A 288,358-nucleotide genomic window follows, 5' to 3' on the forward strand; every position below is an offset into this window, starting at 1 on the left:
GCTGTGGAGGACAATGCAAATCTGATTGTGGCAGAATTTCTTCACCACCACCTGAGAGCAGACTGTCAGGACTTTATTTTTAGACTATGAATTAAGATATTTGGCCAAATGATCAGGTAGCATTCTTTTGAGCACATCCTAGATTGAGGAAAATATATACGTGTGAGAGCTTTTAAACAGTATTTGTCATGTCCTAAAAATAATAAAATATGACAAATATTAGAAGATATAATATTCTACTTTCTTTTTTTGTATCTAGAAATTTCTGGAAAATCTTCTAGTTTCTGCTGTGTAGAGAAAACAAAGAAAATTATTGAAATATAAGTATTATAAGTGGTATTACTTCCTTGTTTTTATTTTTAAAATGTATTATTTAGATCCACCTAGTACCAAAAAGGATTTCATCTGGCTAAAATAAATATTAATTTTTATTGTGTTTTAATAGTGGATATGTCTATATGAATATCTCATTAAAAGGAAATTATTTATAAGTTCATGCCGTGAACTACTGCCATTGTCTCAAGAAACTGTATTTCTCTGCCTGATAAGCAATGGGTATTTATTAAATAGATGACAAATATTTGTCTTAGTAAAGTTTCATAACTTTCTTCAGGGAACTTACCCACACAGATATGCCTTTAATTGGCAACACAGCTTGTCTGAACTTTATGTTCTCACTGGAGATCTAGCTATTCCAAATTAATTTTTTTAAAAAACAGGATTAATAGAGAATTGCCTGACACATGGCAGTATATTCTTTCCTCTAGATCCTCTGGGTCATCCTGGATAAGGTCAGGTCAGAAACACACCCACGTAGATTCATTGCTTTGACTCTTCTAGAGCTATTCTCAATCAGAATTTGGTGTTATCCCAATCAGTCTTTTGAGGACCTGTGGATTCACAGGATGAATCCACAGACATAATGGCTCTCTTTCTTATCTGCTTCAGGAAAAAGCTCTGCTTCTTGTTTAAAAAAACAAAACAAACAAAATTTCATTTGCTTTTATTTTCTGCACACCATGCCATGTCACTAGTAATATGTCCTACCTGTTTTGGCTGACTCTGAAGGCAGTTGTAGGACCCTGTGCCACACACTTCTGTGTGCCCATATTACCTCTGCTGCTGTTATTTTTCTACTCATTTTTTCCTTTGCTCAGACTTTTTAACTATTGTTTCTATTTTGTATTAAATTTATTTGTATAATTTGAAATGAATCCTTTGTAGAACCAAAAAAGAAATAAAAAGAAAGATGGTAGGTAGATAAATGAAATAAATAATTAGTGAGCATTCAGGGGAAAAAAATGTAGTGGTTGTTGGATCTATATGGGTTCATTAAGAATAAACCAGGCCAAATTGACAAATACAGGAAAAAAAAAATGTATTCTAACTACAAGAGCAAGTTTTTGTTTCTTAGAGTAGATCAGATGCTAACTTAGCTAGGTGAATTCGTCCCTAACTGAACAATGATAACAAAAAAGGATTGAATAATGAACCGATTCCATCTTGGAAAGAGGTCATTAGTAACACAATTCAAAACTCCCTCCTTTGGCTTGATCCTTCAAAGAGATCACAAAACACTGGGTTCTGAGGATTGAGGATTTCATACAACTGGGAGATATATAATAAAATGGAAAACAATATCAAGACTAGAAAAGTTTGGCAGTCTGAAATGATAGACCAAACATTTTTTAAAAGATTGTATTTAACAAGGATAGTAATAAAGTCTTGATTTAAGAATTTAACATTTGATTTCACTCTTCAGCTGAGCTAAGCCTAGGGGGAAAAAAAATTGATTTTATAAGTTCAAAGTGAAGGAGAAAAACCAAGATCTGGATAGACCAGTATTTGTAAAAAAACAAAAACAAAAACAAAAACAAAACAAAACAAAAACACAGAGGTTGGGGTCGACAGGGTGGTAGAGTCATGTTAAGTTCATTTAATATAAGTAAATAAATATCACTGTTAGAAAAAGCTAGAACTATCACTGAAAATATTAATTGAAGTCAATATTCAAATGAAAGTCTGCTAAAGTTCCTCTGTACTACTATGACATTGTATTGTTTTGTTTCAAAACCCTGTCTTTTAAGGACAGTATCAAGTACACATCTGCAGAAAGAAAACTGAGGTGGCAAAACCTCTGGAAATTTAGCAACAATTGAAGGAACTGAGGCTATTTGATGCACAACAATATCAGAAATTCAGTTGGAGGTAAAGTGTTTTCTATTTGGAGGAGGGTGGGGGTAGGCTGTAAATCTTTGGAGGGCTGTCCTGTAGAAGGGGCAGGTGTTCCATGCTCCTCCAAAGAGAAAAATCAGGATTACAAACTGTTTGAGGGTAGAAACCATGTCTTAGGCATCTTTATACTCTTAGTAGGTGCAATTAAACAGAGGTGTCATTTGATGCTTGTTGGGGTGTGAAACTGATGTTACAAGACAGATTCAAGCACTCTATAGGGAAGAACTTTGTAAGAAGCAAAACAGCTGTCTTTTGATACATTGAGTTTCTTACCATTGGAAGTGTTCCAGCTGTGCAGACACTAGTGTATTAGTTCAGATTAAGAACTTGAGTTCTGAGATGAGGCTGACCTAGATTCAAATTTTAGCCCTGTTAATTAGCTGTAGGAATTTAGACAAGTTACTTAACCTCTCTGGATATTACTTTCTGTCTGTAAATTGTGTATAATGGTAGCTTGCTTTCAGATTTTTTGTGATGTTTGAACTGAGATAATTTCTCCCATCCAAGTACTAACCAGACCTGACCCTGCTTAGCTTTCAAGATCAGACAAGATTGAGTATGTTCAGGGTAGTGTAGCCATAGACAGAATTGAAATAATTTCTATGAGGAGTTAGTACAGTGCCTGGAACAACAGTAAATATTCAATAAATTTTAATAATTTTTCTAGCAGAATGTATTTGACAGTCTTCTAAGAATGTTATAGAACGGATTTTTGCATGGGATGGGAAGTTGGAAAAATGATCACTTGGTCCCACTCAATTCAAAGATTCTCTAATTCTGTGTTTTCTCAACATTATTCTTTTATATATCTTTAGCATTTTATGAATGTTTCTAGAATTGCATTTATCTCACTAAGTTAAAAGCAGAAAGTTAAAGCAATTATCAAGCTCCTCCAGAAAAAAAAAAGACTATCTCTTGTTTAACTTCACACCCCCAAGTATTTAGCACACTGATTGACATATAGTAAATAATACTGTATCCACTGTATAAATGAATGAATGATCAAATAACTAAATATTTAATTCATCTGAAAACATAGACCACGTCTGCCATCTTTCAATGAAAATTTCAAGTACAAATGCTTGATCAAATCTGCTTAATCAAACCATGCTTCCTTTAAGCCCAAATAAAAAAAGCAAATGATAAAGATTATAATTTATTTGTCTCTAAATCGCTATTTAAGAAACCAACGTTTTTTAGCAACTACTGCGTGCCAGGTGTTTTTCATAATAATTTGATTTGGGGCCGGGCGCGGTGGCTCACGCCAGTAATCCCAGCACTTTGGGAGGCCGAGGCGGGCGAATCACGACGTCAGGAGATCGAGACCATCCTGGCTAACACGGTGAAACACCATCTAGTATTTTGTACTAAAAATACAAAAAATTAGCCGGGCGTGGTGGCGGGCGCCTGTAGTCCCAGCTACTCGGGAGGCTGAGGCAGGAGAATGGCGAGAACCCGGGAAGGCAGAATTTGCAGTGAGCCGATATCGCGCGGCTGTGCTCCAGCCTGGGCGACAGAGCAAGACTCCGTCTCAAAATAATAATAATAATAATAACAACAACAACAACAACAATAATAATTCCATTTGGTCTGTTAACACATCTATGAAGTAAGTAATGTTTGGCCTAGTTTGTTGACCAAGAAATGTAGTGTCTGAGAACTTAAAAATACTCAAGTCACACTGCCATTGGGTGGTAATATATAGGATTTGAACCTTAGTCTGAGTGATCCGAATGCTAAACGATTCCTTTACAAATATTTTTAATTGCAAAAGCAACATGATATATGCTTATTTTGAAAATTTTGAGCAGTTAGAAATATATAGACCAAAATATTAAAACTTCCTTTTATAGTTAACGTTTCTTCACCCCTTTCAACCCCCTTCCATCCTCCAACCTATAAAAAATGATCTGTAAAAACTTCCTGTTAGATACGGTTCTATGCATTTACACACTTATATGATAACATATATAAACGTAACAAAATATAAATGCAATAATAATGATAGTAGTACGTAAAGATACAGTGTCTTTTTTTTTTTTTTTTTTTTTGAGACGGGGTGTCACTCTGTTGCCTAGGCTGGAGTACAGTGGTGTGATCACAGCTCACTGCAGCTTTGAACTCCTGGACTCAGGTTATCCTCCCACCTCAGCTTCCAGAGTAGCTGGGACCACAGGTGCGTGCCACTACACCTGGCGAATTTTTGTGTTTTTAGTAGAGATGGGATTTCACTGTGTTGCCTAGGCTGGGCTTAAATCCTGAGCTCAAGCGATCTGCCCGCCTTGGCCTCCCAAAGTGCTGGCATTACAAGTATGAGCAACCACGCCTGGCCAATAGTGCCTTCTTTAATGTGTGTTTTGCTCATTTGGTATATCTTCTATCAACTGCTTGATTATGCCCTATGCCTGTTTTTTAAAATGTAGATTTAATTTTTCTAAACAAATTATTGGAACTCTTTGCAAATAACATTTATCCTTTCTTATATACATTGTAAACATTTTCTTCAGGTCAGTCATTTGTCTAACTTTCTTCACCTATAGAATTTATTTTGTAGACTGCACACTAATCCTTTTATGTACATAGTCTGCGTTTGGACTTTGTACTCCGCATTGTGCCCCATTCTCTGTTCTGCTATTGTATTCTGTTCTCGTGCCAATACCACATTGTTTTGATCACTATATCTTTATAACATCTGATGCGGAGTCAGTCTACACAGTAGTTTTATTTTTCTAAATGTTCATTTCCTTCTACAGATAAATTTTGGGATCAATTATTAAGGTAATAAAAAATGTCATTTTGATTAGGACTGCTATGGATTTGTAGATAAGTATATGGGGAATCAACACTTTACCATATGGAGGCTTTTCATATGGGAACATTTGATATGTCTCTCCATTTTTCATGGTTTATTGTCTTTTGGTAAATTTTAGAAATATAATTATACAGGTCTTGCATACTTTATTGTTTATTCTAGATATTTTATGGGTTTTGAAAAATTGTCAGTTGAATAAATGGGATTTTATCTCTCTATTGATTTTTTGGTATATATCTCATACCTGCGTCATAATTCATATAGTGGCATATACTGAGAGTCATCTACCAAGAAGCTCTCTGACCACTTCTCTTTCTAACAGAGTTCTGATTTTGTTTCGAAGTAGCAATGTGCCCATTCCCAGAGGATGAATCATGATTGGTGTAAACCAGTCATATAGCAATCCAAATGATTGCATAATTTCCTTTGTATTCACTTTTCCTACTACACTTGCCACCTACCTTTATAAAATGTGTAATAAGGGAAATTCTGATAAATTTTACTGCTTGGTGCAAGGAAAGCCCCTTTGCTCCTATCTCCATTCTTTCTTCCTACTTTCAATGCTGATAAGCAGGCGTTATATTTGATTGGAATAGCCATAATGTAGCCATGAGGCTACAAATATGAAGACAAAAAGGCAAGGAGTTGCAAGGATGGGATAGAAATATGGAAACTGCTGAAGTCTTTGAAGATACTACAGAGCCACTGAACATATAGACAAACTGCCTTTCTCCAGATTTCCTTTTAAGGAAACAAGGTTTAAACTTCAGTTAATTCAGTTTCTCTAACTACAGCTAAATGCATCCAAACCTATTTAGATATTACTGACATAGGGAAAAATTGTTGATTTTTGTATATATTCCTTGTATTCAGCTTTCTTACCAAACTCTAATTTTTTAGAGAATTGTTTCAGAGTTTCGAATTTGCATTTGCAAATAATGAATTTTGGTTTTGAGCTTTCTGATACTTCTTACTATTTCTTGCATTATCTAAAAGGCTGGGACCTCAGTGAAGTGTTGAATTCTATCAGTAAATAGCAGGTATTCCCCTTTTTAATTCCTGACCTAAATAGGAATGTCTGTAGTATTTCAGTAGTAAATTTCTGGTTGATACTCTGATAATAAAAGAAGCGTTCTTCTAGTCCTAGATTACTAAAAATTTACTTTTGCTTTATGCTGTTTTTTTCTTAAGTCAGAAATAAGTATTATATTATATCAACTACTTATTTGGCATCTATCAAGATGATCACATGGTAAGTCTACTGCGTTAAATTAATATAATAAGGAACATCAATAGATGTTCTGGTTTTGAGCATCCTTACTTTTCTGGGATAACCTTATATATTCATGAAGAATCATTTTGTTCATACAACATTAGATTTTTTATATAAAATATTTTATACAGGAGTTTCAAGTGCATATTTACAAGTAATATTGCTATAAAGTTGTTTATGCCTTTGATTTGCTTTGTTGGATGGTGAGATGACAGAATAATACTAGACACAAAGAATGAGCACAAAACCTTTAAACAGTATAGGACTTTTACTTTAATGTCTAGGCTTTCTGTACTCTTAGACTTTCCAATAAGCATTCATTACTTTTATAATAAAAAGAGTGAATCTCTCTCTCTCTCTCTCTGAGTGTGTATATATATATATATAAAAATGTAAAGATATTAATTTGTACATGATTACAACTGGGTGGCATCACATAAGTTTTGACATGTAGTATTCTCACTGTTGTTTTTACTTTAAAAGGCTGTAATTTTGGCTTGGTATTCTTTTCACCTAAGGGTTATTGTAAGAGGTTTAATATATATACATATACACAGGAATGTGTATTATATATGTATTATTTGTTTCTGTGTATTTGAATGTGTATTATTTGTTTCTGTAAGGTGTACTGGAATCTACCTAGCATTTCTGGTGTGAGGGTTAGGGGATGTTTTCTTTTATTCTATAAAAACTGATTTTTTTTTCTTCTTCCTCTTAAGACAATTTTCATCATTAGGTAGACTTTTAAAAAATTATTATTTTTATCGAATATTTCTAAATTCATTGATACAATAGTCTCATAACTTTTTAATCTCCTCTGTGTAGTTATGTCTGTATTCTTAATGTTATTTATTTGTGTTTTCTTCTTTCAGCATCAGACTTACCTGATTTTCAGTTGATAGTTTAATTGATAAAGTTTACTTGTTCATTTTCATAGAATTTTGTTTCTAAAACTCAATACTTTCTACTTAGAATTTGTGTATAATTTTAGCTCCTTTATTTGAAAGTGGTTGTGTATTTTTGACATTTTCTATTTTCTAAATAATAAAGTTAAGGATATTAATTTTTACGTGACTACAACTGGGTCACATCACATAGGTTTTGATATGTAGTAGTATTCTCACTGTTGTTTTTACTTAAAAAGGCTGCAATTTTGGCTTGGTATTCTTTCCAATTAAGGGTTATTGTAAGAGGTTTTTAAAAGTTTTTTAGTATTTTGTGTTTGTGTGTCCTTTAAGTTTATAGTTTTATTGCATTATGTTTGTGATCTATTTTGGACGTTTATTGAACTTGGAGAGCTTTTTATGTGTGACTAAATAACTGGCCATTTAAAAAAATGTTCCAAGCATACCAGAAAAGAATATCAGACACACAATTCTATACATACCTCCATTTAATCAAGTTTAATGAATGTATCATTCAACTCCTCTACAACTTTGTATTTGAGGATCATTTAATTTGTCATTTTTTGGTGAGGCATGTTAAAAATCTACAATGATCATTGTAGTTTTTGTCAGTTTTTCCTTCTATATATAACACATTACACTTCGCATATTAAGAAGCTATATAATTATTCCTCTGTGATAGGAGGAATAAATAATTAAAACTTTCTTCTTTTTCATTTGTGTTTTTTACCTTGGATTTTATTTTGCCTGATATTACTATATTTTCTGCTTTCTTTTGTATAATATTTACCTGATTTCTGGTTAGTCTATTTTATTTCAAACATTTTTGATCATTTAGTTTTATTTATGATGTATTTAAAGAGCTGTTTGCATTTTCCATTTCTCAGACTATTTTATTTCACATATCTCCTTCAGAAACTGACAGATTCTGTGACTCCCAGACAAAAAAAAGAATAATATATATAGAATTGAACAACCCATTTCATAAACTTGATTAAAGTTTGTGGTTATCTATTGGGTGTAACAGTATGAGTTTCTATATCTCGATAAGAAAATAAGAAGTTATCTATTAACATTTATTCTTAAAATTGACATAAACATATTAACCAAATAGTTTTATTTCTGACATCTTATTCTTATTTCTGACATTGTGTCATGTTTTCTATTATGTAATCTTGTTTATTTTTTTCTTTTCTCTTACTACTTGAATTTTCTTGTTCCTCTTTTCTTTCATGAGTTTTAAAGCCACTGCTTTCTCAGTGAGCTGAAACAATATCTAACAGTGATCAGTAGTGTAAGATATTAAACTCAGACTCCTGAATCTAAGTGCAGTTCACTCTTGAACAACATGGGTTTGCACAGGTCCACTCACACACAGCTTTTGGTCCACCTATGCCACCTCTGAGATAGCAAGACCAACTTCTCTTCCCCCTCCTCCTTAGCCTACTGAACGTAAAGACACGAGGATGAAGAGCTTTACGAAGATTCACTTCCACTTAATAAATCGTAAATACAGTCTCTCTTCCTTATGGTTTTTTCTTAATAACATTTTATTTTCTCTAGCTTATTGTAAGAATACAGTACATTATACATATAACATACAAAACATGTGTTAACTGTTTGTTATCCGTAAGGTTTCCAGTCAACAGTAGGCTATTAGTACTTAAGCTTCCAGGGAGTCAAAAGTTATCTACCAATTTTTGACTGTGGCGGGAGACAGGGTGGTGGGGTTTTGGTGCTCCTAACCCCTGAGTTTTTCAAGGGCCAACTGTATATTAAGAAAAAAGCTCACGTAAAGCTTTAAATGGATTTGTAACCCACTAATGTATCTGCAATTTTGTAAACACCACTGTTTTGGGTCATGAGCTAAACTTGTGTACATGCTGACAGAATTCAGACTGAGAAGTTAATTGATATATATATACACATACATATATATGCATATATATGGAAGTTTTGCTCAAATATTTAATAAAACCTAAGCAATATTTAATATTGTGATCTTTTTCAGTTTAAAGTAAATAAAAATAAAACTGACACACAATTGCTAATGTGGACAAACAGATAAATGGAAACAAATGGATAGTCTAGAAACATATCTTACGATATATAAAATTTTAGTGTGCAATAAAATAACATTTCAATTAAGTGTGTAAAAGATTTTTTTAAATGATGTTGTGACAATTAGTTAATAATTTGGAAAGCAACTATGTGTGATCTCTACCTCATATCATATGTTGAAATAGATTCTACACAGATTGTAAAGTTAAATATGTAGATAAAATTCCTGAAACTGATTAAAAATCAAGTTAGTGAATAGCTGTTTTTACTGGGGTTTCTGAAGGCTTTCCTAATATTATACTCATGGTAGAAAGCATAAGGAAAATGATTGGTAAACTTAAACTTAACTTTAGCTTCCATATATCAAAAATTAACTTCCATATATCAAAAAACATTATTAAGTTAAAAGCAAAATTTAAAACTAAGAAAAATATTTTATTACATAAGCGGCTAAAATTCTTAATCTACAAATTAACATCGTAAGTCAGTGTGACACTCACACATCATACCAATTAAAAAAAAAAGCAAAGGGGGCCGGGCACGGTGGCTCACGCCTGTAATCCCAGCACTTTGGGAGGCCAAGGAGGGAGGATCACCTGAGGTCAGGAGTTCAAGACCAGCCTGGCCAATGTGGTGAAACCCTGTCTCTACTAAAAATACAAAAAAATTAGTCTGGCCTGGTAGTGGGTGCCTGTAACCCCAGCTACTCAGGAATCTGAGCCAGGAGAATCGCTTGAACCTGGGAGGTGGAGGATGCAGTGAGCCAAGATCGTGCCATTGCACTTCAGCATGGGCGACAAGAGTGAAATTCTGTTTCAAAATAATAATAATAATAATAATAACAAGCAAAGGACATAAACTGTCAAATCGCAAAGGGAGAAGTACAAAGGAAAGAGTAACAGTTCTCGCTGTGTTTGAGGGCTAAATATTTTTCTTTCTTTCAGACTTCTCTGTGTTTGCTAACTTTTCTATGATATATATTACTTACATAATCAAAAAACATGTATATATACATATACATGCATAAATGCAAAAGACATATTACCATGCTATATCAGGAGTTTAATACTTGACAATGAGGAAAGGTGGTGGGTGCTACCTGGAATCAGAAGTTCTGAGTTCAAATCCCAGTGCTAGTTGAATGATCTTGGGAAAGTCAGTGAACCACTTTGAGCCTTGGTTTCTCCAAATATAAAACAGAGGAAATAATCTTCATGTTGCAAGTTGTTGTGAGAATAGTTTTTGAAATGTATGTGGAAATGCTTTGTGAGGATCATTTACAGATGTTTGAGATTCCTGTTACTGATGTAGTACGTGAGGGCTTTTCCCAGCCTCCAAACACAATCTGTGCACCATCTCTTACAAACACTACATCCCTCTGCCTGATGAGGGGTTATATTCCTGAGTTGTTCAGGTGACAGTTAGCTGGGGCTGTCTTCCATTTTGCCATCTCCTAAGTGAATAGGACAGATGCTAGCTACAGGCTATAGTCAAAGGAAACTGTAATAAAGATCACTATTGCTGTTCTTTCTCCATGTCAGTTGCTTCACCATTCAATTCTAGTATGTGCAAAGTTAATTTGATTACCACATGATCCTATAATCTCTTGTCTATAACATTCAGAAAGTCCCAACTATTTTCAAATTCTGTGTTCCATCAAATGGCAAATGAAAACATTAACTGTCCTTCTTTTTGAATAATAGAAATAATTCCTTTGTGAGTGTTCCATGTTAGAAAGTAAATGCAAAAGAACCAGAAGAAACACTTTTTATTTAATATGATCCCTGATAATGAAGAATAGTGCTATATTTTCCATTTATATTTATATGAGAAATAAAAGAATTCTATTTTTCCAGGTGAAAAATCATATGCTTCTTTTGTCTTTTTTATTTCCTGATCCTAAGCCTATAAAAATCCTTTTAGAATGAAAAATAAAAAAAAGGTAGAGGATAACTCCAAATACTCCCAAAGAACAGAAGATATTGATATACAGAGAAAACAATTAGCTATTCCACTAATCTTCTGAAGTTAGAAAAGAAAATGAAATGAGCTGAAAGTCATCAAAATAATTTAGAGAAAACATAAAAATTATTTATTGATTGACTAAGCAGTTAATTATCATTGGTCACATAAAGTACAGGTTTTCACTTTTGAGAAACCTTAGGAAGGAAGTTAAGAATGGAGGGAGGAAAAAGCCAGAGAGGGACAGAGGGAGAAAGTTAAAGAAAGAGTGAGAAAGGAAGGAAAGAAGATAACTGAGCTTTTGATTCAATACCAGCTCAAGGAAATCTCTTTTGCTAGGATAGGCAAATTGGATGTAATGGAAATAGCCATGAAGAGGGATTGAGTAAGTCTGGATCTTAGTTTCTTCAATAACTTGGTATGTAACCCTGGGCAAATCACTTTTCCTTGAGACGATTTTCTCATCTGGAATAGATCAGTGGTTTTCCAATTGTGCTCCAGCAGAATGCTGCTGACTAGAAGCTACACCAAGGAACAGTGGTGGTCTGTGCAATTAACAGAAAAAAATGAAGTGAAATAAAATGTTTCCTATTTGCTGTAGTTTATTTATATTTATTATAACAATTCCTACAAAATACTGATTTTTCTAAGCATACTTACCTGTTTCTTGTATTTGAGATATCAGCAAACAAAGCTTCCTTGATTTTAGGTTTTTCTTACACTTAAAAATAATAGCTTTTGCTCTACTCTCACATAACTGGTTGATTAGTTCTTGCAAAAGACAAAATGAATAAATAAGCAGCAAATCAACAGCAATTTGATTTAGATACCATTCATTATGTTTAGGTTTTTAAATTTTTAAATTATTGTTGTTGCCTTATTTATTTAAATAGTAATGGCTTGTTTTTCTACAATCATGGGCACATATTATAGTTTTGATTTTCTAGACTAGACACCTCTCTTGATTCCAAAATTAGAGCTCTTGCTTCATCTATGCTACCTCACAGTAAAGGTTTAAGGATTTAGAGCATATCAGCTTACAGATACAGACTCCCATATACTTTATATACATGTTATTCAATCTTCATAGCATCCTATCAGTATTTAATTTATTTCTCTTTTACAGATGTGGAAACTGATGCATGCAGTCATTAAGACACTTGTCCAAGGTCATCACTAGCAAAAGCAGGAGGTGGAAACCAGTGAGGAGGTGTTCAGTGCTAGATTTGGTTTCATCTTTGTTCTAAACATTAAGTCAATAAATGTTCACATAAAACCTATTGTTTGGAATGAGCAAATTTTCAGAATAAACATCAGAAAGATACTAAAAATAAACCTGTTCTGCCTTCCAGATACTTAGAAAAACATAACCAATGAGTAACTTTTGTGAAACACTGTTATTAGTAATGTGCTGAGAAATCAAACCACACCCTAGTGAACAAGACAGTTATGTGTAGATTTCATGTTATGGTGAAAGGGCAAAAAACATGAAATCTACAAGGGATCAGTCACGGGCTGGTAGTTTGCAGATGCAAAGTCAACTTTGTGCTAGCATACTGCATACTGGATGCCCTGAACCCTGAGTCAACATATCCATGTTTGGGAAATCAAATGGATATGTCACCAAGAATTTCAAGGGGGGTGTGTGTGTGTTTAAATAATGATTTAAAAAACCTCAGAATTAATATTATAAATTAGAAAAACATTTGATTTGGCCAGTCTTATGATATGGAAGAAATTTTGGGCTGGCAAAATTTATTTGCGAGCTCTACACTTTTCCTAATTGCAAAAGTGATATATTCATTGTAGGAAAGCTTAAAAATCTGAAAAGCCAGAGTGAAAAAAATATATAATGTATACATAATTACATTGCTAGAAAAAAATGACATTACCTGGAAAAAACTACTATTAACATTTTGATTATACTTGTCTGATTATTTTTCAATGCCTAGCTACACACACACCCCCCCCCCCCCACACACACAAATATGGGATAATACTATGTACATTGTTTTGAAATCTGTTTTTTTGGTTATCAAAAAATCATGTAAATATTTCAGTGTCATTTGACATTTCCTACAGAATTTGATAGCTATACAACTTTCTACCACATAAATGAATATAATTTCTTTGATCACTTGCTGTTAGGTATTGATGCTACAGTGAATCTCCTTATACATAAAATTTTGATGACAGTCATGAACATTTCTTTAAATCAATTTCCAAAAGTTAAATTCCTGGATAAAAGACTTTTAGTATATCCGTAAAGAATAAAACTTTTCATAGTTCCATTCTCACCAATAGAGAATTATAGGGTCTATTTTTTCATATTCTCAACAACTGGGAATTATATACGCTCTTAACAACTGGGAAATACACACACACTCACAAACATTCAGTATATAGTCATCCCTTGGTATCCAAAGGATATCAGTTCCAGGACCCCTATGGATGCTCAAGTCTCTTATACAATATGGCATAATATTTGCATATAATCTATATACCTTTTCTGATATACTTTAAATCTAGATTACTTACAATAATTAATACAATGTAAATGCTACATTGAACTTTTTTCATATTGGCCATTAGTAATTTTCTTTTGCTAATATTTGGTAATATTTTTGAACTCTAGTGGAATGACAGATTTCAAAATGTAACAGTAGGAATTAGGAGACCTGGATTTTAGCCTTTATACCATCGGCATTGGATGACCTTAGGTTAAATCATTCAATTTCTTTGGTCCTAAATTTTCTTTTCTATATAAAATATATTTAAATGCCCACTCAAACTTTCTTCCTATATTATCTGTGAAGGGAAAAATATCTGTGAAAAGGTTACTGTACCACTATTTCATTAGCAGTATTAATATGTTCCTGGAGACACATTTACAATTACCAGACATATAAAAAGTAGGTTCTATACTTAACTTTAAAATGTTTTTAAATACTTAAAAAGATAATTGATAATTCAGTCCAAACAAAGCAGCTGACTCCATAGCTTATATATATATATATATGCATCATTATATAACTATATAACTTATATAGCTTATGTATACATTCTAAATTTTCTAAATTTTTTATAATGAGAAGTGAATTTACTGTTGACATGCTGGTATATTTCCATTCAAGGTGATTTTTGGGGTATACAATTTGAAAAAAAGTAATTCATGATCATAATTTTGTATCCAGGTCTTTTACCTAATATTGGAACATTTTTCTATTTAAGCACAAATTCTCAAACAATAAAGCTACTTAATATGTCATAATGGGAATAGATTATTATCTACCTAACTATTCCTCTTATCTTAATCACTTATATTTGATTACTTTAGCATTTCTTTTATATGTATGTATTTTTTTCATTTCTGTTTAGGGTAGATTCTAAGCATAGAAATTAAGGGCACAAAAGTGTGAACATTTTAAGACTTTAAACGTATATTGTTAAATTGCTCTAAAAAAGATTTGTGCTAATTTTTACTTCCTAGTAAGAATATACAAAGAGATGACTTAATTTGGAGATATGCTAGCCACTACTATGCCACATAATTTTTTTCTTAAAAATGTTTTAAATTACAAAAGTGATTCATGTTTGTACACACACACACACACACACACACACAAATTGTAACACTTTCCTCCCCATCTCTTTCACTCCTTACCATTAGCATACCGTTTAGCAAGTATACTATCAGACATTTTTTAATGCAAAAATCTTTCTTTCAATTTTGATAATAGTATATGTATTTTGATATGCATTGAAAATGTGTAAATGGCCCATCAGACCTGTGATTTGTGAATATTGCTTATGATGAAGTTAAAAAAATTAAGTTGACATTTAAAAATGTATATTAATTAAATAACAGGACCAAGTTACATGAAAATATATCCCCTCCCCCCCACAAAAAAGGAAAAGAATAAGAAGAAATCTTGAATGTGATATGAGAACAATAACTTTGGAGAAACTACCATTGAAGTGTTGATTCTAGGGCTGACTGCTCCTTACCAGCTCTGTGTTCCTGAATAAGTCACTTCCTTTCTCTAAGCTTCAGATAGAGAACAAATAGTAAGAACCTGGAAATGCTAGTCTTTCTGCTGGAAGCGATGCTTCAACAAATGGGCAATCTTTCACTTGAGTCTTGTCTTCAGAATTTGGTTAATCTAACCCTAGTTGATCTAAGGTTGTTATTTTGCCTTTTTAAGAAGTTGACTAGGCCGGGTGGCTCACACCTGTAATCCTAGCACTTTGGGAGGCTGACGTGGACAGATCACTTGAGGTTGGGAGTTTGGGACTAGCTTGGCCAACATAGCGAAACCCCGTCTCTACTAAAAATACAAACATTAGCTGGGTGTGGTGGTGCACGCCTGTAGTCCCAGCTACTTGGGAGGCTGAGGCAGAAGAATCCTTTAACCTGGGAGGTGGAGGTTACATTGAGCTGAGATAGCACCACTGAAGTCCAGCTTGGGCGACAGAGTGAGACTCCATCAAATCAAATAAAATAAAACATCTCTTTGAGGAAGAATTTCATGTTAAATTGTGAATTAAGCCAACACATAGGCTTTACAATGAACTCCAAAAGTTTTGACAAAATATTACTCATTAATAACTTCATTGTGAGAACAGAAATATTCAAATTAATTATAGTTTCATCATAGGCCAAATCCTGGTATTGCTTTTGAGTAAAAAATCTGAAGTTTTATATCCAAGTAATGTGATATTGAAGCTAGTGGTTCATGAAGTAGATCATGCATCAAAAATTTGACTCATTTCAGTTATTCATCTTTGTATCCCTAGTACTCAGTTCTGAGAATGGCATAATACAGATGCTAAACACTCAATGATCGAATGAAATTACACATTACATATTACAATAACTAGTTTGATAGAACTGTAAATTTAACTACTACCTATGGAAGAAAGACTTTCTTTTGAATTTTAGAATATCACTATCGAAATATCTTTGATATCCAAAGGCATATATACAAAGATTCATATGGAGTAAGTTTAATATAAGTTATTGCAATGTCTCTTCCTTTGAGAGCTGTTCAGAATCATGAATCATCCCCCTTTGTCTTCTGTTAGTCACTGGTTACCTAGTTATATATGTTTAAATACGGGTTTATGACAATATATTGATTCTTCTGGAAGAGATTAGAAAGAAGGTGTGCTAGTGACTTCACTTTTTTGATATTTGGAGCGTCCACAATTATCCAGTCTGAAGTTTTGAGAAAAATTTTTTGAATACTAATTTCCAACAAGAGTAAAGATCTCAAAATAGATAACTCATTAAAAAATCACAAACTCAATTAGTAAAAAGATTACATTGCATTGCATAGAAAGGAAGTTTTACATAGGGAAATACCACCAAGTTAAGAGATGTGTAAAATGTGGTTAAAAAGCCACATTGTATTCACCTACTCTTCCTTTTGCTAAAATCATCAACTCGAACAGTTTTCCAGCTGGAATTTAGAAAATGGGGCTATCAACTGGATTTTTCTTTTTTTTATAGCTTTCAGGAAGCAGGAAGACTTTTCTCTTTTTAAATGATAGAACATAAATATTGAAACAACGACATTAGAACCTCTATCCATTCTTGCTTCGGTGGAAATTCTATCTAATTCAGCTTCTGGACCGACTGTTCGTTTTTCCAAGATCTCTTCCTGCAGGTTTGCTAGAAGTCCCTTTCCCCCCATAAACACTTTCCTTTGAGAGATTTGGGTGCCTTCCTTTTTTGAGGTTTTAAAAACTAAAATGATTTATAGACTATCCGTATCCTGTTGAGAGTTGGGCAAGTGAATGGATCATACTTGCATTGGTCATTCTGATTATAAGACTTCACTGTTTCTTGAACTAAAAGTGCAAGATTTATTATTCTATTAATGCTCATAAAGTCACTCTTTTGATGAGCCATAATTTCTCTTTATGAGGATTGTGTATGCCAGTCACCCATGATAAGGGAGAAGAAAGTCCAGACTTCTAACATATTCACATTCCCTGCAACATTAATAGTCTTGAAACCCCATATGACTCAAGGGGATAATGCCACAGGATAAAGTAACAAAAGGTAAATTTCAATGAGTCAGGATGTCCCCATGAGACTTCCCTCACATTGTTGGCTGTGTAGGAAACCAAATTTTTTGTATTTTAATTAACAAATTTAAACATTAACCCTCCTAATGGAGAAGATAACCCACCAACTAGCCTGGTATTATCTTTGTGAATATTCTTAGGGAATGAAATAGCAGGAGGTGTGAACTTTCTCCTGTTTATCTTAATGGTCTGCTAATGGCAAAGCATAATTACAGTTACTTAAATGCCAAGTTTACTAAGGTTTTCACGAAAACCTTCGGCCACAGCGCTTTCCTTGACTGACCCAGCTTTTATACAGTTTTTTTTTAATCATTTGAAAAATTGCCCCAAATAAAAACAAGAAAAAAGAAAAGCCCATTCCCTTTATGTTTAACCTCTTTCAATTATTTTCACTGGGGAGTTAAAGCGTTTGTGACTTCTAAAAAGTCGAAAAGATGATGTGTATGGCATCATTAATTGAATTCGTATCGCCCCCACATTCAAAAAGCAAGAGAGTTTTGCGATAGTTCGCTTCACAGCTTCAGGAAGTCAATTTGCTTCTAAACCAAAGACCGAGTGTGTCTTCTAAAGACCATCGTGTGGTGCCGTATTTGGGATGGAAACTTAACCATTGTACCTTTCCCCCACGCACCCACACCAGAAGCCTGAAAGCCACCATCTCCCCCGTTGGTCTCTGGATCTCCTCGCTGTCTTTGTCCCTTCTAGACGTGGAGGCTTGGAGAGGAGGTTTGGTTTCCAAGGATTGGAGCGTTGTGAAGGGCGGGGCCACCTCCAAGTCCATCTCCCCTTTTTGTCCTCTTCTCCTGGGACGGGAGGGTGGAGCCAGGTCCCCCCGCGGCCGGTTCGGGAGCTCTCTCTATCTCGGTCGCTCGAGGTGAGTGTGAAAGGGCGGCAGCCCGTTTAATTGCAGCACAGGTTAATTTCTTGAGTTCACCGCAGTCGGTGCGCCAGCCGCTTCCCCGGTCTTTGCCAAGTGGGTTTACGAGGTCTGAGGCGTGTTGGGGCGCGCTCACGTTCTCGCAAAAGGCTCCTCCCTAGGGCTCAATTCCCCGACTGCGGGAAGCCCTTTGGTGCCCCAGGAGCCTTGGAAACCCAAGGTTTCCTCTGACCTCGTCGCTCCTTCCTCCCTCCCCACCCGCCTGGTTCCCTACGTCCCTGCCCCCAGGGAAGGACGGCCCCCATCTTAGGACTTACGACCCAAGCCAACCCAGAAGGTACCTTCACGTCGATGAAGATTTTATCGCAGCCTCCAAAACCCAGCAGTAATAGGAGCTTTCAACCTGAAATACGATTGTTATTTTCCCGGTGCAGAGCTTGACAGAAAAAGTCAGCTTTTTATTAAAGACAAAGAGGTAAATTATCAGCCGGGACAGTGGAGGGACGGCGGAGACCTGGCGCGCTTCCTCCGGTTGCCACGAGGAATTTATGGGGTGGCGGCGGCCCGTGCTCAGACACCCCCCGGGTCTCGGTGGGGAGGAGCTCGGGGCAGGAGGACTTCCCTAGGTCCCTCCGGGCACTCGGAAGGGGGAGTCCTCCGAAAGCGGCACAAAGCCGGGATCATTTCAGTCCGGAACAGCTTCAGCGTCCTCCTCCTCTCTCCTTTCTTCTTTCTCTTCTCGGTGACTCCCGTTCCCCTTTCGCCTCTGTCCTTTCTGCGCCTTGTTCTCCTCTCTTTACTTCTCTTCCCTCTCCTCGCCTTTCCTCTCCCTCCCCCTCCTTTCTTCTCCACCGCACGCGTAGAGTGTCATTTATTTATTTATTTATCACCCCCGCCATCAACACCCTTTTAGGGATCCCGAGCTTTTCAATGTGAGTGGGAGGAGAAAAGGGCAGGAAGTGTTGACTGGAAGTGGGTGAAATCGTGCCTCGGGGTGAGAGATTCTGCTCAGGAATATAGGGTCGGGAAAATCCTGGAAAATGAGGATTTAGATCTGTTTATGAAGCCCCGCTATCGGATGGGAACCAACTCCGCGCGCGTCTCCTCCTCCTTTATTGTATGGATTTATAGGTGTATATCTTCTCGGACTGTTGCTTGGGGGGAAGGAGGAGAAAGGGCGAGTATTTAAAGAGGACAGTCTTGCCCAGGATCCTTAACACCGCGCCTTCACCGGATGCGCGCTCCTCAATGCAAAGGAATCCAGCAACATCCCCCAATTCAGACGCGGACAAAAGAAACTTTAATTAAGGTCTCTGCCCCGCGCGCTGCGCGTTTCTCTCTCCTGAGGCTGTTGATGTCCAACTCCAAGATCCGAGAAATAGAAATGGTACAATCAGCCCATGCCCTTGAACTTCAATTGCTCCTGACTTGCTGCATTGATTTTTTTTTTTTTGATACTGTAGAACCCCCACCCCCACCCCCCACCGCTCCCAGTCCAATTAAAGCCTTAGGAGACTTTCGACCTGGTGGTGGAGGGGGAACCACTCCTTTGCAAAAGAAATAGTTCAGAACGATACGGAGGAAATTACACTAAATAAAAATTCAAGGTGTGAAAGCTTCATCTTGGCTCGCGTGTCTTCAACACCATGACACCTTATCATTAGGAGCGCTGATTGTTACTTTCCGAGCCTTTAGATGATCAGCCAGAAAGTGCAAACAACGCGGGGCTGGAGGGTGTAAAGTTATTTAAGCAGGCTTTCTTTTTTTCTTCTGGTGCGCAGTCAAAACATTTCACAAGTTAGGAAAAGAAAGTGGTGGTTCCGAAGCTAGGAATGATGGGCTCTTTTCTCCTCCACCCCCCACCTTCCATATCAGAAAAGAAATAAAACGCACAATGAGCCTTTATTTCAGGAGAGAAGACTTCAAAATACGTGCCAGTAATGGACAATTTGAGCTTTTCACTGGAAATACTCACACCGCAAGCTGGAAAGGGATTAAAAAGCCCCACGTGGTTGATCTGGGTTTAGACTTGCAACCTCCAGTTCCCCATGTATGTTCTTTGCAAAGGTTGGCCTCTAGATGGATGCAAGTAAGGGACCCTCTGGGGCCCGGGCTCGGCGCCTCGGGCAGAGCTGACGGTGGGAGCGCTATGAGCTGCCGGGCAGGGTCCTCACCGGGGGCTTCCTCTGCGGGCCAGGGCTGCCGGTCGCCACCGGGACGCGAGCGCGCACGCCTCGGCCCGGCGGCCGCGCTCCTCGCACCGCCTTCTCCGCAGGTCTTTATTCATCTCATCTCCCTCTTCCCCTTCTCCTTCTCCTTTGCCTCCTTCTCCTCCTCTTCCTCCCCCTCCTCCACCACCACCTCCTCCTCCTCTGCCGCCGCCACCTCCTCCTCTTGCATCTCACTGGCCTGGCTCTGAGTGACAAAGACAATGTCCCAGCCTTAACTTTGCAACCACCTTGCCTCCTTCTGGGGTTCAGCAGGGGGGATGGGGGACAGCAGCAGCAGCCTCAGCATCTCCTCCAGCTTCTCCTTCTGCTCTTCTCGAGCTCTTGGATAATTCTTCCTCTTTTTTCCCCTAGCCTTTTTCCTCATTTCTTTCTTTCTTTCTTTTTTTTCTTCCTCTCTCCTGCACGTTGTTGTTGTTATTAGAAAGGCTTCGCGCACCCCCTGGTGCTCCGGCGTTTTGTGTGGCAGGAGAAGATTGTCTTCCTTCTCTCTTTCTGTCTTGCTTTCTCTCTCCCCCTGGTTGCTCATTATTCAGAGAGAGACACAGAGGGAGGGAGAGAGAGAGAGCGCGCGAGGGAGAGGGAGGAGAGGAGAGAGAAGAGGAGAGAGGGGAGAGAGAGAGTGAGAGGGAGAGGGAGGGAGGGAGAGAGAGGGAGAGGGAGAGAGACGGATATCTCAGGTCATCTGCAGCTGCAGCGAGTCTGAGGAGCCGAGGAAGGCAGGGAAGATGGCGATCCTCCATTGCTGAGACCCGGCAGAAGCACATGAGACTCCCAAACAACTTCCACAACAATAACCCGAGCAGGAAGAGGAGAAAGAGAAAGAGGATAAGGAGGCGGTGGGGCTGGAGAACCCGAAGCACCTCCCGGCGCCGGGACGCTTCTTCTGTAAGTTACTGCAATTAACAACCACCTCGGGGTGGTCCGAGTGCTCCGGGGAAGAGAGCGCGGGGTGGTGGAGGCACAAACGCGCTCATTCATTCGGCCAAGGAGGGTTGGAGGAGCGGGGAGGAGAGGAAGTACCCTGCATGGACTGGCTGTTGGAAGAGGAGAAGAAGCGAGAGAGAAGAGGAGGAGGGGGAGGAGGGAGAGCAGGAGGGGGAGGAGGAAGAGGAGGAGGAGAAGCGAGGGAGGAAGAGGAGGAGGAAGAGGAGGAGAAGGTGGTAGTGGTGGCAGTAGAGGTGGCTGTGCTTTTCCTGCTGGCTGCTCCTTCTGCTGGGGGGAGTGAGCGCGGTGGCTTAATTAATTTCGTGTAGTTCTATGAAGAGAAGAGAAAATGAAAGATGAGTGAGAAGAGAGCTGGAGGCTTAGGACGGATGCTCCGAGTGTGGGGACAGGAGTAGGGACAGAGAGGGGGGCGGAGGGCGGGAGGCCGGAGACCTGAGCCGAGAGCCAGAGGGAGCAAGCGAGGGTCAGAGGAGGGAGAGCTCCGAGCGAGCGGCCCCGACCTGAGCGGGTTGACCTCTTTCTTTCTCTGTCCCTCTCCTTCCTTTCCCCCCTCTGTCTGCCTGTCCCCCGCCCGATGGCAAAGCCGTGCGGATTGGCACCCCCCCTCTTCCTCAGGTATTTGGCTCTCTCTCTCTCTCTCTCTCGCTCTCTCTCTTGCTCTCTCTCTCTCTCTCCCCGAAGTTGGGATGCGGGGTCGGGATGTGTCGGGGGGTGGCTGCTGCAGCTGCTGGTGCCGGTGCTGCTGGTGAACAGAGAGGCGAGGAGCGGGGGGCACCGGCCGGGTGGGGGGCGCAGGTTCAGGAGCGGCTGAGGAGCTGTCTCCAGGCTGGAGGTTCAGAAGCGTCTGGTGGAGGAGGACAACGGTTTCTGGAGAGGAGAAGCCATTACACACGCTTGGCTCTCCTGAGGAAGGGAGAAAGGAAGGCAGGGGCCTGGGGGGGGCGTCTCACTCCTGGTGCAGTTCCCAGGGGTCTGCCCTCCTTCCAGGCACGAGGGGAAGCCGCAGCCGCCCCCCATTGGAGCAGCCCCTCTTTCCCTTTCTTTATCTCCCTGTCCTCCATTTGCAAGCTGTCTGCTTTGGTTCCAGTCCAGACTCCAAAACACAAAGCTCCTTCTCACGTTCATTCTCCAGGCTGTTCACCATTCCTGAAGGAACCCTCATTTTCTTTTCATTGTAGCTTCTAACCTACAGAGAGGGAGGGAGGGAGGCTGCCTGGAGTTCCTTTTATATTCCTCCCCAACCAAGAAAAAAAAAAAAAGTTTCATTTTTAAGCACGCGTCTGGGATGGGGAAAGACCAACCAGTTGGGGCTTTCTCCCAGGGCTCCCGGGGGCTGTGTCTGAGTGTCTGTGTTGGCTGTTTGGTTTGCTTTGGTTTTGTTTCTGGAGGTTGCTTGCAGGTTTTTGGAGGAAGTGACTAGTTTGGTTAAGAGCTGGGAACTGAGTCAGGTAAGCCGTGTCATGTTGTAACTCCACCAGAAAATGGAGGAGAGCGGGTTTCCAGGAGACAAAGCTGAGATGAGAAGTGTTTATAAAATTATGGATGTCTCCATTTTGAAGCTCTGTTGGTGATGGCTGGAGGAGGAGGAGGCTTGCTTGCCTACTCCTTCTCTCTTTCCAGAGGGAAACCTTGTGGTGGTTCCTCACTATCTATTCATTATGCAAGGAAATGAGGGCTTTTAAGGGTTCCTCAGATTTTTCTCCACCAAAGGAGTGCTTTCACAAGTTATTGAGGCGTTTGTTTCCATTTTAAAGTAAACTTTTGGAATTTTTTTTCTCCTTTTGAGTGGACCTGAAGGGTTTTGACCTCCTTCAGGAAAGGCAAGGCAAAAACCTTAAAACATTTCCACTGAGGTCTTCACGCAACTTTAAACTGCTCCAGGTCTCCTGAAAGTCACCAGGAAATGTGATTTCTTCCTTGTGAAGATGGTGATGGCCCTAAGCTCAGATTTTTTTGAGTTCTAGGGCTTGGTTATCATCATGTTTTGATGCACTGCAAGACTTTATTGTCTGATTTGGGTTGATTTCTGCAAATATTAAAAATAATAAGAATAATCCTGCAACATCTCAGAGGAACTCTAAGACTGATTAACACCAGTTTCTCCAGGTTCTCCATTTCTCTTTAGGTCGTTCCATTTGTATGTTAGGCCTTCTTTTAGTTTCTTTGTTTCCCCCTTTCCCTTTCCTTCGGCTATTTTTTTCTGTGTTCTGAAGTACTCTAAGTCTTCAGAAATATCAGTATGTCTTCTTAACAATGTCACTATGGAAACAAATTTGAAAAACACAATGTCAGTTGAGAAAACCTTATGTCCAGGTATCTTCACCTTTTTAATTGGGAGGAATTTATTAAACATGTAGGAAGGAATTTATTTTGTGAGGATAATTCGAAAAAAGGACCCAGTCCTACCCTTGTCCACGCAGTGATGGGAGCTCTTCATATATTAGTTCTAGAGAATGTACATAATTGACCCAAGTGAAGAACTAAATCCCGAAATGCTTCAGGAATTTATAAAAGCCAACCATGAAGATGTTGCTTTTCCATTAGGTGAGGTAGCCATCTTGAGGATGAGGGAAGATGTTGGAAGAATTTTAGATGAACTGTTGAAGATAGGTGAGGAGGGCTCCACGGTGGAATGAAAACTTGGAGGAGATTCAGAACCAATTAATATATTCTAAGGAGGCTAATTGGACCTTGCTTTCAACTAAGAAGAAATATAGAAAGGTACCAGCTTCAACAGAAATAAGGAACACATTGGTGAGCAACAACTTATAACAGCATTTTTCTTGCTTTGCTTTCTCATTATGTATCAGATTTTTGTGTGTAAAGTTCCTTATGTCTACAGTATTTTTGTGCATATTGAAGTGGTTTTAGATTCCAGATGTAATTATATTCTGTTGAGTAGCTGGTAGCACTGTCACTCAGTAAATGCACAGTGCTGTATATGACAACATCACATTTTTCAAACCAAACTGTTGTGTCATTAATTGAGGGTTATTGTTGTTCTGAGGGGTGTGAAAGGAGAGGGGAAATACATGGTTCTTTAGCTGATAATTTTCCATGGTCAATGAAGTAAAACCATGTTTGTGCAGAGAAAAATGTATGGTTTCAGTTGATGTGTATGCTCATTTAAAAATACTTCTGTTAGATACCTGCTCCTTTATGAAAAACCTAGGCCTCTCCAAGGGCACTTTAAAAAAATCCTACTTGGAATCATAACTTTTATTATTCATTTTTGAATGTAATCTTTTGATCCCATTACTTTTGCTCTTAAGTGAAATTTCACCAATATTATATTTAAATTTGCTAATGCATAAATGGATTCACCAAACTGGGTGTCCAAACTGGGAAGTTCAGATGCAGTGGATAAAGAGTTATTTGGAAAAGTAATTACCAGATAATTTTACATCTAATTAACCATGTATGTTTATGTAAACATAAGTACATTATATATTGATCTTGAAACAAACTTTCATGATACCTTTTTTTATTGTTATTGATAGCAGGACAATTGGTTCATTTGCTTATTTCAGCAGGGGGGAAAAATCTGACTATCTGGTTGTCAGTCCAGCTGTTTGACTCTCCACATTTTTTACTTTGCAAGCAAATGTTTTGGGGTCTTAGAGTTGAACTTTTCTGGAAGGGAAAAATAGGTATTTAAGAGGCATCTTGGAATTTGGGAGTGCATTTTAACTGGTTATCTAAGACACATCCATCTCTGATGCCCTTCACCAACATGGCAAACACCATAATATTTAAGGACATGGTTTTTTGAGTTTTTCTAGACATACCCATTTGAATTAAGACAAGTATTTTGGAATAAACCATCATGAGAGAAATAAAAAGTATTAAATCAGACATTTTCATTTAATGTCAAAGCTCAAAGATCATTTTTGTTTATGAAACAAGTTCATGTGGCTTATTATGCAAATTTTTGCCATGGCTCTAATATATCACAAGGAGAAATCATGGAGAAATATTTGCGAGCTATGATGCACACTGCCATAAGAAAAATTCTTGTATCCTCACATTCCATAATATGTCTCATATTGGATTTATGTCAGTCTAATTCATTGACCACATTCCCCGAGGAATTGTTTTTCCCCCTTACTCTTTGGAGTTGGAGACAACTTTTAGAGAAAAAAAAAAACAAACTTATCTACTCTTCCTAATGAGTCTTCCGGAAGACAGCAGAAGAAAAAAAATCCAACTCTACTAATGGACTTTAGAGTACTTGTGGTCGGTTTTCCTGAAAGAAAGGAATGGTAAAGTTGCAATGGGAAAGAGTCCTTTTTCTGTGTGATGGAGTTTAATAGGGTCTACTCTGTCTTAAATTATTCCTTGATGTTGCGATTTCTTGGTTAAGGTAACCTTACTTATCTTCTTTATGGCATGTGCCTTTTTCAGACTTACACTTCACTACATCATGAAATTGACAAAACTGTATCAGCTATTCTGAACTGATAATTGAAGAACAGAGATGCTGTTTCATAATGCTGCAGTCACAATTAGGAGATACATAATGGACTCTTACTGCTAAGGATCTGATATGAATGTGTGACTGGGGTGGTTGGTATATTCAACAGAAGTGAAGGGAGAATATTTCCATGACTGAACGCTAAAATCCAGTGAACTGAAAAAAAAAAAAGTCAGTGTGTGTGAGTGTATGTAAAAGCAAGTATCTTGTGAGTTTCACATACTTACGGAGTATGATGGCTTTGAGAGAGACATTAGCTGGGTATTGGTGACCTATTAATTGATTATGAGAAAACAGAGAGGAGAATAGATAATGCTAGAAGAAAATTCCTGTCCTTGTGTGATATGCCAAGACATCTGGCAGATGTTATGTTGGGCCCTAAGGAATGGACAGTTTAATTTTAGCCCTAGCAAGGAAATGGGAAGTTCTAAGCTCTTTTAATAGCACAAGTCTTAGTTTGGGGAAGGTTGCTTAAAAAAATAAGAAAGAAAGGAAAAGAGGCACTTACTGTTATGTGGAAGAACTCTAGGGAGTAGGGAGTGAAAACTGAAGTTTTGGGATGAGGAGCAAAAATGTTATTTCTCATGTAGAAATTAACATAAAATTATTTTAAAAGTGACAAATATGTACACTATAAGTAAGGACTGTTGGGTATTTAATACTCACCAGGCAGAACTTCCAATTTAGAAGCTAGTTGTTTCAGGCCCTAGATCATTTAGTTTAAGTCTCCTCCCTCCACTTGCATTATACTGAAGAGGAAACTGGCACAAAGACATGAAGTGACTTGCACAAGGTCAGAAAGTTCAGTTGTAACCAAGCCAGGCCTAGAACTCAGGTCGGCCGACTCCAGCCTAGTGCCCTTTCCACTACCCCATTGCATTTGATTGTTGAGGGTTGTGAAATAGCCGCTCTCTTCTCCGGGGCCCACGGCTTTCTGAGAAACTCTGTGCTCATACACTAGTGGGCAGGAGTATGAACTTTTCTTAGTTGGATTTAACATGTTGGGGAGCCCAGGGTTGAGCGTGGTTTCATTCATAGATCCAGAGACCAATTTTGTTCATGTGACATTCAGTAAAGTGTTAGCTCCTGGGTTTGCAGCTGTACTTTTCTTTTCATCTTTGCTGCTCTCATCTCTCATTCCATCATCCAAGGGCTTGGGAGCCCTTTTCAAATGCCCTTCTTTGGAAGTTTGTGTGAGTCTATTGCAACTTACAATAGTGCCCACAATTGGACTCTGAGGATCTATTTTGCAACGTGGTGCAGATTTAAATTGGCTCCTTTCAGAGATGCCATTTTGTAATACTGATGAATGGCTGAGAGGGTGAAATCCAGTCTGAAACAATTACTGGTGGTTTTCCAATGTTCTTACTCATTCAAAATGTGCCCTCCGTGTATCTTCTTGGAGCCCAACTCTCTTGCAGACCAGTGGCTAACCTTTTCCCATTTTCCCAGTATACATGAAATCATCCTTAAAGTGACTTTTAACAACACAAACAACATTTAACCATGGGCAATGGGACAGTCCTGTAAGGAAGGGTACAATGGGTTTCCACTTCTGTCTCTTCTTGGATGAGCAAAAGTGATTTTGTAGAGAAGAAGAGTGATGTTTGGAAGTTTCCACATTTCCTAAGCTCCGTCCAAACGAATGCATCAATTTTTAATCCAGGAGGCAGTCTGGAGAAGGTAGTGCTGGATGTGGACCTTCTGGCAGAAACACAGTTAACGCTGTAAACAGTTGAACCTCAGTGTGGCACTCCTCCAAATGAGTTGACTGTCGAAAATAAAATGTTCCAGAAGAACTGGGAGAACAGGAAAGAAGTTAAAACAGCATGGTTTGCATGCCAGTACTAAAGGAAGAAGAAAAAAGTTTGGGTTGGGGGGGGCATTGGAGAGAAGATAATTGTAAGTTGAACTGTCTCTTGGATTTATAAGACCCAGGAGAAGTTTCCAAATGTGGGAAAATGGGTTTTTATGAATTTAGATTGTATTTGCGTTATGCTAGGAAGCTCTTTTGGATTTTTTTTCCCCCTTGAACTTTGTATTTGGAGAACTGCACACACTGATAAAAGGGAAATCCATTGGAAGGAATTTGGATGTACATTTTGTGCTTGGAAATGCTATCATAAAATTTATCCTTTTTCTAAGTCCTCCTATCCTCATCAGCTGAAGCACATATAGGGTTTTTAAAGTCTTTGGATGTGTGTGTGATTCCAACACAAAGTTAATTATTTTCGTGGCTTAGAAGGATAGAGCGGTGTGGTGTGAGGAGGTGCTAGTATTGTCACCTACAAATGCATTGCCTTTTACTTCTGGTGAGCAGATTACTTGGTGTCTTCAAAGCATTCTTGCCTAATTCCTAGCTGGAGACATTTTTTCTTGAGTTATTCTTGGAGAGAAAGTTTTTTGTGTGTGCCAGGTCATGGGTATTTTGGTATTGATTTCCTTGCTTTCATGTGTTTGCTTGTTCAGTTTACTGCATGTTGCTTCTGGATATTAATAAAATACTTGTGCTGCGCCTGTCCACATCTTACCCCCAACCTTATTCAAAGAGTAGACCCTGTTCTTTAGGGTGAAAGGAAGTTTGATAGGTACTTATTTGTTCAAAAAATAAATACTTGAAGATGAGAACTGCATAATTCAGGAAGTTATTTGCTAGACCTTCACATAGACAAATTTTAACAAAGACCACACCAGGAAAGATGGAGAAAATTCTGCTAGGAACCAATAGATCCTGATTAAAATGTTTTAGGATCACTTAGTAGGAAATTAAACATTTGCCCAAGATGAGGAAGCGAAGTATTACCTTTGGATTCAGCTTGTTTGGAGCACAAAAGGAGCTGTAGGCCCAGGTGAGACAACTGTGTCAGAAGTAATTAAGCCCAGGATTTGTGGAGAGGCTTAGCTGCCACAGAGCCCAGCTGGGGAAGGCCAAACTCACTCTCTAAGTTCTCGTCTGGGCAGTTGAACCAGAACACACGCTAAGGCCTCCAAATTTTGGAATTCTTCTTTTTCCTGTTCTGATTTAAGAAGGTAATGCCATTATTCTTTGGTTTTGCTCATGTCAGCTGAGTGCCTCTCTTTTGAACTGGGAAATGCCAGAGACTGGGGGATGGGAGCCATGTCCTCTAAGGGAAAATTCTCCCTGTTAACACTGCAAATGTGCTTTAACATCGTCCCTATTACTCCAAAAATAATTGTGCAGTGGCACAATGTGGGATACTTGAAAGATGTTTGCTGCACAAAGGTTCTAATACTCACCTGCAGATTAAGAAATGAGTTTCTAAACCATCTCATTTCTATTGCTAATGAAAAGCTTTGGAAGGCACCTGTGAATTAGAGCTCCAGCTGCTATCATGGTAGGGAAGTTAGGCCTTGAAAGGATACATGGATTAGCCCGTCAGAAAAGCAAACAGTAGCATCAGCACAAGTAGAAAATAGACAAGGTTGTTAAAGCTAACAGGAAAGTAGGCTAAAGCATTGCTGTAATTATATGGTGGAAATTTGCTGGGAAGGAGTGACTGGTTGGATAGGAGAAGGAAAAGAAGAAGAGAAGCAGGAAAATAATGGACTAGCCAAATTGAAGAAGTCTGTCCACTGGGAAGAGCCTATGGGAAGAAGTAAGGCATTGCTTTTAAGAAAGCAATATAGCAAGTAGAAAAAGACCTTGTAATTTGGTACCTAACACATGTGAAATACGAAGACCAGTGCTCAGATCCACATTCTTTGGCCAGTTCCTATTGTAAAAAATAGAATTGGGTTTGGAGGACAATTTATGTGACTTTGGGGTTACAATTACAGCCTTTCTGATAAAGGACAGATGGAAACTCAAGGGAACTGGTTAAGTAGGCCTAGGTGGAGATTTTCCTGGAAAATGAACGGAGAATAGAGCACAGCAGAAAATAGCTGCATTATTAATGGGCAGAAAATGTGATAGTCCTCTCTAAAGTGATCCATAGAGCTTCTCTACCTACGCCCTGGGTGTTAGAAGAAATGAAGAACAAAGACATGCCTTTTCAGAGGGGAAAGGAATGGACTACTACCTGGCGTCAGTTTGGGATTCAGCCATTGGCTTGAGCCAAGCATCACAGGCTGGTCTGTCCATCCGGTCCCAGCATTTTAGAATCCAAAATAAGGCCACTGTGGTCCAGAATGTTTAGCCATTCTAATCCCTAATTACATCATCCCTCTGTGTTATGACTCATTAGTCAGCAGTTGAGCACCATTCAACCCACATTGCCATGGGCCTGATGGAGGGGTCCTTCGTTTGGGGTACAATTTGAATGCTGGGTTATAGCTGAAGATGACCAAAGATAGATACCAGCTACAAGTACTTATCACCCAGAATCTTTTCTCTTCAGTGTTTTCTATCTTAGTCTTCTTTGAAGACTAATTAGTATTTAATAACAATAAGTGGGAAGGGATTCTTTTTAGAAGAGACCATTTTCTTTCTTTCTTTTTTTTTTTTTGGAGACAGTCTTGCTCTGTCCCCCAGTCTTGCACTGTCACTGGAGTGTAGTGGCACGATCTTGACTTAGAGCAACCGCCACCTCCCAGGTTCAAGCAATTCTCCTGACTCAGCCTCCCAAGTAGCTGGGACTACAGGCACAAGCCACCATGCCCAGCTAACTTTTTGTATTTTAGTAGAGATGGGGTTTCATCGTGTTGCCCAGGCTGGCCTCGAACTCCTGAGCTCACGCAATCCACCTGCTTCAGCCTTCCAAAGTGCTAGGTTACAGGTGTGAGCCACCGTGCCATCCTCAGAAGAGACCATTTTAATTTGAATATCAGAGTTCAGCTGCAAGAACTTCTCCCCTTGTGCTGTCAGTTGAATATTGTCTGTTCTAATATTGGGTAAGAACAATAGAAAATAAATATGATTGCTTCATCAAAAAAATCTGCCAACTCTACAGAGTGGGAATACCACATAGGACCTTAAAAAATGTTGTCTTCCCTCCTGGACTGACTCACAGTTAATACTGGACAATGGTTTTTATTTTTTTCTAACATTTAATATGAACCAGGGACTGTTCATAGGGTACAGGAAACTGAGGTTTAGGGAGGTAAAGTAATTTAGCCAAAGTCATGAGGCTGCAAAGTGGGGGAGCCAGGATTCACATGAATGGGGGACTGTCTCCAGAGGCCTGGCTCTCAACTGGTGGGACCCAGCCTTGGTTATTACTTCATCTGCTAATAGCTTATGTTCTTGATGGTTTATCTCTTCCAGTTGCTTATGCCAGGAGTATATCCTTGGAGTTCTGGAAAGAAATCTGAGAATAATGGAAAATTAATTATAATATATTGGTAGATATGAGATATATGACTTATTGTAATAGCTTGGGGAAGTGTGTTTAACTGAAGAGCGCCCTTTTCTGAATTAGAGAGGAGGTGATAGGGAAAAAAAGCAAGAGACCATGTAGGGGACACTTTAGGGAATAAACATTTTAAAATTATATCAGACTCAGAAAAAAATGAGCCACCTACTTGTTGATGTGCTGTGTGACCTTTTTTTTTTTTTTTTTGCAGAAAAGGTGTTGTACTTTTTTTCTTCATAGGGCCGCTTTTGAAAACTCAGTGCCCCGTGTTGGCTCTGGTTACTATCAGCCTGAGAAGTGTTCTCAACAGCTACGCAGATGTTTGAAAATTAGTTCTACTCTTTAATGGTCATTTTTGGGACATGGTGCAGATTCTTCTAAAAGTGTGGGCCCCCTCACCCCTTTTCGTGATCACCATGTGCTCTGTTTAGATCATGGAGATGTGATGAGTGCTTTGGTTTTATTTGCCTCTCTCTGAAACATTACAACGTAGTAAGAAGTTTATGGATGAGCACAAGTGTCCCTAATAGAGTGACACACTGTGCTAAGGGAGATAGAGCAGATCCAGATATCCCTACGGTATCCAGGAGAGTAGCTTTTCTGCAAACGGTGGTTGGACATTAGTTGCTGAGTAGACTCTTCAGCCCTGAAGAAACTAGTGGTGGTTTTATAAAATCTTAACTTTGCTGTGGATCTATTCAGTTGATCTCTGGTCCCCAGACAGACCCATAATCAAAACCTTTGCAGAAGGATAAACACATGTCCTGTTTATAAAGTGTACTAGAGAAGGCCACAAAGTCATCCATTTTTACTTCTCATCCATATCATTATCTACCCAATTTATAAAAACCGTTATTTTCTTAGATAAAGGATTAAAATAGAAAAAAAAAAGCTCAGAAAAAACATATAAAGTGAACAATGGAACTGTATAGTTAAAGAGAGTAAAATAGAACTGAAGCGTGTTGTTCTCAGGGTGGAATTTCTAATTTGAGGAATAGGAACTCCATTCAGCCCTGGACGGCATAAACTGTGACCCTAGGCAGTAGTGCTTAGCATTCTAGGATAATCCCTCAGAGAGCAGCCTGTCTCAAAGACCAGTTCTCAATGGACTTCTTCAGTTTTCCTTTTAATTTTTTGAGGAAACCTACCCAGACTACCCTCAGGAACTGCTTTGCAGGAAACAAGGTGAACTGGGTCAACGTATCTTTGTGGATACAGTGAGAATTGGGAATTTGCGAACACATTCAATGTGAGGGGCTCCATAGGAGAGGAAGCTTGGGATATGTTCTAAGGAGGTAAATGTAGAAAGTTCATGTGTGCAGGCCTGGCAAAGGTATCATTCATTCTCTTGAAAAGAAAACCACATTTTCAAAGACGGATTCTATGATAATTTAAAAAGTACATTGTATAATTCACATAAAATAGCACGGATTTAAGGAGATGGAATTGTATCCTTCCACTTGTGTGGAAGTTTTTGTCATTCATTCCATCTTCTCCCGTGGCTTTGCCTCCAATTAGCAATTTTGCGGGCCTGAGAACTGAAGTGGTGTTGAAGAACAGATGTCAGCTGTTCCTGAAATTCATCCCTGCCCCATGGTTGACTCAGTGTTTCAGAATACCTCACCCATTCTTTTTCTGACCAGTGGCTGTAGCTTGTTAATAATGAATGAACATCACCCATAGGTCCTGAAATTAGCAAGTGTTAAATGTTAGGTGATTATTAGGGGAAAACAAGATAATCTAGTCAGTGGGCTTAATTAGGTTGTGATTGCCCAATTGCTGCTTCATGATAATTATATTCATAACCCCATTTCTAGACGTCAACTACAATTATCAAAATTGACCCCAGCATAGGTGTTAGGAATCTTATTTGAAGCAGCTCCTTAACGGTGAATATCTGATGTTTCCAATGTGCTTCTGCCTGTTCTTTCTTCCCCTCTTGCCCCCTTTCCATGATCTTTACCCCATCTTAGTAGAAAGGTCATGGCAATATTATTTTGTCTGTGACCATGCACATATTGTATAGCTTGTGTTGGTGTCTACAGAAAAAGAAATTCTTAAGTTTTTAGGGGTCAAGTATAACTGCAGAGCTTTCATAAATCAGCAAATAGGAATCTTGAAGCATAAAATTCCCAAATTGGCTGGATTGTTATTTTCCTCCGCACATGAAACCTGTTAAGTCGATTGAATATGATTCATTTGAATAGATCTTTTACTTTATAAGGCATAATCTTAAAATGAAAAAGAGAGTCATCTGTGTTTAAGATAATGCCTTAGCAACATGATCACTAAGATTTGAGGGAACTGTAAATCGAGAACTTTTAACTTTTTATCACCCCTTCCTTTCCTCCAAATTATGAAATTTGCTGCCAGTGTGTTCCGGTATAAAAAAGAACATGTCATTACTAGGGACATTGTTTACTGTTTATCTCCCAAATGAAGTCAATGATTTCCAGGAAATACAAACAACAACCTGTATCAGAAGTGATACAGTATACAGTGTGGGTATGTCAGCGTGACACCGTGAATCACTAGGCCAGATTGTCATTTGGCAGCCTTCCCTTTGTGACATGCAGTTATATGGGAAAATAATGCACTTAAAACTTGCATACCATGGCTGAACTTCAGTGCAATACATCTGTCTAAAGAACAACTAGGAACTCAGCTACTGTATAAATTGCTTTATATGTATATATGTGCATATGTATATGTACACACATGTATCTCTATACATAGTGATAGATACTCTCTAGGCACTTATTTTTCTCTAAAGCATCAAAAGTACAAATAGTCATCTGTTAGAATTTCTGGGGTGAAAATGCAATTCTCTGTGCAGGGGTCTCTGTTAAGAAAGTGATGTGTAGTGGGTGGAGTGTACTCTTTGGGGCCACACAAGCTGAGGCTGAAATTTGTCTCTGTCCATTACTAGCTGTGAGACCTTGAGTAAGTCATTTAACCTCTCTGTCCCCATGATTTCCTAGTAAAATAAGGATTATTATAATTTGAATCTGTAGAACTAACATAAGGATTAAAAAATAATATGTGTCTAAGAGTCCTGGTTCATAATGGCCACTGAAAGTGATAGTTTCTTCCTTCCTCACTGATAGAGAAACTGAGGCAGAGATCGTCTCCAGGGCTTTGCCCCATTTATCTATGGTCAGTATATTAGGTATTTTGTTCTTGGTCTTAAACTCAGTTTTTGGAATCCCGCTTGTTTAATTTTGTGCTGTGTCTCCCTTTCCTGATGAGCAGTCTTTGTTGCAGTTGTCCATTCCCAGGTAGACTTTACTACGTCTTGAACTGATGGTCTGTGGATGAAGCAGCACTCCGTATTGCTGTGTGTGCATTCAGTAGGAGCTTGTAAACTACCCGAGAATGATGCCATTTCCTCTTGGAAAAAGTACATTTATATGGTAACAACGCCTTCAACCTGACCTTGCAGAGCTATTCCCTGGAGTGTTGTAGGGGAACAATTTTTAATAAACATGAAGTTTTTCAAGCTTTTCAGAAGAAAGATGTTATTACTGTTCCTATTGTTTGGTATCATTCTGGCAAAAATGATATGTCTAAGAAAATTGTCCTTATTGCAGAGAAAATATTGGCTGTGCTGTTTATATAAATGTTGTCTGCCTCACTGTTGCTCTACTCACATAGGTATCTCTTAGCCAGTTTGAGGACTGCCCTGTAGCCTGGCTTAGAAATGCTTTGGTTTTCTCTGTGCAAATGTTTATTTTAATAGTCCACATCTACTTGGTTTTACTAATGTACTATAATATCAGATGCTTTCAGACCTTATGGGTAAGGAGACTAATTTTAGAGTGTTTTAAGAGTAGGTGATATTTTAAAATGTGGAAAATGTGGAGTGGCGTTGGTAGGGCCTAACCAGACTTACTTTATTGGGTCTGGCCAAAAGGACATTCATTGGTAGCTTTATTGGTGGTGGTGGTATGGTGGTGGTGGTGTGGCAGTGGTGTGGTGGTGGTGGTGTGAATGTTAGTGGGAAAGATGAAGAACATGTAAGTGGTTCTTTGGTAAAACCATCTAGTGATTTTCCACCTGTACAAGCAAAGTACCCATGATTTATTTATTTATTTATTTTACATTTGGGAAATTTCCAGAGAAATAAAGGTGTCCTTGGAATGTTGTTGTTGTTATCATTATTATTATTATTTTTGAGACAAGATCTTGCTCTGTTGCCCAGACTGGAGTGCAGTGGCATGATCTCAGTGCACTGCAAGCCCTGCCTCCTGGGTTCAAGTGATTCTTCCACCTCAGCCTCCCGAGTTGCTGGGACTACAGGCACACGCCACCATGCCTGGCTACTTTTTTGTATATTTAGTAGAGATGGGGTTTCAGCATGTTGGCCAGGCTGGTCTTGAACTCCTGGCCTCAAGTGATCCGCCCACCTCGGCCTCCCAAAGTGTTGGGATTACAGGTGTGAGCCACTGTGCCCAGCCAGAATGTTATTATTTTTTAATTATAAATAAACTTTAGAGTTGCCACATTAACTTTGTGTCCAGAGCTATTTGAGGAGGAAAGAAAAACCTTGTGTTTATTTATTGCTGTTTAAATCTCTAGGATTCTCCTAAATGAGAGATTTTTGGTCTTCAAAGGGTAGAACTCAAAACTAAAGGAGTAGAGATGTAGCTGTGGCTGTGGCAGTGGTTATTAGTACAGAATGCCCTCAGTACAGTAAGAAATACGGGATGAAAGAGTGGGAATGGAATCCTGGACTCCCTAGGACCCCTTAAAGACTGGGAGTGGGAAGGTTGTCCAGTTGGTTACTTCTTTAAGAGATGTATTTTATTTGGGAATGCCACTGTCATATGTGCTCAGTTCTTGACATGTTGAAGGATCCTTGTTTATTTGTGACTACAGAGTAGTGGGAAAGTGATTGACTTTGGGGTGTGACCTGAATTCACACCCTGCCTGCCACCTCCTAGCTTTGTGAACCTGGGTCAAGCTCCTAATTGCTCCTCTGCTCCAGTTTCTTATCTTTAAAGTGGAATTCTCTCTCTGGTGAAGCCTGAGAGGGATAATATATGTAAAGTGTTCAGCACCCTGCCAGGGGCCCAGTAAATGACCACCTCTACAGTTCATTTGCAATGATCAATTAGGGGCTACCCGATGACTCTGGTACAGATGGCATGCTCTTGCCATTCGTCCAATGCCTGGTTTTGCATACTTAGTTAGCAGTTGTGGGATGATGATAGAGTTGGAAAGAATTTAGTGTCTTCATCTTCATGTGTTTTATAGAAGCTGTTGATTTAAGGAACATGTGCCCATACCTCTGTTCATTCATCGAACACTTACTGAGCTCCTCCTTTTGAGTACTAAGCATGACTGCAGTATGCGTAGGTGGTCAAACCCAGGGGATATGAGATCTCTCTATCACAGTTGTGTTAGGCTCTTTGTTTTGGTAATTGAGTGATTATGATGGAGATAGGTGTCCTCAGCCACATTCAAATAGCCTGGAGCCAGGGGATGGTGAAGAGTGGCTTAGGCTGTGGGTAGTGGATTCCTGTTTAGATGCATTCATTTCTACATCTTTGTGTGTATATATTTACAATATAATCTGCTAACCATATAGTCAGTGCTGCTGTGGTTCGTAATCTGGCAGATCATTTAAATATTTACTCCAAAATATCTTGTTCTCTGTTGGTGTGAAGTAGAGTTTCCAGTTATTTTTAGGTCATTTTCATCTTAGCAACCCTGTTGGAGATGAACCAGACACGCTGCTGTAAACTGTCCCCACATTTGGATAGAATTTAATAAAGTAAAGTTTAATGGTTTGGTCCCAAGAGGCAAACAGACCATCTGGTTAGCAGAAGGTTAGGTCAAGTATTGCATGGCTGCTGAGAGGGCCACAAAGCAGCCCTGACACACTGGTAATGTGTCCAGTTGCTGAATGCATTAAGCATTGAAATGGTGCTTTCAGGTCTGCCGAGCCAGCAGTTCTGTTACCACCGCTGTGACGCAGGAGATAATTCAGCTGGGCAAGCAGCAGCATGGGGGTGGATCTACAGTACAGGATGTGTAATGTCAACATGAAGGATTGGAGCTGGCAGAAGGAAGGGAAGCAGTCATTTCATGCCAGTGCAGGAAGCCTAGAGAGATGCTTTCCACCCACCCCCCCAACCCTGTCTCTTGTCCTCTTCTGGAGCTTTCACATTATGTGTTAAATGATTACCTTGTGCATGGTCCATGGCAAAACTTCAGCTGATTTTTCTGCCTCTTTTGGAACCTGTCAGCATAAACAGAGTAAACCACATTCCACACACATGTAGGGTGGGCAAAGGAAAGAGTTTACTGCCCAGACTGGGAGGAGGAGAAAGGGCTTCATTAGGCAGGAGCATCTTTGTGCTTGAGATGGAATCCCATTGTATGTCCCTTTGTGCTCAGATTTGAGACCGGCCATCCATTCAAAGCCTGCAATCATCTCGGAACATTGTGCTGCAGCTGTAGTCGGTAGAAGGCTGCAGAATGGTTCCAGTGATTCTGCAGAAGCTTAGCAATTACATAATTGCTATGTAACTGGAGAGAGCCATCAGGATTGTCTAGTTCCCCTGGAAAGAAAGCTTCTACAATTTGAGGGGTAGATTGTTTTCCCTTGTTAAACCTGAAAGCTGATGAGCAAGTACATCACACCACTAGGCTGAAACCAGGTCCTCTCACTGGCATGAGAGGGGAAGAAATTCACAAGTACACTTGGCTGGACATTCAGTGGACTTCACAGCTGTGTTAAAGGGAGAGAGAGCAACTCACTGACTCTTGGAATCGTGGATCCTTGTAGCAGTTTAACATGATATTTAACTTGTTTCTAATATCTGAGACTGTGTTCTATATACATTCAAGGCATGGAGTATTCCAGAGCTTTCCTAGGAATGGGACACAGAGTTGCTCGTAATCACCAAGAGCCCTCTCAATTTCTGCCACCCGCTCAGGAGGATTTTCACAGCCTCTCTTGAATGAATACTTGCCTCAGATGCTGATCAGTGGAAGCACTGCAAAGCCTGACTCTTCAGATATTCCTAAATACTGCAATCTTCTCGGCGTCAGCTCATGATGCTGTCTGAGTCTGTGCAGTCCAGGAGCTGGGACAGACTGGACGGTTTGCCTGTGAGAACTTCACAGTGCAGAAATGAATTCCTTCTTTCAGCTCCCTCACCACTTGTTTTCCGTAGCTGAGAAAACTTTGAGGTGGTGTTGGCTAAATGTAGGTACGAGGGCTGCCTTAAACCAGTGAGAAGTCCAAGGCTCCATTGCATCCTGTGTAAAACACTCATCTAAAATTAGCCACATCTCCTAACCCAACTGTGGACTTTGTGTTTGTTTATGTTAAGTAGCTCTAAATTTCAGTGATCCTGCCTTTCTGGTGTCAGTTTTGTGGAGCTGCTAGGATAGAAAGAGTGGTTGTTGGGATATAATTTTATTAATGGTTTAAGTTGGGCCTTTTATAACTGATACTCCTCTGTATTTCTCTATTTAAATGTGTTTGTCGTCAGAACTTCAGTCTAAGGGAAAAGTAAAACATTTTGGTTCCTTTGTGAATTAAAAAGGAATGTCTAGTAGGCATTCCTTTTTAATTCACAAAGGAACCAAAATGTTTTACTGTGGGGACCTGGACTCCCAAGATGGATTGGGTGCACAGATTCTTAGACCTTTCACCTTTAGACCTGTACCTTACTCTGTTCCTCCTGGGTTTAACTCCGAGGTTGATAGATACAAATAGTTTCTTTAAGAATTCTGATTCCTACAAAACAATATTGGCAGGTTTTCAAGGAGCCAGCCTGTCTCAGCGCTGAGGTTTTATTTTGTAACAATTTGGAGGGGTATAGGATCACCCATGGTGACCCTTTCCTGCGTCATTCCAGGCAGGCCTTGGCATGCTTCGCCAGATGAGTAAGGACGAGGACAGTTGGCAGGAGGACCTGCTGAGTTCATCTTGCTTCATATCTTAGGAACTGGCTTGACCCTGTTCCATCATCAGTGTTTGGGCCCTCTGAGAAACTCTAGACCATCTTTTCAAACACTAGACCTGGAGATTATGTTGAGAGCAGCAGCGTGCACTCATATGAGGGAGGAGCACTTGATTCTAGTGCAGAGGACACACTGAAGGGGGACCCTTTTCTGTCAGTATTGGTAGGCCTGTGAGGACCTTGGTGGTGAGGGCCATGGTGTATAGTGGAAAGATCATACTCAGAGCCAGTGAGTAACTGGGTGACCTTGAGGGAGTGATTTAATCTTTGATCCCCAATTTCCCTATCTGGAAAAAAAATCCACTTTGTAAAGTTCTTATGAGGAATAAAGGAAATCAGGAAAATAAATCTCCAGTGCAGAGCTTGACATATGGTGGACCCATAAAAAAATCCTAATTTTCTTTCTTCCCATCTTTGAGTTTTTATTAAACACTTATTATAGGTAGAGCACTGTTAAACAGTGACTATCTGATTAGAAGTCAGAATATACCTGAGTTTTACATGAAATCCCAATTGAGCGCTCCTTGAAGCTTGTACTGGTGAGATTGGTAAACATATACCTTCTTGGCTAAAGCGGCTGAGCAGTATTTTTTATGATATGGTGACTTTTCAAAGCCAGTATGCTCCCCTATGAAACATGACTCCAAAATCTGGTAAAAGGGAAGAAAAGTACCTTACCCTCTGTTCGTGCTATCTTGAACATTCTGTAATAGATTATATATTAAATTCCTTAGATGAGGTTCTGGTTTTTTGTTTTGACTATTGCTACATGACTAACTCCTCTATAGTAAACCTGAAATGTTCCAAGAATGGCACAGATGTAAGCTATTTGATTATCTAGAATCCAAATGTCTTAACAGTTTTAACGTGTTACAAGCCTTTTTTCTGCCACCTCTAGTCCAGTGTGCAACTCTTTGTGTTGGTGCGCAGGAAGCCTTATTGACTAGTTTCAGGAAAAAGATCTTATTCAGTTAAAACTTAGCTGATCAACTTTGAAGGCCAACCACTGATTTGTTTCATAATGAGTTCCTGAGCAGGTCTAGACTAGAAGCTACAGAAAGGCAGGCTGAGTCTCCATCGTTCACTAGTGCCTTGAGCAGTGCCTAAAACAGATGTACACAATCAAAATGTATGGAGTCTCTGTAAACCAAACCTAGCATTTTTAAAACTGTCATATTGCTCCTAAATATCAGTTCTTTAAAAATGCCTACATATCTGAAACAAAATAGTCTGTTAGCTGCTTCTGAGCAGTCATTGCTGCCTGAAACATCACTAGACCTATAGTATTCAATTAAAAAATGAAAGTTAATGTAAGTTCTCAATCAAAGGAAACTACCCACCTCTACAACCCATATTATATACATTTTGAAGTAAGAATGTCTTAACAGTCTAGCCGTTTATTGACCTAATATTTGTAAATGGTCTGTTTGGGCAGGTAAAATGATGTAATGCAGTGTTTGGAACAGGAGAATTTTTTTTTCCTTTTTATTTCCTTTTTTTTTTTTCTTTTTTACTGTATAATGTCCCTCAAGTTATGGCAGTGTACCTTGTGCCACTGAATTTCCAAATTGTACCAATTTTTTTTTTTTTTACTGTGCCTCAAATAAATAGAAAAATAGTTATAATATTGATCTTCAACTTTGCCATTCATGCTTCTATGCACATTAGGTTAGGTATTCCACATTGAAAGCATGAGAGTGTCTAGGCCTTTGAATGGCATATACCATTTCTGGGAAATGTATCTGGAGGTTAAGTATTGCTTTCTACAAATAACTGCCCCCTTTGTTTTAAAAGGAAGAAATGCATATTGAAGTAGTTACATGATTTGTTTGGCATATAGGAAGCACGCTGGTGCTGAGTATTTTTTTAAATGGTTATGTAAGCAAAGCTGAACTGTAAATCTTCATTCAGGAATATGTATTAAGATTGTGGAAAGGCCGGGCGCGGTGGCTCACGCCTGTAATTCCAGCACTTTGGGAGGCTGAGACGGGCGGATCACGAGGTCAGGAGATCGAGACCATCCTGGCTAACACGGTGAAACCCCGTCTCTACTAAAAAAATACAAAAAACTAGCCGGGCGAGGTGGCGGGCGCCTATAGTCCCAGCTACTCGGGAGGCTGAGGCAGGAGAATGGCGTGAACCCGGGAGGCGGAGCTTGCAGTGAGCTGAGATCCGGCCACTGCACTCCAGCCTGGGTGACAGAGCGAGACTCCGTCTCAAAAAAAAAAAAAAAAAAAAAAAAAAAAGATTGTGGAATGGGTGTAGGACAATTGGTAGGGGGTGACAGTGGGTTTGATTAAATGGATCTTTTATGGCCCTGTGATCTGTCCTTTACTTGAAAGCTTTTGAAAAGTGGAAAGATCATTTTGTTGCATTGCCCCATTTCTTGTTTTTAAAAGACCAACAAATCTCAAGCCCAATAAATGGCTTGTATTGAACTTTTACAGTTGAATTAAAGATTGTTAAACATGAAAAAAAAAAAATGTCTGACAGTCTAGGTTAAAGCAGCCAAGGAGAATTTGTTTGTTGGTAGCTTTTGAAAGATACTAATGTGAGGATGACATTTTACTAGTATGATCCTGAATGATTCTTCAGTGCATTATAGAGTTAAATTTCATAGAATTGAGTCTGAAACATTGGAGAAGAAAAATTCAAACTCAAGAATATTCAGTGATTCAAGGCCATTGGTTCTGGAGAAAACTCATTTGCAGTTTTATATGAAAGAGGAAGATAGGTCTTTTTCCAGGACTTTCTTTGACCTATTAAGTCTAAATGGATGGTGGCATGTATTTTGTAGGTTAAATGGATGGTATGGAAGCCTCAAGGAATATAGAGAAAAATGTCATGGAAAAAAAAAGATGAGTATATAGTGTTTCCTATCAATTTAACAAAATTGGAAGAATGAAGCAACGGAACCAGGATGATAGTCATGTTCTTTGAAGATGGTCAAGCAGATTCAGAAAACATCCTTCTTCACCTTTGACTTTAGTTATTGAACATTTCAATGGAATGATTTAGATCATTGAAAGTTTACTATGTGCAGAAGCCTTCTAGGTATTAGGTGACCTTGCAGCATTAAAGAAACCCATGGATCCTGTTAGTCCCAACCTCACTGAAGGACATATTCTGAAGAGCCAGCTCATTAAGCAAGCTTTTGAAGGGTGTGCGCTGCAGAGCAGTTTCCTGTTATTTGGTTAATGGTTGACCTAGTTCTAATGCCATATGCTTCCTGGAACGCATTCTAATATAAAGTATGTGTTAAAGCAAGACTAGGATAATGGCAGGAAAGTCAAAGCCTTTCTGAAGCAGAGACCATATTAATTCTGGCCCAGTGAAGGCAGAATAGTATGTGGATGGAAAATGAAAAGACTTTTCTCTTCATGATCCTGTTTGCTAATTCTGATTTTAATCCTCACATTTTACCCCAGTTCATTCTAAGGAGTTGCATTTTCCCCAGAATACCCTATGTATAAGGCCTCCGTCATTAGTTCATTTTTCAGTGCATGCTAGGCCAAGTTTAGTGTTGAAGTACCCTAAGTAAAATTATTACTGCAAGGAAAGATTAGATTAGAGTTGGCTAATGGCAGGTGATTTTGTTTTTGTGTTATTATTTTTGTATTGTAAACAGGGGATTAGTAAATCTTTTCCTCTGAAGTTTGGATGGAGTTCAGAGCTAAGATTGAGGTTCCTTTGACTTATTTATCCTTTTACCTGGAACCAGCAGCCCTGGCTTGTTCATTTAGATGGACAGGGGAGCCTACACAAATCGTGGGGGCTGGTGAGCAAACTCTACACCAGGCATACAAGTGTTTGTTTTAACAGCTTCAGAATGTGAAGAATCTGTAGGTCTAGTCTGCTAATTGCTGGATATTTGGGTGGCAATAGAGGAAGCTGTTATGCTGTCTTCATTGCTCATAAAAAAATGTTTAAGCAACCACAAGTGTGTATATATGGTGGGGGAAGGGTGGACAGCTCCCTTTTAAAAGTTTTTTTAAAATATCACCATAAAATTGTGGTATGCGGCAGTGATTCGTAAACCAGGCTGATCTTCAGAATTATTCTGAGAACTTAGAAACAAAAAGGGATTTATTAAAAATAGACTTTCAGGTTCTACCACAGGAGAGGAATTCATTAGGTCTAGGGTAGGAGCCTAGAATGTTTATTCTTAGAAGCCAGGTTTAAGAGCCACTGGTCTTGGGAATGCAGTATCATTAAGGAAGGGAGGAAGAAGCAGCCACTGTGCTTGAAGGGCTGACATGCAGGAAGCAGGAAAAGGAAAAGAGTTGCTGTCAGAACTTGATATTTGTGGCTGTTAATAAGTTCAGCTTTGGAATAGGCTTTCGTCTTTTCTTCTCTAGGAATTTACTACCTTCGGAGCACCTTACGGGTACTGTATACTGAGTGATTTACCCACTACTGTGGTTACTGGATACTGAGTGATTTCGGTTTGGGAAATGTCATCTCAGTGACAGGTTACATACTGTGGTCTGCCACCACCATCATCCACCTCTGCCCTGTCCCCTTCCTCCCACCATGGAGGCAGTGTAAACAGAGTATCTGTCATTCATCAGTTAAATTGGATGCAGTTTTTTCATATTAATTAATTTGGCAGAAACAAAGGAAACACTCTGTTGATTTCTATACACAGAGAAATTGCTATGAATTCACCAAGTAAATTTTTGGGTTTTTTTGTTTGTTTGTTTTTTCTGTTAACAATAAGGGATGCAATCTTGTTGACCAAGGACTTGTTCCATATGGCTTTCTGCCTGGCCTGGTTTGAAGCTGTTGCCTCTGATATTGGGCCACTGCTAACTGACCTAGTTGTAAATTAGAGTAACCTTGGCTAGAGGATCAACACGGTCTAGGGTCTAACAGTATGCCTGATGTGTAGTTGATCGTCAATGCTTATTAGTGAATGACTGAACCAGCTCAGTAGCTGTTTCTTCAAAAGATAAGAAGTAACATGGAGAGGTAAAGATTCTGCTTCAAAGCAATGTATGTGGTCAACATAACCTTTCTAGAGTGATTTCTGCTTTAATCTCAATAAAAAGGAAAATGGCCCTGTTGCAAACTTTGGCAGGTCAGACACTTCAGCTTCCTGAGAAAATGCAAGGAATTTATTTATTTTCTTTACATGTTGTCTACCCCTAAAACAACTATCACTACTACCGTTAAACTCTCTGTACACATGAAAGGAAGTGCCTCTAGAATAAATGTTGTTAAGAGAATTTAATCTTTCTTCATTTTCCTTCTAACTTTAAGAGCTTATGGGAATGAAAAGAATGTTGATTTAGAAGTAGAAGAGAAGAAACAATTGAGTAGAAAAAGAAAATAATTTGAGAAAATTTGTCTGGTTGACAGTAATTTTTTAGTAACAGAAAGCAGCAGTCATGGCCCAAGAACCTGTGGTTCTTGGTTGTGTCCTTGCCATGCTTAGAAGCTTCAAGAAAGGGAGTATAGTCTCTTTAAAGTTATTTTGAGGAGTTGGACACTACCTACTAGGTTCCTAATGCTTACCCAAGTTAAGAGGTTGAAGTGCCTCCAAGGCTTTAAGTAGCAGCTGAACATGTGATCTTGTTAACCCTGAGATGTTGCTGAGAAGTGACTCAGATCACCGTGGCAAACAATCCTGTCCAGTTCCAGCTGCCCCAGCAGAACTCAGCATTAGGTCACCCTTTAGGCGTATGGTGCAGAGCTCATGCTACCATCAAGACTTTAGAACAAGGACAACTTGAAGTGGCTATCTTGCACATGGGACTGATGTTGAGGACTGCTTGATATTTTGGAGCCCACCTGATTCTTAAGAGTTTCCAGTTCCTCTATCCCTATTCCCTGTCCTCATAAAAACCAGTTGGAGAGAAGGGGAGGATGCCAGAGAGAGTCATGTTCTCATAATTATTTGCTCTTTGGATGTTTCCTCATCTAGATAGACGGGACCTTTTGTTTTCCCCAGGAAAAGGTAACGTATGCTCAAGGTAGCCTTAAAAAAATGTGTGATGCCTATTTTAAATAAAATAACAAACTAGAACAGTTTGTATTTTATTGAATAATAATCAAGAGGTAACTCATACCCAAGCAGTGGGTTTGTTAACCTTAGCCTGATAGGAGGTAGCCACATAATGACTCATTGAGCACTACTGACTTAGTAAAAAAGAAAAGTAGCGGTGGGGTGGTTAAGAAGGTGGCTGAGATTGTTACCTCACTGGACCACTCTTCAAGCTTTCTCTGTCTTTTCATGACTCAGGTATGTTTATGTAGATCCAAAATTATTTTAAAGTTTGAAGTGTCTTTCTGTTAGCTGTGTGAATGTGCTGCCTATTTCAAAAGTTGATAATGACTCAAGGGTATCCAACTCTCAGGATTCAAGCCACTGCATGTTGGCAATGATACTAGATCCTGGTTTTAAAAATAAAATGCCAGGATGCCACCCTGAGGATCCAGACATAGACTGTGAGCACATTCAAAATCTTCATCCTCAAATACACAACAGTGTCAGCTACAAAAAAAAAAAAAAAAAAAAAAACAGAAAGAAGAGAGAGGGTCTGAAAAGGAAGGAGTGTACCTGTCATCCGCAGTCTATGTGAAGTCACTGGTTATATGGACCTAGGAAATCATCCCACTTAACTCCTTCATTTTACAGCTCTGGAAAGGCTGAAATGATTTGTGCAAAGTCCACAGTGTAGGAAGTTAGTTAAGGAAGCCTGAAATGGAATCTCCGTTTTCTGCCCTGGTGATCCATGCTTATTCCACTACAACAGTGTTGGCAGATAGCTTCTATTTCTCGTGCCAATTTTGATTGATTGGTGGAGAATGCCTGGAGCTCCACTTTGAGGATCCTGTGCCTTGTCTAGGCTTGTTGGAAAAGAGTGTGGAGATCAAGCAGAGAAGTCTGCAATAGGCGGGAGAGGGTAAATGACAGGCGGTGGCACTTCCCTATACTTGCTGTCCCTTACAATTATGTGACTTAAAATTACAGGCTTACTCTTTACCAAAACACTTTCTCCCTTGGTGTTCATGAAGACATCCTATTTCTAAATGTTTTCAAACAAAGAAGAGAATATTTAGTCAAGGGCAGAGAATCTCATTCAGAAAAGCTTGTCCAGGTGATTTATCCAGAGTAACTAAGTTGTTGAGTAGCAGTTTGACCGAATGATAAGGTTTTCCCCATGAGTTTTATAACCTATCATGAAGAGCTGTCTTTCTGCATTGTTGGTATTGTCTAACCCTGATAAGGCTGGGGAGTCATTCATCTCTTTCACCACCATCTTCTTACATGTTGTTCTTACATGTTATCCACAGCTGGCTTTTCCTTGCCTACATCCTCCTAGGCCATCTACTAAATCCTCTCCCTCCATAAATGGAAGTAAAAAAACAGTTTCACAAAGGTCATAATGCAGAGCCCAACTGGAACCTTGGTTCCCTGACTATCAGTATTCCAAGATACTTGCTGACAGGTTTCTTACTTGTTGCAATAAAACTAGAAGGAACCTTCGAAGTTATTTATTTAATGTTATCTTATAGCCAGAGAAGTTGAATCCAAGAACATTTAAGGGACTTGCTCAAGGTAATGAAGTTGTTTAGTAGTGCAAACACCCTCTGGATCTTGAAAGCTAAACCCACATTGCATATATATATGTATTTTTTTTTCTTTCCTTTCTCTCTTATTTTAATGAGACAAATGAACTCTTTATCATTGAATTCACAGGGGTCATGATTGCCTTGCAACATACTAGAATCTGTAGATTTCAAATAGAATGATGAAACTGTGATTAAGAAGGACTTTTTGAGTTATCGTTAAATAGTTTATGTAGTACATTTAGAAGGAAACAGTGATAATAAATTTTCTCGTAACACGACCCTCTCAAGTGTAATTTTGGAACCCTTTCTACTTCCAAAGACAAACTGTTGTGAAGATGAATGTGGGAGATAAATGTGCCTGGCAATCTAAAGCATGCCATGAATTCATGGTTGTCTAGCCCAGAGCTAGGTACATGATAGCTGTTCTGTAACTGTGGATTTAGATCTACCACCAGAGTTCTGTCATGGCTATCTTTTTATGTACGAACTGACAATACTTTGCCCTGAATAGGGTTAGTGTTTGGCAGGGAGGAAGCTGTGTTTCACTGGTAGAGCAGTCTGCTAACGTCTAATTTGAGATGAATGCTATTGATAACAGCATAGGAAAAACTACTGCCATTTCCCATTCAGTTGCATCCATTTGCCCATCTTGGCCAGTTTGGAAAACATAATTGGGGCTCTTTTTTGGCGTCTTCAGCATCAGATAGCTCCTTATATGAAATGCCACTGCGGTCTGTTACCATTGGCTACTCCACATCTGTCACTCTTCCCATCGTATTAGCTAATAATGAGAGAGCGTTAACTTGGATTTCTAAGATCCTGGTGTTCAAAAGTGTTGACTCTTGGACCTCTTAGGAAGTAGGCAAGGTAGGCCACCTTGGAGCTTTTACCCTCTGCTGGAATATTTCCTTCTGAAGTGCCACCACTTACAGAATCATCGATTAAAAACCTTTCCCATGTTCTTTCTGGAACCTCAATCTAACCTTGAGCCTTTGTTTTTGGAAGATAATGGTGTAATTTCTACACAAAACTGGGAACAAACTACTTTTAATTCCTTTTCCTCTTAGTTGTTTCAGCAGCATGATCCCCTTTCACTTTAACAGAAAGATTCTCTTTCTAGCTTAAAATATTCCGGATATGCTTTAACTTGCCTTGGGGTCATAGCACACATCTCCCAGGACTGATGAGTCTTGTCAGTTGCCCCAGGGTGAGAACTTTAATAAGCAAATTGCACACACCTGGTTTTGCAAAATATTGGCCTAATGGGGCACCTAGGTGGAAGTCAGTCAGTACGTCCACTCCCTATGTACACACCCTTCCTCCCCACCCCTTTTAAAAGGGAGGCCTCAGAAATGCTGCCTCCCCATTTATCTTGTAAAACTTTCCTGTCTCTGCTTCGCTGTGCTGGGGTAGCTCAGAGGGTTGTGATCGTTAACGAGCTCAGGGTGTTACTGTCGCTGCTGCTGTCTTGTGGATTTGAAAGTAATGCCAGTGATGGGATGTGGTATAGGTACGGGGGAGTCTGGTTAAAAGGGAACAGGGCTGGAGAACTCTCTTTGTCAGACTGTGACTCCGCCTGCTCTGCTCTTTGATTTGTGGCTGCCATTGGTGTTTACACGGCCTTTCCCCGCTCACACTTTCCTTGGTTAGTTGAAAAGAGACTGCCTGTTTCCCTGTTACTGAATGTTGTACCCTGGGCTTACTTGTTTTTTACACTTTTTCATTCATTTGTTCATTCATTTAAATACTTACTGAGCATTTGACTGCTTCCCAGGCTTTGTGCTAAATGTTGGCTCTACTGAAATGAAAGACCTAGACCCTGCCTTTTAGAGGCTCATAATCTAGTATTTACATCTCTAGTTATTAGCAGGTCTAACACATTACCACCACCGCTAGAAGTGGTGCGTTTTAATGCATTTTATTTGGCTTTTGTGCTATCTTTATTTGCTGATGATCAACTCCCCCAAATAAAGCTATTTGGGTATCTTTCTTGTTATCCATTCTTTCAGACATATTGGCTTACCCAGATGATCAGAGTGCAGGGTAACTGCCTTAAGAAGCTACAGTGGCGTTGATAACTTACGCATATCCAGGCCAACTAATAGGTGTGACCATTTCTTTGAGTGTTTTATGCTCTAGTATGGAGCTTGACTCCACCTTACTTTCCAGCTGCCATCCAGTTAACATACCCACAGGATTCTTAGACCAGGCATACATCATTGTATATATTCTGCCTAAAAGTTGATAAAATCTAGTGGTGGCATTTAGCTCTTTTGGCAATAAAAACTATGAGAATTTCATGGCCTTGACTGAGCTATGTAATTCTGTTGTCAGCCTTTGTTCCACAATCATTTGTGTGTATGCACCTCAAGAATTTCAGTCATCAACCCAACAGCGCATGCAGTACCCCTTCCAGGAAGTGATCTTCTGGTCTCTTGGTTTGGAGTTACTTAAACGTTGTCGGGAGAATTCCTTCATTTCCTTCAGGAGTCCTTTTTGGGCATACAAAAATCTAGCACTTGAAACCACTTAATCAAATATCATATCCACACACCTGCAGTTCTTTCTGTATGTCCACAGACATGGTTTTACACTTGTATGGTGTAGTTAGGCTCAACTCCATTTGTAGCGAGAAACATTTGAAGCTTGTCCCCACTCACAATGATGATGCACTTAGGTTTACCTTCATAATATGGGTAAATGTCTCAGGTTAGCCAAATGTGTCTAGGGTCGGAGGGCATATGCTTTGATATGGAATTCTGGAGGTCATTCCCGGCCTTTGTCCTCTGCACTAAGGCTTGTGTCACTTGCATCATGCTGTGACATGAAACAATATTGGATCATAGGGAGTGCATAATAGACTATGTTGTTCAATTATCATGAGATTACCACATACTCTTGCCTGGAATCTTGCCAGCAATAGTGAACAAAGAGATGACCCAAGCAACTTTCTCACTTTTATTCTTGAAGACTAAATGGCATCCTTAAAATCTGATGGTTTTCTTTGTACCCTTCTGGTTGAGTAAAGAATAAGATAGTCTTTTTCTTTTTTGGACAAATCATATGGCTAGTACAGGAAATCAAGGAGATTTTTAGCTAATTTAGTAAAAAAGTCAGAGGTGGAACAGAAAATACACCAGCTGAAAAAAGGAGATGATTGATTTCTAGGAAATGGGAGATTGTTTGATATATACAGTAATGAAGAAGAGTTCTTCCTGGAACAAAAGTACTGAATAAATAACAACAAGAGGCAAAAAAGAAAAATGCATTTCCCTGGTGCACAAACCTTGAAGCTCATGCTTTTTGCCATTAGGAGTTCTGAACATGTCTTGAATTCTTAGACTTTCTTGATTTTTAAAATCTAATATTCCAAAATAATTTTTATTCATCTCCGTGTTTTCTTTGTTTTCCCCGAGTTATCTGTGTCCTCCGAAAGTTTAAAAACAAGTGATTTTTTTCCTCATCTTGTTGGCGGAGACACACAATAGACTGCCTCTCCCCTTCTCTGTGGAAAGAATGGAAACATAGTAAGCGGCCAGAGAAGCTCCATACAGATTGACATTCCTTGCTTCTGCTTTTGAAGTTAAGATGGTCACTAGAGAGAAAAATATTTTCGGTTCCAAGCCTAAGAAAAGGACATTCCTTTTAGTCTTGGCGTTCTTGTTTTCATGGTGTTGATTTCTCTTTGAATTATCATTAGTCCCATTAATAAATCACATCTGAACATGAAATCACTTTTGCAAGTTCTTCCCCTCTCCACACCCTTGATTATAGAAAAGGTGACGTTTCTTGATATTTATCTGAAGTAGCTTAGAGTATGTTTTCCTGGCTTATTTTTTCCCCTCTGGATAGGTTCCCATTGTTGATCAAGCATATTCAAGAGAGTTTTTTCCAAAGAGTCCTGAGAGACCCATCCATGCATTCTATTCTGTTAAACAAGGAAAATAATAATAATAATAAAGTTTAGCTTTCACCTTGCTTTAGAGAGAGAAATCTCAGAGGAACCATTTTCCTTTCAGGAGGATTTGGGGTTCTTAGGTTAAATTCCATATTATACAAATTCCCTAATGACAAAGAACCTATGCAATCAACAATCTTTCTTTTAAATGTATTTCTCTATTGAAAGAGCAGGGGATTCCATTTGTGGCATGTGTTGATTAAGACATGAAGACAAGGTCTGAAATTGGTGGTGGCCCAAGGTCATTGGTAGAACTAATGGACCATTTGAAAATTATTAGCAGCTGGTTTAATAGTGTTTTAATAACTACAGCTGTGAGAAAACCCAAGCACAAGGTGTTTGGAATGTTCGTTTTGAGGTCCTTTCCTTTTGTTCTATAATAATCCTGGCATCCGTTTAACAAAAGTGCAACTCAGAAGATTAGGTAGCTATATACATACGCATATCATGCAGGCTTTATTTGCTTTAGGTTTTTACCAGTAAAAACATTTTTGGACATCATCAAACTTGTCACACAACCTGCACATCCCTATGCCCCAGTCAGTAACACCACAGTCTCAGAGTCTCACAATGTTGGAGAATTTCAATGGCTCATCTAAGAGTTCTTCTCACTTACATTTTTTATTGAAAATTTTTACCATATCTAAGGATTTGTGGGGTTCAATTTGCCAAACTCCAGGGCAGTGGAAAAGAAGACAACTGCATCAAGTCAGTTTCTGGTTTTATATAGTTTAGCAGAAGAATAATTTGCTTAGATCTTTGCCTTCATATTTATTTGGAGGCATATACTCTCTCTCTCTCTCTCTCACACACACATACACACACACACACGCATGTTGTGCATAGATGAATAATATTTGGTCTGCAAAGAAATAGGCCTGTTTCCTCCATCTGTCATCTGTACCTTGCTAACCCAGAGACTTGACATGGAGGAGGAATGCAAAGAGCCTTTCACCGTTAATGGATTCCACAGCTGTGAGTCACCCTGGCCCCAGGCTTCTTGCCTTTGCCTCATCCCATTCGTGCTCTCAAAGTTAGAGGTCTGGATCTCCAGTTACTGACTTTGGAACTAGGGGGAAGATGACACAGGTGACGTAACACAAGAGCCCCCTTCTGTATCAGAGCAAATTCCTGAAATATACTACCAGAACATAAAAGTGTGGAAGTCAGCTTTAAACAAATCCCTGCCTTACATTGATTTGCAAAGCTCTTTAGAAATCAGACCAAGGCTTTCAGTATACATACAAATGTGTTCTTCATAACACAATGCCATGAAGCAGATGTGCTCTCCTTGAGACCCACAAAGGTCAAGCAACTTCCCCAAAATCATAGCTGGTTGATTGCCAGGAGAGAGACCCAAACCTTGTCTTCTGACCAGCCCTTTCCAGTACAACATGGATGACTCACCCGCAAATGACAAATGCTTTGTAGTCTTTTAAAGGAAGTTGGGGATATTCAGGGGACATCCTCTAACCTTGTGAGAATGTATCATCATGGAAGGAAATCACCATCCTTTTCATAGAGTAGTCCTTGGAGTCAGTTGCTGAGATGGCTTTTTATGGCTTTTGTAGGATGGATTTTAGTGATGATAAAAGGACATGGTAAATATTTGGTAATATAACAAATGCCCATGGAAATAGTAAACAGTACTATCATAATTGTTTTCATTTTCCTTAACTGCACTCGAAGAGTGCAGATGAAGAGGTGTCGCCCAACTCATCCCCAGACTAATATGTTGAAAGCACCAGGCTCTGATGGAGAGGGAAAGGGGTAATGCTAATAGTACTCAGGAGATGGCAGGAACTATATTTTCTAAGAGTCAGAATCCCTGCTATTTCTGTTGTCTCATTTAATCCTCACTATATTGTTGTGCAGTGGATGTAATTTTATTGTTATTTCTATTTAGCATAGGAGAAAACAGAGGCTTTAGACAGGTTAAGTAACTTGCACACTTGTACTAGATGGTAGGTGTCAAAACTGGGATGTGAACGCAGGTCAGTTGCTCTCTATCCATTGTGAAGTGCTGCCTACAAACCTCTTTGAGATTATTGAGAAGTGTGATCCTGACATTTCTGAAGGACTAGAGAAGTCTGTGAAAATATATGGCTAGGAATTATTGGCAACAGACTGTGCAAACTGATTTTTAGTACTTCCTCATTTAATCCTTGTTATAATCCTATGAAATAGTACCATCTTTACTACTTTTTACAATGAGGAAATGGAAGCTGAGTGAGGTTATACAACTTGCCAAGATCTGACCATTGTGAATTGATAAAAAGTGGATTTAAACCGGTAGGTGGGCCGCAAACCCATGCTCCTCACTGCCATACTGGGTGCTGCTAGGCCGAGGTGCAAAACAGCCCCTGTTGGCTGAAGGTGTTTTTCAGCTGGCTCAGCTCTCGGGTTGGTGCATTCTGTAAATGATCAGTTTGACAGTGTAGGTAGTAGAGACATGCTGCTTTAAGAAAGAACTTTGTGTCTCTATTACGGAGAGAAGATATGAAGATATTAGTTCAGTCATCCATAAAAAAATACAACAGTCTTTCCTGTTTTAAGTGGGAGGGATCCCTAACTCTTTGGTCTTTATCTGAAGGAAAATGTAAAGGTATTACAGGGCTGTAAGCATGGCAACAGATGTGATTAGATTAGCATTTTAAATCTCTCACTCCAGATGTTCAGCTGCATTAGGTAACTACCTCAAGGTGAGTGCCAATGAAAACTCTTAAATAAGTACTTTGTTCATAGGAATCCTTCAAGGTTTTCTAGGTCTGTGCTGTCCAGTATGGTAGCCCTGAGCCACAGGTGGCTGTTGAGCACTAGAAACAGTGAAACAGCCTTTGAAACAGTGCCTGGTCCAAATGGATATGCTACTGTGTAACTCTAAAATACACTGAATGTTGAAGCTCATTAAAAAAAAGGATGAAATATCTCAGTAAGTTTTATATTGATAAATATAAGTTTTATACTGATAAATACAAAAATATTATTGAGATAATATTTTTGGATATATTAGGCTACATAGACTATGTTATTGAAGTTAATTACACTTGTTTCTAGCTGCTAGAAAATTTAAAATCACATACATGGCAGGCATGATTTTTTAATCTGACATTGCTGGTCTAGGTAATTTCCTTGCTCTCTAGTTAAATAGGAAATTTATGGGAATACCATTATCATAGGTTGATGCACTATCTCTGAGTACCCTTTGTTTAAACTGTTTCCTACCTAAGGTCTGTTGCTTCTTGGATAATATTCCATACCTTCATTGGCACTGTTCTTTTAAAATTCGGTTGGAAGTATCATTTTTCATTTATTATCAAAGAGCAGACTGTTCTTGACATATGTTAGAAAAAATTGAGCTTAGACCACATCTCATTAGTTACTCTGGATGGGTCAGAAAGTGGTGACCTGGTTATTAGACAGAGTGCACCAAGCATTAGCTTCTGTCCGTGTTCCCTTCTAAATATCATGTAGGCTTGACCCCTCCTCTTCATCCCCAGTGCATCGTCTGGCCCAGGCTTCCTTTATCTCGTCCCTGGGCCATCTTAGCAGCTGCTTAGCAGCCTGTTTCCCACAATCCTCTTCACCTCTAGGAGTCCCTCTTAATGCTGGCAAAATAATCTTGATAGGACACAGCTTTCATTATATCACATTGCCCTGATCAAGGATGATAAGAGAAACCTGTTTCTGTCCGAATGCAGGGAGGGAGGGAAGGCTCTGACATTTGAAACTGGATAGATCTTATGTTTTTTAATCCCTATGAAATGGATATATTTAGTCCCATTATACAGGTCAGGAAGTTAGAGGTCCTATTGTCTTTCTTTGTCTTTCTTTGCTAGTTCTAGTGACCTGTGCTGATTGCTAGCTTTCAAGAACATTCATGGAAACAAAAACTTGGAACTCCTGTAATACCATCTTTTTGGGGTTGGGAATATGTATTGGGTACCTCTTTCTTATATATATTCATGGAGTTCTTCGTAGACAAACCATTCAGTCTGGTTATGATGTTCACCTCCCCTCTACATCACGGTTTTATTTACTTATGAAAAGAAATGCAATGCAAAAAAAAACAGGAACATTCATTATCTAACCCACCCTTTCTAGCCTTAAATCATGTCCTTTTCTTTCCCAATGGTCTAATCATAACTGCCCTCTCCATCTCTGTACTTGGAAACTGTACTATAACAATCTATGCCTTATTAAGAGTGTTTGGAATTCTTCATTCTCTGATTTTTTTTTATGTTAGTCTTATCCCAACTATATTTTTAACTTCCATGAGAAGGAACATGCCTTATACCAGCCTTCTGTCTCCCTCATTGTTTTTGTTTTTCTTTCATGTCTAGAACCGTACTAGCTATGTAGTAGGCACTCAGATGTTTAGTTAGTGGATGGTGCTGGCATGTGGCAGCTGGTCAATAAATATTTGTTTTTGGCTCAATGGAAAATGATTTTTTTATAAATGAGGACAGAGAGCTCCAGATCAATGATTCCCTCTTCACCAGTCTAGATGTGAGGTGGAGTGGACCTTGGCAATGACAAGACACTTCTAAGCCAGACTCGACCTCATGGCATCTCAGATTTCCCACCTGATCTCAGTTGCGGGATGAGGTGGTCATGGCTAGTATCCCATATAGCTCCAGAAGGTAATGGGTTATATTGCTTCTAATATTTCCTGGAGTGACATTTAAGATGTTTATTTGTGTTTGGGGGGTAGAAAGTAAAGTATATAATCCACTGAGGACAGAACCTGTCCTCCTTAGGGCCTCCTAGAACAAAATTGAACATTAGATCAATGAGATCAACTGATTGATGAAATATTTTGTTCAAATATGTGTTTCTGCTAAACCTTGCTGTCTCTTGTATGGGATACACCTGCTCCTGTCTGAAGTTTATGAAGACAGCTCGCAAAGCATTGACATTTGGTCCACTTGCTAATAGGCAGTTAATGTTCTGTGGTCAGTCTTGGCTGTGCCTCTTTTCTTCACGTGCCAACATTATTTTGTGGATTCATGTTAAGTATTTAAACACCAGAGTGATCACACACCCACACATTCCCTAAAATGTGGGCTGACTTGTTGGCCAACCATTCATGAACCTGGGGATTTTTTGAGAGAGACTATTTAGTTTGTTTTCTGATTTCTCTGAAAACATTTAAACAAACAAACAAAAGTTCCAACTTGTAAAGCCCACATACTAATAAAAATCACACAAACACTATAGAAGTTGGAATTCAGAAAGGGTAAAACTTCTTTTCAACCTCCCCTTCAGACAGAACTTCACTGGTAAAAGTTTAAGGTATATGGCTTCTGGTCATTTTTCTATATTTACATATTTGCATCATATTATTATCAGTATTTGAGTAGAAACAGATTATGTGTTCTGTTTTGCAACTTATTTTTTCACTTAACTAAAAACATGAAAGAACACTTCCCCTAAGAATTCCCTAAGAAGTACAGGTTTTGGTATGTAGGAAAAAGAACTAGATGCCTGGGGTTCTTAGCTTTGGTGACAAGAGAACTTTGCCTACACTGTTGAACTTTTGCCATCAGTGACCTCATTCTACTTTAATATGTCGATCTTTGAAGACTTACTTTTTTTAGTAATTCCATAGAAATAAACTGTTTGGAGACCAGTTCTTTTCAGTCGTGATGCTTCTCATCCCCTAAATACACCAGTCTTCTGGAATGTAGTAATGTTTTATGAGTAAAAATTATGTTTTGTAAGGACACTCCTCTTTGTCTGAAATTCATTGCCAGAGGCAGGAACAGAATAAGGAGCACAGTAATATGCACAAGAATATGAGAAAAGGAAGACAAAGGTAGAAGTATCCTTAAGTTCAAAAATGCCAGATCTGCTAGACAGTCTTAAGACAAAGATGACATTGAGATTAGGGAAGAAGAATAGAGAGGGAAAGAGGCTGGCAGCAGGGCCCTGCTGATCCATGGATTCGCCTCCAGCCACAAGCCAGTCAGTCCCTAGCTCATGGCCATATGGGACTGAGGCTAAAGCTGTGCTCTAATTCTGATCCTCAAGCTTCTCCACCAGCCCTCTCCCTCCCCCGACAAACACATACAGCCTTGCAGTTCCTGAGCATTAGCAAATGTGTAATTCCTTATTTCGTCAGTGCTAAGATGCACTTTTCCCCACATTTATACATTTCTCAAAAGGGATGCATGTTATCATCAGTTTATATTTAGTGTGCATGGAGTCCTCCCTTGAAAATTTGTTATTAAACTAAGTCTTATAATAAATTTGGAGGAAGAACTCCAAATAGAGGAACAACAATGTATGGGTTCTGGACTCTGCCTGGAGATAGGTTTGAAAAGAACAGAACACAGTCCCTGCTTTCAAGAAACTCACAATACACTGTGGGGAAAGAGGCAACTAAGTGGATGGTACTGTATGAAAATGTTTGGGAGATTCAAGGGTACCTAGGAAGGGTCCAGCACAGCCTTGGGTTGCCAGGAAGGGCCTTCTAGAGAAAGTGGTACTCAATTGGGTATGATTTTGCACTAACCCTTCTGGAGGTGGAAGGGGGTCATTTGGCAGTGTTTCCAGAGAGACAGTTGAAGCACTGTTGGTTGTCACTACTGGGGATTAGGGAAGATGCTACCATAATCTAGTGGGGATGTCAGGGATGCTGCTAAATATCCTACAATGCCCAGGACAGCCTCTCACAATAATTATCAGGCTTCAAATGTGAATAGCACCCCGAGTTTGAGAAACCCTCCTGTAAGTTGAGATTGAGGGATGAATACACATTGGTGGTACTGGGGGAGGGGGTCAGGGTGGAGAGAGTCAGTCGTAGGTGTCCAGGAAAGGCAGTTATTTGGAGGAAAAGTTGCCCATGGTGGGGAATGGCACAGAAACAATGGTTTTCTAAGGTTTGGAAGCAAAAGTATCCTATTATTGGTCCTAAGAAGGTTGTTGCTGACCATGATGAATTTGGTTTAGCAGAATGAGAGTTACAAAAGCCAGATGTAGAAGACTGAAGGAGAAGTAAGGAACACGAAAGCAGTTTGTGAAAAGGAGGAATTAATGATAACAATGGCATTGTAATTAAGTTTTTGTATATGCCAGAGACTATGCCAAATGCTTTATGTTCCTTATCCAGATTATTCTACACCACCTTGTGATATATGGATTACTCGGTATGGATGAGGAAATAGAGGTTTGGAGAATTTAAATAGTTTGTCAAGGATTCATATAGCTCATAAATCATAGAGTCGGGATTCAACCTCAGGCCTCTTTGACTCTATCTATAATTTCCCTAGAGAAGAAGATAGGCCAGAGGGACATGGAGAGAGAGAGAGAGAGAGAGAATGAGTGAGTGTTGGTATGTGTGCATGTGTGCGTATGTGTTCTCCCTAGATGGGTGAGAGTTTACGGTGGGGACAACTTAGCTAGTAGTCAAAGATAAACTGAAAATGCAAAAAGGATAACTATCAGATCATCTCCCAGATGAGGCAGGTGAGGACTGACTCAAGAGCTCAAGTTAAGGAATCAGCCTTAGATGATGGGACATGGGAGCACCACTTCCATTGTGGCACGAGGATAAGAGAGAAAAGATAGGTGTCTGTGCAGATGAGGAAGGGAAACCCTGAGAGAAAATGGAATCCTCTTCCTCTTCTCAGACACAGTGAGCAATGGGAGACAGACTTAACTATGTGAACATCAGATTACTGGGTGGAGTTGAGATCATGAATTTGCAGGGACACCAATCTGAGGATATGCAAAAAGAATTTGGGAGATTTAAGATTTTTCCATTTAAGATTGTTCCAGAGTTGACATTTTTTTCAGATGGTTATGTGGGGAAGACAAAGGGGTGGGTTGCATAACAAGAGCTCATTCTCAGCTTTCGCTCTACCTGCTTAAATTCCTTTAGGAAGAGATAGTGTGGCTTTTCTCTCTTTTTTTTTTAATTTTAATTTTATTTAATTGTTTTACTTTTCCATAAGTTATTGGAGTACAGGTGGTATTTGGTTACATGAGTAAGTTCTTTAGTGGTGACGTGTGACATTTTGGTGCACCCATCACCCACATATACACTGCACAATATTTGTAGTCTTTTATCTCTTGCCCCACTCCCACTCTTTCCCCCAAGTCCTCGAAGTCCATTGTATTGTTCTTATGCCTTTGCATCTTCATAGCTTAGCTCCCAAATATCAGTGAGAACATACGATGTTTGGTTTTTCCATTCCTGAGTTACATCACTTAGAATAATAGTCTCCAGTCTCATCCGGGCCACTGCAAATGCTGTTAATTCATTCCTTTTTATGGCTGCATAGTATTCCATCACATATATATACATATATATATCTCTCTCTCTCTCTCACAACTTTTTTATCCACTCATTGATGGATGGGCATTCGGGTTGGTTCCATGATTTTGCAATTGTGAATTGTGTTGCTATATACATGTGTGTGCAAGTATCTTTTTCAAATAATGACTTCATTTCCTCTGGGTAGATCCCCAGTAGTGGGATTGCTGGATCAAATGGTAGTTCTACTTTTAGTTCTTTAAGGATCTCACACTGTTTTCCACAGTATTTGTACTAGTTTAGTTCCCACCAGCAGTGCAGAAGTGTTCTCTGTTTACTGCATCCACACCAACATCTACTAGTTTTTGATTTTTTGATTATGTCCATATTGCAGGAGTAAGATGATATCATGTTGTGGTTTTAATTTGTATTTCCCTGATCACTAGTGATGTTGAGCATTTTTTCGTGTTTGTTGGCCATTTGTATATCTTGTTTTGAGAATTGGCTATTCATGTCCTTAGCCTACTTTTTGATGGGATTCTTTTCTTACTGATTTGTTTGAATCCGTTGTAGATTCTGGATATTAGTCTTTTGCCAGATGTATAGATTGTGGATGATTTTCTCCCACATCTGTTTACTCTGCTGACTGTTCTTTTGCTGTGCAAAAGCTCTTTAGTTTAATTAGGTCCCAGCAATTTATCTTTGTTTTTATTGCACTTCCTTTTGACTTCTTGGTCATGAAATCCTTGTGTAAGCCAATGTCTAGAAGGGTTTTTCCAATGTCATCTTCTAAAATTTTTATAATTTCAGGTCTTAGATTTAAGTCCTTAATCCATCTTGAGTTACTTTTTGTATAAGGTAAGAGATGAGGATCCAGTTTCATTCTCCCACATGTGGCTAGCCAATTATCCCAGCACCATTTGTTGAAAAGGATGTTCTTTCCCCATTTTATGTTTTTGTTTGCTTTGTTGAAGATCAGTTAGCTGTAAGTATTTGGGATTATTTCTGGGTTCTCTATTGTCTTCCATTGGTATACCTGCCTATTTTTATACCAGTACTATCCTGTTTTGGTGACTAGGCCCTTACAGTGTAGTTTGAAATCAGGCAGTGTGATGCCTCTAGATTTGTTCTTTTTGCTTAGTCTTCCTTTGGCTATGTGGGCTCTTTTTTGGTTCCGTATGAATTTTAGAATTGTTTTTTCTAATTCTGTGAAGAATGATGGTGGTATTCTGATGGAGATTGCACTGACTTTGTACATTGCTTTTGACAGTATGGTCATTTTCATATTGATTCTACCCATCCGTGAGCATGGGATGTGTTTCCTTTTGTTTGTGTCATCTGTAATTTCTTTCAGCAGTGCTTTGTAGTTTTCCTTGTAGGGGTGTTTCACCTCTACACCTCCTTGGTTAGGTATATTCCTAAGTACTTTATTTTATTTTTTTCAGCTATTGTAAAAGGGGTTGAGTTCTTGATTTGATTCTCTTACTGGCCACTGTTGGTGTACAGAAGAGCTGATTTGTATACATTAATCTTGTATCTGGAAACTTTGCTGCTGAATTCTTTTATCAATTCTAGGAGATTTCTGGAGGAGTTCTTAGGGTTTTCAAGGTAAATAATCATATCGTCAGCAAATGAACAATGACAGTTTGGCTTCCTCTTTACCAATTTGGATGCCCCTTATTTCTTTCTCATCTGATTGCTCTGGCTAGAACTTTCAGTACTGTGTTGAAGAGGAGTGGTGAGAGTGGGCATCCTTGTCTTGTTCCAGTTCTCAGAGGGAGAGCTTTCAACTTTCCCTATTCAGTATTATGCTGGCTGTGGGTTTGTCATAGATGGCTTTTATTACGTTAAGGTATGTCTCTTCTATGCCAATTTTGCTGAGCGTTTTAATCATACAGGGATGCTGGATTTTGTCGAATGCTTTTTCTGCATCTGTTGAGATGATCATGTGATTTTTATTTTAAATTCTGTTTATGTGGTGTATCACATTTATTGACTCACATACATCAAACCATCCCTCCATCCCTGGTATGAAACCCACTTGATCATGGTAGATTATCTTTTTGATATGCTGTTGAATTTGGTTAGCTAGTATTTTGTAAAGGAGTTTAGCATCTATATTCATCAAGGATATTGGTCTGTAGTTTTCTACTGTGGTTATGTCCTTTCCTGGTTTTGGTATTAGAGTGCTGCTGGCTTCATAGAATGAATTAGGGAGGGTTCCCTCTTTATCTTGTGGAATAGTGTCAAAAGGACTGGTCAAATTCTTTTTTGAATGTCTCATAGAAGAATTCTGCTGTGAATCCATCTGGTCCTGGGCTTTTTTTGTTGGTAATTTTTTAATTACCATTTAAATCTCACTGTTTGTTATTGGTCTGTTCAGGATACCTAATTCTTCCTGATTTAAGGTAAGAGAGTTGTATTTTTCCAGGAATTTATCCTCTCCTAGGTTTTCTGCGTTTATGTGCATAAAGTTTATGTGCATAAAGGTGTTCGTAGTAGCCTTGAATGATCTTTTGTATTTCTGTGGTGCCAGTTGTAATATCACCTGTTTTGTTTCTTAGTGAGGTTATTTGGATTTTCTGTCTTCATTTCTTGGTTAATTTTGCTAATGGTCTATCAATTTTATTTATCTTTTCAAATAATCAGCTTTTGTTTCATTTATCTTTTATATTTTTGTTTGTTTGTTTGTTTCAATTTCATTAAGTTCTGCTCTGATCTTGGTTATTTCCTCTCTTCTGCCGGGTTTGGGTTTGGGTTTGGTTTATTCTTGTTTGTCTGTTTCCCTGAGGTGTGACCTTAGATTGTCTTTTTCTGCTCTTTCAGACTTTTTGATGTAGATATAGGCAGTTAGGGCTATGAATTTTCCTCTTAACACTACCTTTGCTGTATCCGAGAGGTTTTGATAGGTTGTGTCATTATTGTCATTAAGTTTGAAGAATTTTTAAATTTCCATCTTGATTTCATCTTTGACCCAATGCTCATTCAGGACCAGATTATTTAATTTCCATATATTTTCATGATTTTGAAGGTTCCTTTTGGAGTTGCTTTCCAGTTTTATTCCACTGTAGTCTGAGAGAGTGCTTGAAATAATTTTAGTTTTCTTAAATTTATTGAGGCTTGTTTTGTGGCCTATCATATGGTCTATCTTGGAGAACATTCCATGTGCTGTTGAATGGAGTGTGTATTCTGCAGTTGTTGGATGAAATGTTCTGTATGTATCTGTTAAGTCCATTTGTTCCAAGGTATAGTTTAAATCCATTGTTTCTTTGTTGACTTTCTGTCTTGATGACCTGTCTAGTGCTGTCAGTGTAATGTTGAAGCCCCCACTATTATTGTGCTGCTATCTCATTTCTTAGGTCTATGAGTAATTATTTTATAAATTTGGGAGCTCCAGTGTTAGATGCATATATGTTTACAATTGTGATATTTTCCTGTTAGACAAGGCCTTTTACCATTGTATACTGTCCCTCTTTGTCTCCTTTAACCACTGTTGCTTTAAAGTTTGTTTTGTCTAATATAAGAATAGCTACCCCTGCTCACTTTTGGTGTCCATTTGCATGAAATGCCTTTTCCCACCCCTTTAAGTTTATATGAGTCCTTATGTGTTAGGTGAGTCTCCTGAAGGCAGCAGATAGTTGGTTGGTGACTTCTTATGTATTCTGTGCTTCTGGTTCTGTATCTTTTAAGTGGAGCATTTAGGCCATTTACATTCAATGTTAGTATTGAAATGTGAGGTACCATTGCTTTCATCATGCTCTTTGTTGCCTGTGTACTTTGGTTTTTTGTTTTTGCTTTTTAACTTGTATTTTTGTTTTATAGGTCCTGTGTGAGTGTGATTTATGTTTTAAAGAGATTCTGTTTTGATGTGTTTCCAGGGTTTGTTTTAAGATTTAGAGCTCCTTTTAGCAATTCTTGTAGTGGTGGTTTGGTAATGGCGAATTCTCTCGGCATTTGTTTGTCTGAAAACAAGTGTATCTTTCCTTCATATATTATGCTTAGTTTTGGGGGATACAAAATTCTTTGTTGGTAATTGTTTTGTTTGATGAGACTGAAGATAGGTCTCCAATCCCTTCTAGCTTGTAGGGTTTCTGCTGAGAAATCTGCTGTTAATCTGATAGGTTTTCCTTTATAGGTTACCTGGTGCTTCTATCTCACAGCTCTTAAGATTCTTTCCTTTGTCTTAACTTTGGATAACTTGATGACAGTGTGCCTAGGTGAAGATCTTTTTGCAATGAATTTCGCAGGTGTTCTTTGTGCTTTCTATATTTGGCTGTCTAGGTCTCTCGCAAAGCTGGGGAAGTTTTCCTCAATTATTCCCCCAAATATGTTTCCCAGGCTTTTAGAATTCTCTTCTTCCTCAGGTACACTGATTATTCTTAGATTTGGTCGTTTAACATAATCCCAGACTTCTTGGATGTTTTGTTCATATTTTCTTATTCTTTTTTCTTTGTCTTTGTTGGATTGGGTTAATTTGAAGACCTTATCTTCAAGCTTGAATTTCTTTCTTCTGCTTGTTCAATTCTAATGCTGAGACTTTCCAGAGCATTTTGCTTTTCTAAAATTGTGTCCAAAGTTTTCTGAATTTTTGATTGTTTTATTCTTTAAGCTATCTATTTCCACGAATATTTCTCCCTTCTCTTCTTGTATCATTTTTTGGATTTCCTTGCATTGGGCTTCACCTTTCTCTGGTCTAGCCCTGATTAGCTTAATAACTAACCTCCTGAATTCTTTTTCAGATAAATCAGGGATTTCTTCTTGGTTTGGATCCATTGCTGGTGAACTAGTGTGATTTTTTTTTTTTTTTTTTTTTTTTTTTTTTTTCCAGGGGGGTTGAAGAGCCTTGTTTTGTCATATTACCAGGGTTAGTTTTCTGGTTCCTTCTCATTTGGATAGGCTCTTGTCAGAGGGAAGGTCTATGGCTGAAGACTGTTGTTCAGATTCTTTTGTCCCACGGGGTGTTCCCTTGGTGTGTAGTATTCTCCCCCTTTTCCTATGGATGTTGCTTCCTACGAGCCGAACTGCAGTGATTGTTGTCTCTCTTCTAGGTCTAGCTACCCAGCGAGTCTACCCAGCACCAGGCTGGTGGGGGGTTTCTGCACAGAGCCCTGTGATGTGAATTGTCTAAGGGGTCTCTCAGCCATGGATACCAGCGCCTGTTCAGATGGAGGTGGCAGAGGGTGCAGTGGACTCTCTGAGGGTCCTTACCTTGGTGATTTAATGGTCTATTTTTGTGCTGGTTGGCCTCCTGCCAGGAGGTGGCACTTTCTAAAAACCATCAGCCGTAGTAGTGTGGAGAGGGACCAGCGGTGGGCGGGGCCCTAGAATTCCCAATATTATATGCCCTTTGTCTTCCACTACCAGGGTGGGTAGGGGAGGACCATCAGGTGGGGTGGGGCGAGATGTGTCTGAGCTTAGACTCTCCTTGGGCAGGTCTTGCTGTGGCTGCTGTGGGGGATGACGGTGAGATTCCCAGGTCACTGGAGTTGTGTACCTATGAAGATTATGGCTGCCTCTGCTGAGTCATGCAGGTTTTCAGGGAAGTGGGGGAAAGCCAGCAGTCATGAAGGACCGGTATGACTCCCGCTGTGACCCCTGCAATAGCCCCAAGTCTGTTTCCAGGTGGAGGGTGAGATGGGCTTGAAAATTTCTCTGAGGCCATGTACCTCCCAGCTGCAAGAAAAAAGGGTTTTAGTTCTTCCACACCTGTGTAGTCTGCATGTCGGATTTGTGCCCTCCCCCGAGTTCTGGCCAGGAGGCTTCTCACCCCGTTCAAATTGTTACAGAGTTCAGCTAGAGAGTTCGTTCTCCCTGTGGAGTTTTACCCCCTTCTCCTCTGGCCACCGTCCCAATGGATCCCTGTGATGCCAAGCAGGAATGGGCTGCTTGGGGACCCAATGAGATCGCAGGGCCTTTCTGCTGCTTCCTCTACCGCTGTATTTTGCTTGGCTCTCTAACTTGACTCAGCTCCAGGTAAAGTCAGAAACTTCTCTGGCAAACAGACCTTCAGCTTCTCCAGTGGGGGTGTGTGTTTGGGAGAGGAGGGTCTCCCTTTCCCATTTCTGCAGTTGGGCCACTCACAGTATTTGTGGTGTCTCCCGGGTCCTGCAGGAGCAGTTTGCTTTTTTCAGAGGGCCTCTGGGTCCTCTTGGGATTGCTGGTTTGTTCTTGTAGTCGACCTGGAGCTAAAATTCACAATGCAAGCCTACGCATGCTGCTCTGCCTGGAGCTGCAATCTAGTCTTGCCTCCCTTCTGCCATGATACCAGAAATCCCTGCTTTTCCTTTAAATGTATGGATAGAGCAACGTGTTGATTGAGAATTGATGATATACAGACACAGTTAATAAAAAATTATCTTTATAACCTTAAGGCTGGAGTTTCTAAAATCACTGAATATGGATTGTCTGAGGTTACTGACTTAGAAGTAGTCATTCAAGAATCCCAGACAGGGTGGAAAAAAAAAGTCATTGTCAGCAGAAGAGTTAACATTCTTAGTAATCTGGAGTAAGAAAGTTGAGTTTATTGATACCTAGTACTTTACCAGTCACCCCAGTTGTTTTACATTTGATGATTTTTTTAAACTGTTTGAAGTGTTGAAATTTGTTGAAAATTTTTCACATTATTAAGAAAAAAATGAAAGTGTTATTCTCTTGCGCCCACACCTGGATAATTTACCTTATTTGTAAATTTTGAAAACTTTATGTCCTCTTTTCTAGTCATTGTTTCTCTTTGTTTTCTTGTACAAATGCATTAGCTAGCATTTCCACAACAATGCTAAGTACCAGTGATAATCCTTGTCTGGTTTTTGACTTATAATTTTTCTAATGTTTCATCATTAAGTACAACACTGAGTTTATCTCAAATTGCTTCAAGTGCTGTTCAGCCTCTTTGATACTGATAAAATTATTTTTTTTTGACCTTTTAATATAGTGGAGTGTTGATAGATTTTCTTGTATTGAAACTGACTTTTCTCAGTCAACCCCACTTGATCTTGGAGGGATATTTCTTTAATGAGCTCCTGGATTTTATTTTGAATTTCTGCCTCAATATTTCTAAATGACATTGCTCTGCTTTTTATTAGTATTTATTGTGGACTAAGCTCTGTAATCTATGTCACACTGGCTTTGGAAATAGATTGGTAACAATCTTGTGCTTTATACTTTATACCAGTTTAAAAAGCATCTGATTTACTGATTCCTTAATGTCACTTAAGATGCTTTGGCGATTAGGTTGACTATTTGACTGTTTGCTAGTCTTTCATTTATATTGTTTCTTCTTGGATTAACTTTGGTAATATATGTGTTTCTAGACACATTACATTAGTTTTACACATATTGCCATGAGTTTTACATGGTAATTTTAAAATTATAATACATTTTCCTTTACATTTTTGGATATTGTCTTCTACTTATACTTATTTTCTATATTTATGTTTTGCCCTCCTCCCTTTTTGTTGTTAATTAGGCTAGCTAATTGTTTTAATTTAATTTTATATAGCATATTTAAAACAAATAAAAGTTACTGAGTAAATTACCTTATTATTTAATATATTGATTCCTGAGTTTATTTTTATTGTAATCAAATCTTTTCTCCCACTTTTCTTCTTCTGTCTTTCCATTTCCCCCTGGACTTGAGTTAGATGTTTGATTCATTTAGTATTGTTATTTCTTGATTTATAATGTTCATAAAGCTATGACGTTTCCTCTAAGTATTGCTTTTACCAGATTCCACATTTAAATATGTAGCATTTTAAAAGTCATATTCTACTGGTGAGTTTTTATTTCTGGTTACCCCAGAAATTGCTTAGGAGAATGTTAAAAAATGTTCTCAAATGTTTGGGATTTTTCTTCTCTTTTTTCTTCTTTGTTTTTTTTTTTTAACATACCTTTATTTCACTGTAAGTAGAAAATATGTACTTTTTTTTAAATTTGTAATTTATTATCTCTTAATTCTGGCATGAAATACTTCTATAAACCTCCATGGGCACTTGAAAACTTTTGTAGATGTCTCACAGATACTTGAAATGAAAATATGTTTTCTATTTCAAGATATAGAATATGAAATGTACCTCTTAACTCAATTTTATGAATTGTATGAATTATATCCTTGGTGGTCTTTCTCCAGTTAATCTGTTAAGTGCTTGTGCCTATTTCTTGTATCTGTTGCCATCTTTATTTCTTTATCTATTTGGTGCTGCTAGAGAACATAAATATTCATAATAAATCTTCATTGTGGATTGTACTTTTACATTATTAAGTATTCATCTTTATCGTGTTAAAAGCTTTTGTATCTTGAATTTAACCATGAATAATATTAATCATGATTTCTTCTTTCTTTTGCTTGGTGTATGTTTAATGATACTAGATTTTCAAACTTTTTGTATCATTTTACTATATATGTGTCTCTTATAGACAAAATCCAGTTAGAGATTGTTTTTTAATTTACTCTGGGGATGTTTTCCAGAGGAAGAATTATCCAGTTCACATTTATTGGTATATCACATATACCTAATTCTAATTAATTTTATGCATTCTCTTTTATATTTCTGTGCAATTTCCTTTATCCTCTTCATTTTATTATATAATCTGCATTTTCTTTTGAGTTCTTTCCTCTAGTAATTCAAAGCTATATAGTCTGTTTTTATTTTTATTACTAAATTAATGTTCTTACACCTTTTTTTGGAAATTTGTTAACTTCACAAATGAAACAGTATGTGTATTTATTTTTGTCCTGCTGTGAAAGTTGAGAATATTTGCCCGTATATACATATTTATTTTTATTTTTATTTATTTTTATATATTTTTTTGAGACAGGGTCTCACTCTATCACCCAGACAAGAGTGCAGTGACATGATCTCGGCTCACTGCAACCTCTGCCTCCCAGGCTCAAGCAATTCTCGTGTCTCAGCCTCCCAAGCAGCTGGGATTACAGGCACGTGCCCCTACCACCCGGCTAATTTTTGTATTTTTAGTAGAGACAGGTTTCACCATGTTGGCCAGACTGGTCTTGAACTCCTGACCTCAAATGATCCACTTGCCTCTGCCTCCCAAAGTGCTGGGATTACAGGCGTGAGCCACCTCTGCCCGTTTATATTTATCCTCTAAAGCTTTTACACTTCCATCTATGTATTTTATTATGGTTAAGTTATTTTTTTTCCAATTCTACATACTTTTATAGTTATTATGGGGTGATTTATTGTTATTATAACTACTACATTTAAGGAATTATAATTTTATTTTGTAAGTATTATCAATTATGCAATTGTAGTTTTAAATGTGAGTGGATTCGGTGCTCACAGCCTCTGCTTACCTCTAAATTTCCTGTTCTTGAGATCTTGATTTTGAACCTTCTGTTGGTTGTATTTTGAAGAAAAGCTACTTACATGCTGCATTCTCTGACTATGCTGATTAGAAAATCATTTTTTATTATTTTTATATATTAAAAAAACTGGTTGCGAACTTAATTGGAAATTGAATACTTGGGTATTGTTCTCTCTTTCTTGAGCCTCTGCAGACACAGCTTCACTTTTTTTCTGTCATCAAATGTTACCGTGAAAAAGTCGGAGACTTTTTCTGTTATAATTGAGTAATTGTTAAAGGTCTTGATATATATAGGATTCAGTGTTTAGCCTTGAAATTCTGTAACCTCACCAAGATGCTTCAATTTTACTAATTCAGTCTTACTTTTTCTTGGAATATCAGATACTCTTTTATTTCAACTAAGTATTTTCTACCACAGATTGAAGCATATTTAGTTTTGTTTTGTTTTGTTTTGCTGTCTACTTCTACAAAACCTTTTATCTGTATGTTCGATCTGTTTTCAAACCTTATCTGTCATCATCTCCACTTGCTTTCATCTACTTGTCTTTCTCCTCTGCATTTTGTGCAGTTTTTTGAAGACTGTTTTCCACGTCATCAACTTTGTTTTTGATTTGTGGATTTTACCTCTTATAACTTTAATATATTTATTACTTCTGCAATGATATTATTTTTGTCATCGTTTTCTTTCTTCAACTGCCAGCCTCTCTTTCATCTTGTGCTGATGTCTTGTCATCTTGTCTTTGATCTCTTCTTTCATAGAATCTGTTAATTGTTGTATATAATTTTCTTCTGTGTCCTGTTCCTTCAAAATAGATTTTTTCCATGGGTGTTTTCCATGCCATATTTTTCTGTCATCCTCCACCCCTTGTCTTAGTTTTTTTTTTTTTTTTTTTTTTTTAAATAACTCATTTGTGGGCCGGGCGCGGTGGCTCAAGCCTGTAATCCCAGCACTTTGGGAGGCCGAGACGGGCGGATCACGAGGTCAGGAGATCGAGAGACCATCCCGGCTAACACGGTGAAACCCCGTCTCTACTAAAAAAAAAAAAAAAAATACAAAAAAAAAAAATAACTCATTTGTCTTCGGGGCACAACTAGCAGAACTTTTTCTTGGCCCTCAAAAAACGAGAGAAACATCTCTTTAAATCCCCTCCTCAAGCCCTGCTTAATTCTGCTTTTAGAACCTGAGTTTGTGTCTTGATGGCTTGACTTGCTTCAGTAGTCCTTCAGCAGTTTAGAAGGGTTCTGGCTAGGTTCCTGGGAAGGACACTGTTGAATTTTTCTCTCTGAACTTCATGATTCTAAGTTTTAAGTCTTGCTTTTGATTCAAGGGTCCTGTAAGTTTATTGGTTTGGTGTGGCCAAACTGTCTATGTTTTGTCTTTTATTTTCCCTAGCCAAGCCTTTGTTAGCAGTGTGAGACAATTAGCCATCATTTTTTTCTGGAAATTTATTTGGTTAGCCTAAAGCATATATCCTTCTTTTGAGGGATTTCCAGACACATCGGTGTCTTCAGATGTTGGTTCTTAACTGAGAGGTTAGCCCTGCAGTATAGCTTTAGGGCAACAATCAAATGACCACTCTAAGCCTGGAGGTATTTTCTAATAAGATTTTATTTATCATGAAAGCTTCCTGTCATAGAAGAGTCTAGGATCCTGAGGATTTACCCTAACTCTTAGTATTTTCCAGGTAAAATACCCTGATTCTTTCCTTTGTGGATCCATGTCCTGCTTTAGAAATACCAAGGACACCATGTCATGAACCTTTCTGAAGCTTTTAGGGGAGATAGGTATCAGTATCAGCACTTGCAGTAGCCACAGTCTTCATTCTTTCAAGACGAGTAATTGTATTTTATGAGTGTACTCATGTTAGCTTCTGATGCTGGGTCTGCAACTTAGTATTTTCTCATTAATTCCCAAACAAGAAGTTAAATATTTGCAAAAAGTAGTTGTCTCCTGTGCTCTTCAAGGACTGCATAATTATTATTGCATTCAGCCAGTTGGCAGCATTTTAAAGTGGGGCTCCAATGCAGTGGAGCAGGGAATGCTCACTGTTCTAGCTGGTGGTCTCAGGGACTGTTTCATACAGGAAGGAAAACTTGAGCTTGGTCTTAAAACTTGCTTGGACCTCAGATTCACCCTGAGAATATGTAAAAAAGATTACTGGACCTCAACACCAGAGTTTCTGATTCAGGTCTTGGGTGGAACTCAATAATTTGCATTTCTAACAAGTTCTTTGGTGATGCTGATGCTGCTGGTCTAGGGATTAGACTTTGAGAACCACTGTCTTAAAAGGTGGGGATTACTTAGACCTTCCAAAAGCAGGTAGAAGTGTTCTACATGGAGGAAAACCATGAACAAACATAGAGATCTCAACATCTTCCTGATTTCTAAGCTATTCTCTTCAGAATGGTAACAGACTCTTCTAAGAGACCCTTAGGGAAGATATTTTAAAAGTTAAAGATGATTCCTAGACTTTCTGATACATTTAGATTTTTTAAATATCCAACAAATGGATATAGATACCCTCTAGGAATAAAGTTAGATAAATAAAGAAATAAAGGATAAAGATAAATTAACATATTAGTAAAGAGAGAAAAATATTCCAAGTTGCAGTTGGTTTCAGAATGCAGTATATAATTTGAAGCGAAATCCAGTATCAACAATATTCTGGTATCATTAGTCTGAGTCACTCCCTAGGTGTGCCACCAAAGACGCTGGCTTGTTTTGACAGACATTTGTAAGGCTGACTGCTCTTCTCCTTTCCATTTTACATGAACCGACCCTGCTATGTCCATATCCTCCTAAGGCTCGTTCAGCTAGCCTCTTCAGTGACTTTGTTGGCAGTGCACATTTTCCATAAGAAACAAGACAGTGTTTCTCGTGGGGTAGATTTGGCAGGCATAAAGCTACTACATAACCTTGTTCTGACTCCATGAGGTTGGATTCTAAAGATAATTCAGTGTTAGAGCTCTTGTTCTTCTGTGTATATCTTTGTCAGCAACTTTCAGTCTTCCAAATGTATTTCCAAAGTATAAACACACTGCTTGCATGCCTAAGAAGTGCTTTGAGTAGTCAAACTGCAAAAAATGGATTTTGTACCTTTTCAGTTACTCTCCTGGGTGTGAATTCAGGGTAGAGGAGATACTTGTGTTTATTCTGAAATCTGGTCTTTAAGATCTCCTCTCCACTGGACACGATGAACCTATTGATGGTTAACTTTTAGAGTAGAGTCTTCTCTTGGACTTAAGGAAGGCACAAATAATATTGTTTCAGTGTCTTTCAGGGAGGCTAAGAAGAAAAAATTCTGTTTCTACCTAATTTTGTTATACTCCCTCCACTGAAAATGTTTATGCAGTTTTGAGCTATAGGACAGAGTTGTTCCTCAGGCTTTCCAGGATTCTTTGCAAACAAGAATAAAAAAGGCTTTGTGGAGGGAAGGCAACCAAATGGTCTCAAGTGTAGTCAGGTGATGACTCCAGGTGTCACATCCGTTCAGGGTAGCTTAGCAGTGTTATAAACACATAGGTAGAACAATGCAGCCAGAGGCAGCTTCTCCATGGATGATGAGGAAAAGGAGGATGGTCATTTATTTAAAACTTATGGATAAGTGGAGACTTAGAATTGCTAGTGGAGACTTAGAATTGCTAGCGGAGACTTAGAATTGCTAGTTTCCCAGTAGTCGGCTAACCACTGCGATGTAGCTTCATTAGCTTCATAAGCATTAGGTTTTGTTTTGTTTTGCTGTTCATGAATGCTCTCTGGAATTCCTTAGGTTCTTGAACATTTAGCTCGATTTGGTACCACTAGTTAATTTTCTCCTGGAAAGCAGGCATGCATACAGTTAGTACTCATAGCACAAATCTCATCAAAGCCAGACCTATGCCGGGCCCTGGGGATATAAGAATTAAAAAAAAAAGCATTACTTACCCTCTGAAGAGTGACTTATAGTAGCCTGGGGCCCTGTCACTTTGAAAGAAGATGATTTTACACATTGGAGAGGAGAACATACGCATTGTTTTTCACAGAAATTTTAGTCAGAGGCCACATGCTAAAGACTTAACTTTTTTTGTTTGTTTGTTTTGTTTTTTGAGACAGAATCTCGCACTGTGACCCAGGCTGGAGTGCAGTGGCATGATCTTGTCTCACTGCAACCTCTGTCTCCCAGGCTCAAACAATTTTCCTGCCTCAGCCTCCCGAGTAGCTGGGATTACAGGCGCCTGCCATCAAGCCCAGCTAATTTTTTTTGTGTGTGTTTTTAGTAGAGAAGTGGTTTCACCATGTTGGCTAGGCTGGTCTGGAACTGCCTACCTCGAGTGATCTGCCCGCCTCAGCCTTCCAAAGTGCTAGGATTACAGGCAAAGGCCACTGTGCCCAGCTGACTTGATCATTTTTAATGAAATTTGCCCCTTACTCACAAACCCACAGGATTATCAACTGTCCTAGTTGGGTGCAAGGGCTGTATCAGTAGGAAAGACAGACCAATCACATACCTTCACCTTGTTTTTTTTTTTTTTTTTTCTGAAAAAATTTTTGATAAGATACCCAAATTAGAAAAATAAAACTGAAAACTCATGATATCATATAGTATGAGGGCTGCTAAGATCATTTAAAACCATAGAATTACAAAGTCTTGGACTTGGGAGAGAACTTGTTGACCCTCTAAGGATCCAGAGACTCCCCAGCCAAGACCCCATAAGGGCCTCTAAAGACAGGTGGGTTATATGCAGAGAATGAAAATACCTGGAGATCATTTAGTTTTCAGTCTCAGCACTGTTGACATTTGGGGCCAGATAATTATTTGTTGTGGGGGCTGTCCTGTGCGTTGTAGAATGCTTAGCTGCATCCCCAGCCTTTACCCACAGATGCTGGGTACGATAACTAAAACTGCCTGCAGATACTGCCAAGCGGCCCCAAGTTGGGGCGAGTGGGGAATAAAATTACCCCTGGTTGGGACTACTGCTTTATGACAACACAGGGTTAGTAGAGTAATCTAACACTCATGATCAATCTTTTTCGATTGGTTGGAATCCTATCACTCAGAAGCTCTAGTTCATTCGTTTGTTCCTTCCTTCATTCAACACATATTTCTGAGTACCTGTTGAGTACACTGAGTGTTCCCGGGGCTGAAGATCCCAATGTGAGCCAGACAGATCTAGACTCCTTCTTAGAGTACTTGTGTTCTGGTGGGAAGAAAAGACCACAGACAAACAAGGGTCATGCCAATAGTGAAGGAAATAAAGTAGTGTATTGCAGTAGAGAGAAACTGTGTGTGTGGGTTGGTGTTGTGAGTAGGGGTTTCAATTTTATAGATTTTATAGGGGTTGGGAATGGTGGCTAACTTTAGATAGAGTTGTCAAGGAAAGCCCCTGGATTTAATTTAATTTAATTTATAAGAAGGCAGTCACATGAAGGTTGGCATTTATATGTCTCTGAATAATAAAATGTAAGGGAATGAATTTAATCAGGAAAAAAAATCTTACAAAATATGAGAGGAAAATCTTGTAAAACAGGTCCTTTGTACAAAAAGGTTGAACATCATGATCTAATCTCTTCATTTAGCAAAATGATCAAAGTAAGGGCCTCAAAAGACTTGTTCTCAAGGTGAAGATGGCAGGCAGAGACATCATACCTACTGTCACTTTTTGGTTTTAGTGACCTGAGAACAAATTCCTTAATTGACTGGATAGGCATTTCTGTATGCCTTTTTTTGTTTGTTTGTCTTTTGTTTTTTAAATAGCTCAACAGTGGATATGCTGAAAAACCTAACTTTGTTGGGCAAAAGTGGGATTTATCATTAAGGATTTATGGAACGTGAGGCTTGGCTCCTTAACTGAGCACTGTAGTGTTTTCACCTGGTAATAAAGTCTACTGTTGTGTTGGTGGACAAATGTCTAAGCTTTCCGCTTGGTTCTTGGGATGTAGGAATTTTTAGGAATAAACTTACTTACTAAAAGTATATTGCGGATTGCAAGAGAAAAGAAATTTCTTAGCTTTCATTTTTAGAAAATTTCTAATTTGGGAGTATATTCCAGTCCCATATAGAAACACATATGATGTTTTTCCTGCTATAAGGTTGCATTAATTTGTTGAAGCAAGGGTAGGAAAACTAATGGATCTGAATGAGCCAGTTGGTTATTTTGATAAGGGAGAAGGACAGCCTTCTATTGGCTTCTGCTACAGGTAGAAGTCAAGAGGAGGTAAAAAAAAAAAAAATCACAGTCCCCTTGAGTAGGAGGACTTGAAAGCATGTATGGTCTACATAGGCCTCAGGCACTGTTTGCCTTTTCAGAAAGTAGGCAGTTTAGGACTTTATCCTCACAGGGTAGCTATATTAGAAACCATGGTTTGGAGAAAGACACACAGACAGACAGATTCAAGTGCCAGGCTTAGGTAATCAGTTTTGTCTGCTATAAGAAAATAGACTGGAAGGGTTATTACATCAGGGGCTGCCACTGATGGAGGCAGGCTCAGAATCATTCTCATCTAAAGGAAGTGAATTGTCTGAATTTTTTTAGCAAATGATGAGCACAGAAAAGTGAGCAAGTCTCGGGGAGATTAGATTGAGATTTTCCCCAGATAAAAGATGTTATTTCAGCAAAACTTCCTCACACCCGCCACAAGTCAATGGCCATATATCATTGTTTTTCTTTGCATAGTAATAGAAAACAAGGTAAGTTGTTAAAAATGGTTCCTGGATTCATTCACTGAATCTGTAGAATTGAGACTTGGTATGTTTAGCTGAATCTTGTGAGCCAGGAACACTTGGGGCCATGAAGACACACCCAAGGCCCAAGGTCAGTCAGGCTGACCAGCCCCCAGGGAAGGTTCTCAATTCACATCTTGGTCTTTCATGATGCGGAAGATGACTTTTACTGCAGCTTCTGCTTACTCTGCGTCTTAATCAGTTCTGTAATGAAGACCCAGCAGCATATCTGCAACTTCCCTTTAATTTTACAATTTTTATAATGAGAGTTCTTGTGTGAAAAGTGTTGGTAGAAACCCAGCCAGCATTCTGAAGAGTCGATAAAGCAACACCGTGATTTTCTGTCTCTGCTGTTTGGGCGAGGTTTAGCTCTGGAGGGAAGAAATCAGTTATCTCTTGTTCTAAGTACAAGGGCAAGAACAGCTGCAGTTTCCAAGGAACTTCCTGGTGAACCCATGACATTTCAGAGAATTCCTCAGTACTTATTATTTCTCACTTACTCATTCTTAGGACACCAAGAATGGGTTCCCATCATTTGAAAGGACATGATGAGCTGGAATCTCATTTATCATGGTTGCATTTTGAGAATTTCAGTGAGGGGGAGGCATCTTCATTTTGTTTTGTTTTGTTTCTAAACCACATCTCAAGAAAATTGTCAAGACGCTTCTCAGAATTAGAATTATCCAGTGAACTGCAAGTTCCCCTTTACAGACAATGAAGTCTAAAGCTACTGAGATATCAGCCTGCTTCCTCCCTTTCTTTTCTTGTCCCTTCTCTCCTTTTATCTCCTTATTCAAATCACACGCTTCCTTTTCTACGGACAGGAGAGCTGGCAGACTGCCTATTGGCCTGTTGGCCTCAATTAGCCTTATATCATTGCAAAGGAATGCATGAATTCTCCAGAAGGTATGTAGTATCTCTTTCTGTATGAGACACTCACTACCTGCTTTCATAACAAGTCACTCAGTCAGAATCACTTCTTATTTACATATCCAACATTTTTAGCCACTTGGATTACATCCCTAGATGCTCATTTCATTTTAATGATGATCCCAAAGGTATCTATTAAGAAATAGTACTCCAGCATACTCTGTAGTACTTGAAAACTTTGTGCAGGAGAGCGAACCTAAAATAAAAAGTAACCTGAAGGCTAGCATCCTTGGCCAGTAGGTGACTGGGTTATTAATCTGCAAATTGCCTGCTTCAGACTTTGTGCTTATGTACAAGGTATGTACAAGGTCCCACAGATGGACCAGGCCAACTGTATACAACAGAGGCCACATGCATTGGCAGGACTTGGTCTCATGGTATTTCCCTGCTACTATTTAAATTCAGTCTCATATTGGGGGTTACATATGTGATTGCAAATTAATCCTTTCTCTTCTGAAAATTTGGTTTTGAAGAACAGCTGTGTCTCCCTTCTGAATTCCTTAATTATTTATCCTCCCTGATATGTTAAACCTTTCATTAGTGTGGCGAATTGCCAAGAGTACACAGAACTGCTTAGATCATGTAGCAAACAGTATAAACATTTGATAGGACATTTGAAGACCACATGGTGAGCCAGAATCTATAATAGTACCAAATGCTATGGGATTGTTGGAGGTAGCTTGTTGTTGGAAGTTGCTTGTTGATTTATTTTGCTGGTTTATTATTTATTTTATTTTATTTTATTTTTTTGAGACGGAGTCTCACTGTGCCACCCAGGCTGGAGTGCAGTGGCATGATCTTGGCTCACTGCAGCCTTCGTCTCCTGGGTTCAAGCAGTTCTCTGCCTCAGCCTCCCAAGTAGCTGGGATTACAGACGCCCGCCACCACACCCGGCTAATTTTTTTTTATTTTTAGTAGAGACAGGGTTTCACCATCTTGGCCAGACTGGTCTTGAACTCCTGACCTCGTGATCTACCCGCCTCGGCCTCCCAAAGTGCTGGGATTACAGGTGTGAGCCACTGCGCCTGGCCTGCTGGTTTATTTTTTTACACTCTAACATGGAGATAGTACCTATGTCATTTGTATTTATTCAGAAAACAACTGATTCTGCCCCACTCTTGTTAAATTTGAAGGGCATATGCCCATATATGAGTTAAAATTAAATCAAGAAAATTAATTACATACACATGTATGTAATTAATTATATATATAATTATGTGTGTGTGCGTATATATATATATTTGGACATTCTGTATTTGCATTTGTAGTTTTGATTCCATAACTACTGTTCCTGAAAGAGATTTCACCTCAATTTTCAGTTCATTACTCTTTGGAAAGCTGCTTTAAATGATTATTAAATTATTAGAACTTCCACTTCAGCCTTAACAAGTGTAAATGATTAGTAGTGATACAGAACTCCCCTTGTTGCTAAGAATAGCAACCCAACATTTACAAGTTTACTAGTACCTTTTTATAAAAAGAAATCATTTTTCATCTTAAAGTCCTAGGGCTTACAATTAAAAATATTAACTTCCCAATACACATCACAACTCTTTGACCTCAGCATATCAACAGTTTCTGATCTGCAAATATAGTTTTTAGAATGATCTTTAGTTTCTTGATTTTTCTGTTTTTCTAGCTGAACTATTCCAGAATTTATGTATTCTATTACCTGTCCTTGGATAATTGGTTTTTCCATTCATAAGAAAGAAAAGTAAGAAAAGTTCAAACAACAGGTGCTAATGAGAGCCTTTTATTAGAATTATGATTGAGGAGAACTGGGAAGTTCAGTGTCTTATAAATGAAACTAGGTTTCTGGAGTGGACAGAGGAAAAGCACCTTATGGTGTTTCTGGTTCTATTTCTCAAAGGCTTTGAAGGTTATAATTAGTTGCTACTGAATCACATGGCTGTGGTGCTTCACAGCTTTATTTCTGGGCTGCAGTCCTTCAGTCAGAGAACAGGTTAGATCCAGGCAAGGCCTATGCCTTTTAATTTGATCACTTCCTGAAGACAGCTGGGATTTTGACTTGAGGACCACATTTATGCTCCTGGGCCCTCAAACTAAAGAGCAGTGTTTGCCAAGCTGACCTGGACCAAGTGATGGTGGCGGGCTTGAAGAATGCTACACAATGTCAACACCTGCCCGCTCCAGTTACGTCTGAGCAGTGAGTTGGAAGGATGGACGATGAAGCTGTGGTTTGTTTCCTTCCTCCTTCACAAGAGGGAAAACTGAGGCATAATGGATCCCTGGAATTCTGAGCACAGAAAGTAGGTGGGAAGGTGGTATAAACTAAAATTGGTGTTCTTAAGATTGAAAATGAGCAGGCTTTGTCCATAATTTACTTTTTCTCATTTCTGTATATATGTTTCAAATCTTTGACATCATCTCTGGATGTTCTTTATATCTTCAAGAATTTGTCGAACATAAACAATTGGATTTTGGGTTTCCCCGTCAAAACCCCACATTTTGAAATCCTCAAACTATAAATGCAAACTGAACAAATCAGCAACGAGTAAGTACTACTAAAGGAAGTGACTAATTAGGATAGTCTAAGGGGTTTCATGTTAGGAGCACCAGTCACATTAGGTGCCAGTTACTGTAGAATGAATCTGTGTTCACCTTTCAGGGATCGTGATGGGTGGTGGTTAAAGTCTAGGCATCTGAGGCCTATTTGACCTTGAAGGACCTGGACATATATCTGGGGTAGAAGACAGGGTGCTTGTTCGATTTGCAGATTCATCTCAAGACCTTTTGAAATAGACTCTTTTTAGTTAGTTCAGAAACTTCCTCTTTTACTTTTGATTTTGCTGATTTTGGTGAGAAAAAATATTGCTCATTTCATCATCATAGTAGTATTAAATGAAGTAAGTAGATATGAAATCAAAGCTTTTAACTTAAAATCATAATTTTATATCAGATCAGTGACTAGGTTAGCCTCTTAGGGTTGTTGCTCTTCGGGATTGATGAAATAGATATGCAGAGCTTATTTCTCACCTTTTTTTTTTTTTCTCGGTTGTGGTTTCTTAGAGGATTACCATCTGCTGCAAAAACATGAATGGGTCATCCTCATGTCCATTGTGTTTTTGTCTCTGTCCTTCCCTACTCCCTTCTCCTCCACTTGCTGTCACTTTTTGCACATGTGCCCATGTACCATCTCATAAACATATCAAGTTTCTCTCTCTTTGATTGGGCCATGCCAGCAACCTCTGTTTTCTTCTTCTGTCAGCGTCTTCAGGAGAAATGTGTACACAAAGGCAAGATGGCTTTCAAAGTAGGCTATATCCTCCTTTCAGTACTTGGTGCAGACCTGAAATTGAAGGCCATTCAGCTCTACCTGATGCTGGTTCTCTCAGTGGCCTGGAGATTAACCTCTTCTAAGGCTCTGAGCTATTTTTGAGGCAGAGGCTGCAACAACATGAAAGCTAGAACCCATTAGGAAATCACTTTCATCATCTCTTCTTTTTCCAAATCAGTGGCTCTTTTTCTGATCTCATAACCCTTTAATCTCCTTTGTAGCAGAACAAGGAGACTTAGTTTATGTTTGTGTTCAGTGCAGTTAGCATCCTTGATAATAGCTTCAGAAGACACCAAGATATTAGAGAACTACACAGAGAGATGAATTTCATCTCTAGGTGAATGACTTAATGCCGAAGGTGCCCTGCTTTCCTTCTGCAGAGCCGTAACTTTTGTTGATGTTGTGCAAATCAGGCTCAAACTTTCCAAAAGACACACAGCAGAAAGCCTTTTGTTGCATTATTTCTAAAGGCTTGAAGTTTTGAAGGGAAGAGATTTTGTTTTCCTCTCTGCTACACAATGGAGCTTTCAGAGAACCTCCTTTAAAAGGAATAGCTACAGCCTTTGTGTTGAAGGGTGTGTCTGTTGGCAGGGTCTGCTGATGCAGACAGACTGGCTGGTGATTAACAAAGGTCATTAGACTTTGGAATCTGGCAAGCAGAGTCGGATGGTATGTCTTCTGTGTGTGGAAGGACGACTTCCAAGAAGTCAAGGCATTCTGGAGGTCCCCCTGCTGCACCCCTAAATCCTGGTGTAGAACAGGATCTGGCCCAGGGTCATCCTCCTCTGACCAGGGCTCTGCTGGGACTAACAAACCAGCATATCAATCATGGAATAAAAGAACCTTTGGAGATCTTGGTGAATGACATTTGAGGAGGAGAAAGGTGCTGTTTTTCGAAGAGAAATGAAAACAGTTAATTCTTTGTTGGGAAGAGAAGAGCATAGGAGGAGCCCAGCCTGCTCTTCTAGCATTCATTTCTGATTGTTAGCCTAGCAGAATCCAGGAGAAGCCATGTTGTGCACGGAGGAGAAGCTCTGAGCTAAAATGGCTGCCCCTAAAGCTCAGAGGACTAGGGCAGCTTAGTGAGTCTTAGAGCTTCAGTGACGCAGGAGCTCATATCTCTTGAAAGTGTGATAAACACATTCAGCAGAGCTGTGGCTTGTTTGGCTGAGATGAAAGGACTAAGCTTGGGGGATGGGGAGTGCACACTGGATGATCTGCTTTTTTCTGTGAAGTGTTCTAAATGCAGGAGTTGTCTGCACCATGGAAAAATTTGTTTTCAGGTCTAATGGACTGTGCGAAAGGAGAAGTGGGGTGGGGCCTCAGTGACTGCTGTAATTTGATCCAGAGCTGATAGCAACCTCTTCCACACAATTTGGGTTGTTGCTTAGACATAAAAGCTTGTGTATCTGGAATATTGAGACTTAGCTGAAAAGAGTCTGGTGCACAGTTCAATGTTTATTGAAAAAGGATAAATTGCTGGGTGAAAGAAGAGGAGGTAAATATCTGTGGCTCACTCTGCAAGCTCAGTCTGTCCAGAACTGGACTCGCCAGAAGTTATTTTAGCATGCGATCAGGAGGAGCATTCTTTGATAGAAAATCCTTGTGTGATGGCTCCTTTCACTACATTAATATATTATTACTGGACCTTTTTCTTCCTGCAGAAATAATTTATCTTTTACAGTAAAAGTATAGAGTATTACATCATAAAATACATTGGCTACAGCATTAGTTCTTGGACATCTGGTTCTAGATTACAGTGACTCAGTAGAGTTTGTGATGATCTTAATGAAGTAACTTACTCATTAAGACAATAACAGGGTATCTCAACTTAGAATATACATTAAGATAGGAAGGACTTCACCTTTGTAATATATTTTTGACTTCTTGATGGTAGGACTCTCCATTGAGTTAGTGTGTAGCTTTCTGTATATTTCAGTCACACAGTAAATAGCAGAATGAAAGTAGCTGGGCAAGTTTTGATTTATTCCATGGCAGGTTCACAGCTTTTTGCATCCAGGTATGCACTTCATGTTTGTAAAGGAAAGAAGTGGAAAAAGATAAAGTCATGACTTAGAAGCCCTTCTTCAAAAATGCAAGTTTCTGTTGTCTTCATGCAAATTGAGGTGCCAAGGTGCAACTTTAAACAGAAACTGGATTGTCATCCAAAGTTGGTTGTTTGAAAACCTCATGAGAAATATTTTATGACCTAATTAGATTGAAGAAGCTGTTAGGTTATAATTGGTAGGTAGTAAAAGAGCAAATAGTCATTTAGCTCGTGGAAAAAAAAAAACCCACAACTAAACTATTTGGAGAAGGGAGGAAAGAGAGGTGTACCCCAATATCAGCAAAGTTATTAAAATAAGAAAAGCTACAATAAAAATGCCCTACCTCAACTCTGAAGATTTAAATACTATTTCACTATTTGGTGATAAAACACCAAGGTAATAATAACTAAATAAACAGCTAATGAAGGTTGAAATTTTCCCTTTCTTCTGTGTGGACATCCTCTTCTTTTGAGATGGCTCCAATTTAAAAAGAAAATGAGTCCAAGGCAGAGCCAAAGCCAACATTAAGTTACCAAGAAATTTGGATTCAGTGGAAAAGCTCAGAAACTTCTAAAACTTTTGAAGTACTAAACGTTTCCTTGACAAATGGCATTGGAAGACATATCATGCTAGAAAATGTTTATCTGGTGTTTTTCCTTCTTTGAAATTATGAGGTCAAGGACATCATCTCCATTATGTCTGATTGCCTCTCTTTAGCCAATGTTCCAATTGGCAAAGTCCAATAAGAAATCTACTGATACTGGAATTTTTTCCCATTAATGGATATATAGCCCCATCAGCTCGAGGTATGCGATTAGTGCATTCCTTAAGATGTTTTGTTCTGACTTCTGCCACAGGTTCCTAATGTGAGAGGGTAGACCCAGATCATGGAGGTGCTTCAGTGTGATGGCTGTGATTTCAGAGCCCCATCTTATGAAGATCTCAAGGCACACATTCAGGATGTCCACACGGCATTTCTGCAGCCAACTGATGTTGCTGAGGACAATGTGAATGAGCCACGATGCGGGTCCATGAATGCCAGTAATCAGACAGAGGTGGAGTTTTCTTCTATAAAGGATGAATTTGCCATTGCAGAAGATTTATCAGGTAAATCTATACTAAACTTGGCACAGCCGATGTATTTTAATTGCTCTTGTTTCCTTTTAGCCTATAGCCATGGTTCTTAATATATGTGGCTTTTGCAGAATTTCTTGTGCTTTGCTAGCCATTTTTGTGGTTTGGGCATCATGTATCTCTTCTTGAGTATCTTAGGTGGTTATCCTTTCAAAAGCTTCCTCATATATCCTACCTTTTAATTTGGAGAACAAGGTAGTAGCTTGGAAAGTTCTAGAAAAAGTAGTACAATTTATGAAACTTGTATTTTTATAGCTGTGTGGCTCATTTATGGAGATGAGGAGAATACCTAAAGCTTTACCCTGCATCTTTATCCATGAGAAGGTGCAGTACGGGTATCTTCATTGATGCTTTGTGAATACTCTTCAAGGCCTCATCTTGACACTTCAGGCCTTTTGCATGTGATGTTTAGTAATGAAGAAAAATTGGAATGATACTGATTTGCATGATTAGATATCTTAATTGTCTTTTGCTTTGTCACTTTCCTTATGCTTTTTCTTTAGGTCAAAATGCAACTGCATTGGGGACCGGAGGTTACTATGGCCACAGTCCAGGATATTATGGTCATCATATTGCCGCTAATCCCAAACCAACAAACAAGTTTTTTCAATGCAAGTTCTGCGTACGCTACTTCAGGTCAAAAAACCTCCTCATAGAACACACTAGAAAGGTCCATGGAGCTCAAGCTGAAGGGAGTTCATCAGGACCCCCTGTCCCGGGATCCTTAAATTATAATATCATGATGCACGAGGGATTTGGAAAGGTCTTCTCTTGCCAGTTTTGCACATATAAGTCACCAAGAAGGGCAAGAATAATTAAGCATCAGAAGATGTATCACAAAAACAATTTGAAGGAGACCACCGCTCCCCCGCCTGCTCCTGCTCCAATGCCAGACCCTGTGGTTCCGCCCGTATCCCTGCAGGACCCCTGCAAGGAACTGCCAGCAGAGGTTGTGGAGCGCAGCATCTTAGAGTCTATGGTCAAGCCTTTGACCAAATCTCGAGGCAACTTTTGTTGTGAGTGGTGCAGCTACCAGACCCCCCGTCGAGAACGCTGGTGTGACCACATGATGAAGAAACACCGCAGTATGGTCAAGATCCTTTCCAGTCTCAGACAGCAACAAGAAGGAACGAATCTACCTGATGTGCCGAACAAGAGTGCCCCCAGCCCCACTTCCAACTCCACCTATCTGACCATGAATGCTGCAAGCCGGGAGATACCCAATACTACCGTCTCCAACTTCAGGGGCTCCATGGGCAACTCCATCATGAGACCCAATTCTTCTTCAGCTTCCAAGTTTTCGCCCATGTCTTACCCTCAGATGAAGCCGAAGTCACCTCACAATTCTGGTCTAGTTAACTTGGCAGAGAGATCCCGTTATGGAATGACTGACATGACCAATTCTTCTGCTGACCTGGAAACTAATAGCATGCTAAATGACTCTAGTTCTGATGAAGAGTTAAATGAAATAGACAGTGAGAATGGTTTAAGTGTTATGGATCACCAGACATCAGGCCTGTCTGCAGAGCAGCTGATGGGCTCAGATGGCAACAAATTATTGGAGACCAAGGGGATTCCGTTTAGAAGATTCATGAATAGGTTCCAGTGCCCCTTTTGTCCTTTTCTCACCATGCATCGACGTAGCATCTCTCGTCACATAGAAAATATCCACTTATCTGGAAAGACAGCTGTCTACAAATGTGACGAATGTCCGTTTACTTGCAAGAGCTCGTTGAAACTTGGGGCTCACAAACAGTGTCACACGGGTACAACGTCAGATTGGGATGCTGTGAATTCCCAGAGTGAAAGCATTTCATCCTCACTGAATGAAGGCATGGTGTCTTATGAGAGCTCAAGCATCAATGGTAGAAAGTCAGGAGTCATGTTGGATCCCTTGCAGCAGCAACAGCCACCGCAACCACCACCACCGCCACCACCACCACCACCATCACAACCACAGCCACTGCAGCAGCCACAGCCACCACAGCTGCAGCCACCACATCAGGTGCCATCCCAGCCACAAACACAGCCACCACCAACGCAGCAGCCACAGCCACCCACACAAGCCGCACCTCTGCACCCATACAAATGCACCATGTGTAATTACTCCACCACAACTCTGAAAGGGCTAAGAGTCCATCAGCAGCATAAACATTCATTCTGTGACAACTTGCCAAAATTCGAGGGGCAGCCCTCAAGCCTACCATTGGAAAATGAGACAGACAGCCACCCCTCTTCCAGCAACACTGTGAAGAAAAGTCAGACCTCAATTCTTGGGTTGTCCTCCAAGAACAATTTTGTAGCTAAGGCCTCTAGGAAGCTCGCCAATGACTTTCCTCTAGATTTGTCACCCGTGAAGAAGAGAACCAGGATTGATGAGATAGCAAGCAACCTTCAGAGCAAAATTAACCAAACTAAACAGCAGGAAGATGCAGTGATCAATGTTGAGGATGATGAAGAGGAAGAGGAAGACAACGAAGTCGAGATAGAGGTTGAGTTGGACAGGGAGGAAGAGCCGACAGAACCCATCATAGAGGTTCCCACTTCCTTTTCTGCCCAACAGATATGGGCAAGAGATACCAGTGAGCCCCAGAAGGAGCCCAACTTCAGAAACATCACCCACGATTACAATGCCACCAATGGGGCTGAGATTGAGCTCACCCTTTCTGAAGATGAAGAGGATTATTACGGCTCCTCAACAAACTTGAAAGATCACCAAGTTTCCAATACTGCTCTGCTGAATACCCAAACTCCCATCTATGGGACCGAGCACAATAATGAAAACACAGACTTTGGTGACTCTGGAAGGCTTTACTATTGTAAACACTGTGACTTTAACAACAAATCTGCCCGGAGTGTTAGCACCCACTACCAACGAATGCACCCGTACATTAAATTCAGCTTTAGGTACATCTTGGACCCCAACGATCACAGTGCAGTGTACAGGTGCCTGGAATGCTACATTGATTACACCAACTTCGAAGATCTCCAGCAGCATTATGGTGAACACCACCCGGAAGCCATGAATGTACTCAACTTTGATCACTCGGACCTGATCTACCGGTGTCGGTTTTGTTCATACACGAGCCCGAATGTTAGAAGCCTAATGCCACATTACCAAAGAATGCATCCCACGGTGAAGATCAACAACGCGATGATATTTTCAAGCTATGTCGTGGAGCAGCAGGAAGGGCTGAATACAGAATCCCAGACCCTGAGGGAGATTCTGAATTCAGCTCCCAAGAACATGGCGACTTCCACGCCTGTGGCTCGTGGTGGTGGTTTGCCAGCTACGTTCAACAAAAATACTCCTTCCAAGACCTTTACTCCTGAATGTGAAAATCAGAAGGACCCTTTGGTCAACACTGTTGTTGTTTATGATTGTGATGTTTGTTCGTTTGCAAGCCCCAACATGCATTCTGTCTTGGTTCATTATCAGAAGAAACACCCCGAAGAAAAGGCTTCCTACTTTAGGATCCAGAAAACTATGCGAATGGTGTCTGTGGACAGGGGCTCTGCCCTTTCTCAATTATCATTTGAGGTGGGTGCTCCAATGTCTCCCAAAATGTCCAACATGGGTTCCCCACCCCCCCCACAACCCCCGCCACCAGACCTCAGTACTGAGCTTTACTACTGCAAACACTGTTCCTACAGCAATCGGTCAGTTGTGGGAGTGCTTGTCCACTACCAGAAAAGACACCCAGAAATAAAGGTTACTGCCAAATATATCAGACAGGCTCCTCCCACAGCTGCAATGATGAGAGGGGTCGAAGGGCCCCAAGGCTCCCCCCGGCCACCCGCCCCCATGCAACAGCTGAACCGAAGCAGTTCTGAGAGAGATGGCCCTCCTGTGGAGAATGAGATGTTCTTTTGCCAGCACTGTGATTATGGGAACCGGACGGTCAAAGGGGTACTCATTCATTATCAGAAGAAGCACCGGGACTTCAAGGCCAACGCAGATGTGATCCGGCAGCATACAGCCACCATTCGAAGCCTCTGCGACCGAAATCAGAAGAAGCCTGCCAGCTGCGTGCTTGTCTCTGCCTCTAACCTAGAGCGGGACAAAACGAAACTCCGAGCACTCAAATGTAGGCAGTGCTCATATACCTCCCCCTACTTCTATGCACTGAGGAAGCATATCAAGAAAGACCACCCCGCCCTGAAAGCCACAGTCACGTCCATCATGCGATGGGCATTTCTAGATGGCTTGATAGAAGCTGGCTACCACTGCGAGTGGTGCATTTACTCCCATACGGAGCCCAATGGTTTGCTCCTGCATTACCAACGGAGGCATCCAGAACACTATGTTGATTACACCTACATGGCTACTAAACTGTGGGCTGGGCCAGACCCATCCCCTCCCTCTCTCACAATGCCAGCCGAAGCCAAAACCTACAGATGCAGGGACTGTGTTTTTGAAGCTGTCTCCATCTGGGACATCACTAATCACTACCAAGCGTTCCACCCCTGGGCCATGAATGGTGATGAGTCAGTGCTGTTGGACATCATCAAGGAGAAAGATGCTGTGGAGAAGCCCATTCTTTCATCCGAAGAGTTGGCAGGCCCTGTGAATTGTGAAAACAGTATACCCACCCCTCTCCCAGAGCAGGAAGCTGAATGTCCAGAGGATGCAAGACTGTCGCCTGAGAAAAGCCTGCAGCTAGCTTCAGCCAACCCCGCCATATCCTCCACCCCATACCAGTGCACGGTATGCCAATCTGAGTATAACAACTTGCACGGTCTTCTCACCCATTATGGGAAGAAGCACCCTGGCATGAAAGTGAAGGCTGCTGACTTTGCCCAGGACATTGACATCAACCCAGGTGCCGTCTACAAATGTAGGCATTGCCCATACATCAACACCCGCATCCACGGCGTCCTGACCCACTACCAGAAGCGACATCCGTCCATCAAGGTGACCGCTGAGGACTTTGTGCACGACGTAGAGCAGTCTGCTGACATATCCCAGAACGACGTGGAGGAGACAAGCAGGATCTTCAAGCAAGGGTATGGCGCCTACCGGTGCAAACTGTGTCCGTACACGCATGGCACTTTGGAGAAACTGAAAATCCACTACGAGAAGTATCACAATCAGCCTGAATTTGATGTCTTTTCCCAGTCACCCCCGAAGCTGCCAGTCCCCCTTGAGCCTGAGATGACCACTGAAGTGAGCCCCTCCCAAGTCTCTATCACTGAGGAGGAGGTGGGAGAGGAGCCCGTGTCCACTTCTCACTTCTCTACCTCCCACCTGGTCTCCCACACTGTGTTCCGGTGCCAGCTCTGCAAGTACTTCTGCTCCACGAGGAAGGGGATCGCCAGGCACTACCGCATCAAGCACAATAATGTCCGAGCCCAGCCGGAAGGCAAGAACAACCTCTTCAAGTGTGCCCTGTGTGCCTACACCAACCCCATCCGCAAAGGTCTGGCAGCCCACTACCAGAAGCGCCACGACATTGATGCGTATTACACTCACTGCCTGGCAGCCTCTAGGACCATCAGTGACAAGCCCAACAAAGTGATCATCCCATCCCCGCCCAAGGACGACTCCCCTCAGCTGAGCGAGGAACTCCGGCGGGCAGTGGAGAAGAAAAAGTGCTCCTTGTGCTCTTTCCAGTCGTTCAGCAAGAAGGGCATTGTGTCGCATTACATGAAACGCCACCCAGGGGTGTTCCCAAAGAAGCAGCACGCCAGCAAGTTGGGGGGCTACTTCACGGCCGTCTATGCAGATGAGCATGAGAAGCCCACGCTGATGGAAGAAGAGGAGAGAAGCAGCTTTGAGAAAGCCGAGGTGGAGGGTGAAGCTCAGGAAATCGAGTGGCTCCCGTTCCGCTGCATCAAATGCTTCAAGCTGTCCTTTAGCACTGCAGAGCTGCTGTGCATGCATTATACTGACCACCACAGTCGGGACCTAAAGAGGGACTTCATCATTCTGGGCAACGGCCCCCGCTTACAGAACTCCACCTACCAGTGTAAGCACTGTGATAGCAAACTGCAAAGCACAGCCGAGCTGACCTCACACTTGAACATTCACAATGAGGAATTCCAGAAGCGTGCCAAACGTCAGGAGAGGAGGAAACAGCTTTTGAGCAAGCAGAAATATGCAGATGGTGCTTTTGCAGATTTCAAACAAGAGAGGGTAAGGATATGTTTTGATTTCCCTTCCCCCAGGAGGCCTCTCATCACTGGTGCCCACATGCACTTCTTCGTTGCCAGCCAAACTGCTGCAGGCTTCCTAGTGACTTAGCTTGCCAGAGAGCTCAATAAGTCAATTAAACATTTCGAGCTTGATTATCTCCCATTCTGTGCTCATCCCTCTCCTTGGTCCCGTTCCCCTCCCTCCTTCCCTTTGACTCCTCCCATGGCTCCCCAGGGGAGGTTTGGGGTGGTTTCTATGTATGTCTTTCTGCCAAGTAGCTTTATCTGAAGCCTAGTTTTACAACAACGCTCGCTCTTTCCTAAGGCAGTGTGGGCTGTCTCTTGGTACCATTAGCACTTCTCAGCCATGTCTTGGTCTTCAGTGTTTGCTACACGAACCTAACGTCTCCAGGAGTAGATTTTATTTTATCAAGAAGTTCATTAATGGCGCAACTATGCAACGTTTCACCTGCCTAGTTGAAACTGGTTTGAAAACCAGATAACTTAGTGGCAGTGACAATGAGCTTCTGCACAGAAATCTTCTCTACTCACAAGCCGTAACATATTTGGGTTCCAAAGACTTTGCATAGTAGGCAGCGTGCCATGATGCTGACAAATTTGTTATATAAAAATACTCGCCTATATCTCCCTTGGTTTTTAACCTGATAATCGGCTTTAAAATAAAATATGTTAATAAACTGCAAGAATAAATTCCGACAATTGAGGGAGGGCTCGGAGTACTGATGGCTACCACTGTATTTTACCAGCCTTTTGGTCACTTAGAAGAGGTGCCAAAGATCAAGGAGAGGAAAGTGGTGGGCTACAAATGTAAATTCTGTGTGGAAGTGCACCCAACGCTCCGAGCCATCTGCAATCACCTCCGAAAGCACGTCCAGTATGGCAATGTCCCAGCTGTGTCAGCTGCCGTGAAGGTGAGAACTGGAAGGTCTGGATGAGCATTCTTGTGTGTGAGCGATTCGAGTTACTTACTAACCCCATTGCCTAAAGCAGCTCAGGAAAGAGCATCTCAGAATGTGGGCATTCCTGAATTATACTTGGATTGGTTTGGCTTGTTTTGATTTCTTTGCAGGTTGGACCTTCCTCATCTTTCTGTTCAGGGAAAGGTCGAGTTTCGATCTGGTTTCCTTCCACGTGGATAGTTTGGTGGCAACAGAAGGTCCAGGATTCTCGGTCTAGGAGGCTTCAGGTCGTCCTTCTCTTCTGCGTTTAGTGCCATTAGCTCTTCGTTCTTCCAAGTTGCCCGAGCTCTTGAGAGGAATCAAGTGGGTTCTGTTCCCATCGTCTTCTGCTCCTCTTTCTTCCTGACTTCTTACTGTTCTCATCTGGCTGAGGATGCAGAAAGCCTAGGAGAATCTCTTTGTCTTCTTATCCTGGATCCTCTGGGGACTGCAAAAGACATTAAAACTAAAAGCATTCAAGTCACAACTGACCCTGAAAGCCTTGGTTTGTCTCCTCCATCCCCTCTCCCATATGATGCTGACAAATGTCTTCCCTTTTCCCTCTAACTTTTATTAGGCCACCTGTTTTGAACATCATAATCCTAATAGCAGCCACCACGTCAGTAACTAAGCCACCATCCCCATCTTCCAGAATATTGCTCAGCCCTATTATTTATTAAAACAGAAGTCATTTCAGCGTTCTGCCCTTTCTCTATGGGTACATGCAAATATATTTTTGTCATCTGCCCTTCTTGAGCTTACATCCTATTTTGCCAATTTAACATGAAGATAAAGTCTCTACTTTTCTTCATTGAAGACTGAAGCTTTCTGTCTTTTGGCAGAACAGTGGCAACCCAGGGATATCAGCAGTCAGCTTCTTTCACACACCACTGCGGTGTGTCCCAGGCTCGTTTCCTGGGATCACGTGAGAGAGACAGAAGGGCTTTTCCCGTGTAATCAGTAACCCAAGGAACTATCTCGAAAAACAGGTGACTTAAAACTAGGCTGCTCCTTAATTTTTTGAATGGATTATGCAGCAGTCTCCAGTCATAGATTGAAGTCACCATCTACAGGGTAGGGGGCAGACAGCAGGATCTTTTGCTTTGCTTCCTTTCCAGATAATGGCCCAAGGCTCCTCAATGACCATACTACTTTGCTTTTCATTCTCTTCCTTTCTTCCTCTCTTTTCTGTGAGCCACAACCCTGGCCCAATTTTATGTCATCTTAGATGGGATTGCAGTTGGAATTTTCTTTTAAGAAGGGGAAGAAGTGAGTGAAGTGTCTTCAGAGCGGGAGAAGCCCTTGTTCACATTTCGCAAGCAGTAGCAACCTGTGTCCGGGTATGTTGTTCTAAAATCACCTCCACTGCGTGAGGAATGACAGTTGGGCTTGCTCTCCCTCTAAAGGTAGCTGGAGAGGCAGGGGAGGAAGCTTTGACAAGAAGTGCTGTTGAGTTTGGGAGAATGAAGGGAGAAAAAGAAAGCTGGGGGCAATGATGATGGATATTTATTTTGTTGGTGGGGCATGTGTGTGTGTGTGGTTCTCTTAGCAGGAGGCGGATGACCCTGCCCACTTGTTCCTGGATGGATTGGAAGCAGCCAAAGACGCCAGTGGTGCCCTGGTGGGCCGGGTGGATGGTGAACACTGCTTGCTTGATGGAATGTTGGAGGATGAAACCCGGCCGGGGGGATACCATTGCAGTCAATGTGACAGAGTCCTGATGTCCATGCAGGGGCTGCGTTCTCATGAGAGGAGCCACCTGGCCCTGGCCATGTTTACCCGCGAGGACAAGTACAGCTGCCAGTATTGCTCCTTTGTTTCTGCTTTCAGGCACAAGTAAGTGCTATTGGGGGGTCACTAGTGGTTACTGGGGGAAGATGTCATAGTGGAAGGCACTAAGCTAAAGCAGAATCTTGAATGAGTAAGAAGGCCCCACTCATGGTTCACACCTCCTGCTCTGTTACCTGGAGCTCAGTCACCTTTTCTGTAAAATGGGCCTGAGAACAGGAGATTGATCGGATGGCATTAGATCTGGCCAATGCAGGCATTTGAAAAATGAGGATTGGAGGAATTCCTATGATTTACCCAAAGGAAAAATGCAGCTGTGGAGAGTAGATGAGTCTCCTGATTCATCTGTCGAACATTCAGTCAAAATCTAGTCATTGTTTGAGGAAGTAAAGTCCATTTGGAAAACTGATTTGCGAAAGAGGTAAAATTAGGACTGTTAACCCGTGTGACCAAAGAAACGTTGCTTGCAATTTTTCAAGAGACCTTGAAAGGTAAAGAAGTTCATGGATGCCAAAGAGTTGCTTGACATACAGGGAGATTGAGCGGGGGGAGCTTCCCATTACTCATCACAGCTTTGAAAGTGTAAATTTGGAACAAGTGTGTAAGGCTTTTTGGGGCCATGGAAAGAGGGGTGGTTTTAAGAACAACTTTTTGTTGCCTTTCTCTTTCAGCCATATAAAAGAGAGATAAATATTCAATAATGCATTTGGACAGTCTTGGATAAAGGTGACTAAGACTGACATGCTTTTTAAAACAAATTTTTTAATGAAATAAAGGACCGTTTGCTTCTTACAAAAGATAAAGGGCCAGTTAGTGGTTGTTGAACAGAAGAAGGAGGTGGTGGTTTCACAGAGGTTAGGATGGGTTGTAAACACTTTTGTTATTATATGGAGCCTAATATCTAATCTTTGTCATCAGATCCATACATTAGCATAAAATTCGTAGGGTTCTCTTCAATTCATGAAGTATTCATTGAACAGCATCTATCACTTTGTCTGACACACAGTGGAACTTCAGTAAATAATTGTGAATAAATGAATGTATCCTGTCCTAGGTAGTATACTTGGGGGAAATATAAAGACACAGGCCATGGTCTGTGGCCCAAGGGAATTTAGGGTCAAGGGTTGGTTTATGAAAATTAAAAAAAAAAAAACAAACCCCACTGACTCAGTAAAATAAAGCACGTCTTTCAAAATACCAGTAAAATACTATAATGTGTCAAAGAAGGGAAATGTTACGTCAACTTTGGAAGAGTCAGGAAGGTTTTATGGAGTAAGGAGCATTTGGGTCAAGTCTTAAAGTAGAAAAATAAGACTTGAGTAGTTTGGAAAGGACATAAGATGTAGAGGAAAAGCTGAGGGAGGAGACCATGAAGCTGACTGGGGCCCTAGCTGGGGATTCAGTTTGACTAATCCTTAAGTTACATGTAAAGGAATAGTGAAAGATAAGGTCTAAATACTTTAAAGGAGACACATTTGGAGTTTTAAATGCCAGGAAATAGTATTTCATAATTTAAATTACTGGTAAAAGGAAGAGTCAAATTAGTAAAATAATTATAATTGGTAACATTTATTGCATCTCACTGTATACCAGGCACTGTACTAAGTGCCTTTAAGTATTACTTAATTTCATTCTCAAACGCTCCATTAAGGTATGGCCACATTATTATCATCTTATGAATAAGAAAAGTAAAGCCTAGAAAAATTAAGTAATTTGCCCAAGGTCACTCAACCTATAAGTAATGGCTGAGATTTTATCCCAGGTAGTCTGACTCCATAGTGTGTGCTCTTGAGATGAAAAAAAAAAAAGAAAAAAGAAAAAACATGGGGGCTGGGGACAAGGAATTAAGAAGCAATAATAGTAGCTAAGTAGCTAGTTCAAGAAGTTACGGAATGATTGAAGGAATGGATTTGCCTGACTTGGAAAAATTGATTCAATGCATGAGATGAGGGACAAAGTAAAATACAGATGGCACCTAGGTTTTCAGTTTACTCAACTGGGAGAAAGGTTAGTGCCATTTATAGAAACAAGGAAATGAAGAAGATAATTTGTTTTGTAGACAACTCTCTGATGGGTTTGTTTAGAACAGGTTGAGTTAAAGATAACTAAAGGACACCCAGAGGGAGCTGTCCAGGGGCAATTGAAAATGTTGCTTTGGAGCTCAGGAGAGCATTATATGTTGAAATGGTAGCAGTACCGTTCCCACATGAGGCATTTAGAATGGATTTTAGTTCTCTGGAGTACTGATACAAATTAGAACTTCTTCCCACACCTTGTTTGGTAGATTTATTATTTTTTTAGGCTAATAATTATTATGAAGTACTAGGGGTTTGTTGTAATTAAATAACTCCCTTGTAAGTTGCTTCTGGAAGACTTACAGCAAACATGGCTGTGTGTATCAGAAGGGATGTGCAGCCGTTTGACCATGTGACTCCTTTAAACATGCATGCACTTTGCCTCCAAATTAATATAGATCCTGGAAACAAGACAGCCCATTGCAAGAAGGTCAGCCACTTCTAAACCTCCCTTCCTCACTCTAGTGTTCACAATGAAAGTAGAATTAGAATTCAAAAAGAAAGTCAGCTCTTTTCAAATGCTAAATTTCTCTAATTCCCATTCTGTTATTTGAATAAGTTAGAGGACTAATTGATAGGCACTCTCACTGGCTTGGCAGGAAGCTTGAATTCACCCATATTGTACCTTCTCTTTTTAGATACACTCTTCCAATTATCAGAGCTATAAGAAGGGACAATAAAGATTCTTACCGTGACCTGTTACCACTGCCATATTTCTAAGTCCAAAAAAAAATCTCTTGATCTCTTCCTTTAGCTTCCTGTCCTCTTAGAGTAGGTACAACTCTTGAAAATTAATTAATTAAATTGATAAATGCCATTATTGAAAAGTAAACAAAAAGGCTTTGAATGACCTAAAAGTAGGATTCCTGGAAAAAAGACAATGAGCAAATCCTCTATGCAATTTTTAATTTTGTCATTTTTCTTTTTGTTTCCTTTCTACATCAAGTTTGGATCGCCATATGCAAACGCACCACGGACACCATAAACCATTCCGATGCAAACTCTGCTCCTTCAAGTCCTCCTATAACAGCCGGCTGAAAACACATATACTCAAAGCTCATGCTGGTGAGTTGTGCACTGATGATGCGCAAGTTCTTTAGCACTCTCTGAGTTTGAAACCTGATGGTCTTTATTGAGTGAAATACTGTCCTACCTTACACTTGAGAATGTTATTCTTGGGATGGATGTATATTCAGTTTTATTTTCACCTAGTAAAGAAAAAATAAAGAAAAAAGTAAAAGTTAAACAAAATCACCTAAATCCAAAATAATACAAAGCCTATGTCACCCATGTTATAGTTAGTTTGTTCGTGCTACTAACAAGTTAGAATTAGACTGTTGGCGATTTTTACAGAAATTTCTAAATTGCCTATACTTTCTAATGCTATTGCCAAGAATCGTTATATGTACTAAAAAGACTTCCCAGCTAAAATAAAGTTAACAACTTAAGGAAGTTAGAAAGGGCAAAGGGAACTCAAGGTGTGTGAGATTTTTCAAAGATACCCTTAGATACGTTTCCGTACATAAGATAGAAAATGACTGGGTGGTGAGTGTCCAGGAGCTGTACTGGTCTCTATCATATTGTTGTTCCATCTCATTATTCATTAGAAAAAATTTGGAAATGAAAGAAGAAACACAGTCAGTCATCTGTAATCTTATCTGAAGACCACTGTTGTTGACGTCTGATGTGTCATGAACATCCCTTACCCACCAGGCTCTGCACTAGGCATGTTACATGCATCATCTTCTTTAGTCCTACAATAGTCCTAAAGGGGAGACATCGTGCCACATCCCTTGTGCCTTGTATAACCCTTGGTCACACTCTGAACAGTGTTGTAAGAACCGCTCAGAACCTAAGTCCTTCACTTTTGCTAGCTCCTCATACTCTTGTGTAAACAGGACCATGTCTCTTCACTATCTTCTGAGTGTTGGATTTTGTTGAACTGACTTAATGCAATAAAATTGCCCAGGGCTCCCAGCTGCCCCAAACTCCACTAGGAGTCAGGAATGGGACAGGGAAGTTAGCTATAGGGGCTTTTCTCTATCTTTTTGTATTTTTCTGTCTCTGGGAAATTCCTACTAAAGTCCATGAAGTGAGTGGCTTCAGGGTTCAAATCACTCTTTTCTAACTTGTGTATATTGTAAATTATCCAGCTGGGACACTATCCTGGTGAGTTTTGCCCATAGGCCTTAGCCTCGTCAAAAGCACTTTTACCAGCAAGAGCTGGGAAGAGATGATTCCGCCTGTGGGAAAGACTTGAAGAGAGCATCAGAGCCTGCACACTGATGCCAGCATATTAAGCTGAAGTGTCTGCTCTTGGAGCTGACCCAGCAAACTGGCTCCCTGTGCTCACTGGCTGGCAAGAAGAGTGCATCCAGTAAGAGAGATTGGGAGCAATGTAATTCAGTTCTTGACATACCTTGGAACCTTGGCCTCCATGACATTGCTTTGAGCGACTGAGCGGGGCTTGGCTTCGAAAACGCCAGTACATTTTCTAAAAGACTCTTGACTCATCTTGTCTGTTCTAGGTGGATTATTTTATTTTAAAGAAGAAAAGGTTATGTGTGCTAACCCAAACATCTGGATTTGAATTCTCTCTCAGGTCATGCAACTCACAGCCACCAGTAAGGTTCACATAACCAAGCTTGCATTTAAAAAAAAATGAAAAAATAGAATAAAGAGGGCAGTAGTATTCTATATATTGTCATATATATATATAAGTAAACATCATACTCAGCATTGTGATCTAACTCCTAAAGAGATACAACTGACTGGTATTCCTGGTTGGGTCCTCTGACTTTTTTGAACTTCTGTCCTTCCTTGTGCTTCGTGATGTTGAGCAATTCAAGTTTGTCTGTGGTTTTCTTCAAGACTTTTTTGGAAATGCAAGCTCTGAGGGTCATCAGTGGTGAGAGGAAGGCTTAATTATAGAACTTGGATGCTATACTCACTTCACATGTGAACCCATTTAGTAATTTTCATGGTGGCAGGAAAGTAATGATCTCGGAAAAGCAGGGGCAAAGAATGATCTTCCAATACCTGTTTTTCTTGCTTTTAATCCTTAGACCACAGCTCTGTTCATTTTCACTGGTCCACAAAACTTTATGATTCTGTTTTCTCTTCTTTCTTCTCTAACTTTTAAATGTCACCTTAAAAATTAATTTTAAAAATACATGTTCATTAGAGAAAATTTGGAAATGAAAGAAGAAATACAGTCATTCATAATCTTGTTATCTAAATACCACTATTGTTAACATTTCATATATTTCCTTTCAGTCATTTTCTCTATAATTATTTTTAACAGTTGTAATACTAATGTCATTGAATATATATATTTAGCCTTTGTATTTACTTTTATTTTTTATGTTATTATAAATTCCAAGAATTTATTTTAATTGAATAAAATAAATCATCAATAGGATATGCCAAGATTGACTTGTTTCCTTGTAGTTGTAAATTTAGGTTATTTCATACTTTTTTCAAGCATAAATGATGCGTATTTCTAAGTAAAGCTTTATATTTATTAAAGGATATCTTCTTATTACTCTTTGAAATGGAATTACTGGGTTGGAAACATGAGCATTTCTATGTCTATTGTTCTTAGAAGCAAAATGGCTTTCTGAATTGATCTTATCAGTGTGTATATATCCAACAATTTAAGCATGCCCACTTCACACTCTTAGTTCTTAAAATGTAATTAATTTAAAAGGTAACATATGGCAAAGGTAAATCCCATTCTAACTTAATTTGGTCATGGTGATCTGTGTTACATTTCAGTGGCATAAAACTAATTTAAAAAATAGTGCTTATTTTTACTGAGAGGCACTCTTTATTGAAGAATATTGGAGATAAACACACACACACACACACACACACACTGTACCCCCTCAACCCCCATGTTTACATATACAGCTCCCTTCCTTAGAGAAATGACTTATTTTTGCCCATTTCTGTGTTATTGACTAGATAGGGAAATGGAGTTCTGTGCTGAGGTTTGTGAACTGGTCCAAAAATGTATATATGTGGGATGAGAACGTGTATAGTTAGCAAGGAAATACAGAATAGAATAGCACAGCAGAGCTTGCACTGAATGACTTTGTGATTAAAAAGCCACTAATAGATCATTGGAATAATAATTAAGCATATTATTTTCTGTGACTGACAAAAAGGCAACCTTGAATGAAACCTGACATGGTCATTTCTAGTGTAGAGAGGGGGGAAAAGGGATTGGACATTTTTCTAAAGGAGGTATCATAGGCAGTTGGGTTTCACTTCCTGTTGGGGAATCAATTCATAGCTTCACTCCTGTAAGTAGAGCCCAAAATGAAAAAGGACCAGTTCACTAGATTCTGGAGCTCATGGAAGAGTTTCCACTCCAAAGGAGCACTGTGGTTGTGGCAGGTTGTTGGTCTGTGAGGTTCGTTCGTAGAACATGAAGCTTGAGAAGCGCTTCTCTAGCGTGAGTTAACTGAGTTATCTTGTTTCCACCCCGGCCTTATACCCTTCTCCCCTCTTTTTCCTGTTCTATTTCTTGTCACCATCCTCTTCCAGGTGAGCATGCCTACAAGTGTTCTTGGTGCTCGTTCTCCACCATGACAATCAGCCAGCTGAAGGAACACTCCCTCAAGGTCCACGGAAAAGCCCTGACCCTTCCCAGGCCACGGATCGTCAGTCTCCTCTCCTCACACTCCCACCACTCCTCCCAGAAAGCTACCCCAGCTGAAGAAGTGGAAGACTCCAATGGTAAAAATGGGCTTCCAAGCTGGAATTAACCACTCAGGGTTGAGGTGGGCTGGGATTCATTGCCAGTCATTCTTTTTAGAGGAAAATCTTATGTGAAAACATGATGGTTCAAGAGAAGGAAGAAATGTGAAAAGGTTGAAATGGTGTAGAAGTTGGAGTGGGAAGGGGAAATGAACTTGTTGAGCATCTGTGTGACGCCACGCTGAAAACGGAAGTCAGCGCTCATGGGAGTGTTGCTGGTGGAAAGAGACAGTCAAGTGGGATGGATTAGTTTTCAATCGTTCCACTGTGGTTTCAAGCAAGAAAGCGAATGGAGTACCAGGCCAATTTGTTTGTTTTTCTTTATATCCTGTCTTGTTCTAAAAAAGATGTGCTGTGAAGTGTTTGGGGTGACAGGTATGTACATTAATGACACAAAATTCAAAGTAGGAATGCAAAGGATGAATGAGTGGGGAAGTATGTCTCATTGAGCCATGTGATACCTTAGGGGTGACATAGGGATTTCTTACAGCTAAAGGATGCTAAGGAGGCATGAGTTGGGAGGAGTGTGTTACTGTTTAGTTTTGTAGTATTTCAACAGAAATACAGGAAGCCAGGGCAAGGGTCTCCTTGATAGCAGTGTGACCAAAGCTGTAGGGTAGAGAAAGAGAGTCCAGACCTTGGGGCCTGCAGATGTGGCATAGTAAGCAAAGGGATAGTTTATTTATTGTTTTTATAAGACCAGGAAGCAGACCTGTTTTGATTTCTCATCTCACCTCAAATGATTGCAGAATCCGCTACTTGGAAAAGAAGTAGAGGAAGTCTGCAGATTCTTCGAGGTAGACCTGCTCTCTTCCAACCCCTTCTAGTTCTTGAGTCCCTTCTGCGGGAGCCAGTTAGCTACCATCAGCTTGAGTACTTCCCAGGTCAAGGAACGACTGTCTGCCAAGGTCTACTGTTACATTCTTGGGAGGAGCTTAGTGGACTGGAAAGAAAGCCGAACAAAAGCCTGGATTTGAAATCTCACTTCTCTCAATGGTGGTCACGTTTCCCTGGGCAATCTTAGCTTCTTGTTCCCATATGTAAAATCGGGGATAGTGATATCTACCTCAACTGATTATCTTCAGAGATTAATGAGAAAAGGTACACACCTGTAAAATACCTAATACAGCCTCTGACACATAGTAGGTATTTAATAAACGGCCGTTTTATTTCTGTACTTTTCATCCTTTGGTTGCAATTCTGGCCTTTGGGACCATTTATAACAAGTACGAATTTTGGTTATTTTTAATGTATGTGTTTAAACCAAGAGACTCTTCAGATAACCTGACGATCTGACAGCCCAACTTGTCAACATGGTCTAATTCTCAGATTATCGAAAGAGTAAATGAGTAATGTTTATTCATGAGGCCTGTGAGCAGACACCTGTGGGAGGAAATGAAATGGTAAGTCCTAAGATGAAAAGCTGCTTTTTAAAACATTTTTGAAGCTTGGTGGTCTTTCCTTTGCAAATCCTTTATAGCGTTCAACACTATAGCTCCTTACTGGTATCCCTGCCTTAAAGGACTTCTGTTTAACAAAGAAGGCCTGTTATGATGGCTACGACTTGTGATGACGTGACCACACAATCTCCTTAGCTACTGTGTAGTAGTTTAAAATGTGGAAGGAAGCCTGTGGTGTTTTTTTTTTTTTTTCTTCTGGGAAAATTTAGAGTCGTACATCTAGGACTGGGTGACAGTACCCGTGGAAGTGTAAAGAAAATGTCCCCTTTTCACCTGAAGTACTCTATTCACCAGGAAGGGTTGGTATATTGCAACCAGAAGGGCAAAATCTAACTTGACCCACATTGTAAGATCTTTATTAATGTGATTTTTAAGTAATTGTTTTCATCTGACATGGAAGCTACATTCGTGGAGCCGTTTGAATGGAACAGATTCATCTCAGTGCCATTGCTAGCAAAGGCTTTCGCTGGGATGTTTTTCTCAATGTCATACCTTCTTTTTCCTTTGTCTTTCTTCCTTGAAAGGTGGGTCTCAGTCAGAGGTCAAGGGAATCCTTTAAACCCACCCCACTGCGTGTATTGTTAGCCTCTGCATAGACTAAGAAGAGTTGAGTTCACTTAAATTCTTGAGCCTGTACTCTCTCCCGAGGACTTGGCTATGCACGGAAGAATCAGAAATGAGTATAGGATTTTTCTGGCCCTCTGACAACTTAGAATCAATTGTTTAGATGATATTATTAGCACTTAACATTTGAGCTAACCATAACCCTAAGCCTCAGGCCTAACCTGTTTGGGGAGTGATTTCAGATTCTCAGAGGTAGACTGTGGGGAGGGGTGGTTGTCACAGAAATACGACAAAGTGATATTGAGTAGCTCTCTCTATAACATGGATGGTCTGTTTTTGTTTAGGCACAGGGAAATAATTTGCAATATATAAAAGTGATTCTCAGTTTTCTTCTTATGAGAGAACATAGTAACTGAAAGCTCTGCGTGATAACTATTTAGTGAGCCCTACACAGAAGTCATTGGGCCTGTACTGTTTTTAATGTATATAAATGACCTATATCAATGGATCAGCAGTGATTAGTTTAATTTGATGACATAAAAGCTGATTAGATGAGGTAAATAAAAAGAAGGCTATTCATATGAATGAATAATTCTGTGGAAAGAGTAGTTAATAGTTGTTCATTCAGTAAGTATTTTCTTGAATCCTTATTATAGATTTTGTATAGTTTTGCATAGCCAAGAATGGCTAAGCAGGCCCAAAGTAGGAAGACTTTGCTAAGGAGCTGGATGGTGGATTCCTAGAAACAGCTAAGTCTACAGGATGGAAAAACAGCTGTGGGGCTAGATAGTAGCCTGTAAATTATGCCTTGAATGGTGTTAGAAACACACATGTGAAATCCAATTGCACATTTTAATAGAGAGAAGCTGTGGGGCTATTGGCTCTCAGTTCAGGTTTCCCACACTGCAGATGCCAGGACAATGTGAACACACCAACCAAAAATGTGTTGCAGGCCTGGGGGGAGTCAAGATCCATAAAACCAGGGAAATCACCAGTGTGTCTTTGGCTTTCTGATTCCCGAGTGAGGGATGTGAATAAAACAAGTTGACATGTTCCTGCTATTTGCAGTGGTCAAATGCTTGCCGTCTTGAGAGGGAGCCAGTCTTCTCTGGCAGAGGGAAACAGCCTGAAAAGGGATGTTCTTTCTAAGCTGCTCTCCCTCCCAACCCAGAGGAGGGAGAAGAGCGAAGAAAGCAAAAATGAGAAGGTAGAGGGGAGATTTCATTCCAGCTGCCTGGCCGCACACCTCTTCTGTGCTTCAACCGTGCTCTTGGGCTCTGAGCTGTCAGTCTTGACATGTTTCACCAGCACACGAATCCTCTATATATTCATGATGATCAGTTGTTGGAAAGAAAAGCGACGGCTCTATGGTATTGGTTTTGTCTATAAGATAATGGGCAATGACACATAATTGCTATTCTAAACAATGCATTAAGGGGAAACAATAAGGTTGTCAACAAAGGGAAATGCTCTGCTGTGTTTGTGTTTACTGTGTTCCTTCTCCTGCCATGTACAACACAGGACTGGCTTTTATCCGGCTGTTTCCAAGTCTCTGCTTTCAGTACAGAAAAATACATACATACGCACAGCTGTAAAATAACCAAGAAACTAGGACAGCGTAGTTTAGCCATGAGATCTGTTTTAGGTCTGAGAAGCTATACAGGACATGGCCAATGGATATATAACTTAAAATTCAACTATGTGTTAAGTCAAGCCAGTGATGACATTCCATTTTCCTGCCTCTAGTTTCTCCCGGAGACTAATAAGTTAATTTGTTTCTTCTATCTATGCAGTTATGCTATGGAATTGCCTGCTTTAGAAAATAGCTACTATGATGCATTTAGGACAAAAACAAAAATCAGACCAGGTACAAAGTGAGTAAGGTGAATGATGGTAACATTGTTTGTTTGTTTGTTTGTTTGTTTGTTTTGCCGGTGCCTTAGTTAGCAACCCAGAGAAAACACAAAGAACACTTGGTTGTGATACCCCTCCATTTATAATATAGAACTTGATATAGTCCACCCAAAAGAGAAGTCTGTGATATTATGAATTAATAGAAAAATGTTGCAAGGAGCTTTGCAATTTCCTTTTGTACAGATTTTTTAATAAATCTCAATTGGTTTTTCTCCTCTAAGCTCTAGAATAATACTTGACAAACACTATTTTTATCAAGACATTTCTCATCAAGGAACCACACGTACTTATTATCTCTCATATCAAAGTCTTCAGCGTTGCATCCAAAGTTCACCATTTAGTCATGCTTTCATCATTGCACAGTGGCTTCACTAGCAAATACTGACATTCCTGCCATCTCTCTACTTACTATCCTAAACATTTAATGTCTTGCTTTGTACTTCTACTCACTTTCAGTAAGCTCTGCTGGGAGGTTAGATGGATTTCTTTCCTGTCTGCTTTTCTCTACTAGTCCATGACTTTCACTTCCTTTAAGGATTGATTTTCACTGGCCCCAAACGTACTCTTATACTCTTCTATCCCTCATCTTCCTGGTGCTCTATTAGTACTTGCAGATATGCTATTTTTTCTGTCCCCTAATTTTCCAATATGGACAGTTAGGTAAGTACTTACTAAATACTTATTCTTTTCATGGACCCATGATATCTTGGAAGCATCACAGTTTTCAGTTCTGTTAATTGTACTGGGTCCTCAAATACATTTTAACCCCACTAACCAAATTATACAGGATGAGTTTATTTCACTTCCGTTTAAGAGGCAGGTCAAAAGACAATCTGAAGATGAAACCTTAGGGAATGCTCTAACATTAATTATCAGACGCAATTACTCTGCCAAGATAAAAAGATCTTCCTTGACAAAGAGCATTTTAAATGTTGTCATTGTTCCCTGCATGATGAGACCTTCTGTATAGGGGAGAAGCTGAAGGTTAAGACAGGGTATAAACCCTTCTGTCCCTCAGAAGGATATAGAAAGTATGATGGAGCTGGAGAGATGAACATTTCTAGTATGGCCAGCTGTTAGCAGAGTTGCTTCTTGGAGCAAGTGCACACAATTATTGATCTTAGAGTGGGCTAATTTGTTCTCTGTGTCTCTGTCAATATACAGTGTTTGGCCGCAGTTAAATTCAGATTCAAAGACGATATAGTGATAAACTGACCAATAAAACTTGTCAATGAGTAGAGCTTTCTATTCTACCTGAAAACTTTTCCCATCGACTTTTAAAACAATATATTGGTTAGAAGAGACTCATTTGGTGAGACTCAGTTTTTCTGAACATTAGAGATTGGCAAACTTTTTCCTTTAAAAAAAAATTAAATTGACTCATAATAATTACACATATTTGTGGCATACCGTGTGATAATTTGATACATGCATGTGATGTGTAATGATTAAATTAGGGCCATTAGCATTTCCATCACCTCAAACATTTGTTATTTCTTTGTGTTGGAAACACTCAAAATCTGCTCTTTAAGCTGTTAGTAAATATACAATCAGTTGTTGTTTATTCTAGTTATCTTAAGATGCTGTAAAATTCTAGATCTTGTTTTTCCTATCCAGCTATAATTTTATATCTATTTACCACCCTAATGCCCTTCCCAGTCTTTAGTAACCACTATTCTACTTGCTGCTTCTATGAGATCAACTTTTCTAGCGTCTACATAGGACATAAGAATGTGCAGTATTTGTCTTTCTGTGCCAGCTTATTGGCAATTTTTTTCTATAAAAAGAGCCAGACAGAAAATATTTTCAGCACTGTAGGTCATGCAGTCTCTGTCACAACTACTTAACTCTGTCATTGTAACATGAAAGTGACCATAGACAATATGTAGAAAAACAACATGGCTATGCTCCAATAAAACTGTATGTACAAAAACAAAGGGAAGGCCCATGAATGATACTTCACTAACCTATGCCGTAGATGAGATGATTGGGGGGAATAATTACAGCAATACCCATGAGATTAATCCAGTCTTTAACAAATGTCATTCTGAGCCTTTATATTTAACATATGGAATACTCCTAGATGTCACTTAAAAATGTAACTTGACCTAAATATATTATTAGATTCATATATGAAATGTAAGGTATTAGATAAAGTTTAAAAAATATTAGTGCATGAATTACATTTAAGCTTAAAAGGAAAATCTTCTCTAAGAATTATGTTGAGTCTAGCTCCAAACTATCAACTCATTTTACCTTGGCTGCAGCAATGCTTGACAACTAAAAATTAAGATCTGGGATGCTTTATTTTTGAAGAGAAGCTTTTCAGATCTCTAAATAGGTCAGACATAAAATTCAACCTTTAAGAGGATCCAGTTAGTTGCTAGGGCATCAGCCCTTCCACACAGGTTCCAATTGCAATCAGATTGAAAGAAAAAATGAGGTGGTTTCTTTAAAAATGACTGTCATGAAATGGAGACTCCCAAGTGAATAACTAATTGTAAAGTACAAAAATTTACATCGTTTATAGCACATGCAATGTAAGACATAGTTTTAATGGCTTGACTATAATTTTTAATAGGTTCTGCTGGTCTCAAAATTATCTGACCAGCTACTAACTAACCTTCTCTTTTTGATATCAGAATTTCTACATCAAAATGTGGCCTAAAGTTCATTTTAACACTTACTATATTTCTATATTTCTACTGTAAAGACTTAAGAGGTCTGCAACTTCAGTGGAGCAAAGTGGCATTGAAGACCCCGAATCTTCTATTATTACAGGGATTAACTGTTAAAACTCTACCTCAGTGGCAAAGAGCAACCCTCCAAAATTATCACCACTCTGAACTCAAAGGTCATGTGATAGACACTTCCCAAGATACCAACCTGCCTGGAAATTCTGTGACTTTTTGAATTAGCCACAGTTTTGTGGCTAATATCATCCTTTGTGCCAGAGATGAAAACATTTCAAGTGTAGGCTTTCCGTGTCCTGGGAACTTAGTCAACTAACTCATCTCCCTCTTCCCATGCCAACAAAAACACTGTTCATCAGAAATATAACCATATACCACTAAACTTATTCAGAACTAGTTCCCAGAAACACTGGAGTTTGCTTCATAATTCCACATCTGACTTTCACATCTCTGGGTGAACTGCTTGGAGATTACCTCAAGTCTTCCAGGCCTCATTTGTGGAAAGTATCTAGAAGGGAAGAAATCGACTTTATTCTTTAGCAGAAAAATATAGTCAGTCATTAGCTGAATCATCTAAAACAACTAATCTCAGTTATTTTTTAAAAGAAAGAATCTTTCCTTGTCTTCTCATTGCCCACTTCAAATTTTCTGTCCCTGGAGCTGAAGCTAGTATTTTAGCCCAATTTTACTTGAGATAAAAATCCCTCAAACTGTCTTGAGACTTCTTATGACTCATAGGTCTCTCCACTCTTTCTACTCTGTTTGAGAGGATTTTACACAGGCAGAAGGAAGGGCATTTGAGTTGGGAGAAGTCACAAGAGTGAGCCATGATTTAGAGGTAGAAGTCCTGCAACAGCCTTGCTAGAGTCGAGGGAATGTCCTTGGAAAGATGGGTATGTAAACAAATAATTTTTTTTAAAGTGGGAAGAGCCACGCTGTTGTGGCTCATGCCTGTAATCCCAACACTTTGGGAGGCTGAGGCAAGAGGATCTCTTGAGGCCAGGAGTTCAAGACCAGCCTGGGCAAGATAGCAAGATCCCACCTCTATAAAAACATAAAAATAAAATAAAAGTAAGTTAGTATGGAGGTGAGAATAAGATGCCATAAATAACTTTTTAGCTACAATTATTTTTTTGGAAAAAATAAATTACATACATTTTGATTGTATGTCCCAGGAAAGCATGTCCAAATGATGTACACATATTTTTGTTAACATGTTTTATTAACCGTAAATAACAGCCAACAGAAAAATCCCAGTGGTGGTGATTAAACAAAAGTGGTGAAATAACAAATGGCCAAAAGTGACATGAGGGGAAAGTATACAGGTGGGAGAATCTGCTTGCCCTCTGCTGGATTCGGTCCCTTTCTGTTTAGGCCCAGGAAATGATGTATTCCTGCCACTGGGGCTCTTCCACTTTGCAAACAGTTTCCGAGTCATCAAGTTCAACCCAAAGGAAGTATTTGGCCGAGAGTGTAGGGCCCAGCTAAGGTTTCATTTCCTAGCACACTGCTTGTGGAGAAGTCATTCCAAGGCTAGGTTCTTCAGCTTCCATGGGGACACAAAACATTCTTAGATGACTCGCACAAGTCACTCTCTTACATCATATTTTATTTTGATGCACTGTGAGTCCTCCACCAGAGCTGCTATGATAGCTACATTGAGAGATGCAGGACCTTCTCAACTCTTCACCTATGTGTTCATTTTTAGCACTGCTAGTTATTTTTTTCCCCCTTGGCCAGTTTGAAAGTCATTCATTCTGGTTTACATAAGGGTTCTGCATGTCTCTTCGTTCAGTTCCCAAGTGATGAAAAATAATTTTTTTTATTCTGCCAATTGTCTTAAATATGTCATCTGCTTTAATATGTCTAATGAATTGGAGGTATAAATGATTAATCTCATTTGAAAGAGAAGGGCACGAGGAGTGACATGGTGAGTCAGACATCACAAAAAGTGTACATGGTGGAGCTGTTTCATTCACAGGTTTGTCCGATTCTGAAGCCTGTGCCTTTGAACTTTGTGCCTCCGTGGAGTCTAATAGCAAAAACACATACCCAAGAAATGATCCAGAGTGGTGAAGCCTTGGCTGCTTATATGTCTGTGGGCTCTGGAATCTTCTAAAGGAAATGAAAGACAGGTATTTATTAGTTACTGATATTTGGAACTTAAGTTAACAGATGTACAGATAGTCTTAAGTTAAAAGACCAGAATAGAACAAAGTGAGAAATTGTGTGTCTGGATTTGAATGGCTGTAGCTGTGGATATGAGAAGGAATTGAGTCATGTAGGGCTTCATGGAAGAGGCAGTACTCAAGCTGGACCTTGAAGGGTGAGTGGATGTGTGCAGGTGGATGGAAAGAGGCAAGGAGGGAAGAGTATCAGCATGAGCAGATATACAGGAGAAAGGATCCTGGGACTGTAAAGAACCAGTGTGGCTGGAACAAAGCATGTGTGGTGAGGTTAGTGGGAGGGCAATTGGTGAGGTAAGGAGAGTGAGAGCGAGACAACAGGAGAACTTAACACTGGGAAGAGGACTTTGGATTTGTTAAGAAACACTCAATGAGGAAGACAAGCAGTAAGATTCCTTCCTCTCCAGAAGTGCCAGGGTACATTCGAGCTATAGGTGCATTCAGCTAGGTCTTGAAGAAGGAATGTGCAATGAAATTAGTCATGGGTAGTAGTCATCTTCTTTTAAGATAGCTGCATAGAATTTTTACCTTCTGATGACAAAAGTAATACCAACTCGTGACTAAAGAACAGCTTTATGGCAATACATAACAAAATGTAAGGGTCACCTATCATGCCAGCCTCTCCCTACCCAGAATAATAATCTCTATTCACAGATTGTTGAAGTCATCTAGATATTTGTTCTATGAATATACAAATATAGGTTGTCATTTAGTTTAGGTTTGTTTTTTGTTTTTTTTTTTTTTTTTACAAAACTGGAACCGAACTACACAAACTATTTTTCTTTCATGTGTTTTTGCTGTCACTTGATGGGTTCCATCCACATGACTTACTATAGTTTTGAAATATAAGGGTTCATATCTCAAAACAAAAATAATTCCTTTTCAAATAATAAATATTGAGTACTTAAAGGTTTCAAATATATTTTTATGCATAATAAATTATATATATACATATATTTAAGGTGGGATTCTCAGAATTATAGAAGGCCTTTGAGACTTTGCCAATCAAAAATTCATTAATTTTATTTTGAGACTCACTCACCTCTTCAAAAATTATTCAAGTAGAGTCTCTTTCCTCACTACTTACTTGAGACTTAATACATTTACAGTATTGGTAAACGGTTCTTAAAAGACAAAAATCAAGATTACAGACTGTCTAGACCGTTCAGAGTAATGGGCTAGAAATAAGATTTTGTGAAAGGATAAATACAAAGTAAGTTGGGTAGCTGATGACCCCTGCATTTATTTCCATTCCTGGACTTGCCAAATATTCTTGTAATTATTAGCTACCTTACCTATCTCTCCAGCTAAACTGTATGCTCTCCAAGGTCAGGGACCATTTCCTATTCATTCCTAGAGCCCCAGCCCTGGGTAGGCCATTCAATAGATATTTCTTAAATTGTTTTGAATGGGGACAGCAAAAGCAACCACACACAAGGAAAGCCAAGAGAACAATTTATGTGTGAACAAGCCTGGGAATCTGGAAAAAGCCAATGGAATCTGGCTGTGTGTATAGCAAGATGTGCCATCCCACGTTATTGCACGTTTCATTGATCATTCCCCCGTCCTTGAGTTAACTAACTTCTCCCTTCCTCCCACCCCAATGGCAACACCATAGCCCTTTAAACTTTCTGCAAATGAAGCAACCAATTCCTTTTTTTCCAAGCAGCCAGGGAGACAAGTGGGTGCCTTCCTTACTTTCTGCCACCTCTTGAGAGTACTTCTACTTCCTTTGTTTAATGATCCTTTTTCAAATGCCTGCTTTCTGCTTATTTTCTTCCTCTCTTTTGGAATATTCTTTTGTCTTCCTCTATGAACTCAGTGACTGGCTCACAGCCTTCCTTTCTAATCCAAATGTAACCTTCATGCTCTGGAATTACAATAGACTACACTCAATGGTAATAACTCAACAGACACTTCAGTCGCCTCAGCCAGGGAGATTTATCTCCTTCCTGACTGTCCTCCAGCTGCCCACCTGTGGCCAGATTCACCATAACAGCTCCGTCTCCAGCACCTCAAATCTGCCTTTACTCTGACCACTGCAGGTAGTCTCCTTCCCCATCCAACCTAGACCTGACCAGAGGGTTAGCCATTTCAAAGGGGCTTTCTCCAGCATCCTGGTTTCTCTTGCCCGCTTGTCCTCTGGTTTCCAACTTGCCAGACTCCAACCCTGAATAACCTTCACTCCTGCCCTTCCTCTGATGTTAGCCAGTCTTTCTGATTCTAACCTCCATCTTTTCCGATCTGTTTTCCAGGGTATCTTTGTTCATCACAAATCCAATTTACTTTTCAAAATAAATTTGAGCTGAGTCAGACTTATCCCTATGTAATGTCAGTTTATACCTAAGTATTTCAAGGTATTTTCTTAAGTGAAAGAGACAGGAATAGAGCCACAACCAATGTGCTAGAAGTTGCAAATAGCTGTAGTCTATCTTACTTATCCCAAACTAAAGGGAGTGAGCAGCTGTATGGTTAGTAGCTGTGGCAATCACAAATTATTGTACTTGTGAGTTGTGATTTTATTGTTACTCTGATTTTATAGTATTTTAAAATTTTGCCCATGGGTAAGTTTTTAATTAGGAATAGAGAGAAGGAAAGATGAGGAAATTCACATCTACCTTGCATGTAAGCAAGAATAATGTCATCAATATGTCTGTTAGAAGAGACATAATAATTATGATAACTAAACCACAGGCAGACAGTGAAGTATAAGTGCAGTTCCCTATTAGCACTTTAAAATTGATAAATTATGTGTGGTGTTATATGAACAATAAAATAAGATGATTTTTGCTAATATGGTTACAGTATCCTGTTGCATCTTAGCTATTTTATCTCCATAACAGAAGTCTGGAAAACAATAACTCTTTAAAAAATTAAGTTCAGGCCAGGCGTGGTGGCTCACACCTATAATCCCAGCACTTTGGGAGGGCAAGGCAGGAGGATTGCCTGAAGTCAGGAGTTCAAGACCAGCCTGGCCAACATGGTGAAACCCCATCTCTACTAAAAATACAAAAATTAGCCGGACGTGGTGGCAGGCGCCTGTAATTCCAGCTACTTGGGAGGCCGAGGTGGGAGAATTGCTTGAACCCAGGAGATAGAGGTTGCAGTGAGCCGAGATTGCGCCACTGCACTCCAGCCTGGGCGACAGAGTGCGTCTCCATCTCAAAAAAAAAAAAAAAAAAAAATCTAAGTTCAAGTTTAAATAAAATATTCAAAAGATTTGCTTTTTCTCTTTTAAAATGAAAGCTTTTTAGTTACTTTTTGAATAGCTTCATTATTATGTGCCTCTACCCCTATAACTTAACTAAAAGATATATAGTACTTTTCACCATACTTCTTTCTCTCCTAATTTTTTTGGGTATTTTCTAAATCACGGCATGCCTAGGAGAGAACATTGAGTAAACAGATATCACCCACTATGTGTTGCCAAGAGCAGAATAAGAGTTAGAGAACCTGAGGTTAGAGAAGTAGTTCCGTGCAAGTGTAGGTTTAAGATTTATTTATTCATTTATTTATTATCCTTTTCTAAATTGAGATAAAGCGAAAACAAGGATAAGAAAGCAGCTTTGAAAACTATACTGTGCTGCACACATTGGTGGTTGTTTTTATATTAATTATCATAATCCCAATGAAAAGAGGTGACTCTACTGGGACTGGCCACATAAAGCCACTGTTAACAAAGTACTGAGAGCAGCCCAGCCTCACAGCCCCAGCCCAGGTGGAGCAGCTCTCACTGTGCCGCTGGGCTTCCTGTATCCAAAAGGGGAAGGAGGGTTGTTGACAGCAATGAATTTGCAACATTTGAGGATGCCATAAGCCTGTCCAAGTTCCACCCCAGGCCGCCTTACTTGCCTCGGCCCCAATCCGGCACTCTCACCCAGGGGAAGCATCCAAATGTTCCATGGAACTTCTTCCCCAAGTCATAACAGTTTTTTTTTTTTTTTTTCCAGTGGAATTTTGGAGTTGTCGTGCTGTACTGGCATCAAGTGTGACTCTTGCGGTGTATTGCTGGGTTCATTTTGATTGAGCAGATACCAGGAGGGATCATTTTCACCCAACTGGAGCTAGTGAAAATTAGGGGCAAATGATTTTTTTGAACCCAATTCTCCATATAGATCCTCTTTACTTAATGGTGTACAGATCACACTGGAGATGTTGGAACCCTGAGTTTGAGATTTGGCTTGAAAGCTGCTGCAGGCTCAAGTCCAGGAAGTATCATTCACATTGTTGTTAATGAAATGTGCAGCCTTAGGCAGAGGTCCTGTCTAGCTCCGTATCACACATGCATGTCCTTAGTTAAAGCATTTACCCTCTCTGAGCCTTGCGGTTTCTAATATGCAAAATAATGATGCCTACTTTATGGGGTTATTTCAAGGATCAAATGAGATAACACAATGGAAGTACTTTCATATTCTAAATTACTGTAGAAATAGTAGCTATTATGAAAATACTACAGTAGAAGCAAATTTGTTGTCAATTTATGATCATTTTTAATCAACCATAGAATGGGTTTAAGTAAAAAAGGAAAAAATTTCACATCTAGCCTCAAGCTGAATGAAGTTTCCTTACATCATGAGCTTTATTGGGAGCCTAAAACAATTCAGTGTTTGGAAGGTGGTGCTTAATCTGGAGCCTTGATGATATAAACTTACCTGAACTTTAGGACTTAGTTGAAACCACCCACACAAGAAACTCCTTAGCACTTGATACTCTAATGGGCTAGTGGAATGCATTGATGAGTCCCAGTGTGAGACATCATTACTCTGGTTATTAACTGACATTAATCGATGATCATTTTTAATTAATGATAACTATCACTTATTGCATGTCTACTGACTGAGTACTTTATAAACATTGTTTCATTTTATTTAAGCCATACAGCAATCCCATGAGACAGGAACTTCCATGACCAGCTCCTTGCTGTTTAGGAAGGAGGAAAATCGGCTTAAGCAAGTTAAGTGGTGTGCCCCGGGTCATAGTTAAATCCAGCAGAGTTGGGGTTAGGGGGCACATCAGTCTGACTCCAAACTTTGTTTACTGTGTCACTGCTTCCCTAAGCCTCAGTTCTTAGATGTACTGTTTTTCCCCTGGCAAATCTTAAAAAGGTTATACATATGAGCCCCAGGAAAGTGCTCTGTGTTTGAAATATTAAAACCATTCTTGGATGTGACCTTCTGCAATCTTATCTTCCAAATCTCTTGGAAGGAAAAAACCAATAATCCCAACTTCTACTTTCTCACCACTCACTCTTTGCTTTTCGTAAACTGCTAGACTCAATGTTCTGCCTTCAGCATTTTATTGAAACCACTTTTGTGAAGTGATCTAATACTGGCTAACTGCAGTGGCATTTTCTCGGGGAAGGAGGCATTCCTTCTTGCTGTTTACACCTGCTGCCTCCTTGGCTCCCCCTCCCTCTCTCTGGAATTCCTTGCAGCATGACCTTGATCCCTGTGACTATAATGAAATGGCTTGCACAAGGATCATCAGTGATTTCAGTCAAACAAGGTCATCGCCGCTGCTCTTTCTTCATCCTTCTTTTTCTGTCTGTGGCATTTAAAACTGCTGACCTTCCTCCTGGGGAAATTCTCTTCCCTTGGTTTTGGTCCTGCTATGTGTTTCAGGCTCTCCTGCAGCCTCTCTGATCATGCCTTCCCCGTACCTTGTTTTTACTACCTTTCTCCTGCTCCCTTTACATGTACTTGGGTCTGGTCCTCAGTTCTCTTCTCTGCACTCTGTCTCTCTTTACAAACACATGAAGTCTACTTGCCCTCTTCTGATGCCACCAGGACTTCCAGTGCTAACCACTCATGTTAAGTCTGAGACTCTCTGTTCTATCTGCTCCCTACCTTCTCCACCTGTGGGTCTCATTCAACTTTCGTTTCAAAGGTTCTAAAATGGAACTCATTAATTTCCCACTAAACTTCTCCTTTTGCCAGAGCTCTTGGGACCTAGCTAGTATCCTCTGCTACAAGTCTTGTTGGACCCACTTTCCATCAGCCAGTCATTTGTTGTTTGCTAAGTACTGATGTTTATATCACCTTAATTCTTCTCACATCCATCTCCCTCCTTCCTATCCTCATCTCTTACCTAAGCCATTACCATGTTTATCCCACCTGCAAAGTCCTCCATTCATTCTATTCTAAGCAAGGTTAAGAGTTCATATCATCCTCCTATTCAGAAGTCTTTAACAGCTCTGCATGGCCTGTGTATTAGTCCGTTTTCACACTGCTATAAAGAACTACCTGAGACTGCATAATTTATAAAGAAAAGAGGTTTAATGGACTCACAGTTCTGCATGGCTAGGGAGGCCTCAGGAAACTTACAATCAAGATGGAAGACAAAGGGGGAGCAAGGCACGTCTTATATGGTGACAGGACAGAGAGAGTGAGGGTGGGGGAGGTACCATACTTTTAAACCATCAGATCTTATGAGAACTCACTGTCACAAGAATAGCATGGAGGAGGCTGCCCCCATGATCCAGTCACCTCCCACGAGGTCCCTTCCTTGACATGTAGGGATTACAATTAGAGATGAGATTTGGGTGGGGACACAGAACCAAACCATATCAGCCTGTTTAAAAGAGGAAAAAAAAAACTCAGTCAGTATTCTCCATGTTTATACCCAGCCTGTTCTCTTTCCATCAGCTGCCTCATTCTCCTGATATTCTAGCCTAATTGGAATGAGCATCTCTCTCCTCGTCCTTTTGCCTCTGTTCATGTTGTGTCCTCTTTCCTTCATCTCCACATGCCCAGGCGCTACTTGTCTTTCAAAGCCACGTGCAAATTCCTTCCTTTCTGTGATGCAACAGTGATCTCCCGAGATGTGAGTCAACTCTTCCTCTGAAATCCCTCAATGCTGTGCCCTACCTCTCTTGAGAACATGTAGTTCAGTCTGCTGACTCCATAATATTACCAGGAGGGAGCTCTTTAGGAGCAGAGTTTGTGTCATGTTTTTATTCTAAACAATAAATATAAGACTGCTTCCTTCCTAGAGTAGATGTCCTGTAAATGTAAAATGAAAATTTGTTGTGTCCTGTAAATAGTCATGGTAGTAAAGTAGTAAATCAAGATTTGAATGGTTTTTTGACTCCAAAACCCCACTGTCTTCTGGCCATGCTGTGAACAACAGATGATGGACTCGTGGGCATTTGTTTGATTGTTTGAGCACTCACTCATCTTAGTGTGTGTTGCTGTAATCTCCCGTAACAACCTGAGAGCTCTTGAAATATGAGATCTGATTATCTTTGTATCTATCAGATATCTAACATAAAGGAATACCTTGGAGATATTGCGGGTTTGGCTCCAGATCACCTCAGTAAAGCAAATATTGCAATATACAAGTCATACAAATCTTTTGGTTTCCCAGTGCACATAATAGTCATGTTTATACTATACTGTAGTTTATTAAGTATACAATAGCATTTTGTCTAAAATATATACATACCTTAATTAAAAATGCTTTATTGCTAAAAAATGCTAATGATTATCTGAGCTTTCAGTGAGTCATAATCTCTGCTAATGAAGGATTGTTGCTTAGATGTTGGTGGCTGCTGACTGATCAGGGTGGTGGTTGCTGAGGATTGGGAGTCGCTGTGTCAGTTTCTTAAAGTAAAACAACAATGAAGTTTGCCACATTGATTGACTCTTCCTTTCACAAAAGATTTATCTGCAGCATGCAGTGCTGTTGCAGTGCTGTTTGATAGCATTTTACCCACAGTAGAATTTCCTTCAAAATTAGAGTCAGTATGCTCAAACCCTGCCACTACTTTATCAACTAAGTTTATGAAATATCCTAAATCTTTTGTCATTTCGACAGCGTTCATAGCATCTTCGTCAAAAGTAGACTTCACCTCAAGAAACCACTTTCTTTGTTCTTCTATAAGAAGCAACTCCTTATCTTTGCAAGTTTTATCATGAGATTTTATCATGAGAATCAGTCACCTCTCCAGGCTCTACTTCTAATTCCTCTCTAGGCTCTACTTCTAATTCTAGTTCTCTTGGTGTTTGTACCACATCTGCAGTTACTTCCTTCACCACAGTCTTAAAACCCTCAAAGTCATCCATGAGAGTTGGAATGAACTTCTTCGACACTCCTGCTAATGTTGATATTTTGACATCCTCCCATGAATCACAGATGTTCTTAATGTCATCTAGAATGGTGATTCCTTTCCAAAAGTGTTTTATTTTACTTTGCCTAAGTCAGAAGAATTCATCAGAAGAATCACTATCTATGGCAACTGAATCCTTATGACATGTACTTCTTAAATAATAACACTTGAAATGGAAGTTACTCCTTGATCGATGGGCTACAGAGTGGATGTTGTGTTAGCAGGCATGAAAACAACATTAATCTTGTATAGCTTCATCAGAGCTCTAGGGTGATGAAGTTCATTGCCAATGAGAAGTAACATTTTGAAAGGAATCCTCTTTATCTGAGTAGTAAGTCCCAACAGTGGGCTTCAAATATTTAGTAAACCATGCTGTAAACAGATGTGCTATCATCCAGGCTTTGTTTTTCCATTTATAGAGCACAGAGTACAATTAGCATAATTTTTAAGGACCCCAGGATTTTTTGAATGGGAAAAGCACTGGTTTCAACATAAAGTCACCAGCTGCATTAGTCTGTACTAAGAGTGTCAGCCTGTCCTTTGGAGCTTTGAAGCCAGTTATTAACTTCCCCTTAGCTGTGAAAGTCCTGGATGGCATCTTCTTCCAATAAAAATCTGTGATGCCTACATTGAAAATCTGTTGTTTAGTGGAGCCAGCTTCAACCATTATCTTAGCTATATCTTCTGGATAATCTGCTGCAGCTTCTGCTTCTACGTCAGCACTTGCTGCTTCACCTTGCACTTTTCTGCTTTGAAGACAGCTTCTTTTCTGAAACCTTATAAACCAACCTCTGCTAACTTCAGACATTTCTTCTCCAGCTCTCTCACCTCTCTTAGCCTTCATAGAATTAAAGAGAATTAGAGCCTTGCTTTGGATTAGGCTTTGGCTGAAGGGAATGTCGTGGCTGATTTGATCTTCTATCCAGGCTACTACAACTTTCTCCATAATCAGCAATAAGGATGTTTTGCTTTCTTATCATTCCTGTGTTCACTGGAGTAGCGTTTTTAATTTTCCTCAAGAACTTTTCCTTTGCATTCACAACTTGACTAACTGTTTGGCACAAGAGGGCTGGTTTTCATCCTGTCTCAGCTTTCAGCATGCCTTCCTCACTAAGCTTAATCATTCCTAGCTTTTGATTTAAAGAGAGAGATGTGGGACTTTTTCTTTCGCTTGAACACTTAGAGGCCATTCTACTAGGGTTAGTCATTGGCCTAATGTCAATACTGTTGTGGCTCAGGGAATAGGGAGGTCCAAGGAGAGAGAAACAGATGGGGGACATGGCTGGTCAGTAGAACAGTCAGAACACACACATTTATTGATTAAGTTTGCATCTTACATAGGCACAGTTCATGACACCACAAAACAACTAAAATAGTAACATCAAAGATCACACATCACCGTAACAGAAATAATAATAATAACTTTTGAAATATTACAGAATATTGCGTGACATGGACACAGGAAATGAGTACCTGTTGCTGGAAAAATGGTGTCAATAGACTTATTCGAGTTAAACCTTCAACTTGGAAAAAATGTAATATCTATGTAGTGCGATAAAGCAAAGCCTAATAAAATGAGGTATGCCTGTATAGTACATATAATATATATCATGAGTAATCAAACCATTTGTAAAAAGCTAAGACATCCAGAAGAATATTGCATCACTTTGCAAAATAATATTTTGATCACTGCTTTAAGTCTAAATGAATCTAGGAAATATGTATTAAGCATCTGAGTTGACACATGGATGTTAAGCCTAAGAGTAAAATGCAGACCTAGAAATATTTTGGATGTTGCTGAGAGTTTGTATTCGGGAAATAGAGCAAAGGGTGGCTGATGATTACACACTGTGGTTTGCAGCACATGGATAAAGCACTTGGTCACCTGTTCTACATTATTGTTATTATTTGCACATGAAGGGTTGGTAGGGAGCAGAGAAGGTAGCCTACTAAGTTCCTTTCTTTCCTTCCCATAGGTAGGGCCATAGTCCATTTGAGATGTGAGTGTATTGAGTTCAGTAGAAACAGTTAGATGAACAGTTCAGTTGAACAATTCTAACCTGCTAGTAAAATCCCAAGAAGAAAAGATGGTGTTTTCTACTTAACAAAGTATGGAATCATGGGGTGCTGATGATATTCCATCATCACTAGGGAATGTGCTGCCAGTTGGTTTTTCTCACAATGGGAATGCATTTCTACCAAGCTGCCTTTCCCATCTGAGAGGTCAGGACTGTGGGTACAATTTACAGACAAAGGTAAAACTGGGAGGCCACTATTTCACCTGCTTGCTGCTTAAAACCCTTCAGTAGCTGTCTACATTGCCTTCAGAATAAACTCTGAGCTCAGCATGGAAAGCAGTTCATTGGACCCTGCATTTCTCACTGGGATCAGTCCTCACCCCTTCTTCCCTTGTGCTACAGCTGCACTGAATACCCTGTCTTTAAAAGGGTCCTGTTGTCTCACACTTTAGCCCTTGCTATTCCTTCTTCCTGGAATGCCCTTCTCCACTTATTTTCTCTTCAAATTATTTTGTAGATCTATGGTGGGAAGAAGGCACCTCTCAGCACAGAGTCTAAGATTTCTCAAAATGAGTAGTAGGCAAACACCCCTGAAGAGTAACCCATACTTAGCTGAGCCAGAAGTTCCCAAGGAAGCTGAGATGCCCTCATCAATCATGAAATAAAATCCAAAGATCCATGCACACTGAGAAATTCGTGGTAACATTCCTCGTGGGTAGCAGGGAGAACCAGACAGTCAACCAATACATATCCACTGTAGATGAGGTGGCAAGAAGTACTATCAAGAGAAGAAAACCAAGGTGAAGGGTAGAAAGGATGGGAGTTGGTGTGTCAGGTAAGGTCGTTGGGGAGGGCATCACTGATGACAGGAATGATGGAGGCCAAGCCTGTCAATTGGATACCAAGAACCTTGCTCAAAGCTGCAGGTAATCTTGAAGAATATTGAAAAGGAAATAGACCCCAGAATCATTGCCAGGAAAGCCTGTACAGCTTGGGAATTGAATTTGCCCTGAGGTGACTTTTTGAAGCAAGTTGATTTGTGACCATTCCGTGTGCATTGTTAACTAACAAAATAGGAGTGAATCATTCTGTCTGTGGTATTATTCAGGTTGAGCCCTGCCTTTGAGCTGAATCCAAGCCCCACAATCAATCCCCTCCCCACTCAGCCATCTCCACCTACAAAATCAGTGGACAAGTTGCTGCCATAAGTAGCAATGCATTTGGCTCTGCCAGAACTGGTCAGTCAAAAAGTAGCCTCCAAGCAGCTACTATGTGCCTAGAGCTGGGATGAAAACTACGTATTTTACATCTGTGTCAGAGATCCCTGTTCCACTTGGTTCTGCAGTCCAGTAAAGGAGTCCAAATGCTTCCATCCGTAGAACATATTCCATAAACACTTATTTGGTGGAGAATTGATATGATGCAGACTTCATTGCTGTGGAACTGAGGCCCTTGCAAGCACTTGCTATGTGCTAGTCACTGGACTTCACACACTGGTCTTATATAATCTCCAGAGCACCCTATGAAGTTGCCAATGTTATCTTCTCCACTTGACAAATGAGGACACAGAGGTCTGTTGGGTTAAAAGTTGCTGCAGACCTAGGAGGAGGCTGCTCAACACACTCTGGAGAGCTGAAAAGTTGTCTGTTTTCAGTTGTTCCTGGGTTTTGCCACCTATATAATGGGAAGTAATAATTCTCATTTCATAAGGTCATGGTGAAAGGCAACAAGAGACTTTATAAAAAGCACCTGACACAGATGCTAGACAGAGCTGGCTAAGACAGTGAAAGGTGAACCTGGATCTCACTATCTGATCTCTCCAGCTTCTTGGAAATTTAATACCCTACGCCAGAGTCCAGCATCACTGGGCAACATTTCTGTGGGTGAGTTTGGAGTGGGTGGAGGAGCTATCCTAAGGGAACAACCTACTGCTTTAACGGTGATTAAAAATATAGCTTAACCTAGAGCAAGGTTTTTCTTACACTGCATGGAAATAGGTGAAAATAAAAGAAAAAAAGGGTAAGAAACCCACTGGGTTTGTTGGCTCAGAGACTCCCGCTCGGGGACAATTTTAGAAGAGCTCTGTGCTTTGAAATGTGGCTGCTCATTCTTGTTCTTGATCAACCATAGCCTTTCTCACCTGATTTCCGTATAGCATCACTTAGAGCTCTACGTGTATCTAAATATATATATATGCTTATACCCAGATGTGTTATTTCCTCTTGATTATCGAATCTTTTAAGAAATCTCCACAGTTGTTCCCTCCGGGCTCTCACAGCACTGTTCATAGCAAGCCATCAATTGTGACCAACTCCTTGAAGTCAGTAGGCATCTTCCCTCAAGTCAGGTCTTGAGGAGGAAGCACTGTGGCCTTGCCCACGGCCTGTGAGCTCTAAATACCATCTGAGGTTGCTCACAAGCTCTCTACGGTTGAGGCCAAGTCATTTATATAAAGAGGCTTTTGTGCTCAACACTTTTTGTTGGATTTTTTCAGTGTGGTAAAGACATCTATATGATCTAAACGAACAGCAGGAAACCTGACTTCCTCATCACACAATTCAAAAGACTCACAGGTGAATTATGCATTCGGTATTGTGAGAGCTTCTCAATTAACAATGGCAGATACCACCCAGAGTTTCCTCCAAAAAATGTTAGAAAAAGGATCCTTCACCACACATTCGTTTCCCTACAAGTTTCCTGCCTGTTTCAAGGAGGGTTTTTAAGAAGACACACTTTGAATTACAAATACCATTTAATGAAGAAGGAATAGCTGCAGTGGCAGAAAAAACAAACACACATTTTTGGGACTGGGCATGCAGGACCCCCAGGTTATGCTTCAGTTTCTTCATTGGTTACCTGGGCAACATAAACCCATCTCTGCTTTTCTGAGCCACTACAAGTCCTTATGCAAAATGGGTAGTCTGTATGCTACATATCTGGGATGAGTACATTTCTGATGGAGGAAAATTGGTAAAACAGTGTATGCAGTGAAAATATGGTTCTAAACACCTGAAGGTAGCCCATGAATACCTTCTCACAGATTGCAAAGGGCTCTATTTGTATGGTCTCAGGTGTTGATTATTTATCAAAAAGCCATGATGCATTTAAATACATGGTACCCATTACATGTGAGCATCTCACAAACATCAATGCCTACTGATGTATGAAAAAAATGACGGATAGAGAGCTGCATACTGAATCATCTCAAGTGGCTTCCAGATGTGCTGATAGCATCTGTTTTGAGTTTTGGCTTATAGCTAATTTAGGGGCAAGACTAGAAATTAAGCCTTTGGCTTCTTGAGACAGCCATGGATTCTGAATTACATTGCATTCAAGTTCTTAAATGTTCAGAAGCCATTGTCCATGTAATTAAAAAAGACCCAGGCTTATTTCAGCAAGCATGGTTCAGTGTTTCAGAAGGAAGACTCTGAAACCTCAGTATCCAAAAGAAAGAGAGTAACATTTGATCAATTCCATTTTCTTTTTAAATGTGGGTTTTCGCAGAACAGTATTTTCAGTCTGTACTCTTTTTTTTTTTTTTTTGGATGTTTTTAACATGTTTGTTGAGCACTTGCTTTAGACCAGCCGCTGGACTAAGTTCTGGGGTACATCAACTTAAAACAATTATAGATCAATTATAGATAGATGGATGGATGCACACATGGATACATGAACGGGTAAATGGATGAATGGCCTAATTTCAAAGAGATCATAGTCTGGTGGGGGTAAAATAAATTAATCTTAATACAGCATGATATGTAGTAGTAGGGGAGTCTAAGGGGGAAATTTAATACGTGTATCTAGAAAGGTCAAGGAAAATCTTCATGGTGATGGCAGATTTGGACTGAGTTCAATTGTGAAAGATGAGTAAGAGTTTGTCAGACTGAAAAGTATAAGAAGGATATTGCAAGAATGTACAATGATGCAGGGAAAAAAGGCATAAAAAGTGAATATTAGAAGCCTTGTATGTGACTGGCATTAAGCACAGCATGGGAACAGTGTGGGCATGGGAGTGAGGATCAGCCTGGAAAGATGAAGGAGAGTGTGAGCCCCTTGGTTCAGAGTTTGGACTTTTTTCTTTAAGAAGGTATCATGATCACATTTGCATTTTAGAAAAGAAAGGAATCTTAGAGGGAGAAGAAACTGGAAAATAGAATGCCAGTTAGGAACATTTTGCAGTAGAAGTTCACACAGCAACCACGAGGGCCCGAATAAAAGCCATGGCAGTGGGCTAGTGAGTGGATCACAGAGATAGAGTTTCTCAGGAGGCTGAACCAACAGAGCTTTTGACTCAGTGAATGTGTGGAACGAAAGAGAGAAATGAATCAAAGATTTATTCTGATTTCATTGACTGGGTGAATGAATGGTGATGCCATTGAGAAAAAATGTAGAAAGACAAATGGATATGTTCCCAAACATAAGACCTAGTGAATTGAAAAGTCCAGGAATCCTCCTTGGCCTCAGGTCAGACCTGCCTGGATTCCTCAAAAATATAAAGAAAAAACATGAAGCTTCACACAAAATAAGGCCTTTGAGAAACCTTTTCAATGAATTTAAGTGTGATGGGAAACCAGATCTCAAAAAAGAGAAAGATTGCCCATTTTTTGCCATGTTTGTGTCATTTTGCAGGCTAATATTTTGTTTTGTTTTGTTTTCTCAATCTATTCCCTGATCATATTTCAAGGTTTTGTTTTTACTCATCAGAATGACAGGAAGTTTTCAGTGTGTGTTTCCTTCAAGTTTGGCCTCAACCTTATTTTCAGGATTAGGCGTTTGTTTTTCCATTTGCCTCCATGACAACGAAGTCCAGAATTCCTATATATAGTCATCCAGCGTCCATTGTCCCCCTGGCCATTGTATCATAATCTTGTGCGTCCAGGCCGGAGAGCTCCACCGATGACAGTAGACAAGGAGGTGCCAGAGTCCTTGGCCTGGAGATTTTCAAGGCATAATCAAAAGAAGGAAATAAAATAATATGACTGCCTTTAGAGATGTATGTTCCCCCTTAGACACTATCCAGAAGGAATGAAAATGGTTTGTGTTCTAAAGCTTAGTTTTGAATATAATTTTCTTTTGGAATAGTCCATAGATAAAGAACATTTTTGAGGCTCTTCAGAAGAAATACTTGGAAAGTTGCATTGGTGATTTATGGTTTTTGTTGTTTCTCTGGATGCCAAATTCTGCTCAGTGTTAACAGCACTTAAGAAACAGGTATTTTGAGAACAGGAATTAAATCGAAGTTCAAAGGAATTCGGATAGAACCAAGAAAAATCTTTTAAATGAGCAGACTTCTTGAGTCTGTGAATCATCTTGATAGCTCTGTGTTACACACTGTTGTAGTAACTTAAAACAATATATGTGTACCTGGAGTTAAGAAAGTTGTCCACAAATTCAATCCAGGAAACATCTTCTTAAGTACCTTTCCAGGCACTTCTAAGCAATTGGGATACATCAGTGAAAAAGACAGCACGAACCCTTGCTCCTGTGGAGCTGACATTACCTGCTTGGTTGTCATTTCAGATTGACAGGAACAATGCCTTGTGTGCCTGTATAGCACGGTTGTCCACAAATTCAATCTAACGGATATTTTCTTAAGTGCTGTCATTAAGTATTTATGGTGATAATTAAAGTTTATGAAGTTTGTAAAGAACCTAACAGATTATCTTGTCTAAAGGCACCTAAAAAAATTACTGCAGTAAAAAACACGTAACATGGGAATTTATCCTCTTAACAAATTTCTAAGTATATAGGATAGTATTGTTAACTGTATACACATTGTTATACAGCAGATCTCTAGAACTCTTTCGTCTTACATGACTGAAACTCTATATCCATAGAACAACAACTCTCCACTTCCTTCTACCCACAGCCCCTGGCAGCCACCGTTCTACTCTCTGTATGGGTTTGACTGCTCTAGCTGCCTCATGGAAGTGGCATCATGCAGTATTTGTCCGTGACTGCCTTATAGCATATAACAAGATTTCCTTCTTTTTTAAGGCTAAATAATATTTGTGTGTGTGTGTGTGTGTGTGTGTGTTATACACCACATTTTCTCTCATTCACATGTTGATGAACGCTTAGGTTACTTCTACCTCCTGGCTATTATAACTAATGCTATAGTGAGTACATATCTCTTCAAGATCCTAATTTCAATTCTTTTGGAGAAATACCCAGTAGTGGGATTGCTTGATCGTATGATAGTTCTGTTTTTAATTTTTTTTTTGAGGAAATTCCATGCTATTTTCCGTGAGACTGTACCATTTTGCATTCCAGACAACAGCACACAAGGGTTCCAGTTTCTCCACAGCCTTGCCAGCACTTATTTTCTTTTTTTTGATAATCACCATCCTAACTAGGGGAATCCTTTTCAAAAATGCCTTAAGCATTTTAATTTCATTTAAAATGTAAATACAATGTATTCACCAGTATTGTGATACAGGGTAAAGCCTATGTCTTTGAATCTGGTTCCTTTGATTGAAGTTCCCTGTTTCCTCCCTTGCATAAACCACACTCACCTACACTGTGTTGTGTGCTACTTCCAGTTTCCATTTCTTTGAAGTGGAATGAGAACTTAGACATTTGTAAAACAGTCTTAGAGCAGAGTCCTTCAAGATTTTTATGATCTCAATCTTTTACAGTTGGTCTTGCCAAAATGTAACTTAACAGTAATTTTTTTTAGCAACTTGACTTTATCAAGTCTTTTCAAAGCATTCAACATAGCTTTCATAGAAATAACACTTTTATACCTATATTTTATCTTATAGAATATTAATTAAATTGAATGAGCTCAGCAGCAAATATAACTGGTACAAAAAAGTTTTAGGAGCAAGTGAAACTGATGATTCTTGTTAGCATTAGGTCCAATGCTAAAAGCAGAAATGGATGGACCTGCTAGAGGATGGTGCACAACATCAGCCTAGACACCACTGTTGCCATGGTTCTTCTTTGGTTAGAATGTTTTAAGGTCACAGACATTGATCTAGCCAAGTTTGCTTAAGGAGGACTTGTAAATGTAATACGAGGTATAATGAGATCAGGGCAAGAATCACAATGTGTATGTGTTGGCAAAGCATAGAGGAAAGCAAAGAGTTCTGTTTGGATTGTTGGGAAAAATCTTCACAGAGGGCGTGACATTTCAGTTGAGTTTTGAAGGATGGGTAAGAATTTGTCAGGCAAAAAGAAGAGAAAGCGCACTGGTGGCCTTGATCAAGGATCCCCCAAGGATGCAATACGTGGCATGTGCGAGGAATTGGAAGCTAGCTGGAAGTGAGGCTGGAGACATGGGCTGAGACCAGACTGAATAGCTTTACTCTTGAGCAATAGGGCACAGTCATATCATAATAATATATGAGTAATGATATGTATACTGGCTGAACTAGAATTGATCTTAGAAGAAGAAAGACCAGGTAGGAGGTTTTAAGAGTTGCCCACATGTGATAGGAGGACCTGAATGAACAAGGGGTAGGGAAGGCAGGACTGGGGAGGAAAACGAATGGAGGTGGGTCATGAGGCATGTCTCTGAGGCATGATACGTGTTTAAATGTGCTGCCACAGGAAAGGGAGAAATCTGAAACCCTGAAGGAAGAATCTCACAATTTGAGCTCGAACAAAGTGGTGGGCCATTTACCAACATTCAGAACGCGGAAGGAGATGTTTAGGGAAAGATGGTGTCAGTTGTCAACGTGGTGAGTTTCAGGAGTCCATCAGACACAAAGCTTGAACAGTTTTTCAGCTTTAGATGAAGACTCAGATGATCACAAAGCTCAGGAGGTTTCCCATTGCAGAATTCTGTATCTGGTCACTACAGATTCCTGGATCACTGTCGCATACATTAAAATACTGAAACTATTTTTGTCCTTTGCCTAAGTTTATTAGCAGTTGTATAATAGAAGTTACATGCCATCCCAAAAGTTTCTTGTTAAATAAAGTACATTTTTTAGCTGCCCTCTTACCTTTGTTTGTGTGCCTTTCTCAAATTTTCTTGACTAGAAATATTATTTCTTGACTAGAAATAATGGTCTATACGTCTAGCTTATTTGGGTTCTCCCTCAACCTCCTCACTTTGGGCATTTTACAGTATCTTAAGTTATCCACAGATAATATTCTGTTTCTAATGGCCCATGCTACCAACCATTAGTTGCTAAATAGTCTGCTTTTCGAAAGAAAATTACAATCCATGTATTATTTTGAACTTCCTATGCTATTTTAGAACTTGGCGATTTTAAATTGTCCCTTACACAACCTACCCCACCCTCTGATGTACATGTTTTTCTGTTCAGACTCATCATTTCTTTACCCTAGGGAAATTAGGTCATTTTTTTTTCATTGTGATAATAATGTAGTTGTTGAATTTCTGTTTAGTTTCTCCAAAATGTATGACTTAAGGTGGAGGTGTAGTGAGTTGAACGTTTAGGTAACTGTATGTCTAGTGTTGATTTCATTAATTAGCACACTAATTAATACTAGTTATATTTATTAATGGACACTCATAGTTCTCTTGACATCCCCTCTCCATCTCTCTCACTCCCACATTCTATGAGGCACAAAGTGCTGCTTTTTCCTTCCTTCTCCTGCCTCTTTATAAATACCTCTATTAAAACATTTTGTTTGCATTGTATCACGATCAATTATTTACATCTTTGTCTGAGAAAGTGAGTTGCTTGAGGTCAGGGCTCAAGTCTTACTGTCCCAGAACAGGGTCTCCTATTTACTTAAATGCTCAGTAAATATTTGCTGAATGATGGGTGTAATTGAATCACTTGCCCCTTGGCCACCTCTAAAATTTGCTTGCCTAAAATTCCTTGTCTTATATTTTTTCTTGGTGCTTGATTCACAGTGACCAACAAGCCTGTCTCCCAAGTCTGCACAAAAATCTAGCTCAAATATAATGAAATGTAGTTGCTGGCACCGAGGTACTGCTGCTCCCTTTCACCTTCACTCACATTCTCTATGCAGGGCTGCAGAAAATTGAGAATTGATCCTCTGGTATGGCTTCCTCTTTGTATCACTTAGAGTATGCAAGGGGGCTGTCCTCTGTGGCTCCTACAATTTGCTGCCCAATTGACTCTTATTCTTCCCTGTGTCTTCCTTAATCTTACAATAGCTGAACTCTCCTGTTACTGTTCGTTTGTTCTCTTTGCCTCTTTTATTCCTTCAATCGGTGGGGTAAGTTTGCTAGACACGGAGAGGCCTATATTTTCATAAGTCAACTGCTCAGCTCTCTCCCCTAATAAATATGAGTTTCTAGAAGGCATCTCTCATGTCTTCTTTGACTTCGAATCCCCAGAGCCAGCACATGACCTGGCACTAGGACAGTGTTAACTAAATGTTGTGGAATGAGAACTGTGAATACTCAAGAAAGTCTCGTTCTCTCGGGCTTAGAGTCCATTTATTTGTGGTTTGCCTTTATAAAATCAAATTTCTTGTGTTTGTCTCTATGCTGACTAAGTTTTGGAGAAAAAAAGGAAAAAAAATAAAAACAACTCAAACTGTTATTCTGGAGAGCTGTAATTAGCAAAAAAAAATCCAATTTCTCCAGGAACATGAAAAATGAGAGGGTTAGGGTGTTCCATTTAGAATTCAGCAATAGAAATTTCTAGAATAGAAATCCTGAGATGTTCAAGAGCAACGAAAAAGCACCCATCCCTCACTTGCATTTGTGTGTCTTTCTTTTCCCAGGCAAACCCCACTTGAAGAATGTTAGAGTGTTATTATTTGAGGACAATTTATCAAGCATCTAACTAAAGCATGACATTTAGACAGATAGGTTTCCAGTTCTGGGTATTTGCAGGGCTCATCTTCACAACTTACTTCTAGAAATGTCTCCTGCGTGGTCCCTTATTTTGTTTATATAAGTATTTTGAAATTTCAGATATTCTGTCTCTTTTACTTGAGTCTTGCTTTTTTTTTTTTGTAATGCTTCAAAATGTTAAGTGTTTTCTTCCGTATTCATTTTAATGTTATTTTCTATCCTGTTATCATTTGCCTCTGTTCTAATGTTATTTTCTTAACTATTTTAACCTTTCTATCACTTTCTCTCTTTCCTCTCTGCTATGTGTTTATTGCTGAGAGAACGCTCATGTTCTTTTTGGCTCCTCTGATTCGTATCACAGAACCCTAGAGGTCACCATTGAGAACAGATGCCTAAGACACAAGACTCAGACTTTATAATCAGACAGGTCTTTGTTCAAATCCTCCCTCTGCTTCTTTGTATCTGTGTGACCAGTCATCCTCAGCTTCAGCTACGTCACTGGTAAAATTGAGATGTAAACTCAATTAGACCGCACACCATAGTTGTGAGAATTCATTGCTGGCTTCTGAATAAATTCTAAATCCTGTAGGCACTGTGACCATCATTGCTAAAATTCTAGTTTGATCCTGATTTTAATTCATTTCTTATGATAGCTTACAAACTGCAGAACTGCATATAACTTAATTAAATTTATTTTATGACTACAATTATACATTATAATTTCATTTCTAAAACTTCGCATGTAATTAAAGTCACAAGTCAGAGAATAAAACTCTTTTCTCAGACTGTATGTGTCAGGGTTGGTTGGTTGGTTGGGAATGTATAGTGATGCTAAGCCATGACCTGCTTTTAAAGTCTTTGCTGTTGGTTCCATTGTGGATACCACTGGCCATACAGGTGATGAAGATGTAACTTGTGTGAGCCGCAGCTGGGTGCAGAACTTCCCACTGAATTCACATCCGTGTGATTCAGCTGCTGTATTTCCCCATGACCAGAATTCTGACTCTCTCAACACAGGGATATTTTTAACCTTTCCTTCCTTAAGCTCAAAATGAAAGAAAATAGTCTTAATGATGATTTTTAACTTATGTGACATGCCCTTCGCAGCTAACAATCTGTTTGCCTTTCTAACCTGGGCACAAAATGACCTCCTTCCTGCTCTTCAGGCCATGCTTCCTGAACAAACAGGAATTTTATGTAGCTTAGCAAGTGGGCGTTTTAAGGATCGGTGGAATGATACACACTCATGTCTTTATCACTTTAGTGCCCAAAGTGCTAAAATCCTACATTATTCACAAATTCCACGTGAGCGAGAGCGAAATTGAGAATGTTGGCAGCAAAGAGGAAAGTAAAGCCCTAAGAAAATACAAAAAGTTGTAACCTGGGCATTGTTACAAATGTATCATAAATGATGGGATTTTCTTATTTTTGTCAATAAACCTGTCCATCTGATTTTCACCAGGAGGGAAAAAAAAGGAATTTATGACAGGGACACATCAGCTGTTCCTTTTGCACTGCCATTTGAGAAGGGCGATGAGCCTCTGTTTCTTGGAATGCTTTTCCCGTGACTTCTTGCGTTTTTATTTCTTCAGGTTTTCCATACTATATAAATACCAGAGTTAAAATTTTGAATTTGTTTTTTGAGATGAATGAAATAATATGCAATAGGCCCTAGAGACAAGATAAAAATGTGTGAACTAAAAGAGACTGGGGTCCTTGGAGGGGGTCTGCCTGACACATCAGTGCATGTGTTGAGTTGGGAGTGGATGGAAGGTCTGGGAGTGCATTCATCTGGCTTATCATCTGATGAGGAGCCATTCATTTCTTTATAGTTTTGCGAGAAAGGGACTGAAGAAGGCCGGGCGCGGTGGCTCAAGCCTGTAATCCCAGCACTTTGGGAGGCCGAGACGGGCGGATCACGAGGTCAGGAGATCGAGACCATCCTGGCTAACCCGGTGAAACCCCGTCTCTACTAAAAAATACAAAAAACTAGCCGGGCGAGGTGGCGGGCGCCTGTAGTCCCAGCTACTCGGGAGGCTGAGGCAGGAGAATGGCGTAAACCCGGGAGGCGGAGCTTGCAGTGAGCTGAGATCCGGCCACTGCACTCCAGCCTGGGCAACAGAGCGAGACTCCGTCTCAAAAAAAAAAAAAAAAGAAAGAAAGGGACTGAAGATGGCAGGTACCTGTTATCTGAGACCACTGCCAGCATCCATACTAATCTGGGAGAGCCAGGGATGTGCCTTGTTATGGAGGGGACTGTGACTCCTTTAAGACCTAGACCATCACTTGGGAGATTTGTTTTGGTCACTGGGTGGATTTGTGGGTAGTGGACAGATCACAGGCCAGCAGGACCTGGCTTTGAACTTGTTGGTTATAGAAGAATTTCTATTCTTTAGAGCTAAGAGTGCAAACTAGGACCAACATTACCAAGAGGACAGAAGCTATCTAGGGATCCTGGCTGGCAGTGCTCAACTTAGAGCTCAAGCCTGTGATAACAAGAGAGGTAGAGTGTGTTTTGTGCTTCATTGTACATGTGTTTCAAGCAGAAACTAGACTTGAGGGCTTAAATAGAAAACATCTCAAACAATCCATGAAATGGTAAACAAACCTGCTATTGAAAGAAAGAATGAGAAGTTGACAATTGCATTATTGTGATCCAGAGTGGGTTCATCAGCTAGGGTAGAGGAATAAAGAAAAAGGAGATAAAAGAACTGGGTAAAATGAATTCAGTTGTCATTCCTTTCTTCCTTTGTCTTCCGTTTACACCTGGTAATGAACCTACGGAGGCTTAGAGAGATTGTTCAAGTTTCCTTTTGTTTTATTTTGTGTGTGTGGCAGGTTTGTTTACAATTTCCAAAGGGGTTTTTCTCAATCTTGAGGAATATGAATTGAGGAGGCGGGGAGGAGAACAAGAAGGGGAAGATATTTGAGTGTTTTGCAGACAGGCGGTGGCCCAGCAATCAGGGAGGCTGCTCTGCTTTTGTTTTCCTGTTTGAAGAGGCTGACGGGATGGATGGTGCTGGTTTCATCAAATATGGGTTTTAGAGAATTCCTCCATGTCCTGCCTCAGGGAATTATGCTTTGGAAAATTAAGTGTCCATCAAATCAGGAGGAGGCTTGTACAGTTTCTATTCCCTTTCCCCCTTGCTTTTTGAAAGGCTTAAGAAAAGAGCCCTTTGTTTTCTTTTCAAGGAAAGTTACACTGAAATTCATCTGTGTGGTATTCATGGACTTCATTTGTGTCATTCATAGGCAGCTGTAGGTTATATAGGACAATGTTTTTGCATTTCTAACCTCCACATTGAAAGCAGCATGTTGGGAAAAGGTTCAAGACCTTTTACTTTTCCTCTCCCCCAACCCCTTTATTTATTTATTTTTACTTTTCTCTCTCTCTCTCTTTTTTTTTTAATTCAAAGAAGAAACGCTGAGATTTCCCCTCCTCCCTCCTAGATCAGATTTCTCTACCACATGCCATTGAAGCTTCTCGGGGTTAAGATTTGTGCCTGTCATTTCCGACATTTTCCTCAGAATCCCGAACTTTAAAATACCTTTCAGGGAAACTTGTTTGGAATTTCATTTTAATGGGATTTATGAATAAATCTCCATCTTAATGCTGACTAAGCTTTAAACATCCATTCCAGGAGAACGCTATTGGATTTTTATATTTTAAAATTTAAATCACTTGAGTGTGAAGGCATAAAACATTTTTATATTTGTGTGAGTGCCTTGTGCTTGAGCATTTCTGTTAAAGACTGATTTTTTTTTTTATTTGGTTGGCTTGAATAAATCTAGGCTGCAAAGGAGGAGATGTTGCATCATGTCCTTTCCTTTCTCGTGTAGACGCCTGTGTACATTATGCGGGTTTCTTTTCTCACCTACCGGGACGGGTATTCTGTGGCAACCTGTTGCCCTGCTGCAATTTCCTTTAAAAAAAAAACAGTTTACTTTCTTTCTATGCTTTGAAACCTTTAACCTCAAAATTTTATTTTTAAATGCCATGAGCCCTCAAAGTCAGATTAAAGAGGTGATAGTTCCTCTCGACATGCATTCCCCAAATCTGTGTTGTAGAGTGTAAATGAAGATAAAAGACGGAATCATAATCATCCCTCTTAAAAAAAACAAAAAACAAAAAAAAACCCCTCAAAACTAACGTTGGTCAAAAGATGCAAATGTTCAGTTATAAAATTAATAAGTTCTGGGGATCCAATGTGCAGCATAGTGACTGTAATATATAATACTGTGTGGTTTACTTGAAATGTGCTGGGGGAGTAGGTCTTGGGTGTGTTCCCTGCACTTTACAAATGGTAACTGTGAGGTGATGGATACGCTCATTAAATTGATGTGGTCATCATTTCACAATGGGTACACATATCAAATCATCATCTTGTACACCGTAAGTATAAACAATTTCTGTTTGTCAGTTATACCTTAGTAAAGCTGGAGGGTAAAAAGAAACCTGATGTCAGGGGTTTTCAAGTGTCGAACCTCTACTGTGTTCTCTGTGCCCCGTGTCATTTTTCCCATCTCTTCACAGATTCATCATATTCAGAGCCCCCAGATGTTCAGCAGCAGTTGAACCACTATCAGTCAGCTGCCCTGGCAAGGAACAACAGCCGTGTTAGCCCTGTGCCTCTTTCTGGGGCTGCTGCTGGCACTGAGCAGAAAACCGAAGCCGTGCTTCACTGCGAATTCTGTGAATTCTCCTCCGGCTACATCCAGAGCATCAGGCGCCACTACCGGGACAAGCATGGTGGGAAGAAGCTTTTCAAGTGCAAAGACTGCTCCTTTTACACAGGCTTTAAGTAAGTGATGTCCTGAACAGCTGTGGAGAAGAAGGTGGCTGCCCCTGCTCCACCCCTCACTGCAGGCCTCCCTTATACTTTCCTACTTGGAGCTTATGGGAAGCCCTGCCCATGTGATGATGTAGGGGTTGGGTCCAGGCTTCATGGAAAGGGGCTAGTTTCAGAAGACTGCTTTGGGATTTGGAAAGGGATGAAGAGCTATATCAGAACAAATGAGTTTTAAAATTGGAGCACATGGGCTCCAAGTAGTGTGAGATTGAAGCAAATGATTTCCTCCCAGGCTGGGAGTGGTGTTTCCCTTCAGAGAACTGTCTCCTCTCCTTTTTTTTAGCTTTGGTGGGGGGGGGGGGAGGGGAAGTATATTCTTGGAAGTAAAATCAAAGTCAAGAGAAAACATCTGGCAGTAGTGTCTTCCCTGCTCCCCTGGTAGACAATTCTTTAATTCTTAAGATCATAGTATTGAAAGACACATAGAGAATCAATACCCCGGCACTTCCAAGACTATGCTTGAGCAATCTTAGAGCGATTGTTCCAGTCTAGAAAAAGAGAATCCATAGTCACCCTTGCTCCTGTGGATGACAGAATTGATGGACTCAGTTAAAGAATGGAATGCTTCCTATGATGTAATCTAAACTTCTGCAGTTGAATCTCATCCTGTGAGATAGTGTTTAGGTTAGTGGTTACAGGTGTAGAGTGTGAAGCCTGACTGCCTGAGTAATTCTGGAAAAGTCGCTAAGATTCTGCCTGTGTCCCTATTTACTTATCTATAAAATAAAGATAATAATAGTACCTACATCATAGGGCTCCTATGAGTAATAAATGAACCAGTGTATCTTGAAGTACTTAGAATAGTGCCTGGCACAAAGCAAACACTAGTAAGTATCATAAGATCATAGATAGAAAGCTATTATAATAATATAGCATTAGGTATAGATATAAAGCTATTATTTTCTGTTCCTGTTGTAATCAGGATCTAACCCTTAGACTACTTCAATACATGCTTCACACAGAAAGGCTGTGGAAATTAGGCTTCACGTCCAAAGAAAAAGAAGAATTGGAAGAAGTCTCTTTCCCACCAGCATTGTAGTAGCTGGGATTTGGTGGAACATGTATTCTATCTGTATTAATTTGCTCTAGTTACTTTTCAGATAAATACGTGTGCGATTTGGTACTGAGAGAAGGCTAGAGGACCCCAGAGGGCGAGAGCCAACAGACAGGCAGAGGCTTTCTCCAGAGAGCAGCACTCGGGTTCCTAAGAAAGGGTCCCTGCTCATTAAAGTCTTGGCTTTATCGATTTTAATGAGACATTTAAGGCTTTGCAAATTTTGAAGATTTGAAAAGGATGGAGGAAGAGGCAGCAGTACCATTCCACCTTTAAGCTGGTACAACAACACTTAGTTTACCTAATCGTCAATCATGATGATTGACTTCCTGGACAACTTGCCCTCCGCCCCCCCCTTACCTGTGAAGAATTATACAGGCAATTTCTAAGTCAACCTAGCTTTAAAATAGTCTCTCTCCTCCCAAGCATGATGAAAAACAGCTCCTTTTTCGGGATTTTGTTTTCATACTCTTAATAGACAATTTTTAATTTTTAAGAATAAGGTGTGCCAGGCACGGTGGCTCACGCCTGTAATCCCAGCACTTTGGGAGACCCAGGCGGGCGGATCACGAGGTCAGGAGATCGAGACCATCCTGGCTAACACAGTGAAACCCCGTCTCTACTAAAAATACAAAAAAATTAGCTGGGCATGGTGGTGAGCGCCTGTAGACCCAGCTACTTGGGAGTCTGAGGCAGGAAAATGGCGTGAACCCAGGAGGCGGAGCTTACAGTGAGCTGAGATTGTGCCACTGCACTCCAGCCTGGGCGACAGAGCGAGACTCCGTCTCAAAAAAAAAAAAAAAAAAAAAAAGGAATAAGGTGTTTGGGGAATTTGTTTCTTTTCAAACTAGGCTCTGAACCCAGCCCAGGGCACAGTTTCCGGAAAGAAGTTACCACCATTTGACAGTGTTCAGATATCAGTTGAATGACCAAGTTTCTGGGTGGTCAACAAACATGATTAACAGATTTTTTTTTAGCCCCGCAAGCAGGAGAGCCGCACTTGGACATATATAACAGGTTTGCCAGCAGGAAATGTGAAAATGCAGTGATCCCTGGTTACACACATTACCTCTCTCCCCAATCTCTCTCCTAGATCTGCTTTTACTATGCATGTGGAAGCTGGGCACTCAGCGGTTCCCGAGGAGGGCCCCAAAGATCTTCGCTGTCCTCTCTGCCTCTATCACACCAAATACAAGCGCAACATGATTGACCACATCGTGCTGCACCGAGGTAACCTTTCTCACTTGGTTTTCTTGGATGCAGGGGGTGGGCAGGCAGCAGAGACGGCCTTCTAGGGATGCTGTCTCAGAGTGGCAGTAGCACCTGTGCCTTGTTCCTCACCTTATCTTCAGGCAAGAAACCATAGTGATAACCACAGTGACAGCCAATAGGGTAAAAACACCTTCCTGCTGGGTGTATTTCCTCCACCTGGAGGGAGGCAAAGGTGATGGATTCTGCAGTGAACATTTCTGTAGGGCTTCCCAGCATGGCGGATTTGTACATTCTGAAAATTCTGCCACCCACAGCCTTGCGTAGACTGTGTCGAAGGAATGAACAAGAAACAAAATGGGTGGGTGAAAGCAAATGTGAAATGTGAAGAGCTCTATGACTGTGAGAGATTCTTTCAAGAAGACCAAAATGATTTCCAAAGCAGAACGTGGAACTTCCCTTGAAATGGTTGGAGGGAGAGAGAATTCTTTAAGATAATGTATATTATGCATTCTAATAATAGTCTCTATTATATATTCTAATAATAATCAGAAAATCCATGGGCTTTGGATTTAAATTCTGGTTTTAGAGCCTACTGTGTTTAACCTCTCCATCCATTAAAAGAGATGATTGTACCTATGAGATAATGGGTAAAGTGTCCAGTGGTTTTTCATAATGGATGCATAATGACTGTTCCATAAATGTTGGTTCCTGCTGATAAACAGTGATACTTCTTTTAAGTCCACTTCGGTCTTTCTTAGAGTTGCATTTACCCTGGGTCAATTAAAACATTGTTAAACAACAGGCTTCCTCTGCATTGGAAGGAAAAATGTGTTATGTAGAACCTGTTTTGTCCTGAAAAGATTCAAGCCACAGGTGGATAGAAAAAGATTAGTGGGGTGCTCATTGCCAGTCTTGATTGGTGTTTCTACTGATCTTTCCATCGACTTCATTCTTTCTCTCCATCCCTTCTTTTCATCCTCTTCCCTCCTATCTTCATTCCTTTGCTTCTGACCTTAGAAAGCCTTTCAATGTTTGTCACATAGACCTCAAAAGCAATGAGTGTCATCTGTTGTCTTGCTGAGATGTCACTCACTCTGAAATGCTGGGTATTTGGGAGCCATTTGCAACACACTTCACATTTTCCCTGAGCCATTGCCTTTGGCCAGTACATTTGTGACACACAAATGTCTGTGCAAACTCAGTGGAAGGCTGGACATTTAACACACACAGATTTCCCTCCTCCCCCTTGCACTCTAACGAGACATGAGATCGTTGCTGGCTAGGATGTCCACCTGCAAGCTGGGAGAAGCAGCATAGGAACATTTAGGCAGGAATTCTTGGCCCAAGTGGTCCCGCCTGGTGTTCCGCCTCAGTCACCTGGCTTCCGGTCCCCCAGCCCATGTGTTGTGTTGGCTCTGTGCCCTATCACAGCTTGGTAAGGGGCCATCAGCAGGGCTGCTGCCGAGCAAACAGACACGGTGAATCTTCACTTTCTGTGGTTGGTTCCTTTCTTTTCCCATATTGCTGCCTGGCAGGAACAGAGCTTTGATGCCTAACGAGCTCAATGACTTTCCCTCCCTGAGCTGAGAACACAAGAAGGGGGGAAGCAAAGAGAGATTAAACACTACGACCACAAATACTCCCATAATGTTCTACCCTCAACAAAGTGCCACTTACACCCACATTCACTTCATCTTCCAGCAACATTGTGAAGGATACGATTGCTCTATTCCCCTTGTACGCGTGTGAAACTTGAGATTGAGACAAACTATTTCTTTTATAATTTAATGTACTTATTTCCCATCTACTTCATTTCACAAAGGTTTTAAGAACCTTTGTCTGCACAACTATAGGATTAAAAACAAATGAGGAAATTGGGGTAAATGCAAAATAAGAAGAAACTAATGGAAAGTTCACCTCTAAGTATGAAAAAGCTAGCTGAGCGTTTGGATACCCAGTGGATACTGTGAGGTGCCATGCACTTGTTCACAGTGGGCTGCAGATTTGGCCCTGAGATTCCTTGCCTGCCATGGGAGAAAAGAAAACCACAGTAGCAACCAGATTTCAAGTGCTTGTTAGACTTTTTTGAAATGTTGTTCAGGAAATTTTCAGAAATTTGTCTGGCAGATTTTCCTGAAGGGGACAGTGTATAATGTAGTGTTTATTGTGCCCGCCATAAATACAATAGTAAGTTTTGCAGGGCCCGTGAGAGCTGGAATCACTCACCCACAGTCATCCAACTGGTAAGCAGTCAATCGCAGTCCTTTGATCCCATGTCTCATCACATTACCTGTCACTGGTTATTTGTGGTCTCTTCTGTTTACTTGTAAAGATCATTTTCAGAGTGCTTATCAAGGTCAGAAAACATCCATCTGAAATGAACATGAGCATTTGAGGATGAATAGTAATAATAACATTAACAATAACACTGGTTACTGTTGCCGGTTGCTTGCCTAGCAGGTACTGTACTAAGTGCTTTACAGTATGTCATTTTATAGAATTCTCACAAAACCCTGTGTGGTGGATGACTGTTATCCCCCATGAAGAGGAAATAAATAGATTCAGAAAGGCTAACAAGTTGACGAACATGAAATCTCTAATAAGTAATCCAGCTGGGATTTAAACTCAGGCTTGTCTGACCCACAGCTCTTGCCTTTACCCACCAGGCATCACTCTCTCATGCTGAGAGAGGTAGTGTCACCCTATTGAGTGTTCTAGTAGCTGTGGCAGCTGGGTTCAAGGACAGAATTATCAGACGGGCTTGAGGTCACAGAGGAAGTCCATGGATCCACAGGCAGGACACAGCCATGTCAACCATCTGTGTCCCAGCCTGGCTTTGGTGTCCATCTCTACTCAAAATGGCAGCTCAGTAGGAAGCTGACCTTAACAAGTCGAGAGACAGGGTTGGGTGTCTGCCTTGCAATTTTGTATTGGGGCTGATCTCAAAGTAACAAGATGTGGCTCCTTCTGCAACTTTCCTCTTCCTGCTCTATCCATGACATCCTTGGTCTCTCAGGTCCACAGTACAAGATCTTTCGGAGGTCTTAGTTAATTAAAGTATATGGGATGAAAAGCAAGAAAACCAACTTCTGAACTGGCCCAGAGACAGAGCTACTGCTGGCAAAAATAGAGTTTCCATTGCTTTTTGTCTGTATAAATTGATATATTTAAGTAGGGAGAGAATCTCCTTCGCTCATGGGAAATCTGAATGTGAACTAATGAGGGATTTATGTTGGCCACAGCAAAAGATAGTATGATGTTTACTCATGTGTTCAGCAAGCATTCATTATTTGCTTGTTACATAACACGCTATGCTTGGTTCTTTGGGCAAAATGGGGAACATAAGATCCAGTACCCACTCTCCTCAGAGATGAGCATATGCATAGTATACACAAGACAGTGAGTGACGGGTACCTAGGAGGTTTATTTCTGTTTGTGGTAGAGAGGAGTGGCTTTCAAACTGATCTATGATAACATTTCAACAGGCAGAGAAGACTTAAGGCAGGGTGTATTAGTTTAAAAGGGCTATTGTAACAAGTGACCACCAACTGTGTGGATTAAAACAACAGAAATGTATTCTCTCACAGTTCTGGAAGCTAGAAATCTGAAATCAAGGTGTTGGCAGAGCTATGTTTCCTCTGAAGGCACAAGAGAAGGATCCTTCTTTGCCTTTTCCTAGCTTCTGATGGCTCCCGGGGTTCCTTGACACTACTTGGCTTATAGCTACATCATTCCCATCTTTGTTTCCATGTTCATAGAGCCTTCTTCCCTATGTGTATCTCTTTGTACCCTCTTTTCTTCTTATAAGAACACCAGTCATTGGATTTAGGGCCCACCCTAATCTAGTGTGGCCTTAACTGATTGCATTTGCAAAGAACCTGTGTACCAATAAAGTCTCATTTTGAGGTTCCAGGTAGACTTAAGTTTATGGGGGATACTCTTCAACCCACTACACGAGGGAAGAGACAATTTAATAAACTACTCAGATCAGTGGAAGCAACATATATTTGCAGAATGGTATTAGACATTTCCGGGGTCCTGAAGAGAATAGGAAGCATACCAGAGAAGTACGTTCTGGCCAAAGTACGAAGTGTTTGGATACTAATATAGAAGTTGGAACTTTAATCAGGAGACAGATGGGAAGCCAGGACAAATTCTGATCAGGTTACTGATGAGACGCTTATTGAATACTAATTTAGCAAAGGTTGAAGCAAAGGATTGGTAGACGCATCTCATTCAGGAAATAGGAACTTAGGTCAGATCAATATTTGGTGAGATTGACCATGATGTGATGAGTTTAACTAGGGAAAAATTAAGCCCTGAACTTCGTTTCAAGGATGAAGTCAGTGGTAGGACTTTTGATAGGTTTTCATTCGTGCAACAGATATTTATTGAACACCCACTATATGCCAGCATGTTTTGTTTTTGGCTTTTTGAAGGAGATTTTTAAATTATTTTTATGTACAGAAAACTGAACAGTATACATTTAACCCAGTTTAGTGGCAAGTTTTTTAGCCTCTGCCTTTTACAGCTTGGCAGTACAAGCCACAGATTTTGGACCAAGGACCTTGCCTCCACGGTGATGTGGGATCTCATCATATCTGTCATTGTAATTGGTCCTGATGGCTTCCACCAGCTTAGCCAAAGCGCCTTTGTCTTCCAAGTTAACGTGTGAAGGCAACAGTAGTGCAGATCTCCCTGTGGACTAGACACCCCAATTTGTCCATCCCCTTGACAATACAGTAGGGGACTCCCTTCTTAGGACTCAGGGCAAGCAGGAAGACAGCCAGCTCCCTGGGATCCACATCATGTGCAGTCACCATTGGTTGAGCTTTCTTGTTCTCTACTGAGCTGGTAAGAGTATTAACTCCTGCTGGAAGGACAGGTGGCCTCTTTGTGGGGACATTCCCTTTGCTGGCAGCTTTCTTCTCAACCCAGGCCAACAGTCTTCTTCTCTTGTTTTGTCTCTAGCCAGCTTAAGCAGTTGAGAGCTGTTAGGGGTCCAAGTCATGGGTGAACTGGTTAATCACGGGATTCATTTTGAGCTGCTTCTAGGGTAGCCCTTTACTACTATAACCAGAAGTAGTGGGAACATTTGACAAAGGGACTAAGGTCCCTTTGGGGCGGGGGGTCCTGTCTTATGCCAATATTCTTAAGCTTTTTCTCAAACAGGGGATTCACCACCCTCTTGGCCTCCTGCTTTTTCATGACAGCAGGAGTCAAGGCCATCTTCTTTCCCTTGGCCTTCTTTTCTCTTGGCGTCTTGGGCAGCTGGAGGAGACAGCTCTAGCATTGTTTCAAGCTGTAGGGATACAGCCATGAAGAGTCAGGCAAGGTTTCTGCACTGAAGGAATTTGAACTTGAATGAGAAGAGAGACAAAAAAACAGGTGAATAAATAGTTTTATGAGGGTATTCCTATTGAGTTGATCACCATGGAAAGCACAATGTTTCATGCATAGCTTTGCCCATATGTGTGTATCTTGTACATCCATAGTGAGCCTTAAAAACTGGCCACAGATTTTAGGCATGAAACACAGTTTTGCTAAATACTTACATTGTAATTTTGGAACCATGAAATCACTGCTGTGGGTCTTTAATTGGCATATTAACTTAAAGTTTCTGTTTCCTAATATGTAGACAAATGCTGAATCTGAACCTTGCAAGCGGGAGCCTTGGGAACGGAGGTAGTCTCCCCTAACTTGTCTGATCAGTGTCACTTTTCTTGAGAATAAAGTTTACAGTGAGATTGCCAATCTTTAATTTTATTTAGTGAAATTACATGTTTCCTTTCAACTTCCCCAAATACCTTTGCCTGATAGAATTAGAGGTACGATTTCCAGTTCCTTCTAGCTTGAGGATGGCAGCCTGGCTAACATCAAAACCTCATACTTCCTACCAGGAACTGTTTTGCTTGTGTTTATGTGTATCTGTTTATGGCTACATTTTGGGATGATTGATAATTTAAAAATAATGTTATTTTCTTCATAGTTTTCTCTAATACTCAGACTTTGTCACTTCTTCGCTTTGGTGCAATTTGCATGCAAAGCTTTGGTGGAGTAAAGAACTTCAAATCTCATTGCTTCGTGTAGACTTGGCATGTTCTAGGAAGGAAACCCACCTGTGTTGTGGTGTGCCTTTCAGGAAGGATTTTTACTAGATGAATCTGGGCTCTGCAGTGGTGTGGTTTCTCGCCAATGTGAGCAGAAGTGAACCCTCTGTATTGCAACTGTGCAGAATTTTCCACTGACCTCCATGGAGGCTTGAAAGCATGCTATTCTCAGCTCTTGTTGCACCTTAGTACACATGTGCTTCAATGTGACATTACTCTCAGGCCCAGGCTCTTTGGTTTTATGTCCTGCTGTAGCACCAAGCATCTTTTGAGTAGGAGGAGATGAGAGACACAATCCATCTTGTAGTCGAACTGGTGAAGTCATAATATTTTTGCAGCCAGTGCTAGAAGCTGAGTCACAATGAGTGTGATTCAGGCCTTGAGTTTTCACCCAAGGTAATTTTGAGAGGTGTGAAGTCAAAAAGACCCACAGTTGTCACTGCCCCCATAGAAAAAACCCTGAGCACTGAGCTTCTGTAACCAAGGGAGAGCCCAGTCTATACCTGGAACCATTCCAGTTTTTAACTTTTATGTCCTTCATTTGCCTCAAGAATGAATGACCTCATTCAGAAAACACTGTCAGTCGTTTGCCCACCTTTTAAAGTCTGTCTTTTTTTATTTTTATCTTGGTCATGTTAACCATGTTTTTAGAAAGGGGAAAAAGCTAACTTTTTTCTAAAATTAATATCTTAGTAAAAACTCACATAATTAAGAGATTTGGTAGACTGGCAATGTCTTAGTTTGGAAATGGGAAGTTCTAGATTTCAGATTAAGTTAAGCAGGGATTTGACCCTTTCCTCAACTGTAGAAGGTGCTTGAAAGACATTCCAACATAAAGGGTTACCTTAGAAATCTGTAGCGTTTGCATTTTTTAAATATTATAAATGTAAAGCTTATAAGCACACACATACAGACTGGAGAGTTCTTATCAGGGGTGCAGGAGGAGGGCCATGGCAGGGATCAGAAGACCTGTGTTCCTACGTCACAACTTTCTGCTGAACCAGAGGTGTAACTTTGAGGAAGTAGCTAAATTGATTAGTTCTCAGTTTCCACATCAACAAACTGAAGAAAACAGAACTGACTTTGCAGGGTGTCATGCGAATAAAAAGTTATGTCAAGAGCAGAACCACCTAACGGTGCTTGAACCATTGTGAGCACTGAATAGACTGCAGTGGTGTTCACATGAATAATTACTTGAACTTCAGAGTATTATTCTGACTGTTCATGACTTTGTGTAAAATTCACTTGGACACACATAGTGAAATTGGAAACTGCAAAGAAAACCAACCTAAGTGGTAGAGGAATTGAAAAGGAGACTCATAAAAAAAGTTTGAAAGAACTGATTATTAATTGTGGAGAAGTGAAGACTGGAGAGTCACTGAATGACTATCTTTGAGGCGTGCGGGACATCATTATATGAAAAATGATACCCGGCTGTTCTTCATCACTGCAGAGGTCAACAGAACCAAGGCAGGCAGGACAGGGCAAAGCCAAAGAATAAGAGTAGAAGCAGTAGAGATGATAACATATAAATCAGGAACAAAAATGTAGAGAGAGCAAGGGGGATGTAGTCCCAAGGAAGATGCCAGTAAAGTTCATGTCAACACTTCCCATGAACTCCTAAGGTCTAAAGGCATGTCCCCAGCATGGGGGCAGTTCCCCCAGTTCAGCCTGCATGCCCCATCTCTTGCTGTTGACACCAGCTTGTTCATGGGTTCTGTCCATGAGTGCCTTACCCAGCGTAGTTGCAGGTAATGCCTGGCACTTTGCTTAGAGCAGTGATTCTCAACTGAGGTCAGTTTTGCCTCCCCAGAGTGTGTTAGTCTGCAGCATTTTTGGTTGTCACAGCTGGAGAGAAGGGGGTGCTTTTGACACCTAGTGGGTAGAGGCCACAGTTATTGCTAAACATCCTACAATGCACAGGCTGGTTCCCCACAACAAGGAATTATCCTGTCCCAAAATCTCAATAACGCTACTTTTTAGAAACCCTGGGTTACAGGAATAGAATATCCTAGCATGAGCTCCTTAAGATTTACTAGTTTATGCCAAAGCATTTTTTTTCTCCGTTTACACCAAACCATACAACTGAATGGTTAGAGGACTTAAACAGTTGCTATTCTAAAAAAATGTGTGGATTACATTATAATCATGTGTTTCTTAGCTGTCTGCTATACTTGGGTTTAAAAATATTTATATTTCTAAGTAAGCAACTGATTCTTTGTATAGGGAAAATAACATGCATTAGAGCTCCAGGGAGTATGTTGCAGATACCACCTTCCACGCTTCCTCTGCCCAGCATTTCGCTGGCCGATTAATCGCTGCATTCAAGGACTCGCAAGGCAGTGACTGCCCTACAATCAGAGTGTTGTGGTTGAGACTAAGGCATGACATTGGGTGGGGAAAAAATTCCCTAGGGCCTGCACACTGGCCAACAACAAAGGGAGGACTCTGAAGAGTGAGTCGCAATAGCGCACAACGTACCAATGCCCTGGAAATGTTGCTATTCAGTGACTCTGGGAATAAATCATGCTTTCTTGACTTAATAATACATTGCTGTTTCTAAATAATATAAGTATATGTTGTGTGCGTCCATTTGTAAACTTTCTGAGTCTTCTGAAATCCAGACACAGCATGAAAACACACGCTATATTTGATTCTTGCATAAATAGCACAGATTTTAATTTTATCCCAGTTATGGATATCTGGCGTGTGCGCTGATACTCTGGGCAGACTGGTGTGAAATTTAATTTGAGCAGTTAAACACAAGGGTGAGAGAGTGCAAAATAAACAAGCACACACATTTCCAGCCCTACAGCATTTGGTATGTTAACGGGAAAAGCACCCAAATCCTCTCTCTCTTTTATTTTTTCCCTCTGACAATCAGATTACAGACTGTCTAAAAAGACACAAATCCTCCATGTCTCCTGCGCAACCCCACCTCCCCTGATTGTTGCCTGCAGTCATTTCATTTGTGAGCTCTTCATAGTTGGAGTTGGAGTTTTAGTGAATGAAAGTGTACAGGTTTGCTTTCAGACTTGATATTAGATGAGAAATCACCTTAGTTTCAAAAGGAGGGAAGAGTCTCTTTGAGAATACCTTAGAAGGGGAAATGAGAATGGAATTGGAAATAGTGAGAAATAATAGATTTACAGTTAAGCAGACCTGGTTTCACATCTCTGCTTTGCCAAATGTCTATGACCTTTGGAGAGTTGCTTGAAGACTCTGTTACCCATGTGTACTTATTTGTAAAAATGAGAGTAACTCCAGGCTCCTAAAGTTGCTGATAGAAAGGTACCAGCACATGGGTGCCTGGTGAATGTCAGTTTCTTTCCCCCTTGAAAACATCTGTAAGTCCAGCCTCAGTTACACTTGCTGAGGAAGGAAGGCATGCTAATGGTTATTGTCAGTAATCGTTAGTGTTGGTAAAAATTGCAGCTACTTCCATTCCTCCCCCTTGCCTTAATCACCTCCATTCAGGAATTAGCAAGCACCTACTAGCCCGCCCCACCTCTATTTGTAGGTCATTCTGGGTACTGAGTACACAAAGAAGCTTTTGGTCTTAAAAACACCCTCTCATTCCCGAGGAATATGTTGTTTGGGGGTTAGAGGAGGGGCAGTGTGCGTGTGTGTCAGTTCAAGGAACCGGATCCATGAGAAGCAGCAAGATTGGGTGAGTTTCTTCTTACATTCCAAAGAAAGAACATCTGCTTTGCCATCAGTAAAAATTCCCATCTTTCCATTCAATTTGTTTCCACAGAAGAGCGCGTCGTCCCCATCGAAGTTTGCCGGTCCAAACTGTCCAAATACTTGCAGGGAGTAGTTTTCCGCTGTGATAAGTGTACCTTCACCTGCTCCAGTGATGAGAGCCTCCAGCAACATATAGAAAAGCACAATGAACTGAAACCTTACAAATGCCAGCTATGCTACTATGAGACCAAGCACACGGAGGAACTGGACAGCCACCTTCGGGATGAGCATAAGGTACTTACCAGGGCTTCCTGCTCCTGCCTCAGCACACTTGTGGGGAGGGGCCAAGGGGTATACGCCACTGCATTTAGTCACACCCACTGTGTACCAGATGGAGATGTGAACTCAAAGAGCTTTCAAAGTGAGGTCTAGTGTCTTCTATTAGAAACATAAGGTCATTTTTAAAAATTGTGAAACACAGGTTGGGTGGGAGGGAAATCACCTGTCATTCTACCACACCAGTCCAAATGCTGAGCATTTCTGGTCTCTTTTCTAGACCAACTTTCATTTGTTTTATGTCACTGTGATTATACTATACATAAAACATTATACTTTGCATTTTTTAAAGCTTACTCTAAAAGAAGTATTTTGCTATGTTATTTGAAATGTTAATACATTTTAAATCACAAGGTTTGGCAGTTTCTATAAAGGACCAGATAGTAAATATTTTAGGCTTTGCAGGCCTAAAATGTAGTCTCAGTGTTAATTAAGAAAGCAGCCATGCAGGCGTATCACTTGAGTCCAGGAGTTCAAGACCAGCCTGGGCAACATGGCAAAACCCCATCTCTACAAAAAATACAAAAAATTAGCCCGGTATGGTGGTGTGCCCCTGTGGTCCCAACTACTTCGGAGGTTGAGGAGGGAGGATCACTTGAGCCTGGGAAGTGGAGGTTGCAGTGACCTGAGATAGTGCCACTGCACTTGAGCGTGGGCGATAGAGTGAGACCCCGTCTGAAAAAAAAGAAAGAAAGAAAGCAGCCATAGACAATACATAAATGAGCCAATAAGGCTGTGTTCCAGTAAAAGTTTATTTACAAAAATAGGCAACAGGCTGTGGGCCCACAGTTGCCAACCCCTATTCTGATAGAATTACCTCTGTGTTTCTCAATCATGTAGGTGGTTTCCAATATTTTGCTAACTACAAAGATTTGTCAAGGCATTACCCAGTATGTCTGAACATTTATAAGGATTGTAAAATGTATGTTTTGAGGGGAAGGAGACTCGAGAATGAATACATTAGTACAGGACATAAAATGGAGGATTTGTGAAAAAAAATCCTCTTCCAGAGGTTTGCCCATCAGAGGGTAGAAATCACACAGGACAACTTCCTCACTCTGCGCAGGGCTCATCTGGCATCTCATGAACTGAGATGATCATTTCTGGTTTTATGTATTGCCCAGAGTACAGGAGAAGCTATAATTAGTATTTGTTTAATGACAAGAGCCTATCAAAATGCTTTTTAATTAGCCAACAAGTCCAAAACATCTATTGAGTGTTTACTGAAGGCACAGGGAGAAGCACTTTTGATATTGTTTGCTTTTTCTTTGCTCCGTATCCTCATGAGTGGAAATATAGCCCTTCTTTTCTGGCCTTACAAACCCACGTTATAAAGAGTTCAGTCTGAATCATCTGCATCCACAGGTTAGAATTGTTCTGTGGGGTGTTGAGAGAGAAGGCTGAGCTTTGTCACCTGTCCACAATGGAACAGTTTAATGGTAACTTCTCTGCTTTGGAATGCATTTATTTTCCAATATGTCTGCCCGAAAAAATGAAGCAAAGAGGAAAAGCCTGAATTACCTCACTTAAAATTTTTCATATCCTTTCTTATTCAAACTTCCTGGGCATTTCTTCCCCAACCTCAAGGGTAAATTACTCATCTTTTTCAAACCAAGCTTTCTATAATTATTCACATGTATCTTATTTACATAACTACCTCAGACCTTTTTATTACAGTGTTTAAGCCTCTAGGCTGATATTTTCAGACAGAACAAATCCGGAAGAAGATTATTCTCTGGTTGTTGCACAATAGCTTGTAAATCGCTGGGGAAATCCAGAAAATGTTAGAAACCGTAACAGACTTGGAACCAGAGGGTTCCTCAGCAGTGGGCGCAAGGCTGAGGCTATGAGGTACGGATCATGGAAATGAGTTGCTCAGGAACATACGGCCCAATTAAGAGCTTTTGAACCGAAAAGATCTGGATTTTAATCTTGTCTCCACCATTTGCTTCAGCAAGTTACTTAAATTTCTAGGTTTGTTTTCCAGTTTGTAAATGGGAATTGTTACACCTTTCTCAGAAGTTTTGTAAGATTAAATGAAGTCCTGTATTTCCCCCACTTTGAGACCCAATACATTCCTTAGAATATTTGTTAATTGAATTGTGTTCAAATATAATAATAGTTGTACCTATCATAATGGCAGCTGTGTTCCTGAAGACCTAAAACATATTTACAAAATCACTAATTATACTTTGCATCTTAGACACAGTCTTTTTAAAAAATTAATTTTCTATGGAGTATTGGCATACAAGTAGAATTTGGTTACATGAGTATGTTCTTTAGTGGTGATTGGTGAGATTTTGGTGCACCCATCACCCCCACAGTATACACTGCACACTATTTATAGTCTTTTATCCCTTGCCCCCTTCCACCTTTCCTCCCAAGTCCCCAAAGTTCATTGTATTATTCTTACGCATTTTTGTCCTGATAGTTTAGCTCCCACATATCAGTGAGGACATACAATGTTTGGTTTTCCATCCCTGAATTACTTCACTTAGAATAATAGTCTACAGTTTCATCCAGGTCGCTGCACATGCCGTTAATACAATCCTTTTTATGGCTGAGTAGTATTCCATCAGATAGATAGATAGATAGGTAGATAGGTAGGTAGGTAGGTAGGTAGGTAAGTAGGTAGGTAGGTAGATAGATAGATAGATAGATAGATAGATAGATAGATAGATAGATAGATAGATAGATAGATAGATAGATATCACACTTTCTTTATCCACTCATTGACTGATGGGCATTTGGGTTGGTTCCATGATTTTGCAGTTGTGATTTGTACTGCTATAAATATGCGTGTGCAAGTGTCTTTTTCGAATAATGACTTCTCCTCTGGGTAGATACCCAGTAGTGGAATTGCTGGATCAAATGGTAGTTCTACTTTTAGTTCTTCAAGGAATCTCCACACTGTTTTCCATAGTGGCTGTACTAGTTTATGCCCCACCAGCAGTGTAGAAGTGTTCCCTCTTCATTGCATCCATGCCAATATCTACTGTTTTTATTATTATTATTATTATTATTATGGCCATTTTTACAGAAGTAAGGTGGTATTGCATTGTGGATTCGATTTGCATTTCCCTGATCATTAGTGGTGTTGAGCATTTTCATATGTCTGTTGGCCATTTGTATCTCTTCTTTTGAGAACTGTCTATTCATGTCCTTAGCCCAATTTTTCACGAGATTGTTTGTTTTTTTCTTACTGATTTGGTTTATTTCATTGTAGATTCTGATATTAGTCCTTTGTCAGTTGTATAGATTGTGAAGATTTTCTCCCACTCTCTGGGTTGTCTGTTTACTCTGCTAACTATTCTTTGTGCCATGCAAAAGATCTTTAATTAAGCCCCAACTATTTATCTTTGTATTTATTGCATTTGCTTTTGGGTTCTTGGTCATGAAGTCCTTGCCTAAGCCAGTGTCTAGAAGGGTTTTTCCAATGTTATCTTCTAGAATTTTTATAGTTTCAGGTCTTAGATTTAAGTCCTTAATCCATCTTGAGTTGATTTTTATATAAGGTGAGAGATGAGGATCCAGTTTCAGTCTCCTACCTGTGGCTAGCCAGTTATCCCAGCACCATTTGAAAAGGGTGTCCTTTCCCCACTTCATGTTTCGTTTGCTTTGCCGAAGATCAATTGGCTATAAGTATTTGGGTGCATTCCTGGGTTCTCTGTTCTGTTCCATTGGTATATGTGCCTATTTTTATACCAGTACTATGCTGTTTTGGTGACTATGGCCTTATAGTACAGTTTGAAACCAGATAGTGTGATTGTAGTAGTCTGTTTTCACACTGCTGATAAAGACGTACCCCAGACTGGGCAATTTACAAAAGAAAGAGGTTTAATTGGACTTATAGTTCCAGGTGGCTGGGGAAGCCTCACAATCATGGCAGAAGGCAAGGAGGAGCAAGTCCCGTTTTACATGGATGGCGACAGGCAAAAAGAGGAGGAAGACACAAAAGCGGAAACCCCTGGTAAACCATTAGATCTCATGAGACTTATTCACTACCACGAGAACAGTATGGGGAAAACTGCCCCCATGATTCAATTATCTCCCACCAGGCCCCTCCCACAACACATGGGAATTATGGGAGTACAATTCAAGATGAGATTTGGGTGGGGACACAGAGCTGAACCATATCAGTGATGTCTCCAGAGTTATTATTTTTGCTTAGTCTTGCTTTTGCTATGTGAGCTCTTTTTTGGTTCCATTTGAACTTTAGAATTGTTTTTTCTAATTCTGTGAAGAATGACGGTGGTATTTTGATGCAGATTGCATTGAATTTGTAGATTGCTTTTGACAGTATGGTCATTTTCACAATGTTGATTCTACCTATCCATGAGCATGGGATATGTTTCCATTTGTGTCATCTATGATTTCTTTCAGCAGTGTTTTGTAGTTTTCCTTGTAGAAGTCTTTTGCCTCCTTTGTTAGGTATATTCCTAAGCTGTATATTTGCAGCTATTGTAAAAGGGGTTGAGTTCTTGATTTGATTCTCCACTGGTCACTGTTGATGTATAGAAGAGCTACTGATTTGTGTACATTAATCTTGTATCTGGAAACTTTGCTGAATTCCTTTATCAGTTCTAGATTTCTGGAGGAGTCCTTAGGGTTTTTGAAGTAAATGATCATATCATCAGCAAACAACGACAGTTTGACTCCCTCTTTACCAATTTTGGATGACCTTTATTTCTTTCTCTTGTTTGATTGTTTTGGCAAGGACTTCCAGTACTATGTTGAAGAGGACTGGTGAGAGTGGGCATCCTTGTCTTGTTCCAGTTCTCAGAGGGAGAGCTTTCAACTTTTCCCCATTCAGTATTATGTTGGCTGTGGGTTTGTCATAGATGGCTTTTATTTCTTTAAAGTATGTCCCTTGTATGCCGATATTGCTGAGAGTTTTAATCATAAAGCAATGCTGGATATTATCGAATGCTTTTTCTGCATCTATTGAGATGATCATGTGATTTTTTGTTTTTAATTCTGTTTATGTGGTGTATCACATTTATTGACTCATGTATGTTAAACCATCCCTGCATCCCTGTTATGAAACCCACTTGATCATGGTGGATTATCTTTTTGATATGTCATTGAATTTGGTTAGCTAGTATTTTGTTAAGGATTTTAGTGTCTGTGTTCATGAGGGGCATCAGTCTGTAGTTTTCTTTTTTGGTTATGTCCTTTGCTGATTTTGGTATTAAGGTGACGCTGGCTTCCCAGAATGAATTAGGGAGGGTTCCCTCTTTCTCTGTCTTGTGGGATAGTGTCAAAAGGAATGGTACCAATTCTTTGAGTACCAATTCTGGTAGAATTCTGCTGTGAATCCATCTGGTCCTGGACTGTTTTTCTTGGTAATTTTTAAATTACCATTTCCATCTCTCTACTTGTTATTGGTCTGTTCAGGGTGTCTAATTCTTACTGATTTAGGCTAGAAGGGTTGTATTTTTCCAGGAATTTATCCATCTCTGCCAGGTTTTCTAATTTATGTGTGTAAAGGTGTTCATAGTAGCCTTCAGTGATCTTTTGTATTTCTGTGGTGTCAGTTGTAATATCTGCCATTTCATTTCTTAATGAGGTTATTTGGATTTTCTCTCTTCTTTTCTCGGTTAGTCTTGCTAATGGTCTATCAATTTTATTTACCTTTTCAAAGAACCAGCTTTTGTTTCATTTGTCTTTTGTATTGTTTTTTGTTTGCTTGTTTCAGTTTCATTTAGTTCTGCTCTAATCTTGGTAATTTCCTTTCTTCTGCTGGGTTCGGGTTTGGTTTGTTCTTATTTCTTTAGTTCCTGAGGTGTGACCTTAGAATGTCAGTTTGTGCTCTTTCAGTCTTTTTGATGTAGGTGTTTAGGGCTATGAACTTTCTTCTTAACACTGCCTGTGCTGTATCCTAGAGGTTTTGATAGGTTATACCATTATTGTAGTTTAGTTTGAAGAATTTTTTAATTTTCATTTTGATTTCATTTTTGACCCAGTGCTCATTCAGGAGCAGGTTATTTAATTTCTGTGTATTTGCATAGTTTTGAAGGTTCCTTTTTGGAGTTGATTTCTGGTTTTACTCCACTCTGGTCTGAGAGACTGCTTGATACAATTTCAATTTTCTTAATTTATTGAGGCTCGTTCTATGGCCCGTCATAGTCTACCTTGGAGAAAGTTCCCTGCACTGTTGAATAGAAGTGTATTCTGTGGTTGTTGGATGGAATGTTCTGTGTATATCTGTTAAGTTCATTTTTTCCAAGGTATAGTTTAAATCCATTGTTTTTTTTGTTGACTTTCTGTCTTGATGACCTGTCTAGTGCTGTCAGTGGAGTTTTGAAGTCTCCCACTATTATTGTGTTGCTGTCTGTCTCATTTCTTAGACACAGTCTTTAATGTAATATTTTCACTATGTCATATTATGTTCTTTAATTTTTTTCTCTTCCTCATGGTTGACCAGCTTATTAAGTCCAATGAGCACCTAATTGAGGCTAAAGAATTGCGACTTTCAGCATGCCTAATGATTCTCATGTTTGTCTCAATTGTTAGGTTTATGAGACTCATTACTGAGATAGCAATACTTTTTTTTCTCATTTTCTAATCTTTTTTCCCTACATGATGAGTACAAAATGCAATTTGAATTTTTGAAATAATTCTCCAAGCACTATTTTGTATATAAAGATGGCAGTGCTATTGAAACTGAATTTTTGGCTGACAGCCAGTGGAATTACATGCTGGCTAAAAATGGTCATTTGTTAGGGGGAAAGATATACAAACACCTGATTTCAGGGTTCATGAGAGAGGAATGGGGTGTCAGTGTACAATGTACTAAACATAATTATGCTGACAATTCAAATATAAAAGTCAAGGACCATAAGGCTAAAACAAGAAATTAAAGGCATGAGAATTGGAAAGGAAGAAACATAACTTTTTATTTATAGACAATGTGATTTTTATAGATAGAAAATCCGCAGAATCTACAAGAAAAAAAAAAAGCTACTAGAACGTGAATGAGCTTAGCAAGGTTGCAAGATATAAAATTAATATACAAAAATCAATTATGTTTCTGTATACTAGTAAGGGACAACCTGAAAATGAAATTTTAAGAAGATCAGTTTCATGTACACTAACATCAAAAAGAACAAAAGTCTTAAGAATACATTTAACATGAGAACTATACACTGAAAACTATAGTGCTGCTGAGAGGAATTTATAAAACTAAATTAATGCAATATATACCATGTTTATTAATTGGGAGACTCAATATTGGTAATTCTTTTCATACTGATACACAGATTCAACATAATCTCTATCAAAATCCCAGTAGGCTTTTTGGGGGTGAAAGTGACAAACTGGCCCTAAAATTTATATGGAAATGCAAATGACCTAGAATAGCCTAGTGTGGAGAAACGACAAAATCAGAGGATTCACTCATCTTGATTTCAAAACTCACTATAAATTGACATAAGATAGATGCATAGATCAGTAGTGCAGAAGCAAAAGTTAAGAAATAAACCCTCATATATGTGATCAGTTGATTTTCATAAAAGGTGTTAAGGTAATAGGGAAAGGATTATTTATTTTTTAATGGTGCTGAAACAATTGGATTTGTGTATGCAAATTATGTCCCTTGACCTTTACAGCACTCTCTACTCAAAAAATAATAATCATCAAAATGAACCATAAGCTTAAATGTGTGACTAAAACTATAAAACTTTCAGAAGAAGAATAGATTATATCATCTTGGGTTAGGGAAAAAAAATTTATATATGATGCAAAAGTTGTGGACAACTGAAAGAAAAAAAGAAGACACCATTAAGAAAATGAAAAGGCAGGCAACAGACTAGAAGCAAATATTTGCAAAGTAATTACCTAACGAAGGGCTCTAACCAAAATATTTAAAGAAATCTTACAACTCAACCATAAGAAGATAAGCCACTCAGTTAAAAATGAGCACAAGATTTGAATAGACACCTTACCAAAGAAGGTAGATATACAAATGGCAAATAAGCACATGAAAAGATGTTCAACTTGATTCACCACTTGGGAAATATAAATTAAAACAATAATAAGATTCTACTCCCCAACCACTAGCTAGCATGGCTAAAATTAAGAAGGCTGATAGTATCAAAAGTGTTGGCAAGGATGTGGACAAACTGGAATCTCATACATTGCTGATTGGAATGTAAAATAGCTTAGCCACTTTGGAGCAGTTTGGCATTTGTTTATAAACATACACTTGCCGTCTGACCCATCAATCCTACCTTCACATAAAGTGGATAAATAGATAAAATGTGGCGTATCCATGCAATGGAGTACTACTCAGCAATGAAAAAGAATGAGCTACTGATACATTTAGCAGCACTGAGGAATCCAAAAAATGTTATGTGGATAGAAGCTAGACACAAAAGACTACGTATTTTATAATGCTTTTTTAATGAAATTTCTAGAAAAGGCAACATGATAGAGACAGGAAGCAGCTAAGAAGTTACTTGGGCCTGGAAGATGGGAGCAGGGATTGATTACAAAGGATATGAAGGAGCTTCTCAGAGTGATGAGAGTGTTCTTAAACTGGATTGTGGTGAGGGTTGCACAAAGATATAAATTTACTAAAAATCATTGTTTACTTGTAATAGATACATTTTATGGTAGGTAAATTATACCTCAATATCTAAAACGGATGCAAGTTTCCCATAACCCAACACATAGTAGGTCCTCAATAAATGCTAATTTCCTGTAGTCTTTTTATGATGTTCATCCTGAGAACAGCTATGTCAACAAGATACTCAGGATCCGGATTAATGTGGAATAGACTTAGCAATTGGTTCCAAACAGGGATTCACTTTTTTTCCCAGTAAAACAGTGCAGTGCTCATTATATTCTTCTATAAATAGCATTAGGTGATTTGTGTGGTAGGGAGAATCTATGGAATAAACTATAAGACACGTAGAATGTACTTTCAGTTAAAGGATTTCATTAAAAAGAACTGAACATTCAAAACTAGACTTCTGAATTCTGCCTGCAAAGGTTGTAAACCTCAGGAACATCTATAAAGATGTCAGACTATATCATTCACAGACTGGACAGAATCCTGGTACCAGCAAGAAAGGTCCTTAAAGTCAAATATACCATTCCTTCTAAGAAACAAAATCTCCAGTGCACTCAATTTAGGCTGCATGTTTATCCTCAGAAGCCAGAGTACAAAAGGGATAACCATCAGAACTCTCATTTTATAGGTGATAAACACAATCTTTCCTCCTAGATCTTTATCTTTGTTACTAGTGAGCAAGGCATCACTTGTAATCTCTTAGGATCTAAAGTAAACAGTGCAGGTTATTTGAAATTTTATTTTTTTATCCTTTGACTCCCTGTCTGTTTTTAATCTCAGTGGGTCCTCTGGAAGGTTGGCTAGTGTAGGCTCTCCCTCTACCCCTCTCCCCTTTACTTCCCTCTCCCTTCCTTCACTCCCTGCATTCTCTGTCCCCCAACATTCTCCCCTCCAACACATACAGTGAATTATTTATCAGTAATGCCCTTTATTAGCAATACTGTTGAAAGATGAAGACAACGTTTTGTCTTTTTTGAGTCAGGGTCTTGCTCTGTTGCCCAGGCTGAGGTGCAATGGCGCAATCATAGCTCACTGCAGCTTCAAACTCCCAGGCTCAAGCAATCCTCCCACCTTGACCTCCCAAAGTGCAGGAATTGCAGGTGTGAGCCACTGTGCCCAGCCTAAGACAACATCTTTAGGAACCTTAAAGTCATGAAGAAAAACAAACCTTGCATTTCTCATATTTAAAAAATACACATACTTTTTTTTTTTAAAGAAAGTTTATATGCAATACCTTGTTAGTGTTCTTTATGATTCTGAAGTCTCTTTGCTAGTTTAAGGAACATAAAATATATTATCTCTAACTTGTTCTGCTCATAAAATTGTCATGTTCAGTATATTAAATTTAGAAGGATAGTCTATACAGGCAATACACATTCACTAATTGAATTTACTTTGAAATGTTTTTAATTTTTTATATAAATGGAGCCTCAGGCAGTTGAACTCTTTAAGAAACTTGTATCTTACTTTTTGCCAGTTTGAGGGAAACAGCAAAACATTAAGCTCAGAAGGAATCATCAACATTTTAGTTATTCTAATAAAATTGCTCAGTTTTTTGGACTAGTGAAATCCACAGTGGCCAAAAAAGTCACATAGGACATTTGTTTCCAGAAAAGGAAATGAGAAATAAATGAAGAATCTTTCGCCAAAGATTCTTCCCAAATAAATCATAAGACGAATTTTTCCCAAATTATAAAACACACCTTTGGCCACATTTTTTTTTTTTGATTGCTTTTTATTTCTGAACTAAATGCTAGCAACTTTAGCTTTATCAACTACAATGATTTCTGCAAGCTGAAGCCTTCTCTAGAAGACTATGCCATTTCATTTCTGCTTTCCCTCATGTAGTTCTGTTTCTTTATTTGTTAACCGTGGCTCTGTCTCTTCCGTGTGTTGTAGAAGACAGAGAAACCAGAATTAGATGAGCAAGAGGTGTGACCATTTTTCAGAGGGGTGTGTCCAGCAAAACCTTAAACAGTATTTCTCAAATAGGCGTTTGAAGATGTTCTTTACCTTACCTTTGAAACCATCCACTAAACTCCCCAGTCAAAAGTCTTCGTCCCAGCTTCTAAGCTTCCATAGAACTTTTCTTCTCCTTTCTTAAGGCAGATTTCTTTATCTCACCTTTCTTTCAAAATCTAACCTAGTGCCCAGCATACAGTAAAGCCTCAGGAGTTGTTTGTTAAATAAATGTTAAGTATCCTGTTCAAATAAGCAAAATGTGGCAGCATCCATTAGCATCTTTTCCCTCTGCATTTTGGGTCCAGGAGATTGACAACTGCTCAACTGGCCAGCCACAAAGCTCTGAGCCTTTCTTAATGATGTCTTTCACCTAGCTTCCTTGAGTACTTGTGTCTGAATTTATGCTGAGTTTCTCCAAATAAGTGGTTTCGTCTGGACTTTTGCTAAGTTAGGTATGATGGTAATATGTTTTCTGATTGTGACACAGTGATTGCAAAAGAAAGTAGATATCTTCCTTGACTTCTGTGCTCTATATCCTTCTGGGTACTCTATCAGCCTTTGTTTTTAATATTCGTAGGCTTTTATTTTGAAAGAAATTCTGAAAGGATGCTACTGTTCTATCCCATCACATTTTGCAATATCACGTTATTGTTAATACTTTTTCTTTCTCCTTCCTATGTTCAACCAGTATAGCCATGGTAGTTTTGACATACTTTGTGAGTAATTTTGCATTTCGGCAGGTGATTTGCATTATAATGGGAAAAGCTTGAGCTGTGTCATCTGGAGATCTGAGTCCTAACGAATCCTGGCTTTATCACTTTCCTGTTTTGTGCTCTTCACCTACAAATATAGAAGGCAACACATTTACTACACAATGGTCATAAGGGATAAGTGATACACGTGCAAACTACAGGGGTATTTTTAGCACATAATCGATCTTTGGTAAGTATTGAAACAAAATCATTTAGAAAGTGTCCACTCATTTTCTCATTAACAAGCAACTTTATTTCATGGGATGCAAATCTTATGGCAATATTTTATTTTATTATTATGCTTTTAAGTTCTAGGGTACATGTGCACAATGTGCAGGTTTGTTACATATGTATACATGTGCCATGTTGGTGTGCTGCACCCATTAACTTGTCATTTACATTAGGTATATCTCCTAATGCTATCCCTCCCCGCTCCCCCCAACCCCACAACAGACTCTGGTGTGTGCTGTTCTCCATCCTGTGTCCAAATGTTCTCATTGTTCAATTCTCACCTATGAGTGAGAACATGCGGTGTTTGGTTTTCTGTCCTTGCAATAGTTTGCTCAGAATGATGGTTTCCAGCTTCATCCATGTCCCTACCAAGGACATGAACTCATCCTTTTTTATGACTGCATAGTATTCCATGGTATACATGTGCCACATTTTCTTAATCCAGTCTATCATTGATAGACATTTGGGTTGGTTCCAAGTCTTTGTTACTGTGAATAGTGCCACAGTAAACATACGTGTGCGTGTGTCTTTATAGCAGCATGATTTATAATCCTTCGGGTATATACCCAGTAATGGGATGGCTGGGTCAAATGGTATTTCTAGTTCTAGATCCTTGAGGAATCACCACACTGTCTTCTACAATGGTTGAACTAGTTTACAATCCCACCAACAGTGTAAAAGCGTTCCTATTTCTCCACATCCTCTCCAGCACCTGTTGTTTCCTGACTTTTTAATGATCACCATTCTAACTGGTGTGAGATGGTATCTCATTGTGGTTCTGATTTGCATTTCTCTGATGGCCAGTGATGATGAGCATTTTTTCATGTGTCTGTTGGCTGCATAAATGTCTTCTTTTGAGAAGTGTCTGTTCATATCCTTTGCCCACTTTTTGATGGAGTTGTTTGATTTTTTTCTTGTAAATTTAAGTTCTTTGTAGATTCTGGATATTAGCCCTTTGTCAGGTGGGTAGATTGTAAAAATTTTCTCCCATTCTGTAGGTTGATCTTACGGCAATATTATGAAGTGTTTATACTTTATGATCTTTCATGGGTTTTCATGTTACTGGTAAATTCAGATAGCGTTTATTGTGTGTCAAGTGGATGACTCTGCACTGAGCCTATAAAGCTAAATAACAAATGGTTGCTACCCTGGAAGAGTTTATAAGCAACTAGGTGAGACAAGTTTAAACAGAGAAGCACAATTCAGCATGTTACTTGCTTGATAAGAGGTAGTTTTAAAATTGGAGAGGAGCACAGTGCACAAGAAATACAGTTTCATGGCTCAGGTTCCATAGAACTTTAATACTGCCTGACTGGTTTGTTTGGCTGAATATCTTTTCTTTCTCCACCCCCCCCCCCCCGCCCAGCTTTATTGAGGTATAATTGATAAATGAAATTGTATAGATGTAAGGTGTACAATGTGATGGTTTGATATATGTGAAGAAAAGGGGAACCCTTGTGCACTGTTGATAGGGAGGTAAATTGGGAGAGCCATTAGAGAAAACAGCATGAAAGCTCCTCAGAAAAGTAAAGATAGAAGTACCATATGATACAGTGATCCCACTTCTGGATATTTAACTAAAGGAAACAAAATCAGTGTCTCAAATAGCTGCTGCACTCCCATGTTCCCTGCAACAGCATTCACAATAGAACAGCCAAGACATGGAGGCAGCCTAATGATCCATTGATGGATGCTTTCTTTAAAAAGTGATACATAAATACACAATAGCATATTATTCAGCCATGGGAAACAAAGACACACAACCATTTGGAACAGTATGGACAAACTTTGAATATCCTTCCTTGAAGCTTTTACAAGAACTCTAATTGAGGTATTCTTATCTGAGAAAGCAAGATTTTTTTACCTGCACTTTTGACCATCTTGCTGTAAGAAATCATAGAGACAATACTTTGCTGAATCTTTCTCCCACTGTTTTCTTTCCCTCATTCCCATTCTGATTTTTGAGGACAGGCAAAGAAGACCTGTCTGTTGAGTAGACCACTTGGTAAGTCAGGGGTTGGGAAACTATGGTGCAAGGACCGAATCTGGCCCACCTCCTTTTTCATATGGTCCACTCTCTAAGGATGGTCTTGATATGTTTTAATGATTGAAAAAGTATCAGAAAAACTGTAATGTGAAATAGGAAATTCAGATTTCATTTTCCCTAAACAAAGCTTTATTGGAAGACAGCCGTGCTCATCCATTGACTTACTGTTTATGGTTGCTTCTGAGCTACAACAGCAATTGAATAGTTGTAACAAAGACTATAGGGTCCAGAAAGCCTAAAATACTTACTTATCTGGCCCTTTACACAAAAAGTGTACCAGCCTGTGTTATAAGTCATTCAAAATCTTCACAGCACTGTGCATTCTTTTTAACATCCACATGCAGTATTAGGTAATATGAGCATCCTGGCTGGGTGCCTCTGTTTGAAGGTACAAATGTTAAGTAAGAGGGGCAGCCTTACAGTTGAAAACTCTGGAAACATTAAGTGGACTTTCTCAATCACAATCTCTCCTATTTGATGCCTGCAGTGTAATCTGAAGATAAGGGTTCCAGTTCCATTCTGTCATTAGCAAGCACATTTATATCAGTCTTCTATCAGACTGGGTTTGCTACCCTAGTCCAATATGAAAATACATAGTCAACTTGATAATATTTGTAAGTCACATATAATTATTATCACCTTAGAATATGCCAGAAGTATGGAAATACATGCTAAGACCAGATCTAAACCATTTTGCTGAATAGTTAAAAGTCAACAAATAGACAAAGCTTGAACTTTAAGTTTGAGTGTGGAAGTGGTTTTGCAGTGTCCTCACTTCAGTGTTAAAGGAAAAAACATTTGACGCCTCATCTCACTTTTATTTTTATTTATTTATTTTATTATCATTATTTTTTTGAAACAGAGTCTTCCTCTATCACCCAGGCTGGAGTGCAGTGGCATGATCTTCGCTCTTGGCAACCTCCACTTCCCAGGTTCAAGCAATTCTCCTGCCTCAGCCTCCCAAGTAGCTGGGATTACAGGCACCTGCCACCACGCCTGGCTAATTTTTGTATTTTTAGTAGAGACGGGGTTTCACCATGTTGGCCAGGCTGCCCTCGAACTCCTGACCTCAAGTGATCCGTTCGCCTCAGCCTCCCAAAGTGCTGGGATTACAGGTGTGAGCCACCACACCCAACCCTCATCTCACATTCTCATTAGATGGATGACTTCACCAAACTCTGGGTTAGTGGCCTTCATAGGGCACCTTGAGTGAGTGGGCATTCACAAATAGCTTTCACAGGAATAAAGATCTGCATATGGGTTTCTAGTCTGAATGATTATGTGTCTGAACAATCCACCCTTCAAGAACATGCGGCCTCTTTCACCTGCAGAAGGAGCCTACAAGGAGCCGGGTTCTAAATCTCCAACTCTTCAGCTTGCTCTTTCTCCCTTTGTTGTGGGCCTTTGGGGAAATGGTAATAAACTGCTTCTCATCTTTAGAGGGGAAAAGTGTGTTTCTCTCAATATGTCGTCTGCATCATCAAGGAGTTATTCAAATACACACCAATCTCCGGGCCCAGAAAGTGGTGTAATCAGTTCAAAATACATGGGAACTTTTATAAAGTCTATACCCTTTGACTTTGACCCTGTAATTTCACGTCTGGAAATTTAGCCTATAAAATTAAAACTAAGCATGAAAGAAAGGCTTAAATACAATGAGGTTCATTATTTTTTGTAACAAACATTTTTAATAATGAAAAGCCAGAAATGATCCACTGTAAATTCATGCGGGAATGCATAGTCAAGTAAACTGCCATATATCCACTTGATGAAATGCTATGTAGTGATTAAAATTATATTTATTCAGAGAATGATGTGTACACTATGCCAGGCATGAAAAAGTTGGATATATACTTGTTTGTTTTAAATGATAACAGTAATGTAAATAAGCTACGGATAGAGAACAGGAATACAGAAATACAATAATTCATTAACAGTTATTATGTATAGGGAGTTGAACTTTAAATGAGTTTTTCTGTATTTTCATAAATTTTTTGTGAATATTTATATAAAAGAAACTATTTGAAAGGAAAATGAAGATATCCAGTAGCCAGGAGGCGAGAATAACACCCTCTCTTAATCTAGACACTGTACTGGCCAGTGGGGATTCAGCTGTAAGTAAGACTCACAGCAAGTCTGTTCTCATAGTTTGTATTTGGACTGGGGAGGGGCAGGCCATAAACAATTCATTACTGAATGGGGTATGCTCTTGAAGTGGGGGTGCAGAGTGCTGTGAACACATGGAGCAAGGATATTGAACACAGGAGGAGTTTAGAGAAGGTCTCCCAGAAAAAGTGACAGAAGCGGGGCTAGGAGATTAAGGACTCAACACATGAAGCCGGCAGGCATGAGCAAGTTTCAGACAGGTGAGATGGTGGAGGCACAGACTCCTCAAGGGCATGACATATTCCAGGACCTCCATAAGTTCAGGGTGGTAGGAGCAAGGGGGAGCCTGGAGAAGATGGGCCAGAATAACATGAGAGCCCGCCATGTAAACGACAGTAAGAAATTTGTATTTTATCCTCAGGGCAAGCAGAGACTGACACGAAGAGATTTAAATTTTTTTAAAAATTGCTTTGACCACACTAAAGAATCAGGTACAAGAAGGGACAAGAGTAGGTGCTGGGAGACGAACACGGGAGGGGAAGGGGCTTGCAGTAATCCAGGTAAACAATGATAATGGGCTCAGGAATGCAGAAAAGAGTCTTCCTTTTGTGTTAGGATTAATATTTAGATGGATGGCTTGGGGATTTCAAATACCGTCATAACCCAAAACAATAAAGAGTTTTTATTTTAAAATATTCTAATTACATAGCAAAAATTTTGGTTCTCATTTTTAAATCTTTTAATTGCCTAGCAAAGATTTTAGAAATCTTCAGGACCAAATAAATCCTGGGTTAGCCTGGGATGAACATCATACTGTGAAAATGTCATGTACTATTTTAAAATCATGCAGATTTTAAAATGTTAACAGTTTTCCAGTGAAGGGATGATGGTGCTGGGAAAATGGACAAATACAGTCTTCAAAAAAACCTAGAATGAGGGGGGAAAAAAATAACATTTGGTTTGGTGACAGATCTCCTTCTGTCACCAAGAGCTCCAAAAGAAGCAGGGGTTCCAGCGTGGACCCCAGAGGCTGGCACACAGCAAGCCAGCCCTCCAGGAATCCTTGATCAATGAATGAATGAATGAATGAATGAATGAATGAATGAATGAATGAAAACAACTGGATTAAAGCAGATGTTTGAGGATTCTTCTTTGGTCTCCTTGGTTTCATTATTTTTGTTTCCTGGTGACAGCCCACCCCTTATGTCCTTTACACGTATTTATAGTTTCCCTGATTACTAATGGTGAGAAGTGCAGGAGAAAGTGGCTCAGGAAAGGCTACCTTTTATGTACTAGTCACTTAAAAATACTTTTCTTCAAATGTATTTAAAAATTAGGCAAATTGGAACCTTGCCCACTTTTCCTGAAAAACCAGCAAGCCAGAAAACTTTTTATTCAAATATTTATCATAAATGCTGTTTGGCTAAAATGTAGACTTTGTGGCTAAACATAACTTCGTAAATATGCATTTACAATGCTTGTTGTGAGCATTCCCAAGAGCCAAAACTAGAAAAGGCTCACATTCCCAGAAAAGGGAAAGGAAATTACATTTTGGAGGTCTGTTGTGTTTCAGGCACTATGCTGACCTCCTTTTACAAATAAATATATCAAGTACATATACTGAGTGATTTATCCAGAATCTAGTGGTTAATGGCAAATCCTAAACTTGAACTCAGGTCTGTCTGAATTCAAAGCACGTGTTCTTGTGCTATCCCTTTTTACTTTTATGTCATAAAAGGAAATCAATGAAAATGTTAAAGCCCTAGTTAGTAAGGTGCTACAAGCAAAACTCCTTTGGAAACCGTTACTGTGGACTTAGAGGGGAAGAAAGAGAAATCAGATTCGGAATTGACCTCTTTCTCTTCCTCTTGCCTTAGTCCCTTAATTTTTAGAACTTGTTTAATTGAGAAAAACAAGAAGTTACCTTCCCTGCTTGTTTAGCTTTGGGATTGTTGTCTGCGTCTTGTCCACCCCCATGCTGAGTTGTTTTCAAAGTTAACTAATTTCATGGATTTCATTGTTACGGATAGATCAGTGTATTGTTTCTCTTGTTTTAAAAGAGGTTTTTCCCTGAGTTCTCCCCCTTCTGAATGCTACCTATCTCTTTCTCTCTTTTTTTTTTTTTTTTTTGAGACGGAGTCTTGCTCTGTCTCCCAGACTGGAGTGCAGTGGCGCGATCTCAGCTCACTGCAAGCTCCGCCTCCCGGGTTCATGCCATTCTCCTGCCTCAGCCTCCTGAGTAGCTGGGACTACAGGCACCCGCCATCGCACCTGGCTAATTTTTTGTATTTTTAGCCGAGATGGGGTTTCACCGTGGTCTCGATCTCCTGACCTTGTGATCCGCCCGCCTTGGCCTCCCAAAGTGCTGGGATTACAGGCGTGAGCCACCATGCCCGGCGGCTACCTATCTCTTACAGGATGTTGTTGGGACAGTATTCAGCCTCAGTATCTAAGGCCTGATACTCTGAGGCTCTTTACATTTGTCACAGTCGATGATGATGTTCCCATCTGCCAGGCACATGGAATCGGTGGCGTTCAGCAAATCTTTGTTCCAGTCTGGTCCCAGAGACTATTTTGGAATTGTCTTGTAAATTATCTCTTTCCTCTCCTGTGCCTTCATCACACTCTGTCTCTACTGTGGCAGCTAGGGAAGTCTGCCTTGGAATCTGATTAATGATGTCTGTCTTCCCTCTTCAACTCAACTGTGAGCCTCTGGAGGCCAGAACCAGATCTCATTCATCTTGTGTGTACCCTCCCCATGCCTCCAACAAGGGGAGCATAACACCTTACATAGACACGTAGCCCAGGGCAGTTTTTTGACTTTAACCCTGCACCAGCTTGTCATTCCTGATCATTCTATGCATGCAACTGGAGAGGTTCTGAAAATCAATTCATGATGAAGGTAAATTTTGTGCTGCCATTGATCTGAGAACCCAAAATGGAAAATCATTAAAGACTTTTCTTAGTATAGATTTTTGTTTCCTTCCAATGATATTTTGAAGAAAGCTTGGATTTCCACGTTATTCTGACCACATTTTACATAAATAAAAACCAGCCATAGTTAACACTTTAAAAGGGCTTTTAGGGGTTAGTCATCTAGGTTTTTCTCAGATAATCCCAGCCTTGATATATAGGCTGTGGTCAGCTTCAAAAACAGTAGTAATGCTTGACATAATAATAATTATCTTCCATTTAAACTAGAGTTCAGGATCAGATGGCTGTCATCTGGCCTAGGCTGGGACACCCCGCAACACCCTGGTTGATGGGATGATGGCAAAGAAGCTTGTATTGTGTCTCATTGCTAGTGGTCAGCATGCTTGCAGAATTTCTTCACCTGCAGAAGTATTTGAAACATGGGTTGTTATGAGAGTTACACCTTTGAATTCAACTAAAATAAAAAGTGTGTTTTGGATATTTACTCTATACTCTAGGCTTCATTTTACTTTTGGTCTCCTGCATACTACAGCTCATGTTTCTTCACAAGTTTGGTAATGAAGGGCCAGTGTGCAAAAGTTCCGGTGAAAATGATGGAATGCGGGAGCAAAGGGCAGCTCCATCTCCAAAAGAGTCAAAACAAAGTCAAAGAACTCTTAGGCCCTGGAGTTGTTTGGTCCTGGTTGCAAAACCACAGTCACAGTAAAATGATGTCGGAAAGATCTCTCCATCAGGAAGAATCCTATTTGGTCTGCGGCTTATTATTCCATCATTTGTTTGGGCCTTTTTCAGGTAAGCCGTAACTTTGAGCTGGTTGGACGGGTTAACTTGGATCAGCTGGAACAGATGAAGGAGAAAATGGAGAGCTCCAGCAGTGATGATGAGGACAAGGAAGACGAAATGAACAGCAAGACTGAAGACAGAGGTTAGTCTCATCCTGCCCTCCCAATCCCAGATGGCATCTGTCATGTCCGTAGTGAGACAGAAGGGAGGCAGGAGATTGTTGTAGGAGTAACAGAAGGAATGATCCTTCTTAGTTAAGTAGCAGAACAGACTGACTTAGGAAACACATCAAGAGCTGTGTCTTTGTAAACTATTACTAGCTATAGAAATGCCAAGGAAAACAGACATTTTCTCCCTAATTATAGATATATGTTTGTTGAAAAAATAGATGGCAGTGATTTGTTTTTAATAAGGAAAACTGGTATCTAGGGAATCTTCAGAATAAGGACAAGCAGACAGCAAGATGGATGACACTGTAGAGCTCTAGAGGAATGAGAATGAACTTCCAGTTGAATGCTTATTTAAAATTACTGCTGCTGGGGCACACACTGCTGGAACTGTAGGGGAGGGTGCAAAGAACTTGAGCCCCTACCCCCTGATGTCCGTCTGCATGACCCTTTTCTTAACCCCCTTTGTGCTCTGACTTGCTTTGTAGAGAGAGAGAAAGAGAGACCACCTCTCTCATTCAACTATGTATTTACAGAATACACTGGGGAAGGTTTTGTGGGACTTTGGTACTATTTTTCTAACTTCCTGTGAGTCTATAATTATTTCAGAATGAAAAAGTTTTCAAAAGTATATTTAGTTGTGGATATACATTTATGTGATTCAGCGTTGGTTTTCTATATTGTTCAACATAGAATATTGTGGAAAACCCCAGACTATATATACAAGAATATAGGTTGAGATATGTTACTTTAGTTATTGCAGATTTATCAAAAGCACGTGGATAACATAAACATCAGAAATCAACATTGCAGATATCGACCCAGAGATGAGAATAGTTGCCGTTACTGAGCATCATTATGTGCTAGCCTGAGTGCTGGTGGTTTTTGTATAACATTTTTCTTTAATCTCATGACTAAGAGAACTGTGCATTTAGCCTGCCGAATTTGGTTTCCAGTTCTGCTACTTACTATTTAGATGGCTTCGGGTAAATTATTTTATCTCCTTGTACATTCATCATCTGTAAAATAATAACAGTCATAATAATGAGAATAATATCATCTCCCTCCTAAGGTTGTTGTAAAGATTTTTTTTGAACTTTAAAACTTCAGATTTCAGACTTTTAAAATTTATTTTGAAATTATTTTTAATTGATAAAAATTGTATATATTTATGATGTATAACATGTTTCAAAATACATATACATTGTGGAAAATTATATCAAGCTAATTAACGTATGCATTACCTCACATACTTGTCATTTTTATGGTGAGAACACTTAAAATCTACTCTCTTAGCAATTGTCAGGTATACAATATGTTGTTATTAACTGTAGTCACTGTGTTGTACAATAGATCTCTTGAACTTATTCTTCCTATCTGACTGAAATTTTGTATCCTTTGAACAACATCTCCCCAAATCCCCAAGCCCCTGGTAACCACCATTCTACTATCTGCTTATATGAGTTTGACTTTTCTAGATTCCCCATATAAGTGAGATCATGCAGTATTTGTGTCTGCCTCTCTGTGCCTGGCTCGTTTCACTTAACGTAATGTTCTACAAGTTTATCTCTGTTGTCACAGATGACAGGATTTCATATTTTTTAATGGTGAATAGTATTTCATGTGTGTATATACCACATTTTCTTTATCCATTCATTTTTTGATGGACACCTAGCTTGATTACTTATCTTGGTTATTATGAATAACCCTGCAGTGGACATGAGAGTGCAGATATGTCTTCAATATCCTGCTTTCATTTCCTTTGGATATACCTAGAAGTGGGATTGCTAGATCAATGTGGTAGTTCTACTTTTAATTGGTTGAGGAACCTCCATGCTGTTTCCATAATGGCTGCACTAATTTGCAGTCCCACCAACGCTGAGGTGCACAGGAGTTCCCTTATCTCCACATTCTCTCTAGCATGTTATCTTTATTCTTTTTGATAATAACAGGTGTGAAGTGATAGCTCATTGTGGTTTAATTTGCATTTCCCTGATGATTAGTGATGTTGAACATTTTTTCATATGCCTGGTGGCCATTTGTATGTCTTCTTTTGAGAAATGTCTACTCAGATCCTTTGCCATTTTTTAATCAGGTTATTTTCTATTGAGTTGCTTGATTTTCTAATATAGCATGGGTACTAATCTCTTATCAGATGTATGGTTTGCATATATTATCACTCATTCCATAGGTTGTCTATTACTATGTTGATTGTTTCCTTGGCTGTGCAGAAGCTGTTTAGTTTGATGTAATTCTGTTTATCTGTTTTTGCTTTTGTTGCCCGTGCTTTTGAGGTCATATCCAAAAAATCATTGCCCAGACCAATGTCATGGAGCTTTTCCCCTTTGTTTTTGTCTAGTAGTTTTATAGTTTTAGGTCTTATATTCAAGTTTTTAATTCATTTGGAGGTGATTTTTATATCTGGTGTGAGATAAGGGTCTAATTTCATTCTTCTGCATGTGGATATCCACCTGTTCCAATACCATTTATTGAAGAGACTGCCCTTTCCCCATTATGTGTTCTTGGCACCTTTGTTGAAAACTGATGGACCATGAATGTGTGGATTTATTTCTGGGCTCTCAATTCTGTTCTGTTGGTCTGTGTATCTGTTTTCATGCCAGTACCATGCTGTTTTGATTACTATAGTTTTGTAGTCAATTTTGAAGTCAGGTAAGGTGGTGCCTCCAACTTTGTTCTGTTTGCCTAAGATTGTTTTGGCTATCCAGGGTGTGGTTCTATGGGTTGTTGTAAAGATCAAATGAGATAACACACAAGACCTTCGCCCAGTTCCTAGAATATAGCAGTTACCTAATAAAATGATAAGCCTGCAATGTAGGTGTTATTTTTGTGATTTCACAAATGGAAAAATTAGGACCCAGGAAATTTAAGAGCATGTTCAAAGTAAAAAACAAAACGAACAAACAACAACAAAAAAACATAAACCCTGGAGATGAAATTCAATTCAAATTTACATCTTTTAGCTCCAAAGGCAAGCCCTCTTCTTACCTTGCACATCACTTTCCCGATGCCTCGAGTAGTGTAATCTTCATTGAAGGGGACCTGGCCCTGAAATCTCTGGATTCCGTGGCCTTTGGGACCTTGCTCTAAGGAGCCGTTTTGCAGAATTTCTTTGTGTTTTCTGCTTGTTCTGTCTGCAGACATTAAGGAAGCCTATTGGTGGGCTACCTCGCTCCAAGGTGTTCCCTGTTCCTTTTCCTGACTTGCACTCACCCTCCTACCATGATGCCAGGGCTGAAGACTATGGGTTTGCAGAGGGGGGCTCCAGTTTGGCTCTTGAACCCCTGATCAAGACAGTCAGCAGGAAATGACAGCCAAGATACACTACCCTTTCAAAAACCCTGTGCCTACAGTTAACCTGAAAAAGACATGGACAAAGAAAACATCCTTACCATATAGGTTGATTGTTCTCATGAAGTTATTACTTTGATCAGTAGGGGCTGTATTAATCCATTTCTTACAAGGAAAATGGTTGTGATCGGAGAAGCATGGCTTTTTTCTTCTTCTTCTTTTTCAAACCATTTCATGAGTAGGTTCTTCACAATGATTTCTTAACATCCCTGCACTATTACCGGACTTTTCTGGGAGAGGATACTTTTGACAGAAAGACTCCTTTTTCTTCATAATGCTCTATGGCCTTGCCTTTTCTCCTCTGGAAGCAAATTATTTCTCATTGGATATGATTGTGGCTTTTTAATCTCTAAAGCTGAGCATGTGTGATTTCAAAGGTTATAAGCGTTATAAAGGCAAAATACCTTCTAGGCTTCTGCTCCCCTGTGACTCCTTATACAAAAAGAAAAGGAGAGAAAGAAAACTCGAATTTAGAAGATGGTGGTTGGGATGTGTGTGGGGCACGAGGCAGACCTCCTCATTTTACCCTACTTGGCAGCCCCCTTTTACTTGGCACTGTGGCATTACACAGGAGTGGGTTGGCTGGAAAGAACTTCAGGGTCTCCGCTTCTCACTGGAAAAAGTATAGTATCCACATTCATGAGCTTTACTACATGGAGGAAAAAAAAAAAAAAAGCCCTCAGGGTGGAGAAGCACGTATTCCTCTCAGAGGGTGGGGGATTTACATGAGTAACTTCCAGTCATGTTAATGGGAATTACAAGCCTAAACCTTCCCTTCCCCCTCACCGATCCTTGAAAGAGCAGCCTCCTTTGTCCCAACTCCTTTGAATAGACCGAGAATCAACTTTCCACCATCTAGGTATATTCTTGGCAAGAAGAAGAAATGCACACAATAGCCTCGGGTGTTTCTGCCAGGCATCCCAGCTTCTAGGAGCAGAGGGCTGGAGGTGGCTTGCGCGCAGCTCTCGGGCTGGTGGAGAGCTCTTGGAAGAGTGGCCAGTGCCCAGTGGCCTCCTCCTCTGAGGATGGAACTTATTATGTGCCATGGAAAGGACAGATGACTGGTTTCCTGTTTACAGATTAAGGGTAAAGGAGCAAGTGTACCAGGAACATTATTCCTCTTATTGGCAATTTAGACTTTTATCAGACACCCTTAGTTTAGGGGATTCACAGCCTCGCAGCCACCCCACTCCCAACCTCCTTTCTAAACGCAAGCGCTGGACTGAATATGGACACGCGGCAGGTCCTGCCTAGGAAGCTCAGGGGAGATTTGAAAGAGAAGAATCCAGGCATGAAGAAATCAAAATTAACCCCAGCAGAATCCTCCCCACCCCCCTCTCATTATGCAGTTGGGGAGGAGTCAGGAAGGCATTCTGTTGATTTCTTGCCCAAGATAATCCCTGCTAAGGAATTAATGCGCAGAGCAGATGGTGCTGTCTCATTTCCAATGAAAAGAATCAAGGAAGATAGTCTGTGCAATTATTTTTAATGGCTTGTGTGGTGATCTTCTTAATTTGTGAGAAAATGTTTCATCTTTTGTTAAAACTGGCCCCAGTCACATAGCTGTTTGTGCTGAAGATTAAGGCATCACAGAGCCCCCCATCCTGTTAACATGGTCCTGAGAATCTTATTAGATGGGGCATTTCAACCAGGAGGCATCTTCCTGTAATGTCTTGTATGTGTGGACCAGAGTGATCAGAGTGTAAAGATGATCAACACTTCCCTATGCGATGCCCTCACTTTGCAACACGGCTGCAGAACTGGCAAGGTCCTGCCGTTTATTACCTACATGAAGACTTGGCCCTCTGGTATAATGAAACACATATGGGCTAGGAACTCAGGCTAACACAATGGCCACATAAGCTCTTATCTTTGAGTTTGCCGGGAGACGTGGCCTGAAAACAGTTAAACTGCCAATCCACATTTATCAGACTTCTACCATGTGCCTAGTACCATGGAGGAAACAAAACAACTAAGTCAATATTTGATGTTTACAACACACCGTCCAGAAATGTCTGCATATCCCCGTATTCATAAATACCACCAATTGAGGGGTAGGTGCCGGGCAGCTAGCCAGGACCTCTCAATAGCTGGGCACATGTGTTCACATACTGGTTCCCACTCATCCAGATTCATGTTCATGGTAGAGTCTTCGCTTGCCGATCTCATTCAGTGCACATAACCGCCCTGTAAGGTATTGATTATAATACCTATGATGGATGACCACAAGTCATGAGCCTTCAGCCTTACTTGGAACAAGTAGAAACCCTGAGGTCCACAACACATAACCTGGTCCAGGGCTTTTGGTAGCGTAGGTTCTTTTCAGTGAACAAAGATAAACCTGTGTCAAAAAGGAAATGAATAGATGCTAACCTGTAAGGTACTGATACAAATCATCACACAAAGGAGAGAATAAATTGGAAAAAATAATGCTCAGATTCCTTTGGAATGGGCAAGGGGCTCTTCAGTCAAGAAAGACCCAGATTATGTGATAGAAGCATTGGGGAGGTGAGGAGAAATGAGGTGTTGGGGCCCAAGAACCAGAAACAGTTCTTGCATGCTATTCAAGAAATGCCCTAAGGGGGAAACCTAAGAAAAAGTAAGGAATCTGGAAATTGCTTTCACCGCATGGCTTTATCAGTGAAGGTAGGAGAGAGGGTATCCTAATGAATGCTGACTTACCTATTCTGCTGATTCCCACAGCACACAGGTAGCACTTCTGCTTTCTCTTTGCAGAGCTGATGAGATTTTCTGACCACGGAGCTGCTATTAACACTGAGAAGCGTTTTCCATGTGAATTTTGTGGACGGGCGTTTTCACAGGGCTCTGAGTGGGAAAGACACGTGCTGAGACACGGCATGTAAGTCGGGCCATCTCAAGGATGCCTTTGTCCAAAGCAAGAGGTAGGGAGGGAGGGAGGGGCTCTCGTTGTAGTTCCCCTGACAGTATGTACACCCCTCTGTGTCACATTTCTGGGCCATGGGAGGAGAGGCAATGGTGAGGAACCAAGTTTCTCCTTTTCTGTTGTTTTTTAAAATGGTCACCCAGCCACAAGTCAAATAAGGAAAAAAAATCATCTTTATGAACGACCAGTCCCACTCAAGCCCATGTGCAGAAGTATAGTGTTTTCTCCAGCCAATGTCCCTTTAGTTTTCAGTAGCATGACATTCTATAATAGAATGTGAATCGAGGTCAAAAGATATGGCTTCTGTTCCTGCCTCTGTGACTGACCATTCCCTGAGTGGCCCTGAACATTCCCATGTACTGCCTCGGGGACAGAGCCAGCTTCTGCCTGCCTCCCAGGTAGGTGAGAGCATACTTGTAAAATACTTATGAGATCCCTGAACATAGAATCAGCCCCTCAACAAGGCACCGTTAGTCCACCAGACACAGAGAGAACCGAGGATGTGGTCTTTTCAGGAGGAAATGTGGCTTGTGTGGTGATATGAAGCCTGAAGCCTCAAGGGTCTAGACCTCAGAGAATATAACCACGCTTCCCAAGACATGGGTTCCATCTTCAGGTTTTTGCTTTTAGTTTGTTTTCATGATTTGTTTCAGGACCTGACAAACAAATCTTTAGTACCTGAGTTATTCTTTTAGACTTAATAAATATAACCAAATCTCCAAGCTTCTGGGTTCGGCTGATGACTTTGAGCATAAGACAATTCCTGCGATTACCACTGATGATCCAGTAGAAGAAGTGACATAAAATGATTATGCTTACCTAGAAACAAAACATGGTATAATCAATGTATAGTATAATAATGGATACTTCTGTAAGTTCAGATCTTTAAGATACAGAAATATATGACTTAAGCAAAACATAGCAGGGATGAATCACTTGGTATTTTGTCATACACCCACGGCATTTGTTCAAAGGAAACCCCAAGGCTTTTATAGGATCAGGAAAATAAGGACACTTGAGGGGTTTTATTATTTATTTGTTTAATAGGAAAAATATATATACTATACTCATCTGTCTCTTCGATAAATGTTTTTTCAGGGCATTGAATGACACCAAGCAGGTGAGCAGAGAAGAAATCCACCCAAAAGAGATCATGGAGAACAGTGTTAAAATGCCCTCCATAGAGGAAAAGGAAGATGACGAGGCCATTGGGATAGACTTTTCCCTAAAGAATGAAACAGTAGCCATCTGTGTAGTAACTGCCGACAAATCTCTCCTGGAGAATGCAGAGGCCAAAAAAGAATAAGCGTTTGGTGAAATCCTTAATCAAACCTTACTTGAACAGTGATGAAAAAGTGGGAGGGCTGGCTTGGGCTGAGAAGGGAGGGACAGAAAAGAGAAGACAGAACAAAGCTGCTTTTTAGGACTGAACAATCTATTTTCAAAGCACTGGTACCTGTGTGAGTGAGTATGTAAATTAAAGTTATTTAAATGGTTGGAATATGTGGCTCCTTTTCCATCACTACATCTTTTCTTCCGGATCTTCATCATGGAAGTTTCATTTGTTGCGGAATATGGAAGCACCTCCCAAGGGTACGGTGCACCCTGTGGTGGTCTTGGACAGTATATGGAAACAGAAGCTCCGTGACAGTAGAAGACTTCTCATTGGGGAGCAACTTTTTGACGCACAACTTTTGGTGCGTTTTTCTAGTTTTAATACCTTAAGCTTTTTCAAGACCTAACTGCAGCCGCTTTGGGAAAAAAACAAAAAACAGAAAACAAAAAAAAAAAAACTGCTTTGCATAAAACAGTCACCTGTTTCCTAGTACCTCAAACTTAACCAAGGGAACTCTCTGCATTTGTCAGTACTACCTGTCGTCGTTGTGGTTAAATGTAGAGAGAACTGCTGGGCAAGATGGTGAATGGAGAAAAAAAAAAGAGTTTTAAAGAAAGGAACACAAATTGTGCTTAAAATCCCCATGTGGGTTTTATTTCTTAAAATACTGTGATTTTTTTAATTATTTTAGTAAAAAACAAAACAAAAAAAAGAAACAGACTTTAATTATTAGATAACTGTTTGTGAATTGTCATCCTTTATTCCAGGTAAGCTGTTTATTAGTGTTCAACTATAATTTAGAATTTGGTAGATTCATGTGAGCTAATTTTAAGGTGATTGTGGAGTTTTGTTTGCCACATGTTTATTTTCTATCAATTTGAGTGTTACAAACACAGCACAATTCAGTTTTTCATATGAATTGTTTTTCGTGTGTGTGTTGTTATTGTTGTTTTAATTTCGGGGCAAGGGAGATTTAGTTTTTTGTGAATAGGAATGTTTTTATTTTAAACATGGAAATAACAAAGAAGTTAACTTTCTTTTTTTTTTTTTTTTTTTTAATTTAACTAAAGAACCAAACTTTCGGCACAGCTATGCAGCTTGTGGGCCAGACGAGGAGGTCCTCCTCACCCTTTTGTTGCCTGTCAAATTCACGCATTATCCGTCTCACACAAATAATTTCTGTTAGGATTGGCTGGCTTTTGTGTGTGATTTTAAAATCTGTGTTTTGTTTCTGCTGGCATTGTGTTTTGCGGGGGGTTTTCATTTATTTAGGGGACGAGGGGATGTACTAGAATCCCATCCCTTTGGTGAGAGTGGACAAGAAATAACGTGTATCCTACAAGGAGCCTGGAGAACTACTTTCTTTTTTTTTTTTTTTTTTTTTTTTTTTTTTTAAATCTAGCTGCCAGCTGCTCTGTCCCCCATATCAGCTTTTTCAGGAGGGAGCAGCTTAGACGAAATCTAAGCCTACATTTATAATATGTTCTGATTGTGAACAAAGGGTTTCGTTCCAAAAAATAGAAAAGAACTTTTCTTGAAGCCTAGGTTTTAGAAGCCCGTGTGTGTGTGTGCTTGGATGTGCGTGTGTGTGTGTGAGTGTATGAGTGTGTGTGTGCATGTGTGCATGTGTGAGTCCTTTGGTTTTCATGTTTTGTTTTTTTTTTACTTGGAAGGGTTGTGGGAGGGTGGGAGGGAAGAAAGGGAAGGGGAATTGCTGAGATGACAGTGTCCCACACAGCTTCAAATAAAATCCATGGAAAGATGTTGCATTTGTGGAATAAGTGCTTACTTGAAAAGCATGTTCTTCTTTTATTTTCTTACCGTTAAGAATTTTTATTTGTAGGATGTTTGTTTTAATTTAATTTTTTAAGGGATGGGGGCCATCATGTGGAAACCAGAAAATGGGGAAAGTGTGAACTATCCAGACAAAGATTCATTTTGTGTCTATATTTGTTTTTAATTGGCCTCATTTCAAATGTATTAAACAGTTCCATACCTGGATTGGGTGTTTGTAATGGTTACCAAAAAACAAACAAAAAAAGAAAGAAAAAGGAAAAAAAAAAGAAAATAATTGTGACATGCTTTTATCACTACTTTATTTTTCAAATAACATGTAAATATTGTAATCCATTGGATTTTGTTTTGCTAACCTGTTAATAAAAATATGGGACCATTATCCTTTTAACAAGGCTAGAATGTCATTTTTTTTTCTTTTTCAAACATATACCTGATATTTTGTGGCCGCACATTTTGGATGCATTATTATAATTCTGTTGACTGTAATGACATAGAATTTACAACATTTTTTGTTGTTGTTTAATTTATACAGAGGACATTTTTTTCAGAGCTTGAGAGAAGAAAATAAATAGCAAAATGATAACCTATTGACTCTCGTAATCAGTGTTTCCCAAAACTTCATAAAAGATAGGGAGACCCTGAGTCCTTGAAGCCAAGGGTTTAAAAACAAAAACAAACAAAAAAACAAAACAAAACAAAAAAACCACAAGTAGGTTATTCAAGTTGTTTGCAACATACATTTTGTAATGAAATGTGAGAAATTAATAAAGAATTTTTTTCACATGTGTCTATGTGCATCTGTTGTAAATCATTTACAGATATGACTACAGATATGAAATCTAGAAATATTACAGCACTATCTTTCAGTGCCTGTACACGAGATATTTTAAGTCATTGAATCTACACAGGTATGGAAAGCAAAGGTAAAGCTGAGGTGAGCTTGAGGTTGAGCTGGGATTTTCCAATGTTAATATTTCTGCATCAGGTATTGATCAACTGAGGGAGTTTTAGGGAAGGAATATTTTCCATCAAAAATGTGAATCAAAGTGATGTGTGAACTTCAGAAGGAGGAAGTGCCAGTGATTAAACAGCATCTGGGGACCCTGAATCCACAAGCACAGTCACTTTAAGCTAACTGCAAGTCACACCCACTGCACAGGATCCATTTCAGTATTGCCCCACTTGCTTATGAAAGCCTGTGCCCCAAACTACCTTACTGCACATCCTGCAGTCATAATTCTCACCATTAGCTTATTCTTTGAGCTACCTTGTTATAAAGCAATGGAAAAATTAATAGTCCTGAAGCCTAGAAGAAAAGTAAATTAAAATCAACAACATTAATTATTAACTCAGAGCTGAGTTACACTATCTGTCTCTAACAGTGTTAGAAGTATGGCTCCTGGATCATTTGTTCAGTGTTCATTCCAAAAACTTGGTTCTCACCCTTCCTCCTCCCCATCCCTATCAATCAATAAGATCGCATTCTGAGTAATGTTTTATATTCAAATACTCAAGAGATACTCAACCTTTTCTAAGGACTGCAGGTTGAGAAGTTTCTCCTGTATGTTTTCAGAAAGGAGAGAAAGTGACTTAATGGACTTCACTGCGATAAACATGGTCTCCATGAAATATTTTATGAACAGTGCTTTTACTGAGTTCATGTCTAATCCATATTCTCACTTTGTTTATGTAAAATAAATGGAATTTATTGCTACATAAGTCATGGTAAGTGCTGCAACGAGGCAAATCCTGAAATCTCTGGCTTAGCACCATAGAGATTTGATTCTTATACATATTCCCTGTGAATGTCTGTGAGGTGTCCTAGACCTGTTGACTCGGGGGTCTGGGTTGCTCCATGTGGTGATGCTGTCATCTCAACACATGAATCTCAAGGTCAATGCTGAGAGCTTGGAAGTATTTCACCCACTCAAATGCCTGATCCAGGAAGTAGCACACATCACTTTCAGTCTCTTTTTATGGGCTAGATCTAGTCACATTGTTCCACCTGTCCACAAAGGGACTGGGAAGTGTGTGAGCTTCCAGTGTGCTTAGGAAGACCACATGACCAAGCAGCCTCCACCATAGTCAGGAACTGGTAGAGAAAGAAACTGTTCTTTGGAAGGTACAGGATGCTGATCCCACCGCATTGCCCATGCACTTAACCAAGATTTCTGAGCAAATATTTGGTGCTAGCTATATCAAGAAACAGGACAGACATGAGATGTGTCTTCTGACAGCTCATGAATAGTGAGCATAGATATGCAACATTTGGAGATGTGACTTCCGCTGGAGATGTTTGGGGCTTGCTGGACCCGTTAGCTTCCTGGTGTGAGGCTTTGACTGCACCTCTGCATTGATCGTGGCAACCCTTGGGAAACATGGTCTTGATAGTAAATGTGTTTTTTTCTGTCCATCCAAAAGAACATACTTGACTTAGGGAGGCATAAAAGAAATTGGTTACTCACATACATTCGTCAAGTCTTTTAGTCCTAAGTTTAACAAAACTTACTATATGTTCTTTCCTTGCAACTATACTTACTGATTCACTATTTGCCACCATTATGGCATAGCTCTCAGAGGAATAAGCTTAGCGAAACAAAAGTATCTCTCACTTCCTTTCACTTGTACACTTGTGTGTACACTCCACTCATGCAAACAGGTGGAGCTTTAAGGATTGGAGAAGTCTTTACCTTCAGAATTTAAAACTTTATGTTTACAATTATTAATGTGACAATATTAGAGGAGACATCAAAATAAAGTCACTTTCCTACTTCCCACATCCATATCCAAGAATGTTTTCTACTAGTTTCATTCGTGAGCACTTTTTACATGGCTCTAATCCATTTTAAAACATCTTTTTTTTTCACTTAATAGTATATTTTCCATGTTGCTATAGAGTCTTCACAACTAAAAATGTTCAGAACTACATAACATATTGAATGGAAACACATAACTACAATATATAACTCATGAGTGATTGAACATTTAGATTTTTAGATTTTGCAATATTATAAATAATAATGTAGACAACATCTTGCCCATGGCATCCCCAGCCACACTTTTGGATAATTTCATTAAAATAAATTCTCAAAGGTACAATTAGCATTCAAAAGGGTATTATTAATTTGCACCAACACCAGCCATGAATGGAAGTAATAACTTAATCATGCCCTTGAATATACAAAAGAGAGGGAGATACCATGATCATGAATGTAGGTTCTAAAGTCAGCCCACCTGGATTCAAATCCCAGGTGACCCACTTGATTGTGTGATTTCAGGCAAGCTACCCCCGTTGTCTTAGTTTCCTTATTTGTAAAATGAAGATAACAATATTCAACCATTCATCTTGCATGCTTTAATTGCAATTTTAAAATTTCTAGATATTTTAGCATAGCCCAGATATTCACAATTGAGAGGCTGGATTTTCCTATTTGAGTTTTCTCTAAAACGATGTTAAGACTCAACAAAATGTGCTTAATTAGAAGGAGAAGAATTCTTAGTCAATTTTGTATGGCCCAAGACCCACTGAAAACTATGATGCCAACACTGATGGCAAGCACCAATGATAAATTGTTTATATTGACTTCATTTGGGGCTTGCAGAGACAATTCGCAAAACAATATAAGGTCATTCAGAAACAAGGAGGAGGGAGGAACTGGCTGCCTGAGGGATGGGGAGTGGTTAACACTGGAAAAGCTAGACCATTGAACAGTCTTAAATGACTAGTCTGGAGTGTATGCCAGGAAGAAAAAGTGATGGAGAGAGGACATTCCAGGTGGAAAAGGGGGCATTTATGCAATCATAGAGGTGAAAAGTGCTGAGCCTGGTGTTCTGGGAATGGCAGGTGGTATTGGATGACCCAGTGAGGAATGCCAAGTGAGGAAGATAAGCCAAAGCTAGAAAGGTTGATCAGAGAATTCATGAGGGTGTCCAGTGTCATGCCAAAGAGTTTCCATAAAGAAGTGGAGATGCCTGTAAGAATTGTGAACTCAATAAAGAATTTTAAGCAAGGGATTGACACAATCAGATTTAGGTTTAACAAAGACTATATTCAACTAACAAAGGCAATGCTGGTTGGTTAATTGCCCACCCAATAGCTATCACTCCCATTTTTCTTACTTAGTTGAAGCCTAATTTTAATTGGAATGGTAATGTACCCAGCTTTAAAAAATACATTTCTCAGCTTCCCTTGCAGCTAGGAACACCATATGTCACATTTCTGGCCAATGAAATGTAAGCTGAAACTTTCTGGGAAACTTTTGTTTTCCAATTATAGATATCACCTTTTTCTCCACATTGCATTCTTCTCCCCTTCTACATCCCCTTCTACCTCCTCTCCTCCTTTTTCTTTCTGGAACATGGAGCAGCCATGTTACAACCATGAGACCACGGGAGTGTGAAAGTGTGATGCTTTCTAAAATATGACCTACTGGTGCCCCAGAAAGTTGAAGGAGGCTGGGTTCCTAAATGCATTGTGGTTATGCTATAGAAGCCTAGTTGGACTCATCCTGAATTTCTTCTGAGATGGAATTGGGAGGGGGAAAGACATTTGTTTAAACCACTGTTACTTAGGTTTTTTGTTATTTATAACGGGAAGCAGTTTCTACTGCTGTAAAGTGATAGCCAGCTGAAGTCAAGACAAGTTCACTGCAATTGCATTCTTTAACTGAACCTCCTGAGTGAAACAATTCCAAAAGCAATGGTAAGATGGAAGCCTCCATGTTCTATATTGACTGAGCTTCAGCCAGTGATTTCTTGAAGCCCTCTGGAAGGGAGAATTCGACTCCAGCAGTCACATTGTGTCACAGAGCTATGAGGGGGCTATTTAAGGCCAAATTGTAGGTGGGAAATATGAGGAATCACATCAGCCTCTCCCATCTCACTGTCTTCTCTATTAGCCTCAGGTAGAGAACAGAAAGGAAATAGGAAAGGAAGTATTAATAAAATGTTTCCAGTAAGCTTCTCTGGCAGGACCTGGGAGTTGATAGGGAATAGCGTTCTATCATAGAAATTATAAAGTGCCTTGAAATATCATGCTCATCATTTCCTGAAAATGTCAGTTCCTTTCTAAACAACTCGCACTGCACGCATCTTGAGTGCTACGCTTTTTTTCTCTTCTGGAATTACCTCCCATTGAAGACTCAGCCTAAATGTCACTTCTGATGGGAAGCCTTCCTTGCCTCCCTATGAGTCACAAGATATAGACTATCACCCTATCTATCACCTACCCACCATCTTAATAAACATTTATGGAAGGCTCATTATGTTCCAGGAGTGGTTCTAAATAGTTTATACACATCATCTCATTTAATCCTTGTATTGATTTTCCTAAGACTGTTGTAACAAATGACAACAAACTTGGTGGTTTAAAACAACAGAAATGTATCCTCTCACAGTTCTGGAAGCCAGAAGTGGAAAATTAAGGTGTCATTAAGGTTGGTTCCTCCTGGAGGCTCTGTGGGAGAACCTGATTCGTGCCTCTTTCCTATTTTCTGGAGGCTGTGGGAAAACCTTGGTGTTCCTTGGCTTACAGACGCGTTACTCCAATCTCTGCCATCTCCCCTCACATCACCTTCTCTTCTGTGTCTTTTCCCTTTCCCTAAAAGGATACCTGTTATTGGACTTAGCACGCACCCTAATCCAGAATGATCTCCTCTCAAGATCCTTAATAACATCTGCAAAGATTCTTTTTCCAAATAAGATCAAAGTCACTGATTCTAAGTACACGTATCTTTGGGGGTGGGGGGAACCCACTACAGTCCTCCTAAAAAACATATGAAGTGGCTACTATTATTAGCTCCATTTTAAAAATCAGAACACTTAGTGAAAGGCTAGATAATTGCCCAAGATTCACAGCTCAGGAGGGGTGGAGCACTTCAAGCAGCCAGCGTGCATTCCCTTAACCACTGCTGTACACCCTTCTCTTTGTCTTATTCATTGTTGCCTCCCTAGTGCCATGCACAGAACCTGGCCCTGAATCAGGACTCAATAAATGTCTGTGGAAGAGATGGATGGATGGATGGATGGATGGATGGATGGATGGATGGATGATGAAATGTTCTCTCCCCCACCCCCACCCCACTCAGCCTCTAAGTAGCTGAGACACATTGCTGTCAGATGCAGCTAGCCTTTTTAAATTCAAATATATTCCTGTTGATACCAAGTGTTAGTTCTCATCTGATTTGGCATCAATGTTACATTTTCTTTCAGAGCTCGATATTGCTTTTTAAAATATCTAAGTAAAAATATGCAGCTTGGTAGATGAAAAATGTCTTTGTCTGCAACTCCAGGCGCTCTCTGAGAAAATGCCAGAGAACTCAATACCAACACTCCCCCTTCAGAGGTCACCTTGACCCTCCTCCTCCTTCCTTGCCTAGAGGTGGACAGGAAATGGATGAAGCGATCCCCTGGGTCTGAAAATTATAATAGACAGCAGCACTGACCACTACTAGAGGAGGAGGGAAAAGCCAAAATTGGCTGTGATGGGAGTGGAGACCCTTGGCTGTGACTAACAGGGCAGACTGTGTCAAGATGCTTAGTGGTGAAGGCAAGTGAGTAAGAGTGGGAAGGTAGCTTGAGAGAGATAGGGTTAAGGGAAGACTGTTTTTCAGAATACATGTGACTTGGACACGTTTATCACACTGGAAAGAAGGAGCCATGGCAGTTGTAGGGGAACTGACAAGCAAACTCTTACTGGATACAGGGCACAGAACAATTGGCTTTAGAGATGAAGAGGGAAGAAAGAGCAAAGGGAATGTGCTCTCCTCTCCATGTAGGTGAAAGGTTCAGGGAGTGACGGGGTTCATGCTGAGGTGGGATCCGAAGTCAGAGGAGAGGGATGAGTAGGCAGAGAGGTGAAGGGTTGGAGCTGCTGCTGAGGGCTGTGTAGAAGAGAACTGGTGGAAGGAAAAGGAAGCTGAACAGAGCTGAACCCGATTAGTCAGTATTATGCTCTTCATATGACAGAGAAAGCTTACCCAGAGGGTCCAGAGTAATAGATCTTTTGCTGGAACTTCTTTCACAACATCCCTCCACACACACACAAATGCAGATAAGCATGCACACACCACCACCACCTAATAAAGAAAAAAGAGAGAGAGAGAGTCACTCTAGGAATCCGAGGGGACACTACCTTTCCCCGCCTACCTAATTATCTGGCTTTTTGAATTAGAGCTGGATAGCAAACTTGCCTTGTTTCTATTCACAATTTCTTTCTTGAGTTTGCTCCCATTAATGAAACAGCTTAGTTTGGTTTAGCTAACTGCATGCATGACTTCCAAAAACCACATCACAATGCAGGAGGAATGCAGTCGCTAGCAATGCTACAGCAGCTTAACCACATTGTTTAAAGAGAGGAGCCGGGGCAGCCCCAGTACTTCTGAAATCCATTTAAGATGTGTGAAAACATGAGATTGAAATTCTGACCTTTCCCTAGAGCTAGAAGAACCTCCTCCAGGGGGCTGTTTGGAAGATTGCAGATGCAGGGCTGGGCCCATCTACATCTCCCCAAGACTCTGGCTTCTGGTAGCCTGTCAAGCAGGGAAGCCCTGCCTCTGTGTCCTGTCCCTGACCGGGCATCAGCCTGGTTAAGAGTGGAGTCTCTGAAGCCAACTTGCCTTATTCAAATCTTGACTGCTCCATTTACAGTGCGGCCTTGGGCACTTAACCTTCCCACACTTCAGTTTCTCCATCTATTTTTGGCATAAAAGTTACAGACATAAAAGTACCTAGTCACATACATGTTATAGGGATTAAATACAATAAGTAAGGCCTTTCCCATAGGTTGTGCTCAGTTGGTATAATTGATCATCATCATTCTCATTGTTATTGTGGTTAATTCTTTAATGACTTGGAACCTTTGTTTCCTCATCTGCAAAGAAAGGACAATAAGATCTCCTTCCTTAAGGTGGCTTAAAATAAAAACAGATTAAAGAGACTATGATGTGTTTGGTGTGTGGTAGACACTTGATATGTGGCCACCGATTTTAGTGCAGCTCTATTACATCCCCTGATTTTTCTGTTGCTGGCCTTGCAGAAATGTAAATGGCTTGATTTCTTCCATCGTAAGTATGATGATAGAAGATGGTAGAGCTTACAGTACTAGGCTCTGGGGTCAGATAGAGCCGGATTTGAGTTCTCTTATGAGCTTCGAAACCTGGGGTGCTATTTAGCCTCTTTTATGCCTTAGTTTTTTTAATCCATAGAAAGGGGAATAAAAGTATCCACTGTGAACATGCCATGTGATAAAGCAGTATCTGGGCCAGAGGAGGGCTGCCGAGTGTGAGATGCATACTCCTTGAGGGCAGGGGCTGTCTCAGGCTTCCTGTTGTATCCCCACACCTATGAGCATACCTGGCTTGTTGCAGGGCTGCTCCGTAAGTATTTGCAGCCTGACTGTTGGAGAAGTGAGGCAGAAGCTCAGTGCTGATCTTTGAAAGGAGGTGTGACCCAAGGGGGTCTCATAATCTCACTCTGTATAGTTGGTTGAGCAAGTGCCACCCTCACTTATTAGTCTTTTTTTTTTTCTGTACTGCAGCTCTGTTTGAGTCTTCTAGAAACAGAAGTATTGCTCTGCAAATGCTTTTCTGCCACTGCGGAGGTTTCTCATACTTAAAAAGTTCCAGCCAGTCACCATGCATCCCACCACCCCACGCCTGACACTGCCTGTGAAGAGGCTTCCCAAGTGATAGATGGTCATGCTTTGACTAAGCAGCCATGAGATGTCTTGTTTCTATTAATTATCCTAAATTGGTTATTGATTATGGTTAGATTTAGAAATATAGTCACTGTCCTGGTTTAAATGTAAACACTGCAGGATTCTTGCTTATGAACCTTGTGAAGATTCTAGAAGAGCCTAACTGACCTCCAAATCACACTTTGAGAGTTCTTGGAAACAAAGATCCTACGTTACTAAAGAATTAAAAACTACAACAATGATGATGGTGGTGGTGGTGGTTACCATCAATTGCACACAGACTATGAAAGAGGCATGGAGTTAAATTCTTTGCATGTATTATTTTATTTAATCCTCATAACATGTATATGAGGGTTAGAAAAGAGGCTTCCCTCTCCCCAAGATTTACTGATGAAGCACACCCTGAGCCGCCTGACCCTAAGTGTTCAGGGAGCACTGGGAGCCAATATGCATGAGCAGTTGAGGGTAAAACACTCTCTACTCCGTGGCCTGCTAGAGGGATTCTTCTGAATTTAAATCTGATCCTGCCTCTCTCAGACTTAAAGCACATCTCTTCAGTGAATCTTCTCTCTTCAGTGAATCTTCACTCATCCTTCAGGTCTTAACTTAAATGCCACCTCCTGTTCCACCTTGGACAAGGGAACAAGGAAGGGTTCCCTTGTCCCCAGGATTGAATGAGGCTTCCCTCCCAGGTGCTCCCGTAGCCTTCAGGGCTCACTGAGATCACTGCACTGAACTGATAAGTCAGAATTGAAGTGTTCTGCTCACTTGTGTGCCTCTCTCACTCCACAATGAGCAAAGATTGTGTCTTATTGACTAGCGTTTCCAGGGCCCGGCACTGTGCCTGGAACAAAGAAGTCATTGATTTACTTAGGATGCTTTGTGCTGCAAGTAACAGCAGATCCCAACTCAAACTCAAATTGGCTTAAACAATGAGGAAATGTGTAACTTCAAAAAAATCAGAAGTCAGATACACCATGTAGTAGGATCAGCAGCTCAATGATCTCATTAAGGGTTCAGGTTCTGATCTTTTTATCTGGCCATCATCAATTCAGTTCCACCCTAAAGCTGGTTGCCTTTGTGGTCACAGCATGACCCTCAACACCACATACTTTATGATTCACAACTAGAAGAGAAAAGAGGGAAACCTCTTTCCCAAGCATAGTCTATAAAACCTTCCTTGTAATCTGATTGGGTCAACTTAGGTTGGCCCACCAATACAGTCCTTGGCAGGTAATCACCATCATCTGATTGTCTCAGACAAATTATGATTTCTGTCGAGAATAGGAATGAGATATAAAAAAAAAAAATCTAGGTTTAATTAGAGAGAAGGAAAGTAGAGCCAGATGTAGGCTAAACGACCGGGAGTACACTTTACATAGGTGCTAAATAACTATTTGGTGAATGAATAAGTGCGTCTTAGTGCTCCTAGAAACTACTCCAATGGGGAAGTCCATCAACAAAGTGGGAGGGGCTGAAGCTCTCATGGCACCTCTCCTGGCATTGAAATGTCCTCCACTTAAGAAACAATAGAACCATGTCCAATCTGATGCTTCTCTCTCAACCATCCTCTTGCTCAGAGAGGATAGTGGTAAACTTCTCTAGCCAAGTGAAAACATTTCTAGGCTTTTGCAAGCCACACCGCATCGCTTCATTTCAGACCATTTCCTTGACTCTAAAAAGGAGCTCAGCAGACCTTCTGCTCTTATCTTACTTACAACCCACACTGTTCAGTGCTCATTATTTTTAAAGAACCAGAAAACTCTGCTTGGAAACAATGAAGGGAGTGCAACCCCTCTTCCAAGCCTGTGTCCTATATCTACCCAACCTACTTCTCAGGGAGCTGGTGAGGGTAGATGGAAACATGGGCCTTTGGGACCCGAAGGGTATGTCCTGAAACCCCGGCTCCGCTGTTGACTCAGATTGAGACCATGAGAAAATCACTTACTCTCTGTGAGTCTTCTTTTCCTTATCTGTGAAACAGGACATTCATAAATAAAGACCTGCCTTCCCTACCAGAAAGAATGGGCTTCTGAACTTCTGAACTGTCAGACTAGGAGAATTGGGGTTTAGAGAAATTAAGACCTTACAGAGAACAGAGGGTGGGAGGAAGAGGAGGAAACATCAACAATAAACCTAGGAAAGGTCTCATGAATATAAGTTTCACATTTTTCCTAAAATAGAGTTTTTAAAAAGGTGCAAAATGTCAGTGACATTTAACACGTATTAAAACACTAATAACAAGTGCAATCCAATTAATTTCTATTTACCACCCTTTGCTTGTAAGAACATCTTTAAGATCTTCCTCCCCTTTAGTTTTCCGGAAAATGCTGAAATTTCAGGTTGCACATAAGAAGCAGGTTGAGAGGTGTTTGTTGGTTGGTTGGTTTGTTCCTGCATTTGAGTTTCCATCTATATACATTTATGTATTTCTGACAGTTTGCTTGAGCATTGTTTTCTCCTGTTCCCCAGAGACCCAAGTTCAAGGCACCTCAAAGAACAAACCCCATGGACCATCTGTCTACACAAGACCTGCTCCTCCCCTGGGTCTCCTGGTCTCAAGGAAACACTGCCATTTACCCAGTTACCCAAGGAGGAACCTGGACATTGGCTCTGACTCCTCACATTAGACCCTCACCTCCTATAGGTCTCCAGGTCCAATCGTTTACTGCATGAGACCCCTTGAATCCATCAGCCTCTGTCCACACTCACTCCAGGTGGCTGTAGGTTACTTTTCATTGTTTATCAAAACCACTATAACCACTTCCTATCTGGTTTCCTCCAGTCCAACCAGACCACATAAAGCAGCCTGAAAGAAGGCACATCAGACTCTATCACTACCTTTCTGAAAACATCTCAAAACCTCCAGCTCCATCTCTCCCCCAAAAAAATCAGAATTCAGATACACCATGCAGCAGGATCACCAGCTCAACGATGCCATCAAGGGTTCGGGTTCTGATCTTTTTCTCTGGCTGCCTCCCCTGAACTTCTTCCCAACATAAACGCCAGTTTAATGAATACCTGAAATCCCTCAATGACTTCATTCTCACACCTTTCCACATGCTGCTCCAATTTCTGGGAACACTTCCCTCCACCCCCAGCCTAACTAATTTCTCTTTGACTTTAAATACTCTTCTCAGATTTAACCACTTTGTGGCTCAAGTTTTTCTCCCATACAATGAGAATAATAGCCTATTATTCTATGAGTACCTACCTCACAGGTTGTTGGAAGGAATGAATGGGTTAATCCATGTAAAGCATGAAGAACTGTGCCTGGCAGTTCAATAGATGTTAGCTATTTTATCCTTTCCAAGTAGCCTTGACCCTGAACCATACCCCTCTCTCTGGTTATGTGCTCCTGTGTTATCCCACACTTCCCTCATCATTACCCTTAATAAACTGAATTCAAATTGAATCACTAGAATTTGCATTCCTTGAGAGCATATACAAGGTCATATTTATCTTTGTGTCTCAGTTCAGCATGTAGGGCCAGGAACAATGAGGGGACATAGTGAATTTCAGTTGAATGAATAAATGTTCAGGCCAAGAAACCGTTTTAACATTGCCTGAAAGTCATGCCAAATGAATTATGGAAAATCGCTGTCACTAGGGCTTCTGACACACTGCTCCGGAGATATCTGGGTTTTTGCCTCGATTCACACTAGCCAGGGACAACCCCACCAACTCTCTTGGGGTAGTAGCATGACAGGCAGAGCTACCCTCTATTTCACTTAAAAACAGAAAAAACCATGAAGAGGAAAATTACTTAGTCATCACTGTCAATCTTGGCAAGTAAACATTGCTATTACGTACTTCAGAACTCAAGCAGCAACACATAATTAGGCACAGGTTCAATCAGCAGCGAGATGCAGGTTAGGGGAGTGTATGAGGGGATGAGTGGCTCATTTGCACTGCAGAAGAGGTGAGATGTTGATTTTCATGCAAACATTGTCTCAGAGATTCCCAACTAAATCGGCACATTTAGATTTTTAAGGCCCAACTAAGCGAAATGTTTTTTTCTGGGGAAAAAAGAGCAAGGAGCTGTATAGATGTGTTTCTGAGTGGCAGCGGCAGATCTATTATAATTTTACTTGTTTTCTGATTATAGAACTAATGTATTTTCATTGTGAAAACTTGGAAAACATAGAAAACAATAAAAAAGCAAATAAAAATCTGTAATAATCTCATACACTTGATCCTATCATCCACTTGATTCCTTTTATATCTACATTCAGTAACTCACTCAGTAAATGATCTCATCCAGTCTGATGGCTTTAAATGCTGTCTTCATGTGCGTGAGTCTCAAATTAATATGTCCAGCTCTGTCCTCTCCACCAAGCTCCAGACTAGATGTCAAAGAGACAGAGCCTTACAGATATTTAATAGCATCAAAAACTCAATATGGCCATAATAAATCTCTTGCTTTCTCCCTCTCTCTGCAAAAATGTTTCCTCCTCCAATCTTTCCAATATTTGTAAATGCCACCATTATCCACCCAACTGCTTAAGCCAAAAACTAAAAGTCATACCTTTAACTCTCACAAACATTTAGTCCATCAGTCTTACCTCTACCTCCAAAAAAATCCAATTTCCTACGTCTTCCATCTCTACGGCCATCACCCAAGTGCAAAATGCTAATGTTTGTTGCCCAGAATCTTGTAAGATCAGTCTCCTAACCCATTTCCTTGCTTCCTCTATTCTTTGTATGGCATTCAGAATGCTATCTGGTTATTTTCTTAAGCCTCCTACTTAAAAGTAAAATTGCAAAAATAAATAACTTAAAGTTCTTGATTATATATGTGTGCATATACATATGTGTATATATACACACATATATGGTACATATACACATATACACACATGTATGATATATACACACACATATATATGATATGATACACATATATATGATACACATATATGATATATATGTGTGTGTATATATATATTTCCAAGTTGTTTCGCAGAAATTATCTACCAATATCAACTGCACCAGCAGTGTCTGGATTTTAAGATACCATCCTCACTTGTGCCATACACTTGGCCAAGAGTAAGCTTGAATCTTTCTGTTGTTTTACATTTCTGTCTCTTGTACTGGTTAATGCAATAATTACTTCTTTGATCATTTCATATTTATATAGCAGCATGAATTTTCAATCCATGATGCATGTGAATTAAAATATAACTTTTAAATACTTTTTCTTATAATTGAACTTAGTAGCTACCTAAAGTTCCCATGTTGTCTAATGGCAGAAAACTCAATCTATTTAAGGAACTCAGTCACTTAGGATTTTCTCTGTCACTTCGAGTTTAAACTCAGTCAATTTGGGTTTTCCCTACCCCTTTTTTCTGCTTAAGACCTGAGATGTATCCAAATTGATGGAAATCACAGGGCTCAGAGGGGTCTTACAGAATCCTTGCCTCTGTCAGAAAATAGGAGAGGGAGACTTGGTTTATGGCTGGCATCTGACATTGCTTGGAATCTACTAAGAACTTTGTTCTATATGGTCTTTGGTTAATCTCATTTTAATAAGCTGACATGTCCTGGGCTCCACCGTCAACTCCAGGTGTTAATTGGTCCAAGCAGTCCGTGGTTGACCCTTTATTAATCGTTGCCAGGCCCTCTTGAGGTCACAGGCACTTCAGAAACTTTTGGACACTCTCCCATGGCAGTCTGGAACCATACGAGACTGAAAAAGCTATTTTGGAGCCTCTATGTGTCTTATTCACATTTCCTCTCTGCTTCCAGTTCACTAGACTGCTTTTGGGCTACACTTGGGAAGTTCTACATAGGTTCTTTCTTCAGGCTTTTCAAACCTATTCAAGTGTTCCATTATCTCCTGGCCTGAGATTAAGCTCAGGGAGGAGGTAATTAATGTGGCAGACACAGAGATAAACGACTGCCCAGATCCCTCTTTATGCTAGATGTTGTTACTCAGGTGCAGGGAGTGAGGACAGTCAGCAGATGGACTCCAGCTGTCAGCTTCTCCCAGATGCAGATGAAGAAACTTGCCCAAGGTCATGCCCTTCCCAGAGCAGCTTGTGCCCAGTGACTAAGTAAGGTGGGGGTATAAAGGTCCAGCCATTCTCTGCCCAACACAGAATCACTTTGGTAGTACTATTTGCTCCAGAGTTCCTGCTGCTTAAGTCTTGGTCAAGGTTGCCTTGCAGTTCAACTTTTCCCTTAACCCAATTCTGCTTTCTTCTTTTTCTTTTCCTAATCATTAATTACAAATCAGTATTTTGTACCCCAAACCTCATCTCAGAGTCTACTTGAGAGAACCCGCCCTTCTGTTTTTGGTAAGCTGAATCATGTTCGTGATCCCTTCTCATGAATACTCTCTGCAAGTTTCTTGCTCCCCCTCAGATCCCCCTCCCTCAGTTTAGCCCTTGGAAGTTTTACAGACTCTACAGAAGTAGACCATTAGTTTTATATGTTATCACTCAGTAGCCCCAATTCTCATAGCATGTGGCTTTTGGCACAAAAAAAGCCAAGCTTTTGAAACTCAACAGCTTTTTCTATCAACCTATTTTCTTTGCCAGGGCTTTGAAAAGGCTCTTTTGAAACTCAAGATTGAGAATTGATGCCTTTGTTGTCTTTTGTTTGGCTGTGGCCTCCCTTCTGCAAGCCAGTGAGCTCCAATTGCCCTAGTTGCTGCCTTGAAATAAGTAGAAGGTTCCCATGATACATAAGAAATGTGGAGGTATGTGTATGTGAAGCATGGAAAATTCTCAGGTTAACTCAAAATCTTATCCTAGCTTATTTGCCAAATACCTGCAGCCTTGTAAACACCACTGAAAATAGCCAGAGCTCAAATCTGTGCTGGTTCTGAAACCCAGACATGGAAGGCAAAGACAAGGCATAGCAAGGGCAAAAGCTCCCTAAAATCATAATTGTCAGTACCTGCAAGCTAAAAGATGTTCTGCCAAGATGTTCTGTCAAGAACTTGGAAGTAAATTTTCTCCTTTATGCAAAGTCACCTGAGCAAGAGAGTGGTACCCCCAAAAAACTGGGCCCTATTATATCTTAGCAGATATATTATTCAGAAGATGGAGTTAGAAATACTAGGCAACATCAAGAGTTTCAGAAACAGATGTGGGCATTCCTATTGGAAAGTGCTTTCGTATGGTTATAAATCAATATATGCAAAATATTGGTAAGATTTTGTTACAGTGATGGCCCTCAATGAACCACACTCTGTTTAGTCCCTTCTCTTGAATGTGGACTTGTCCTGTGACATGCTTTAACTATAGACTGCAGAGGAAGTGATGCTGTGCCAGTCATAGGCATAAACCTCAGGACCTAGCAGCTTCTACTTTTCTGATGTTAGGAACCCTGAGCCTCCATATTAGAAACAGGGTAGCTCTGTTGAAGAGACCTTATAGAAATCCATGTGGAGAAAGAGATCCTGAGACTATATGGAAAGAGAGGTGACCCAGGCAACCCAGGATTCGGACTGAATTCAGCCCCCACTGACCAGCCAACTGAAAACAGCCAGTAAACTTAGGTAAGACCAGTAAATTACTGCCCAGCTAAGCCAGGCTCATTTTACAGAACTGTGGGCAACAATATAATATTTTCTGTTTAAACCACTGAACTTTGTGATTTTTTTTCCCCAGCTTTAGATGACCCAAAGGAGATTGTAGCTGATAGACTTCAAGTCTTCAGGGCAGGCCCTCTCATTATGAGATAAATTCATCAGGCATCTTAGTGTAATGCTATTAAACATTCAATTCACCTTACTTCCTCTGTGCTAATTCCAGCCTCACCCAACAATCTTTTAACCCTTCCCCAGTCCCGCACCTCCTGTTCTGCCAAGCAGTTCTGACTTAAGAGGGAGAAGGCGCTAGTAAAAGGCTTCAATAAATTTTTCTTTTCGGAATTTCGAAATTGAGGTATAACTTACATACAGCAAACTATGCATATCTTACAGTTCTATGAATTTTGACAAAATACATACACCCTTGTAACCGACACTCCTGATAAAAATATAAACTACTTTTGTAACCCCAGAGGGTTCTCTTATGTTCCTTTCCTATCAATCTTGCCACCTCTAGAGCAACCACTGCCAGGGTTACATTTTCCATGGATTAGTTTTGACCATTCTTAAATGTCATATAAATGGAATTATACAGTATATGCTCTTCTGTGTCTGGCTTCTTTTCTTTATATGTCTGTGAATTTCATTTCCATTGCTGTGTGAATTTGTAGGCATTCCTCTTAATTGCTGATACGGTTTGGCTGTGTCCCCACCTAAATCTCATCTTGAATTATAGTTCCTATAAGCCCCACGTGTTGTGGGAGGAACCAGGTGGAGATAATTGAATCATGGGGGAGGTTTCCCCCATCCTGTTCTCGTGATAGTGAGTCAGTTCTCATGAGATCTGATGGTTTTATAAGGAACTTCCCACTTCGCTAGGCACTCATTCTTCTCCTTCCTGCTGCCGCTTGAAAAGGGATGTGTTTGCTTCCCCTTCCACCATGATTGTAAGTTTCCTGAGGCCTCCCCGGTCATGCTGAACTGTGAGCCCATTAGACCTCTTTCCTTTATAAATTACCCAGTCTTGGGTATGTCCTCATAGCAGCATAAGAAGAGACTAATATAGTAAATTGGTACCAGGTAGTGGGGCACTGCTGTAAAGATACCCGAAAATGTGGAAGCCACTTTGGAACTGGGTAACAGGCAGAGGTCAGAGCAGTTTGGAGGACTCAGAAGAAGACAAAAATGAGAAGTTTGGAACTTCCTAGAGACTTGGAGGACTCAGAAGACAGGAAGATGTGGGAAAATTTGGAACTTCCTAGAGGCTCATTGAATGGCTTTGACCAAAATCCTGATAGTGATATGGGCAATAAAGTCCAGGCTCAGGTGGTCTCAGATGGAGATGAGGAACTTGTTGGGAATGAGAGTAAAGGTCACTCTTGCTATGCAAAGAGACTACCTGAGTCTTCCGGCCTTCATCTTTCTCCTGTGCTAGACGCTTACTGCCGTCGAACATCGGACTCCAAGTTCTTTAGCTTTTGGACTTTTGGATATACACCAGTGGCACGCCAGGGGCTCTTGAGCCTTCGCCACAGACTGAAGGCTACACTATCGGCTTCTCCACTTTTGAAGTTATGGGACTCAGACTGGTTTCCTTGCTCCTCAGCTTGCAGATGGCCTATTGTGGGACTTCACGTCGTGATCACGTGAGTCAATACTCCTTAATACTTCTTACAAAAATTTTCTCCTGTTCTATAGGTTGCTTGTTCACTCTGATGATAGTTTCTTTTGCTGAGCCGGAGCTCTTTAGTTTGGTTGGATCTCATTTGTCAATTTTGGCTTTTGTTGCAATTGCATTTGGTGTTTTAGTCACGAAGTCTTTGCCCAGGAAAGTATAGATTTTAAGGAAACCTGATCCAAAACATGATTGTGCACTTTAATTTGGGAGTGGATGATAGTTTAGGAACTGGAGCAAAGAGAACAGTGAATTTATCCAGGGCAGGAGGGGAGTGTGTGTTTGCTAGGATGAGGGGGAATTGAGAAAGTTGAATGTAGTTGAAATAACTGTCCATGGAATTCAGGATAGGTTAGGAAGGAAGCAAAATTGGATGGTGATATGATTGGCCGTGTCCCTACCCAAATCTCATTGAATTGTGGTTCCCACAATCCCCACGAGTCGTACGAGAGACCCAGCGGGATGTGATTGAATCATTGGGCTTTGACCTCCATGATGTTCTTGTGATAGTGACTTCTCATGAGATCTGATGGTTTTATAAGAGGCTGTCCCTGCTTTAGCTCTGCAGTTCTCCTTGCTGATGCTGGGTGAAGAAGGATGTGTTTGCTTCCCCTTCTGCCATGATTGTGTTTCCTGAGGCCTCCTTAGCTGTGCTGAACTGTGAATCAATCAAACCTCTTTCCTTCATAAATTACCCAGTCTCGGGTATGTCCTTATTAGCAACATGAGAACAGACTAATACAGATGGGATTTAATGGGGGCAAATATTTATATGTGATTAGAAATATTGCAATAAAAGTAAAGAGAGGGCTTAGGAGCATCTTAAAAATATATATCTCATTTCACAAGAACTTGCGAAGAGACCATTTGTGTCTAAACCTGACAAGTTCGGTGTGGTGGCTACTTGATCCCCCTTTCATACCCTCTGCTTTTCTCTCCTAGGATGGACTGCCTGGTTTGCACACTCATCTGTTGAATCATTTTTGTTACAAAGCCATAGAGTTAATGGGAGATTTGATTAAAATTGCTCTTACAAAGAGGGACTCCTCAAGAAAGAAAAATTATTGAGAATTTCACCAAGTCAAAGAGACACACTTCTTTAGCAGAAAGAGATGATTATTTGAGGTGTTTGTGATATAATTACAGAAGGGTGGTGAGAGAACTCCCCCCCCATGGTCCCCCATCATGCCCATAGCCCTGACACAGTATAGACTCCATGAGCTCCACCACTCCTTGATATGTAACCTTGGGCAAGGAAATTAACCTTCCTTAGTCCGTTTCTTCATCTTGAAAATGACTTACCTTCTGGGGCTGTAACGTGGGCAGAATGAGAAAATGGATATGAAATAATGCAAGGGTTAGTCATTATTTTGTTGGAGTGCCCACTGTAGTAGGTTTCTTTGAGGCTGACTTTTTTATGATTAGACTTAAGAGGATGATCTGGGATACATTTACTGCATTAAATAAAGTTTCTTCAGTTCCCATCCAGATTCACTAAGGGAAACTGAAAGATACTTGAGTACATGAAAGATCTTAAGCTTGGTGCCCACATCAGAAGTAGTTTCTTGGTCTAAAGTAGTGATTCTCAGGCTTCAGCATGCCCCAGAATCACACGGAAGGTTTTGTTAACACACAGGTGGTTGCGTTCCACCTCCAGAAGTTTTGATTCAGTAGGTCCGGGATGGGACCCAAGAATTTTCACTTCTGAAATGTTCCTAGTTGCTGCTGCTGCCGCCATCCAGGAGACCACACTTGAAGAATCACAGGTCTTTGCTATTGTGAATAGTGCTGCAATGAACATATGCATGCATGTGTCTTTATTTATAATAGATGATTTATATTCCTTTGGGTATATACTCAGCAATGGGATTGCTGGGTCGAATGGTATTTCTGTCTTTAAGTCTTTGAGGAATCGCCACATTGTCTTCCACAGTGATTGAACTAATTTATACTCTCACCAACAGTGTATAAGTATTCTGTTTTCTCCACAACCTAGCCAGCATCTGTTATTTTTTGACTTTTTAAATAGCCATTTTGACTGGTATAAGATGGTATCTCATTGTGGTTTTGATTTGCATTTCTCTAATAATTAGTGATGATGAGCTTTTTTTCATATGCTTGTTGGCTACACGTATGTCTCCTTTTGAGAAGTATCTGTTCATGTCTTTTGCCTACTTTTTTATGGGGTGGTTTGTTTGGTTTGGTTTGTAAATTTAAGTTCACTTGCCCCCTGTTTAAAGAAAAAAAAGGAATTGAGGGTCTAAGAGACTCACAGATCTGAGACAGCGAGTCACTCCCCATGTGACCCCTTTTCAAAGCAGAGCCACCAGCACTATTCCCTATCAATAGAGGAAGACATTTTTCGTTTCACAGATGAGTGGGGACTCTTGTTCCTTCTCTCCCAATCAGTGCTCTGAAGTGAAAGTCACTGGCTTTTCATGATTAAACTCTAAAGCTTGGTTGGTCAGTCATTGAGGGACGAGGCTGTAACCACATACCTAAATGAATTGGTTTGACTGATAATGAAATGAACTATTTCTGGCATGATTGTGATGATGAAGGCGTGGTCATGCTGCACAATGCAGGAGGCGGTTAGGAGCAGTCTTCCTTGTTCATGCTGGGTTAAAAAGGACTTCAGGGAGTGAGAAACAGCCAAATAGAGTAAATATAATTTTTAAGCAGGGAAATAAGCACTACTGAGAGGTAATGCTGAAGGGAATATAAAATGTTACCACCTGCCTTCTAAGCCTCCTTCTCATGCCTGGGAATTACCAAATGTGTGAAGTTGAGTCCAATGCCCACAAAAGAAACTGAAAATACCACGCACTTATTTTCCCCGCATTTAGGGGACCTGATGGAGACTCTGCCCCTCAGTGCAGTAACTCCAGATTCTACCTGAAGTTACAAACCCAAGAAGCAGGGATTACTGAGAATCTGCCTCTCAAGGGGTGGGTCAACTCTTCTGAGTTTCTAGAAGCACCTGAAGCAGAAGTTCAAGAGGCGGCACAAGGCATGTTGGTGGTTTCAGGGATGCGTGCTATGGTATCTAATGCTCGGGGGAGGTTACACTGGTGACTTCACCAGCTCAGTTGACAGTTCTCGATCCTAGTTGGGTCTTGGCTACAGAGCCTCCAAGCTTAGTACCAGAGAGATTTTTAGTGTGTGTGTTTTAGTTTTGTGGTTAACTTTTGCTTGCAGCTGAGAACCCTGATCAATTCAAAATAAGTTCAAACTAAACTCCGAAATAAAAAAACCTAGTTTTGAGTCCTGCTTTTCTATTTTTGTTTGTAATTTTGAGCAAATATCTTAGCCTATCTGAGCCCTAACTCCTTAAATTGTGAATAGAGAAGAGTAATTTCTACACAAAGGTTGTTGGAAATAATTAGATAAATATGTGGAAATGCTTTTAAAACCATATTGCACTGTAAAAACGTGGGTTACTATTTTAATACAAATATAGACTTACATGGCCTCCCTATAACTGAGGCTTGATTTGGGCCTTTCCCCCAAATTAGTGAGACTTCCCTTTTCTGGACTCATCAGTACTTGAATTTTATCTCTACTTAGAGCATTTTCACAATGAATTTTAGTTATAATCTGTCTCTTCTACAAGACTGAGTTCAAGGGCAGAGTCTTGTTCACCTTTTCCTTTCCCTTTAGTATCAATTGGCACATAGCAGGTTCATGGTAATTGTCAATTGGATGGAAACATAAAAGAATTTTGCTGAGTGCTCTAGGAGCATACAAGAAAGTTTCCAGTACAGATGCAACTCTCACTTTCTTCCTTGGCAGCACTTTTTGGATCTGTAGCAACACGCCCCAGTGGACAAGGGAGCGATCAGATGGAGTAGGCTCATGGTGAGGCTACTGGTTGTCCTGCAGGTGCAAGTGATAGACACAGTGGAGAAAACGCATCTTAATTGGTGGCATAAAAAACACTTCCCAAGTGCTGGGTTGGGTTGTAAGTGCCATCTGTCCTGCCACAGAGGATTAAGGGGAAGAACACCTTTCCCTGAGTTCTGGAGACAGCGTAGGCATCAAGATGAGCTGTTGATATTAACTTGTCTGTGCTCCACCTGACTAATTGCAGGCGAGGGAATCTGTCTAGGGTTTCCAGTTTGAAATCAAATGGTTAATACAGTGGCAGGTCTCTCGTTCCCAGGTGTTTGGTTGCATTTGTTAAAGGGAATTCTAGAGAGAGTGAGAATTAAACATTTTTGGCCTATCCTGGAAGGTTTTATGTCAATATAGTCCATTGTTTGATGTTTGATCTCCCAGTCACAGAAAAAATAAAATGTGCTTCTTCATTCTGGCTCTGTCTTATCTTACACAACCTCTTTCATTTGCTTATTCCCTCCACAATTACTGAGTCCCTCTGTTGGGTACTGGGGACACCAAGGAAGCTATAACATTGTTTCTGAAAGCTGAAAATGTACTGTCATGGATAAGAGGTAGGGGATGAGGTAAGACCCATAAAGGGAAGGAAGAAACAAAGCTAAGAAAGCAAAAGCGAAAGAAAAGACCCTTAGCCATGTCCATGGGTCACAGTCCCTGTTATATTTTCTGTGCCGCCTCCCTCATTCTGTTTGAGAAATGCTTCCAGGAGGACCACCTATCATAGTGTTTCTCCATTGTCTAGAGGAAAGCCACATGGTCCAGACCAGGCCAACTCTGTTACAACATCTTCCTGTCCTCGGTGATGGATACAAAGATAGGACAAAACAAAAGAAAGCCAAAGAGGGTCTCTCCATGAGACAGCCTATTAAGGTGCTGAAAAGGGAGAGTTTCTTCTCTGCTGAAGCCATGAACTACACCTATGAAAACGGGGCTGCTGGAGGCCCTCAGTCTTGGGACTGGCCATGCTATGTTGTCACCATCTCCAAGTCTCAGTGACTGGTGACAAAGGTTTCTGCCTTGTTCACCCTATCAGTACACTGAGGGGCAGTTGAGAGCTCTGTTCTAAATTCCCTTACTTGAGACCAAAGCTGATCAAGTAACCACAGATCTAAATGTTGCTAGCCACTATGGCGGAGGTAAAAAAGATTGAAGGGGTGTGTCCTGCCAATTAAATGTTCTAATCCGGAAGTGACACATGTCGGAAATCACATGTCACTTCTGCTTACAACTCACTGACCAGAACTAGTCATAGGACCCCACACCATCATAAGGGGATTGGGAGACATTAAGTCCTTCTGTGTTCCCAGAAGGGAGAATAATCAGAGCTATTTGGAGAACACAGGAATGTATGTGTGTATGTATAAATGTATATGAGCATATATAGATATATATGTATTTTTACATTAATGTATGTATACACAGTCATGCATCACTTAGCAATGGAAATATGTTCTGAGAAATGTGTCATCAGGCGATTTTTGTCATCATACAAACATCAGAGTGTACTTACACAAACCTAGATGGTATAGCCTACTACGAACCTAGGCTGTATGGCATATAGCCTATTTTTAGGCGGCAAATTCTGTACAGCCTATTACTGTACTGAATTCTGTAGGTAATTATAATTTACACTTATATCTTTGGCTTTCAGTGACTGTAAGCTTCTTGAAAGGAAGGCCAAACAATGTATCTGTTTCCTAAAATATGAGAATTCCTTTCCTGAGACAAATATTGGCACCTGTGGTTGGGATAACATTTTTACCCAATAAGACAGAGTCAATGAATAATGAATCTACCTGCACAAATATTACTGCTTGCGTGTTATATTTTGCAGGGAGGGAAAACATACCTGAATAAACATTAGGATATGAATGCCCCTTTGCCTAATCTATGTGTGAATCTCATGCCATGCACTGCATAAAATAAACAAAAGTCCGTGAAGAATTGCAGTTCTCATCTTCAGTAATGGTTATAAAAATAACTGCGTACATCTAGTATGTAATTCCGTGTCCAGCACTATGCTGGGTGCTTAATATGCTTACTGCAGTTCTGTCTTCAGCACAACCCTGCAGTGAGTGAGTACAGTCATCCCCATTTTAGAGACGAATAGACTGAGGCCCCAGAGAGTTTAAACAAGTTGCCCACAGCTGGTGGGGGTCAGGATCAGGATCTAGATGCTGCTTTTATGCCACATTCATCTCTCTGCCTCTCCAATGTCCTCATTCCCTGGCTCCAAAATCAACTTCTCAGTATTCACTTCTTAGGAGTGAGTTTCTGGCCCTTTCAGCTTCTACAGTAGGAGGTGAGCTTCTGGCAAGGAAATTGCGTGGGAAGAGAGAATGGCTGTTAGGAAGGCAGCCAGCAGCGACTGCCTCCCCATAGCACATGGGACAGGGCTGAAGAAACTGGAAGTGTTTACTGCAGGGGAGAATAATGAAAGGGTATGATTGCTGTCTTCAAACATCCTAAATCTTTTATGTGAGTGTCTCTAGAAGGTAAGCCCAGAGCAATGGGTGGAGATTTCAGTAAGAATCTTCTAGTAGCCCAGCAGTCAAGAGAATGGGCTGGACAGAAGGAAGGTCACTCAAGGTGTTCAGACACAGATTGGAAGGCGGCAGGCCATGGGGAAGGAGATGCACTCTGGAGTCAGACAGACCTGGGTTGATCTAGCTCTGCCACATCTGAGCTCTGTGACATAGGACAGGTTATGTAAACATTGAGTCTCTCCTCATCATAAATGGAGCTAAATAATACCTATTCTGTAGGCTCATTATGAAAATTAGAAGTAATACATGTAGAGGACTACTATAGAGCAGTGGAAATAAGAATACCATAATCATTGCCTTCGATGGGACATCTCCCTGAGCGCAGCTCTTTGAGATTCAAGAATCAAATGAGAAGGGTGGAGCACTGACTGGTATGACCTATAGAGAGATCTCACTGGGGTAAAAAGGGCTTTATGAAGCATAACATCCCAAAATGTGGGCAATGGTTTTTTTTTTTTCAGGATTTCATGACAACACTTTTGAGGGCAGCACGGATTGGTGCGAGGGGCAGTAGTCTTGTTACAGGAATTATTTTCTTTGTGTCTGTTGGTGGAGGGGTGGGGAATTTCCCATATCACGTGTACTTCATCTCCAATAAGGGATCAAGTTACTCTCTTTGACTTAACCGCAGCAAGCCTGTCATCGACCCTCTGTCTCCGTAATATTCTCACCACTGAGTTTACAGTTGATTGATTGTTCCTTCCACATACTATAATTGCTTCATTAGAAGCTTCAGATGGTTCATTGTGTTGGCAACTTCCTGTAAAACTGTCTGCACAATCAGGGCCAGATACGTGCCACTGAGTCATCAGGGATTGAATATTTGTGTGTGTGTGTGTCTGTTTTCAAAAGGCAGACTATTATGCAGGGTTTATTCCATGGCTGGGGGGCAGCATGTGGGCACATAGGACCTGCATGTGAGTGAACTCAGCCACTCCAGGGCATCGGTTATCATCGTTTATTAACAGCTCTCCAATTTCTAGCTCCAGCCCAAGATCTCTTCCCTGATCTTCAGAATGAGATAGCAAAATACCTCAAGGGATGATCCCACAAGCATCTCCAACTCAACATCCCTAATCCTGAGCTCATGATCCCCACTGCAGCCTCCCTCCCCTAAAACCAGTGATCTCTCTCTCATTCCCCATCTCAGCAAATGGCATCACCATCCAACAGTTGCATAGGCGGATTTCTGCCCATTGTCTGTTCTCCCTCACACTCCATACCCAATCAGCAAGCCCTATGAATTCTTTCTTCCACGCCTTTTTCTGCAGGTCCACTCCCTCATTCCCACCGTCGATTCCTTAGCTTAAGCTACCACTATTTATTCCATGGGCTATAGAAACAACCTCTTTCATTTGTGCTCCCTCCAGGCTCAAAAAGATGGCCAGTGCTGGGCATGGTGGTGCATATCTGTAATCCCAGCTACTCCGGAGACTGATGCAGAAGGATCACTTGAGCCCAGGAGTTCGAGGCCAGCCTGGGCAATGTAGCAAGACCCCATCTCTCCAAACAACAAAAAAAACCTCAAACTGATAACATCACTTGCATATTTAAAACCCTTTAAAAAACCTTATGCTGTAATACACTCAATACATTTTTTTCCTCAGCATCTTGTGTTCCTTCTTTTTTTCCTTTTTTTTTTTTTAATATAAAGAGAGGACCTCTCTCTGTGCTGGTGTGCAGTGGCACAATCACAGCTCACTGCAGCCTCAACCGCTAAGCTTCAGTGATCCTTCCACCTCAGCCTCCGGAATGGCTGGGGCCACAGGTGCATCCCACCACACCCAGCTCATTTTTTTAAGTTTTTGTAGTTAGGGGTCTTACCACGTTGCCCAGGCAGGTCTCAAACTCCTGGGCTCAGGTAATCCCCTTGCCCTGGCTTCTCAAAGTGCTGGGATTACAGGAATGAGCCACTGTGCCCATCTCTTTTCTTTTTTAAAAAAAAATCCTTATTTCTCATAACATTATTTTCCCTGACATCAAGGGCTGTGTCTTTCTTATTCACCACAGTATATCCCCATGATAAGCAGCTGTTAGCCACAGAGAAGGAGCTCAGGAACCATCCACAGCCATGAAAGAACAAGTAGGAGTTCGTCTTGTTAGCTGACATTTCTCCCGATGGTCTAAAATGTCTTCAGAGACGGAGAATGGAGCACTTCAAATATCAAATGGGCAGAACTTAAACAAGCCTACCTGGAGTATGAGATGCAAGCCTTTCACGAATGTGCCTCTCCAGCCTTAGCTCTGCCAAATCCCACTCTTTTCTCTCACCTCCATTACTGCTGTCTGTGCTGCAAGTGGCCAGAACTGTCCTCTCCAGTCCCCAAACACCCCATGCCCATTCATACGCTCATTCATATCACCGTTGCTTTTGCACATAGGTTCCTCTGCCTTTTCCTTCCTTCTCCACCCGGGTAAATTCTGTTCATCTTCAGTGGCCACTTCTTTGACTGCCCCAGGTAAAGATAGTTGCTCCTACCTTGCGTTAGTCAGTTCAGGCTGCCATAAAAAAACCACCATAGACTGGGTGGCTTAAACAACAGACTTCTGGAGGCTGAAGTCCAAGATCAGGGTACCAGCATGGTCAGACTCTGGCGAGGGCTCTCTTCCTGGGTTGCAGGTGGCTACCTTCTCTCTGTGTCCTCACATAGTGGTGGGAAAGAGAGAAAGCGCTCTGGTCTCTTCTTTTAAGGGCGCTCATCTATGAGGACTCTACCCTCATGACCTCATTTAAATCTGATTTATCTCCAAAGGCCTCACCTGCAAATAACATATTAGGGGTTAGGGTTTCAATATATGAATTTTCAGGGGGATACAAACATTCTCCATAAATCTCTTTATCCTGACTTCCTGCTTTACTATGTGTGATCATTATAATGACTACAAATATCAAGCACTTACTATGTGCTTCATTTTTTAAATTTCATTCAATTCTCAGTCCTAAGAGGGTAGGTCATTGATATGGCTTGACTATTTGTTCCCTCCAAATCTCAGGTTAAAATGTGATCCTCGGTGTTGGAGGTGGGACTGAGTGGGAGGTCTTTGGGTCACCAGGGCAGATCACTCATGAATGGCTTGGTGCCCTCCCGGTGGTAACATGATAATGAGTGAGTTCTTGCTCTATTAGTTTATGCAAAATCTGGTTGTTAAAAAGAGGCTGGCACATCCTCCCCTCTCTCTTGCTCCTTCTCTTGCCACATGACAGGCCCTCCCCCACCTTCACCTTCTGCTGTGACTGAAAGCTTCCTGGGGCCCTCACCAGAAGCAGATACTGGCACTATATTTCTTGAACGGCCTGCAGAGCCGTGAGCCAAATAAACCTCTTTATAAATGGTCCAGCCTTGAGTATTCCTTTATATCAACATTAAATGGACTAATAATACAGGACTTTTGTCCCTATCTCAGAAATGAGGAAAATGTCACAGAGTAGATAGACCATTTGCCCAAAGTCTTACAACCACCAAGTGGTGGCCCTATCCAAACCTGGAATCAGGGGCTCCTGACCCCAAAACCGAAGTCTAACCACTCTCTCGTATTGCCTAGAGGAGGAGTTGGTGAATGTTTTCTGCAAAGGGCCAAATAGTAAATATTTTAGGCTTTGCAGGGCATATGTTCTCTATCATAACTACTCAGCTCTGCCATTATAGCACAAAAGCAGCCATAGAAAATATATAAATGAATGAGCATGGCCTTGTTCCAATAAAACTTTATTTATGGACTCTGAAATTTGAATTTCATATAGTTTTCATGTGTCACAAAATAGTCTTCTTTTGATTTTTTTCCCAACCATTTAAAAATGTAAAAACCAATCTTAGCTCACAGGCTGTACAAAAACACATAGCATGCTGATCCCTGGCCTAAACAACTACATTGAACTTAGAATAGTAATTAGTTTTTAAACATATCTCTCTTCTCCAATTCCCCCTGACCTTTTCAAGCAGGAGCCTGCAGTACTCATTCTGTTTCTCCAACAGCCCACTTCACATTTTCTTCTTCAGGGTCTTTTCATACAGTATAGGGCTGCTTCCTTACCACCTTCATGTCCTTGTCCTTCTCAGTGAGGTTGGCCCTGGCCACACTATCGAAAATTGTAGCAGCCTCCTCTATAACTCATGCCCTTTATCCTGTTTTCTCTTTCTCCTTTGTACTTCTCAAGCACATAATTTTATAATCAAGCACGTAGTTTTTCCATTTATCTTGTTTAGTGTCCCCAGTAGAATGTTAGTTACTTGCAGGCAAGCACTTCCTTTTGTACACTGCTGTAAACCCAGAACCTAGAAGGGTATGTAGTGCATAGTAAAAGCAAAATAAATATTTTCTTAAGGAATCATTCACTCACTGAAGTCATTTTAAAAATCCAGCACAGAGTAGATTCTCAAAATTAAAAGCTTAGGCTGGCCACAATGGCTCAATGCCAGTAATCCCAGCATTTTGAGAGGACGAAGTGGGCAGATCACTTGAGGTCAGGAGTTCCAGACCAGCCTGGCCAACATGGTGAAACCCCATCTCTACTAAAGATACAAAAATTAGCCAGCCATGGTGGCGGGCACATGTAATCCCAGCTACTCGGGAGGCTGAGGTAGGAGAATCTCTTGAACCCGGGAGGCGGAGTTTGCAGTGAGCCAAGATCGCGCCTCTGTACTCCAGCCTGGGTGACAGAGCAAGACTCCGTCTCAAACACCAAAAACAATTAAAAGCTTAAATGAACAGCTAGATGAGGTATGGATCACGTTTCCTCCCAAGATCTTATGCTTTTGGGTTTGTAGAAAATCTCTCATTTTCTATGCAGTATGTAGAGGGCAGAAACGGGCCCTTGCTTTGTCTCTCTGGTCTCCCTGTTAGGTGCTGATCTGCACTGAGGTTTCTTGGAGGTGTGAACTCCTGACCCTGCTCCTTCTGGAATGCCGGGCTGGAGTATCTCAGGGAGGAGACAGAACGTGACTAGGGCAAGGGGATCAGCCTCAGACGGGAGCAGCAGATGGAGCTGGGGACAGCTTGGTGAGGAAGGCCTGGAATCCTGGCAGGAAAGACAAAAGGTGCGTGCCAGGGTTCCCGGGCAGGCTGGCAGAGTAGGACTGGCTTCTTGTTAAGTTAATTGAGGTAATTTTTGCTGCCACCTTTTGGATAGTAACAAAATTCTCTTTCCACCAGCCACTGATCATATCTCTGCCTCCTGCCACATTTCATTGTACAGACAGTGCACTAAATTTAGCTACATTTATTTAGCTGTTCCTTAAAACTTTGTCACTTAAAAAATAATTACAGGATTTCTCTGACAGACTGCAATACACAGAGTGCACCAAATTACAGGTATAATTTGGAGATCCAACTGGGATCACCAAATAAAATTGACAGCAGCGGCCTAATTCCAGAATAATCCATGTGGCACTGGAGAGGATTTTGTTCCTTAGGCCCCTCTCCTTAATCTGTGTATTGAGCCTAAAGGTCAAAGAAACCAAAGCAAAATGAAGGAAGTGGCCTTTAGGCCAAGGTATGGACCCCAGGAAAGTCCAGCCTTCCTTCTGCTTGGCAGACCTGGGCAGACCACCAGGCCCCAGACGTGCTCTCCCCGAGTGCAAAGAAATTTAACTTCCGTCCTTCCACCCAGTGAAGAGCCTGACAAGGTGAGCTCTAGGAGAGAAGGGCTTCAGTAATTTTTAAAATTTTCTTTTGCATTTTCTGTGTTTGTGAACTACGGAAACCAAAGTTTGGCTCCCAAGGAAAAACGGATGCTCAGGAGGAAAACAGCAGGTCCTTCCGGGAAGTGAAGATGCCACTCGGCAGAGCCTGAGTGGACATAAAGCCACAGAGTGATGGATAATTCTGTTACCGATTCGTTTCACAAGCGGTGCTGAGGTCCTGCTGAGCTGCTGCTTTTGTACAGACCCTGGGGACACAAGCCAATCAGAAAAGTAAGGGAGACCTATTCAGCCTAAAACCTCTGCAGATGCTACAGAAGGGCCCCAGAGGGGCAGAGAGAGCCAGGGTTGGCGTCATGCTTGGGGGAGCAGCTGGGCACAGATGCCAGGAACTGGCAAGGAGGATAGTGCTGCTGTGCTGGTGATTTTTGATGTCTATGGATTTCCCCCTCTCTAAATCAAGCTCTGTTCTTCTCAGATACATCATTGTGGCTTTCAGGTAGGAATAAAGAGCTCTCTGGCAAGGGATATTTCCCTGGGGAGCTGGGTGGAGTCTAGAGCATCCCTTCAGAAGTTAGCACTTCAGAGGTTGATTCCGGAACAACTGGTGACCAGGAGCACTGCCAGCATTAATACAGTGAGATAGTCCAGTTGGAAGGAATCTTTCTGATTTTTCTGTTCCAAGATCTGGGTTGTTAGCCTTGCTAACTCAAACCCAAGAGCAGTTAAGTGACTTGTCACAGGCCGTAGAGCAAGGCTGGGGACAAGTCTTGAAAAGAAACCAGTTCTCCTGTCTCTCAGTCCAGGGCTACCATTTTCAAAGCAACTCCTGGCTAGTAGAAAGAACCAGCTTTGGAGCCAGATGAATTTGAATTTGAATCCAGGCCCTGGCACACACCAATTCTGAGGCCTAAGTAAAGTAAATCTCTCTAAGCTACCATTTCCTCATCTGTAAAACAGAGACAGTCATTTCCTGCTGGACCTCCTGTATTGTGTGGTTAAAAAGATCAAATGATCCAGCTTGGGTGAAAGTGCTTTGTCAGTTGTAAGGCAGTGAATGAATATCGCTCACTGTCATATTGCCATCTGTAACTGAGATCCCAAAGGAGCCCAACTTTCCAACAGGAGCCCTAAACAGAACAGCAGAACAGTGTCCCCAGAGCATCTAGAAGGCAGGAAGCAGGCTTGAGCACCACCTCACTGTCCATCCTTCCCTCTGTCCACTTCCTCTCTCCCACTGGACCTGATTAGAGTGAGCTACAAATCTGTCCATATTGCACGGTAGCTCTGAGTCCCCAGCTATGCCATAGCCATGAGGAAAATCCAGGGCATTTGGCTAGTTCTTTCCTGCTGGTATGAACAGCTCAATTCTCAGCCTCTGCCTTGTTTCCCACGGCCTTTGGGTATGTAGAGGACCCTGTCCTTGGGCCACCCATCTCCCATGGAACCAGAGGCTACCCCGTAGTCTGGAAGTGGTAACAGCAAATTTTAAGGACCACAGACTGGGATGGCTAATAGTTGGCAGCTGGCCCTGGCCTCTGATCATTCCTTCTGCAAAGCCTATGACCAGAACCAGCAGCCCAGATTTCTGCAGCTCACCTGCAGGACCCTACACAGTCACAAACCCTGCTAGTACCTAGGGAGGCAGAGGACAGGCTTGAGCTGCCACTGCAGACAGCCTAACTAGTGACTATCTCTGAGTGTAACCTCCTGCACTAACTAATGCACAATATTAGTATTCACTGAGTACCTGCTCTATGCTAGGGACTTCCCCATGCACTATTGACTTGGTCTTCTAATACCTAAGTAAGAAACAACTGCTCCTATTACACAAAGGAAATGAGAGTCCAGAAAGGTTGTAAAATTTGCCCAAGGTCATGCAGCTAACAACATTAATAAAGCAATAATGAGTGCTTTCAATTGTGGATTTTCTCACCAGCCCCTGCAATAACCTGGAGAGTGTTAGAACGCTCCCTGTCTTGTAGATGAGAAGGCTGGGTATGGAAGAAGCTAATGACTTGCCCACTCACGTAGATAGCAAATTACCATTATCTGTAATCAAATCCATGCCCCACTTATGTGGTTTCCAACTCACATGGGCCGGTGCTGGATTTAGACCCAATGTTTCTGATGCTAACCCCAGTGTTCATGCCCCAATCCCAGGCATTTGGAATTCTCACTGCAGAATCACCAGAGAATCACCAAGGCAGCCTTTTCCAAGGGTAGGTTCTCAGATTCCACCTCTGAAGACTGTTTCAGCAGATCTGTAAGGGCCTATGTGGCTGTGTTTATAACACACACCACAGGTACTTGCAGTGCTTGAAAAGTGCTTGCAGCTTCCCTAACTGCCAAGGTTTCTAACGGCAAACCCTGCCTCATCGGTTTCCATCTTCCATCCTCAACTTACAGCATCACCACAACTGGCTCTGTCCTTGCCTCCATCACTGACAGCCTGCCTTCACTGTAAGTCCAGGGGCCGCTTTCAGATGCTTACCTCAATTGGCTTCTCAGTGGCCACCAGCGCCTGTGACCACTCCTCATTCGTGATTCTCCATAACATCCCTTTTCTCCTGGTTTTCCTCCCATACCACTCTAGCCTCTTCTTTTAATTAAGTCTCCTAACTGACTTCTGGCCTCATTCTCTCTCTCCCCAGGACTTTGCGTTCAGCCACATTCTTTTGGCATTTTCCTTGCCCTGGGTGACCTTATCCACCCCATGGCTTCAATTGCTCCCTCTGTGTGGATAATGCATATCACCTACCCAGAGCTCCCTGAGATCCCCAAGCCTTTTGATAGTGTCCACCCAGCTATCTCACAAAGCACCTCAAATGCAGCATGTCTGTAACGGATCAGAGTCTTCTCTGGCTACTACTGCTGTCTCATCTCTGTGAAGGATCACTCATAGGTCACTGAAGGCAGAGACCTGGTGGTTGATGTTGGGGGGTGTTTCCCAAACCCCTCCTGCATCAAGTTATTACCGAATGCCAGATATTCTAGCTCCTAACTTCCCAAGGAGCACCCACGGGTCCCCATCTACATGGCCTCTGTCTCAGTTCTTTCTCTTCAGGGCCCTGATGAATCCCTTTAGTGTCTTTCTGACCAGGTTCTTACCCACCCAACGCACTCTCCTCCCAGCAGCCAGGCCACATGCCTACTGAAAACCATAAAGTATTTCCCTATTGCTTCGGGGTAAAATCCCAGTCTTTTATCTCCTGCCCAAAGCACTTCCTGAGGGGACCAGACTTTCCTTTCCAGCCACATCCCCTGCAACTCCCCATCAAACAGTTCTATCTGTGCTCCAGGCACTTAGACCTGCACACAGTTCTGGGAAAGCTTCAGGGTCTTTTGATATATTTGCACATGCTGTTCTCTCTGGCAGGAAGAGACTTTGCTGACTTCTGCGCTTAACACTATCTCCTTTTCCACTGTTCATCCTTCCAGTCTCCCTCAGGAGCCACCACCTCCAGAAGCCCTCCCTGACCGCTGGGTTTGGGCAGGTACCCCTCCCTTGCCTGCCCACGGCAACCTGTGACCCCTCTTTCCCAGAGTTTACCACCAACCGTGAACCATCACTGCCTCTCCCAGTGGAACACCAGCGACTTCCCATTTTGTTCATCTCTAACTGTCCAGAACACAGGTCAGTACAAGTGGCACTTAACACATGTCTGTGGCCTAATAATGATGAAAATAATAACATGTGCCAAACATTTATTGAGGACTTAGACTGCCAGGCACCATGTTCATTATGGGCATTGTATCACTTAACCCATACAACAACCCTATAAGGAAACTCTAATTCTCATTCACATTTTATAGATGAGGAAACTGAGGTGGGGGATGTTAGTTAATTTACCCAAGGTGACACATTTAGTAAGTGATAGAGTGGGGACCAGAGCCCCATCAAATTAATGAACAAAGGAGGAAATGGTGACTCTGGCTCGACCCTCCGCTCAAAATTGAGATAGGACCACATTTCAGTAGCAATATTTAACCATGTCATCCTGAGTAAAAGGCACTGGGAAATCAACTCCGAATTCACTGTGGGAAAGAGAAGACCTTTAGCTTTTTAAAACTAACCAGCCATCCTGCAACCCTGAGAACCTGAAGTAAGCATTCCTAAGAAATTCCTAAGAAAAACATGGGTGAGGCTTTCCTCCTGAGTCTCCCTTCCCTTGTCTCCTCCCTCTCCCTGCTCGTGCACTGTCCACTGAATAATTCGCAGTTCCACCTTGCTTCCCCAGCAGCCAGAGGGGCCATCTGCAGAGAACCACAAACTCCATCTCTTCAATTACCCCCAATTCCCAGCTGTGCCGGGAACACACGAGGACAGAAAAATGGCTTGAAATCTGTATGCGGGAGAGGTTGGGAAGGTTGAAGAGAGCAATTTTTGTTTCACATCATTCCTTTGTATAATGTTGTATCCTTCTGACAAGTCCCCATAATACATCTTAACTTCACCAATTGCTGCCTTAAGAGAAAACAGTGAAGACCTATCTTTAATGTCAAAGGAACAATGGGCGTCCTTCCAGAGGAGGAAAATGACTTGCTTTGAAAGAGTTGAAGAAGAAAAGTGCAAAATGTTCCAGCTTAACGTGAGGGGGGAGAAAGTCAGCAGCTGTGTATTGCCACGTCCGCTCTCCGGCTGCACGACTAGGGCGGCCCTGCCAGCCTCATCTGTCTGTTGGACCCACAAGCTGAGGAGGGTGCCTCCTAGCTTGGGTAGGGGCAGATAGCCGGTGTTTATCCCTAGGGAAAGTCGGGCCAGCTGGTCTCGGCCCAGGTGTGCCTGTGGGTGTGTATACTTGGATGTAGAGTTGCTGCAGTTCCCACTCATTGAAATCTGCTTTCCCTTCAAAGACGAAGACCTGAATGCTTAAGTAGCATGCCTGGGGACTTCAGCCACTGGTTATTGTTCTTCCTCCAGAGCATTCTGTTTGCACCTGATTTTCTCCACATGTGGCCACTCTCCACTAGGCATTGAGATGCAGCTAGATTATTTTTAATTTTATTTATTTTTTTATTATACTTTATGTTCTAGAGTACATGTGCACAACGTACAGGTTTGTTACATAGGTATACATGTGCCATGTTGGTGTGCTGCACCCATTAACTCGTCATTTACATTAGGTATATCTCCTAATGCTATCCCTCCCCCCTCCCCGCAACCCCACAACAGGCCCCGGTGTGTGATGTTCCCCTTCCGGTGTCCAAGTGATCTCATTGTTCAGTTCCCACCTATGAGTGAGAACATGTGATGTTTGGTTTTCTGTTCTTGCGATGGTTTGCTGAGAATGATGGTTTCCAGCGAGATGCAGATAGATTCTAACTAACCTTGGCACACACGCTCAGTGGACTAAAGACTATTTAGGTCCACCTCATTAGACTTTTCCCCATAGGTTGGGAGCTTCTTCGGCCACCTTTCCAGTTTCAGATTTGGCACTGCCACATCAAGCTTCTTGCAATTTTCTGATTGTATAATTTCATGCATTCCTTTTCTGTGCCCTTTGCACATGCTGTTCCCTTTGTCTGAAATTCCCCTGGGAAGTCCTGTTCATTCTTTAAGACAGCTCAAATATTTCCTCCTTCTGGAGGCCTATGTGACCTTTTAAGTGAGTTTATTACCCCCCTCCTTTGGGTGCCAGGCTACTTGTGCAATAGCAAACATTACCATGAAAGAAATTTGATTTACATGGTGCCTCTATTAGGTGATGATTGTTTCAGGAGCAGTGACTTTGTTTATTCATATAGATAGAGGTAGATATTAATATAGATACAGATATATGTCCACACTTTGGACCTAGCTCAGTGCCAGGCACATCGTATGTGCACAATAAATCCTTTTTGGATGACAGGATCTAAACCTGAGGTCCTTAATCCTGGCTAAAAATTAGATTTACCTGGGAGATTATATATAATATATCTCAATAACAGGTTCCTACCATAAACCAAATTAATCAGAATCTCCGGAGCGCTATGTAACTTGCAATTGAATCACCTGGAGGGCTCATTAAACACACATGGCTGAGCTCCACCCCCAGAGTTTGTAATTCAGTTGGTCTGAAGTGGGCCCTAGAATTTGCATTTCTAACAAGTTCTGAGGTGATGTGGATGATGGGGGGATCTGAGGACCACACTTTGAGAACCACTATCTAGGCCCAGGACTTTCCTACTACTTATCCATTTCAATCAGCTTGAACCAGCTGAGACCCTAGTGCATATCCTGAAGTAGGCTAAGTGCTGTGAATTGGAGTCAGGGTTCCCTGCTTGCCCTAAAAAGGCTTCAAAGCAGCTTCCCAAATTTCAATGTGTATAAAAATCACCTGGAATCTGTTAAACTACTGAACCTAATTCAGTAGGTCTGAGGTTGGCCTGAGATTCTGCACTTGTAACAAGCTCCTAAGTAATGCCTACATTCTAGAGCAGGAGCTGGCAAACTTTTTCTGTAAAGGGTAAGATACTAAATATCGTCGGCTTTATTGGCCACAGAGTCTCTGTGGCAATTACTCAACTCTGCGTTATAACCTGAAAGCAATCACAAACAATACAAAAGTGAATGGGCATTTCAAAACTTTATTTACAAAAACAGGTGGGAAAGACAGGGTTTTTCTCATGGATCATAGTTTGCTGAGTCTTCTTCTAGAGACTTGAAAGAGTAAAACATATTGCATTGGCCAAGACAAAGTGAGCTGCAGGTGGCTGGAGAGGAGGGAAGAAATGAGTTGGGTTTGGGGTTAAAAAGCGATTTAAGCTCTGAGTAGAGGAAGAGGAGGAGGGAGGACATTGTGGGCAGGTGCACCGAGGGGAGATTGAGAGCCTTCTACCCACAATGGTAAGACCAGATTGTGGGTAATTAGACTGTATTAGCCTCAAAGTGACCCACTTAACTCTCCCCTTACCCCTTCCCTGCACCAAATTAATAGACATTTATCAGAACAGCCCGTTTCAGGAAGTAAAAGATCAGGGGCCAAGCAGCAGGTAAGTGTGTTGGGGAGAGGGGCCCCTGAATTTTTTATTTCTTTTGCCATTGTTGAGTTCCAGGGTCCAATAGTAGAAGCAGCATCAATGAAGAGTCCTGAGACTTTGGACTCACTATTATGTGTTCAGCATTGTTCTAGTGCCTTAGATTGTTAAATTTAATACTACCAACTCTGTGTGGTATGTACTATTAACCCCATATTAGAGGAGCCAGGGTAATAAGGCTTATCCAACCCACATGTATCACAAAATGATTCTCTAAGGAAAAGAAGTATTCTGTTACCAGAAGAAATATACAATACACATTCGATCAACTCCATTGCCCAACATATTTCCAAAATGCCCCCACCTAACATGGTATAAATATTCCATCTAAAACTGAAAACACACTCATACATATTCTAAAGAGAAGTCCATATAAATAATAAAATAACTAACATTTATTAAGCTCTTAATTTATGCCAGTCACTACAATTGCTTTACATGTATTGACTTAGTTAAGCCTCACAAAATTATTTAAAAAAATATTGGCTGGGTGCCATGGCTCATGCCTGTAATTCCAGCACTTTGGGAGGCCAAGGCGGGTGGATGACGAGGTCAGGAGATCGAGAGCATCCTGGCTAAGATGGTGAAACCCCGTCTCTACTAAAAATGCAAAAAATTAGCCGGGCGTGGTGATGGGCACCTGTAGTCCCAGGTACTCAGGAGGCTGAGGCAGGAGAATGGTGTGAACCCAGGAGGTGGAGCTTGCAGTGAGCCGAGATTGCACCACTGCAATCCAGCCTGGATGACAGAGCAAGACTCTGTCTCGGGGGGGGGGGGGGGGGGGGGGAAGATATTACTATTTTAGCCCGGGTTTGCATATGAAGAAACAGAGGCACAATGGAGTGTTATTAGTTGCCCAAAGTTATGCAAGTAAGTAGTGGATTTGGGATACCAACACAAGCAATCTGATTCCAGAGCCAGTGCTTATAATTTCTACACAATCTTAACTAGTTGACTGCATCTCTCTTCAAAGAGAGGATTTCTGCAATGAAAATTCTATTCTGGTGTGGGTGAAGTTTCATGTGTCTAGAAACTCATGGTAAATGACAAATTCACTCACTCCTCCCCAAAATATGATACACAATGAGAAAGAAAAAGATAACTACCGTTAAAAGCTCTGTTTGATAGAGCGGAGAAAAAACGTATTGTAATCATCAACTGTATAGCATCTACCATGGGGATAAGTGCATGGTGGGTAGGAATAACCAGGGCATCTCTGCCCTGTGATGAAAGGTATTCCTTAGTCAACCCGTCTGGCTTCCCCTCATTCTGCTCTGGCAGGAAATCCCTTGTTTATTGATCCTGTGGCCATAACTAAGTGGGACAACAAGAGGTTTCCCTTCCTGTGGCTACTTGCTTTCTCTTAGTGAGTCCATGAGCCTAGGACTGCCCCAGTTGTTGACCACTTTGTTGCAGATTATCATTTGTCAGGTTTTGTGCTTTTCAGGCATTACAACTTTCTTAAATCTTAATAAACACTTGATCAATTTGCATTCAGTCAAATCCAAAGTCAGAAAGATGGGTCCTTGAATCTCAACCACCGTCTGGAAGTTTCTGTTCCTTGGCAGCAGGCCTTCCTGTTGTATCCACCGGGCTAATGATGCACTAAGGCAGGGAGGCAAGACTGAAATTTATTTTGCTTCTTGTTGCATCCCAGAGAATGGCTTTTTATGCTATGGAAGAAAGTTGATGTTTGGAGGGGTTGGATATCATGCTACCTCCAAGTTCCAGTCTCTTCTCTTTGTATTTAGCCTCCCTTCACTTCATTTATGTTAAATTTATCCTGGGATAGAGAATTTAGCTTTTCCAACTCACAGTGCTCCTCTCAGCCATTCTGAACTGCTGACTGATACAGGGTGGGCTTCTCTGAGAGAAGTTCTCTCTTCTTCCCATTAAGCTTCCTTCTTCCTTATAGGACATTACTGAAGGCCATAAGAAATAACAATTCTTTCCAATATAATTATATTTTCTATCTCTAGAACATGGTTTGAGCCTTAAGATATTACATAAAACACTTCAATCCAGCTGACTTCCCAGCCAAGAACAGAGAAATTCTTGGTGCTCTGCAACCTACTGTGACTCAGCCAATTCTACATTTTAGGATGTCACTTACAAAACCTCACTTCCAAGAGCCAATGTTATTGTTATTTAGGTCTCATTTCATTGTAAGTGAAAGAAATCCATCTTAAAATGACTTAAGAAGAAAAGGGAATGTATTGGCTCATGTGAGTGGGAAATCCAGGGCTTCTGCTGGCTTTAGATGTGGCCGTTTCTAAAGCCTGAAATTATGCCATCAGTCTACTCTTGCTCCCTCAAAATCTCAGTTCGGATTTCCTTTGTATTGATTTTATTCTTTGTCAGTAGTTCCAGGTTTATGTTTAACCAGAAGAAACAAAGCATCACTTTTTTAATACAGTTATGCATTACATAACAACATTGCAAACAACAATGGACCATGTGGTCCCATAAGATTTTACTATATATTTACTGTACTTTTTCTATGTTTAGATACACAAATACTTACCATTGTGTTACAATTGCCTACAGTATTTTGTACAGTGGCAGGCTATACACGTTTGTAGCCTAGGATAAATAGGCTATACTATACAGCCTAGGTGTGTAGTAGGCTATCCCATCTAGGTTTTTGTAAGTACACTCTATGACGTTCACACAATGACGAAATCGCCTAAGGACACATTTCTCAGAATGTATTCTCAATGAGTCCCATTGAGAAGTGATACATGACTATAGTTCCAGTCAGAAACTCATTGCTGATGATCATTTGCCCAACTAGAGCCACATGACCAGTCCTAAACTAATCACTGTGGATAGAGAGGACACAACACAGTGATTGGTCATGCCTGGCCAAGTGCCCAGACTCAAAGCCAAGAACTGGAAATTAGCCCAACCTAAAACACACAGTCTGAAAATAGGAAGAATATTTTCCCAAGAGAAAAGAGTGGTTCTGTTAGCAGAAGAGATGCTGGACAGGCAAACAACAGGAGTCCACTTTAAGGACCATGACTATTTGTGCTGACTCTTGTTTCCCCAAAGCCCAGCCCAATGCTTGTCACATATAACTCTATTAATATTTGTTGAATGGATGAGTTCAGAGATTATGTTTGTATTCCAGTTACTCTATGGGGAAGCCTAGTGGAGGCTGAGCTCTTCAAGGTCTTCCATGAGTTCAAGTGTATAACCCAATTTTAATGACTCCTGGATTTGCCTCATTGGTGAAATAATCCTCTTCTCTCCATAGGGACCCCTCTTCCCAACACTTCATCAGAAGGGAAATCTGGCAACTTACATGTTCCCCCAAATTTAAAAATACAACAAATTTATCTGAAGCAACAAAATTATATATTCATTCTTTCTTTAATTCATTAATTCCACCAACATTTACTGAGCACTTATTTTGTACTAAGCATTGTGTTAGGTACAAAGATATGAGCGTGAAGGTCATAATCCCTTACCTTAAGAAGCTCAAGCCTGATAGGCCAACAAGTGATAATAATAATAATAATAATAAACCCCCACACACACAAAAAAACAAAGTGGAGGCAGCTTATGAAGTAAAAGATTATGGGCTTTGCTGGCCAGGTGTGGGGGCTCACACCTGTAATCCCATCACTTTGGGAGGCCCAGGCGGGTGGATCACCTAAGGTCAGGAGTTCAAGACTAGCCTGGCCAATATGGTGAAACCCTGTCTCTATAAAAAATACAAAAATTAGTCAGCTGTGGTGGCTCATGCCTGTAATCCCAGCTTCTCGGGAGGCTGAGGCAGGGGAATTGCTTGAACCTGGGAGGTGAAGTTTGCAGTGAGCCAAGATAACACCACTGCACTCTAACTTGAGCGACAGAGCAAGACTGTGTCTCAAAAAAAAAAAAAAATAGAAAAGAAAAAAAGATCTTGGCTTTGCTGTTTGACCTTAGTTTGAAATTTGGCTTTACCTCCTAATTATCAATGAAACATTGGGAGTTATTAACCTCTTCAAGCCTCTTTTTTCTTATCAGTAAAATTAGTTATAATTGTATCACCAACTTCAGAGGGTATCATGTGAATTAAATGATAATATATATGTACAGCATGTAAGTAGAGCCTGGTAGAAGTGGTAGCTTTTCTATTTGAAGCTGTGGAAGATTAGAGTAAAGATCAACTAACTCATCCTGTAGAAGTCAAAGAAGATTTGGTGAAAGACGTGAGATTTGAGCTGGTCCTTAAGGATGAACAGGAGATGACAAAGTAGAGGATGACTAGGGTGGGGAGGAGCATTCTGACAGAGGAAACAGTTTATTCAAAGCTTTGAAAGCCTGAAGAAAATTGGTACATTTATAGAGCAGCAAGTACTTCCAGATGCCTGGTGTGTTACTGGGATAGTGAGGGGAGCGGAAGGCATGAAATGCCAGTATTCAGGGAAAGAATAAGGATTCTGGGATTTCTTTGTCCAGTGGGAGTAAAGGGCACCTGGCAATCTCTACCCAAGAACCATAAATCATTGGTGTTCCAGGTAAGTGGGTGTCAGAACAGCCATTATTTCCTCTTTACACACATTAAGATGGTGCCTTTCAGATGGATGGAGAAGTTGAGGGTCCATTTACAGTTCCTTCTAAATGACTTGCAATAAATCACAATATTTATTATTCAGAGTCTGGTTTGAATGAAGCAGGGATTGTGAGTTGGGGTGGGGGAGGGGTGTGGCTTTACTCCTGGGGAAAAGGCTGGGGGATTTAATGAGATAATATTCATAAGGTGCTTTGAACTCCCCAAGGCGATATGCTACAGCTACCACTTAGGGAATCTGCAAGATCTGGGGAGATAATGTTTCTAAGCGAAGATGCCAGACTGCAGGAATGCTAGACAGAACAGAGGCGGGTGGAGGGGGAAGACTTGGTCCTTAAGTAATTTCTTTCATCAGCATCACAGCTAGAACAATCCATTACAGCAAGCACAGAGACATGCCAGTTTGCCAGTTAGGGGCTTGGGTCCAGATGCTCAGGCCTATGTGGCATCCTTCACTGGAGAAACACCCACTAGTTTCTACCCTGGGCCACACGCCCCTCACACATCAAACAGACTACAAGGGGCTCCAGAGCCTTGCTCACAGCCTTGGTCCTGAACCTTTCTCTCTTACCTATCTTGTGTTCCACTTCCCATTCTAATTCCAGTGGTCAGTTATGACCGAAGAAAAGACAGCTAGGATCCAGGATTCCAAATTCCTGACTAGCTGCTTACTGATGTCACGGGTCCCTCATGGGTGCATACCACAAAGAGAGCATAAACACTTTGTCTACCGCTAGGATGGGGGACGGCCAGATTGTGGGAGGGGAGATCATTATTAGCTCCTCTCACCCTGCTGAGTCCCTCCTTTTCTCTGGATCATTCCCTCATTCCTACCTGGTATTACACACAGAGACAGGGAGAGCCCCAGTTCCATGAATGGACCATTCTGGAAAGAATGAAACATTTTTTAAAAAATCCATAAAGAAGAGAGAACTTCAGATCTCTTTGTTGCCTCTCCCAAATCTTGCTGCCTTCCCTGTGGCCCAGTTCTTCGTCCCTGATGACTCTATTTGAATATGATCCATTTTAGAATTCCTTCTCCTTACACATTGTATTTGTTAGGTGAAACTAACTGCTGTAAAAAATTCTAAAATTTCAGTGGCTTAACTCCGTTAAAAGCTTGCTTTTTATTAGTGGTCAATGTGTATGTTTTTCTTCAGTCTAGGGGAGCCAGTCCACAGGGGCCGGGAGAGACAGGTTTATGTTCCATTTAGGGATTCAAGGTGATGGAGTTTTCCATCTGCATCAAGTGGCTGTCAAGGTCACCCTGGTGTTAGCATCCAGTTTGCAAAAGGAGAAGAGCATGAAGGATTAGCTATGGGAGGTATTAGTGGGCCAGGCCTCAGAGGGACACACCTCACCACCACTCATATTCCATCAGCTAGATTACCATTATATGACCCCACCTATCAGTGAGGAAAGCAGGAAATGTAGTCTTACTGCATCATCAGAGCAGGAGTGAATGGGTTTGATTAACAGCTAGCCAGCTTACCGTGATATGGATCTGCAAGGTCCAAATTATAAAATAATACATGAGAATTTGGCTTTAAGGGTGTAAGATTGGGGTGTTGAAAAGAGTATGGCAGCACTTGCAGATCCCAGTCAAATCAATGGAAAGCCATTGAAGACGTGATGGGGAGGATTAGATATTTGCTCCAGTTTGAGAAATGCTGTTTGCAGGAGCCTCATGAGCTGGTGAGTTGGACAGAGGGCTGGGGCCTCAGAGGCCCAGGGCAACAGGGAGATACCACATATTCATAGTTCTGGGTAGAAGTGGCCATCAAGAAAACCAGACAGTGGGACAAGCTTAGGGATATATAAAGGGGTTGGTTGAAAACCTCATCTTTGCAGATTTCAAGTCTTTAGGAAAGATGACAGGCATGTGGGAGGAGGAGAAGTCTGTGAATAGGGTACAAAAATCCTTCATGACTGAAAATGGCACAGAGGTTGATAAATAACATCACTGCAGTTAGGAAAAGAGCAGTGGGATTGCCTTAAAGGAGATGCATAAGGAAAGAGTCCTACAGTATTCTGGACAGGTGAGCAGAAAGGTAGGAGGATTCCTAACTCCATGGTGTGGTCTTGAGGTGGAAGGTATGAGAGCAGGAGTCGCGTTTGCTTGAAAGGGCTTAGTTGGCTCCAGCTGCTAGGACACAGCACCATAAACTGGTTTATAAACAACAGAAATTGACTTCTCCACAGTTCTGGATTCTGGGAAGTATACCATCAGGGTGCCAGTATGGTCAGGTTCTTCTGAGAGCCCTCTTCTGGGTTGCAGACTGTCAACTTCCTGTTGTATCTTCACATGGAGGAAAGAGAGCTAACTCACTCTCGGGGCTCTTCTTAAAAGGACACTAATCCTATTCATGAGAGCGCCACCCTCATGACCTAATCACTTCCCAGAGGACCCACCTGCAAATACCATTACATTGGAATTTAGGGTTTCAACTTATAAATGTGAAGGACACAAACATTCAGTCCATTGCAGCCACAAAAGATACAGTGGGCTCAGATGCAACCAGGTCTCAGTCCAGGTGAAGCGGTGCAGAGAGCATACCAGGAGGCCTTTGAGGATAGATGGGGATCTTATAGAGGCCCAATGCAGAGGAGATCCCAAGAGGAGAATGGCTTGGGAATGGGACAGGGCTGACCTGGGTGGGACTTTGAGAAAACGGGAGGGAAGAGCTGACCAGATGGACCTCGGACTAAGGAAGACAACAAGCCCCATTTATGACTAGTGCATTTTAATTGGGGTGTGTAAATTATACCCTAATTTTAAAAATGAAATAAAACTCATGACGGCAACTTTATAAAAAATGATGTAAGCTACATAGAAATATATCAACCATTTCCCCCAAATGAAGAAGTTTGGGTTTTATACGCATTTTTAGGAGGTTTAAAGTATGAAGAAGACCAAATAACTTTTTAAAATCTAAATATAAAGGCTAATATGTGAACAATAATGAATATTTAAGAAAGACCTCAAAGAAACGAATTATTCTGCTGCTGTCTTCCTCAAGCACATGAAATTTCTCTGAGCTGGTGAATGTTTCAACTCAGGTTGGTGATGCCTGACAGAGAAGTGGAAAGTTAGTTTCCTTGGGAAAGAAAAAGAATGGATTCCACTTTAAAGATTAAATTTTGATCTGGGAGCTATAACAGCACTGTCAAATAATTATTATTGTTATTTTTACAAATCTATTTCACTTTAAAACAAGTTGGGAAATTTCTGACTTAGTTTAAATGAGACCTCAATTCTCCCAGGCCTGATCTGCCACCTGAGGCAGGATCTCCTGCTGAAAAAGTGCTGTGCTGAGGCATTAAAATGGCAGCTCCCACTGAGAGAAATAACGGAGCCAGATTCTTGCAGCGAAGAGGCTGAGCAGTAGGGGAGGGAGGGAGGAAGGGAAGCTCATTTTTCCAGGCAGATCTGAATGCTTCTTTTTCATAGGCCCTCTTAGTCAATATTTATCTAGCTATTCAAAGAATTACAACCAATCATTGATCTTTTTTCCTTTTCCTTAAATGTATTTCTTTCCCCCTTTGTAGTACACTGAACTTGGGGGAACAGAATGAAGTTCTAGCTTCTTCATTCCAAGACTTATGATATCAGAAGAAATCTTGTGACTGAAATTTGACCAAATTGTTAGGCTCAGACAATTGGTGCAAGCCCCATGAAAAAGAAAGCTTATGCCCCCACCTTCCAGGTGTTGATTTATAGAGTTAAGCTTCTTTAAGTATATTTTCCTAGTGTGTTTTGTTTTTATTTTTGCCATGGCACCATTTGGAGGGGGCTTTACTGACCATTCCTTCTGACTTACTGCTTTCTCTGACTTTAGACTTTAGAATAGTTTTCCTGGGAGAAGAAATCTTCTTTGCTATTTCGAAGTACAGTGGGATACACAGAAAATCTAGAGTAAAAGGTCCCAACTTGCATTTCTGTAACTCTTGAGTAAGAAGCATAAAGAAGCCCAGGTTTTGCTGGCCTTCCACCTTGGCTTATTGATGGGGAGCCTGAGCCAAGTCCATAGAGGTCCAGAAGCCAGGGGAGAAGTCAGAGATCAAGTCTAAGGAGAAATGCCTGAATTTGTGTGCAGATGTTTTCTTGGGGATGCCTTAAGGAATACCTGTGAGGAAGTGAAGAAAGCAGAATTGGGTGGAGTTGAAGGGGAAGTTGAGATGAGATGCAGTTCCAACAGATCCCAGGAGAGCTCTGAGGCTGAAATGACTCTCAGAGATCTCCAAAACTGAGATGAGAGGGCTGGGACTTTGTATCCCCACCATGACTAGTGGTTGAATAGAGGCCGTCCCCCATGGAGGGGCTACCTTGGGAAAGGCAGCTCCCTTCAGCTAAGGACGATTTCTGTCGATAGTCAGCAGGCAACACTGCCAGCAGCTGGGGCGTGAATGTCTCAGCTCTGAAGGGGGGAATGTGAGTGGTACGTCACACTCACCATGGGGCCACTCTTTATGTATGTATACAATTTACAGCTGAAGCCTTTTTTGGACTCTAAAATATGACTCTTCTCTGTCAAACAGAGTCAAATCATGAGTGAACTCGCATTCACAATTGCTTCAAAGAGAATAAAATGCCTAGGAATCCAACTTACAAGGGTTGTGAAGGACCTCTTCAAGGAGAACTACAAACCACCGCTCAATGAAAACAGAGGACACAAACAAATGGAAGAACATTCCATGCTCATGGATAGGAAGAATCAATATCATGAAAATGGCCATACTGCCCACGGTAATTTATAGATTCAATGCCATCCCCATTAAGCTACCAATGACTTTCTTCACAGAATTGGAAAAAACTACTTTAAAGTTCATGTGGAACCAAAAAAGAGCCCGCATTGCCAAGACAGTCCTAAGCCAAAAGAACCAAGCTGGAGGCATCATGCTACCTGACTTCAAACTCTACTACAAGGCTACAGTAACCAAAACAGCATGGTACTGGTACCAAAACAGGAGATATAGACCAAGGAAACACAATAGAGGCCTCAGTAATAATACCACACATCTACAACCATCTGATCTTTGACAAACCTGACAAAAACAAGAAATAGGGAAAGGACTTCCTAATTAATAAATGGTGCTGGAAAACTGGCTAGCCATAAGTAGAAAGCTGAAACTGGATCCCTTCCTTACACCTTATACACAAATTAATTCAAGATGGATTAGAGACTTAAACGTTAGATCTAAAACCATAAAAACCCTAAAAGAAAACCTAGGCAATACCATTCAGGACATAGGCATGGGCAAGGACTTCATGTCTAAAACACCAAAAGCAATGGCAACAAAAACCAAAATTGACGAATGGGATCTAATTAAACTAAAGAGTTTCTGCACAGCAAAAGAAACTACCATCAGAATGAACAGGCAACCTACAGAATGGGAGAAAATTTTTGCAATCTACTCATCTGACAAAGGGCTAATATCCAGAACCTACAAAGAACTCAAACAAATTTACAAGAAAAAAACAACCCCATCAAAAAGTGGGCGACAGGAAACAACAGGTGCTGGAGGGGATGTGGAGAAATAGGAACACTTTTATACTGCTGGTGGGACTGTAAACTAGTTCAACCATTGTGGAAGACAGTGTGGTGATTCCTCAAGGATCTGTAACTAGAAATACCGTTTGACCCAGCCATCCCATTACTGGGTATATACCCAAAGGATTATAAATCATGCTGCTATAAAGACACATGCACATGTATGTTTATTGCGGCACTATTCACAATAGCAAAGACTTGGAACCAACCCAAATGTCCATCAGTGACAGACTGGATTAAGAAAATGTAGCACATATATACCATGGAATACTATGCAGCCATAAAAAAGGATGAGTTCCTGTCCTTTGTAGGGACATTGATACAGCTGGAAACCATCATTCTCAGCAAACTATCGCAAGAACAGAAAACCAAACACTGCATATTCTCACTCATAGGTGGGAACTGAACAATGAGAACACTTGGACACAGTAAGGGGAACATCACACACTGGGGCCTGTTGTGGGGTGAGAGGAGTGGGGAGGGATAGCATTAGGGGATATACCTAATGTAAATGACGAGTTAATGGGTACAGCACACCAACATGGCACATGTATACATATGTAACAAACCTGCACGTTGTGCACATGTACCCTAGAACTTAAAGTATAATGAAAAAAAAAAGTTTGCCATCTTACATGGGCAGAACTTGTGGTGCCTCAAACCAATTACAATAGTAACATCAAGGGTCACTGGTCACAGATCACCATAACAGATACAATAATAATAATGTAATAGTTTAATATAATAGCATAATAATGTAATAGTAATGTAAAAGTTTGAAATACTGCAAGAATTACTGAAATGTGACACAGAGACACATAAGTGAACACATGCTGTAGGAAAAAAGGCACCAATAGACTTGCTCAATCCAAGGTTGTCACAAACCTTCAACTTGTCAAAAACTCAAAATCTGGCCGGGCGCGGTGGCTCAAGCCTGTAATCCCAGCACTTTGGGAGGCCGAGACGGGCGGATCACGAGGTCAGGAGATCGAGACCATCCTGGCTAACCCGGTGAAACCCCGTCTCTACTAAAAAGTACAAAAAACCAGCCGGGCGAGGTGGCGGACGCCTGTAGTCCCAGCTACTCGGGAGGCTGAGGCAGGAGAATGGCGTAAACCCGGGAGGCGGAGCTTGTAGTGAGCTGAGATCCGGCCACTGCACTCCAGCCTGGGCGACAGAGCGAGACTCCGTCTCAAAAAAAAAAAAAAAAAAAAAACTCAAAATCTGAAAGCACAATAAAATGAGATATGCCACTATTTATATTAAAATGAAGTGATCTGGCAAAGCTCATATAAACCAAAAATGAAATTCTAAGACCCCCCAACCATCTGAATGGACTTCCTCCTAGGCCAGGACACTTTAAAATTTAACCTGAAAGACTGGTTCAGACCATGAAGGGAAGTGGGGGTAGGACATACCCCATTATGCCTCTCCGGTATTAACGTCAACACTGACCTTAAGTCTGATAAGAACCATTTAAAATTTATTGTCTCTGAAGCCTGCTACCTGGAGGCTTCACCTGTTTGATAAAACTTTGGTCTCCACAACATCTTATCTCAACCCAGACGTTCCTTTCTATGGATAACTCTTTCAACTAATTACCAGTTAGAAACACTTTGAATCTACCTATAACCTAACCTGGAAGCCCTACCCCCACCACCCCTCCATCCCACTGTGAGTTGTCCTACCTTTCTGGACTGAGCCAGTGTATTTCTTATATGTATTTGATTAAAGTCTCATGTATCCCTAAAATGTATTAAACCAATGCACCCTGACCACCATGGGTACGTGTTCTTAGGATCTCCTGAGGGCTGGGTCACAGGCCATGGTCACTCACATTTGGCTCAGAATAAATCTCTTCAAATATTTTATAGAGTTTCACTCTTTTCGTCAACACCTGCAAAGGTAGAAAGTGGAAAGATTCTACAGGTCTGTTAGAGGACAAAGCTGTTGCTCTGCCCACTGCATCACCCAGGGGGACCTTCCCCAAGAGGCCTCACCTCTATTCAGTGAAGCTCAATGATCATTTACTGAGCAACTGAATACTGTAGGCCCCGACAAAATAAAGATTAATCACTACATCAACTTTCAATGAGTTCATCCCATCTAAGTGAGGTAAACAATAAAAGTATAAATCAGTTAAGAGCTACATGGTAAAGGTTCTGAATGACTAACAAATACTCCAACAGAGGAGGACCCTAACTCAGCCTGAAGGCTTCCTAGAAGAGGTGATGCCTGAAGGTATTCATTCACATTTGAATGATGATTCATTCACATTGAACAATGCCTCATCTTCCCTGCATGCCAGCACCTTGACTTCTAAGGCATCCTCTAGCTCAGGTGTCTCTCCATCATCCTCGCAGTGACCAGAACCAGTCACCTATAAGAGGGAACCAGAGCAAAGCTTTCCCCCACTCCCCAATGACAGCCCATCTTTAAAAGATAATTCATTAGGCATTCTCAGATCTGAGTGCTCATCCTCTTCCCCTCACCCTCACATTTACCTTAGTTTATATATCATGACTGCTTAACTGAACAAGTACAATCACCTCCTGTCGGGTCTCCCTGCCCCCAGTTTTGCCCTGCCCTCTCCTTTCTGTTCCTACCATACAGGGCATATATGACTTTGCCATTTTCTGTTAAACATCTTTCTATGACCCCACAGCAACTTTCTCTTGATATGATGTCTTGACACTTGTATGGCTTCACATGCTGTTGATCTGCCTGGAAAACTCTTAACTGAATCCCTTTTGCCTTGTAGGCCCCTTGCATAATCATTTAATGTGTAGCTGTTCAAAGATGTAAAAACCATTCTTAGCTTGTAGTTTAGTCCTTGAGAGCCAAATTTGCCTATGAGTTGCAGTATGCTAACCCCTTGCCATAAAGGATGAGTAGAGAGGGTCCACACTGAGGGGAAAGGCCATGGAGATAAGCAGTGGCTGATCATGGAGGGCTAAAATGGCAGGCAGAAAATCTAGCACTTGACTGTGGAATCAATGGTGAACTATCAAAGAGCTTTAAGCAGGGAAGGGACATGATCTGATTTGTGTTTTATAAAAGGTTCAGTTAGTGCAGTAGCAAAGGAAGTCTTTATTCATCTGAACTAGAAAAATAAAACTACATCCATCCCATCACCATCTTCTGACCTCAACATGTGAGCATCTCAGGTGAATTCCAACACCATCTCTTTTTCCAAGTGAGGAATTCCTGGAAAGAGGTAACCCTCAGGACTATAAGCTCTTATATCTTTCTGCAAGAGCAAGGGGCCTTGGATTTGTGAGAACATTCCTAGGAGACAACTTTCCTTATCCCTTCCAAGGAAAATAAAAGGGCCATTTGTAACCAATGGAACAGGGCCCATGAAGAACATTCTCTGTGCCTCTGCAGACCCATTTCTGCCTGGGTCTCCTCATCACAATGGTTATTTATCTGACCTTCTCTTCCACATCATTCCAACTCCCACACTTAGTTCCAAAACAGGTCTTAAATCACTCAGGAGCCAAGCCAAGCCAGGCTGAAAAAGGAAGTAACCATGGCCAGGCCAGTGTTCCAGCACTCTCTACAGACATCAAAACAAAGACAGGGTAAAGTCCGAAGAAATCACCTGCAAAAAATCAAAGCAAGACGTTAGCATCTTCAGGGATTGTCCCAAAATAAGATGGAAATGTCTGTGCATAAAACAGGCAAGGGACTCAGCAGTCTTTCCAGGGGAGGCCTTAGTAGCTAAATCAGGTGATGACAATTGCTGGATGTTACAAATGTGTACATGAGTTAAATGAGTATCTGCTTTTGGATGCCAGTGAGACCACCTTAAGAATGTCAGCTTAATACTGGCCTCTAGGGAGGCCACACCCACTTTACTGCCAGTATTAACTCTCCTCTGTACACTTCCCTTCAAGCAAACAACCTTGATTCTGACTGTACTGACTTGCTGAGGTTGTGGCCATTATCATGCTGTGTCTACCTTCATGCTGTAGTGCTGGTGTGAGATCTACTCTGTTAGCTCCAGGCTAGAAGAAGGCCAAATTAGTCATTCAAATGCTGAGTCTTCAATGCATCAGCACCACCTCTCCCATGCCACAACCCTTTATTCAGGTAAAGTGACATCCTCAGCATTCTACAATAATCCTCTCGGGATAATGTCACCAAGGAGGGACAAAGCTTTTGGTTTCATGAGTTCTATTTAGGATTGGGCTTTAGAAAGATGGTTCAAATGGATCAGATAACTTGAGATTGGCAGGCTTTCAAAGTTTTTAAATTATCTTAGGAAAGTCATGAGAAGTGCCTACAGTTGTCCAGAATAACCTTTCCAATAATCTGATGGCCAAATATTTCAGATAAAATATCCCAACAAGTTGCTGGGTCCCTAAGGATCTTATAGTCCAGACCTCATGTTTATTTTTTTTTAAAAAAACTGTGAATACAGCAAATTATCCCACCAAATACCTGGCTATTTTGATGGCCTGCAGATGACACATTTATTTTCTGCTGTAGCAAGAATCTGTCTGTCCATCTTTAAAAAGAAGACCTTGGCTGACAGGGTTCGTTTGGTGCTTCTCAGAATAGGATGGCTTTGGGGCAGGTAGAGGTATTATAGGATATTTGTGAAGGATTATTTCTGGATTGCTAAACTACTTAGTGACCTATTTTGAGGTTATCCAGTTAAGATTGGGGTACTATTTAAGAGGAAGGGGAAGCTCCAGGAGTAGTAATAACCCCAACATCCCCACCACCACTGTCTTTCACCTTTGGAGAATTGGTAAAGGAAGGCTTTGATCAAGTATCTAGAGTTCTGCCTTCACAAGATTCCATTAAGTCCTTATCTTATGCAAAAAGTCAGCTTTGAGGGCCTGGGATTAAATTATATTAGGGCAAAAATGAAGAGGAAAGGGACCCTACAAATCTCACTACCAAAGGCTTGTGTATATGACAGAGCAGGCACCCAAGTCACAAATCAGAACCACTGGCCTTAAGCAATCATTTGCAAGCTTGGGGTATACGTGTAGAGCGTCACTGGGTGTGCCGGCTCAAAGCGGGACAACCACCTGCTTACACATCCATTGCCTGGAGGAGCAAGGAGCCCACACCCAGGAAATACACAGGTGGGGACTAATTGTTTCACCCGCTATAGTAGGCTTATTCCACTATCCAAAGTCACCCAGAATATAGGAGAGAGGGTGTTTTTAGTATGTAGAATTCACCCAGATGATGTGAAAATTCTGAAAATAGTATTACAAGAAAAACTTTAGAATAATCAGATGTAAGAGTTTAACTGAATGAAGATCAACTCACCAACTGGGCAGTCTTAAGGACCAGAATAGGTTCAGAGCAACTCCAGGGATGCGACTTGGTTGGTTAACATTTACAGACCAAAAAAGGAAAGTGACATACAGAACACACAAGCAAGGTACAGAAACAGCAGGGTTAGGTGCAGGTTGGCGTTTGCCTTATCTGAACGCTGTTTAAACATTTGGCTGCCTGTAATGGACTGATACTCGGCTGCAGTGATTGGCTGAGACTCAGCTACTTGTTATGAGAGTACGTTACACTCTGTGTACACAGCAAGTCAGGTTACAGTTTAATATGTATGAAGAAACCTTTAAGCCAATTATTAAAATATGTATGGATGCAGCTTTAGGCCAAACTTAATTTAATAGTAATTTACTGTGAGAAGCCGCCAGTCTAATGGAAGTGTGCAAGTCTAATAAAACTCCACTTGCAAAGCTTGTGCCTGGATGCTATGGTTTCCCTGACTAAGGCAAGTATCAAATGTCTGAAGTTCCTCTTGCAGAGTAGGTCTGGGCTTCTGCTGGGCTGACTCAACTTTGTTGGTCTATTCTCCTGAGGCAGTTCTCATGACCAGATCTCTGAAAATCAATTATTTCACTGGATCACTATGACTTCCCTGGGGCCAATCATTCCCTGCACCTTGTACACAAGCAAGGGTCCAGCTCTGCCTGGCATGACTAGGCAAGTACTTCTTGGGGGTCAGCTCTTTGGCGCCTACTGTATAATCCAAAGCTCTGTAGAAGCACTGAGTCTTCTTCAGGTGTCTCAGGTGTAACGTGAATGAGGATCATAACCAGGAGCCCTTGCTAGACTAAGGTACTAACCTCAGCCCCACAGACTGGCCCGGGCAGATGGGACCATTTGGTGAGTGGGGTCATCACTTAGCTTTGCAACTTTTTCTTCCCTGGAATGAATGCCATCAACACCCTACCTGCATTTCTGGACCTTGCAAGACAAATCTAGCCATTGTCTGTGGGCACCTCCCAGCGAAACCACCACACACTCATAAACTCATAAAGGGACACTGCGTTATCTCCCTGTATGGGAAAGAAGCTGAACTTTGGACCTGGTCAGGCTCACTCAAGTATCCTTGAGCTTGGGGTGGAGAGAGGAGATGTGCCTCTGACACCCCATTAACATGAGAAGGTAGATTGAAAGCAGGGGGAGTGATGCTGTTCAACAATAGTGGCAAGCATTCATTGAGTATTGACTATGGGGCAGGCATTGTTTAAGTGCTTTGCATATATGAAATCATTTAAGCTTTCCAATAATCAGCCAAGGTACATAATGGTTTCGTTTCTCTTTCTTTCTTTCTTTCTTTCTTTTTTTTTTTTTTTTTTTTTTTTTTTTTTTTTTTTTTTTGAGATGGAATCTCACTCTGTCACCTAGGCTGGATTGCAGTGGTGTGATCTCGGCTTACTGCAACCTTCGTTTCCCAGGTTCAAGTGATTCTCCTGCCTCAGCCTCCCAGGTAGCTGGGACTACAGGCCAGTCCCACCATACCCGGATAATTTTTGTATATTTATTTTATTTTATTTTATTTTGAGAGAAAGTCTCCCTCTGTCTCCAGGCTGGAGTGCAGTGGCGCAATCTCGGCCCACTGCAACCTCTACCTCCCCGGTTAAAGCAATTCTCTCTGCCTTAGCCTCCCGAGTAGCTAGGATTATAGGCACACACCACCACACCCAGCTACTTTTTGTAGTTTTAGTAGAGACGGGGTTTCATCATATTGGACAGGACGGTCTCGATCTCCTGACCTCATGATCCACCCGCCTTGGCCTCTCAAAGTGGTGGGATTACAGGCATGAGCCACCATGTCCATCCTTGTATATTTATTAATAGTGGAGATGAGTTTCACCATGTTGGCCAGGCTGATCTTGAACGCCTGACCTCAAGTGATCCACTTGCCTCGGCCTCCCAAAATGCTGGGATTACAGGCGTGAACTGCTGTGCTGGGTCTGTTTTCATTCTACGTATGAGAAAAATGAAGCACAGAGAAGTGAAGGGGCTTGATGGACATAGTAAGTGGCTGAATGGGGAATCAAACCCAGGCTGCTGGCTCCTGAACCCCAGGCTAACCTTTATTCTTCTCTGAGGACTGTATTTCACATTCTATAATTTAATCCTTCACGTACGCTGAAAGCTTTACTGGCCCATTTTATGGACGAGAAGTTGAGTTTCAGAGAGGCTAAAATTTTTTTCCAAAAATTGCAGTGTTAGCCGAGCAGGGATTTCAATCCCTGCCTCCAAGGCCCGCATTTTGACCCCATATGATACACTCCGTAGGTTGGTTTTCCAGAATTTTTTTTTTAACTTGTCATCTTTTCAAATGACTTTAAAAGTTTACTCAACAGAAGTAATTTCATTACTATTTGGGGGAGGGAATCACCAACTTTTGATTCTAACAATGCTAGCCTTCTTTTAAGCATTAAGAGCACAACTTCTTAAGGAATGACATAAGCAATAATTCGACACCTTCATCTCCCCTAAAATAATCTATTTTATTAATGTGTGCCCAGCTTTAGCAAATTAGCCTGAGACAAATGCTAGAGTTCCACTATCCAGAGGCAAAAACAGGGTCTATTAGAACTCATTGCATTTTCTGGAAGTTTTAAAACACTATGAGGTGGGAGAGCCATTCAGAGAGGATTTTGAAAAAGATATTTAGAGAGTAATTAAATGAATATGTATTTTTCACACATTGTGGATTTGAAGTTACATCATGTGGGGTTTGGAACACAGAAATATATTACGTGTTACTTGGTTTGCAAATAAAATGTCCATGCCTTGTTCATTTAATGACATGAAGGCCTGGAAAAGGATGGAAACAAACTGGGACAAGTAAAAAAATAAACAAAAAGACCCTTAGGGATTTAGAAAAACAAACAAACATGTTTTTCAGTACTTTTAAAAATGGTCACGGTTTCTCTTCCTTGGTTATTATAGAGCTCTGCTGCAGTCACACACAATTTGCAGTTGACCATTTGGGAGAAAGTATTTTGGCCCAATTGTGTAGTCTCTCTGTCCCATCCACAAAGAGTGGCACAGTCCAGAGGGCTGCTGCCATTCATCAAACGGGCTCAGCTTTTAGACTCAGCTTTTAGAGCCACCCCATGGGGAAGGGCAATTGTTCCTCATGGTCCCAAGGGAGGACATCAGTTTGGCTGTGACAGTCCCCGAATCACATGCATAATTGTTCCAGGGGAAGTATTATAGGACCAACAAAAAGAAATCTGTGCTGTATTATTTTGTAGGTTCCAACTGGTTGGATATGAAACAAAACAAAAAAAAAGAAATTACATACTCGATGCAAAATTAGAACATTTAACATTTCTATTTCTTTTAGACATTTTAATCTATTCCTCCATGAGGATAGCTAATGGTTGTCTGAAAGCTTTTGCCACTTTTCAACTGCATTTTAAGATGCCTATTTTCTCTAGCTGGTCCTTCCAACAAAACCATGTTCGTTTTGTTCTTAGGATTTATTTCCAAGGATACAGTTCTTAGAGTAATTTAGGAATTATCCAAAGAATTATTAAAGGATTTAAGAATCTTAATATAGCAGTATTAATTTACTAAAGGATCCTTCAGGAAATGTTTCTGAATGTCTGATGGTGAGGAAAATCTTAGAAAAAAGTATTGAAGCCATGGAGAAATATGATGCTACTGTGATAAAAGAAGCCTTTTTATATAAAAATGTATACATATATGTATATTACATTTATATCAGGCAAATTCCTTTGATAGTGCTATGCTAATACTTTTCCCAAAACATATTATTTTTCATCATGAAGAGATACATGATGTGTAAGCTGATCTGCAAGGAAGGATAATAATCTCGTTGATGAATGCCTTTTCTATTTACAGTTCTATTCTTAAAGCTAATTAAATTCAACTTTGATCTCAGCTTAATAAGAAGAACTATTTGGGTTTCAAAAGTAATATTTAATATCAGAAAGCCAGTCCTCTAAGTATTTCCTTGTGTTAGCTAGTGGTGAATGAGCCAGATGGTATTAATTAAACAACCAACCTTGAGCACAGAAGAGTACACAAAATCTCAATCAGTGACTTTAAAGATTTCTTCTCCCTCCTTGGGCAAATTAACATTAAGTTTTCATCTACGACATCTGAGGGACATCACCTGCTTTGCTCATATATCACCCCAATAATGAGTAGAAAATAGAATTTCTCCTCCGCAGAGCATTTCTATAATTTGTGGGAAAATGCTGTAAAGCTATGTATGTAAGAGCAAGAGTTCAAAAGTCATGATCAAGTACAGAAGGGGACTCCTCCGTTGCTTGCTACGGTGGTGGGTCTATGAACTGGCCAACCTTTTCTTTCACTGAGACCCTGGAGGTATTTTCGAGGTAGCAACTGGGGTGGAGCTGCCCTGTGGGAAAGGAAAATGGTCACCTTGCCACTGGTACAAAGGATAGAAAAGAAGGACCCTTTGTAGTTGGGCAATAGAAAAAGGACTGAGATAAAGAGAGATGTCTGAACTTGGGATTCCAAGCTGAATGCTGTTCAATGGATGGTGCAAACCTTCTCTGCGTTCCTTATACAGTCTCCAGTGAAATCCACATTGTTCACAAATGCTGTTGTACAATTTAATTCTATAGGATCGTTCAGAGAAGAGAACAGGAAAGAACTGATGTCCTGGTTACATTCTCACAGAACAATACAAGTAGTGGTAACAACCCCAAAAATCTACAGTTCTGAAAATGAGTTGAAAAGTCGCGAATGGTGTTTTGCTTTTAGAAGTGAATGACAGAGTATTGACCCAGATTGCTTTCTGTGTAACCTAAGAGAAGGATCTACTTGAGAGTGTAAATAGTAAGAAAATAATAAGACACTAAATATACAGGCTCCGAAATGAATGACCTATGTTAGAATTAAGTAATTTACTAGACATGTGACCACAAGCAAATCATTTCACATCTTTGGAATTCATTTTCCCAGGTGTGCAATAAAAAGCTTTGCCTGAATCAGCAATAAGCAAACTCTTGGCCTGAAGAATGCATTGGCCCACCTAGTTACACATAGAATCTAATTTGTGAATTTATGACAGCAAATGTTATCTTTGATATAATTTAAGCATGAAGTTAGAAATTAGAAAGTTGCTTCTTTATTGCAATTTCCACTATATTCCCAGAAATTAACATTTTAGTGACTAAAAGGCAGTGCCAAATTCTTTAACTGGCATTTCTCTACATGGTTTTCTAAACTAAAATATAACAGGTATCAAATTGTTAAAATATACATTTTTCCACAGGAATCAATAAAGCTATTTTTTTCATTTTGTCTGATAGAAAATGGGTCATATATACTTTTTTGAGGGGAGAGATAGTGCAAAATAAAAAGTTTACTGTCACCGAGTAGAGTATTTCTAACTCTTTTGGAAATAATGGCTAAGGTTTCTCAAAGTGGACTTTGTAGGTGACTAGTAAATCTCAATTAGCCTACAGTAATTCTGTATTATAACTAGAAATCAGGCGCTCACAACTAAATTGCTCAGAAAAATTGTTCTTTTTACGTTCTGTTAACTGTAAAGAAATGATAAAAACAAATGAATCAGCTGCTTCCCCGATATTTATTATTATTTAGGGTGACAGGAAGAGGGGAAATGGAGGCCGCTGACTTGCTCCTATGTTCTAACTTTATTGTTGAAGACTCTCTTGTTCTGTGAACTTTCCTTATGGATTCCAAGCCTCATTTTTAATTAAATCTCTACAGAATAGAAAATCAAGAAGCTAGTTGTCACCCAAGAAAACACTCCTGGTTTAACAATAAGTTTCCAAATGTTCTCCCTGCTTCCGTATTTTTGTGCCTCTAATGCATATTAAACCCAGCCACCATAATACTCTACTCAAAACCCAGCTCTGATCACATTACTCTCCTGCTCGGAAACCTTCAGAGTCTCCTCAGCATTTGGAAAAGCAAACCTGTAATTTTTAGCCTGGCCTTTGATGCCACCTGCCATTATGGAATGAAGGCTCTCATTAAACTTCCCTAGGCCTTGATTGCCCCCTTCTCTGCATTTTATTCACTCTATTCCTCCTAACTAGATGGCCAGCCCTCTGTGCCCCCATGTTCCCAGAAGTCCACTGGGGTGCCCTTCTTTTCTGGACATTTTTCTGGAGAGTTAGAATCATATGTACTCTTGGGGCATTTTGTATCTCATAGATGAAGTTGAATCGTTCTTCCTTTTAATAGATTTAATTATTTGCATCTTATTACCCTTTCAATATTATAAGCTTCCTAAAGCATGTAACTCATTCTCATTCATCTCATGCTAAAACTCACATTCTTTCCAATACTCCAAACTGCATCTATCCTTTAGAGAAGTGGTTAAACTAACTATATTGGTAATGTCTCCTTGAAATGGAAACATTTGATTGGTGTTGTCATACCTTCTTAACACATAGGTAGCCTTTAAATTCTGCCTCCTGTCACCCATCAAAGAAAGACTGTCAGTCATTCTTTTATGAGTCTTTGCCTGTAATGGCAGGACTCCCTCCTACACACACACACACACACACACGCACACACACATGCACACACAATACCCCTTAATGAGGTTGGTGTACAGTCAGAAAGCTCTGTAAAGATGATTGATACCAGCCATTCTCTCTTAGCCAATCAAATGTATTTGCAACCCAGAAAAGGTTAGTGGGGATCTCCTTCTCCTTGGCACCTGTATTAGTTTCTTGAGGCTGGTGTAACAAATTACCACAAATGGAGTGACTTAAAACAGCAGAAATTTATCCTCTCACATTTCAGGAGGCCAGAAGAGTGTAATCAGAGTGTTGGCATGCCCTCTCTCTGAAGGTTGCAGCAGAGCCCTTCTTTGCCTCTTCCTTGCTTCTGGTTACTGTGGGCAACCCGCAGTGTTCCCTGGCTGTAGGTGCCTCACTCCAATCCTCCCTCTTCACATGGTGAGCTCCCTGAGTGTCTCCTTTCCCCATGTCCCTTTTCTTCCATAAGGACACCAGGCATGTTGGATTAAGATATACCCTAACCCAGTATGACCTCATCTTAACTGGATTACATCTGCAAAAACCCTGTTCCAAAAAAGGTCAGATACACAGGTACTGGGGGTTGGGACTTAAACATTTTTTGCGGTAGCACACAATTCAACTCACAACCCTCCCGGTACAGCTTACTCACAGAGAGTCACATAATGTCATCCTTCATGCACTGCAGATGAGTACCCCAGCTTCCACCTCCTCTCCACCTTCCCACTCAGAGACAACAGTAACCCCAAAACTCTTCAAAAGAAATGATAATGGCCAGGGGCCATGACCCATGCCTGTAATCTCACCACTTTGGGAGGCAACGGCAGGCAGATCACTTGAGGTCAAGAGTTTGAGACCAACCTGGCCAACATGGTAAAACCCTGTCTCTACTAAAAATACAAAAATTAGCTGGGCATGGTGGCACGTGCCTGTAATCCCAGCTACTTGGGAGGCTGAGGCATGAGAATCACTTGAGCCTGGGAGGTGGAGGTTGCAGTGAGCCAAGATTGCACCACTGCACTCCAGCCTGGGTGACAGAGCAAGACTCTGTCTCAAAAAAAAAAAAAAAAAAAAAGGAAAAAGAAAAAAAAGTTACAGTTCCTTTTTTCAAATTGAGCTGTAACTTATTATTATTATTATTATTACTATTATTATTATTATTACTTTTTGAGATGGAGTCTCACTCTGTCGCCCAGGCTGGAGTGCAATGGTGCAATCTTGGCTCACTGCAACCTCCACCTCCTGGGTTCAAGTGATTCTCCTGCCTCAGCCTCCCGAGTAGCTGGGATCACAGGCGCCCACCAAGACACCCAGCTAAGTTTTGTATTTTTAGTAGAGATAGTGTTTCACCATGTTGGGCAGGCTGGCCGCAAACTCTTGACCTCAGGTGATCCGCCCTCCTCAGCCTCCCAAAGTGCTGGGATTATAGGTGTGAGTGTACCTGGCCTAATTATTATTTTTAATTGTGGTTCCTAATACAGGTGCCAATATTTATATAACATAAAATACCCCACTTTAACCATTTTTAGAGGTACAGTTCAATGACATTAAGTACACCCACATTGTTGTGCAACCACCACTAGTCGGTAAAACTGAAATTCTGTCCCCATAAACAATAACACCCATTCTTCACTCCCTTGATGGTTCTTCTAAATATAGAATTTATCGTGGATAATTAATGATTCAGTTGCTCTAAACCAAGGTTTTAATTTCATTGTATATAATATATAGTCATAATATTTATAACTGTTACATGTGCATATATAAAACTATATATTTATGTATATACATAATATACTTACACATGATGTACCTATGTAATATACATATGTATGTAATGTGTGTATATATATTATGTCCATACATATGTATGTGTATACATAATACACAATAATGCGTATACATACATATTATGTATCTGTAATGGTTTTATATATATAATGGTTTTGTGTGTGTGTGTGTATATATATATAATGGAGCTCTCTCTCGCTCTCTCACTCCAGATATATATATATGTGTGTGTGTGTGTGTGTGTTAGCAGTGAAAACAATGGTATTAGTGATAAAGTATCCATTGTAGATAGGTGTAATAACTGGTCTGGTGCAATTGAGAAAAGTTTTATGTTGCTTGTCCCAGAATGTGACCCAATTCCCTCATTTAACTGATGAAATTATTGCCTAAGCAAAAGTGACTAGGGAATGTTTGTGATAAATTATCATGGGAAGGTGTTGCTGGCCCCATTTGAAAGTGCATTCAGATCAATGATATAAACATTTGTTCATAGCTCTTATCTGTGCCAGACACTGCCTTAAGTACTCGGACACAGAAATAAATAATACAGCATTAGCTCTCAAGAGCTCAAGTCTATAGTAGACGTAGAAATTTAATAAAGGAAATATTTCTGAAAGTACATCTTTAAAAACATACAGCTTTTCTCTCCTTACATGTCTTCTTTTTAAAAGGATGGTACAGCCTTCAATTGGTCAACACCTTCCTTGTCTTCACTCCTGCTGTTAGTCTCTGATCCCTGATATTCCACCTTCTAAACACTTTTCAATGGGGATTGACTTTGCAAAGAAGGATGAGATGCTGGTAGGCATTGAGGAAACACTAGAAAATATAGATCTAAAGTTCAGGAGCGTTCTGTGTTGGAAAGTAGAAGTGACCAGAGGACATCTGGTAAATACTGTTCCTCAAGAGTATCACATGGGGTACTTCTGTACCACCTCGAAGCTTTTCCTGGCCCGGAGAAGTAATTGTGCCCCTTCGTGAAAGTATATTGCCCAGAAGACTGTAGTACATCCTTTTCTAGAAAGCTCTTAGGCATCCTGAATCTTCTCTCTCTCTGTCTTTTTTAAATGTTGGTACTGTATTCTGCCCTAGGTCTTCTTTTATGGGCACTTTATATTGTTTCCCTGGACCATCTCATGGAATCCCATGGCTTCAACTGCCATATACAATCTGACGACTAAAATTTTTAACTCCCAACACAGACTTCATTCCTCAACCTTAGAATCACATACACAATTGCCACATTTTCACTTAGATGTTGTACTGGTATATTTCTCAAACATATCCAAAAATTACCTATATCCCACTTCCAAATCTTCTTATCTCATGTTGGTTCGTTCTCTCTCTCCCCTGCCCCCTGCCTATCCTCTCCCTCTCTCTCTCCCTCCCTCTCCTTTCTCTCTCCCTCTCTCCCCCTCCCTCCCTCCTTCCCTTTCCCTCTCTCTCCCTCTCTCTTTCGTGTGTATGCGTGTGTGTGTGTGTGTGTGTGTGTGTGCGAGAGAGAGAGAGAGAGATGAATTGCACTAACATCCACCCATGTTTTCCTCTCTCCATGAGTAAGGCATAGCAGAGGGAGCAACATTAATAAAGCTGTGAGATTCGTAATGCTTTTGGAATTGGATTTTCTGAAATTTTAGGATATATAAGAACACATTAAAGATTAATGGCATAAGACCAGGTGCAGTGGCTCACACCTGTAGTCCCAGCTACTCAGGAGGCTGAGGTGGGACGATCACTTGAGCCCAGGGGTTTGAGGCTGCAGTGAGACATGATGGCACCACTGCACTCCAGCCTGGGCAGCAGAATGAGACTCCAAAGGAAAAAATATATATATTAACAGCATAATCTTCAATTCCTGTGACCTTGATGTTGTGTGATAAAACCTGGTCATGAAGGAGCCATTTCTGATGGTTTAGGACAACTCCAGGAGTCACACCCATGTTATCAGTCTACTGTACAGTGCTAGGCATATGAGCACTATCTCAGGTGGCGAAGAGGCTGGTGCAGAGAGGAAGGATGGGCCCCACTGAGCTAAAGAAGTTGATCAAAGAGGAAAATGAAGACCTCTAGAGTCCTTGCCAAAGGCATTGAGATTTTGGTTCACAAATAGAGTAAACTGGTACTATGTAATGAAAAACCATGTTGAGTATTTTAGTAACTAGAATTACCTACTACAAGAAGTACTACCTGCAACAACTGTGAAAGTAAATAAGGTTGCTCTAAGAATTCAATTCTTAAAATTTTAGCACAATGTTTTACATTATAAAAGAGATAACCCCACTGGTAATCAGGCCAGGTTCTAAGACATTAGGTTTAATCTGAGACATTTTCCTCTTCACCTGAAAAGCTGAGGCCTCAGTATGCCAAAAAGCTCTGCTGTATGTAATTAAGGCTCATGGAATCATAGGTTCATATGAAGTAGAGCAAAAGTGAGGGATGATCCACTACCACGAAAGCTCAATCTAGCACTTCAAGTCTTGTCAGTTGAGTTTAATGGCTCTGGAGTTTTCTTTTGGAATGATAAAAATACTTTGGAACTAGATAGAGGTGCTGGCTGCACAACATTGTGGGTGTACTAAATGCCACCGAATTGCTCACTTTCAGATGGTTAATTTTATGTTATATGAATTTCACCTCCATTAATTTTTAGAAATCTCATCAGTTTATAGTAGCTGAATAGTAGCTGAACCCTTTCCACTGCCCCATCAACTTCCTATTTCTTTTGCAGTTAATTCCACATTCATTACTACATATTATAAGACTCTACAAATCTGAACCTGCCGACTTCTCTCACCTCTCTTATTACTCTTCAGGCTAGGCATGCAACTTTTTCTTTCTTCAACACAAGTTTGTTCTCACTCCAGGGCCTTAGCACTTGTTGTTCCCTCTCCCCTGAATGCCCTTTCCTTCGGTGTGCAAGGCAATTATTTTCTTATCCAGGTCTCAGCTCAAAGCCACTTCCTCAGGGACGTCTTCCCTGATGACTGTATCTCCGTAGGCACTATCATATCACCTGAGTCTGTTTCCTTTACAGCACTTATACTGTATGAAGTTATGTTTTCTTTTCATTTTTACAGGTTTAATATCTGTTCCTTGCCACTAAAAAATAAATTTTATGAGAAGAATCTTACAGATTTTGTTTATTACTCCATCCCCACTGCCTGGTACATGAAGGTACTTAAAGATTATTTTGCTTGAAAGAATGAAAAGGGAAAGGAAGGAAGGCAGGGAAGGAAAGAGAGGGGAGGGAAAGGGGATGGGAAAGGGGAGACAGAAGGGGAGGGGAAAGGAAAGGGAGAAGGAAGGGGAGGGGAAAGGGGATGGGAAGGGGAGGGGAACAGAGGGGAGGGGAACAGAGGGGAGGGGAAAGGGAGGAGGGAGGGGAGGGAGGGGAAGGAAAGGGAGGGGAGGGGAAAGGGAGGCAGGAGGGGAGGGGGAAGGAAGGAAAAGAAAGGAAAGGGAGGGTAGGGGAAGGGAGGGCAAGGGAGAGAGGGAATAGAGGTGAGAGAGGAAGGGAGAGAGGGAAGATTGCTAAGTCATATGCAGGCTGGAGTAGGTGAGAATTCTGTGACTGATTAGCATTATCTGCCATGAGTATAGAACAGCACAGATATGGGATAAGGATGGTAGTATACTGGCAAATGTTTAACTAGCACTAGTAACTAGTTCTCAGGGTTGATGGCAGTGGGGAGGTGACATCCTGATTTGTAGCATTTATCAATTTATGTGGTGTAAACATTCTCACATGGCTGATTTCAAGCAAGCACTAAGTTGTGAACTGGCTCACGAAATTTCTAAAAATTTAACAATTAGTTCTCATGAACTGGTACAAGGAAATTCTAGCACACCACTGGTATAAATGGCACACATTTTCTGCCCCGGAGATAGTCCTACATTTTCCTTTTACAGAGAGAGAACCTGAAGTCCAGAGAGAAAAAAACTGGATCAAGATTACACAACAAGTCTGAAGCACAGGCCAGTTCCTTGGTTAAAGGCTATTTTTCTTCATAAAGACCTTCAGATGCTGTCAAAAGAGTAGCACCAAGAGGCATACAATAAGTTTGTGCCTCAAAAGGATTTATTAGGAGCTGTGTGGCTGTGCAACAAAGCCTTCTGGCAAGGACCCAAGCAGGTTGACAAACTCCTTGTTTGCCAAGAGTTTGGCTACCCGAAAAGATTTTCAATACTTTTATTTTGCTTGGGGAATGCTCTGCTGTGAACTGTCAGCATTTTTCCCCTCTGAACTAGAGTTGTTTCTTCAAGCCACATGGACCTGAACAAAAGGCTAAGGAACTGACCGGTTATAAATCCAACTTTTATATCTCAAGAAGTGTGGCTTTTCCATAGATGACCTCTTAAATTCTCAATTAAATTCTGCTTTGAATTACAAAAACCAGTTTTAAGGGTATCCCTAAATTTTACTTCTTGAGAGGCTAAGCAATGGACCAGTTATGAATCCAACTCATATCTCAAGAAGCAAAATTTAGGGACACCCTTAAAATATGTTTTTTTGTGACTCAAAACAGAATTTAATTGAGAATTTAAGAGGTCACCTATGGAAAAGACACACACACACACACACACACACACACAGGAAAAATTAAAATCAATTTACCTCCTGCAGCTGTTTGCACCATCAACGTATGTCTCCTTCTATTCTAACACTGAACATGCTGAATTCATTTCCCAGGGATGTTCCTGCAATAGACTGTAGGCTCTTTGAGGGCAGGGCATTTTTCTTACTCATCTTTGTTTCCTTCCTCAGTTTGAGCTCTCAAAACCTCTCAAATATTTCAGAGTCTAATTTGCTGAACAGAAAATCATAAAACCCTCTGACTAAGCAGAAGGAAAGAGGAGATGAAAAACTTGAATCTAGCCTCAGCTGTCTCACTGATTGCTAGGAATTCCAACAAACCATTTCCTTTCTTAGACCCTCAGTCTTCTCATCTGTAAAATGAGCTGGTTGGACTACAGAATCTCTTTCTCGCATGTCTCTAAAAATCTTGGATTCTAGAACAGCTTTCAGATTGCTTCATTCCAGTTCCTGAGATGTGTGCTCTAATTTTATGTAAACTTGTGTAATAGATATGCTTATTAAATATTTAGTCAGTATTGTTTCATTTTGAGACTTAAGGCCGTTGACAAAATTTTTGTTTCTTAAATTTTTCCTAAAAGCAAAATGAGTGAGCCCCATTTACATGGGTAAAACTGAATTAATAACCTTGACATAATGAAAGGCACACGGTCTTTGAAGCCAGGTGGAGTTGTACTCTTAATACTGCTCCTCTCCATACTAGCTGTGTAACATTGACCAGATTACTTCACCTCTCTGAGCTTTGCAGCCCTCACTTATAAAGAGGGACTATTAACTTCTTTACACAGTTGTATGAGAAGTAAATGAAGAAAGACAGGTGCAATGCCCAGCACTCAGTAGTCAGTCCACAAATATTTACTTCTGCTTTCCTTCTTCCCTCCACATCTAATTTAATAATTTATACATAAGCAAAAGAGATAATGTCTTTGAAATATTTTTGAGTCATTAATTCTATCTAACATTTGGATTAGATTTGCATGAGATAAAATGTTACAGAAATTCCCCCAAATAAGGCTGGAAGTTTGCTCTACTGACAAACAATGTTCTTTTCTTGGATGCTGAAATTGATTTATCTATTAACAAATTTATCAGTGCTTCCTCCATCCAAGAGGCGCATATCTGTAAAATGGAAAGATTTGTAGCTTAAAAAACAAAAAAGAAAGAAAACAAGTGGAGGAATGGTCATGCCTGGCTGCATCTGTGCCCTTTGAACAGGATTGAGGTGTGGAAAAATATGCAGAGCAGGAAGGGTCTAAGTCAATGCCATTATTTGGGTAGAATCTGGTCTTTGGTACAGTTTGCTTCAAGATCACCAGTTAGAGACTTTAGTATTAAAAACTTGCTTTATTGAAGACATACTTAAAAGAATGAAAAGAAAACCCATAGACTAGGAGAAAATATTTGCAAATCACATATTTCACAAAGGACATATTCAGATTATATAAAGAAGGAAACTCTTAAAACTGAATAATAAATTCCTAATTTCAAAAAAAGAATCGGAAGTCTTTTGTCCTTTTAAAGGTTCTGTTGCATGTAATTTTAAAATTATTACACAATTCATTATGAACTATAGAAAAATAAAAATAGAAGAAAAATATACGAATAAAACATGTTAGCTTTGTTTAATATGTTATGTTTACTTATAACTTTCCTGTGGATTTACACAGCACTAAATTTACTTCAATGAGACTGATAGACATAATGTTTAATAACTTGCCTTTCCACACTTAATTATGAGCAATTTTTCCGTATCAATAGATCTCATAAATGTTTTGGCTGCTTATTATGCCATGTGGGTGTACAAATATTTAACCAACCCTCATTATAGATCATTTTAATTTTTTCAGCACTGAACAAACCCACAGAACTATTCTGAAAGAAAACAGTCCAATCCTGAAAAGACCGTCTTTGAAAAAATGTGGACAGAAACAGATTACAATTAAAATAAGTTTCGGAATTCCATTCTTCTAAGCTTACGACACTCTTCCCAATTGCAGTGTGAGAGAAGGGCTAAGGGAATTTCTGAAGCTGCCAAAAATTTTGAAAAAAAGCAAATTTTGATGGTTAGACTTTTTCTCTTTTTTAATGTCACAGACCAAAGTGTGGCCAAATCCAGCCCACTATCCGGTTTCTTAGCAACCTGAGAGCTAAGAATGTTTTTTCACATGTTTAAATGGTTGAAAAATAGAATAATAATATTTTATGACACGTAAATTGTATAAAATTCAGATTTTAGTGTCCATGAATAATAAAGTTTTATTGGAACACAACTGTGTTCAGTCATTTACATATTATCTATGGCTATTTTGGTGCTCCAATAATAGAGTTGAGTAGATGTGACAAATACTGTGTGGCCTGTAGTGCCTGAAATATTTACTCTCTTTTTTTTTATATAAAAATTTTGCCAGTGCCTGCCAGAGACAATTTTCTAGTTAAAACTGAATCTCTTTTGTTCACAATTACATCTACCTAGTCATTACAAACCTGGAACTTTATAATAATGTTTAAGCTTGGAAGAATCTTGGGTTTGTGTACCTGCCCTGTCATTGATGACTTTGTGTAACTCATTTTTCCTCTTCAGGCTGCAGTTTCCCAATCTGTAAAATAGGCAGATTGCACTATTTCTAAGACACTTCATTTATTTATCCATATGACCAACATTTTTTTAGTGCCTACCCCCTGCCAGTCCCCATGCTAGCTCTGGAATTTACTGATAATGTCTGTGAAATGGGACATTGTTCTGTGGTTTTCACTGAAACATAAATTACTTCTGACAGGAAAGGAAACGTGGCCAGGCACGGTGGCTCATGCCTGTAATCCCAGCATTTTGAGAGGCCATGGCGGATGGATCACCTGAGGTCAGAACTTTGGGACCAGCCTGGCCAATGCGGTGAAACCCCCGTCTCTACTAAAACTACAAAAATGAGCTGGGTGTGGTGGTGGGCACCTGTAATCCCATATACTTGGGAGGTTGAGGTGGGAGAATCACTTGAACCTGGAAGGCGGAGATTGCAGTGAGCTGAGATTGCGCCACTGCACTCCAGCCTGGGTGACAAAGTGAGACTCTGCTTCAAAAAAAGAAAAAAAAAAAAAGGAAGTGTTAGAGTCTATGGAAAAAAGACCAACAACAACAAAAATACAGAAGAGTCCCCAGAAATAAATGCAGGCAAATAACTTCTCCAAAATTAAATCAACAGTAATCTTAGGAGATTCCAAATTCAGTAACTTTTTCTATAAGAGAATTAAAAGAAAAAAAGCTGTGTTGTGTGCTGGTGCTGTCTCCTTTCTTTACTCTTCACCCACTCTGATCTACTAGAAGAGTCTTTCCTGAAAAATGTGGTATATATACATAACGGGATACTATTCAACCTTTAAAAAGAAGGAAATCTTATTTGTGACAACATGGATGAACCTGGAAGACATCATGTAAGTGAAATAAGCCAGGCACAGAAAGACAAATATCACGTGACCTCACTCATATGTGACTCTAAAAAAGATGACTTCATAGAAGTAGAGAGCAGAATGGTGGTTACCAGTGGCTGGGGGTACTAGAGTGGGTGGGGAGATCATGGCTGAAGGATACAAAATTTCAGTTAGACACGGGAATAAGTTCAAGAGATCTATGGTACATCGTGGTGACTATAGTTAATATTGTATACTTGAAAGTTGCTAAGAAAGTGTATTTTAAGTGTTCCACAAAAAATAAGCATGTGAGGGTAATGTACATGTTAATTCACTTGATTTAGTAGTTCCACAGTGTATACATATTCTAAAACATCATGGTGTACATCATAAATACAGGCCATTTTTATTGTCAGTTTTAAAATACTAAATAAAAACACCATCCTAAGATGTCATAACTCAGAGGAATCACCTCTTTTGACGGCTGGAGTAACCAAGGTCCAAGGATGAACTATAGCACTCCCCTTTCTCATGAAAGTTTCAGATCTCTTTGACTTTCTGATTCAATAATCATTAATTGAACTCCTGTTGATATGCACATCTGTGGCTTGGAGTGTCCTGTGTCTGCGGAAAAATTCTAATGGACTTCAAAGCCTAAAGTTTCTGAAACTTCTTTGGCTAATGGTCCAGCTCCCTGGACCCAAACAGGCGCCCTCAGTGTACCCCAGCTCAGGTTGACCTCCTCTCCTAGCTACAAGGCTGATCTTTTGTTGACTTCCCAGGCATTGTAAACCAAGAACCTTTTTGATGCCATGAACACATCTTTATCGTTGTTAATTATTAGGTTGGTGCAAAAGTAATAGTGATTTTTGCCATTAAAAGTAATTACTGCACTGGCAAAAAGTAATTTTGCCCTTTTAATGGCAAAAATTGCAATTACTTTTGCACCAACTTAACAACTAATATTTATTGAACATCTATGTTCTAGGCTCTATGTTATATGCATTATTGCATTTAATCTTTATAAAAACTCCAAGGTAAATATTATTAGTTCACTTTCAGATGAAGAAACCAAACTCCAGAAACCTACATAACTTGCTTAAAGTTGTTCAGTTAGCTTGAGATACACCAGAACTAGAACCTAAATCTGTGACTCTAAAGTCGTTGTTCTTAATACTACACTGCAGTGCATTTTCACTACCCTCTTTCGTTGGAATGCATACTTCTCCCAATTCCTTCAAATTGTCCCCCCCGCCCTTTTTTTTTTTTTTTTTGAGATGGATTCTCGCTCTGTCACCCAGGCTGGAGTGCAGTGGCAAGATCTCGGCTCACTGCAGACTCTACCTCCTGGGTCAAGCGATTCCCTGCCTCAGCCTCCTGGCTAGCTGGCATTACAGGTGTGTGCCACCATGCCTGACTAATTTTTGTATTTTTAGTAAAGATGGGGTTTCACCATGTTGGTCAGGCTGGTCTCCAACTCCTGACCTCAGGTGACCCTCCTACCTCGTCCTCACAAAGTACTAGGATTACAGGCGAGAGCCACTGTGCCTGGTCATAAATAGCTTACTTCTAATTACCTTTAACAATTCTTTGCTAAGCCCTTTTATGTTATACTTTGTTTAAAAACAGCTGATTTGCAATAGTCACACAGAAGATGTCTTACCTTAATCCTGACCTAGTGTCCCATATCCACTAGACTCTGTGTCTCCCACCATCAAGAGCTCTCTTAATTACCTCTAGCCACAGAGTTTATCATGGTGCAAGAAAACCAGAGAAGTAAATTATGGTAAAGGTTGCATCCTTGAGCCCCTTCACTGGTGCCTGCCCCTTCCTGAGCCCCTGCTGAGGGCTCAGCCTTAGGCAATCATGCATTATGGTGTGGTGCCCTCTTTCTTAGTACCTGATCCAAGAGCAGCCACTGCGTGCTAACAACTTAGTTAATCTAGTTGTCAAAAGTACTGCCAAAATAGGGACCCAATTAGCTGATCGGGGTCTCAAAAATTCAAACTGTAAAATGCAGACAGATTCACCAAATTGGCAACAGTAACCACAGTTCACAAGTTCCAAAGAAGATAAGTACTAAGTGCTAGGAGTGAATTAAAAAGGTATGATATTAGTTTGGTGCAAACTTTATTGCAGTTTTTCTCATTGAAAGTAATGGTGCAATTACTTTTGCACCAACCTAATAGAACAAATAAGTATGGTAGAAGGAGACATGCAGAGCAGATTGGAGGGGGTATGTAACAAAATTGATAGGTAGAAATAGTCACCCGAGCCAGGTGGAGAATTGTTGCAATGGTTCTTGCAACCTGGATTCTCCGTGAACTTTCAGATAGTTTTCACAGTGGAGTTGGTTCTCGGTTTTCCATGCGTTTCAAGTCTTGTCCTATGTATCTTTTTACTGAGCTTATATTTCTGGATGAAGCGTAAGTGAGTTGCAATACTTGGCAACCCCGGGAGTCAAAGAAACAAAGAAGACATCAAACACTACTAGTTGACTGGCTGTCAGAAAGACTAAGGAATGGGTCTTCAGTTATCTTCAGTTTCGTTCCTTACATTGGCCTTTCTGGAGATGTGAATTTTTTTTCTGCTAAGTGCTGTGATACTAGAACCCTAGGGCATCAGGTGACCTAAAAAGCCTGTGTGTGAGCTATGGATCTTCTATCATGAGCCATCGGCAGTTCTGCAACAAGATCATCAGGAGCCTTACCCGCCAGGCTAGGGAGTTCAGACTCCATCCCATCCATAGAGCAGTTACCAAGAAGAAAATAGATTTGCTAGAAGAACGCAGCTGCAATATCAACAACTTCCTTATTAACAATTCCTATACTAAAGCCTCTTCTACAGTTTGCATTTCAACACTGGGGCCGTTGTTGGCACTTCCCAGGATGACAGAGAGGCAGAGCTAATACCATTTTAGTAAAACATCAATCTCAAAATAAGGATAAACCTCTGTCAGCCACAGTTGTCCTCAGGGGGTTGGCATCCTTTGCAATGAGACATTGTTTCATTTCCCTGGTTGTGCTCCTGTTCTTATTAAAGGCTAGCAAATAACTGCTGTAAGGTTTTCCACTCCCATCCATTCCTGACTGTCTCTGCCAGAAATAAGTGAAACGAGGTGAACCAGCTTTATGAGGGATGACAGAGCTCTGGAAAGCAAAAGTTTGTCACCGCAGAACTCTAAGAACAGCTTCATAAACCATTGGCTACTTCACATGATCCTCTCAGAGTCTCCAGCAGGCGTGGCTAATTGTCCAGGACTACTTAGTATATAGTTTAAAACTTACTTCTAGATTTGAGAACCTTGCAGATGAGAAAGAATGCTTTCTATATCTTCATCCAGGGCACAGATAAAATGTTGGAAAGGATCTATCCCAAACCCAAACCCTGTAGGAATTGTTCGAAGACTTCCTAGGTAGACCCAGAACTAGAAACCAAACCCTTTTGGATGAAATAGTTCAAACATTTGTCCATTAAGCAGAATGGTCGACTATACAGATTTTATTAACATTTGTAAAGATGACATACATAAATGTATTTTAGACATAGATGGGAACTCTTAGAGCCTGGGAGCACCTTCAAGTTTGTATATCCACTCAACACACATAATGATTCCTTCCCTGTTGGGCATAGGATTGAGTACTGTGGATTCAGATACAATTAAACCCTGGTCCTTAAGAAACTTATGATCTAATAGAGGGGAATCCACCACGATAACAATGCCTTTCTCTCCTGCCTGCCTCTGTCACACTGAAGGTGTTCAGAGAGGTCCTAATGCAAACTGCATTGAGGAGGCTGGCAGTGCTTTGAAAGCCTTTTAGGGGTCACAGTAATTAAGAAGTATACAAGAAAATGGGACTCCAGGTTAATTTTTCCAGATTCCACTGGAGGGAAAGCTCTGCATCCGTCTTTTATGTCCTGGACTTTGATGTAGAATATCCATCAAATATTTCCACTGTTTAAAAAACAAACAAAAAACAAAACAAAACCAGTGAACTGAGGACGTCTCCTTTCTGCTTCCAGAAAGGTGGGATAGACGGGTCATTCCCTATTCTGTCTCTTAACTACCACTGAAAACCGTGGACTTTATGTATAAAACAAACACAAGAATATTGTGAAAGATAAAGGTAGGAAGATAGACCAGCTAGGAACTTCTGGACATGGTGAGTTCCCTGGGTTTTCATTTCACCTCATGTATCCTAGACTTGGGACTGAAGAAGCTGGCAACCCAGAAATGTCAATAAGCACAAACAACAGAAGCCGGTTCTATCCTGCTAAAGGACCAAGAAAGGGGCGCCTAGCAAAACAGAAACTTAGACAATAACCACTGTATTGTAGCCAAACAACAGATAAAAGCTAGCCTCACCCACCCCACCACACACACAAAGGCATAGAGTGTGAAGCTTAGACTTCCACTCTCTCCAGGCTGTAATGAAGTGCCCCACCATACCTCCTCTCCTGCTGGGTTGGTGTCCAGGAAGGCCAAGAAGGTAGCTGGGATGTCCATCCTCACTGGGTGGTAATGAGCTCATATCCTTCCTCATAATGTCAGGCTGGTGAGCCTGCGTTTCCACCTCCCACCTGTTAGTAAAGAGGTATCCCCTTCCCTCCCTACTGGGCATCAGTGGAGCCTAGTGGAGAGTCAGGACTTTCACCTCTACCCAGGAATAATAAGGCCACCCTTCCACCTCTGTGGTGTCAGAGAGTCCACATGTGAAATGAGAAAGAGGTATTCCTACCCCTCTTAGTCAGGGAGTTATTAGTAGAGGCCTAGAGAGAACCACGACTCCCACCATCCCCAAGCAGTAATCATGAGCCCTCATCTCATGTGTTAACAGAGATTTAGTGGGGAAACCAGAGTTCTACCCCTACCAGCCAGTAACAAAACAGCACAGCTTCTCCCTCCTTTGTTGAAGTCGTGTCAGAGGAAGCCAGCTAAAATGGACAGCTTAAATGAGACCCATAGTCTCATAATACAGTAGCAGAAATGCCCAGATTTCAATAGAGAATGACTCAACATGTCAAGAATCAGGAAGAACTGAATACAATTTCAAAATAAATGAAAAAATCATAGATTTCATCACTAAGATGATAGAGATATTAGAATTCTCTGTCAAAGGCTTTAAAGCAGTCAGCAATACAAACACACTTTAGACAAATAAATCAAAAACGGGAAAGTCTCAGCAAAAAAACAGAAGATACAAAAAGCGAAATGAAAATTTTGGAACTAAAAATAGAACTGAAATGTTAAAAAAATGAATATGCTTAACAGCAGAATGAAGAAAATAGAGGGGAAAAAAATCAGTGAGTTGAAAGATTGGATAGCAGAAAATACAGAGACAACAGAGAAAAAATATTTTTTAAAAAACTCACGTACTTGTAGGATTATAAGAAAATATTTAACATTAGTGTCATCAGGGTCATGAAAGAAGAGAAAGAGGGTGAGGCTGAAAAAGCATTTAACAAAATAATTGAAAACTTCCCCAATTTGGCAAAAGACATAAAATCTACAGATTCAAAATGTTGAGCAAGCCTCAGACAGGATAAATCCAAAGTAATCAACACCAAGACAGAGTCAAAACTCTGAAAACTAGAGACAAGGAAAAAATTCTTGAAAGCAGCCACAGTAAAATTCCTTGCTTACAGGGGAAAATGATTCAAATTACAGTGGATTTCTCATCAGAAACAGTGGCACAACGTTTTCCAGTGCTAAAAAATAAATATAGAATTTTGTCAACCCAGAATCCTACATCCAGCAAATTATCTTTCAAAAATTGAGGAAAAATAGGATATTCTCTGATTAAGAAAAACTGAAAGAACTTGTCATCTGCAGACTTACCCTCAAAGAATGACAAACAAAAGTTTTCCAAACAGAAAGGAAGCAATAAAAGTATTTCTGAATTTTGGGAAGGAATAAAATACATGGTAAACAAAAGTATGTGTGTATATAATAGACTTTCCTTTTGCAGTTGAATTTTCTAAATTATGTTTGACAGCTGAAACCCAAATTATAACACTGTCTGATGTGGTTCCAAACATATGGAGAGGAAATATTTAAGGCAATTATATTGTAAACAGAGGAGCATAATGGGATATAAAAGGAGGTAAGGTTTCTGGCACTTCACTTGAACTGGTAAAATGATACCATCAGTGGATTTTGATAAGTTGTATATATACAATATAATACCTAAATAACCACAAAAAATGCTATATAAAGTGGTATACTCAAAAACATTACAGAAAGAGCAGACTTTTGAATGTTTCCAACACAAAGAAATAATAAGTGTTTGAGGTGATGGGTATGTTAATGACCCTGATTTGATCATTACACATTGCACACATGTATCAAAATATCACACCGTACCCCATAAAGATGTATAATTATGTGTCAAATATAATAGCCAAAAAGGCATTATAAATAAAATAATTTTTTTAATGTTCAAGAAACCACTGAAAGGCAAGCAAAAGGAAACAAAAGAGCAAAAAGAAAAACCCAAAAAATAAAATGGCATACATATCCCAAACATATCAATAATCACATTGAATGTAAATGGACTAAATATACCTATTAAAGGACAGAGATTAGCCAACTTGGTTGAATAGCAAGACCTGATTATATGCTGCCTATAAAAACTTACCTAGTATAATGTAGGCAAGTTGAAGGTAAAAGGATTCAAACATCAATAAAAAGAAAACAAGAGTTGCTGTATTATATAAATTGAACTTCAGAACAAAGAAAATTATGAGACAGGGACATTACTTATGATAAAAAGGTCAGTCCACCAAGAAGACATAGCACTACTAAATACACCAGAAAAAGATAGCTTCAAAATATGTGAAGCAAACACTGATAGAAACAAAAAGAGAAGTACATGGGCAATTATAGTTGAAACTTTCAAAACCTCTCTCTTAACAATTGTTAGAACAACTATACAGAAAATCAGCAAGGCTAACAAAGAATTCAGTAACGTCATCAACCAATAGTATCTAATTGACATTTATAGAACTTGTCACCTTCAAACTAGAAAACATACACTATTCTCAAGTGCCTACGGTACATATACTAAAACAGATCACATCCCGGGCCATAAAATAAACCTCAACAAATTTAAGATTATTGAAATCAGATTGTGTTCTCTGACCATAATGGAACCAAAGTAGAAATTAATAACAGAAAGATAAGAAGATGATCTTTAAATATTAATACTTGGAACTAAATAATATAATTCTAAATGAGAAATGGACCAGTAAGAAGTCTCAAGAGAAATTTAAAAATACATTTTACTGAATGAAAATAAGAATGCAGCATATCAAAATCTGTGGGACACATCTGAAGCAGTGCTGAAAATGAAATTTTTATCACTGAAGATGCTTCCATTTGCAAAGAGGAAGACTCAAATCAGTGGTGAAAGCTCCCGTCTCAAGAACATAAGGTGGAAAAAAGAGCAAAATAAACTGAAAGCAAGCAGAAAGAAGGAAATTTTAAAAGTCCAAACGGAAATTATATGATTCAAAACAGAAAAACAACAGAGACAATTAATGAAACAAAGAGTTGGTTCTTTGAAAAGAGCAATAAAATAAACCTTTCACAAGATTAACAGTGGGAAAAAAAAAAAAAAGACAAAAATTACCAATATCAGAAGTCATTACAGGCCCAAATGCATCAAAGTAATAACAAGAGAATGTTAGAAATAGCTGTACACACATAAATTTGACAACTTAGATAAATGGATCTACTTTTGTGAAAAACACAAACTATCATAACTCACCTAATATGAAATAATTTAGATAATCTTATAATTAAGGGAAATTGAATTTATATAATCTTGAATAATTTAGATAATCTTAATAATTAAGGAAAATTGACCAGGCATGGTGGCTCAAGCCTGTAATCCTAGTACTTTGGGAGGCCGAGGAGGGCGGATCACGAAGTCGGGAGACTGAGACCATTCTGACCAATATGATGAAACCCGTCTCTAGTAAAATACAAAAAATAACTGGGTGTGGTGGTGTGTGCCTGTAATGTCAGCTGCTCAGGAGGCTGAGGCAGGAGAATCACTTGAACCAGGGAGTCACAGGTTGCAGTGAGCCGAGACAGCACTGCACTCCAGCCTGGAAAGACTGCATCTCAAAATAAACAACAAAAAACTACCAAAAAGGAAATCCCCAGGCCCAGGCGGTTTCACTGGAGAATTCTAACAAATGTTTAAAGAAGTATTAACACTAATTTTATGCAATCTCTTTTAGAATATAGAAAAGGGAATACATCCGCATTCATTTTACAAAACTAGTATTGCCCCAATACCAAAATCAGACAAACATAAGTACCAAAAAAAGGGCTAATATCCCTAATACATAGAGATACAAATATATATGTGTGTATGTATATATCATATATTTATAAATACACTATGAGCAGGTGAGGTTATTCCAGAGAATGTAAGGCTGTCTCAATACTCAAAAACTAGTCAATGTAATCCACTGTATTAACAGGCTAAAAAATAAAAACAACAAACAAAAAAAAGCATGATCACATCAATCAAATCAGATAAGAATTTTAAGAATTTGACATAAATCCACACTTATTCATGATTAAAAAAAAAACTTCCAGCAAACTAGCAATAAAGAGGAACATTCTTGAATTGAAAAAGAGCATCGGCCGGGCACGGTGGCTCAAGCCTGTAATCCCAGCACTTTGGGAGGCCGAGGCGGGTGGATCACGAGGTCAGGAGATCGAGACTATCCTGGCTAACATGGTGAAACCCCGTCTCTACTAAAAATACAAAAAACTAGCTGGGCGAGGTGGCGGGCGCCTGTAGTCCCAGCTACTTGGGAGGCTGAGGCAGGAGAATGGCGTAAACCTGGGAGGCGGAGCTTGCAGTGAGCCGAGATCGCGCCACTGCACTCCAGCCTGGGTGACAGAGCGAGACTCCGTCTCAAAAAAAAAAAAAAAAAAAAAAAAAAAAAAGAAGAGCATCTACAAAAACTTAAAATTAATGTTGTTTAATGTCAAAAGACTGACATTTTATTCCAAAACTCAGGAACAAACCAGGGATATTCAGTCTCACCACTCTTACTCAACATAGTGCTAGAAGTTCTAACCAGTACAATATGGCAAGAAAAGGAAATAGAAGTTACATAGAGTGAAAGGAAAAAATAAAACCATTTATATTTTCAGATGACATGATTGTGTAGGAGGTTCCAAGAAATCTATCCCCTCAAAATCTTTCTAGAACTAACAAATGAGTTAATAAAGTCGCAGGATGTAAAATACACAAAGAAGAATCAATTCCAGAATGTGCTGGGATTACAGGAGTAAGCCACCTCACCCAACCTGTTTCCCTTTTTTAATCATTCATATGTTCACTGGAGTAGCACTTCAATTTCCTTAAAGGGCTTTTCCTTTGAATTTACAACTTGACTGAGCTTAATCATTTGTAGCTTTTGATTTAAAGTAAGAGATGTGCAACTCTTCTTTTGCCTTGAACACTTACAGGCCATTGTGGGGCTACTGAATTTTGGCCTAATTTCAATATTGTTATCGCTAAAGGAATAGGGATGCCTAAGGAGAGGGAGAGAGATGGGGAAACGACCAGTCAGTGGAGCAGTGAGAATACACACATTTATCGACTAAGTTTAATGTCTTACATAGGTGTGGTTTATGGTGCCCCAAAACAATTATAGTTGTAACCTGAAAGATCACTAATCACAGATCACTATGCCACATATAATAATGAGAAACTTTCCAATATTGCAAGAATTACCAAAATGTGACACAGAAACACTAAGTGAGCACATGTGTTTGGAAAAATGGTACCAACACTTGCTCAATGTAGAGTTGCCACAAACCTTCAGCTTGTTTAAAAAAAAAAAAACTCAGTATCTGCAAAGCACAATAAAATGAGGTGTGCGTGCCTACGGAGGAAAGGTCCTTTTCAATAAATGGTGCTGGAGCAATTGGACACAAAGACATACAAAAAAATATAAATCTTGAATCTCATACATTATACAACAATTAAGAATGAATCACAGATTTAAATGTAAAGCATAAAACTACAAAACTTTTAGAAAAACAGGAGAATCTTCAGGGCCTAAGACTAGGCAAAAAGTATTTAAATATGACACCAAATGCATAATCCATAAAAGATGAAATTGATAAGTTGAGCTTTATTAAAATTAAAAACTTCTATGAAAGATCCTAAGATGATGAACAGACAAGCTATGAAGTGGGAGAAAATATTTGCGTGAAATCTGACAAAGGACTAGTATCTAGAATATTCAAAACTTGACAGTAAAGAAAAAAAATTTAATTAAAAAATTGGCAAGCTAGATGAAAAGACATTTCACTGAAGAAGACAGACAGATGGAAAATAAGCACATGAAAAGGTGCTCAACATCTTTAGTCATTAGGGAAATACAAATTAAAACCACAGTGAGATACCACTATACACTTATTGGAATGGCTGAAATAAAAAATGGTGTCAACACCAAATGCTAGCAAGGATGTAGAAAAATATGTATTTCTGATGGAAATGTAAAATGACACAGCCTCTCTGGACAACGTTGGCAGTTTCTTTAAAAATGAAACCTGTAGCTACCATATGACCCAGCAATTGTACTCCTTGACATTTCTCCCAGAGAAAGGAAGACTTATGTTGACACAAAAATCTGTCCATGAATGTTTATAGCAGCTTTATATTCATAATAACCCAAAACTAGAAATAACTATCCTATCCTTCAATGGGTAAATGGTTAAATAATCTGTGGTATATTCATATCATGGAAAACTACTCAGAAATTAAAGGAATGAACTATTGATACATGCTACAACCTGGATGAATATCCAGAGAATTACACGGAGTGAAAAAAGTCAACTTGAGAAGTTACATGTTGTATGAACATTCTTGAAATGACAAAATTATAGAAATGGAGAATAGATTGCTAATGGAGAATAGTGGTTGCTAAGAGTCAGGGACAAGGGAGGAAGGTGTGTGTGTCTACAAAGGGGCAATATGAGGGGTCTTTGTGGTGGTGGAAATGTTCCAGATCTTAAATGTGTCAATGTCATTATCCTGGTTGTGATATTGTACTAGAGTTTTGCAAGAAGTTACCATTGGAGGAAATGAAATAAAAGGTACATGGAATCTTTCTGCATTATTTCTTGCAATTGCAGATGACCTCGATTTTATCAAAATCAGAAGTTTAATTTTAGAAATGAAGCTGAAGAATTCCTCCAACTCAACCCAATAATTTCACAGTTGAAGAAACCAAGGCTCTGAAGGGGTCAGGACTGATATCAGTTCTTTGACCACCCATTGACCAAGTATTTTTTTTTTATTATTATACTTTAAGTTCTAGGGTACACGTGCACAACGTGCAGGTTTGTTACATATGTATACATGTGCCATGTTGGTGTGCTGCACCCATTAACTCATCATTTATATTAGGTATGTCTCCTAATGCTATCCCTCCCTCCTACCCCCTCCCCACAATAGGATCCGGTGTGTGATGTTCCCCTTCCTGTGTCCAAGTGATCTCATTGTTCAATTCCCACCTATGAGTGAGAACATGCGGTATTTGGTTTTCTGTTCTCGAGATAGTTTGCTGAGAATGATGGTTTCCAGCTGCATCCATGTCCCTACAAAGGACAGGAACTCATCCTTTTTTATGGCTGCATAGTATTCATGGTGTATATTTGCCACATTTTCTTAATCCAGTCTGTCACTGATGGACATTTGGGTTGGTTCCAAGTCTTTGCTATTGTGAATAGTGCCTCAATAAACATACGTGTGCATGTGTCTTTATAGCAGCATGACTTATAATTCTTTGGGTATATCCTCAGTAATGGGATGACTGGGTCAAATGATATTTCTAGTTCTAGATCCTTGAGGAATCGCCACACTGTTTTCCACAATGGTTGAACTAGTTTTTGGCCCCATCAACAGTATAAAAGTGTTCCTGTTTCTCCACATCCTCTCCAGCACCTGTTGTTTCCTGATTTTTTAATGATTGCCATTAACTGATGTGAGATGGTATCTCATTGTAGTTTTGATTTGCATTTCTCTGATGGTGAGTGATGATGAGCATTTTTTCATGTGTCTGTTGGCTGTATGCATGTCTTCTTTTGTGAAGTGTCTGTTCATATCCTTTGCCCACTTTTTGATGGGGTTGTTTTTTTCTTGTAAATTTGATTGAGTTCTTTATAGGTTCTGGATATTAGCCCTTTGTCAGATGAGTAGATTGCAAAAATTTTCTCCCATTCTGTAGGTTGCCTGTTCACTCTGATGGTAGTTTCTTTTGCTGTGCAGAAGCTCTTTAGTTTAATTAGATCCCATTTGTCAATTTTGGCTTTTGTTGCCATTGCTTTTGGTGTTTTAGATATGAAGTCCTTGCCCATGCCTATGTCCTGAATGGTATTACCTAGGTTTTCTTTTAGGGTTTTTATGGTTTTAGGTCTAACATTTAAGTCTCTAATCCATCTTGAATTAATTTTCATATAAGGAGTAAGGAAATGATCCAGTTTCAGCTTTCTACTTATGGCTAGCCAGTTTTCCCAGCACCATCTTTTAAATAGGGAATCCTTTCCCCCATTTCTCGTTTTTGTCAGGTTTGTCAAAGATCAGATGGCTGTAGATGTGTAGTATTATTTCTGAGGACTCTGTTCTGTTCCATTGGTCTATATCTCTGTTTTGGTACCAGTACCATGCTGTTTTGGTTACTGTAGCCTTGTAGTATAGTTTGAAGTCAGGTAGCATGATGCCTCCAGCTTTGTTCTTTTGGCTTAGGATTGTCTTGGCAATGCGGGCTCTTTTTTCCTTCCATATGAACTTTAAAGCAGTTTTTTCCAATTCTGTGAAGAAAGTCATTGGTAGCTTAATGGGGATGGCATTGAATCTATAAATTACCTTGGGCAGTATGGCCATTTTCACGATATTGATTCTTCCTATCCATGAGCGTGGTATGTTCTTCCATTTGTTTGTGTCCTCTTTCATTTCACTGAGCAGTGGCTTGTAGTTCTTGAAGAGTTCCTTTACATCCCTTGTAAGTTGGATTCCTAGGTATTTTATTCTCTTTGAAGCTATTGTGATGAGAGTTCATTCATGATTTGGCTCTCTGTTTGTCTGTTACTGGTGTATAAGAATGCTTGTTATTTTTGCACATTGATTTTATATCCTGAGACTTTGCTGAAGTTGCTTATCAGCTTAAGGAGATTTTGGGCTGAGATGATGGGGTTTTCTAAATATACAATCATGTCATCTGCAAACAGGGACAATTTGACTTCTTCTTTTCCTAACTGAATACCCTTGATTTCTTTCTCTTGCCTGATTGCCCTGGCCAGAACTTCCAACACTATGTTGAATAGGAGTGCTGAGAGAGGGCATCCCTGTCTTGCGCCGGTTTTCAAAGGGAATGCTTCCAGTTTTTGCCCATTCAGTATGATATTGGCTGTGGGTTTGTCATAAATAGTTCTTATTATTTTGAGATACGTTCCATCAATACCGAATTTATTGAGACTTTTTAGCATGAAGGGCTGTTGAATTTTGTCAAAGACCTTTTCTGCATCTGTTGAGATAATCATGTGGTTTTTGTCTTTGGTTCTGTTTATATGCTGGATTACATTATGCAGAAGTGGTCACCTCTTTCTAGTGCTTTGGCTTGGTCAGCTAATTGCTGGGATGAAACGACCTGAATGCACCAAGTGCCTGTCACTGTATCTTCACAATGGCTTTCCTTTGCACTTAGGCTTCCAAAGAAGAGGATGGTTAAAGAGAATCCTGAGGGACTATGAGGTATGTTCTGAAAAAGACTCTCTAATGAACAGAGTCATATGGTGCTCAGCACAGAAGATGGATGAAGCATGGCTCTAAAGAGGTAAATCTAAATACAAAGGAAAAAAATAGAGGAAAATAACAGGAATTCTTTGGAGGCAATTGCTATATAGCTGAAAGGTTCAGAAAGCAGTACTTAAATAGTGGGAGGAGGATCATTCAAATTCCATTTCAGTTTTTTTCATGCAAGAAAGAAGTTCTGGTAGACTAGACCGAGGAAACCACAAACTACTTAAACAGACACCGATGTTTCCAGAGCAAGGAAAACATTTCAACTTCCTTATGCATTTAGGCAATAAGAGCTCATGGGAACCCACCCAAATCCATCCAAATGGATCCATCCAAATTAGGGACTACAAAGCTTTGGGAGAACTGTGTGTGTGTGTGTGTGTGTGTGTGTGTGTAAAACAGAACAGACTCACCTGTCTTGGTAACCTGGTAGATAGAGACAGTGACCCTTCTAAACTCAGTAAACTAATAGAGACCAGTGGCACTCAAGAAAGTGGATAATAGTCTAAAAGCACAGAAGTAGGACCATCTATTAAAAATGGGTGGCAAATTGGCTCAAATCCAGGAAATAGGTGGAGTAGAGAGCAGTCAGAAATAAGAAAGTGCTCACCTTATGGATAAGCATTATGGACACTTCAGTCTACCCTATATAAATAACCCATAATAGTGGTGTAATTTCAGAAATGGATACATTTGCTGACAGCATAATTGGAACAGAGGGGATGGTGCACACTGGCAGACAGGGCCCTCTGGGCCTGAGTCTTTCCCATCACACTGGGTCTCAGTTCCCCCTGGATCAATGCAAAAATATTTTGTCCTGGGGCAAAATATCAGCTTTAGCTTCAGTTGGAAATGTGTCTACATTTGAATCCCCTTAAATTATTGTGGAACATGAAAGACTACAAAATAATAACAATAGGAAAGAGAAAGAAAATTCCTTCTAGAAGTTGAGGGCCCAGTGGATTAGGGCTTCCAGGAATCATCCCAGGATCCAACCAAGAGCAGCAGCAAAGCAACTCACGCAGCTTCCCCCACTAAGGATGGATCCCACAGTTTCTGGGGGTGAGTACCTCTACTCTACAGATATTAGATGTGAAGCTTAGAATGGGGTTGAGGTGCGACGGGAAGGTGGGGAGATAGGAGAGAGAAAGGCACTGAGAAGAATACGGAGATTCCTCTATAATGTTGGAGATAAAGGTCAAAATTGGAATAACAAGACCTAAATTGGGTTATCAGAGACAGGGAAGCACAGTACATCATCAAAAGGCCTGGTTGGCTGAGAAGAAGCAGAGTGCCAACAGTGGGGGACCTGGTGGAATACCCAAGTAGACGGAGAAAATCACATTTATAAGGCTAGTACCTGCAGTCGGGCTCATTTACAGGGGATAGAAAGATACATCCAGAAGGAAGGTGGGTCTTGTCACAAAAGACAGACATCCTGGGTCTGCTACCTTCTGGGTCTGCAGCACTGGATCATCCATTGACACCCTCTAAGCCTCAGCTTCCCCTCTGTGAAAGGGCTGTTTCTGGGAGTTGCTGTGATAATCAAAGGAGAGGGAAATTGACTGCACATAGGCACTTAGTGTAACCTGCTTCTTGCTGGTTTTTTTTTTTTTTTTTTTTGAGGATATATTCATAAGACGAACTCTGACTCACATCAGGAATACCCAGTCTTCTTCTTTATTTATTTATTTGTTTTGAGATGGAGTCTTGCTCTGTCACCCAGGCTGGAGTGCAGAGGTGCGATCTCTGCTCATTGAAACCTCCACCTCCCAGGCTCAAGGGATTCTCTTACCCCAGTCTCCCAAGTAGCTGGGCTTACAGATGTGTGCCACCATGCCCAGCTAATTTTTGTATTTTTAGTAGAGATAGGGTTTCACCATGTTGGCCAGCCTGGTCTCAAACTCCTGACCTCAAGTGATCCACCTACTTTGGCCTCCCAAAGTGCTGGGATTACAGGCGTGAGTCACGAGGCCTGGCCCTCAGTATTCTTTCTGGATGGAATTGTGAGAAAGAATACTTTTGTCTTTGATGTAATTGCATGTGATTTCAACAAATGCTTCTATTTCCAAGTGCCTAGTGGTTTGGTTTCACAGTGTCTGCCACTCACATAGCAGTGATGTCTATAGTTTTTGTCATTCTTCCATGGACTCCAGCAACAGTGCAGGTTGGTGCTGGTGAAGAACTTTCATTCAGACGTAGAAACAGTGAGTTCTTCATATATACTTGGCATAGTATTAAACTAAAAATTTGAAATTTAAACCACAAGAAAAGTGGTATGCCAATATACTGTCTGTGCAGTTGAGAATAGTTACTATAGGTGGGATTCAGATTTGACTCTGAGCTTCCTAGCAGCCAAGGCAAAAAGGTAATTATATTGGATTATTTAATGCTCACTATCTGTAAAAGGAAAGCATGCCAATTCTTTAAATAAATTCTAAAGCAAATTGATCATAATGAACATGTAATAGCTTCAAAAATAGTTCTACAGGGAATGCAGAAATGTTTAAGATGACTTTTTTTCCCACATCTGTGCATAATTCCAAGACTTTCGTCCATTAGGAAGCTGGTATAATTAAGTCCAGTAGCTTTTTAGTGATCCAGCTGCGCTCAAGGACAGAACCCAGAACATGTTGCAGAATCAGTGAAGCGTATTCCCATCATTAAGCAGTGTCTAATCCTGATTGCATGTCACGAATAGCTATAGAGAGACCTGTGAATCAGAGTTTTGGGAGTGAGGCCACTTTGTTTCCCCTAGAGATGCTGATGCACATCCTTATTTAAGAACAGCTGATAAATTATCTTAGCAAAGGAGTTAAGTAACACACAACTAGAGACCAGATCCTTCCAAAAGATCACAAGCATTTAATGTGGTTTGCCAACCTTTGAAAAAATTTGAACAAATCTGTGGCTTATCCAGATAATTTGAAAAATGCACTTGCCCGCATTTGATGAGTCTTGGCACCCTTTCTTTCCATGGTATCTCTGGCAGGAGATAGGGTGTCTGGGCAGTTCAACACTTGGACATTTTGGCATTGGAAAGGCCATGTTCTTTCATGCCTCCAGCAGTTAACTCATGCTACTACCTCTGTCTGATACCCTCTTTCCCTGTTCACCCCAGCCTACCCATCCTCATCCCTCACCTTGCAACCCCTACTTATCCTGTGACCCCACTTAAATGTCATTCCATGCAGGAAGCCTCCCCAAGGACACACACTTGAACAAGGTCTTTCTCCCAGCAGCTCCTTCCTGACCCTCTCTAGGACTAGTAACTTCCTGTTCAATAGTGTCTTCTCCACTCTCCCATAAGTGCCGATATTATTTGGTCTTCTTTACCGTGTATCTCTGGTACTCAGCATAGAGCCTGGTGTATGATAAATGTCTAATACATATTTGTCAACTGAATGTATAAATATATGGCCTGCCATACTGTATACATGAGGAAACTGAGGATCAGAGAGGCAATCACTGAAAGTTCAACTGAATGTCAGTTATAGAACCAGCCTATAGGAATAATGAATGTGATAAAAATATACTGATCCTTTACTAAGTTCCTGGTACTCTGCTACATACTACTCATCCATTATCTAGGTCAGTTGTTACCAGATGACTATCGAGTCATTCCTAAAGCCAGGTACCATCTTGAATTCTCTCCCACATCCCCTCGTCTAATCCCCCATCATGTTCTGCCAGCTTTTCCCACAGAATACATCCCATATCCGACCTCTTTCACTCCACTATTGTCTAAGCCACTGCCATTGATTGTCTGGACTACTGCAATGCCACAGATGGTCTCCCTGCTTCACTCTTACCCCCCGCCCCAGTTATTTTCCCTACTAGCAGCCTGAGAGATATTTTACAAATACAAATCAGGTCATGTTGCTCTTCTGCTTAAAACCCTCCAATGGCTTTCTACCACACTGCAATGACTTGCATATTTCTTACCATGCCTTGAGACCAGCAGGATCAGCTCCGCCTCATTCTCTGACCTTCTCCACCACTCGCCCCATCTCTTGCTTCTCTGCGGCCACACTGACTGCCTTTCAACTGTACAGCACTCTGAGCTCATCACTCTTGCTCCTCCTTCGGGGCCTGTGCCCAGGCTGCCCTGTCTACGTGAAACCCTCTTTCTACTTTCTCACTGTCCAACCTCAGGTCTTGGCATAGCTGGCTCATTCTTGTCACTCTTATCTCATTCAAATGTCACTTCTTCAGAAACATCGTCCCTAACCCACCTCAATCCAAAAGAGCCCCCTTAGTCATCACCTTATGCTGCTTTTTTTTTTTTTATAGTACTCACACTAGGTAAATTTTTCTTGTGCATTTATTAGCTCCTCTACTTCCTTCACTAGCGATTGGCTCCTTGAGTTATTTTCAGCCCCCAAGACCTCATCTGTCTCATTGTACCCTTCATACCTACGGCATCACTTGCTCCCTCCTTATAAATGTTTTTAATTAACAAATAAATACCCATTTTTCAGATGATATAACTGAGGCTCAGAGGAATCAAGTGAGTTGTCCACGATCACACACTTAAGGAATGGCAGAACTGGAATTTGACCACATGCAGCCTTTCTCATTCCTAAAAGTCCAGATTCCCCGTCTTTGAGTCCAGTGTCCAGTTCTCTCCACCATTCCTGATTCCTAGAAGGGGAGGACTGAGGACTGGGTGGCTTTTTCCTCCCTGATGGCTGAGATCCTCAGACAAATTGGGTTTAAGAAAGCGTCCTCCTCCCCACGGACTGTAGGAGGCAGGGTACCAGGGTTCCATTGGCTGCTCCTGTGGCTCATCCTGTATGTGAAGACATTTTGGCGGCCCCCACTGTGACATTATGGGGAGTAGCCCTCACACAACCCTGTTCCTGGGCCTCAGATGGAATGAAGATTTGCTCCTGCCTAAGAGCCACTGGGGACAGGGTGATGTGCATAAATGAAACGTGACCATACTTCAAGTAGTGCACGGGCTCTCTCTACAGCATGCAGGGTCTGAGAGCCTTGAGGTCACCATACAGAGAGGCAATGCAGAGCGTGAGCAGGAACACACCTGGGAGGTGAGCTGCGGCAGGAGGGGCAGAGCATCACCATCCTGCCGTACACTGGGTTTATTAGCTGAGGAAAGTCATTTCCCAGAGCCTCAGCTTACTCATCTGTAAAACAGTGATAGTAAGCACCAGTGCATAGCCCCCATATGTTCGTTCTCATTATACTCAGATGATGAAGCTGGGTAGGCAAAGGACAGAAAGGCAAGTCATTGCTGAAGAGACATTTGAAGAGAACATGAGGTGGCAGGAGTTTGAATAGTATTAATATTCCATTCCCTTGCGTGGCACTATTGCTTTACAATGCACTTTCACATCTTTTGTCTCCGGGACTCCTCACAACCCTCCTATATACACATTGCTATTATCATAATTACCCTCACCTCAAGCATACAATATCCTCAGGAAAGAAGATACTCGGTTTCAGATATACAAAGGCATGTAGCGAGGGTTAATTGTTAAAAAAGAAAAAAGAAAAAAAAACCTCAGATATTTATAGTAAGGTCTGTCTTTGAATTTGCTTTCTACCATTCCAATCCTTGTTAAAGTCTCTGAACATCAGTTTCCTTCTCTTTAAAATGGGAACAATAGTTTCTGCCCTACCTGCCTCCCACAGCCCTGATCTTGTAAGTGAAAGACATGAAGATGAATGCCACAGTGCTGTGAGGTGATACCGACACATGTCCCACCGGAGGATACCATGCTTTCTCATCTCACTTTTTTTCTGAAGCAGAAATGATCCTCCCTGAAAGTGGTGTTTTCTGCCTACCTTCCAGAATCTGAGAGAAGATTCTAGAATAATCTGGCCTAGTCTACGAGTTTTGGAGCCATGTGACAAAACTGCAACCTTGAGAAAACATAAATGTGAGATATCTGAAGCCTTGCAGCCACACACAGAGGGCCCTGGACTCCCTGCTGAGTCATCACCCATGGGTAAGCCTCGTCCACTTTTGGAGAGTCTCAGAAGACACAGGGTCGCAGTCCAGAAAGTATCCAGAAAAGAACAGCCTTGCCACAAAGCCAAAGCAGCCCACTGCTGAGGTTGCCCACACGAGCTGATTCTGCACATTCTCAGGCAAAATCGGCCAGAGCCACGTCTTGTCCGCCCATACCTTGTCTGTGCATGAGGCCAAAGGTGCCACCTGTGAGCCCAATAGCAAGTGTTCTAGGGCGACCCCAGGCCCAGCACACAGTTGCTCCTGACCTCTTCCCGCTGGCAGTCACTGCATGTCTTATGCTGCTCAATTCTCCGTTTTTTATTCCGTTTAACGGTGGTGAGAGGAACCGTGGCCTGCCCTGGGGACTGTCTGCAGTGAGAGCAGGCACTGAATTGATTTTCAAGATTAACTGTCATCTCCAGCTGGGAAGCAGCTTGCACAGGAACTGAGCAATCTTCCTGGGTTTTCTCCTGCTTCAGAAATCACTTTCTCTGCCAGGTATCTGATAAGGCTGAGTTGGTAGGTCCTAGGAGGTCTTCTCCCAGTCACCGAAGGATTAAGTCTTCCAATACGTGAACACCAGGAGACATGAAGAGAACTTCTAGTAAGAAGGGCTCACCTTGTGGTTGTAACTTTCATCATCTTTGCTGTGTGAACCTAGGCAAATTGCTTAACCTCTCTGAAACTTCAGCTCCTCCTCTGAAAAACACAGACAATTAACACCTACCTTATTGTGTGCTTGTGAAAATTAAACATAATATATGTAAAGTGCCTGGCCCAGAAAAGCATTCCATAAAATGAGGTGATTATTATTTAGTTTCCACCCTTCCAGTAGCTGACCTCACCCAGAGCTGTTCCTTCAAACTGGGTTCATATTTTTCACAGAAACTAAATAAATTAATAAGCGAGGCCAAGAGGAAATAAATGAATAAATTTTTTACTTGGCTGAGAAAATTTTGTCATTTCCGTAGTCCAAGTTCCTGATGGTTCCATACCTTGGTGGTGGTTCTTCATCAAGCTTACCTGTCCATCTCACCTCTAAATGGTCCCCACACCATTCTGGTGTCCAGAATAGATCCAGAGATTTAGCTTATCCTGCTTCTTGGACCAATGCCAAAGTGCCTCCTTATTAATGTTCAACCTGCTCTCTCTTGAAATCTCCTCTGCCTCAGGAGTGCTTCCTCTGGCATGAGATGACTGGTTCCCATGTTAGTTGCAAGACTGTGAGGTCCATCTGTTGAGATCCAATGAATGACCTTGGTTATTAGCCATGCCTGCTTGATATGTCACAATGCACTCACTTCTGAAAGAACCAACTTCCTTGCTACCATCCACAACCCAGCACCCATTGTTTCTCATCTAAAACAGGATCACGCTGGATGCTTGTTAAAGATGCAGAGTCCTGGGCTGTGCCCATGCCACCGAGTAGCAAAGAGAAGTAGGGAAAATGATTCTACTCAAGCAGAATCTCTCAGAGTAAGGCTAGGAATCTGCCTGTGTAGGAAACCCCCCAACTCATTATTGTGCCAATGAAAAGTTGAGAAGCACTCCAGGAAAGTAACAGAAAGACTCTTAAAATTGCATAGTCCTCCCTCTGCTTTTATCCATGGAGAGGAGTGTGTAAATATCTGAGAGAGGCAATCCACCATACAGAAGCATTTGCTATCTGTGAAGGGCCCACGTGTTCAAGAAATTGTAATGAGAAATCTTAGGGCAAAAGACGAGTTCCATATTCAGTTCATCTGTATATCATTTCATGTAGCACAGGGCTGGCCGGCAGATGGTGTGCACTGAATGTTGAGTTTATGTCTATATGTCAACCTCCATCTGATGGGCAAAGCAGGGAGAAGCATTTGATTTTTATTTGAATGTTGCCAAAATGAATTTAGTTTTATAATATTACAGATTACTTGATATCCATGGAGAAAGGTTTTATGTATACATACATACACATTTGGCCAGCATAAAGAAAGGACGTGCTCTCTCAGACTTATGGTGAAAAGGAAGAAAATAAAATAATATTGAGGGCCAACTATGTGGCTAACAGTTCCATATATTTTTATTCAATTATCTCCTATAATCTTCTCAAGTATCTTAGGTAGGTATTATTAGTTCTACCTTCAGATAAAAATTGTAGCACAGAGTTTAATCATTTTCCCTACTTCCCTTAGCTATTCAGTGGCATAGCCCATCTTCAGACTGAATTCTGGCTGAATTAAAAACTGCACCCTTGGTCTTTATCCTTGGCTTCCTTCTTAATGAATGTTTGTGTGGCTCTTCATAGTTAACAGAGTGTGTCTAAGTAAATCATGGTCTACTAGGGAATAGAAAAGAAATGGACAAATATCTATATTAGGAGGTTGACCTGGATTTGAAAAGAGAAATGATGTTATGGGAGTTCACAGGAAGTGGCATTTAGGATTGGCCTGGAAAGATTGCTCTAGGGGAGAAAGAGTGAGAGGGCTTACACACTAGCAGGAACTCCTCTACCAATAATCCCATAAGGGAGGAAATACCAAGTAATCCAGATTGACTGTAGCAGCAGCTAAGGCCCAGGCAGGAGAAGGAAGCATGGCCTTATAATATGGCCACTGGACATAATTTTACTTTTCTCCATCAATACCCTGTACCTTGGAAATTGTGGCCACAATACCACAACTTGTTTAGGCAGAAATGGCCAAATGTCAATGATGTAAGTGTTGGCAGGAAGTGTCCTACTGTGGGCGTGGCTGGCTTTGGAGCTTCAGCTGAGCTATGGAGAATTGCAGAAGGAAGTTGAGATGGACCATGAGAACGTGAAGGATGGATGATGAAGAATAGGAGCCTGTAATAAGGGATTTAACAATTTGAATTCCTTCTGCTGCAAGGAACAGAAAACTGAATCAAATTAGTTTAAATTATAAGGAAGTTGTTGTGTTAACACATATAACAAGAAGTCCATAAGTAAGGCACTACCAGACAAGGACTGTGAGGGCTCTGCTTCTCTTACAACCTACAGGTTCTGTACCCTTTTTTATATATTGGCTTCATCCTCAGGTCAGTAGCGAAACAGCTACAAGAATTATAGAGGTCACCTCAGAAACTACATTATCTAGAGGGAATCTGGGACTGTATCTTTCTTGTGCCTTTTATTAGGAAGAAGGAAACAATTTCCAAAAGCGCCCCAGCAGACTCCCTCTCATGTCTTATTAGCCTGAAATAGGTCATTTGTCCATGTCTATACCAAGCACAGCAGAAGGAAGGGGTTCCCATGATTGGCGTATCATCTGGGGTAGAATAGATGCTGGGGACTCAGCTGAATGACCCCTGCAAGGAAAAAAGGAGGGAGCCCAGGTGTTCTTTCTAAGCCCTTGAGTGTTTCTCATGCTCCCCTGTTTAAATTCTTCCATCCACTCTGCAGGCCCATGCCATTACTCTCTCTTTACAAATAAGAACATAGAGGCTTGGGCAACGGGCCCCTGCCCAGGGTCCCACATCTCGGCCATGCTCCAAAGCCTCTGCTCTATTTATTACTCTACGCTGCAGGTTCTGGTAGAAAAGTGGAAAGACAGAAGCTGTGCCCAGAGAGGAGAGTTTTGGTGCTGAATGTCTTACATGTGGCAACTTTTTTTTGAAGTGTTACATGCTTGGTTGGCTTCCATGAAGACCTCTAGGGCTGAGGACTGTGAGAACAACAGTTGAAAGCAGCATCAAAAACAGAGAATCCTCAAAGAGGTAGGCTAAGAGGTTTCCCTGGGGCAGAATCTGAAAACAACACACTGGACTGAAGAGGTTGGGGCAGGAAACTCTGGTGTCTGCTGTGGGTCATGTGACAAGTCACACACCTTGAGCAGAGGATGAAGGAGCCTGGCTGGGAAGCCAGTCTGCCTGTGCAAGTTGGCTCAGGCATCATTATTTTCTTTCCCTTCTCCTCGTACTTTATACCAAATATGGAAACAGATACCTGCCTACCATCTGTCTCCAAAGAACTACAGCTCCACAGTTCATCGTGTATATGGTAGGAGCCAGATGGGGTGATGTGTTCTTTTTTCCTGGGCATTCATAGAATGGGAAATCTGTGAGCTGGAAGCAACCTGAGTGATCATCTAGTCATTTGGAGGTGAAGAAAAATCAGGAGCCAGAGAAGCCAAGTTAATTGTCCTGGGACAGTAGCAGGGCTGGCCTTGAACCAAGTGTCTCATCTCTCAGGCTAATGCCCTTTCCACTGAACTGAGCTGCTTTTCATCATCTAGTTGACAACAAGAACTGAAAGCAGATGTCTTTTCTCTCTTCCTAAGAGAATCTCAAGCCCACTGCAGTTGATGTCCAGGATGGGCCGGCATTCTCCCAGAATCCACACTGAATTTGCCATTGACTCTTCTCAGAACTGAGCATTTTTTGTGTCTGCCTAGCCCTTTACAGGGCAGGGTCTGCAGGGCTGTGTTTCACATTTGACTCCACAGTTGCCTTCTGTGTTGTGCCAGCAGCGTTCCCTCGCCTCTAGCAATGCGATACCTCGTTGCAGTTTTGTTCTTTAGCCACTTAATCCCGGCTACATATTAATAACACAAGTCTAAACCATTAGGAATTATTGAGGTTGAAAAGGTGCAGGCAGAAGTGGCCTGGAATGACAGCTGCTCTTTATTTAGGGCAAAGGTGATCATAATTCATAAAGAGCAATGAACTAGTTTTTGGACTGACAGAGTAAGAGTCAAAAGATTGGGAAGATCTGAAGGCTCCCCGATCTTGGATCCTAGAACTTAGAAAAATACAGAGGCTGCTCTGTCATCCTACTTTCATCCCAAGCAGTTGAGCTCTTATCCAGCTTGACTTTGAATCCTAGTGTGTCTTGGTGACCAGAGATGAACCTTTATTGTAGGAGATCACAGAACCAGCTTCTGGGCCTGGTGTACCAGAGGCTGGTATATAGTCAACAGCAGAGAGCAAACGAAATTAGTAAAATCCCATTACCCACTTGAGAAGACTTACACAATGCTCTTAAAAATAATTTATATTGGGCTCAATGGAAAGGATGGTGGAAGGTGATGGATGTAGTTAGGTTTTCATCTTTAATAGGAACATCAATAGTATCTAATACTCCTAAAGTCACTCCTTGTGAAAGTGGTTAAATGTAACTCTATCCACTTCTTTCCTCCTCTCCCCAAAGTCCGTCATGCTTTAAGGGTGGAGACCAAAGTAGTATTCGTCTGTTACTCCCAAATATCATCCTCCAGGGCCTGGATGAGGGTCAGGCAAGCAAGGTGCTTAAGGCACAAAATTTCAGAAAGCACTCACTCTGAGAGTCCTGAAATGTTGTGTGCCAGAGCCCTGGCTTGCCTGTTTCCTGCCTCATCACCCTCCTGAGTATCTGACACACAGGAGATGGGTGGTGAATATTGGTTCACATGCTATTCTCCCCACTATTTGAAATCCTCTGTCTCCCCGTCACCTGCAGAAGAAAGTCCAGAGTACTGAATGGGGCCAGCACCACCCCCTGTGAGCTGAGCTGGCTCCTGTATCCAGTCTGGCCTTAGAGACCTTCAGGCTTTGCCTTATTTTACACTCCGCCAATGTTAAACTCCTTCAGGCCCTCTCCCATGGGGTCCAGCATAGAGTTGATATTCAGTAAAATACTGTTGAATGATTTGATGTGTCAGTCTGGAAACACTGATACTACACTGATAGAATGAGTCCAAATTATGAGTGGATAGAAGACCTAAAGAAGTGATCTGGTAGTGTCTAAGTGGGCAGGCTCTGGAGTCAAACTGCCTTGGTGTGAATCTTCATTAGGAGCAGTGTCTACATCTGATTTTCCCTAAGCTTCAATTACCTCCTTCAAAAACAAAGGAGGGAGGAAGGCAGAGAGGGAAGAAGGGAAGAATGGAGGGAGGGAGGAATGGAGGAAGGAAGGGATGAAGAAGGAGGGGGAGGGGGGAGGGAGGGAGGGAGGGAGGGAGGAAGGAAGGAAGGAAGGAAGGAAGGAAGGAAGGAAGGAAGGAAGGAAGGAAGGAAGGAAATCTAATTCATTGATTGTTGTGCAGGTTTAAAAAAATAGTTCATGTAAATCCTTAGCAGAACGGCTGACACTTATAGTACTCAATAAGTGGTTGTTAATGTTCTTACAAATTGGAAACAAAATCCAATCTTTGAGAAGTATTTATAAATCTACTGACTGCAGCTGAATTTCAGAAGCTGACAGTGACATAGCGCTAGCACTTAGATGCCTCCAGTCACCCTGAGATGTCCAAGTCCTCTCTTTAACAGGTGCCTGCCAAGATCAAGACAGGGAGACACCTTTCCAGGCTCCAAACTTGCCCTGGAAGAGATCACAGAAGAATAAAGGCACGGAATCTGGGTTTCCATGTCTCAGTTGCAAGACCCTGCACCAGAATTTGTTACCTCATTACTTAGTGTCTGAGCCTTGAAGAAAACATGTAAATTATGCAGAAAGGCACCATATTGTCGGAGGCAAATGAGACCTTCATTATCCCTGTGTGAGCAGAGCTTAGCCAACAGAGCAGAGAGAAACAGTAAACCCTTCAAGGTCTGGCAGCACAGATGGGTGCTCAAAAAGGTTCCAGGGACCCTCAGAGCAGGGCCAAACGCTGTCGTTATTCAAGTGGTTAACACATGGCTAGGCACGTGGTGTGTCCCTAATGATTCTGCTTCTCTGCAGCCTTCTCCAGGGGAGGCTGCTCTTCTGCCCACAGTCCTCACCACCATGTTGTTAAAACACACAGCCTGCAACCCAGGGGGTTTGCGTTCTCCTGGGTCCCATGGTGATTAGTAGGAATGTCCATTCCTGTGGGATTCCAAGACCCTTCTGACTCCATGACTCACGATACTAGGCTGTACCATCATCTCCTACCACCAGCTCTCTTCTTACACATGAACTATATTTAAATTCATCCTCTGTGTTTACTGGAGACCGTGGCATCTAGTGCTTGGCATAAAGTAGATATTCATTCAACATTTGCTCAGTGTTGGCATCAGTTCACCGTCTTCCTCTCCACCCCCAACCCCTGCTGCCATCTCAGATGCCCTTGAGATCTGTTGAGAGATCCTTCCAGCATCTCATCTTCCAGAATCTCGCTTTACCTATTTTCATAGCCTTCTCTTCCATTCCAGGAACTCACATTTATGGCCACAGTCTGCCCCTGCCAACATTTACCTCTGAAACCTTGACCTCAAAACATTGTCCCTCTGACCACAACCTCGTATTCTTTCTCCTCTCCCATTCCTCACAGGCTTGATCCAAACCACCACCACTTTTCTCAAGTCCTGTTCCACATCTGTTCTGTCACTATGCCACTGGTCTCACCTCACATAGTAAATGTTACCACATATAAATTATTCTCAGATTCCCTCCAGCTTCTGACCTGGCCATTCACTTCCACAGTGAACTATATTTCCATCTGTTATTTCTTCTCTTGTGGTCCCTTAGGAAGAAAAGCTTCTTTTCAAAGCTGGTCCTTCCACTCTTGAAACCTATGATCATCTTCTTGAAATAGTACATATTTCAGCAACCTGTCTCTTTATTCTATCACTCCACCTCTAAAGTTACCTTCTATTTGCTAACCCCAGTGAACTTGTAGTTACAAAACTTTGTGTTGATATATCTAAAGCATTTGACAAGTTTGGCCATATCTTTTCACTTAGGACCCTCTTCTCTGTCTTCTAAACTGCACCCAACTTGAATTTAACTCTTCCCTCTACATTCAGCCTTTCAGGAAGCTTTCCCTGGATCTTTCACCTTTGTTCATTCTTTTTTCTTTTTCTGTTTTGAGACAGAGTCTTGCTCTGTTGCCCAGGCTGGAGTGCAATGGCATGATTTCGGTTCACTGCAACCTCCACCTCCCAGGTTCAAGCAATTCTCCTGCCTCAGCCTCCTGAGTAGCTGGGATTACAGGCGCACGCCACCAGGCCCAGCGAATTTTTGTATTTTTAGTAGAGACGGGGTTTCACCATGTCGGTCAGGCTGGTCTCAAACTCCTGACCTCGTGATTTGCCCACCTCAGCCTCCCAAAGTGCTGGGATGACAAGCGTGAGCCCAGCCTATTGATTCTTTAAATATAGGTGTTCTTGGGGAATTCATTCTGAATTCCCCTTTTCTTTTTTTTCTTGCTCTTTACCTACTTCTTGGGTCATGGTACCTACTCACATGGCTTCTACTGTATTTGTGTCCATATCATCACTCCCCCATCAATATCTCCAGCCAAGTCCTCTCCCTTGAGTTTCAAACCCATATATCCAACTACACATGGAAACCTCCACCTTGATGGGGGGCCTTGACCTGCTCAAGACCCTGTGCAGTCTCTTCCCCGGCACATCCACTTGGCACCTGAATTTTCCATCTCACTTGTGGCCCCATGATCCATCTAGCTGAGGCTCAGGCATGTGAGGCAATAGACCACGATCTGACATACATAGTGTTTTTCCTTCTGTCACTGAGACGGGCTGAGCAAGGGCTGGGTTTGCTGTGGGATCGACTGCAACAGTTAGCTGTAAAGTAAGTGACCATAAAGAGTAAAGGAGCTTTAACCTGAAAAGGAGGTATTTCCAGCTAGGATAGAAGTTATGTTGTTATTATGAAATTGATTGGGAGGTAGGGATCTCTAGGGTCTTGCAAAGAGAAGGAAATAGAAATTGGGAAGCAATATCTGGCATTTAGCAGCAGGCGGCCCATGTCATTGAATTACACCAATGAAACGCATTCTTTTAAGTTCTGTATGGTTTGGAAAATATAGTTTGAGTGCCTGTATATTGAACTCTGGGATGGGGTTAAGGAAGAGCAGATTACAGTCAAGTTTTCCGCCACTACCACCTCAATCCTTACCACCTACCAGATGTGACTTGTGAATAGCAAAGAGAACTTTATGTTTGTAAATAGAGATCAAAAGTAGCTAAAGCCAAGGAGACCTACAGAAAAGTCATAGACTAGCAAGATCAACCTTTTGGTCTCTACTTCTGTCTTTTTGAATATTGTGATTTAAATGTTCTGCCTTTGTCCTATTGTAGACATTTCTATAATGATGATAACTATTATTTTTGTACTCCATACTAGCCACAGGTAAGTCAAGTGGCTGAAGTTGCAGACGAGGGGCCATAGCACCCCTCAAGGCAGGCCAGTCTGAGCACTCTGAAAGCAGCCTCTGTGTGTGGCTGGCCAGCCCAGCTGAGGTCCGATTGGCAGAATTGCTTCATGACCTGATTGATCCAAAATTTAGGCAGTGATGACATTTACAAAAGTGTGCATTGCAGTGATTATTCCTGCTGTGATGTCCTGGCAAGAAAATCGTAGATGGAAGGAAGCACTTTGCTTTTGATTAAATATCTAGTTCAACAGATTATGCAAATAATATATCCCCAAACACATCTCCAAGTAAAATGGACTGAGAAAGTGTGAACCTGTATATTATAGCTGAGGCGGTATGAATGTCATTTCACATGTGCAAAGGTGGAAGCAATATCACATTTTAAAGCCACTCTTCCTGCTAGCTGTGGAGAATTTAACCTCAGTCTTCTTGGGGGTTTCTCCCGGGGTAGGGCAAATTCATTCGTCCATACAGATCAGCCTAAGATAGCCCAACTGCATATGGTCCTTCGGGGTTCATTGCTTCTGGCTGTTTCTGAGGCAAAGTGCTATTTATGAAGCCTGGAACCCAGGCAGCCCTTCTCCTCTGATGCCTACCAGGATTAGGGTCCTGCTGCTGACCTTTCTGCTCCTACTTGATTTCTATAGATCCTTTCTTTCGTCTCTTTTTTAGGGTTTCCCTTGGTAGCAGTCTCCCTTGAGGTCACTAGACTTCCTCTCCTCAGTGAGCTTAGATTTGGGGAAATAAAAGCCAGAAAGGGAAGTATTTTGCAAGAAACTCCTGCTTTTTATTCTATCAAGAACCTCCTTTGAGGTAAGAAGGCACAGAGCCTCCTCCCTGCCTAAATAGTGATGGGAAAGAAGAGGACATAGAGGAAAGCTAGCAGTTTGTATCTCTAAAACCTACTCTGCCATTTAGAGTTTCCATGGGTGTGTACTTGAGTGAGTGACAGATCGGTTACCTACAGGAAAAGTAAGATGAGATTGTTTGGGGGACAGCTCTCAGATGGTGTCATAGCCTGCTGTTACCACTACTCCTGATGAAACTGTCATTTGGCAACAAAAGTAGATCCTGCCTTCTATTCCAATGTAAGATCTGTGTCTTATAAGAGGAATTTTCCACATATATTATTTAATCTGAGTTCCTTTTACCCTCTCATGAGGAAGGCTGTATGATCCCCAAATCAGCCAACACCAAGGCTCTAAGAAGCGAAGCCATCTTAGGGTGAGGTGGAGCTGGGATGTGAACCTGTGTCTATCCGGCTCCTGGTCTCTGTGCTCCTTGCAACTCCCTGCACACTGGCTCCCTTCCATCTCCCCACACACCCAACAGGGCTGCCCACAGCAAGGCTTGGAGCCCAGGCAGCCAAGTGGGCATCCTTTCACCTCTTTCCTCAGCCCATGAGTCTTTGGCTGTGCTGCTATTTTATGTGGAGCCTCCTTTTCCCACTCAAATCCAGCTCAAGCTGCCTCCCTCATGACTCGCCATCCATAGGGCTGTGAGCTATGTCTCCCTGTTCTTCTCCAAACTAACCATCCCTCTCTAGTGACGCTTACCTCACCTTCCTCGTACTTTGGGATTTATACACATGTCTCATGTCCCCCAATACACTAGAGGCTCTGGGGTGGTATGACCATGTCTAATTTATTGCTACACTCCCAAGAAACATGGTCTGATACCTAGGAGATACACAAGAACTGTCCGTGGAATGAAAGAAGGAACAGATAGATGAGTAAATGAATATATGTATGAAAAAGGGAATAAATGAATGAATGAACTAATGAAATGAAAGTGAAAACCTATAGAGGATGGTAAGAATGCCAAAAGCAGCCATTATAGACAGTGATGAGAAAGGATTCACTGCAAAGCATGCTGGAGAGAAGAAACACAATGAGATTAAGACGATTCCAAAACCAAGTATGGCTACAGGTCTAGGGAACTGAAAACCAATCTTTAGGTCCCAGTAACCTCATGTTTCACTCTGGACTTACTTTATGGGGAAGTGGTACACTGGTTTCTGGAGCTCACTTTCATGAGGCCCTAGCCCTTCCTCCTGTTCGTTAATAAACAGTTACGGGACAATAGCACTATAATAGGTAATAATTCTGGTATACCCACAATGTGCCAGGCATTCTTCCAAGTACCTCACTCAGTTCTCACAACAATAAGATGAGACATAGACTGTTATTTATCTGATTTTACAGATAAAGAAATGGAGGCTTAGAGAAGTCAAATACTTTTCTTAATGTCACTCATTTAATAAATGGCAGAACTAGAATTCAAACCCATGTTATCTGACTTCAGAGTCATCCCTCCTAATCACTCTCCCATCAAGCAGCACATTCCTATGGCCAGCTGAGTTAGTAAGTTTCCACTCATTGAGCACTTGCTCTGTAATTCACCAAACACGCTGTAAACGTTCAATCCACAGTAACCTCATGACTGAAGAACCAGACCTTTTTGATCCCCATTTTACAAACAAGGACACTAAGGTTTGTGTGACCAAGAGATGCCACTAGAAAATGACAAAGCTGGGATTTGAACCCAAGTTGGCTTATTCCAAAACCAGTGCTGTTTACCACAGCATACTATATCCCGGAAGAAGCACGCATTTTCTTTCTCCTTCAATAAATGATCACGGGGTCCAAGAAAGAGACTTGTATTTGGAATTAGGTTATTTGTGTTCCAGTCTTGGTTCTTCCACTCGGGTCTGTACCTTGGGCATGTCCTTTAACACCTCTGGGCCTCAGTTTCCTCATCCATCAAATGGAGCCAATCATGCCACATTACAGAATTATTGTGAGGGTTAAATGAGAAGCTAATGCTGATGAAAGCACTGTGTAAACCTTTTTCTCTCTGAGGTAGAAAGAAGTCAATAGATATGATTATACTTCTCCTGGGAGTGAATAAAATGAGTCTCACAGAGATGATGTGAGTAGTCTAACAATCTCACAGAGAGTCGTTCATTAGAGCAGGAATGAAGCCCAGATATCCCTAGGCAGAAGTCCATGTGCCTTTTGCGAGGTGGCCAAGGATCATTATTTTGTGCAGGTGAGACTCTGCCAGCCCCAGAGTGCTTCTTCAGTTTCGATGCACGCCATCTTTCCCCCATCCCACTCCACCTTAGCTCTTTCTGGGCCCCTTGACAGCCAAGGTAAAAGTCTTTTTCCATCTTCCTAGGCTTAACTGTTAAATTAAGTGGTCTTATTGTGTTAGAGAGTTCTACCCAGAACGAGCGACGCTGAGAGAAGGCAGCATGAGCCTGGTCAGGCACGCTTGTCAAGAGCTTGAGATGCTCTGCTAACGAATGTCGTTTTGGAGCTGGTTGGGATTAAGCCATTATCTGTGTGATCTTCACCTGACCCTTGATGGACCAAAATTCATACATTCCAATTCTGTGCTTAACTAGGAAGGCTTTACAGCTTCTTTCTCCTCTAGAATCTTTTCAATCTCCGGGACCTATTATGCAGCAATTTTGCTTTCTCCAATTTCATTTTTACTTTCAAAGTGAATGTCATTTGTCAGGCAAACCACATATTCTTTGGATCCCTATCTGCTAAATTATTTCTGAACTTGACTTTTTTGGGGCCCCATTCTGGCTGACCTAAATTCTTCTCTGTCTTCTACCATTTCTCCATTCTCTCTGAAGGCAGCCATTTGTGGCTTCGTTGTCTAAAGAAGCTGTTTCTGGAAGCACTTATCTGTTACCCCAGTTGGAAAGTTATCATTTGTATCTAAATTAGCTGGTGCGATCTTTTATCTGAACTCCAGGCAGAGCTGATCCTTTGTATGAGAACTACCCATCAGGTTTCAGACCCATCTGCAGCATCATTCTCAGATGACTTACTTTGGAACTAAGATTTCAGTCTTCAGTGTTTCTAAATGTAAAGATTGTCACTGTAGCCACTTTTCAAAAGAGCTTGACACTGTCACAGGGGTGATACCTAAATCCCAATTAGGCTGTCTCCGGCCCAAGCTCATCTCAGAAGCAATGCCCTGCATGGACCCCTGGTGTTTCTGTCCCGATGTTGCCAACTGTAGACAGAATGCCTGATAGAGGGAAACAGTTCCGCAGTAGCAAAGAATGATTTCATACAATTCACCTTCAGGGTTAGCAACAAAGCGATTTTGCAATGAAATCAGAACTGTGAACACATGTCAAAAATGATCTCACAAGAGGGCTGGCAGCCCTGCTCTGCCCAATGTTGGACACACCATGGATAGAGCGTTGGGCTGGAGTTTGAAGTCCCCCAAATCCAGAGGACGTGACCACATGTCAATTTTGCAGAGAATAACCAAGATCATGAAGAGGCCAAACTGTGTAAAGGATGGTTAAAAGAACTGGAGTGCTTAGCCTGGAAAGGAGAGACTTTTGTGGGGATAAGCTGGGTGGAAAATTCTGTCTCAGACTCCTGTTTTATAAATTAGAAACCTGAGACTTAGCACAAACCCAGGGAATAACCAGAGTGAACATTTTAAAGAATAAATGAATCACTTTGCTTTGCTGCCTAAAACCATCCAATGACTTCCCCACTGGTGTTAGAATAAAGAGCCAGCCCCAAGCCGTGGCCTCCAAGACCCCACATGGAGGCACTGGTCCCTCTGTGTTGGGTAGAAGATCAGCTAAGCTATGCAATCAAGAGACTCCCAAATATCAGGTAGAAGTTTATTTCTCTACCTTGTTACACAAGGCACCACCATTTGTAGACCGGGCCAGGCCTCAATAAGGCGCAGTTAACGAACACTGTCACTTCAACCCAAGTGACGATGAAGCACATCTTAAAGGAAAGAAGCAGAATGCACAGGTGATATCTGCTACATTTAAGTCCATAAAGACTTTTTTTTTCCCCCTTACATAGATCACTATAACCTCGGACTCCTGGTCTCAAGAGATCCTCCCACTTCAGCCTCCTGAATAGCTAGGACAACAGGTGCATGCCATCACACCTGGCCAACTTTTTTTTTATTTTTTGTGGAGACGGTGAGAGGGGTGGGGTGTCTCACCATGTGGCCCAGGCTGGTCTTGAACTCCCCACCTCAAGTGATCCTCCCATCTTGGCCTCCCAAAGGGCTGGAATTACAGGAGTGAGCCTCCCCATCTGGTCTGTTAAATTTTATTGTAAATAAAAAAATGTGAATAATGAAAATTAGTCACAGATGAGTGGTAAAGGGAAGGCAGGCAGGGTCTGTCATCCTCAGAGTGGAGCCTCTGTATCTGGGCGCAGGTGGCTCCTCCAAGCTCTCTCACTTTTCAGAGTCCGCTTAAGGGGTTCCTTGGGGCACCCCTTGCCTACCCTACCTAAATGAGCTCACCCGGCATATAATTTTGTCTTAGCTCAGCATCCTGCTTGTTTCTTTCACAGTGCTTACCACTATTTATTCTTATTTATTAGATTTAATTATTTTTATCTATCCTGCCTCCCCTTCCTATACTGCTAGACTGATAGTCTCCATAAGGGTAGAGCAGGGATCTTATATGCCTCATTCATTACTGTATTAGTTATCTACTACTGCTTAACGAATTACCCCAATACAGAATAGCTTAAAATAATAAACATTTATTATCTCACAGTTTCTGTGAGTCAGGAATTTAGATGTAGCTTTTCTGGATGGCTCTGGATTGGAGTCTCTTAACATCACAATGAAGATGTCAGCTGGGAGGCAGTTATCCGAAGGCACAGCTGGGGTGGAAGGATCCAAAAAGGCTCACTCACCTGGTGCTGGTTATGAGCAGAGGCCTCAGCTCCTTTCCACAAGGGGCCTCTCCAAGCACTGCTTGAGCATCTGCACAACATGGAGCCTGGATTCTCCCAGAGTAAGCATTCCGAGAGAAAGCGAGGCAGAATCTACAGTGTCATTTATGACCCAGCCACGGAAGTCACAACTGTGATTTCTGCACTATCCTATTGGTTACGCAGGTCAGCCCTATTCATTGTGGGAGGGGATCACACATGGATGTGAATATCAGGAAACAGGGATCATTGTGGACCATCTGGAAAGCTGGCTACCACAACTACTCTTTCCCTTAGCAGCCAGTGTCATGCTGGCAAATGGTAGGCACTTAATATACGTTGGCTCAATGAAGGAGTGAAGGGAGACTGCTCAAGTCAACTCGATATTACCAGATTAGTAACTGGAGTCAGCCTTGAAATCAGGTCTTCAGTCTCTTACTTAGTGCTCTCTCCCTATACCACACAGTCTTTTTTATGACTTCTCCTACCATGCGCCCCCTTTTCCAATACTCGGACACACCGCCCTATCTTTCCCAGCCTGTACCAGCCTGTACACAACCTGATAATAGCCCATCTGGCAAAATAAATACATACATACATACATACATACGTCACACATTACTGAAATATGTCTTTGCTTTAGTACCTGGAGGAGATAGCAGGACCCTGAGAGGGGATGTGAGGGCCTGACAGATGCCATAAGCAGCATTTGAGAGTCTAAGGCAGTGGTTTTGAAAACAGCATGTGGGAGACTCAGCAGGGAGTTTGGTAATGTGTCCAGGCTGGAACCCAAGAATCCTCAGTTAGGCAGGCTTGTGGGGCGTTCTGATTGCTGGTGGGTGAACAAGCAATGCCACTCCTCCAATTCTTTTGTACCACTGAGGTCATCCTTCTGGAGGGTATCCGTGGAGGGGTGGAGTTGGAGACACAAATCCCAACCATAAACCTGTCAAGGTAAGAGGATTCACACAAGCTCGCTAGGAAGGAGACAAGGGGAGTGTGGATGGAGGTGGGTAGGGGTGGAATGTGGGGTGGTAAGACCAAGAGGCCAAAGGTTCCTTAGTAGTGCATTTGTATAACATTGGAGTGCTGTTCCTTAGGTTTGTTTTTTTTTTTTTTCCTTTTTTCTTTTTGCAGGGGCTGTGTGTGTATGTAAGTTAGCTCCTTCGGTATCCAACTGGGAATTTGATTCATTTAACTTGTTCAGAATCAGTTGCAATAAACCAGGTGGTTTTGCATTGCTCATGCAAATCACTTTCTCCTCACACATGGCTACAGTCCCAGCTGCCAAAATGTTGTCATGTTCTTGTCTTCAGAGCCTTAATAAGAAGAAAAAATACAGTCTGGAGTGTATATGTGCTCAACACTCTCCCTGGTTATCACTGAGCCTCTGTGGCCACTACTAACCTGTCAACAGCTAGTTAGCTCTTCCTGAGCCAGAAGAAGAGGTGTGGGGGCATGGGTGAACTAAAGGGCCAGGAGCTTCAGCTGTCCAGGCCACAGATTCCACCAACTACTCCAGATATCCCTTATTAAAGCCACAGAACCTTGGGTATGAAGACTAAAATCCCAAATTCTGCTTCTGTCTTTGTGTTTCTGACTAAATTTGGCCTCAAACCAATAGTGTCATGGTTCTCTAACTCTTATGAGAAGTAGGTGAGGCAATCAGAGTCACAATTCCCAGTTGATTTTCTTTCATAGTGCAGAAAAAGATAATATTGGGAGTAAACATAAAAGATTATTTGTGACCAAAAAATGACCTCTAGAGAGTTCTGACCACCCAGCCTCTGCTCATTGACCCCATGGCTAAAGAATCAATATCTCCATGGCAAACTGGTTGACCACACACCCATATTAGTGGCCCTTCCAGAGAGACAATTACACTTCCTCATGCTGTGGATTCATATATAGTCATGAGTCTTGCTTCGGCCAATGAGATGCAAGCAGAAGTGACATGTCACTGCCAGGCGGGATCTTCAGGAGCCAGAACACATTCCGCCTTGCTCATTACTTCTGCTGCAGGAACCAGCAAAGCTCCAGATCATCTCGGAGTAGAGACAATTTGCAGCAGAGCCACAGCCAGCTCACAAGGGGCCTATCAGATGAGCAAGGAATGAACTTCTTTTGTTTTAAGAGTTAGGGGGTCATTGTTCCCACAGTAAAACCTCTCCCATCCCAACTGTACCGTGGCACAGCTAATGGGATCCTTTGACCTTAAGGACAGTTCTTGCTAACTGGAGAGTGACATAGAAAAGTTGGTCACCCACGTGTGCAAGCACAATCAGACTATAATCCATTTGTTTGAGTTTCTATCATCTCTGTCCTCTTTGGAGTTTGTCTTTATCCCAGGCTAGTAAAGAGAGGACTGAACATTCCAGTTATCATATTCATATCAAAAGAGGTGGTTCTTTCTGTGTCTCTTTCAGAGAGAATTAAAATTTCACAGAAACTGTTGGGCCTTCTGTAGCATATAATCATAATTAAGACAAAAAGCATGGCTGTGGAGTCCCACAGTCTGGGTTCAAATGCTGACTCTCTCATACAGTGGGTGATTTCAGATAAGGGACAAAATCTCAGTTTCCACATCTGTAAAATGGGAATAACAATAAGGCCTCACTCAGTGGCTCACTGCAGTACATGTAAGGGTTTTTGGACTGGCACCTGGCACATCACTCATGCTCTGCTCATGTTAATAGCGGACGTCTGACATGCTCATGTCCTCTCATCCTATAGTTTTTCATTAGAAATCTTTTAATATTATGAGTCCCACCTTAGTCTTCCCTTGCAGCACATTTATCTGCAGTCAACCTTGACCCAGTTTTATACAGGGAAGGAAAGTTTGGAAAGCCTACATCCAGCTTAGCTGGGTTGACACAAAACACAGCTATCACAGGCTGGAATGGTAGATTAGGCTGTGCGGCCAAAACAGGGATTTTGAGGGGACAGACTAAAGTCTTAGAAAGTTTCTGTTTTATTTTTAAGTACAAGGTGCTTGATCAGATTTGCATTTAAAAGATCTCTTTGGTGTCAGGGTAGAGAATGGATTGGCAGGTGGGAGACAGGAAGCAGGAAGAACTGATTGTTGAAGCATTCTGTAAATTTTTCTAAGGTGCTGCTTGAAATCCTCATGGAAGAAGCTGAGATGAGAATCCAAAAGCAAACAATTGCTAGGGTAATTTCAGTTCTAATTATCTATGACACGATACAAACATGAAATATATGTACACACATCAGATTAAGATACTTCTTTTTTTCAGGAGACATTCAGTCCACTTAATTGGTTTCCCAAAATGTGATATTGGTATTGATTTAATTCTGAATTTTTTCTACTGGCAATGTAAGTGTGTAAAATGATCAGAATAAGTCACTTATATTTTCTCCTCGTGTGCAGTATAAAATAAAAGCTGTGAAGTACTGATTCTACTTGCCTAGAACCAAAGAGCATGAATTCAGTTCCCCAAAAATACCTTCAGAAGTAGGACAGAAGGAAACACTCATCCATAGAACACGCCTTGGCACTGATTGTCCGTGGGTTCCCCTTGGTCTCTCAGCCTTTTTCATGATGGCTTGGGTAGGCGCATTTGGTTCTGGCCAATGAACTGTGAACAGAAGTGACATGTCCCAGTCTGAGCTGAGGCAGCTTGGGGCTGCAGTGCCTTCCTCAGTTTTCCTTTCCTACCATGGTGACTTGGAGGCCACACGTTCCAGGTTCCCCATCACAAATTTCAGGACCCTCAAAATCAGCTTCTCATCTGCAAAATGGGAATGATAATTTCTATTTTCCAGGGTTGATAGGAGGATTAAAAAAAAATCTCGCAGGGGAAAACCTGTAGCACAGTTTCTAGCACACAACAGGCTTTCGGTAACTGAACCTTACGTCGCCACATCCTCAGAAGGGAAACTCGGGAAACTCCCTGCAGTTAATGGTGAAGGACTCAGTCCCAGGAAATTGCCTTGCAGGACACCTACAGCCTTTGAAGTTTTTTTTGTATGTAATAAGAGCGCTTAAGATCTACCTTCTTAACAAATTTTAAATACAGCAACGTTAACTATAGGCACAGTGCTATACTGCAGATCTTTAGAACTTAATCATCTTGCATAACTGAAATTTTAAACCCATTAAACAAAAACTCATCTTCCCCTGCCCCAGTCTTTGGCGACTACCACTAAACTCTCTGCTTCTATGCGTTTAACTATTTTAGATCCCTCATATAAGTGCAATTAGGCAGTATTTGTCCTTCTGTGACTGGTCCATTTCACTTAGTATAATGTTCCCAACATTCAGCCATGTTGTAGCATGTGGCAGGATTTCCTTCTTTGTTGATACTGAATAACATACAGCCTTCTGATAGTGATGAAAGAGAAATTTGTGTTTTCTATTCTCTTAAATACTTCATTTTTAGCTTAAAAATTATGCATACAATTTATGTTAGTGATTTTAAAAACTTAGAAAATACATATAAATCTTAAGTGGGGGGGGGAAGAAACCTCATAATTTTGACAGCAGAGATACTTGAATATCTTTCGAGACATGTTCCTAGATGTGTATCATAATGTATCATTATGTATTTGGCTTTATAACCTGCTTCTTCCCCTTGGCAATGTTTTAGATCTGTCATTCCATATAGATAAGTACCTATAATCATTTATTACACAGCTGCATAGTATTTCATTGTGTGGACATAGCCTAGACTGTAGGTGATTTCCAAATTTTTGCTATTGCAATCAATACTGTGATCTTCAATGCTGAAATAATCAAAAGGCAAAGTTTTATTAGCTCTGCTATCTAATTCCTGTCCCCACTTCTAACTTTCCTGTTTGTCCCTATTATAAATAATTAAAATGTTTTCCAGTCATACCTATCTAATTATTTATTAATGGTTCCTAAGTCAAAAGATCATTGCTGGGATTAATTACAACAGAGACTCTTGTTCGCACAAACCTAATCCTCATTTCCTATCAGAAACTACGCATGAATCTACAGACTGAACTTCACAGCCCAGAGTGATCTTTTATAACAAACAGATGTCAAGCAGGGTCTTCTTTGATAAGGAGAGAATTACATGATTACTTAATAATTTAGACAGGAGAAAATTATTTCCAAAATAAGGGAATTGGGGTATAAAAGCAGTTTGCTAAATTATTAGCCATGCTGCAAAGCAGGAGTATGAGCTTGGAGTCAGACAAATGAGATTGTTTGACCCTAATCCTTATTTGCTGTGTGCTCTTGAGCAATTTACTCAAGTTCTCTGGGCCCCAGCTTCTTTATAAAATACTTACTAATATCTACTGCAGAGTGGTTCTAAAGATTAAAATAATAATAAAGAATATCAACTAAATTTTTACCATACATTAATAGAGAAAGAAAGCAAACTGCCATTTTTCCATGCAGAAAGCCACAGAAGGGCACCAGGAGTGAAATTTTCCTCCTTGATGGTTAAGACATGGAGAATGGCTAGAGTCAAGGTCTCCAACTAAGAAGCAGCTGTCTCTTAGTCCAATTCTATCTTTGATATCTCAGACCAACAGAGTTCTCCATTAATAGGATGGCCAAAGAATTTACATCCACATTGAGACACTTTTGAGATGTAACTGGGGCACTGAAAATAGTTACCAGGACCAACAGGTGTGAACTTGACCCCTTCCAGGCAGAGTGGCCACCCTAGTGTGAACCAAGTAAGGACCAGTCTACATAAAGCAAGTGGGGAAATCAGGTCACTTCATTTCAAAGTACTCATTAGAGCTGTCGCAGTTATTCCCATGTGATTGAGAAAAAATAATTAAGTCAGACACAGACTGCAGTATGCACAAAGTTTATTTGACCTGTCCAGAACAACCTTTGGCACCATCTCTTTGAATGACCATTCTGTTATTAGTGTTCTTCTAGGAACTAAGCAAACTTCTTTCTCTCTCCATAAATCTTCACGTGTAATTTTATGAGATTTATTGCATCTTTTTGATTTATTTTACATTTTTACACGTTGCGTATATGCCAAGCTCTAGCCTAAATTTACTGGAACTACAAAGATGGCTGAGCCATAGTCTCTGCTTTAAAAAAACTCACAGTTAAGCCAGGGAGACAAATGAGGAAACCATTAACAAAAATATACACTGTTATCAATTCCGACATGCAAGTGTGTGCAAGCACTAGGGAACACAGAGAAGAGGGCGATCAACTCTTCTCTAGAAAGTATCGCTGAAGCCGGGCGCGGTGGCTCAAGCCTGTAATCCCAGCACTTTGGGAGGCCGAGACGGGCGGATCACGAGGCCAGGAGATCCCGGCTAACACGGTGAAACCCCGTCTCTACTAAAAAATACAAAAAAACTAGCCGGGCGAGGTGGCGGGCGCCTGTAGTCCCAGCTACTCGGGAGGCTGAGGCAGGAGAATGGCGTAAACCCGGGAGGCGGAGCTTGCAGTGAGCTGAGATCCGGCCACTGCACTCCAGCCTGGGTGACAGAGCGAGACTCCGTCTCAAAAAAAAAAAAAAAAAAAAAAAAGAAAGTATCGCTGAAGTGGTCATGTTTGAGACAACTCAAATAACATTTTCTAAGTGAAGAAGTATGAGAAGTACCTTATATGTGCAGGGTCCAGGAAGCTTGAGGGTGTGAGATGTGTGAGGATCTGTCCTACCTGCAGTGTGGCTGCAGCCTACTGTGAAAGAGGGTGAAGCATTTGTTTCCAAAGTCTCTCTGGGTTCCTACAGCCCTCCCCAGCAGTGAAAACCAAAACTGAGCAGTCTCCTAGCTCCTGCCACCTCTTCAACAGAACTTCCAATGGCCCTAGGGCTTCAATACATTTTTTTTGAACTTCCATAATGGTAATGTTACTGTCTCTCTCAGTATCTTAAAGTGTGTGTGTGCATGAATGTGATGCTACATGTCCACTAAACTCTACCAGCTTTTTGCCATGTTTTTGTACCAATGAAAACTTCGTGAATGGTTGCCACATACTGACCTTTAAAACACCCTTGTGTGATTGATTTTTAGATGAGTTTTTCCTTACAGGATTCAAAACTGGTACATTCATATGGGCAACCGATGTAAAACCAACACCCTCTACTGAGTTTGCATCCTTTTGTAAGCGTTTTTCTGCTATAATTTCTGTAGGGTATTAAAAAAAAAATCAATGTGATTCTAAATAATTCTGACCTCTTTAGAAGCAACAAATGGTATATTTGATTCAAGGCATTTCCCATGGTGTTTTAAAGACAAGTAAGAAAATGAGCAGTCCAGCCATATGGAGATGGGATAACTCAAAGGCAGGTCCATCTCAGAGGGCCCATTCACTCACCAGCAGAGAGAGTGTTCTAACGGAGGAGAGCAGGGTGAGGAGAGAGCCCTTGGGTTTGAGGATGGAAGGAAGAGATGAAAAGTTGTCCAAAAGTTTTACAAATGGGCCTCTATGAGCCTCTATTATGCTTCTTCTTTGTAAGTAACAGAATCTCAATTCAAACTAGGCTCAAGAAAAACAATCCTTTTTAAAGGATCCACTGATTATCTTAGCTGAAAAATTCAGAGGTAGGACTGATCAGACAAGCCTGAATGTAGATACTCAGAGGATATCATTGAAATGTATCTCTTTCTGTCTCTCAACTCTGCTTTTTTACTTGTCTGCTTCATTCTCAAGCCGCTTTTCCTATCATACTGACAAAATGGCGGCTCAATGGTTCATATCTCTACAGCTCAGAACCTTGGTGGAAAGGGAGCGTCTCTTTGCCACAAGTTTCAATGAAGTCTTTGGATTGAGTGTCATTGAACCAGCCTGGGTCATGTGTCAGAACCTGAACCAATCACCACATGCAGGGCATGAAATAAGCTGATGGGCCAGGGCTGTGTCATCCCACATCTTACATGAGGGGTGGAGGGTAGGAGTCAGGCAACTCCACCTGGGCTGATGGACTGAGCTACAAGGAGCAACAGCTCACCTATGGTGATGAATGACTCACTGTTTCCCATCTGTTTCTCTTCTTCCTACATTCTAATGATAGTTCCCAGCCTCTTGACTGGTGTGACCATGTGACTGGGGTCCAACCAGTGGAAGGTGAGGAAAAGTAATATGTATTGCCTCTAGGCCCATCAAACTGGAAGCTGTGAATAAAAGACAGCAGAAACACAAAATCAAAAAGAAATCTAGGTCCCTAAATCTTTACCACATGGAGGAAAACTGCCCACCAAACATCCATTGCGGATATTCTATCATGTTGAAAACATTACACATATGGAGAATTTGTTATAGCAGCTAACATTATCTTCACTAATAAGGAACAATTAAAAAAAAAAGACATTTGTAAACTGAACAGGCAAAACAACTCATGTCTACTACAAAGCTTCTATGCCTTTAGTGCTGAAGATTTCAGACATCCTGATGGGTTTAATCAGACAGTTACCATGGCCTAATGGAAGCATTGGTCAAAGAGTCAAAAGACAGGGTTCAAAAGGCTCTGCTACTGATGACTGTGTGACACCAGGCATGTCACTTCTCTCTGACCTTCATTTTCTTCATCTGCAAAATGGCAATTGCAATATCTGTTTGACTGCCTGACTGTAAGAATCAAATACAATTATGTGAGTTTGAGTGTGATGTAGACTATATAAAGCCCTGGGCTGGCCTGTAAACAAACCAATAACCTGATGCTGTCAGAAGCAATGAAAAGCACACAGATTCGCCCAGTTGGTTAGAGCAAAGCATTAATGAGTCTATTTGGTCTCACACAGAAAAATGTTTTGTCTCGTTCATAGAACCATAAAAATTAGCACTGGGCTAGGCTTTAGGAAGAAAAACCTAAGCAAGATATATTAATACATCCTGCCTTGGAGAGAAAGACAGCACAGCTGTGACCAAGTCTGCTATAAGACAAGGTTGAAACCTTCCTCCCTTCTCACCATTTTGTTCCATTCTCACTCAAATCCTATCCTCTATACTCAGAAGTTGGCTTCTTTGTTTGTTTACATCTTCCTAAACTAGTCACTACTCAGGCTTCTTCCCCTATTCTCTTGAACCAGTAAAATCCGGTCTAGTCCACCTGCCGCAAGGCTGCTGAGCGATCCTTGCAAAACACAATCATGCCATTTCTCTGGGCCTAGAAACTTCTGTTATCCTGAATTCAAGACGCATGGAATTATTTTACCACAGCTTTCAGGACCCCTAACAATCGGGTCTCAACCCACCTTTTCTAGTCTTATTACCCCCAGTCCAGGTCAAACAGACCTCTTCTTCATTCATTCCCTGGGTACCCCAGCTGCTTTCAAGACTTTTGTCTCTGCCTGGGAGTTCGGAGGTCCAGGCAGCAAATGGAGATAAGGAAGCTCAGGAGCTCAGAGCTGGAGACATAGATTGAGAATATCTCTATAAAAAGAAGAGCTGAAAGCGTAGAGCTGGTGAGCTCAGTGGTCAGTGCAGGTGGGGAAGAGAAGGTAAGAGGAGCCTCGAGGAAGTCAGGGAAGGGGGAGGGAGGGAAATCTTGGGTAGACTGGTGTTTGAGGAGGCACTGTGAGTGGAAGAAGGAGGCTCCAAGGCAGAGAAAGAACACAAAGACGTTGGTGTGGGACGAGAAATGGAAGCAGGAAGCAGCACAGAGCCCAAGGAAGGAGATGGTGACAAGAAGGAGGGAGGATGACTAGCATCAAATACTGCAGGGAGGTAGGTGGGCAAGGAGAGAGAAGAAAGCTCAGTGGTTTGGGCTAGGAGAGAGTCAGCATTGTTTTTATTGGAATAACTGAGGCAGGAGCCAGGAGGCAGTGGGTTCAGGAATGAAGAGGAGATAAGGAAAAGGAGGCAATGGAAGGAGCTCACCTTTCAGGAAGACTGGCTTAAGGTTACTTGGGCCAGCTCTCTAAAGAGCAGCCCACTGTGGCTGGCACTGTGGTGCTGGGGGTCGCAGGGAGTCACTCTCTGCCTTACCCTGTGGAGATTTCAGCAGCGACTACCTGTTTCTGATGGCCCTGCCAGGCTGCCGTAGCCTGAGCTGTTTCTCACCATCGTTTGAAAGGAACCTAACAACGGGCAAAATCTCATTTGCTGCAAAGCGCCTTCCTCCTTCACTGCCACCTCCTCCTTCACTCACCTGGCTCACAAATATCTTCCATAGAGAGCTCCTGGAGGCCACTTCACACAACTTGCTAACATAGAAGCCATCCCTGGTGAAAACCATGGGCAGGACTCCTCATCCTGAGCACAGGACTTCAGAGGATCAAAAACATGGTTCCTCTTGGCTGCAGGTTTGGACCTTCGGCAAGTCACATCTCCTGTCGGAGCCTCAATTTCTTCTTCTGTCAAATAGGGACAGCAGGGTTTCTTTTAACCTTAGAGGATGGATAAAGTCAGAAAATGGATGTTAAACATCATAGAAAATTGTAATGCTTCCCTGGAGGGTTTGTTATGAACAATGTTCTTCTGATTGTGAAAGTGCACATTTGCCTAGAGCTTCCCAGACATGGCATCTTCAACTCCTCTCTTTCTCACATAACCTGCATCAAAAATCCTGTTAGCTCTACCTTCTACATACACCAGGCTTCCAACCATTTCTCTCCACCTCCCCCACAATCACTGCAGCCCAAGCCATCATCATGGCTCTCTTGGAAAATTGCAATAGCTATGCAGCTAGTTTGGGGACTTAAGATGCTGTATTCCCACAGCCTCTTTTCCCTCAAAGCAGCCAGAATGACCTTTTCCAAAATGTAGCCATCACAGCATCCTTCCCTCAAAACCCTCCAATGGCTTCTCACTGTGTGTGCAAAATAATCTCAAGTCCCTGCCATGCCCTAAGAGGCCCCTGCCCCGTGACTTGCCTTCCACTGTTCAGAAGCTTCTTGCAGTTCCATGACCCTTTCTCTGCACTGACGCCACGCTTGTCCCACTCCGAGGCTTCTGCTTTGATGTGGGAGCCACTTCTTTATTTTATATCACGCAGGTCTTCACTCGGCCTCTTCAGAAAGGTCTCCCCAACTATGTTATTTCAAAGCCCCGCTTCCCAGCATGCCAGCCCCATCCGCACCTCAATCTTTCCCTCTTCATCCCATTATCCTATTGTATTTGTCTTTGCAGAGCATTGACGTCATGTTTGCATGTGTTAGTTTCATATCTAACTGCCCCAATCAAATGCAACTTTTGTTACGACAAGGACTTGCTTCTGTCTTGTTATCCTCAGCACCTAGAAGAGTGCCTAATAGGTCACAGGCCCTGAATAAGTGTCTGTTGCATGCAAGAATGCATGAACCAATGTTCTTCCCACATCTGTCTAGCGTGGCAGTGTCCTAAATTCCATCCAGCTCACTCCACACAGCCTAGCTCCCTGTACCAGTAGATGACTTCCCTCTGAGCCCCTCATCCTGGCAATCTTGACTCCTTAAAAGGGAAGGAAAAGAGCTGTTTGCTTAATTTGATCAGAAGAACTGCTTTTCACCAGTATGGGTGGGACCTTTTGAGTGGCAGCAAAAGGTACAATCTTTATCTTTTAAAATATGACTCTAGTAAGATGTGGATACATTCTCATTGTAAAACATTCCAACCCAGTTGTATACAGAGTAACAAAATTCCTTCCCCTTTACACACATGCCAACCCCACTCCACGTCCCCACCAGACACTACTATCTAGTGTTTCCTTGAAGACACTTTCTCTGCACTGACACGTACTTTGTAGACAGATACGTACAAATCTCCCTTTGAAAGATTGGTGTCACACTGTGTCTTGTGCTGCAACTTACTCTTAGCAATACATTTTATGGATCTTCGAGCCTTAGTTCATCTAGAACTACATTCTTTTGAGTGGTTGCGTGGTACTCCTTGGTAGAGATGCAATCAAACTTTCTTTAACGCAGTGTGGAAGGAATAGATAGGCCAAATCTTATTTTTGGCTACTACAAACACTGCTACGACCAACTTCCTTGTTCACACAATGCAGTACACATCAATATGTCTGCAGGAAAGATACCTAAAAGACAAACAGTCTCAATCATATTCATGACCAGTTAAAAATAGAAATAATTATACTATACAATAATGTTTTAT

At 40.6% G+C, this 288,358-nt stretch overlaps 2 protein-coding genes across 6 annotated transcripts; one reads left to right on the forward strand and one right to left on the reverse strand.

The window, feature by feature from the left end:
* Positions 1-14,263: 14,263 nt before the first annotated feature.
* LOC105481031 (uncharacterized) lies at positions 14,264-19,664 on the reverse strand. The gene is given in 4 exon segments (XM_011740280.3): positions 14,264-18,004; positions 18,006-18,110; positions 18,112-18,477; positions 18,479-19,664. Coding segments are annotated over 4 exon segments (576 nt in total). The 5' UTR covers positions 18,524-19,664; the 3' UTR covers positions 14,264-17,944.
* Positions 19,665-20,540: 876 nt separating this feature from the next.
* On the forward strand, positions 20,541-173,803 carry LOC105481032 (zinc finger protein 462). Of its 5 annotated transcripts, none has more exons than XM_011740281.3 (13): positions 20,541-21,334; positions 82,111-82,360; positions 82,891-88,523; positions 89,290-89,454; positions 91,214-91,317; positions 94,291-94,409; positions 97,896-98,087; positions 131,336-131,603; positions 133,799-133,935; positions 143,785-144,008; positions 163,450-163,582; positions 169,713-169,836; positions 170,980-173,803. In XM_011740281.3, exons 2-13 carry the CDS (start codon positions 82,141-82,143, stop codon positions 171,185-171,187), a joined length of 7,527 nt encoding a protein of 2,508 aa, XP_011738583.1. In that variant the 5' UTR covers positions 20,541-21,334; positions 82,111-82,140; the 3' UTR covers positions 171,188-173,803. The 5 variants fall into 5 exon arrangements, with proteins under 5 accessions (XP_011738583.1, XP_024648397.1, XP_070934214.1 ...); XM_024792629.2 differs by having other exon boundaries at positions 20,557-21,334; positions 82,891-85,928; XM_071078113.1 differs by lacking the exon at positions 20,541-21,334 and adding an exon at positions 21,593-22,009.
* The last annotated feature ends 114,555 nt before the right edge of the window (positions 173,804-288,358 follow it).

The sequence above is a fragment of the Macaca nemestrina genome, chromosome 14 (genome assembly GCF_043159975.1).
Source record: "Macaca nemestrina isolate mMacNem1 chromosome 14, mMacNem.hap1, whole genome shotgun sequence".
Classification (NCBI taxonomy): domain Eukaryota; kingdom Metazoa; phylum Chordata; class Mammalia; order Primates; family Cercopithecidae; genus Macaca; species Macaca nemestrina.

What these genes read in the sequence shown, in the direction of transcription:
- LOC105481032 (XM_011740281.3), top strand. Translation starts at nt 82,141, where the DNA reads ATGGAGGTGCTTCAGTGTGATGGCTGTGATTTCAGAGCCCCATCTTAT. An exon ending in CAGCAAGACTGAAGACAGAG is followed by an intron (nt 163,583 to 169,712) that starts GTTAGTCTCATC and finishes TTCTCTTTGCAG; the next exon opens with AGCTGATGAGATTTTCTGAC. An exon ending in CACGTGCTGAGACACGGCAT is followed by an intron (nt 169,837 to 170,979) that starts GTAAGTCGGGCC and finishes ATGTTTTTTCAG; the next exon opens with GGCATTGAATGACACCAAGC.